The 288358-nt window shown below is 41.6% G+C and overlaps 4 protein-coding genes and 1 long non-coding RNA gene across 7 annotated transcripts; 3 read left to right on the forward strand and 2 right to left on the reverse strand.

The window, feature by feature from the left end:
- Positions 1–2778: 2778 nt before the first annotated feature.
- Positions 2779–121961, reverse strand: EFCAB2 (EF-hand calcium binding domain 2). The gene is made up of 7 exons (XM_072732823.1): positions 121777–121961; positions 56635–56719; positions 21994–22066; positions 7681–7760; positions 7025–7067; positions 6852–6918; positions 2779–3125 (listed from the first exon to the last, which is right to left on the reverse strand). Exons 1-7 carry the CDS (start codon positions 121805–121807, stop codon positions 3010–3012), a joined length of 495 nt encoding a protein of 164 aa, XP_072588924.1. The 5' UTR covers positions 121808–121961; the 3' UTR covers positions 2779–3009.
- A 73700-nt stretch (positions 121962–195661) lies between these two features.
- Positions 195662–206029, forward strand: HNRNPU (heterogeneous nuclear ribonucleoprotein U). 2 transcript variants are annotated; one of them, XM_026003416.2, is made up of 14 exons: positions 195662–196550; positions 197528–197639; positions 197724–197797; positions 199848–199987; positions 200569–200668; positions 201128–201240; positions 201579–201842; positions 202164–202283; positions 202705–202833; positions 202924–203092; positions 203331–203585; positions 203877–204061; positions 204421–204492; positions 204909–206029. In XM_026003416.2, the coding sequence occupies exons 1-14, from the start codon at positions 195917–195919 to the stop codon at positions 204960–204962; spliced, it is 2421 nt and encodes an 806-aa protein (XP_025859201.1). In that variant the 5' UTR covers positions 195662–195916; the 3' UTR covers positions 204963–206029. The 2 variants fall into 2 exon arrangements, with proteins under 2 accessions (XP_025859201.1, XP_025859200.1); XM_026003415.2 differs by having other exon boundaries at positions 195670–196607.
- A 9178-nt stretch (positions 206030–215207) lies between these two features.
- COX20 (cytochrome c oxidase assembly factor COX20) lies at positions 215208–222262 on the reverse strand. Of its 2 annotated transcripts, none has more exons than XM_026003414.2 (4): positions 222173–222262; positions 216309–216423; positions 216150–216213; positions 215208–215466 (listed from the first exon to the last, which is right to left on the reverse strand). In XM_026003414.2, exons 1-4 carry the CDS (start codon positions 222209–222211, stop codon positions 215328–215330), a joined length of 357 nt encoding a protein of 118 aa, XP_025859199.1. In that variant the 5' UTR covers positions 222212–222262; the 3' UTR covers positions 215208–215327. The 2 variants fall into 2 exon arrangements, with proteins under 2 accessions (XP_025859199.1, XP_072588926.1); XM_072732825.1 differs by lacking the exon at positions 222173–222262 and adding an exon at positions 220901–222159.
- A 25132-nt stretch (positions 222263–247394) lies between these two features.
- LOC112923536 (uncharacterized) lies at positions 247395–269849 on the forward strand. Its single transcript, XR_011996321.1, has 5 exons — positions 247395–247529; positions 251438–251540; positions 259688–259770; positions 260962–261083; positions 269300–269849. It is a non-coding gene; the product is annotated as an uncharacterized lncRNA (long non-coding RNA).
- Positions 269850–273156: 3307 nt separating this feature from the next.
- C13H1orf202 (chromosome 13 C1orf202 homolog) lies at positions 273157–279808 on the forward strand. Its single transcript, XM_072733727.1, has 3 exons — positions 273157–273183; positions 277739–277777; positions 279105–279808. Exons 1-3 carry the CDS (start codon positions 273157–273159, stop codon positions 279717–279719), a joined length of 681 nt encoding a protein of 226 aa, XP_072589828.1. The 3' UTR covers positions 279720–279808.
- Positions 279809–288358: the final 8550 nt, after the last annotated feature.

A 288358-nucleotide genomic window follows, 5' to 3' on the forward strand; every position in this document is an offset into this window, starting at 1 on the left:
CCGCACACTCCATGGACCATCACTCCACCTGCGTTCTGTGAAGTCCTCAACTACCCTGACCTTCCATTCCTTCCATCTCAGATGACAAAACCTTAACCCCGAATCAACACAACAACCCAAGTGCTCCAAACAAGTCCACAACTGGGGCTCTGCGTTTGGCACTTCACTGAAGTATGTTGGTGCAGGCCGCTGCTGCCGAACATACTTTGGGGCTACTGGACGAAATCCCCTGGGGTTTCCTGGAAATCCTTACATGGGCTCTTTCTCAACTCCTGCTCTGTAACCTACTACCTTCTTCCTCGTTCAAAAATGAAACAGGCCATTGGGGAGGAGTATGCTAGTTTGTTGTTCCAACCCTCCCCAAAGCAATCTTTTTTTTTTTTCTCTGGAACCTGGGTGGCTTCTCCTGATTCCTTGGGGTCTTTGGCTTCTGTGCTGGCCCTCAGCTCTTTGAGTACAAACACACCTGCATGTGTCTGTCCCCTCTTCCAGAAATAACTCCCTCAACCTCGCTGTCTCTGTCCAGCCCTGTCTTCATGCTCCACTTTACTGTAGCTTTCTGGTCCTCAACTCGCTGAACCCTGCACTCTGTCACTCACCAAATCTGCTCCTGCAGAGCACCTCTGTTGCTACAGCTGGTGGGCATTTTCTGTCTTGAATGTACCCGCCCTCTCTCTGGCACTTGGTTTCTCTTTGTGATCCTCCTTCCTTGGCTTCCAGATGCTTCTCTCCTGTTTCCTCCCCTTGGGCTTCTCCTTCCCAGTCTCTCATGGGCTCCTCCTCATCTGCCTTCCCTCAAAGGCTGATGTTCTTTATGCGCTGTTGGCCTCTTCTTTTTCCTTTCCACTACTTTTCTACTTTTTTTCTTAACAATTACTCACATGCTGAGGCCTCCAAAATCCATATCTCTTGCCAGATATTCCTTCTACTTGTCCAATTGATTGTTTGATGTCTCCCCTGGGTGTCTCACTAGCTCCTCGATCCCAGGGTGTCCACTGCCAAACTCCCCATTTTTGCCCACCAACCCTGACTTGTTTCTTGATTTCCTAGATACATAAATGGCTCTATAATCCACCTGCTGTCCAAGCCAAAAGCCTGGGATTCCCATTTGATTTTTCCCAACCTATCCCCTTCCACCAACCAAGTCCCATTTCAACCGGTCTTCCTGCTTCTGTCTCGACTCTCCAAGATCTATTTTCCATACGATTTCAAATGATCTCCATGATCTTCAGAAAAAAGTCCAAATTCTAACACTAAAATCCTAACTGTATGCCTAACCCAATATCCTTAATGATATTGCATCTCTCATCATGTTCCCCAAATCTCCTACATGCCAAATATACTACACTATCTTCAATTCCCAGACTGCTCCATGTTTCAAGGAACCCCTCTCCCCTGGTGTTTGTTACTTGCTTCTTCCCCGTAGAAACACCCTGTGTCCAGCCACCAGCTTAGCAAACAACTCATCCCTACCTTAGATATTACCTGATCTGGGAGGCCCTCTCAGCTCATCAGACTCTGCTCCCCATCCCCCAGAAACTCAATCACCAGGCCGAGTGAGCTGCTCCTCTTTTGCACTTCCAGAACACCCAAATGTGTCCCAGCCTAAACTGTGGTTGCTGATTGACTTGCAGATCTCCCTCACTAAACCATGACCTCCATTAGTTACTGATGGAGCCACCTCATAGTTCCAGTTCCTAACACAGTATCTAAGAATACTGAGTGAATGCATCATGAACCAATGAACAAATGTGATAAATAGTCTCTTGGGTAGCAGCCCCCTGTCTTGCATGCCTAGAAGGAAGAATCATAAGCAACATCAAATGTTTATGTGTGTATATACATATATATATACACGCACATACACAGAGGGGAAGTATCTTCAAATAGCGATCATGTAAAGAATGATCCATGAAAGAATGTAGTCATTATGGAAGATTATTCATTTTCCTTCACCTTATTTTCCCTTTGTTTGTAAGTCCCTGGGTCTCTCTCATCATGATTCCTTATGCTCAGATAACTTTATTCTGCTCCTTCCACAGTTGTACCTCCTGCACACCACACAATTTCTCAACATTCTTACTCAGTATTCAGAACATTATTCTCATGGCTATTCTGAATAGCTAAGAATTCTAAAGACCAGAAGAGAACTGCCACTTCCTTAGTCAATTTCCATTCATGTCTTCTTATCTCTAGATTCAATAACCTTGACTCTGTTAGCTACTCCATAAATGGTAACACGCTGGATCAGCACACTTAAATTTTACTCTAAGTAACTATCACTTTAAATGAGATTGGTAATCGACACTCATAAGGGATGAATTATTAATATTCATTCCAACAACTCCCCTTCCAGATCAGATGCTGAAAGGTTTGTTTGTGTTGTTTCACCAAGTTGCTACTCATCTTCAGTCTGTGGTCACTCTGCTCCATCCCAAGATCTTTCTATGACATATCTTGGGTCATTCTGGTCATTCTTCATTTTGTCAGCTTAATGAATTTGAAGGTCATCTATCTGGATTTTATTGTAGAAAATCCACAACAGGGGCACCTGGGTGGCTCAGTGGTTGAGCATCTGCTTTTGGCTCAGGTCATGATCCCAGGGTCCTGAGATTGAGTCTCGCATCAGGCTCCCCACAGGAAGCCTCCTTCTCCCTTTGCTTATGTCTCTGTCTCTCTTTCTGTGTCTCTCATGAATGAATGAATGAATGAATAAATAAATAAATAAATAAATAAATAAATCTTAAAAAAAAAAGAAAATCCACAACAATGCACGGATAATGTTAAAATGTTTTAAAGAATTGGCTTTAAAATAATTAGTCACTTGTCATTCTATAAGTCTAGACATACCAAATAAATTTGTGTTCATCTTTAAAAAAAACAAAATATCTTGAAATAGTTGTCACCAGGTATTAATTAGCATGTGTAGGAATTATAAGATGTAAAATTAACAAAGACAGGCCATCTCTACAGTCATCCTTTCAATGAGAAATTAAGTCTTCAGGGCACCTAGCCGTCATCTACCACCATCATGGCTATGTAGTCCTTGTAACGAATGGAATTCGATTCTGGGTCAATTGCAGCAGACAACATTTCTTCCATTTCTTCCTGAGAAAAAGGCTCACCTGGGAAGGACAAGAAGGCATATTCATCACTGACAATCCTCTGAATTTTTTTTTCTCTTCCCACCAGCCAGCTTCATTGCCTTGGAGCCACCCAGACCCTGATGGGTCGCTGGCTCCCCTCCCTGGGGCCCTACACCAGTCCAGGGATTCCAAGAGCCTGCTGTTGTGCCCCTACCAGATTTTGGACTTATTTAACCTTGTAGATGTCATAGCTCAAGCAACCTATGAAATCAATCACTTCAGCCAACATAGCAGGAGAATACTAAGACACCCTGAATGAAGTTGTTTATTTATTTAAATTAAGGCTATTGGGATTGCCTAAGGATTCACCCGAAGTCCCAGTTTTCTAGGAAGTCTTATCACTACATTCTCAATGATGTGAGGACGGGACTACATGGTCATTATGCAAAATTTCTCGAGAGCAGATAGCAGAGGCTCGAACTGTAACAAGTGTATCTCTGACTATTCCCTAACCAGGTCTGGCCAATGTTGTGATGCCAGCTGAGCCCAGGGACAGATGCCATTCATCAACCATGTCAAAATGGCTCTCTTTGTCTCAGCTTGGCCCAGTGTTGCTGTCAAACAAAACCAAAGGTTGCATAGAAAATCTGTGGCTTTAGCTGGATTCAGATAGCAGCTGAGGATCATCTTGGACATTGTTTTCATCAAGATGAGAAGCAAAATTAGGAAGAACGGAAGAACATTGGAAATGTTACTGGCTACTTAAGAAAGAACTTTGTCCTGATATTAAGCAAAAATTCAGAAGCATCCAAATCATCACTTTCCCCCTAAAGAGTCTTCTCTGAGCAGGTAAGTTACCAAGGCCTGAGATCACTTACCTTCTGAGCTTGTCACCTGCAACTACAAACAATGCTTTCTAGGTTGGAATTCAGCCCATACTACAGAAATTATTCAAGTGGGGATCATGATGATGATGACAGATTACCAAACAAGGAACATGTGTTGAGTTCTTGAAACCATACTTACATCCTAAGAAAAGAAAAAATGCCTACAGAGCCTACAGAGACAGATTCTGAATCTTTCTTATACCTGATTAAAGGCTAAATCCACTACCAATGAACTCTGATGGGCACCATGGAAGTCCTTAAAAAAATACTAGTAACAGCCACTTATTGAGAGCTACTGTGTGCCAGACACTGACCTATGTGCTTCAGATACATTAACTAAGTTAACCTCCCAGGCATCTCATTAGAGGTAAGAACTTCTACCCCACTTACAGAAGAGGACACTAGGGCTGCCTGGGAGGCTCAGTGAGTTAAGCATCCGACTCCTGATTTCGGCTAAGATCATGATCTCAGGGTCATGGGATCAAGTCCTGAGTTGGGCTCCATGCCCAGTAGGGACTCACCTTGAGATTCTCTCCTTTCTCTCCCTCTGCCCCTCCCCCTGCTTGTGCTCTCTCTCTTGTTCTCTCAAATAAATAAATAAATAAATCTTAAAAGAAGAGGAAGAAGAAGAAGAAAGAGGAGGAGGAGGAGGAGAGGACTCCAACAGTCAGACAGGAGGCTGCCCGTCTCAGCCAGTGGATGGCAAAGCTGGGATCTGGACACCATAGCCCAGCTCAAGGTCCCGGAACTCAAGAACCAACTCGACTTCTCAAAACAAGGCCTGGCTCACAGTAAAATCCAGAAGGCAGTCATACCACTTCCTTGGGCAAGGAAGGAGATACGCAGTACTTGATTAAGGATGGAAGGAGAACTGCTTAATGATAAAGAGCACAATCTTGGGAGGCTGACTGCCTGGGTTCAAATGCTCAGCTGTTTCCTTAGCTTTAAGGTCTGGGACAAGTCACTTAACCTCTCTATGCCTTAGTTTTCTTGTCTAAAATGAAGTGACAATAATAAGTGTCTACAGAATATGGTCATTATAAGAATTATTATTTAAATAGCATTTAGAATGTTGCCTAGCACATAGGTGGCAATATGTGTTTATTTAAAAAGAAACATTTTTTTGAGGGCCACCTGAATTGCCTAGTCAGTTAAGCGTCTGCCTTCAGCTCAGGTCATAATCTCCGGGTCGTGGGATCAAGCCCTGCATCAGGCTTCCTGCTCAGTGGGGAGTCTGCTTCTCCTTCTGCCTCTGCCTGCCACTCTCCCTGCTCATGTGCTCTCTCTCTCTCCTTCTCCCCCACCAAAATAAATAAATAAAATCTTTAAAAAAATTTTTTTGAGAACTTCCCTGCTGCTAAATACTGTCTGACATCAACACATGCCTGGACATCTTGTAGGAATTTGATTCAATGTAACCACATTGGCATGTTTGTCATGTGACATCCTGGGCATTCAGAATGCATATTCCCAATCTGACCAATATTCTGTGGATATTGTGAAAAGTCATGTTGTATCCACTGCAGTCCATTTCTGATCTCTCTATGGTGGCAGCAGCGTTACCACAATACGTTCGTCCAGGTCAAACCTCTGCTACCTCTGCCTCAGCTCCCACCTCTGTACCCTGTACTCTGTGACTCACAAAGAGCCATGGATCCTGTCCCACTGTACCTATCTCTTCTTTCCATTCCCACTGCCAGCACTGGACTGACCCCACTAGGATAGCTGCACAAAGCCCCAGTAGCCTCCTGACTTCCCTCACTGTAACATTTTTGGATCTCTCTCCATTGGCCCCTTCACACATTCTTCATTCATCTGCTCGTTCATTCATTCAACACACATTTGTTCAGACTTACTCTGCAGGGGCTGTAATGTGCAAGACTTTACTCCTGCTCTCAGCAACTCACCATACAAAGTATATTATCTTGATAATCCACTGTCTTATACTGCGAATTGTCTTATGTTACTTTTATTTCCCCCAGAATAATATCCTGGAGAAATGGAGAAGATTTAGTACCTCTCACCGCACTAGGAGAAAGCCCATTAGGTCACTGACATTCAGGCAAAACAAACTTACACATCAGCCTAAGCAGAGAGAGTTCCTCAAGGAAACATGTTGGCATAGAGAGGTATGCCAATATTATGGATAAGTGTGTGTGTGTGTGTGTGTGTGTGTGTGTGTGTGTGTAGGTCAAGGTCAAAGCAAATGTAGAGTTCCACCAGCATAAGAAGCTGTGTTTGGATGAATTCCATTCAATGGAGACTGTGTTATCTGTAACTTCATCAACTGAAACACTCTTTAAAAAGGAATTTTTATATAATCCAATTCAAATCTTCAATCTAGTAACCAGCATTGATTTATAGTGATTGACAGTTCATGTTTTCCAAGTGGCATAGCTTTTATTCTGAAGAATACTCTAAGTGAAAGGAGGGATTTCAATTTGCAGAAGTATCTTTATATGTTACAAGATCCTAGAAGGCAACAATCAATCTCCCCATAACCTCCCCTTTGCCCACTTATGCCCCCAAAACTGAAACCACCCCAAAACCAAAATAATAGGAATAGTAAATAACTCTTTTAACCAGAATGATTGACTTAAAAGCATCCCCTAGGGGCATCTGGGTGGCTCAGTGGTTGGGCATCTGCCTTTGGCTCAGGGGGTAATCCTGGGATCCTGGGATCTAGTCCCACAACGGGCTCCCCACAGGGAGCCTACTTCTCCCTCTGCCTAAATCTCTGCCTCTCTCTGTGTCTCTCATGAATCATTTTAAAAACTTTTTAAAACAAGCATCCCCTAGAATTTTTCCATAATATTTGTCAAATTATTAATCACTTAAATAAGTCACAATTATAAAATAAGTAATAAATCACTGGTACCTTCTTCAGTCATATACTTGATCAATTCTTCCTTAGTTAGAAATCCACGTTTGGATGGATCTAACACCTAGTAGAAAAGAAAAGATAGATATTATATTTTTTTACTTGGTGAATAAATTCTACAGCATGAATTTTTCATATATAAACATATATAAAATCTGGAGCTTACACACCTCAAATGCTCGAAGAAGGATATCTTCTGGAATTGGTCTGTACCTAATTTATGCAGTAAAAGGAGCAAATGCCACAGTATTTAGCTCAGTCTCGACACAAAAATGATCACATAAAATGAAATAAAAGCAGCTAATATACAAGGATAATAATACTTCCCTCACTGTAACATTTTTGGATTTCCAGATCTGAAAGTTGAGAGCACTCCACACCCAAAGAAGATGCTTATTTCAACATCACTGGCATACGTGATAATATCTATTAGCCTTTTTCATCACTATGAAAATCAACTTATTTGGAAACAAAACTTCTACAATAAACCAACTGTGGTAAGCTAAGACTACACATTCCTTAGAAAAATAATCAGGGCAAATTCTCATTGATAACTCAAAATAGAAGATAATAAATATGTTGTTGATTTATGCTTTCTGTGGCCTTTTTGCTCTGTGATTACATTTTGCTTATTGGCTTAATGCAAATGTGGCTGGTATTCCTAAGCACATGTCAACTGGCAGTTCCGGGGTCTAGTGAAGAGTCAGAGGGAAGTTATCCCAGGATAAATACTGGTTGGGTATAATACACAAAATGAGAAAGCCAAGTGTTTTGAAATTAATATAATCTTAGTCATTACTTCACCGTAACAGGTGCATGTTCTCACCTTTTTTCTAGTAGTACTTTGGTCATCACTGGAAGAAATTTTTCAAATCGAATGTATCCAGTGGGTTCTTCCTCCTCTACCTAGATATTCAATGAAAAATTGCCATGCATTACCTCAACAAGTGTACCAAGCCACTCCTTTTTCACTATGCCAAGCGCTAGAGATTTGATACTGAGCATTCTCGGGCACAGTCTCTGCTCGTAGAGTTTCTATCTGGTAGTGGAAACAAGAGTGTTAACTATAAGCACAGTGAAGTGAAGGAGCATGGGTCTATTGGAACTCCAGGTAGAGGAAACTGAGTGCCCCGTGGAGGCCAGGAGGCCGGGAGGCATAGGGAGCACGGAAGGGGATGTTCCCAGATGAGGCTGGAGGGAGAGACAGGAGCCAGACCTTGCAGGGTCTTAAATGAGCTGTGGAAGTGACTTTGGTTGTTATGCTGAGACCAACAGGAGACCCCTGAAAGTCTGGTAGATGTGCATATGAAAGATCACACTGGTTGTGGGTGAGGCGGCTTCTGTGGTGGGCTCAGCAGGTCATAGAGCTCGGAGTAGAGTGGTGGCCATGAGGGAGAAGTGGATGGTTTCAAGAAATATTTAAGAAGTAAAAGCAATAAGACCCAGTGGCACCTGGGCTCAGTCAGTTAAGTGTCTGACTCTTGGCTTTGGCTCTGGTCATGATCTCAGGGTCATGAAATCCAGTTCCGTGTTGGGTTCTGTGCTCAGCAGGGATTCTGTTAGAAATTTCCCCTCTCTCTCTGCCCTTGACCTGGTCACATGCGTGCATGTGTTCTCTCTCTCTCTCTCTCTCTCTCTCTCTCTCAATAAATAAATAAATCTTAAAAAAAAAAAAAAAGTAATAGGACCTGGTGCTGGTGCTGCATCTATTATGGGCAAGAATAAGAAATGAGAGAGGAGTCAAGGATTCTGACTTGCACAAATGGGATGGGGTGATGATCTTCTCTGGGATAAGGAACACTGGATAAGGGACCAGGTTAGAGGACCAATCATATCTCAAGGACCAAGCACACATCAAATTACTTTAATAATTATTAAATGCCTACAACGTTAATGGAACTTTGTTATATCACCATTAGATAAGAGAATACTACATCTGAGAAAGAGAATTTTTGGTACCTAGCACTATTAGATGAGAATGAGAGATTCCCGCCCACAGGTTCAACTTTGATCGTGTGGCTGAACAAAACGCTATTGATCTGAACTTTCATGTCAGGCTATTTACAAGGAGCTGTAAATTTTCCTCTCCCTTTCAAAAGTCCTATTAAAAGGCTCATATATCCCAATTCAACAGAGGACCTTTCAACAGATTTATTGAGTAAAAAATAAGAAATCTGTAAGTTGTCGCTAACTGGAACATACTGTCGTCCAAATGACTATTTTTCAGTGGTTATTCTAGATGCTTTCACGTAGTATGAGGGGAGCCCTCAGGCTCCACTATAAACAGAAAAAGTCATCCACAATGACAGTGATACTCCAGAATCTCTGAGCCCATCAATACATGAACAATTGTTTCAGCTGCCTCTAGGTACAAGGCAAGGTTGTGCAAATTAATGTTCATCTGGCTCTGCTGTGCTTGAGTAGCACTCTGTAACTACCTACCGCAAGAGCCTCTTAAAAATAAAATGTCAATCTCATGAGACTACCTGTGGAGGGGTAATTTTTAAATTAAAATCGTGAGTTTCTCTGCTGATTACTCCAAAAATGTGCTCCAGAAGCTAGAGCAATGGTTTGTTTCCCTCTTCCTGCCATCCCCAACAAATCACTGTGGAGCAAACAATCTCAACCTTGAGAGATCAAGACCCCTCTGTATTTTATGAGCATCCTCATCAATCTACAAATGGCTTGTGGTTTTTCCAAAGGGAGTTCAACTCTCTAGCACTCTCTCCATCACATGAAAATTCGTAACACCTAGTATGTGCCCTGTAATGCTTCCTTGGCTCCCACAGGACTTACACGAGCCCCCAGTGCTCTGAAAGTTAGGGTGAAAACTGCAATCATTCTGGCCCCATGTATCTGTGAAGAGCCCAAACTGCACAAAAACAGTAAGTTAAAGATCTCTAGCTAATCAGGATACCAGAGGAGGTACACCTTTTCTTTGACTTTTTTAAAGTCAAAGATGGATAATGAATAAACAGAGGACTTGTGGTTACAAAATAAGAAGAAAAATAAGGAAATCCATCTTCATCTTGAGCAGACTGTGAAAATATTTCTATGACCCAACACTGTCCTCTAGAGGCCATATCTAGTCCTTTCTTCTGTACAAAAGGATGTATACACGATGGTATAAAAACAATACAATTACATGATCATTCTTACTCCATTGTGTTAATAAACTGTTTAATATATACCAGAAACTACTTTATATTATAAAAGGTTTTGTAGTATTAAATAACCTTTTGGGGCATTTGGGTGGCTCAGTCAGTTAAATGTCTGCCTTAGACTCAGGTCATGATCTCGGGGTCCTGGGATCCATCCCTACTAAGCAGGGAGTCTGCTTCTCCCTCTCCCTTTGCCCCTCCCCTCCCCTTGTGCTCTTTCCAAGAAATAAATATTTTTTTAAAAAATAAGCTTTTTATTTTAGAATAGTTTTAGAGAAAAGTTGCAAAGATACTGCAGAGTTCCCACATACTGCCCACCCAAGTTTCCCTGTTAACTCTTCGATCACTATGGTACAAATATAGTTGGTTCGTTGTCACAATTAATGAGTTGATATTAGTATATTAGTAGTTACTAAACTCCATGCTCTATTTGGATTCCACATGTTTTTCCTAAAGTCATTTTTAAAATATGGTAATTCCCCTCTCATAACAAAGAAATAAGATTCTATGTATCTGGAAACAAGAGTGGGGAGAGGGGAAGATAAGATGCAGTTCTATTATTTCTAGTGCAGGACAAGCTAGTTAACTTCATGAGGCTATAGTAAGACAGGACAAAAACACTACTTTCTAGAAATGTTATGCAATAATTGCTCAATGGTTTTTTTAGAGCCACATATTAAAATGCCTTTATGATTTAATAGAAATATATCAAGTATGAACTATAATCGTGTGTGTGTGTGTGCAAGGGGAGATATATACATAAATAGAGGGAGAGAGGGGCACCTGGGTGGCTCAGTGGTTGAGTGTCTGCCTTCAGCTCAGGGCATGATCCTGGGGCCCTGGGATCGAGTCCTACATCAGGCTCCTCACAGGGAGCCTGCTTCTCCCTCTGCCTATGTCTCTGCCTCTCTCTGTGTGTCTCTCATGAATAAATAAATAAAATCTTTTTTAAAAAATCAGGTGATGATATTTATATGGGTTTGTTTCTGGGCTAAAGAGAATCCCTACAGGGATTTCTTTTTTAAAGAAAAAGAGTTTTCTCAAGAAAAAAAAAGAAAAAGAAAGAAAGAAAAAGTTTTCTCTGCTTTGTTAATCTCCATGATTATGATTATGATGATTTCCATCAATAGCATACACACACATCTGGTTCTATATCATGCATTGACATTTCCTCCTAAAAGAATCAATCTCTGATGCTGAAATCTCAAACACAACCTCCCTGACCCACCAAATGGATCTAACTTGTTCATGCAGAAGTTTGGTCCTCCCTTCTATCTGTAAATGCCACACGACATGTGCTGAGAACATACTCCATTGCTAGGCAAACCTAATACCATGTGCCCGGCCCCAATCCACCGCTTACAGGACAGGACACTGCCTTCCCCCTCCACGCCTCTTTGGACAGGGAGAGAGTAACGGCCAGCCACCAAACACATCCCTCCTCTTCCAAAGACAAAAACAAAACAAATAGATCTTGTTACCGCAAATAGGAACGAGGCAGAGTAAGTTATAATCTGGTTTGTTTCTGCCACAAGGAGGCAGAATGTGCTGAAAAGGAGGTAATAACTGTCAAGTAGCCTCGGCAGCATTTATGAACGCAGAAGGAAGAAACCACTTTGCAGGAAGATCCCCCAGCTCTGCCTTCAAGTAACACTTACAGCGAATTCATTGAACGGTATGCAGGCAGATGTTCGCCTGGCACACGAAGGCCCAGATCTGCCTGGCCACTTATCTCCCAAGAACTAGGGCAGAGCACGCAGCCTGAAGAGAATACCCTGCTTCATTGCCACACAAAGGGTGCAAGTCCTGGAAGCTACCACTGCACCTGTAGACATCCCAGTCTCTCTGCCCCCTCTTTCCAACATGAAGAAAGCTCAGTAAATATGTATGGTGTAGGATTTTTTAAAAAATATCAGCATTTATCTAAGTCTCAAAGCATAAGTCAAACACTGGGTTTCCACTCCACTTTGGCAAAAGTTCATATTCTTAATCTGTTTTGCTTCTGTAGGAAGTCAGGCACAGGGAGGTGAAGTGCCCACCTTGTCTATAATTGGGTCAGGTGTTTTGATGGGACCATGGCCCAGAGTTCTTTACCCCCATTTGATAGTGAAATGATTAGGCCATCCCTTTTCTCATTAAAGCATTATTTATTTTAATGCCAAACTCACTGAGTAGGTGCAATAAAACACAGTGAAAATTCATTTCTCCCCAGTGATACAACACTCGGTCAATAAATTGAACTATTTCATGCCTCACAAACGCAAGATAATATCGGTAGTTAAGATGGTTTAAAAAGCATCTACATTTTGACTAGTTCCAGGTCACCAAATAAGATATGCATACCATTTTTAACTATTTGTAATAAAAAAATAAAACAAAAACCATGAGATATTTCAAGTTAGACTCTAACACACATTCAAATTTTTACATAAATCATGTCTCAAAATGAAAACAGTAAAATTTAGATATTTCTCTACCTTGGATGGAATAAAATAACAAAAATATATTGGCATTTGTCAAAAAAATTATCTTTCCAAATGAAAAATCTATTTTGGAGAGAGAGAGAGAGAGAGAGAGAGAGAGAGCAAGCACAGGATCAAGGAGAGGGAAAGGGAGAGGGAGAGCATCTCAAGTGGGTCCCACACTCAGTACAGAGCCCAATGTGGGGCTCAATCCCAGGACCCTGAGATCAAGACCTGAGCCTAAATCAAGGGTTGAACACTTAACCTGAGCCACCCAGGCACCCCCAAATGAAAAATTTAAAAGAAATCTACTTTAGAATATATTTACTTCAAACATTCCAAAGGCTACTATAAAAAAAAAAATTAGGATATGTGATTCCTTCAGGTTTTAAGTCCCTTATTAATATAAGTATCAAAAAAGTTTGAATCATCTCCCAGCGGACCATTAGAGATGCTAAGAATCAACAGGTGGCTAAACCAGATAATTGCTAAGGTCCCTTCCAACTAGGACTTCCTACAACTTGAAGCTATAGGGGAACTGGTGGCTGTCAAGCCATTAATTTCCCTATTTTATTCCGTTGCGTGTTGAGGGAAGAAGTCTAGGGATTCCAGCTCAACTAACTAAACTCTAAGATCACAGTCATGTTAAAAACATCCACAGGGAAATGATATGCAAGGAAGTACACTAAAATATTATGATCATATTAAGGTGTTGGATCACTGGAAAAGATTTTTCTCTATTTCTTTAAAAATTTCTATATGTATTACTTTATTACAATAAAAATTTGAAATAAAAACTTGTATTAGTCTCATTATGACTGTTTATATGAAACTGTGAAATGCATTTATTTATAAATATTATGTATTTATGTAAGAGAGGGGAAAACCACTTTTACAGATTTCCCTGGGTTTTGTTTCCTGCTGTTGATCACTGCTTTAGCTCCATTTACTGTTTCTCTTCTAACTACAGATGTGTGATACTCTCAGGGTATTCCTTGTACAACACACGATCCCCTCAGCTCTCCCCCGCCCCTCGCCATTTATCTATTTCCATTCCAAAGTCATGGCTGGTAGCCATTACTAGATAATCTCCAAAGTACTTCTTGGTCTACAATTCTTTTTATTTATTAATTTATTTAAGATTTTATTTATTTGAAAGAGAGAGAGAGAGAGCGGGAGGAGGAGCAGAAGTAGAGGGACAAGCAGAAGAATCCCCACTGAGCACAGAGCCCAATGCCGAGCTCGATCCCAGGACCCTGAGATCATGACCTGAGCTGAAATCAAGAGTCTGCCGCCTAACGGGCTGAGCCATCCACCCACCCCAATCAGTCTACAATTCTTTAACTCCAACATCTAACATTAGCACAAATGAGAACAGATCTATTCCCTTCTCCCACTTTATCCAATGCCAGCGTACTTAGGAAAAATAACAGATGACAGTATTTCACATCACCAGCTACTTCAAAATCAGAACATAATTGCCCCCACCCTTTCTCAATCTCTGAGAAGCTTGGTACAGTTGGGTTCTGAAGGCTGTGACATCTCAGGGCTCATCTGGAATCAGGATGATGCGATTAAGGTTCAGATTGATGAACACTATCACTTTACAAATATGTGGATTATGCAGATTTTACTCTACTAACTAGAAAGCCATTTCTGAAGTTTCAAACACAAAAATTTCTGAGGATACTTAATCAATTAAAAATAATGAGAAACTGTGATTTGGGACCTTTGGGGCTTGTGGTATGTCTGGTGTGTATGATATTTTTCATCCAAGACAAAATATGCAGGAAATGACTCAGTAAAACCAGTACATTGTTTTCACTGGTTACTAGGGAATATTGAACACGTTGACATCATACAGGCTACAGGCTTCTCACCACTATTAATGTGACATTAAATCACTGACCACAGAAAAAGCAACAACATTCATTTGTGAGTTTCTTCATTTTGCTAAATAGGACTGAACACAATCTCAAATATTTAAATGCCTAGGTATTCAAATTTTTGATGTTCACAATTTTAAAGTGTTTTAAACTATCTTGAGACATATTAGGATGAGGTTTCTTCAGTTTTCTTTGGTCTCTGCATGCCTGGTACCTGGCACGTGGTATATGCTTGGTAATTATTTGACAAATGAACAATTACCAGCTCACAATAGTTTTGTTTTTTTTTTTTTTTTTTTTTACGATAGGCACACAGTGAGAGAGAGAGAGAGGCAGAGACATAGGCAGAGGGAGAAGCAGGCTCCCTGCACCGGGAGCCTGACGTGGGATTCGATCCCGGGTCTCCAGGATCGCGCCCCGGGGCCAAAGGCAGGCGCTAAACCGCTGCGCCACCCAGGGATCCCTCACAATAGTTTTTAATTACTTTTATGTACTGTAAACTTGGAATTTTGGAGCACACGAATCAGACTTATCGTAAAACTCTTCTTTCAAGTATATCTGAAGTGCTTTGCAAGCCTGAATTTCCCACTATTCTGATACTAGGTCTTGCAAGCACAAGAAGAAAGTGTTAAGAAACATAATTATAACCACAGGAAACGGTAGAGCAGGTTTTTGAACCAGATTATGGCAGGCTTCATTCTCAGTGCTAAGGATGCAACGATGTACAAAGCATAAACTCTGTGCCTTCAAGAAGTTTTTGATAGAAGTGAGACACAGACACATAAGTTGGTAACTTTGGATTATGTTGAACACTACTGACAAAACTATCTATTAGAATAGATGTGTAGTGGCACTTCATCCTCCCCAATAAATACAGATGTTCATCATATTTCTAATATTAGTTAAATAGATGTTTGTATACTCTGGATACAATGTCAAATAAATTATTTGCAAATATGTCTCCCCCAATCTGTGATTTATATTTGTTTGGTTTGTATATTTATATTTGTTGGTTTTTAACTGTGCATTTAAATGGGCAACATTTTTTAATACTGATGAAGGTAATCAATTGTTTGTTGTGTTTTTTTTTTTTTTTTAATGGTTCATGCTTTTTGTGTCTTATCTAAGAAATGTTTGGCTAACCCAACATCACATGGTTTTCTCTCTGTCTTCTTCTAGAAGTTTATAGCTTTAGCTCATCTATTCAGGTCTATGATCCACTTCAAGTTAACCTTTGTGTGTGGAGTAAAAGAATGCTGAAGTTTGTTTTCTTTCTATTCAGATATCCATTTGCTCCCACACTATTTATTGAAATGATAATCCTTACCTTCATTAAATTACTTTGACACCTTTGTCAGAGATCTAAGTATGATTCTATGTCTGGATCCCCCAGTTTGTTCCATTGGTTTGTATGCTTCTCAGTACACAAATATCACACTGTGATGATTACTGTAGTTTCACTGTAAATCTTGCAATCAGGTAGTAAAATTCCACCTTTGCCCTTCTTTTTCAAAATTATTTTGATTATTCTAGTTCCTTTGCTTTTCCATCCAAATTTTGGCTCATAAATTTCTTCAAAAAAGCTCGCTATGATTTTGATCGCAAACATATTGAATCTATGAATCAAAGAACTGACATCCTAACAATGTTGTTTTGCAACCCACCAAAATGTATATCTATCCATTTAAGTCTTAATTTCTCTTTATAGTGTTTGCGTTTAAGTCTTGCCTTTATTTTGTTAAATTTATTCATTATTACATTTTCATGCTTTTTAAAATGGAGTTGTTTATTTGATTTCATTTTTCTTATTGTTAATTTCTAATTATAGAAATACAATTAATTTTTCATGCTGACCATGTAGGCTGTGATCTGGCTAAATTCTCATATCAGTTCTAGAGCCTTTTTGGCAAATCTCTTAAGATTTCCTAGATGAAAAATCATGTTGTCCGAAATAGAAATAGTTTCACTTTTTCTTTTCCAAACTGTATCTTTTATTATTTTTTCTTATCTTGTTGCACTAGCTAGGACCTCAAGTAAATGATGGAGAAGAGTGATGAACACAGGCATCTGCACCTTGTTCATGATTTTATGTAGAAAACACTGAGGGATCCCTGGGTGGCTCAGCGGTTTAGCACTGGCCTTCGGCCCAGGGCTTGATCCTGGAGACCTGGGATCGAATCCTGCATCGGGCTCCCTGCATGGAGCCTGCTTCTCCCTCTGCCTGTGTCCCTGCCTCTCTCTCTCTCTCTCTCTCTCTCTCTCCCTGTCTCTCATGAATAAATAAATAAAATCTTAAAAAAAAAAAAAAAGAAAAGAAAACACTGAGTATAATTTTAGCCTTGAATTTTCATAGCTACCCCCTGGCCAGCTTGACAAGTTTCCTTTTATTCTTCATTTGCTGAGTATTTTTTTCTCTTTGATGGGTACTGAATTTTTTCAAATGCTTTTTTTCCTTATTTACTGAAATGATCATATGGTCTGTCTACTTTGTTCTTTGACGTAATACATTACATTGATTGATGTTAAGCTAAGATTCCTGAGATAAACTCCACTTGTTCATGATGTGTTATCCTTTTAACATATTATTGAAATTGATTTGGTAAAATCTTATTAAGGACTTTTTACATCTTTGTTAATAAGATCTATTCTTTTTTGTAATAGGATTGTCAGGCTTGAACATCAGAGTAATGCTAGCCTGGAAGGTGTTACCTCCTGTAATGTTTTCAAAAAGAGTTTTGTGTAGAATGGGTACTAGTTCTTCCAGAAATGTCTGAGAGAATGCACTAGCAAAGCCATCTGAACTTCTAATTTTCTTTATGGGAAAGTTTTTAATTATAAATTTAGTTTTTATAATTGATATGGGGCTATTCTAATTCTCTAGGTTTTTTTTGGGTCAGTTTTGGTAATTTGTGTGTCTTGGGGAATTTGTCCGTTTTATCTAAGTTGCCAGGTTTATTAGCATAAAGTTGTTCCTTTCTTATCCTTTTAAAATGTCTGAAGGATAATGATAAACCCTTTAATTTTGATGTAGGTAATTTGTCTTGATCACCTTAGTTAGAAGTTTATCAATTTTATTTGAAAAGACTAGTATTTTGCTATCAGTGATTTTCTCTGTCCATTTTCTATTTCACTGATTTCTGCTGTTCATAATTGTCTTTCTTTCATTTATATTGAGTTTATGTTGCTCTTCTTTTTCCAGTTTGTTACAATGAGAATTTTGATAATTAATTTTAGGCCTTTTTTTCTTTTCTGGTATAATCATTTAAAGTTATAAGCTGGTCTCTAAGCACTGCTTACCTGTATCCCACAAGCTTGATATGTTGTATTTTCTTTTATTATCAAGTTGTTTATCTTTATTAATATGAATCCTTTTTTATTCCACATTATAAAATGCATTTATATTTATTTAAGTGCATTTTATTTTGATATGTTGTATTTTCATTAACGTTCACAAAATACTCTAATTCCTCTTGTCATTTCTTCTTTGATTTGTGAATTATTGGAAAGTATGTTGCTTAATTTCAAATTTTTTTCTTAATTTCAAATATTTGAATATTTCCTAGTTATCTTATTCTCTATTGGTCTCTGACTTATTTCATATTTATTTATTTTTTTTAGAGAGAGCGAGCAGGAGCAGTAGGGAGAGACAGAGGGAGGGAGAGAGAGAGCATCTTAAGCAGGCTCCACGCTGAGCACAGATCCTGATGTGGGGCTCGATCTCACAACCCTGAGATCAGGACCTGAGCCAAATCAAGTAAGTCACTTAACTGACTGAGTCACCCAGGTGCCTCTTCATTCCATGTTTTTTTAAAGATTTTTATTTATTTATTTATTTGTTTGTTTGTTTGTTTGTTTATTTATTCATGAGAGACACAGAGAGAGAGAGAAAGCAGAGACACAGGCAGGACAAGCAGGCTCCATGCAGGGAGCTCGACGTGGGACTCGATCCCAGGTCTCCAGGATCATGCCCTGGGCTGAAGGTGGCACTAAACCGCTGGGCCACCCAGGCTGCCCTCTCTTCATTTCATTTTTAAAATCAGAGAAAATATCCTATATGATTTCAATTTTTAAAGATTTACTGAGACTTGTTTTATGGCCCAGCACTTAATCTATCCTATTGAGCATTCCATACACTTGGAAAAAACATGTATTTTGCATTTGTGGGTGTAGTGTCCTATAAATATCAATTAGGCTGGGGTGATTAATGGTTGATCATCTACATGTTTGCTGATATTTTATGTAGTTACTCTATCAATTATTTAGAGAGGGTTTTTAAAAGCTCCTTCTATGATTGTGGAATTGTCTGTCTATCCCTCTCTCTGTCCATTTTTCCCTCATGGATATTGCAGCTCTGTTATTAGCTACATGGACATTTATGATTTTTATACCTTCCTGATGAATGACCTTTTAAAAAAAATCACTGTATAATGTCATAATCTTACCAACATAGGTCTTATTTTGCAAATGTCTTTTAGTTCTCCTTTCTAATTACTTTAAATTCTCCACAATTCCACTTAGTTTGAACTTCAAAGGCTGTAAACCTCTACATGCCCTTCCCACTGGTACTGAGATAGTGTCACATCCTCCTAGTTCCCACATGGAAGATCCTGGAAGGTTCTAACTTCATAGTAAAGGAAGAATTGTTTGGTAACCTGTATGCCAATAAAATTTGGGTATTAAGCCTTCTCGCTGTTGCTGAGTTTTGTGATATTCCAAATGGGCTGAGATTACTTGGGGCCAGTTGGTAACTGAAGAATATGAAATAGAGGGATCAATGCCAAATGATTTTTAAATGATCTGTTTTAAGAGAAACATCACACTTTATACTGCTCTTTAGGAAACGAGGGGCTGAGAGTATGTACTTAGACTATAATTTAAGTAAATGCCAACTAGAGAACTGCACATAGGTTTTGATGTTTTACAGAAGTTTAGAGCATCATCACATTATTCATTTTAAAGCAAAAGAAGTAGAAATAGTTTTCATTTCTGAAACTATTACAGAGCACTTAGCAATAAGGGATTCACTCCTAGAGCTTTACTATTTGGAGCTCTGGTTTTCTAAATGTATTTGATACCAACAAATATCTACGTGCTTTTTCTCTTCTCACTTATTTGGGAAACCTCAAAAAAGGATAGTCACACCCAAAACTTCTGAAGTATATCACTATAATTTAATTTGAATAAATTGTGCACAAAGACAGAAAAGCGCATATAGGGCTTAGACAACAGTCATCCGTCCTGGTCCAGCTGTTCTAATCATTTGTAACTTTCAAAGGTTGTGTCAATATATCTAAGAAAGGGGCAATGACAAAATAAAATGCAGGGCTCTGAGCATCTACTGTGATTAATTGCCCAGACCCATGGGGTAACTTCAGTAGACAGGTACCTACAGAACAAGCAACCCCATATATGCACAGAGTGCCCATCAAGCAACACCTGATTCCTCATAGTTACCAGATTTAATCCTCATAAAGACACTATGCTATTTGCATTCCTTTTGTGGATGTGGAACCGACATTGAAAGACAAAGCCGTAAGTGGTAGCTATGGGATTTGAACATAGACCTCCTGACACAAGATGTGGTGTTTATTCTACTTTGCCAGAGAAGCTTACAGATCAAGAGTTGGCAAACTTTTTCTGCAAAGGACCAGACAGTAGATATTTTAAGCTTTGCAAACCATATGGTCTCTGTCACAAGGATTCAGCTCCACTCTTGTAGTGAGAAAACAGCCAAAGACAATATGTAAATAAATGAATTGAGCTTTGTTCCAATAAAACTTTATTTGTAAAAATAGGTGGTGGGCTGGATTTGGCCCAGGGATTGTGGTTTGCTGATTCAAACCTACAAAAGGAATTAGGCTCTAAAGGCTCTGCTTTTCTATCTTTCCAGGGGCATTTTTCTTACTACTCCATTTACTCTACTGAATTATATGCAATAATTATGAGTTCACTATAAATTCATCTTCCATTTCTTATCTGTTCCACAGCGCCAACTTTCCTCTTTCCCTAGCACAAATTCGAGCTTTGTCGATAAACACTGTCAAGCAGCGATCAACACCTTTTTTTTAAGAATGTGAGGACCAACTCAGGAAAAAAAAAAGATTTTTTTTCCCTCTGAGTAAAAATAGTTTTATTGGGTCCCAAAATGGAAAAAAAAAAAACAATGTAAAGATTTTGAGCTTTACTGAATATTTTTAAATGCTAATGAAAAATCGGTACTGCTTTTTTAGTTGCCACAATGCTAATAGCAGGCAACAGAGTCGTCTTTCCAATCTTCCACTCCTTAACTGTATAGAGTGCTTTAGGATTCAAAACTTGTCTTCTAATACATGATTGCATTTAGCTTTGAAGTAGGTATCATCACAGAGAAATGAACACAGAGGTCAAGTGACTCACCGAGTCAGTGCTGGGCTAGGCCCATAAATCAACAAAATCCCACTTCCTTGCCTGCCTCCCCTCATCTCTTGCTTGATTCTGGCCTCCACCAAAACCCACATGGAGAAGCAGCTCTGAACAGATTCTTCTCCTGGTGGTGGCCCAGGTAGCTTCGCTCCCTTCAGGACTCTGCTTTGTTAAACTGAAAGCTACATTTGAGGTTAGTTAGACCAGACACTTTTCTGGGAAACCAAACAGGGCAGGAAGCTCTCTGATCTTGGGCCATTCATTACTGCTTTACAAGATGATTCCCTCCAGAGACTCATCAACGCTATTACAAATAACCATTTTTAAAATTCTTAGACTGTTCAGTCAGTGTCAAGTTGGTTCTTATTATTTTGTTATGTTTACTACTTATTCTGAAAGTTAGGGTTTTTTTCTCCCCCCAAAATATAAATTTCTTATAGTCCCCCTCCATTTCTATCTCCTCTGATCTGAAATTCTTCACCACAATTCCTTTCATCTGCCATGGTCTTTCCAAACATAGTTGGTCCCAAGTATCTGCTGGCCTTTCTTCAACTAATTTTATTTTTTTTAAGACTTTATTTATTTAGGGGCACCTGGGTGGCTCAGTTAAGGGTCTGCCTTCTGCTTGGGTCATGATCTCAGGGTCCTGGGATAGAGTCCTGCATCAAGCTCCCTAATCAGTGGGGAGTTTATTTCTCCCTCTCCCTGCCCCTGATCATGCTTGATCTCTCTCTCTCTCTCTGGTTCACTCTCTCTCTCAAATGAATATAAGCTTTAAAAAAAAGATTTTATTTGTTTTATTTATGAGTGGGGAAGGAGCAGAGGGAGAGGGAGAAGCAGACTCCCCGCTGAGTGGGGTGCCTTATGCGGGGCTCGATCTCCGATCCATGACCCTTGGATCATGACCTGAGCTGAAATCAAGAGTCTGACACTCAACCAACTGAGCCACCCAGGTGCCCCTCTTCAACTAATTTTAGAATATAAATAATATCTAAGGTGGGCTCCTTACTTGAGCCATTGAGTTACTTGGTCAAAGCCATTTCTTCCAGATCTGATATTGTTTCAGAACTGCTGGCTGGCCAATCCACACAGTTGCCCAAATGTCTTCATCAAGTGCACCCATTATTAGTTTAGGACATTAGTTTAGGACATGCTTAGCTGCAGGTAAGGGTGTTCAAGTACAAGAAATGGGCATAGCAGGGAGCCCAGCCCATGCAGCCTTGCTTACCTCTACGATCAGGTCATGCAGCTCTCCTTCGCTTGGGCAGCACCCTAGAGACCTGATAATTGTTCCGATCTCTCTGCAGGAAAAAATAGTCAATAGTTTCAGAATATAAACTTTGAAAAGCAAGCGCCGTGTTTCTCTAAACCACTTCAAGGGTGGACGTAGCACAGCAAATGAAGTCAATCAGTACTGCCTCATGGAGGAGAGAAGATATTTCCTGGGAAAGAAAAAGGCAGACAAGTGAACCAAAGGAAGAAGAAACAGTGTTTGCACTGATTTACAAACTCAAGCCCTGCCTGAGCCAAAATCCAGAAGTTCTAGAAAATGAAAAGGAGGGGAGAGGAAGAAAAAGAAATGCTGGCCACTTACTAGCTGATTTTGAGTTCGTTAACTGTTTTGCACCTCACTGTCTGGGGCAGAACAATAATGTCTCCCCCAGAGGTTTGTGCAGAAGTTCACATTAGTGCAGAGTACTTAGTAGCAGGGCTCTGGTGTTGGATTGCCCTGCACTGTGCTAGGCAGGGCAGGCCAGTCTCTGGGTGCACAAGCCTAGCTGGGAGGTAACGCAAAACCTCTTCCTTCAAATAATTACAATGGGGCTGGGAACACCCTCAGCATAAAATAATATGAATATCATAATATAAAAGCACAGCTCTTGGCAGAGTAGCCACTCCATAAATATTAGTGACTCCCCTATCCTCCCATAATATCGTAATTCAATTTAGCAAATAACCTAAGAAAAGTATGAATTATAGTCCGTATTCTCTAGATGCTAAGACAGAGGATTTGTAGTAGATTATTAAATATCTCCACCAAGGAGCACCTGGGTGGCTTAGTAGTGGAGCACCTGCCTTCGGCTCAGGTCATGATCCCGGGGTCCTGGGATGGAGTCCCACATCAGGCCCCCCACAAGGAGCCTGCTTCTCCTTCTGCCTATGTCTCCACCTCTGTGTGTGTGTCTCATGAATAAATAAAATATTTTAAAAATATATTTCCTTTTTTTTGTTTGTTTGTTTTTTAAATATATTTCCACTTGAAATTATTACAGTTGTAGTATTTGAGTGTGATCTTAATTTCACAAATACTTAACTAGAATATTTCATTTCTTAACCATTCTGGATGGTATCAGTGGTATGATATTTACTCCCTATTTTACTGAGAAAACATGTTAAACAAGAATGTCTAGGTTCATCACTTAAAGAGGTTGCAGAATGAGTAGTGAGAGGAAAACTGAAAATCAGTAACTGGGAGACGGGATTAATTTTCACTTATTGGTTTTCCTTCAGACTAAACGAGGGCCAGCTAAACATGTAAGGTCTTCTTATTTCATACTCACCCAAGCAGCTCAGTCTCAACACTCATGCATTGATTCTCATGCCCACATCCCTCATGAAGGTAGGACCTGAAGGTGATGCTGTGACTATAGACACTGAAGCATTCTATAAGCCTAGACTTTCAAGAAGTCCCCTAAAGGTGTCCCATGAATCTGGCTAACACCACTGTGGCAAATATATCATTGTAGCATCGGAATCCTGCTGTATGCATTGGAACTGATAGGGGAGCCTGGGTGGCTCAGGCGGTAAAGCATCTGCCTTCTGCTTAGGTCATGATCCTGAGGTCCTGAGATCGAGCCTGCGACAGGCTTCCTGCTCATCAGGGAGTCTGCTCCTTCCCTTGCTCATCCTTTCTCTCTCTCTCTCTCTCTCTCAAATAAACAAATAAAATTAAACAAGAAAAAAGAACCGATAGTTAATGAGGCAAGGACAAAAAAACATATGATTTGCTAAGTATTCATAGATTTAGCCCCTCCATAACCTTCCAGGCCTCTCTATGTGCATCAGAGAACCAGAGTCCAGAATCAGAGGGACCCAAGGAAAGGCTAGTTACCCTGCACGATGTTGGGGGGACGGGACGGGGGACCTGGAAGTCCCCACAAGCCCTCGTCTAGGACAGTGGTCCCTGCCTCCATCTGACTACTGAGCACTGGGCATGTGAGCAGCCCAAGTGAAAACAGGCTGTAAGTGTAAAATACACATGGATTTCAAAAACCGAGTCTAGGGGGAAAAAAAAAGTAAAATATTTCTGATAATTTTTAAACTGATACATGTTGAAAAGACAATATTTGAGACACACTGGGTTGCATAAAACATAGTGTTTTTTTATTTTATTTTATTTTATTTTATTTTATTTTATTTTATTTTATTTTATTTTTTTATTTATTTATGATAGTCACACAGAAAGAATGAGAGAGGCAGAGACACAGGCAGAGGGAGAAGCAGGCTCCACGCACCGGGAGCCCGACGTGGGATTCGATCCCAGGTCTCCAGGATCACGCCCTGGGCCAAAGGCAGGTGCTAAACCACTGCGCCACCCAGGGATCCCCAAAACATAGTGTTAAAATTAATTTTACCAGTTTGTCTTTCACCTTTTTTAAAAAAAATATGGTTACTAGAACATTTTAAATTATAAATCCGATACCCTCTGTTTCTGGAAATAGCTAGGAAGAGCTGCCATCATGAGTCAGCCTTTGAGAAGAGACGTACGTGGAGGGAAAAGCAGAATTACCTTGTGCTGGGTCAGCAAGGTAATCAATACCCCCTGTGCCTGAGAAACTTGAGAGCAGATTGAAATGAGCCCTTTGTCGCTGCCAATACCCAGGACATGGGAAGGGCTAAGGTGCTTGCTGGTGGGTGGGGTACAATCCACCCCAAAATGTGACACATGACAGAGGGAGCAGGAGGAAGGTCCAGGCTGCAGACAGCTCGGGGAGCGAGGCTGGGCTGCACAAGAGCTCCTCTGGGGAAACTGTGCTGGTGGGAAGAGACCAGCCAGGGGTCTAGCAAGAACTTTCCAGAGACCTGCCCCAACCCAGCTGTCCAAGGAAGAGGGTCTGCGCGAGCCCCCAGGGCCTCCCACCACCAGTGGGCTGCTCTGGGTCAGAGGGAGGCAGGTGCTTCCTTTCAGTCTAGAAAATTCTCTCTCCCCTGGCTCCCCTTAGAAAGACCCCTGCCCCTTCTCACCTCTCCTGAATGAATCCAGTTAGACTGGCTCACTCTTGCTCTGTCTGGGGAGACCACAGAAAACAAAGCTTGTTCCATTTGTCCGGCACCAAGCTGCTGCTTTCTCTCTAGTCCTAAAACATGAAGGCCTCACTCACGTAAGAGGAAAAGGCAAAAGGCTTCTTTGGCTGACAAGTCCACAATAACCCAGGAATGCCCTCTGTGCCCCTGCAAACCGGCCCACGAGCTGTGTTTTGCAGTGAATTCATCTACACATGACTGCTCGATATGTTCCAGCCAACCATTCAAAACGTCCATCTGCCAGGATGCCTGGCTGGCTCCAGTGGTTGAGCGGCTGCCTGTGGCTCAGGACGTGATCCTGGGGTCCTGGGATGGAGTCCATTGGGCTCCCTGCATGGAGCCTGCTTCTCCCTTTGCCTGTGTCTCTGCCTCTCTCTGTGTGTGTCTCTCATGCATAAATAAATAGAATCCTTAAAACAAAACAAAACAAAAGCAAACAAAACTGCCATCTACCGCACCCTAACCCTCCCCCTCCATCCTGCCCGCTCCATTCATCTATCACCTCTTGCCTCAAGCTCCAAACCTCGGATGCACCTCATTTCAGCAGAAGACCCCACATACCTGTCACCCACGTCCCCAAACAGACGCAGACTGAGTGAGCACCACGGCTCACCGTCCTACCACCTGCCACGTTGGCTGGGGCTGCACAGCTACACACCACAGCCCGGGCAGATGAAGGCAAAACGTCATTGCTCACAGCTCTGGAGGCCGCGGGGCCCAGGGCCACAGCACCGTCAGGTTCAGTGTCTGGTAAGAACTGTCTTCCTGGGAGGATCCCTGGGTGGCTCAGAGGTTTAGCTCCTGCCTTTGGCCCAGGGCGCGATCCTGGAGTCCCGGGATCGAGTCCCCCATCAGGCTCCCTGCATGGAGCCTGTTTCTCCCTCCTCCTGTGTCTCTGCCTCTCTCTCTCTCTCTCTATGTCTATTGTGAATAAATAAATAAAATCTTAAAAAAAAAAATGTCTTCCTGGCTTGCAATGGCCACCTGGCTCCGTGTCCTGACACAGCAGACTTCGAGCCCACTCTGGGTCCCCCTCTTCTTTTAAGGGCTCTAGTCATCGTGGGGGCCCCACTCTCCTGACTTCATCTAAACCTGACCACTTCCCAAAGGCGTACCTTCAAACGTCATCACATGGGGGTTCGGGCTATCTATGAATTTGGGAGGGACTCACGCATTCGGAGGGGGCCCCCTACCATTACAGGCCCTGCCCTGCCCGCTTACCTCTTTAGAAGTACATACATCCCCCCCCCCTTCCCTCTCAGCCTCCAAGGAATAAAAAACTAACTCCTCTGAGTTTTTCTTAGTTCCAGTCTTGCCTCTTTCTTCCTCCTAATTATATGCATCACTTGGCACTCATCTGGGTAAGCATCCTCTCAAGTCCCTGGCTCTTGTGTCTTGTTCAGGACACACTTGCCCCCCACTCAGCATCTTCATCCTCTACCAGTTGCTTCTTATTTTGCCCCCAAAATATTCAGATATTTTCCTCCCTTATCTTGAAGACTTTTTTTTTTTAAGATTTTATTTATTTACTCATGAAAGACACAGAGAGAGAGAGGCAGAGACACAGGCAGAGGGAGAAGCAGGCTCCATGCAGGGAACCCTATGTAGGACTCGATCCCAGGATCCTGGGATCATGACCTGAGCCAAAGGTGATGCTCAACCACTGAGTCACCCAGGCGTCCCTTGAAGACATTTCTGATAGGTGCCTGACCACCTCCAAGCCCACTCCCTCTGTTCCCACAGCCCCTGTTCCAAATCCTTCATCTTGTCGCCATGAGTCCCTTGCCCACCATCCACTCCAGGCCCAGCCCCTCTGCAGACCCGCTGTGCCTAGCTCCCCGCCACCCACTCCTCTGTCTGTCCTGCCTCTGACAGCCTCTCCTCTCCTCTTTTGCTCCCACGGCCCCTCAACTGCACTCTGCCCAGACCCCTGGTTGCAAAATGACTTCGCTGTTAAAACTGTCCCTTGAGCTGAAGAGAAGCAGCAGCAGCCCACAGAGAGAAGGCCACTGGTGATCTCAGCAACAGCACATTCAGGGACGGAGGAAGAGCAAGCCCGTGTGAGCGGTGACGGCAGGGGGACTTGGGTGGCAGGGGGGACAAGGTGGCAGCTCCGGAGAGGCACCTGCAGCTCCTGGCCAGGACTTTCACAGCTCAAACTCGGGCCCCAGAGATGCCTTTACTCCTCGCACCGCTCCATGGCAGGGAGGGGGAGCCCCCACTCTCTCCATTTCATAGATAAGGAGACAACCCCAAGATGTTCAAGAACTTGCTCAGTGCATCCCAGCAGTGTCCCCCCACTCCCACAAGGAGCAGGGCACCGGGGCTGCGGGTCCAACCCCCTCCAAGGAGCAGGACATGAGACAGTGGACTAACTTGCCTTCTGGTTGGGAAGGGACATCTCCTCTGGCACTTGGAGAAGGGGTAGCCGCACAGCCCACTCACACCCCTCCACCACCTACAGGCTGCACACAGCCACACGCGGTTTAGCTCTGCTCTCAAGTGCTTCAATATTATTTTCTTTTTTTTTTTTTTAAGATTTTATTTTCTTTATTCATGAGAGACACACAGGGAGAGGCAGAGACACAGGCAGAGGGAGAAGCAGGTTCCCCATGGGGAGCCCGATGCAGGACTCAATCTCAGGACCCCGGGATCACAGCCTGATCATGCCACCCAGGCGTCCCATGTGCTTCAATATTCTTATCCACCTGCTCTTGACAACAGCCCTACAAAGACAGCACCTACTCTACAGAGGAGGAAAACAAACCCAGAAGGGTGAGGTAACTTCCCCAGGATCCTAGAAGTGGTGGCTATGGGATCCCTACACACAGGTGGGAACCCACACTCTTCAACCCTGCACACTGCTGCCTCCTATCAACCTGGCCGGGGATTTCATGAGACTCACAGGAGAACTTGACCATAACGAGGCACTTCCAGAGAAGCTTGGAGGCTCCACCCTATGGGATCCTCGAAGACAGACCCAGGTCTGAAAACTGATGACCTGAGGAACAGACATGCTGGCAGATAAGGTTTTGTTCAGCACAGTGTTGGTCTCTATTTAGGTGGGGCGCGCACACACACACACACACACACACACACACACGTCACAGGCCTGGTCCCTGTGGGAATCTGGGCTTATCACTCCTGGAAAGCAGCCATCATGTACTGGAGGAATTTATCTGCAAGAAGCAGGGGGATGAACCAAATGACCTCCTCAAGTTCTCCCCAGCTACTCTTATTCTAAGATTATATTTAAACACACACACGCACATACCTGTGGCTTATGTAAGTGAATATTCTAGTTCTTAGAAAATATACACTGGAGTATTTCAGGGGAAAAGGTTATAACACCCACAGCTTATTCTCAAATAGTCCAGAAAAATTAAAATAATAATGAAAATGTGCAACTGTGTGTGCAGTGTTAAATATGTGTGTGTATATTATAAAAGAGAGGGAGAACATAGGCAAAAGTGAAATGTTAACATTTTGCATCTGTGCACCTGTGTGATGTCAAGTGTTCCATGTGCCACTTCTACTATTTGTGTATAAGTGCGATTTTTTTAAATAAAAAGTTTTCATTAAAAACAAAACAAAAGGGGCACCTGGGTGGCTCAGTAATTGAGCATCTGCCTTTGGCTCAGGTCATGATCCCAGGGTCCTAGGACTGAGTACCGCATCGGGCTCGGGCTCCCCACGGGGAACTTGGTTCTCCCTCTGCCTGTTTCTCTGTCTCTCTGTGTGTGTCTCTCATGAATCAATAAATAAAATGTTAAAAAAAAAAAAAAACCAAGAAGTGGGCACCGGGCTGGCTTAGTTGGAGGAGCACACGACTCTTGATCTTGAGGTCATGAGTTTGAGCCCCATGTTGGGTAGAGAGATACCAAAAAGTAAATAAACTTGAAAAACAAACAACATAAGCACATTTGAAATGAAAACCAAAGCAGTAAGAAGTCAACAGAAATCCTGCCTCACAGAATCTATTTAAAACAGTTATCTTTTTTTGTATTACACTTTACCTATCGTTTTGGCTTAAGAACAGGTAAAAGTATCTGGGGCAGATGGAGCCCTGTTCATCCTTGACCCCACAGTGAAGAAGGCAGCAGGGTGAACTGCTCCGGGCGGGTACAGGATGAGAGGAGGGTGGCGAAGGAAATTATAGGAGAAGCAAAGAGGCCTCTGAGCTCCTCTTGTTTGCACATGTTCTGAAACACAAGGCCAGAGGCACAGAAGACAGAGGATCCTAGGAGCTCCTCTGGCATTAGGATTCTGGTGCCAAGAACACAGGAATGCAGGCAGAGGGGTCGGGTGGACTCCAGAACCCCAGATGGTGCTGGGATGGGGCTGGGGTCCCAGCCATAAAGAAGGAAACCACGTAGCTAACCTGCCAGCCTCAGAAGTAATAAGGCTCCTAAACACGACCTAAGAAAAACAGGGAGGAAGAGAGGGCAAGACAGAACAGAGGTCGGAAAAACGTGAGGCCATGAGTTTCTGAGAAGGGGACAGAGGTCTAGAAAGGAGAAGAACGGCAAAGGGAAAAGTTAAAAACAAAAAAACCATGCTAGGAATTAAAGCTGTAGCTTTCAGAGACAAGGTATAGAAATTCCAAAACTTCCCAATGAACATAAAAGAAATTCAGAAATAAGAAATAACCAAGATGTTAGACAACTGGAACATTAAAATGAAACTATGAAATAAAGTGACACAAGTACACACCACATTGGGGCTGATTCACCTACTTCACTTCTACTAAATAGGATTCTGAATCAAGTGAAATGATTGAAAATTATTTTAAAGTAACTTTTAAGGGACGCCTGGGGGCCCCAGACAATTGGCTTCTGACTCTGGATTTTGGCTCAGGTCATGATCTCAGGGTTGTGGGATGAAGCCCCATGTTGGACTCCACGCCCACTGCGGTGTCTGCTTGGGACCCTCTCCCTATAATCCTTCCTCTGCTCATGCTTGCTCTCTCTCAAATACAATCTTTAAAAAAAATAATAAAGTAACTTTTACAACAATTGTAACATTATTAAATCATTAAGGCATTTACAATTCTTAATGCAACCTTTTAAAGCAACCAGTTAGAAACTTTACTGAAGTCAGTGTAGTGAAACAAAACATTGTTCTTGAATTTTAATAATTCATCCCAAAGTCTTCTTGTCAGGCTTTTGGAAGCAAGGGCAGAGAAAAGGCACAAAGTCACTTGTGTACAATGGTGGGTGTGCTGTTACCAGCTGGCCCCTTGGGAGGGAAAAGCCCTGATGAGCAGTATTTGCTTTTCCACCTCGTCCACACAGCCACCAGGGGCTCGCAAAGAATGAAGCTGCCAAAGTAAGTCACTGGTGGAAGAGGTGGAAAGAAATGCCCGCCCCACCGGGGTCCCCACCACTGCCTGGCATCCCAGCACCTGTGCAAACTACCTCACAAGCATAAGTGAGAGTAAAACATGGGGCTGCAATTAGGAGGAGGTAAACTTGGGAGTATTTAGTACCTTTTCATTGTTAGTTACCACATTCATGTTGCATTTTATACAGAACAACCTGAAAAAGTTGAGATCACTTACTGAGTTTGCCATGTGCCACTCCTATTTGTCTATGAGTATGATATTTTTTAATTAAAAAGTTTTCATTAAAAACAAAACAAAAGGGGCACCTGGGTGGCTCATCCCCCGGGTTCTCATGCAGGAATTCAGCTAATCTCTGCACCCACCCAATTTCACTCTAAGTGCTGCCCAAGTGAGCTCCTTTGTTTTAAATATAATTTACTTGTAAATTTATGTCATTTACTTTTCATATAATTTAGTTTGTAACAGCGGCTTGCAGAATTCCTGAAAACCTAACAATCAGCTCCTGTGAGCTAGCTGCAAGTCAGGATGGTTTGGTTCCAACACTGATTCTCTGAGTCCTCACCACTTCATACGGACAGCTCCTGGCCCTGCAGTCCCTAGACAGGTTCATCTTCTCTCTCTCTTTTTTTTTAAAGATTTATTTATTTATGATAGACATAGAGAGAGAGAGGCAGAGACACAGGAGGAGGGAGAAGCAGGCTCCCTGCGAGGAGCCCAATGCAGGACTCGATCCCAGACCCCAGGATCATGCCCTGAACCAAGGGCAGATGCTCAACCACTGAGCCACCCCAGCATCCCGACAGGTTCATCTTGTGAACAACCCACTCAGTGTCCTACCGTGGATACAGAACAGAAATTAAACACAGTTCTTGTATTAAAAAACAAAAACAAAAACCATTTTTCCTTGGAAATTTTTTTTTCTTTCATTTAAATCAATTTCGTGGGTAGCCTGGGTGGCTCAGCAGTTTAGCACTGCCTTCAGCCCAGGGACCTGGAATCGAATCCTGGAGACCCGGGATCGAATCCCACGCCCAGCTCCCCACAGGGAGCCTGCTTCTCCCTCTGCCTGTGTCTCTGCCTCTCTCTGTGTGTGTCTCTCATGAATAAATAAAATCTAAAAAAAAAAAAAAATCAATTTCGTGTTTTTTCTAGTTGATGACACCTCAATTAAATCATCTATTTCATATAAAGTCTTAAAACTCTGCAGAGCTCTTCCCTATATTTTTTTTTTAATTTTTTTAATTTATTTATGATAGTCACACACAGAGAGAGAGAGAAGCAGAGACACAGGCAGAGGGAGAAGCAGGCTCCATGCACCGGGAGCCCGATGTGGGATTCGATCCCGGGTCTCCAGGATCGCGCCCTGGGCCAAAGGCAGGCGCCAAACCGCTGCGCCACCCAGGGATCCCTCTTCCCTATATTTATAGGAGTAGATGTCTCACATTGATAAGAACTATGAATCAACTCCAGAAGCCTTTATGGCTAAAGACTAAGAATCTGTTTCCGCACTTGCCCTATATATAACGTAATAAACATGGGGACAAAAATCTCTTCTGAACACATGAGTCACATAATAAACATGGGGACAAAAATCCCTTCTGAACACATGAGTCATGGTGATGCCAATAAAGGCATCACCCTTTAATTCATGCACAGCTTGTGTGACCAGGGCCAGGCTGGTTCCCTGCAGGCCTGCAGTGGGTGCAGTGTCACGTTCCTGACACGAGGTGGCGCCAGTGCCACGGAGCTGGGCGGTGAGTCCTCCGGTTAAGGGCAGTCTAAGGTCAAAACCATTCCAAGTGAAGACCTGACTCAGGACAATGGACACGATTGGAAGGGAGAAAGACACAGGCTAAAGACTTTACCTCCTCTATGGAATCGCTGATATTCAGCGAAGTATGAGAGAACGTTGAAAGCAATTCAAAAATTCTAAGAAGGAACAAACTAGGATTTGAAAATGATTTACATTCATCTCATAAATATTTGCCAAACACTACGGTGCACCAGGTACCATTCACAGCACAGCAGACAATGAGAGGAGGACCCTGCCCTCATAGAGGGAGTTTTCACACATTGATCTTTTTTCGCAAAGCCATGAAATGAAACCAACATAATAATAGCTAAACCTCCTTATTTGGACAATGGTTCTACTCAAAAAATAGGCTTATTTTTCTGAAGGTCCCTCTAGTCAAGTGAGGATCATTTTTCCACTGCTAAAATATGCTTTCCAAAAAGCTCTGGGTTCTAACTTGTTACGGTATTATTTCTCATACCATCCTATATGCTAGAGTTTGCAGTCTCCAAGTGAAGAAATGGGTCTCCTGTGTATCTCACAAAAGAACCCTATGAAACATCAGACACTACATAGAGAATAAATAATTCAGCTCCATCTTTACCTTTACCCTTGGCAACCACGCGGGAGGAAACATGCACACACACAAGTCTATGCCCTAGCTTGAGGCAGCAGCAGATACCATGAAGAAATCACCACCACCGTCATTATTATAACTGCAGGAGTCTGCCTGCGGGTGTGTGTGTGTGTGTGTGTGTGTGTGTGTGTGTGTAAACAACAGGGATTGGTTTGCTCACAGCTCTGGAGGCTGGAAGTCCAAGATGGAGATGGAGGCGGGGCGGTTTCTTCTGAGGCTTCTCCCCTGAGCTCGGAGATGGCCGCCTTCTCCCCGTGTCCTCACCCTATCTTCCTCTGTGTGCTTGCCTCCCTGTCTCGGTGTGTCCAAATTTCTTCTCACAAGACTCCATTAAGACTGGATCTGGGCCCACTCTGATGCTCTTATTTTACCTTAATCACCTCTCTAACGACCTTATCATCAAATAAGGTTGTATTCAGAGGTGCTGGGCATTAGGGATATGACTTCTGGGGGGAACACGTCTAGGCCCATAACAGTAGCAGTCATGACTATTCTATGCTGACCGCTGCCACCTTTTTCTGGCCACTTCTCACCTGGATCACGGAAGTCACTCTCAGGTGTCACTGCCTCGGCTCTCATCAGCCACCTCCATCCACTCTCACAGGAGCCAGAACAATTTTTTACAAGTGAACATTATAGTACGTAATTCCCCTGCCTAACACTCTCCGGTGGCTTCCCACGGCACTGATAATGTCTGTGAGGCTCTATCTGATGAGGGCCTGCCAACCTCTCTCACTTGGTCTCACACCCTGGTCTCTGGCTGCCCACCACGCAGCCCCATGCTCCCGTGCTGGTGTGTGACACACTACACCCCTGCCCCTCCAGAGGACCTTTATATTTGCTCTCCCCCCGTTCGCATGGCTGGCTCCTTCAAATCTTAAAGATCTTAACTCAAAAATGACCTCCACAGAAGCTTTCCCTGACCGGAGTTCTACACAGCTTCATCCCACCTCACCACACTCTCATTTGCTAATACATCATTCTCTTCTACCTTCCTTATAGTATTTTATTTATTTTTCTTTATAGTATTCTGTAACACTGTCCTGTTTTATTTACTTTATAGCATTGATTACCATCTGAAATCTCTTCACTTATATATTGTCTGTTTCTTGCCTCTAAAATGTAAGCCCCAGGGGGCTCAACTGGTTAATCGGCCAACACTTGATTTCGGTTCAGGTCATGATCTCAGGGCCACGGGATTAAGCCCCATGTCAGGCTCTGCACACAGTGGAGAGTCTGCTTATGATGCTCTCTCTCCTTCTCCCTTTCTTCTTCTACCTCTCTTTCTCTAAAAAAAAAAATAAATAAAGTAAAATAAAATAATAAAATAGAATAAAATAAAATAAAATAAAATAAAAGCTCCATGAGGACAGAGGCCCTCCACTGCTATATTCCAACACTTAGAAGGAACTCACACATAATAGGGACTCGGTGTTTGTTGAATAATACATGAATTTGTAGAACACTTCACAATTTGAGAAATGCCTTTCAATTAAAAATAACTTCCATATATATTCACTCATATAATTCTCACATCAATTCATATTATCGTCCCCATTTTAAAGTAAGGAAACTAGAACTTTGTAGGAGGCATTTGACTCACCCTCCAGGAACACAACTAGAATGGAGCAAAACTGGAAGCAGATTCCATTCTCTGACTCCTGAGAGTCTGTCTTTCAGGACGCTTACCAATGACATCTTCTTAGGACAAATCATGGTGGTTAATGTGATGTGAGGTGAAAAGCAGTGGCAGAGAAAAAGACTCAGATGCAGAACAGAACAAACATGGCTTTTGCATATTTCTCATAGATGTTTTGGTTATAGCAAGGGTTTAATAAGTATTTACTCGATTAATTAACTAAAACATTTTCCATTGTTGTGAAAGGTCTAAATAATTCCAAGTTCAACATTGCCAAATGGCTGCTCACTGTCCAAACAAAACAAACAAAAAGCTCCCTATTTTTCTTTTTGAAAAATAACACTGAAACACTATTTGGCAAACATGACAGTGACATTGTTATAAGTAAGGTCAATCAATGAATGCTGAAATCAGTAGACAAAGTTTGAGGAGAAAGGATATTTTGCATAGTCTTGCAGTATGTCCTCCAAGATATTACTAGTTACAAAGGGAATAATAATAACTTTATGGAGGGGGAATCCTGGGAAACACTGCCTGAAGTGAACGAGGTTAACATCACCAGTAACAAGACATAACCATGTCAAGTACCCCCTGACATTATATGCTCTGAGAAGAATACAAAATCACTCCTTTGGTATTCCTGCCAAAAGTGCATTACCTTGATCTGTGCATGAGAAAACATTGGACAAGCCCAAATTGAAAGGTATTTTACAAAACCACAGAGCAGGACTTTTCAAAAATATCAAGGTCACAAAAGAGAAAGACTGCAGAACTGTCACAGGTTGAAAGACTGAAGACACTTGACACAGGAATTAAATGGAACACAGGATTCTCTGTTGGATCCTGGAGAGAGAATGGAGAGTAGTCGGAAAGCCAGTGAAAGTGTCAGAAGATCTTTGCTTCTGCTGACTGTGCTATGTCTAGTTAAGACCCGACCATTAGGAGAAGGTGAGCAAAGGACACACAGGACCACTTGGCACTACCTTCTGTGTTTCTGTAACTCTAAAATTAATTTCAAAGCAAAATGTTTTTAGAAATATGGAGAAGATTAAGTTTTAAAATAACTTATTTAATATTTTTGAAATAAAAAGTTATTTTAAAATAATAATTCATGCCTTTTTGTCTATGGTCAAAGAATGGAGAGTTCTGGTTAATCGGACATACCACTTTTACACCTCAATGATATTAGCCACTTGCAATATAAGGTTTTCTCAGTCGTTCACATCTTGATTTTTTTTTAAAGGCATTTTGCTTGAATTTTTTTTTTATGTGGCTGAGTGTGTCAACCTTTTAACGTTAGGATTTTGTTGTGAGTCATTTTTCCCATTCAAGTTCATAAAGGAATTAATATATATATTTATATATATACACACGTATATGTGTTTTATAACATACATGTGTTTATATATATACATAATGTAACATAGATATGTTTATTTGAGAGAGAGAAAGCATGAGCAGAAGTGCCAGAGGGAGAGAGAGAATCTCTAGTAGACTGTACTCAGCCCAACATGAGGCTCAATCTCATGACCCTGAGATCATGACCTGAGCTGAAACCAAGAGTCTGACACTTACCTGACTTCTCCCTCGTTTCATAAATGAACTCTCCATATGCACCTGGGAATATTTCTGGATTTTCTGTTCTATTTCATTAACTTTTATGCCACACTCTTTTCACTGTAAAGGATTTGTAATGTTTTACTATCAAATACAGCTAAACTCATTTCCTTTCTCTTCTTTATCAGCAATTTCCTGGCTATTCTTGCTTATTTGTTTATCATATGAACATGAAATTCAATTGGGTAGCTCCAGAAAACATCTATTGGCATTTTAACTGTGGCTGTGTTGAATTTGTAAGTTGATTTAGGATTACTTGACATCTTTATGAGTTCAAGTCTTCCTATCCAAAAAACATGGTATGTCTTTCTATTTGCTCAAGTGTATTTTTTATGTCTTCCAGATTTTCCTAAGCTAGCATTTGTAATTTTTTTTGTTATATTCTGTCTATAAATTTTAGCTTATAGATGGGTTTTATCTTCCATTATATATCACCTAACTGGTCATTGTATAGTTGAAGGCTCTTGGTTTCTGGGTATTAGTTTTATTTCCTCTTTATTGGACTTCTTTTTTTTCTGTAGTAATTTTCCCATTGGATCTCTTGGGTTTTCTAGAGATTTCATGACTTCACATATGCAAATACGGATAGTTCTCCTTCTCTCTTCTCTACCTTCTGCCATGTCATGTCCAATATGTATGCCTCCATTATGACTTGTCAAATTGTGTTGGCTAAAACCTCCAATACTAAATTTGGGGTGTCTGGGTGGCTTAGTTGGTTAAATGTCCCACTCTTGAGCTGAGGCTCAGGTCTTGACCTCAGAGTTGTGAGTTCAAATTTCAGGTTGAGCTCCATGCTGGGCGTGGAACCTACTTTAGAAAAGGATAATCATCATAACGGCAAATATGGATATTCTCATTTTGTCCCTGACTTTAACAGAAATGTGGATAGTCCTTTCTCATTAAGAAAGAAACTAGATTTTAGGCTGAAATGCACATATTTCATGTGAAGATATACGTATTTCCAGATCTACTTTACTGAGTGTGATGGTTACTTTTATGGGTCAACTTGATTGGGGTTAAGGGATACCCACATAGCTAGCAAAATATTATTTCTGGGTGTGTCTGGGAGGCTGTCTCCAGAAGAGATTGGCATTTGAATGGTAGACTGAGTAAAGAAGGTTGCCTTCACCAATGCAAGTGGGCATCATCTAATCTGATGGGAGCCTGAGTAGAAAAAAAGACAGAAAAAGGGTGGATTTGCTGTCTTTGCTTGAACTGAGATATCCATCTTCTCCTGCCCTTGGACATCAGTGCTCCTGTTTCTTGGGCTTTTGGACTCAGACTTACACCATTAGCTTCCCTGGTTCTCAGGTATTTAGACTCAGACTGAATTATATCAATGGCTTTCCTGGTTCTCCAGCTTATACACAGTAGTCATGGGACCTCTTGGCCTCCATAATGATGTGAGATAATCCTTATAATAAATCACCTTCTCCCCTCTCTGTATATTTAAATATGCAGATATAAATGCAGATACAAATGTCGGTATAGATGATACAAACATATATCCTATTGCTTCTGTTTCTCTGTAGAACTCTGACATACTGAGTCTTCAAAATTATGAATATGTGTTGAATTCTGTCGAATGCCTCTTAAGCGTCTATAGATCCCATGATATTTCCTCTCAGATCTATTAATATAATTAAATATATTAATATACTTCCCAACATAGTACTATTCTTTCATTCCTGGAATAAATTCCATTTTGCTTTAATATGATCTTGCGGGCAGCCTGGGTGGCTCAGCGGTTTAGCATCACCTTCAGCCCAGGGCCTGATCCTGGAGCTAGAGACCCGGGATGGAGTCCCATGTCGGGCTCCCTGCATGGAGCCTGCTCCTCCCCTTGCCTGTGTCTCTGCCTCTCTCTCTCTCTCTCTCTTTCTGTCTCTGTCTCTCATGAATAAATAAATAAAATCTTTAAAAAAATATATGATCTTGCATTTTGTTGCTGTATTTCACTTATATTCTTTATATAGATAGATATTCATAAGTAAGATTGTTCTGGAGGATTTTTTAAATTAAGTTTTTCTTCTCTGTATTATACTTATCTCAGAAAAAGAATTTAGAACTTTTCTTTTTCTTATTTTCTAGAAGAACTTGGTACAAAAGTTTTTTTCAGTTTGATAGAATTCTCATATGAAAGCATTTGGATTGAAGCCTTTTGGTGAGAGAGCTCTTTGAAAACTCGCCTATTGAGTCTTTGGAAATTAGTATATTTAGATTTTCTATCTTTACACGGATCCAGGTTTTGTTCATTTGTTTTGCTTTATTATTTTGTCAATAGCTTTTTGAAAGTGTAAAATTCAGTGGTTTTAGTAAATTCACAATGGTAAGCAGCCAATACCACTACCTAATCCTAGAACATTTCCGTCACCCCAGAAAGGATCACAGATCTGTTAGTAGTCCCTTTTCATTCCACCTCCTCTCACCTCCTTGGGATTACTAGCTACTGCCCTTCTCTATGGACATTTCCTGTAAGTGTCATACCACACATGGCCTTCAGTGTCTGGCGCCTTTCACTTGGCATGATGCCTCCCGAGCTCACTCACCTTATAGCATGTGTCAGTACTTCATTCCCCTTTGTGGCTGAAGAATATTCTAGTGTATGGATATACCACATTTTATTTATCCATTCATCAGTGGATAGACACTTGAGTTTCTCTTTTTTTTGGCTATTAGGAATAATGCTGCTATGAACACTCATGTGCAAGATTTTGTGTGAACATATTTTTTCATTTCCCTTGGGAATATGCCCAGAAATGAAATTTCTGGGTCATATGGTAACTCTTTGTTTTGCTTAACTTCTTGAGGAACTACAAAACTGTTTATGAACGTGACTGCACCATTTCACATTCCCACCAGCAGCATATGGGGGTTCTAATTTCTCCACATCCTCACTGGCATTTGTTATTTTACATTAAGAAAATTAGAGTCATCCTAGTGGATCTGAAGTAGTATTTCTTTATGGTTTTGATTTGTATTCCCCTAACAACTAATGATGTTTGGCATATTTTCACGTGCATTTTGGCCATTAAATATGTTCTTTGGAGAAGTGTTTATTCAAATCCATCACCCACTTTTTAATTAGGTTGTTTGTATTTTTTAAAAGATTTTATTTATTTATTCATGAGAGACACACAGAGAGAGGCAGGGACATAGGCAGAGGAAGAAACAGGCTTCCTGCAGGGAGTCTGATGCAGGATTTGATCCCAGGACCCTGGGATCACAACCTGAACCAAAGGCATAGACACTCAACCACCGAGCCACCCAGGCATCCTGGGTTATTTGTATTTTTATTATTGAGTTGTAAGACCTTTTTGTGTATCTTGGATGCTGATATAGGATTTACAAATATTCTCTCCCCTTCTGTGGCTGAATTTTTATTTTCTTTTGGGTAAAAAAGAAGTTTTTAATTTTGATTTAGTCCAATGTATCTTTTTCCTTTGGTTACTTATGCTTTAGGTGTCATATCTAAGAAACCACTACCTAATCTTTGGTCCCAAAGACTTACACCTATTTTTTCTTCTAGAGTTTTATAGTTTTAGGTCCTATATGTAGGTCTCTTATCTACTTTTGAGATAATTTTTGTATATGGTATGTGGCAGGTGACCAACTTCATTTATTTGCATGGAAATACCCAGCGGTGCTAGCACCATTTGGTGAAAAGATTACTCTTTCTCCATTGAATTTGACTTGCCAACTTTGTTGAAGATCCATTGACTATAATCATAAAGGTTTATTTCCAAACTCTCAACTCTGTTCCACCGATGCACATGTGTGACCTCACATCATTATGTCAGTATCACAGAGCCTTACTGTAGCTTCGTTTAAATTCTGAAATTGGGAAATGTGAATTTGACTGTGTTCTTCCTTCTGAGATTGTGGCTCTTCTAGGTTCCTTACAATTTCATACAAATTCTAGGATCAGCTTGTTGATTACTGAAAAAAAAATTTAAAGGTAGCTGGGATTTCCACAGGGATTATGTTGAGTCAGTTGATTGATTTGGGGATTATTGCCATCTTAACAATAATAAGTGTTCCAATCCAGGTACACAAGTTTTGACAAATTATATTCTACTAGAACGTTGCCCTTTATAGCTAGATTTTCAAATTTGCTTCTATAGAGTTATATATATATATATACTAATATATATATATATATACTACTCTCATGATATTTTTAAATGTCCTGTGCTTTGATTGTTATTTCACCCCCCAGTCATTGGTGCCTATTTTTGTGCTTTCTCAAAAAAAAAAAAAATTGCCAGTGACCTTTCTTTTCTTAACCTTTTATAAAAAAACAGCCTTTCATTTTATTAGTTCCCACTATTTCCCTGTTTCCCAGCGCCATTATGCTTTTATCTTCAATTCCACCCTCCTGCTTTCTCTCAGCTTCCTCTTTTTCCCTAGCTTTTTTAGTTGAATATTCTATTCATTTTCTTATGCTTTTATTTTGCTTGATATAGGCATTCATGAGTTTTGATTTGGTTGTATCTCATGAATTCTAAGGACATTTCCATTTGCACATCTCATTTCCATTATAGTTACTTTCCAGAACTTTTCAATTTCATTGTCCTAAAATTTCCCTTTCACCAAAGAGTTGTTGTAGTCTCTTAAATTTTTTTCCAGTTTGAGCTCCAGATTTGGATATGGATGAGATTTCCAGAAAAGGGCTGAAAGTGAAAAGAGGGATGGGGGTGAACCTCTGAGGGACATTAATAAGGCCTCCTGAGGGACATTAATAAGGCCCCAAAAGAAGCCAAGAAGGAAGAATCAGAGATGTTGGATAAAAACAAAAGGTGATGTCTGAGAAGACAAAGGACCCCAGAGACACAGTTTGAACGGGAATGGGGTTGGGGGTAGAAGTCAAATTACAGGGACACCTGGGTGGCTCAACGGTTGAATGTCTGCCTTTGGCTCAGGGCATGATCCCGGGGTCCTGGGACTGAGTCCCGCATTAGGCACCTTGCAAGGAGCCTGCTTCTCCCTCTGCCTGTGTCTCTGTCTCTCTCTTCATGTCTCTCATGAATAAATAAAATCTTAAAAAAAATTTTTTTTAAAGTCAAATTACAAATTGCACATGAAGAATGAACAGAGTGAAGGATCTCAATAAAAGCAAACTCTTATCATGATTCTTAGCTTTGAAGAGAAAGACAATGATGGGGAAAAAACGAGGTTTTATTGGTTAGAAGTCCTTTTGTTTTATATGAAAGACATTTATGTAGTGGGATATTTTGGAATGACAATGAAAAAAGCCTTTCCATCCAATTCATGGTACCCTTCCCCCGCAACCAGGGTGGTTAGCACATTCCATGTTTGCCACCTCAGGAAGAGGATAACTAAGCACAGTACAGAGATCAAGGTGTGTGCCACAGAAAGCTAACTTGTGATTGAGTGGCAAGGCACTCTTACTATCCATGCCTGGCCCTGTGCAGACTTTCCTGTTTCTGCTTTGCATTAGGCCATGGGTTCAGGAGAAGACCCCCATGGGGTCTTGTTAGGTTGGAGAGCTCTCAGTACCAGCTCTACGCCTTCTGTGGGCAGTCCTGGACTATCTGGGTTATGGGGCAGCTCCGTAAGGCTACCATACATGCTGTTAGCCAACTTTTCCCCCAATCTCTAATTAAGATTCCTTTGAGCAGAGCATGGGAATTCTTCTTGCCCCATATCCTTGTTTGTACCTGCTCCTGAAAGAATTTGTGTCACCAAAGTCTACAGAAGTCCCTGTTCAAGACTTTGCTTACTTCTGTGTGTGTGGTTTTTTTGAGAAAGTCCCAGGTGATTCTAGTATGCACTCAGAACTGGAAACCACTGCTCTAGTCTATATGCCAACCTATCCACCATCCCATAGCTACAGTTTTCTTTCTAAAAGCCCAAATCTGCCACTTCTCTGCACTTAAGGACTTCTACTGCCTACCTAACAAAATCCAGGCCCTACAGGATTCACTGAATGACCCCAACCCACCTTTACATATTCATTTCTAATAACTCCACAAGTGAGTAACATACCCTCTGCTAATATTATTGGCACTGTATATAGACAAAAGACAACGCTGCACACATTAAAGAACCCAAACACTAAATACATTTTGTTTTCAATGTGTTTTTAACTTAGGAGAGACAAGAAAACTAAGCTCTTACCTAAAAACAAAAATACTTTTAGAGTTGGTGAGCAAAGCAAAGATGGCCAAAATGAGGTGTCAGTGAAAGGCTGGAAACTATTATAAAATGCACTGGTAGCTTTCAGAAAAAAATAGACATTTGAGTATCACTTCTCAGTAATTCAGAAAATGAAACAGAAGAAGGCTACGGGTTAGGAGCTGGTGTAGCTACCATGCCTTTAAATTAACCAGAAGCTGACTTGAATTACAGCACTTGCAGCCTGGCTTCTGGCCTGGTTTCATCACTGCATTATGCAGTGACACTTCCAAACACTTGTTTCAGAATCCCTCAAAGACACAAATAATGAATTCCCATGCTCCTTGGGACCCTGCTAACGTAACCAAATCTCCCTTTCACAGCCACTTGAATAGCATCCAGAACAGTCTCGTCTTTCTCACCTCCCCCAGGGAAAGAACAGATTTAGACATCTGGCCGTACTATCTCTACAGATGAAATGGATGAAGTTTCTGCCACTCCCTCTGTAGAATTTGTAGAACACTGAATTCCACAGCTGCAATAAACTGTGGTCAGGACAGAGGCTCTGGCTCTGTGTATGACACGGAACCACTGGTTACTAACCCCTACTGCCTTCCTCACTTCCCTCAAGGAGATCTGGGGCTATTTCAAACAACTCCCAGACTTTTTAATGCAATCACAAATATATCTGATCTCCATACCTTGTGATTTGCAGGGTAAGTCAAAGGGAGACATTTTTCGCATCATGCTCAACAGGAGTAGCAAAACAATGATGGCTCTTCCTCTATTCACCATCTGCCCTCCTCAACCAACTACAACCTAGGACATAGCGTGCTAAGATATCTAGGGGCCTCAAACCCTTCCCTGGGTTCCCATGGAGAAAATTCACAGAAAGCTCAATGACACTACCATAAGAGCTCTGCTCCATCATTATTTTATTTTGTTTTTATTTTTATCATATTTTATTTTCTATGTTAAGGAGAACAGCTTGAGGCTGCAGGAACATGAACCTGGAAGCCACAGAGGGTACACACCCAGAGGCCACAGGAATTATATGCCCAGAGGCCCCAGGAAGTACACTCCCTGAGACCACCAATCCTCAGCCTCTGGTTCCTGGTTTTTATAGCCAAAATTCACACCTGATCTAGACAATAAACACAACAAATAGATATCTATAATCCAGAGCCAACCAAGTAGGTCTCCAAAGCTATCAAATACAGAAAAAGTCTTTATCACACATCAAATTAAGAGCCTTGAACAGGGTAGTCCAAACCCAAGAATTATTCGTCTGTCACATGCTATTCTATCAATCAACTCCCATCTGTAAAGCCTAGGATACAGTTCACCGGGCTTTCTGATGCCCTCAAATATACTAGAACTTAGAGCATTTATGCACTTAGGCTAAGAATAAACTGAAAAAGTACATCCATTCTGGACTCCTGAATGCTAGTTCATTTTAATGACTGAAAAGTCATTAAAATGAACTTCCTCACGGACTTGATCCCATCCAAAGGGAACAGTACCAGACTATGAACGTATGCAACCATTTGAATAAAAAAGAGGGGAGGGGGACATAAGAAAATAATATGTATGCATGCATAGGATATTTCTGGAAAGATTCCTAGAAATTAGTACTTTAATTGCTAGTCCTTTGGAGGGGTCCTGGATGGCTGGTGAAAGGGAGTTAAGACTTTTCTCTGCACTTTGTTCTCTTTGAACGTAAATACATTATTTATGTAAAAAGTGAATTTTTTAAAGATTTATTTATTTATTTTGATAAAGAAAGAGAGAACAAGCAAGTGGGGCCGAAGGGAAAAGGGAGAGAGAGAATCCCGAAGCAGACTCCCTACTGATCACAGAGCCCCATGTGGGGCTTGATCCTAGGACCCTGAAATCATGACCTGAGCCAAAATTAAAAGTCAACCACTCAACTGACTGAGCCACCTAGATACTCCTAAAAAAATGTATTTTTAATTTTAACCTCCTTTTCTGAATTCCCTTCATATCCTGTCACCAAGGTCCACTATTTACTCTCAAATCTTTCTTCCCCCTTAACATCTTTGACCAACTCTTCTTCCTGTCACAGTGAGAGTGATGGGTTCCTTAGTCTGTTCAGCCTGCTATAACAAAATACCATCAACTGGGTGCTTATAAATGACTAACATTTATTTCTTGTAGTTCTAGAGGCTGGAAAGTCCAAGGTCCTGTTGCAGGCAGATTTGGTGTGGTGAGAACCGATTCCCTAGATAACGTCTTTTTACTGTAACCTCACTTGGCAGAGGGACAGGCTAGCTCCCTGGTCTCTTTTTTAAGGGTGCTAATCCAACCCACAAAGGCTCCACCCTTATGACTTAAACATCTCTCAAAGGCCACACCTCCTAATACTATCCACACATGAAATTGTGGAGGGGGGGGTGAACACAAAGATTCAGACCATAGCAGTTTCTTATTCATCCCAACACACCCCACCATTCTATTATCAGAACTTAATTATGTAGATTGAGATGCCCTATCTCCCAATAAGAAACATCTTCCTCTTCAGAAAAGGTAAGAGAAAAGATGTTGAGCTTACAGGATTGAACAATTACACAGTAATAATTCTAGCCCTGAAATAATAGTAGCATCATATTATAAACAATCCAAATGGCCAAAATTAGGAGCTATGTTAAATTATGGTATAGTTATACATTGTAAGGTGTTCACCATGCTGCCATTAACAATGATATAAACTTAAATAAGATATTATTCAAGTACAAAGGATTTGAATATAAAGCAAACATTTTAAACACTAAAGAACTTGCAAAAATGTTCTCTGAAGAGCCCTCTGAAAAAAAAATTAACAGGAGAATCCAGAATATAGATATAAATCAAAGAATACCAGAATGGAGAGGAATGATGGTCAGCAGTAGTTTCATTCAAATATAGAGAAAATAGAGTAAAAGATTTTGTTAATACTAAACAAAGTATGACTATTCTATTTTACACTTGTCAGTGTAAAAATAGTAATACACCTCAGATAAATCAAGGGATTGAGGGGAAAAAAATGGAAGGAATTTTAAAAGTGCTAACATCAGCATCCTCCACAGGAGGGAGTCAACTGACACTTTTTATATTTGAAATAAGATTTTTTTTTTAAGACCACACACGGTACCGGGCACCTGGGAGGCTCAGTCAGTTGAACGTCTGACTCTTGATTTTAGCTCAAGTCATGATCTCAGTCTCATGAGATCAAGCCCCGAGTCAGGCTCCACGATCAGTGAGGTGTCTGCTTGTCCCTCTCCCTCTGCTCCTACGCCCCCTTTCTATCTCTCTCTCTAAAATAAAAAAATAAAAGACGAAAGAATACACAGTGACTACAACCTCTTAATGTTTTCCTCATTATCTTCTCTGAATTTAAAATAATGTCTCTCATGATCAAGAAACATTTGATATTCTATAATTTCTTCAATTTAGATTTATTTTTTCTTTTATTAATTCAAGTACAATTAAATTAGTATTTTTTGTTTTTTTTTTTAAGTATGGTTATTGTGATCTTATTTTTGTAGGATAATCTCTTCCTTCATGCATTTAGTAAATGTATATATACAGGGCACCTACTATGCCTCAAACACAGTTCTAGGTCCTAAAATACAGCAGTGAGCAAAACAGACAGAAGGTTCTGACCTCATGGAGATTATATTCTAGATCTTTTTCTTTCATAGGTTTTCTTTTTCCTTTCTTCCCATTCCTCCTGCCTCCTTTCTTATTAACTCCCCACCCTTCTAACCAGGGATCTTATTACATGAGAGCAAAAAAGACATCTAGACCTACACTTGTCTAACATTAACAACTGTTATTTCAGGAGGTAGGATTTGGGATGACTTTTTAAACCTTAAGTGATTATTTAATCACAGTTCTCAAAAGGGCCATTATAAGCAAACCAATTTTTTTAAAGATTGATTGATTGATTTGAGAGACAGACAGACAGACCACATATGCTGGTGAGGTAGGGGAGGGGCAGAGAGAGAGGGAGACAAGCAGACTTCCCACTGAGCAGGGAGCCTGAGGCGTGGCTCCCTCCCAGGACCCTGAGACCATGACCTGGGCCAAAATCAAGAGTTGGACACTCAACACACTCAACCAACTGAGCCACCCAGGTGCTCCATAAGCAAACAAACTTTTTACAAGGCAATTAAAAAAAGTGAGATGGCGAAAAGACAAGGTATAAACCACTCTTGAAAAAATATTTTTAGTGAAATATTTTTAGTGAAATTGTGAAATATTACAGAAATAGTACAGGAAAAATGTAACTGCCATGTATCCAATACCAAGATTTAACTGGTTAACCTTTTGCTTCAGGTTTTTTCCCTCACAATAAAATATGGCAGAAAACAGCTAAAGTCCCACTCTCCATCCCTTACCCTTCTGTCTTCAGATGCAAACACTATTCTGCGGATATTATTTATCATTCTCGTGCATGTCATTGTATTTATAAACAACAGATACTATTACTTTGTATTTACATATATTGTAAACATATTACACATATATCAGAATGTTTGCTTCCTTATGTAATTTTTTAAGGTTTTATTTATTTATTCATGAGAGAAACAGAGAGAGAGGCAGAGACACAGGCAGAGGGAGAAGCAGACTCCCTGCGGGAAGCCTGATACAGGACTCGATTCCAGGACCCTGGGATCATGACCAGAGCCAAAGGCAGACCTCAACCACTGAGCCACCCAGGCATCCCCCTTTTGTAATTTTTTTTCTGTTCTTGAACTTTTTAACTCAACATTGCTCTTGAAATTTATCCAAGTTATTCTCTCATCTAATTCATCATTCATTTCACTCTTATGTGTGAACTATGTATGAATGTACCTCAGTTTTTACAATTAATTCCCTATCAAGGGTTCTATGGGTCCAATAATCCCATTCCTCTTTTATACTGTTTTTCCATCACACAAATACAGGCCCATTGACCTGTGCAGTTTTTCAAAAGTTGAGTCTCAAGCTTTCTCAGGTATAACTATTTAGGAAAACTATCCATGTAATCTTTCTATATTGCTCACTCTTTTTACTACCTGATTAAATGTATTGTGAAATGTATTAACTTATCTTCAAACATAGCATTAAATCTGAAGAGGTAGAAATAATATTTATGGTACCTCCAAGTCTTCTTCAGAAGAGTGGTCCCTAATCCATTACAAAAAGGTTCTTATTACCTTCTTCTTATTGAATTTTAGACAAGACCTAATACACTCCAAGCTCCTCCCAAATGCTGAAGAAACTCAAGTCTTCTTGTCAGTGTAAAAGATGAACAGTGGGTGCTGTCTGTCTCAGAGACTTATGCTGAGTTGAAATGGAAGCACTGAAAAAGAGACTCACTGCATTAGCAGGACACCTAGTGCTGCTGGACTGCACAAAGTTTACCCAAAGACTAAGAAAACAATAAGAAAGTATTAGGAAAAATATCTTATAGAAAAGGCAAGAATAAAGTAAACACTGAATAGTCTAGGATACCCATAATGTCACTCTGCAAAAGCACTGAAACAGAAATGGCACAGATGGGTATGGTTGGGTAAAAGGGGACCACTAGCACTTTTATTCAAGGATTGGACCCTAAATCACCTTGGCATGCCATATTTTTGAGGATCAATCCATTATGAAATTGATTTAATTAGAGTGTTATAAACATATATAATTTCGTCTGACCTTACATACTTTTTAAACTTCATTTATATTTTTTCATTTGCTGCTCTTAACATTCCTGTGATGCAGGTATGAAGAAAATGAATAAAAAGAGGGTGGCACATAAAAATCCAATGACAGTAATCAAAACAGTATAGTACTAGCACAAAAACAAACACATACATCAATAGAATAGGATAGAGAGGCAAGAATATGCAATGGAGGAAAAAACAGTCTTTTCAGTAAATTGCACTGGGTAAACTAGACAGCTACATGCAAAAAAGATGAAACTGGACCACTTTCTTACACCATACTTAAGAAAAATCCCCTCAAAATGGACTAGACCTAAATGTAAGATCTGAAACCATAAACTCCCAAAAGAAAAAACAGGCTGTAATCTCTTGGACATTGCCCTTAGCAACATTTTTGTAAAGATGTTTCTTCTGGCAAGGGAAACAAAAGCAAAAATAAACTATTGGAACTACACCAAAATAAAAAGCTTTTACACAGTGAAGGAAACCATTAACAAAATAGAAAGGCAACCTATCGAATGGCAGAAGATATTTGGGAATGACATATCCAACAAGGGGTTAATATCCAAAATAGATAAAGAATTTATACAATGAAACACCCAAAAACCCCCAGATAATCTAATTAAAATGGGCAGAGGACCTGACTAGACATTCTTCCCCAAAGGCATACAGATGGTCAACATGCACATGAAAAGGTGCTTAGGGAAATACAAATCAAAACCACAATGAGATACCAACTCACACCAATCAAAATGGCTAATTTTAATGAGACGAAAAATAGTAAGTGTTGGCAAAGAAGTGGAGAAATAGGAACCCTCATGCAGTGTTGGTAGGAATGTAAATTGATGCAACCCCTGCAGAAAACAGTAATGGAGACCCTTAAAAACTTAAAAATAGAAACACCATATGTTCCAGCAATTTCACTACCGGGTATTTATCCAAAGAAAACAAAACACTAATTCAAAAATATATATGCACCCCCATATTTACTGCAGCATTTTTTATAACAATCCAAGTGTCCATCAATAAATGAATGGATAGAGAAGATGTGATATACACATACATACACACACACACACACACACACACACACGCACACTGGAACATTTCTTAGCCATAAAAAAGAATGAAATCTTGCCCTTTGCAACAACATGGATAGACCTAGAGGGTATTATGCTCAGTGAGATGAGTCAGACAGAGAAAGACATATACCATATGATTTCACTTATATATGGAATCTAAAAAGCAAACCAAATGAACAAACAGAAACCAAATAGACTCTTAAATACAGAGAACGAATTGGTGGTTGCCAGATAGGAGGTGGGAGGAAGGGTGTATGCATAGGTAAAGGAGATTAAGAGATATGAACTTCTAGTTATAAAATAACAAATGAAAATTACAGCATACAGAATTTAGTCATTAATATTGTAATAATGTAAAAAAAAAAAATCAATGATAGAACCAGCAATTGACTCTGCGGACTTCTAGTATACTTTGATTCTGTTAGAGTCAAAGATGAAAGAACATATATTACAAAAAACTAGATTGGTTTCTGATTCAGATTTGAGTGACATTCAAATTAAATTTAGCAGCTACATAGAAATTAATTCACTTCTTTACCTTAGAGACATTCCTTGTGGAATGTCTTTTACCATACTGGTTTTATTCAGGCTAACTTAAATTTTTTCTATTAAAGCTACTCTGATGACTTTTGTTTGTTTCCAAAAATCAAACCCATACTCAAATGGTGTATAATTTAACCTTTTTTTTTTAAGTTTCTGAACACCAGAAGGTAAAAGCAGCCAAAAGACAAATGGCATACATTTCACACACTATGGTTAAGATCTTTAATATATATAAGGATAAATAATTCCACAAAAAATGGGAAAAGCCATGAAATGCCAGTTCAAACAAAAGGAAATACAAATAACTTTCAGACGTAAAGATGTCATTAGAGAAATGAAAATTTCTGAGTTTCTAATTTTCACGTATCACATTAGCAAAAATCCTCAAGTTTGGAATTAACTTTGTTTGAGAGAGAGTAGGAAAACAGGCACACTCATATAATGAAATGAGAGAATACGTTGTCAATATAGCAACCTCTAGAAAAATATCCATGCACTTTGATATAAATCCAAGAATCTATCCTAAAGAAAAATTCTCACTTTTGCAAAATAACATGCATAATGAGATATTCTCAGCAACATGCACTCGTATAACAAGAGCCTGGAAACAACCTAAATACCCATCAAAAGGAGATTAATTCAGTATATTATGTTTCACTCATACAATGAAATGAAGAAGCTCTTATGTACTAATAAAGAATAATCACTGAGTTATGATAAGTGAAAAAAGCAAAGTGCAGAAGAGTTTAGTCTCTCACCACTTATGTTAAAAATATACCCACATTCTATAAAATCAAAAAAACAATATAATTTTTAAATGGGCAAAGGGCTTAAACAACATTTCTTCACTGAAGATGTACATATGCAAATATGCTCAACATCATTACCCATTAGGCAAATGCAAATCAAAACCACAACAAGATACCACTTTATACCCATTACGATAAAATGAAAAACAGAGAATAACAAGTGTTGACAAGGACACAGAGAAATTGAAATCCTTGTGCTTTGCTGGTAAAAGTGTAAAATGATGCAGCTCCTGTGGGAAACAGTATGGTGGTTTCTTAAAAAATTAAACATAGAATTACTATATGATCTAGCATTTCTACTGTTGGGTATACATCTGAAAGAACTGAAAACAGGGACCTGAACAAATATTTGTGCACCAATGTTCACAGCAATATTGTTCAAAAAGCCAAAAGGTGGTAACAACCCAAATGTCCATGCACAGAGGGATGGAAAAACAAAATGTGCCATATACATACAGTAGAGTATTATTCAGCCTTAAAAAAGGAATGAAATTCTGACACATGTCAGAACGTGGATGAACCTCAAAGACATTACACTAAAAGAAATATACCAGACACAAAAGGGTAAATGTTGTATGATGTCTCTTATATGAGGTACCTGGAGTAGTCAAACTCATAGAGACAGGAAGTAGAATAGTGGTTACCAGGAACATGGAAGGGAGGGAATGGGGAGTTATTGTATAGCGTTGGGGTACTTGGGTGGCTCAGTTGGTTAAGCTTCTGGCTCTTGGTTTCAACTCAGGTCATGATCTCAGGGTTCTGGGATCAAGCCCTGCACTGGGCTCCCTGCTCCGTGGGGAGTCTGCTTCTCTCTTTCCTTCTGCCCCTCCTCCCTGCTTGTGCTTTCTGTCTATTAAATAAATACATATTTTTAAAAAAGATGTACCCATGACTACTTTTTGTACCTTTAGAATTTTATCGCATATCTATAGATGATCTATTCAAAAACTTGATTTTCAATCAGCCTTATTGATTGAAATCTCAACACAGAGCAGGAAAATGTATGTAAGTCAAAATATATTATGTTCTAGGTTTTATATGAAGCAAAATTAAAATGCCCACAATTAATGTTATTAAAAACTTGCCTAAATGTTTTTCAAGGTGCTAGCTTTCAAAAACCATTTAACAAAAAAAAATAACAAAAAAATAATAATAATAATAATAAAAATAAAAAAAACCCATTTAACAAGGAAAATGCACTATCTCAAAATTTAAAAGATCAAAACAGAATGTATAGAAATACATTAAAAAATTCCTAGGAGAGGTTTGTTAAATATAATGCTAATCCAGAATAAATAGAGGAAAACAATTCTAAATTATTTACTTTAAGAAAATAAAATGTACTACTACTACTACTACTACCACCTAATATTGTTCTAAGTTTTAAATCCCAAGCTAATTTGTTCTGAGTTAACATTGTCCTAAGAGCTTTAAAAATGTCCACTGACAACAGAGGTTCTCATATTTTTGGGTTTCAGAACTCTTTTTGCATTCTTAAAAATGATAGAGAGCCTCAGAAAGCTTTTCCTTATGTGAGTTGTATTTATATTTATCGTATTAGAAATTAAACCTCAAAAAATTTTAAAATACTTAGAAATCTTTTTAAAATATTTAAAAAAAAATAAAAATAAAAATAAATAAAATAAAATAAAATATTTTAAAACTTTCATTCAGAAATAACCATAAATAAAGCCATAAAAATGTAGGTAAATAACATAACTTTATGAAAAATAATTATATTTTCCAAACAAGAACAAATTTAATTAGAAGAATGGCACCATTCTATATGTTTGCAAATCTCTGTAATGTCTGGCCTAACAGAAAATAGCTAGATTCTCATATCTGATTCTGCATCCAATCTGTCACAATATCACACATCATGTAGCTTTTCAGAAACTCCAATATATACACTTGTGAAAAAAATGAGAATGAAAATAGCAAATACTGCCTTAGATTTATTATAAAAATAGTTTTGACTTCCCAGACCCCTTAAAGAGTCCTTCCTATGAGGTGAAGGCGAAAAATAAATTACTCGACCAAGTCAAGAGTGGAGCCCAGGACCTCAAGGTTGCCTGTTGGAGCCAGGGGGAAGGCAGTAGGGACCCATTTCATGATGTTTTCCATAGTGGTACAGTTTCAAATTCGACCTTTCAAATTGTGCAGAGGTAGGGAGGAGAGAGCAACCACCACAAAACTCATATGTAAGGGGGCCCGGGTCTGTCCTACAAGGAAAACGGTGCCATTACCTACAGGGTAGGGGAGACACCGCCAAATGTGCTGGGAGCACCTCCAGGAACAGCTCTCTCCTGCCCAAACCAAGCCATTATCTGTCCTAGACTCTCACTCTTGTCCAATGCTTCTCTACGCCACTCTTTACATAGAATTCTGCCCTCAATTTTTTTTCCAGTTTTATTGAGAAAAACATTGACATGTATCAATGGAGTGTAAGTTTAAAGTGTACAGCATGACGGTATGATTTATGTATGTTAGGACATGATGACCATAATAGGTTCAACTAACACCCATCTTCCTATACAGACACAAGAAGGAAAGAAAGAAAGAAAGAAAGAAAGAAAGAAAGAAAGAAAGAAAGAAACAAAGAAAGAAACAAAGAAACAAAGAAAGAAGAGAAAGAGATCCTGTGATGAGAACTCTTATGGTTTACTCTCTTTACAGCTTCCCTATAAATCATACAGCAGTGTTAGCTACAGTCATCATGTTGCACGTTACATCCCTAGTACTCACCTTGTAACTAGAAGTTTGTACTTTTAATGAGTTTCCTTCAATCCCCCCGCCCACTATCCTCCATGCCCAGTAACCACAAGTCTGATCTCTTTTTCTGAGTTTGTTTTTTTGTTTGTTTGTATTTATATTCCACAAATACATGAAATCATATGCTACTTGTCTTTCTCTGGCTTATTTCACTTTGCATAATTCCCTCAGGATTCAACCATGTTGTCACAAATGGCAGGATTTCCTCATTTTTATGGCTGAATAATATTCCATTACATATATACCACAACTTCTTTATCCATTTATCCATCAGTGAACACGTATGTTGTTTCCATGTCTTGTTTTTTTCTAATTAAAATTTTTTCAATTAAGTAAAATATTTAAAAAGAAGAGTAATAAAGAGCCTAGTTCTATCAGATAGTTTATTTCACACTTACAGCAATTAGTATTAGACTGATCTAGCATAAGACTCAAAGGTAAAGCAACGGATCAGAATAAATTAGATCAGCCCAAATTAGATTCAATTATAGAAAATGCAGTATATTACAAACTAGGTGTGACAATTCATGATGCCAATAAAATAAATTGTTTGGCAATTTGGGGAGGGGAAAAAGTCTATATTTAGACCTTCACTTTTAATCATGTGCCAAAATAAATTCTAGCTAGATTAACTGTTTTTACAAAGAAAGAGCTGGCTGAGGCTGGGTAAGGCAGGACCACATCTCATTCATCACCGCATTTGTTCCTGGGGCCTGTCTGGGGCTGCTGCATAGCTGCCCAAACAGAAGGAACTACTCTGAGCTCCAACTCTGTTGCTAGCCCCTTGTGCCTTCTTCTTGGGCAAGTCATTTTGCTTCTCTGTCATATAAAGAGTAAATGGTAATGATGCCACTGCATGAGAACACTCATTATAAACTTTAGAGTGCTGTACAAACTAACAGAAGGAACAAAGATTAGAAAGCTACATCCATCCCTGTTGCTACTATTTGAATATGCATAGCATTGATATTTTAGTGTGAAAAATAATTCCAATTTTCTTGGTAACCCTCTTTATATAATAAAGTAGACAATCTAGGTTGTAAAAATATACACTTTCCCTTGGGGCCTCAGTAAAATTTTTAAATTTTGAATGGGAAAAAGATGCATCCCCATAAGCAAGTCTTTTTTTCCTGAATTAGCCCTTTTACCAAAAAAAGATCTGGCATCATGTTCTCAGAGATTTGGGAGTTTTTCTTTTCACTGCTTCTGTCAGGAGGCCCAAAGGCAGGAGATTAAGCAGGCAATGGAGCACAGCTAAAGACTTAGAATTTTATAACCCAGATATGACCTTGAGCAAACTATTTCCCTTTTCTTTGTCTCCAGAAACTGGAGATGCCAATTCTTACCACACAAATACAAAGGGTAAGATGAGGTCATGTCCATGAGGCCCCTGCACCCAACCACAGTTGGTTTGTCAGCCAGCATGCCTTGAGTAAATACCGGTTTCTCTTCTCTTCTCTCGTTGTCTCTCACAAAGCTCTCCTGGTCTCTGGCTTTCCCTGACCTCCCTAACAATCCTTCTCTCCCCTACTCCCAGGAGAACCCTGCAGCTTCAGCCAAGGGGTCTGGGGGAAAGGCCATTCAGGAATTTGGTCAGAGATTTGGTCATGCATATTGCATGCTCCCCACCCCATCCCAAACCCTATCACTGCCAACACCACCCTACCCGCTCATTTTCCTCCTAGGATACTCACAATCAAGGGTCACTCACTCAAGCCTGCAACGTGCCCCAAGCCCCTAGAGCCCTGGCAGGGCTGCAGCCCAGCATGTGGCCCGCACACTTCCTTGGCAATAGCTGAGCCAAGGCACACACGAGGTGACTGGGGGGGGGGGGGGGGGGGGGTTCTGGAACATAATTTCCAACCTTATCCCTTGCTGTGAGGCCCATAAACATGGATGAGATAGAAAACAAAACTTCATAAGGTGCTGCTATAGAGTAATGAATTGGCCTGCATCCCTCAGTACCCTCTCCTACAATCATACCTTGTGCCTGCAGGTGTAGAAAACTAAATGATACATATAGTGACAATCTGTCCCAAATAAAATACAATCGGTATAGTGCTCCTCCAGCTTGGCTCAAGTGTAGCACTTGGGCTCTTGACAAGTATCCGCCTATAAGCATCAAGCAGTTTCTTTCTAATTCTGCTTTTGTCACTGCCCACAGCTTTGCTGGCCTCTGGGTACTAGATTCTGAGTTTTGAGTCAGTAAGTCCACTAAATGTTCCTCATTTAGCCTGGTCTCCTGGGAGAAGAGTTTCATGGCTTCTCCGTGATGGATGGGGCATGGATCCTACAACTTTTCTTGTCCTCCTGGATAGTCTCCTCTGCCTTTTTCTTTTTCTCTCTGGTCTCAAACTATTCTGTGTCCTTTGTTCCATTCCTGATCTACCAGTATTGATGTCTCTCTCTCATCTGTTTATGTTCTTTCATTTGGGTTCTTTTTGTTCTTTTACTTCAGAGTGTATCATCATTTAAGCATTATTAATCTTTCTAAGTCATGGCTTGATAATATATACTTACTCATTTTATTTTATTTTTTAAAGATTTATTGATTTACTTGGGAGAGAGAGAGCACAAGCGAGAAGGGCAGAGGGAGAAGAAGAGAATCCCAAGCAGACTCCACACTGACTGCAGAGCCCAACACAAGGTTCAATCTCACAACCCTGAGATCACAACCTGAGCCAAAACCAAGAGTTCAAGGCTTCACTGATTATACCACCCAGGCATCCCGTACATATTTATTTTAAAAGCAAATCATGGGGATGCCTGGGTGGCTCAGCGGTTGAGCATCTGCCTTCAGCTCAGGGCCTGATCCCAGGACCCGGGATCAAGTCCTGATTTGGGCTCCCTGAGAGGACACTGCTTCTCCCTTTGCCTATGTCTCTGCCTCTCTCTTTCTCTGTCTCTCATGAATAAATAAATCTTTAAAAAATAAAATAAAATAAAAATAAAAGCAAATTCTGCTCATTCACTCAACAATTATTTATTGAGCACCAACTATATATCTAGCTACAGTAGAGCTCACCTACCCCACAGAATTTAGAGTCTGAAGGTTGAAATAGGCAATGTGGATACTCCTTTCACCAGACTATAAAGAATAAAAAACAGAATTGATGAAGCATTAGTTAGTGAAGACCTTTTACAGAGCACAGGAAAATAAAACATTTAAATAGCACAATAAGGGGCACCTGGGTGGTTCAGTGGGTTAAGTGTCCAGCTCTTGATTTCAGCTCAGGTCATGATCTCATGGGTCCAGAGATCCAGCCCCATTTCAGGCACCACACTCAAGCAGGAAGTCTTCTTGAAGGTTCTCTCCCTCTGCTCCTCCCCCCACTCACATGCCCACATATGCACTCTCTCTCAAATAAATAAATAAGTAGTATAATAAATCCAAGGACTGGAAAAGAAAAAAAAAAAAAAAACAAGAGCCCCTTTCTATCATATGAGTTGTATCAGTAATTTAGAGTTAGAGCAAAGAAAATATTGCCAAACCTCACATCCACTGTATTATTCGCCTCGTGGTCAAACACTTCAAAAGCGTCTTTGATTTTTTTGTGAAATTCCGCTACCACTAAATCTGTAAAAGATAAAGTAAATAAAAATCATTTTAATAAAACTTTACTTTTGAATGTCAAACAAAAATTTCAACTACTAAGCTAGAAATTCTCAATGAGGAAGAGCATGTGGAACACTTTCCCAATCTTAGCATCATGTAGCATGCTTAGCTTCCTCTAGAGATGTCAAGGAATGGACAGACTCTTGTTTTCTAAGGCATGAGACGCATACAAGACAGTAAAAGAGGTGCACTACTCTTGAGTACACAGCGTCATGGGTTTATGTGTATATATAGTCATAGGGCCACCATGCAGATCAACACAAAAAACACTTCCAATACAGCCTACGTTCTGTGTCAAGTAGTCTGGGCAGAGTCCCAGCCCAAGACGCAGAAGAAATCTGGCACTAAGGATACAGACTGTGGCTCACTCATGTGCCCGTCTGCTTGACTTTATTGTGTGTTTGAGGAGGTCTGAAGTTGGGGGTTGTGCAGCATGCAAAAGCGACATATGACACTCTCTCAAAGAGCTTTCAAACCAGTCTTGAGACCAAGATTTACTTATAAGAAACAATTTAATTTAAAAGTTATTTATTTAATAAACAGTTATTGAGTCTCTACTATGTGCTAGACACTATTCTGAGTGCAAACACTACAGCAAGAAACAAAAGTTCCTTGACAGAATTGCCTACCTCCACAGAGTTTTTATTGGGGGAGATATAGAAGTTTATATATATTTGGCAAAAATAGACTGTAAGTCAAATGTGCTGGAAAAAAAAAGCAGCGAAGAGGCACAAAGCATGTGGCATGAGGTGGTGGTTTCAGAAGGCCTCCTTAGTGACAAAGTGACATCTGCATAGGGGAAAGAGCCAGTCTTATGAATAACCTACAGGAGGAGTTTTTAGGCAAATAGAACAGCAGAGGCAGAATGGTAGGAAATAAGGTCAGAAAGGTGTGAGTTTGGGGGTGGAGGACAGAATTTATATGGTCTCTGTATACTCCTTTAAGGGCTTTGTCTTTTACTTTAAGTGAAATGATGAATCACTGGAGAGTTCTAAGCAGTGCCATGACATGGCCTGGCTTATATTCACTTCGGCTATAATGTTAAGAATATACTGAAAAGGGACGAAGGAGAGATCAGTCAGGACGTTATTGCAATATTCTAGAAGGAGACTAATGGTGGCAGGAACGAGGTTGCAAGCAGTTGGAAAGTCTCACTGGGTATAACACTGCCAATGCACAAAGTTGGTGTCTGCTTTTAAAATTTAAGGTCATTTCATTTATTTCTTAAGTTTTCAAATTCCAGTTAGTTAACATGCAGTGTATAGTTTCAAGTGTACAATATAGTGATTCAACACTTCCATACATCAACCACTGCTCATCACAACTACACTCCTTAATCCTCATCACTTATTTCACCCATCTCACCCTCCCAACTACACTCTAGTAACTAGCGGTGCATTCTCTATAGTTAAGAATCTGTTTCTCATTTGTCTCTCTTTTTTTATTTTCCCAATGCTTGTTTGTTTTGGCTCTTAAATTCCACATAAGAGTAAAATCATATGGTATTTGTCTTTCTCTGACTGACTTATTTCATTTAGCATAATACTCTCTAGCTCCACCATGTTGGTGCAAATGGCAAGATTTCATTCTCCTTTATGGCTGAGTAATATTCCATTGTATATACATACCACATCTTCTCTATCCATTCATCAGTGAATGGACCCTTGGGCTGTTTCCATGATTTGGGTATCGTAGATGATGCTGCTATAAACAGCAGAGTGCATGTATCCCTTTAAATTAATATTTTTATATATGTGCTGCCAAAGCGAGCACAGTATTTTTGTATTCTTTAGGTAAATACCTAGTAGCGCGATTGCTGGATTATAGGGTAGTCCTATTTTTAACCTTTCAAGGAATCTCCATACTGTCTTCCAGAGTGGCTGCACCAGCTTGCATTCCCACCAACAGTGCAAAAGCATTCCCCTTTCTCCACATCTTTGCAAACACCCACTGTTTCTTGTGTTCTTGATTTTACCCATTTTGACAGGTGTGAGGTAATATTTCATTGTGGTTTTTATTTGTATTTCTCTGATCAGTGATTTTGAGCATCTTTTCACGTGTCTGTTGGCCATCTTCAGATCTTCTTTGGAAAAATATCTATTCGTGTCTTCTGCCCATTTTTAAATTGGATTATTTGTGTTTTGCATGTTGACTTTTATAAGCTGTTTATATATTTTGGATACTAACCTTTTATCAGACGTGTCATTTGCAAATATCTTCTCCCACTCCAAAGACTGGCTTTTAGTTTGGTTGATTGTTTCCTTCACTGTGCAGCAGCTTTTTATTTTCATGAAGTCTGAATAGCTTATTTTTGCTTTTGTTTTCCTTGCCTCAGAAGACATATGTAGAAAGAAGTTGCTACAGCCAATGTCAAAGAGGTTACTACCTATGTTCTCCTCTAGGATGTTTATGGTTTCAGATCTCACATTTAGGTCTTTTAGCCATTTCAAATTTACTTTTGTTGGTGTAAGAAAGGGGTCCAGTTTCATTCCTCTGCAGGCTGCTGTCCAGTTTCCCAACACCATTTTTCTTTTTCTCATTGGATATTCTTTCCTGCTTTGTCGAAGATTACTTGACCATACAGTTGTAGGTTCATTCTTGGGTTTTCCATTCTGTCCCATTGATTATGTGTCTGTTTTTGTCCCCGTACCATACTGTTTTGATCACTACAGCTTTGTAATGTAACTTGAAGTCCAGAATTGTGATGCCTCCAGCTTTGCTTTTCCTTTCCAAGATTCCTTTGGCTATTCAATGTCTTTTGTGGTTCCACACAAATTTTAGGTTTGTTTGTTCTAGCTCTGTGAAAAAAAATGTTGTTGGTATTTTTATAAGGATTGCATTAAATGTGGAGATTGCTTTGGGTAGTACAGACATTTTCACAATATTTGTACTTCCAATGCATGGACATGGGATGTCTTTCCATTTCTCTGTATCATCTTCAGTTTCTTTCATCAGTGTTTTTTTTTTTTTTGCAGTTTTTTAAAAAAATATTTTATTTGCATTCAATTTACCAAAATATTGTATAATATAACATCCAGTGCTCATCCCTCCTTAGTGCCCATCATCCAGTCACCCTATCCCCCCACTCCTCTCCTTCTGCATGCTTTGTTTCCCAGAGTTAAGAGTCTCTCATGGTTGTCTTCCTCTCTAATTTTTCCCCACTCAGCTTCCCTCCTTTCCCTTATGGTCCCTTTCACTATTTCTCATATTCCACATATGAGTGAAACCAGATGATGATTGTCCTTCTCTGATTGACTTACCTCACTCAGCATAATACCCTCCAGTTCCAACCACGTCAAAGCAAATGGTGGGTATTCATCCTTTCTGATGGCTGAGTAATATTCCATTGTATATATAGACCACATCTTCTTTATCCACTCATCTATCAAAGGACATCGTGGCTCCTTCCACAGTTTGGCTATTGCGGACATTGCTGCTATGAACATTGGGGTGTAGGTGTCCTGGCGTTTCACTGTTTCTGTATCTTCGGGTTAAATACCCAGTAGTGCAATTGCTGGGTTGTAGGGTAGCTCTATTTTTAACTTCTTGAGGAACCTCCACATTGTTTTCCAGAGTGGCTGCACCAGCTTGCACTCCCACCAACAGTGCAAGAGGGTTCACCTTATTCCACATCCTCTCCAACATTTGTCGTTTCCTGTCTTGTTTAGCCATTCTCACTGGTGTGAAGTGGTATCTCATTGTGGTTTTGATTTGTATTTCCTTGATGGCAAGTGATATGGAGCATTTTTTCATGTGTTTGTTGGCCATGTGTAGGTCTTCTTTGGAGAAATCTTTCATCGGTATTTTATAGTTTTCAGAATACAGGTCTTTCACCTCATTGGTTAGGTTTATTCCTAGGTATCTTATTATTTTTGTGCATTTGTAAATAGGATTGTTTTCTTTTTTTTTTAATTTTTTTTAAATTTATTTATGATAGTCACACAGAGAGAGAGAGAGAGGCAGAGACACAGGCAGAGGGAGAAGCAGGCTCCATGCACCGGGAGCCCGATGTGGGATTCGATCCCGGGTCCCCAGGATCACGCCCTGGGCCAAAGGCAGGCGCCAAACCGCTGCACCACCCAGGGATCCCTGGGATTGTTTTCTTAATTTCTTTCTGCTGCTTCATTATTAGTGTATAAAAATGCAACAGATTTCTGTACATTGATTTTGTATCCTGTGACTTTACTGATTTCATGTATCAGTTCTAGCAGTTTTTTGGTGGAGTCATTTAGGTTTTCTATATAAAGTATCCTGTCATCTGCAAATAGTAAAAGTTTTACTTCTTCCTTTCTGATTTTAGATGCCATTTATTTCTTTTTGTTGTCTGCTGTAGCTAGGACTTCCAGTTCTATGTTAAATAATAGTGGTGAGAGTGAACATCCCTTTCTTGTTCCTGACCACAGAGGAAAAGCACTGAGTTTTTCCCCGTTTTGGATATTAGCTGTGGGTTTTTCATAGATGTTCTTTATTATATAGAGATACGTTCCCTCTGAACCTACTTCGTTGATGGTTTTTATCATGGCATTTAATTTTAAAGTCATTTAAAAAGTATATCTTCTTTTATTTGCAGGTAGTCACATCAGATGAGTTTTCCTCATATCCTTTATATTTCTGAAATTTATGGGACGCCTGGTGGCTCAGCGGTTAAATGCCTACCTTTGGCCCAGGGAGTGATCCTACGGTCCAGGGATTGAGTCCCTTGTCAGGCTCCCTGCATGGAGCCTGCTTTTCTCTCTGCTTCTGTCTCTGCCTCTCTGTCTGTGTCTATCATGTATAAATAAAATTAAAAAAAAAAAAAAGAAGAAGAAATTTATCCTTTGAGGAGCTTCCAGGTTTGGTGAACATGTGGAGGTCCTTAGACAGTAGACCCACCTAAAGAAGACATGGAAGCTGCGCACCCTTATCCTCATACCTCCGCCCTATGTATCTCTTCTATCTGGCTATTCCTGGGTTAGAAGCTTAGGAAGAATAATGGAGGCTCGATACAACTCTTGCCTGGAGTTGTAAATACTTCCTACAACATGCATGATATGTGGTTCTCCAGCCTTTGTCTGCTGAGCTCTGCAAGATAGCGAACTCCACACAGGCAGCCTACCTCAAAACTGGACAGAAAGTTCTATTATAAAATCTGATCTATATTGTACTGGTGTCACATCCCTAAATCAAGTACAAATGACTTTCACGCTAACCAAAAATTCTTTGGAGGGGAATTATTCTAACCTTTAATCTGGGCCTAAAATAAAGCATACATGCACACCCATGTGTAAGAAAGGCAATTCAGCAGGTGTGAAGAAAACATTACATTTAGGAAGAAAGGAAAGGAAAGGAAGGGAAAGGGAAAGGGAAAGGGAAAGGGAAAGGGAAAGGGAAAGGGAAAGGGAAAGGGAAAGGGAAAGGGAAAGGGAGGGAGAAAATCATCCTTTTTCTGGAGATTTGGTAAATAGTCAATTCTATTTTTTTCTACAGTTTAAAAATACATTTTACTCTTTCATATGTATGAAATTTATTTTGACCAGATTCAAAGTGACAAACTAACTTCTAATCTTAGTTTAGTAATTTCTAATTCACTAAGCATTTGATTTATTTCCTCCTACTTTATGATACGATCTAGTGTCTTATTTGATGGAGATTACTTCTATTGACTAGCTATTCTGATTCCATTCTGATTTGCATTTCTAGTCTTATGCTATTATCATACTATTTTACTTGTTGCCACTATATTGGCCTTCTTTTTAGGAATGTTCATTAATATTTTCACCAGGTTATTCTTCCAAAAGAAATTCATAAATTCAAATAAAATTTAGAAATTTCAGTAAATACCATTGGGAGTTATTTACTATCGTAAGGAAGCTATACATTAAAAAGGAATTAACATTTTAAAATATGTAGTCTTCACGTCTAGGAGATACATGTTAGATATACACCCCTTTTTATATCTCTAAATTAAATATTGCACGTTATGGCTTTCCTCACATGAGTCATATACAACTCTCCAAGAAGGCTATGCTTGAGTATTTTATGATACACATAGATACAATACATATAAAAGATATTGTGAGGGAATTTTTTTAAAAATTCTGTTATTTCTGGCAGTCTGGGTCAATTTTGAGTGTTTTATTGATGCTATTTATGTCATATGCATCTATTTCCTGAAACTATTTATTAAGTATAATCTTTTTTCAGTTGATTAATTTATATCTTCTGATAATGCATTTTGTCTTTCCTTCCAAAATTTATACTTTTTATTCACTCTTCATGACTTATGGCCCTGACCAACTACCAAAGCAACTTTAAGGCATGAAGTGGTAATGATCCTTTTTGGTTTTTAAAAACATCATTACTACTTAATACATTCAAGTGCCAGTCTTTGAGCAGCAAACCTCGTGCTGATTGTGTTCCAAAAAAGGTATCATTTCCAACTGAAGGCAGCATCCTTCCATTCTTCCACCTAACTTTATATATTAAGAACAGAAACTGGGGATCCCTGGGTAGCTCAGCGGGGTGGCTCCTGCCTTTCGCCCAGGGTGCGATCCTGGAGTCCCGGGATCGAGTCCCGCGTCGGGCTCCCGGCATGGAGTCTGCCTCCCTCTGCCTGTGTCTCTGCCTCTCTCTGCCTCTCTCTCTCTCTGTCTCCATCTATCATAAAATAAATAAATAAAATCTTTTAAAAAAAAGAACAGAAACTAGCTTTTAACACCCTCGTTAAAATATTTTCTACATTTTCTATAGTGCACTCTGTTTCACACCCAATCTACAAGATGCTTCGCAATAAAAGACTCCAATGAGCAACATTTCTGGGCAACCTTGAATACTGCAAGTCTTCTGGAGATGTGCAATGTATACTCCTACATTAAAGTCTTCAGGATGTTCTACAGTGAAGACACCTGTTCACTTTACCACAGCATTTCCCAAATGTGCTTGATCACTGAATCTTTTTCCAACTATCATTACTAGGGAATAATTAACATCTCCCTTGAAATCTGGGAATTCCCTAACTCAAGAATCCTCACCTACTGGCCATTGGCAAGATGTGAATGGATGAGAGGGGCACCAAAAATACTGATCCTCTCATCTTTCTTTCATTGTGGCCAGATGAGGTCACACAGCTGACAGCATGTATTCCAGGGCTTCCCAGAAGGAGGCTCAGAGGAGTATAGGATCTTATGGCATGTCCCTTGTTCTGCACAGGTGGCAAGCACATCAAATGTCATCAGACACTCACTTCCCTACATTGCCAAGATGATCTACCACATGGGCTCCCATTTCAGAAGCCATATACCACAAGCACCACTTTCCACCAAGGATGAAGGACCACGGAGCTGCTGGAGAAGTTCGTGTTCCAGATGTCCAAGGAGCATAGTGTGTAACCCAATGTGTGCTCAGGGATTGAGGGGACCGATGGCTCAGCCCCAAATCTCTATCTTCACATAAAACAATCTACTTCTATCCCTCTGCAGCTAATGTGCCCTTTTAGTAGCTTGCTACATGGCTCTAACAACACACACATGTTATATAAATTAAGTCTTCATCATTACTTTGAAATAATTGATATGAGAAAGTTCAAATGAATCAGAAAACAATTTGCATTATCACAAAATTTTTTATATTATATTTGTCCATTAAAGGATACATTTTTAGATTCTATAAATATAATTTCAACTTTTAAAAAAAGATTTTATGTATTTATTCATGGAAGACACAGAGAAAGAGACAGAGACATAGGCAGAGGGAGAAGCAGGCTTCCTGTGGGGAGCCCAATGCAGGACTCGATTCCAGGACCCCGGGATCACTACCTCAACCAAAGACAGATGCTCAACCACTGAACCACCCAGGTGCCCTCTTATTATTTTTCAGTGGTTGAGAAAAAATGCTTTTACATGTTTGTGTGAACAAAGCTTCTCATTGGAGGTAAACTAACAAAAAACTGAAGCATAAAATCTGATATTTCAAAGTATTCTGTGGAGAGTCTCCTGGTTGGTTCAGTTGATAGAGCAGGCAGCTTTTGACCTCAGGGTCCTGAGTTTAGGTGTAGAGCTTTCTTTAAAAATATAAAAATAAAGAGATGGAGTTCAAGATGGTGGAGGAGGAGGAGACCTTAGTTTCGTCTGGTCCCAGGAATTCAGCTCGGCATTTATTAAATCATGCTGAACACCTGCGAACTAAAGAGATCTAAGAAAAGAACAGCTGAAACTCTACAAATAGAAAAGTGACTCCATTCTGCAAGATAGGAGGTGCGGAGAAGTGAATCGGAGAGGATCTATGGGAAGATAAACCATGGGGGTGGGGGAGAGCCTCTGGTAGCCGCTACTGAAAGTTATGTAGCAGCAAAGGGCAAAATCGGAACTTTTAGAAATCTGCTCCGGTAAGGGACATCCCTGCCTGAAGGACGTTCAGGTGGCCAGGCGCGGTAGAATGCTATGGTCTCAGGATCTCTGGGGGGTGCCTGAGTACAGCAGAGTTCCCAGGCATCGGAGCAGGAAACCGGCTGCAATCAGCGAGCCCACCAGTGGGCTTTCAGCTAGGAGTGGCCACAAGCCTCCAACAGCAGCATGGTCAGTCCACTCCCCGAGCAGGGGCTCAGCAATGGACCCCGCGACATGCACCTGCACACTGTAGGAGTCTGGGCTGGGGTGTTTAGGGACTCGAAGTGGGGTCATGTGCCTGAGATAGAAACGCTGGGTCACAGGCTGGGTGAGCACGGATTACCATCGGGACAGGAAGACAGGAGTGATGGACTGCTTTTCCCTGAGAGTGCACTGAGAAGTGGGGCCCCAAGCTTTCGCCTCTGGAGCTGGAGAACGGAAGGCCACCATTTTCACTCTCATCCTCTAAAGTGATGCGGAAAGGCTTCAGGGAACAAAAGCCACCTAGAACAATCCAGTACAGACTGCTTAGCCTACCCGCCCCCAGCCTACCCCGCCAAAGACCAGTGCAGTTCTGCCCAGGCAGGGCAAAGACACCTAAGAATCAGCGCAGCTGGCTCCTTCCCCAGAGGGCTCAGCAAGGACATCCAGCCAGGATCAAGATTACTTATCACTGAAACTGCAAAACTCCAGTGCTAGGGGAATACAGCACACAAAATTCATGGTGGTTGTTTTTCTCCCTATGATTCTTTAGTCTTTTGGTTTTTGTTTTTTTTTCTCTTTTTCAACCAATTTCGTATTTTGTCAACTTTTTTTTAAAAATCTTTTCTAATTTTCATTTTTACAGTTTCATTCTACCCTTTCATTGTATTTAACTTCATCTTGTATATATATAAATTTTTCTTTAAAATTTTGGGATGCAGTTTCTTCCAGCAGACCAAAATACACCCAGAATCTAGTGTATGGCTCTATTCTCTTCAAGCTGTCTGATCATATTCACTTTTTGTTTTGTTTTATTTTGTTTTTTTCTTTTTTTCCTGTTTTGTTAAAAATTTTTTTAATTTTCATCTTTAATTACATTCTATCCCTTCAATGCATTTAATTTTAGTTTTGTGTATATGTTTTCTTTCCTTAGAATTTTGAGATGTAGTTTCATCTAATAAACTGACCAAAATACACTCAGTATATAGTGTATAGCTCTGTTCTGTTCACCTTTCTGTTTATATTTCTTCTTTTTGTTGTTGTCTTTTAATTTTCATTTTACAATTACATTCTATCCTTTCATTGTATTTTATTTTTTATACATAATGTTTTGTTACCATTTTGGGATCTAGTTTCTAACAAATGGACCAAAATACACACAAGAACCAGTGTATTGCTCTATTTCATTCACCTGTTTGAGTATATTCTCTCTCTCTCTCTCTCTCTCTCTCTCTCTCTTTGGTTTTAGGTCTCTTCTGATTTGTTTAGTGTATATTTCTCTGGGATTATTGTTGCCATTTTAGTATTTTATTTGCTCATCCATCTATTCTTCTCTGGGTAGAATGACAAGATGGAAAAACTCACCTCAAAAAAGAGAACAAGAAGCAGTACTGACTGCCAGCGACCTAATCAGTATGGACATAAGTAAGATGTCAGAACTAGTGTTCAGAATGACGATTATAAAGATACTAGCAGGGCTTGAAAAAAAGCATAGAAGACACGAGAGATTTCCAATCTGGAGAAATCAAAGATCTAAAATCGAGTCAAGTTGAAATCAAAAAGGCTGTTAATGAGATGCAATCAAAAATGGAGACTCTAACTGCTAGGATAAATGAGGCAGAAGAGAAAATTAGGGATCCTGAGGACAAAATGATGGAGAATAAAGAAGGTGAGAAAAAGAGAGATAAACAACTGCTGGATCACCAGGGGAGAACTGGAGACATAAGTGATACCATTAAGCAAAACAGTATTAGAATAATTGGGATCCCAGAAGAAGAAAGAGAGAGAGGGGTTAGAAGGTATATTGGAGCATATTATAGCAGAGAATTTCCCTAATCTCAGGAAGGAAAGAGGCATCCAAGTCTAAGAGGCACAGAGAACCCCTCTCAAAATAAATAAAAATAGGTCAACACCCCAACATGTAACAGTGAAACAAAGAGAAAATCCTGAAAGCAGTTCAGGACAAGAAGTTTGTAACCTACAACGGTAGAAGCATTAGACTTGCAGCAGACCTCTCCACAGAAACCTGGCATGTCAAAAAGGACTAGCATGATATATTCAGGGTACTAAATGAGAAAAATATGCAGCCAAGAATACTTTTTCCAGCGAGGATCTCATTCAAAATAGAAGGAGAGATAAAAAGTTTCCAAGACAAACAGAAACTAAAAGAAATGGTGATCACAAAACAAGCCCTACAAGAAATATTAAAAGGGATCCTTTAAGTAAAGAGAGAGCCCCAAAGAAATGTAGATCAGAAAGTAACAGAGTCAACATACAGAAACAGTGACTTTACAGGTAATACAATGACACTAAATTCCTATCTTTCAATAGTTACTGAGTGTAAGCAGGCTAAATACCCTAATCAAAAGACACAGGGTATCAAATCAGATAAAAAAGCAAGACCCATCAATATGCTCTCTCAAGAGCCTGATTTTAGACCCAAAGACACCTCCAGATTTAAAGTTAGAAGGTGGAAAACTATTTATCATGCTAATGGACATAGAAAGAAAGCTGGCATGGAAATCCTTACATCATACAAATTAGGTTTTAAACTAAAGACTATAATAATAGGGAGGGAGGGGCAAGATGCTGGAAGAACAGGGGTCCTCAACTCACCTGGTCCCACAAACTTAACTAGATAATTTTCAAAACATCCTGAACACCTACAAATTCAATCTGAGATTTTTAAAATATTTTATGTATTTATTCATGAGATATACAGAGAGAGAGAGATAAGCAGAGACATACGCAGAGGGAGAAGCAGACTCCATGCAGGGATCCCAATGTGGGACTCGATCCTGGGACTCAAGGATCACACCCTGAGCCGAAAGCAGATGCTAAACCACTAAGCCACTCAGGTGTCCCTCAGTCTGAGATTTAAAGAGAGAACAGCTGGAATGCTACAGAGACAAAAATTTTCACTTCTAACAAGGTAGGAAGGCAAAAAAATAAAGTAAAAAAGAATAAAGTGGGGGAGGGGAATCATGACTAGCTGGGCTAAAGCAGAGCAGGAAAAGCCTCTGAGGCAAGAAAGCACAGCCCTGGGGAAGTGGGAACTTTAAAAATCCGTGCCAGAGTTTCCCCCGATGGTAAAGTGTTTAGCAGGGAAATTGGGCAGAATCGCGGGAGGGGCAGTGAAGCCTCAAGACTCCTGGAGTCACTATAAGAGGAGGGGCGCCTGCAGGAAATCTCACCAAAAACCACATCCAATACTGTATAGGGCTGGAGCGCCACAGCCCTCTGGGGCATTTGGGAGAAGCCAGTCAGTTAGGCAGGCCAGCTCCAGGCGGAGGTGGCTGTGTCACGTTCCCTTCAGGAGACGTGGTCCCCGGGAGCACGGGTCCAGAGGCACAGGGCCCTGGATCCCAGGGTGCCCAAGAGGACGACAATGCAAGTGATCCTTCATTTCCCCTGGGACAGGTGGAAGTGGGGAGAGCACAGAAAAGCAAGAACTCTCCTGCTGCTGGGCACCTCACAAGCTGTGCAGATCAGTGCATCTGTGCCTGCCCCCAGAAACATGTAGGCCAGTGTGGACTGGGAGACTGTGGTTAGTTACTTGCAGGAAGTTCAACTCCAGAGCTGGAAATCGGGCCACCGCCATTGTTGTTTTTCAACTTGTTTCACCTTGTGCCAGGGAGAGGCAGAGCCTCTAGGGAACAAAGGCCTCACAGGACAAACTGCTCACACTGAGCACCACTCCTGGCAGGGGCGGGACATCTCCACCCAGGCACAGACACCTGAGAATCAGCACAGCAGACCCCTCCCACAGAAGAACTGCTGGAAGAACAAAGGAAGAGCAAGTTTATTGACCAAGCAGCACTGGAAAGCTCCAGGACTGAGGGAAAATAGTATACAGATTCTAGAGGGTCTTTCTTTTTCTTTTTCCATCATGACTCGTTTTTATGTCAGACTAAAACTTTCCAATATTTTCTCTTTTCCCACCTTAACTACAATATTTTATCAGCTCTTCATTTTTAGTTTTTTCCTTTTTTGACTTTCATATTTCTATAATTACAAGTCTTAGATATATTTTTCACTTCTGGATTCCCTCCAACGTATTCAATTTAATTTTGGTGATATACAAGGTATGGGTATTTGTTTTTTGTTTTTTCTGCCTTGTTTTACAATGGTGGACGTTAGTACCTTCTAAAACACGACCAACATACACCCAGAACCAAGTGAAATACTGTGTTGGTTCATTCTGTGAGATTATATTCTCTCTTCCTTTCCATTCTGCCCCCCTCTTTTATCTTGTTTCTGTTTTTGTGGTCAATGTTGGGGTTTTATATAAGTATTGCTGGTTTATTATAAATTAGGGATTGACGATGGTCAATCTAACATACAAAACAAAATACACTCACAACCAAGAGGATCACCCTCTAGGACCCCTCAGATAGACTACATTCTCTCTCTACTACCACCTCCTCACCACCACCATACCCCCCCCTTTTTTTCTTTTTCCTCTTTACTTCTTTTTTTTCTTTTTTCTTCTTCTTTGTTTTTGGTTTCTGGCTTTTTATTTTTCTTACAACTTTGTTTTAAAAATCGCTTTTCTTTTTAGTGGTCATTTTATTTTCTTCTGTTCTTCTTTTTCTTTTATTTTCTGGTCTCTGACCTCTTCAGAATCATCTAGCTATATTTTACTTCAGTTGTGGTTGATATTCTTGACTCAGCCTGCTCATATAGCCCCACTGCGCTGGACAAAATGACTAGAAGGAAGAATTCATGACCAAAGAAAGAACTGGAAACAATACTCACTGCCACAGAGTTACAGAATTTGGATTTCAATTTGATGTCAGAAATTCAATTCAGAAGTACAATTATAAAGCTACTGGGCTCTGGGAAAAGCGTAAAGGACTCTACAGGCTTCATTACTGCAGAATTGAGATCTAATCAGGCCGAAATTAAAAACAGATTAAATGAGATGCAATCCAAACTGGATGTTCTAACTGCTAGGGTTAATGAGGTGGAAAAGAGAGTTAGTGACATAGAAGACAAGTAGATGATAAGGAAGGAAGCTGAGGAAAAAAGAGTAAAACAATTAAGAGCCCATGAGAAAAGGCATAGGGCAATAAATGATAGCCTGAGAAGGAAGAATATATGTCTAAAAAAAAAAAAAAGAATATATGTCTAATTGGAATTCCAGAAGACACTGAGAGAGAGAGAGAGGGGACTACAAAGTATATTTGAACAATTCATAGCTGAGAACTTCCCAAATCTGGGGAAAGAAACAGCATTCAGATCCAAGAGATAGGATCACCAAAAAAAAATCAATAAAAAACATTCAACACCTTGACATTTAATAGTGAAACTTGCAAATTTCAAAGATAAAGAGAAAACTCTATAGTAGCTCGAGACAAGAGACTCTTAACTTATATGGGGAGAAATATCAGATTAATAGCAGACCTCTCCACAGAGACCTGGCAGGCCAGAAAGGGCTGGCATAATATATTCAGGATACTAAATGAGAAGAACATGCAGCCAAGAATACTTTATCCAGCAAGGCTGTCATTCAGAATAGAAGGAAAGAGAAAGAATTTCCATGATAGGCAGAAACTGAAAGAATACGTGACCATCAAACCGGCTCTGCAAGAAATATTAAGGGGGACCCTGTAAAAGGAAGAGGGAGCCCAAAGAAACAATCCACAAAAACAGGGACTGTATAGGTAATACAATGACAATAAATTCATATCTTTCGATAGTTACTCTGAATGTGAATGGGCTAAATGATCCCATCAAAAGATGCAAGGTATCGGACTGGATAAAAAAGCAAGACCCATCTATATGCTGTTTACAAGAGACTCATTTTAGACCTAAGGACACCTCCAGCCTGAAACCAAGGTGTAGAGAACCATTTACTATTAAAATGGTCTTCAAAAGAAAGCTGGGGTAGCAATCCTCATATTAGATAAGTTAAAGTTTATGCCAAAGACTGTAGTAAGAGATGAAATGAAGATGGACACTATATCATACTTAGAGAGTCTATCCAACAAGAAGACCTAACAATCATGAATATTTATGCCCATAATGTGGGAGCCGCCAAGTATATCAATCAATTAATAACCAAAGTAAAGACATACTTAGATAATAATACACTAATAGCAGGAGACTTCAACACGGCACTTTCAACAAATGACACGGCACAAATCACCAAAGAAACAAGCCTTAAATGATAAACTGAACCAAATAGATTTCAGAGATATATACAGAATTTTCCATCCAAATGCAACTGAATACACATTCTTCTCAAGTGCACAGGGAACTTTATCCAGAATAGACCACATACTGGGTCACAAATCAGGTCTCAACCGATACCAAAAGACTGGGATTGTACCCTGCAAATTTTCAGACCACAGTGATTTGAAACTAGAACTCAATCACAAGAAGAAATTTGGAAGAAACTGAAACACATGGAGGCTAAAGATCATCCTACTAAAAGATGAATGGGTCAACCAGGAAATAAGAGAAAAATTTAAAAGATTCATGGAAACTAATAAGAATGAAGATACAACTGTTCAAAATCTTTGGGATACAGCAAAAGCAGGCCTAAGAGGGAAATACATCCCAATACAAGCCTCCCTCAAATTATTGGAAAAAACTTAAATACACAAACTAACCTCTGACCTAAAGGAAGTGGAGAAAGAGCAGCAAGTAAAATCTACATCAAGCAAAAGAGAGTTCTCAACAGAACTCAATGAAATAGAGACCAGAAGAACTGTAGAACAGATCAAAAAAACCAGTTGGTTCTCTTTAAAAGAATTAATAAGACAGATAAACCCCTAGCCAGCCTTATTAAAAAGAAAAAAAGACTCAAATTAATAAAGTCACGAATGAAAGAGGAGAGATCACAACCAATACTAAGGAAATACAAATGATTTTAAAAATGTGTTATGAACAGCTATATGCCAATAAATTAGGCAATCTAGAAGAAATGAATGCATTTCTAAAAACCTACAAATTACCAAGACTGGAACAGGAAGAAATACAAAACCTGGACAGGCCAAAAACCAGTGAGGAAATTGAAGCAGTCAACAAAAACCTCCCAAGACACAAAAGTCGAGGGCCAGATGGCTTCCCAGGGGAATTCTATCAAATGTTTAAAGAAGAAATAATACGTATTCTTCTAAAGCTGTTTTGAAAGATAGGTATGGAGTATTTCCAAACTCGTTTTTATGAGGCCAGCATTACCTTGATTCCAAAACCAAAGACCCCACCAAAAAGGAGAATTATAGACCAATATCCCTGATGAACATGGATGCAAAAATTCTCACCAAGACACTAGCCAATAGGATCCAACAATACATTAAGAGGATTACTCACCATGACCACGGGGGATTTATCCTCGTGATGCAAGGGTGTTTCAACACTCGTAAAACAATCAACGTGATAGATCACATCAATAAGAGAAAAAAAAAAGAACCATATGATCTTTTCAGTAGACGCAGAGAAAGCATTTGACAAAATACAGCATTCATTTCTGGTCAAAACTCCTCAGAGTGTAGGGATAGAGGGAACATTCCTCAATATCTTAAAAGCATTTTATGAAAAGCCCACAGCAAATATCATTCTCAATGAGGAAACACTGAAAGCCTTTCCCCTAAGATCAGGAACATGACAGGGATGTCCACTCTCACTACTGTTATTCAACATAGAACTAGAAGTCCTAGCCGCAGAAATCAGACAACAAAAAGGAAAAAAAGGCATTCAAATTGGCAAAGAAGAAATCAAACTCTTCCTTTTCGCAGATGACATGATATTATATATAGAAAACCCAAAAAGAGGGCAGGGCAGTCTGGGTGGCTCAACGGTTTAGTGCCACCTTTGGCCTGGGGCCTGATCCTGGAGACCTGGGATCGAGTCCCATGTCGGGTTCCCTGCATGGAGCCTGCTTCTCCTCCCTCTGTCTCTGCCTCTCCCTCTGTCTCTCTCTCTCTCTGTGTCTCTCATGAATAAATAAATAAATAAAGTCTTTTTTTAAAAGAAGAAGAAGAAAAAAAAAGACTCCACTCCAAGATTGCTAGAACTCATACAGCAATTCAGCAATGTGGCAGGATACAAAATCAATGCACAGAAATCAGTGCCCTTTTATACACTAACAATGAGAATGAAGAAAGAAAGAAATTAAGGAATCAATCCCATTTACAACTGCACCCAAAACCCTAAGGTACCTAGGAATAAACCTAACCAAAGAAGTGAAGGAGCTATACCCTAAAATTACAGACCATGGAAAACATTCCATGCCCATGGAACAGAAGAATGAATATTGTGAAAATGTCTATGCAAGCCAGGTCATTTTACACGTTCAATGCAATCCCCATCAAAATACCATGGACTTTCTTCACAGAGTTGCGACAAATAATCTTAAAATTTGTATGGATTCAGAAAAGACCCCAAATAGCTAGAGGAATATTGAAAACCAAAGCCAGAGGCACCACTATGACGGATTTCAAGCTGTATTACACAGCTGTGATCATCAAGGCAGTATAGTACTGGCACAAAAACAGACACACAGATCAATGGAACAGAATAGAGAACCCAGAATTGGAATAGCCAGATAGAAGGCTCAGTCCTGGGACTGAGTCCCACGTCGGGCTCCCTGCATGGAGCCTGCTTCTCCCTCTGCCTGTGTCTCTGCCTCTCTCTCTCTGTGTCTCTCATGAATAAAAAAATAAAATCTTTAAAGAAAAAAAAAAAGATAGAATTAAGATTGATAAATCCCTGGCCAGACTTATCAAAAAGAAAAGAGAAAGGACCCAAATAAACACAATCATGAATGAAAGAAGAGAGATCACAACCAACACTGAAGAAATGAAAACAATTGTAAGACCACATTACGAGCAACTATATCCCAACAAATTAAGCAATCTAGAAGAAATGGATGCATTCCTAGAGATGTATAAACTACCCAAATTGAAACAGGAAGAAATAGAAAATCTGAACAGACCCATAACCAGCAAGAAAATTGAAGTAGTCATCAAAAACTCCCCAACGGGATCCCTGGGTGGCGCAGCGGTTTGGCACCTGCCTTTGGCCCAGGGCGCGATCCTGGAGACCCGGGATCGAATCCCACGTCAGGCTCCAGTGCATGGAGCCTGCTTCTCCCTCTGCTTATGTCTCTGCCTCTCTCTCTCTCTCTCTCTCTCTCTGTGTGACTATCATAAATAAAAAATTAAAAAATTTAAAAAAAAAAAAAAACCTCCCAACAAACAAGAGTTCAGGGCGGGATAACTTCTCAGAGGAATTCTACCCAACATTTAAAGAAGAGGTAATACTTATTTTTCTGAAACTGTTTCAAAAAATAGAATGGAAGGAAAACTTCCAAATTCCTTCTATGAGGCCAGCAATACCTTGGTCCCCAAACCAGACAAAGATCCCACCAAAAAGGAGAATTACAGACTAATATCCTTGATGAACACAGATGCCAAAATTCTTACCAAAATATTAGCCAATAGGATCCAATAGTACATTAAAAGTCCTAGCCTCCGCCATCAGACAACAAAAAGAATTATAAAGCATCTGAATCAGCAAAGAAGAAACAAAGACAAAAATGCACTCCTGAGACTTTATCAAGATACAAAGCGTTTGCATAGCAAAGGAAACAGTCGACAAAACCGACAAAACCGACAAAACCAAAAGGCAACCTACAGAATGGGAGAAGATATTCAGGAATGACACATAAGATAAAGAGCTGGTATCCAAAACTGATAAAGAACTTCTAAAACTCAACACTCAAAAAAAATCCAATCAAGAATTGGGCAGATGACATGAACAGACATGACTCCAAAGAAGACAGGCATATGGCCAACAGACACATGAAAAAATGTTCATCACCACTCACCATCAGGGAAATACAAATCAAAACCACAATGAGATACCACCTCACACCAGTCAGAATGGCTACAATGTACAAGTCAGGAAATGACAGATGTTGGCAAGGATGCAGAGAAAAGGGAACCCTCTTACACTGTTGGTGGGAATGCAAACTTGTACAGCCACTCTGGAAAACAGTATAGAGGTTCCTCAAAAAGTTGAAAATAGAGCTACCCCACAACCCAGCAATTGCACTACTGGTATTTACCCCAAAGATACAAATGTAGTGATCTGAAGGGGCATCTGCACCCCAATGTTCATAGCAACGATGTCCACAATAGCCAAACTATGGAAAGAGCCCAGAGATGTCCATTGACAGACGAATAGATAAGGAAGATGTGGTGTATGTGTATATATGTACATATATATATAGGTATGTATTTATACATACATACACACACACAAGGAATATTACTCAGCCATCACAAAAATGAAATCTCCCCATTTGCAATGACATGGATGGAACTAGAGGATATTATGCTAATTGAAAGAAGTCAATCAGAGAATAGAAGAAAAATTTATCAACCTGATAAAGGTCATGTATGAAAAACCTAGAGCTAATATCATATTCAATGGTGAAAGACAAAACTTTTCCCCTAAGATCAGGAACAAAACAAAGATGTCCTCTTTTGCCACTTCTACCCAAAACAGGATTGGATGTTCTAGCCAGAGAACCTAGGCAAGAAAAAGAAATAAAAGAGATCCAAATTGTAAAGGAAGAAGTAAAATTATCTCTGTTTGCTTATGACATGATGACATATAGAAAACCCTAAGATACCATGAAAAAAAACTGTCAGAAACTAATAAAGGAAATGAACAGTGGTGCTGGACACAAAATCAATACCCAGAAATCAGCTGCGTTTCTATTGATAACAATATACAATCTGAAAAGGAAATTTTGAAAATAGTTCCATTTACAGTTGCACCAAAAAGAATTAAATACTTAGGAATAAATTTAACCAAGGAAGTGAAAGATTTGTGTGCCAAAAACTACAAAACATTTGTTGGAAGAAATTAAAGACATAAGTAAGTGGAAAGATGTCCCATGATCGTGGACTGGAAGACTTAATATTGTTAAGCTATCGGACACTTGGGTGGCTCAGCGGATAAGCATCTGCCTTCAGGATCCTGGGATCAAGTCCCACATTGGGTTCCCTGCATAGAGCCCTCTTCTCCCTCTGCCTATGTCTCTGCCTCTCTCTCTCTGTGTGTGTGTGTGTGTGTCTCTCATGAATAAATAAATAAAATCTTTAAAAATATATATTGTTAAGGTACCTATTATAAGCTTGGATTGTGGCCCCCAAAATTCATATGTTGAACTCCTAACCCCTAACCTCACAATGTGATCTTATTTGGAATAGGGTCATTGCAATTGTAATTACTAACATGACAAAGTCACACTGGAGCAGAGTGGGCCACTAGTCCAACATAACCAGTGTCCCTATAAAATGGGGACATGTGAAGACAGAGATATATAACAGAGCAGAAACACCATGTGGAGATGAATACAAATATCAGAGTGATGCAGCAGAAGCCAAGGAACACAAACCTTGCCACCATAAGATGCTTCTCAAAAGAAGCATGGAAAACACTCATCTTCATAACCTTCAGAAGGGAACCAATCCTGTCAACATCTTGATGTCAGACTTCCGCCTCCAGAATTTAGACAATAAATTTCTGCCCTTTAAGCCATGTAGTTTATGGCATTTTGTTACAACAGCTCTAGCAAACTAATATACTATCAAAGCAATGTACACATTTAATCTGATTCTTAAGATTCCAGTGGTGGTTTTTTGCAGAAACAAAACCCATCCTAAAATTCATATGGAATTTCAAAGGACCCAGAATAGTCAAAACAATCTTGAAAAAGAAGAACAAAGTTAAAGGACTCATACTTCCTGATTTCAAAACTTACTATAAAGTTATAGTAATCAAAACACTGTGGTACTGGCATAAACACAGATGTATAGACCAATGTAATAAAATAGAAAGCACAGAAATAAATCCTCCCATATGGTCACCTGATTTTTGACAAGGGTGCCAAGAACAATGAATGCAGATAGGACAGTTTTTTCAATAAATAGTACTGGGAAACCTGGCTATCCATATACAAGAATGAAGTTGGATCCTTATCTTGCACTGTACACAAAAATTCAAAAGGAATCAAAGACTAAATACAAGTGCCCAAACTATAAAACCTTTAGAAGAAAACAGGAAAAAATCCTCATTGTATTAGATTTCACAGTGGTTATGACCCCAAAGTCATAGGCAACAACCAAAAAAATTCATAAGCTAGATATCATTGAAGTTAAAACTTTTGTGAATCAAAGATGCTATCAAGAGAGTGAAAGGACAACCCATAAAAAATGTTTGGAAGCATATATATGATAAGAGATTAACATTCAGACTGTATAAAGTACTCCTATAACTAAACAGCTAAAACAAACAACCCTATTTAAAAATATGCAAAAACAGTGAAAAGACATTTCTCAAAAGAAGTTATATAAATGGCTCATAAGTGCATGAAAAGATGCTCAATATCATTAGTCATTAGATAAATGCAAATCAAAACCACAATGAGATACCACCTCACACCCATGAGAATGACCATTATCAGAAAAATGAAAAATAACAAGTATTGGTGAGAATGTGGAAAAATTGGAACCCTTTCTACCTTTCTATTGGTAGAAATAAAATGGTACAGCCACTATGGAAAACAGTATGGAAGTTCCTCAAAAAACTGAAAATCAAATTACCATATGATCCAGCAATTCTATTTCTGGGTATATATCCAAAAGAATTGAAAGTAATGACTCAGTGAGATATCAGTGAGCAGATATTTGTATAACAATATTCATAGGAGCATTATTCACAATAGCTCAAAGGTAGAAACAACCCGAATGTCCACTGACAGATGGATACATAAACAAAATGCACACACGCACACAGTGGAAAGGAAGGAAATTCTGACATGCTACAACACGGATAAATCTTAAAGACATTAAGCCAGATCTAAAAGAATAAATAATGAATGATCTCACTACCATGAAGTACTCGGAATGGCCAAACTCATAGAGACAGAAGGTAGAGTGGTGGATGCCAGGAGCTGGGAAGAATGGAAAGTTATTTTTTAATGGGGAGTTTCTGTCTGGAATGATGAAAAGTTCTGGGAATAGGTAGTGATGGTTGCATAGCATGTACTTAATGCCACTGAACTATGCACTCATGGTTAAAACGACTTTTAAAAAAGTTATAAGAAAGAAAGTTAAATAATTAACAACTCTAATGAAATTGTTCTAAAATTGACAGTGGTGGAGCATCATGGTGGCTCAGTTACTTAAAGCATCCAACTCTTGGTTTTAGCTCAGGTCATGATCTCAGATCAAGATCAAGCCCAGAGTCAGCTCCACATTGGATGTGAGGCTGCTTAAGATACTCTCTCTCCTTTTGCCCTTCCCCCTGCCTATGTGTGTGCACGTATGCATGCACTTTCTCTCAAAATCATAATAGTAATAAAAAAAGACAGTGTTGATAGCTTCCCACACTTATGAATAGATAAAAACCACTGAATGCACACTTCAATAAAATGGAACTGTATGCATGTGAATTGTATATCAATAAAGTTGTTATAAAAAAAGAGAAGAGGGATATTATAATTCTTAAAGAAAATAATTAAGGAAAGAAATATTGGGATCCCTGGGTGGCGCAGCGGTTTAGCGTCTGCCTTTGGCCCAGGGCACGATCCTGGAGACCCGGGATCGAATCCCACGTCGGGCTCCCGGTGCATGGAGCCTGCTTCTCCCTCTGCCTGTGTCTCTGCCTCTCTCTCTCTCTCTCTCTCTCACTGTGTGCCTATCAGAAATAAATAAAAATTAAAAAATAAATAAATAAAAAATAAAATTAAAAAAAAAAGGAAAGAAATATTTCCCTTATTCTAATGAGTAGTGTGTATGTCCTAAAAAAAACAAGTTATGGAAAAATGGAAAATAAAAATATGCCAATTGCTTCAGAAGAATCTTAATAATGTATTTGATGTGTGAAGGCAATCCATTTTATTTCTTCCTTCCCAATCTGTTTACCTTTTATTTTTCTTTTCTTGTCTAGTTGTCTTAGTCTGTTTGGGCTGCAAAACAAAATACCACTAACAGGGTGACAACAGAAATGTATTTTTCACAGTTGCAGAACCAGGAAGTCTGCCATCAGGTGGCCAGCACTGCCTGGTGACGAATGCTCTCCTCCAGGTTACACACTTCTCATTGTGTCCTCATGTGGTAGAAGGGGCTAGAGAGCTCCAAAGAGTCTCTTATATAAGAGCACTAACCCCATTTATGAGGGCTCCCCCCTCATGACCTAGTCACGTCCCAAAGACCCTCCCTACTAATACCATCACCTTTGAGAGGTGGGATTTCAACATGTGAATCTTGGGGGGATCCAAACATTCAGACAGTAGCACTGGTACATACAGTGCACATGTTAAAAAAGAGTGGTAAGAGGGGACACTTGCCTTGTTCCTGATCTTAGTGGGAAAACCTTGAGTTTCTCACCATTAAGTATGATGTTAGTTGTACGTTTTTGTAGATATTCTTTATCAAGTGGAAGAAATTTCCCTCTATTCCTAGTTTACTGAGAGGTGTTTTTTTATTTTGTTTTTTTAAGATTTACTTACTTTAGAGAAACAGCTCAAGAGCAAGCAGAGGGAGAGAATCTTCAAGCTGACTTCCCACTGAGCACAGAGTCCAACTCAGGGCTTGATCGCACAACCTGAGCCAAAACCAAGAGTGGAATGCTTAACTAAGCCAGGCACCCAAGAGTATTTTTTATCATGAATAGGTGTTGGTTTTCTTTTTTTTTTTTTTTAAGATTTTATTTATTTATTCATGAGAGACAAAGAGAGGACGAGAAGCAGGCTCCATGCAAGGAGCCCTATAAGGCGCTCCATCCCAGAACTCCACGATCATTTCCTGACCCGAAGGCAGACACTCAACCACTGAGCCACTCATGCGTCCTGGTATTGGTTTTCAAACACTGTTTCTGCACCTACTGACATGATCATAAGATTTTTCTTTTTTAGTCTGTTGATGTAAAGAATTACATTAATTGATTTTCAAATACTGAACTGGCCTTGCATACTTGGGTCATGTTGTATAATTCTCTTTGCACATTGCTGAATTTAATTTGCTACTATTTTGTTAAGGTTTTTGCATCTGTGTTCATCAGAGTTCTATAGTTTTTCTTCTCTTGTCATGACCTGGTTTTGGTATTAGGGTACTGCTGGCATCATATAAAGAGGAAGTATTCCCTCTGCTTTCAGTCTCCGAAAAAGATTGTAGAGAATTGATACAAATTCTTCCTTAAATGTTTGGTAGAACAAATCAGAGAATACAATCTAGGCCTGGTACTTTGTGTTTTGGAAACTTGTTATTTAGATATAGGCCCATCCAGATTGTCTATTTTTTCCTGGGTGAATTTTGACGGTTTGTGTCTTCCAAGGAACTGATCCATTTCAACTAAGTTATTAAATCTGTGGACACAGAACGGTTTATAATCTTTTTATGTTTTTAATTTTTATCTTTTTATCTTTTTAATTTCCATGGATCTGTTGTGATTTCCCTTTTTATCTGTGATATTGTAATTTTATTTTTCACTCCTTCTTAATTAGCCTTGCTAAAGATTTACTGATTTTATTGATCTTTTCAAAGAACAAGCTCTTGTTTTTTTTTTATTTTCTCTACTTATTTCCTTATTGATTTCTGCTTTAATTCCTATTATTTCTTTTCTTCTTATTGGATTTAATATGTTCTTTTTTTAGTTTCCTTAGAAACTGAGAAGATTAACTTTAGATCTTTCTTCTTTTCTAATATATGCTAATTCAGTGCTATATATTTCTCTCTCAGCACTACTTTCACTGCATCTCCTATAAGTGTGTATTCTGATAAACTGTATTTTTCACTTAGTTCAAAATACTTTAAGATTTCTCTTTATTATTTCTTCTTTAACTCATGCATTATTTACAAGTTGTTTAATCTCCACATATTTGGGAAATCTGCCCATTATTCTATTATTATTAATTTCTAGCTTAATTCCATTGTGGCATGAGAGCAGACATTGTATGATTTCTATTCTTTTACATTTGTTAAGATATGCTTTATGTCCCAGAATGTGGTTTTTTTCTTTTTTTAAAAAAAAGATATATTCAGGGGATCCCTGGGTGGCTCAGCGGTTTAGCGCCTGCCTTTGGCCCAGGGCACGATCCTGGAGTCCCAGGATCGAGTCCCACATCGGGCTCCCAGCATGGAGCCTGCTTCTCTCTCCTCCTGTGTCTCTGCCTCTCTCTCTCTCTCTCTTCCTATGTCTATCATAAATAAATAAATAAATAAATAAATAAATAAATAAATAAATCTAAATCTTTAAAAAAAAAAAAAAAAAGGATATATTCATTCATTCCAGAGAAACAGAGAGAGAGAGAGAGAGAGAGAGAGAGAATGGAGAGACAGAGGGAGAGAGAGAATATCCCCAAGCAAACTCCCCACTGAGTGCAGAGCCTAACGTGGGGCTCCATCCCAGGACCCTGAGATCATGACCTCAGCCTAAGGCAGGCGTTTCACTGACTGAGCCACCCAGGTGTCCCAATTTATCTATTTATCCCTGCAGCTGTATTAGTTGCTGCCTAATGCATTTTGACACTCTGTTTTTAGGCATATACATGTTAAGGATTGTTATGTCTTCTTGGAGAATTGATCCCTTTATCATTAATGTAATATGCTTTATCCCTGAAAATTTGCTTTCAAGTTTCCTGTCTGAAATTAACATAGCCACTTCCAGTTTCTTTTTTTTTTTTTTAAGATTTTATTTATTTATTAATGAGAGATAGAGGCAGAGACACAGGCAGAGAGTGAGAAGTAGGCTCCATGCAGGGAGCCCAATGTGGGACTCGATCCCGGGGCTCCAGGATCACTCCCTGAGCCGAAGGCAGGCGCCAAACCGCTGAGCCACCCAGGCATCCCCCAGTTTCTTTTGATTTGTGTTAGCATGATATATTTTTTACCTCTATTTACTTTTTTTTAAAGATTTTATTTATTTATTCATGAGAGACACACAGAGAGAGGCAGAGACACAGGCAGAGAGAGAAGCAGGCTCCCTTTAGGGAGCCCTATGTGGGACACAATCCCTGAACCCCAGGATCACGCCCTGAGCCGAAGGCAGATGCTCAACCACTGAGCCACCCAGACATTCCCCATCTATTTACTGTAATCTACGTGTTTTTATATAAAGTGGGTTTCTTGAAGATAACATATAGTTGGTTCTTGTTTTTTGATCCACTTTGACAATCTCTGTCTTTTAATTGGTACATCTAGACCACTGATGTTCAAAGTGAATATTGATATTGTGCTAATAGCTACCATATTTGCTGTTTTCTACTTATTGTCCTTGTTTTTTGCTCATATTTTTGTCTTTTACTCTTTTCCCACCTTTTGTGGTTTTAAGTGAGCATTTTATGATTCCATGTTCCATCCTTTCACAGTATATATGTCGTATTTCTTTTTCTTAAATTCTTTTTGGTAGTTGCCCTAGAGTATGCAATGTACAGCTAATTCAAGCCCACTTTCAAATAATACTACCACTTCACAGGTAATGTGAATACCTCATAATAAAAAAAAATCCTAATTTCTCCCTCCTGTCCCTTATACCATTGCTGTCATTTCTTTCACCTTTATATAAGCAAACATAAACACACATATATATACATATGGAAGACATATACATAAGCATAATCAAATACATTGTTGCTATGACAATTTTGAACAAATTTTATCTGTTAAATCAATTAAGAACATGAAAAATAAAATTTTTCTTTTACCTTCAGTTATTTTTTTCTTCAATGCTTTTATATAGATCAGTTTCTCACCTATTTCATTTACCTTCTCTTTAAAGAACTTGTTTTAACATTTTTTTTAAGATTTTATTTATTTATTCATGACAGACACAGAGAGAGAGAGAGAGAGAGAGAGAGAGAGAGAGAGGCAGAGACACAGGCAGAGGGAGAAGCAGGTTCCATGCAGGGAGGCTGACGTGGGACTTGAACCCAGGTCTCCAGGATCACACCCCGGGCTGAAGGCAGCACTAAACTGCTGGGCCACCAGGGCTGCCCTGTTTTAACATTTCTTGATTGTAACATAGATCTACTAAAAACAAACTCTTTCAATTTTTGTCTGACAAAGTATTTCTCTTTCATTTATCTGAAGCATAATTTCTCAGGATAAAGAATTCTTGGTTGGTGGGGGTTTTCTCATAACACTTTAAAATATTTCATTCAACTCTCTTCTTGCTTGCATGGTTTCTGAGAAGTTGTATGTAATTCTTATCTTTGTTTCTCTCTGGGTGAGGTGTTTTTACCTCTGGTTTCTTCCAGGATTTTTTCCTTATTTTTGATTTTCAGTAGTTTGAAAACTATATGCCTAGGTGTGTTTTCTTGACACTTATTCTGCTTGGTATTCCCTAACTTCCTTGGATCTGTGGTTTGGTGTCTGACATTATTTAGGGGAAGTTCTCAGTCATTATTGTTTCAAATATTTTTTCTGTCCTTTCTTTCTTCTCCTTCTGATATTCCCATTATGTATATATTACACCTTTTGTAGTTGCCCCACTGTCCTTAGATATTCTGGGTTTTTTTCAGTCATTGTCCTTTTTCTTTTGTTTTTTAAGTTTTTATTGATACATCCCCAAGCTTAGAGATTCTTCCTTCCTTACGTCTACTAAAAAGCCCACTGAAGTCATTCTTCATTTCTGCTACAGTGTTTTTGATATCTTCTAGTACTTGTTTTTGATTCTTAGGATTTCCATCTCTCTGCTTATATGCCCATCTGTTCTTGCATGCCGTCTAGTTCATCCATTAGACCCCTTAGTATATTATTTTAGACCCCTTAGTATATTAATCAGTTTTTCAAAAAATTCCCTGTACAGCAATTCCAATATCCCTGCCACCTTGTTCTGATGTTTGTCCTGTCTCTTCCAGTGGTGGTTTTTTGCCTTTCAGGATGCCTTATAATTTTTTCTTTATAACTGGATATGATGTACCAGATAAAAGGAACTGCAATAAGTAGGCCTTTAGGAATGTAGTGGTAAGGTGTGTGCATGGGGAGAGTGTTCTGAGTAGGTATTTTAGTGAGCCAAAGCCTTTGGACTGTGAGCTTTATAAGAGTTTCTCCGCTGTTTCCTTTCCCATTGTGGGACAGTGGGACAAGATGGCTAGAGTGAGCCAAAATTGGGTATTTCCCTTAGATCAGTTTAAGCTCTGATAACACCCCAAAAGGCTAGGTTCTAATTAACTAGCTTCTTGTTAAGAATGGAGTGGTCTGGACTATTTCAGAATGATTCCTTTTCCCCACCTCTTACTGCAAGCTTATGCTCCTGGAGGTAAAACTCATAAAAGTGTGGGGTTCCCCTAGAGTTTTTAACTCTCACAGTTGTCTACATTGTACCTCCAACACTTCATCAACTATAGTTCAGGTTTTCCTCCCCCAACACTCATTCCCACAGCAGATTATGCTTGTGCATCTCTGCCCTGGAGTCCTAAGCCATGACTCTCTGTATTCACCTGTCTTTCCAGGCTTGGGGGCAGCAGTTTGCCCTGTGTCTTCTCTCTCACAAATCCAAGAGAATTGTTAATTTTTCAATGTGTTCAGCTTTTTACCTATTGTTAGGGCAGAGTGGCCAAGCAATCCATTTTATTATGGCAATATATATATATCGGCATTAAACCGAACACATCCCTGTAAAATAAACATTTTATTTGGCAGCATCTTAGCAGCTCAGTGGTAGATTTCCAGAAATTTACTTCTCTGGCAAGTGATCCTTCACATGAAAATGTTTGCTTAAAATTTTGTAGTTATATTTTTAAAAATTATAGTGATATAATGTTTGTTTTAAAGCATTAATAATAGCCTAAAGCTGATCAGCCCTGTCTATGATCATTCCCTTTCCCAATCTTAACTTTTCCAAATCAGATTGCTTAACTACTGACCAGAAAACCTGTATGGATTGTAGTAACTGAGTGCCAGAAATATTCTTAAAAGCCTTAGTGTAGGAGAGATAGAGAAGAGTTTTCCAAAGTGCTATCTGATAAATACGGTGGCGTTATTTCACACCCTTACATCATCTGTTAATATACCTGCAGCCAAAAGATATTGGCTCTGAATAAAAACTGCTGTATGACAGCTTAACAAGAGGTTCTTAGCTACCCTGCAATGAACCAGTAAATTGAGAAATAATCTCATCAGAATTCTTTACATGCATTCTACACTACCTTTCCAACACTGAAAGAGAAAGCTACATACCATATTGTAGACCACGTCTCCATCATGCTACTTATCATGTAGAATACATTTTTGTGCCATATGTTGCAAATCATAAGTTTAGGCTATAATCATATATATGGTGCCACATCTAAGTGCATAGATTAAAGAGGAATTAACCTGAATCATTTACAAACTCTTCCAAAAATGAAGAGGAGGAAACACTTTCAAATAATTTATTATGAGGTCAATATTGCCCTGATCCAAGAAAACAAAGACATCAGAAAAAAAGTACAGACCAGGGCACCCGGGTGGCTCAGTCTGTGCAGCGTCTACCTTCAGCTCAGCTCATGATCCCAGGATGCTGGGATTGAGTCCTGCATTGAGATCCCTGCTTATTGGGGAGTCTGCTTTCCCTCTTCCTCTGCCCCTCCCCCTGCTCATGCTCGCTCGCCCTCTCTCAAATAAAATCTTTAAAAAAAAAAAAAGGTAAAAATACTCTTAAAAAAGAAAGAAAACTACAGAACAAAATATCTTATAAGTATAAACACAAAAATCTCTCAACACAATACTGTCGTACCAAATCCAGCTGCATATAAAAGGGATTGTACACTATGATCAAATGGGATTAACCCCAGGAACAGAAGATTGGTTCAATATCTGAGAAAGTTCCAGGTAGTTAATCCAACCACCAAGCCAAAAGCAAACTAAAGCATTGCTTTTCCCTTTTTGTCTTTTCTGGCTAGTGTTATTTTTGTTTTTAAGTATCCATGACTTCTTTAACCACATTTTTCGTCATAAAAAGAAAAAAGCCTGAGGCACCTGAGTGGCTCAGCTGGTTATGCATTTGGCTCATGTCATGATACCAGAGTCCTGGGATCAAGCTCCATACCCAGCTCCCTGCTAAGCAGGGAGTCTTCTTCTCTGTCTGTCCCTCCCCCTGCTCATGCTCTCTCAATCATTCTCTGTCTCTCCAATAAATAAATAAAACCTAGAAATAAAAACATGTTTAAAGAAAAAAGCCTGATTGTGTACATTCTTGCCAAAATATAAGACCTGGTCTCCTTGTATTTGGCTAAAATACCATGATAACATGTCAGAAAGCTATATTAACATATTAATATATTTTCATGTTAACCTAATGAAAGCTTTAGAAAGTTCCATTGTTGTCAGTAAAAATATAAACTATTCAAATAAAGCAAAACAGTATGTCTTTCCAATAATGGATGAGAATGTTTGCAAAATGTATTTGGCAACTTACACTGCTCAAAGTGACATTTCATACTAATAATTAAAAATGCATCTTATTTTTAAATATTTAATGAAAAAGTAGCTTTGATCTAGAAAAAATCTTGAGTATTATTAAAATATAACAAATGAAGTACTTGAGGAATTATTCTATTTTAAGAAATATATTTAAAAAAAAAAAGAAATATATTTTTATCTACAAGTTTATTAGAATGAAATGAGATGGGATCCCTGGGTGGCGCAGTGGTTTAGCGCCTGCCTTTGGCCCAGGGCACGATCCTGGAGACCCGGGATCGAGTCCCACGTCGGGCTCCCGGTGCATGGAGCCTGCTTCTCCCTCTGCCTGTGTCTCTGCCTCTTTTTCTCTCTCTGTGTGTGACTATCATAAATTAAAAAAAAAAAAAAGAATGAAATGAGATGTGATTAAATGTGTTACCACTAATTTTTACAAGTATTTTGGTAATCAAAGTGTTTTTCTCTGTGTATATATAAATTGGTACTAACTGTGGTCCACTATATCTTCATTATTTATTAATACACAACAAATTAAGATTTTATACACATTTTGAGAAACTTCCATGAAGTGTTTGGCTGATAACACAGGTCAGTAGAGGAAAAAGAGCAATTAAAAACCACAGAATCTAAGTGGAACAAGAATTTAGAGTCATTTAGCCCTTAAAAACCAATGAAAGGATCCTTTCTGAAACATGCTTATGCGGTCATGGATTGGGGTTTGGTTTATTGTTCTCTACTCTAAAGACTAATTACTTGTTTCTGTTTTTAAAAAGCACTGTATTGACTATAACCACCATTAATGAAAAATGTGCTTACTGAAGCCTTAACAAATTTTTAAAAATCCATACTCAGTCCCTCTTCACAAGGCACAGTCTTACGTATACTTAACTCTTGTTAAGTTATAACATGTTAACAGAAATAAAGCCGTAATTAATAAATGTGCTCTGGAAATAATTTCTTGCCACAGAACATGTTTTTTTTTTTTAAATTAATTTTTATTGGTGTTCAATTTACCAACATACAGAAAAACACCCAGTGCTCATCCCGTCAAGTGTCCACCTCAGTGCCCGTCACCCATTCCCCTCCAACACCCGCCCTCCTCCCCTTCCACCACCCCTAGTTCGTTTCCCCGAGTTAGGAGTCTTTATGTTCTGTCTCCCTTCCTGATATTTCCCAACATTTCTTCTCCCTTCCTTTATATCCCCTTTCACTATTATTTATATTCCCCAAATGAATGAGAACATACACTGTTTGTCCTTCTCCGATTGACTTATTTCACTCAGCATAATACCCTCCAGTTCCATCCACGTTGAAGCAAATGGTGGGTATTTGTCGTTTCTAATTGCTGAGTAATATTCCATTGTATACATAAACCACATCTTCTTTATCCATTCATCTTTCGATGGACACCGAGGCTCCTTCCACAGTTTGGCTATTGTGGCCATTGCTGATAGAAACATCGGGGTGCAGGTGTCCCGACGTTTCATTGCATCTGAATCTTTGGGGTAAATCCCCAACAGTGCAATTGCTGGGTCGTAGGGCCACAGAACATGTTTAAACCACAACCTTCATACATGTGAGAAAATGACTGGTAACCCAAGTAATTCTGTCAATTTAACTCATGGTTACATCTAATTCAATACCAGAAGTGTTATCTCAAAATTAAATAGAGCTGAAATGAATATGTAAGTTTTCAGTAAGGTATATGCAATTTTGCCAAGCTTGAGGGGAAATATTAGCAATAACATATTAAATTTCACAGAGTCATGTTCAGCAGGTGTTCTAGAAAATGTTACTTTTTATAGAATGCCCATTTAGCAAAAAATGGAATGACCATATGTGGAAATAAGCACTTTTACAAGATGGTCAGATGGTGAAATTATACCAGAAATATCAGTTAACAAGCACGTAAGTTTATAAAAGAACTGCTGCGATGTATGCCTCATTTCAGACTATTTTATAAATGTTTAAGTCTACTGTAGACTGACTGAAGGTTTATCTATTTTTGATAAAATAAGAATCTTAAAAGTATTTTTTGAGAGTGTTAATAAACAGGAACACTTACTGATTATTGTGTACCCCCCCTTCCCTCTGCATTCATGGTGGGGGATGCTTACAAGGTACTAATTAAGTGTGCTTTTATTTATTTTTTAAAGGTTTTATTTATTTATTCATGAGAGAAACAGAGAGAGAGAGGCAGAGACATAGGCAGAGGGAGAAGCAGGCTCCCTGCTGGGAGTTTGATTCAGGACTCAATCCCAGGACCTTGGGATCATGACCTGAGAGCCAAAGGCAGACACTCAACCACTGAGCCACCCAGGCATCCGAATTAAGTGTGCTTTTAAAAATTATATCCTTTAGGGGTGCCTGGGTGGATCAGTCAGTGAAGCAGTTGGCTCCTGATTTTGGCTCAGGTCATGTCTCAGGGTCCTGGAATTGAGCCCTGCATGGGGCTCCACACTTAGCAGGGAGTCTGCCTTAGGATTCTCTATCCCTCTTCCTCTGCTCCTCTCCCTACTCTTGTGCTTGCTTGCTCACTCTCTCTCTCTCAAAAATAAATAAATCTTTTAAAAAGTTATATCCTTTACATTTACTTGACCAATTTTTTCTCTTCCTTAATAGTTCTAAATTATAAAAAGCAAAATTGTACCACAATGCAGTTTCAAAAAAGAAACTAAAAAACATGATGAAAAGTTCAAGCTTGGGCTCCTAAACAACCTTATATTGAGACATAGCTATAAGACAGAATGCAAAGTAGGGACGGGGTCTTTTTTGTGTGTGAGACACATGAAAGGAATTTGAATTTTATCCTAAGGGCAACAGATATCAACTGAAGATTTACAAAGCAGGTAGTATTTAGCTAGATTTTTAATCAAGGAAGACCACTCTTGCTGCTATGAGGGTAACTCAGCTGGAGGCAGAGATCATTAGGAGATTCCTACAGTGATCCAAAAGAGGGGATGAATGCATCCCCACTGCACCCTCTGCTTCCCAAAGCATCCTAATTGCTTGAGCGGTCCCTTCCCCCACCACCATTAGACTGTAAATTCGATTAAGTCAGAGGCCTCATCTGTTCTCAACACTCTTGTGTCCCTAGGATACATAGCATCCTAAGCATCAAAGCAGACACATAGCGAGTACTTAGTGCTCAATAAAATTTGTTATATGAATGATCAAATGATAAGAAAATAAATGAATAAAGCACATGGATGCTCAACAGTGTGAATACCCACGAAGCACTGCCCACGACAGCCCAGGGCAAGTTTCCAGCCTCGTTCTCTAGAGCCAGGCAAGAAGAGACACACACCACTGTATTTAGCCATCTGTGGGAACCTGGATACAGATATTACATAAGTCTTGAGTGGAAAAAGGAAAGAGAATCATAGGAAAGAAAAAGTAGCTCAGATCATTTCACATGGTGGTACCAGAGTAAGTTAGTCATTAATGGAAGGCCTGGTGTGAGAAGTTACGGTAAGAGAGGTCATGTTTGCTTCATTCATGAGTTCATTCATTCCTTTACTCAATTAATGAATATTTGCTGAGCAGCCACAAGCCACTATGCTCTATGAAACATACAGAAATAATGTGACCCATATACTGGAGACTCTGCTCAGATCCCAGCTTTGCCAGGTGCTGTGTGATCTTGTGCACGTTACTCAATCTTGCTGTGCCTGAGTCTCCAATCTGTCAAATGATGCTAATGATAGTTACCTTACTCTAAGGCCCCTGTGACATTAAACATTATACATAAAGTGCTTGGCACATAGTGCCTGGCAATAACTTAAAGACATAAGCTATTTTTCTTATGTTAAATTCGGAAATTGTAACTTGGAGATCGCCTTTACTTTGTATCCTAAAATGTGAAAGATGGGCATATCAGCTTCATTTCCAGGATGGGTGTGGGGAACGGGCCTGAACAAACCAATTTAATACTTGTATTGCATGCCAGACACAAGATTAAAGTGTGACATCTGGGATGATTACATTTAAAAGCTAAAGTTCTGAAGTCAGACAAAACTGATTGAATCTCTACAACCCCCCCACCAAAAAAACAAAACAAAACAAAACAAAACTGATTGAATACTTAAACTTTAAAAAAAATTTTTTTTAAGTAGGCTCTACAGCAGCATGGAGCCCAACGCAGGGCTTGAACTCACAACCCTGAGAGCAAAACCTGAAGTGAGATCAAGAGTAGGACACTTAACCAACTGGGTCACCCAGGTGCCTGGAATACTCAAACTCTCATTAGTTTTAGCAAATTACCAATCTCCCTAAATCTTAGCTGCCTCATCTATAATGTCAGGATAACAATAACAATAATACTAGCAGCTACCTTGCAAGGTTGTTGTGAGGATTAAAAGAATGTATGCAGTGACCCTGGCACATAGAAATGCTCATGGATGGAAGCTGCTGTTGTTATTTCTCACAAATATCATCTGGATTAGCTGTTAATATCCTTACCTCACAGATGAGGCTACTGAGGCCTAGAAAGTCAGACAAGTGACTTGACAAATACCTAGTAAGTGGAAAATTGAAGATTCAAACACAAGTGTGTATGGCTTCAAAGATTCTATTCTTTTAACTACATTACACTGCTTCTCACTGCTTTGAAAAAACTGCTTGGATTATAAATATCATATAACAGAGTTTACATTTAAGATTGATATATATGGGGCAGCCCCGGTGGTGCAGAGGTTTAGCGCCGCCTGCAGCTGGGGTGTGATCCTGGAGACCCAGGATAGAGTCCCACGTCGGGCTCCCTGCATGGAGCCTGCTTCTCCCTCTGCCTGTGTCTCTCTTTGCCTCTCTGTCTCTCTCTCTCTGAATAAATAAATAAATAAATCTTTAAAAAAAAAAAGATTGATATATAATTCTTCATAAAAAACTTTGAATCTTTGATATGTTTATAAGTTTCCTAATACTCATATACAGTAGTTTTAAAAAAAAAAAAAAAAGGACAAAGAATTGCTTAATTTTACATTAACTATATGGCACATAATAAAATAGGACTTGCGCATCCTTAATTTTTGTTTCCAACTAAAGATAATTGCCCCAACTGTGGCCAGTTTTATGGCCTATTTTCAATATGTTCTTCTCATAAGGTCTTAAGAATTATAGGTCACGCAATGATACTGAAGAGTTCTACGCAGACATGAGGTTTGCAAACAAGTCAGATTATATTTCTGCTTCCCCAGCTTCAGGAAACATTTCATAAAAATAACAAAAAACAAACAAACCAAAAACAGTAAAAACTTGATGTAAAACTTTAACAAACAAAAGAGGTTGATTTTTATTCTTTATTGAGACAAGTTAGTGGGGAATAACGCAATAAAAAGAAAAACAGAGTGAAGAGAAAAAATAAAATGTAGGACATACAGCTTGAATTAAAAACATAGAAAATGGGGGGAAGGAGTACATAAAATATGCAAAAGAGACAGCACTTTTTTATTCTAGTAAAATGCAACCATTTTGGAGGTTCTCATACAATTATGATCCAAATCCAAAAGTCAAATTGAATCCCTGTGTCATTTTAAACTAATACATCAAGAGAAACTAAACCCCTCGTGACATATTTGCCATTCCTCTAGCAGAAGAATGTTTCAAGATATAAACCACAAAGATTAAAAAAACACAAAGATACAAATTATTATAAAAGCATTTTGCAAATTTAATGCATAATGCACTGAGTCTTACCACTTCATGTTACAACACACATCTATTTGTCTAGCTTTACATCCTTTCTCATCCAAGTGACAGTCCTATATTTCTACTATAAATCTCACCTCCTCAAGCTCAGCCTATTCAAAATGAAAGCAATTTCCCATCAGACCCTTCATCCATCTTCAGATAGAGGTTCCTCTGGCTTATGACTGCATGTGGGCCATCTGCTCATGCCACTTGTTCTGGAACAGGCTGGCACAAGAACACTTTGTTGACTGATGACTCTGCCGCTGGCCCATTCTCTCTATTCCTTCAGATCCCTTTCTTAGATCCCAGGTATTATCATTTCAACCCAAAATCTAGGAAAAGACCATGCTGGCAAATAACATTCAGTAAGTATTTATTGAATAGAAGATGACCTTGGAGAAAGCACAGGATAATGGGGTAAAAGCTGGGTTGTTAAGGGTGAGGCAGTAATGAAGAACATGCAAAGTAGTATTTCTTGACCTGACAGAAACCTGGCATTGAGTACAGTGTTTCTTTTAAGAACTTAACAAGAAAAAAGAGGAAACTCACATAATTGGAAGACTGGCAAGACTAAGAGAAAAAAAATGTAGAGATTTGAGAATGTTTGTGGGCAAAAAGGAAGGAATCAGTTAAGGCAGAAATCTAAAGATAAATGTTCTTATTGCTTGCGATCTTGTGCCTTCAACTTCATCCTTCTCATTGTTGCCAAAGTGGTGTGCAAAAATGTGTATCTGATTACATCACTTCCCAGCTAAAATCCTTCAGAAATTCCCCCATTACCTGCAGGATAAAGTCAAAGACCCTGAGGAATACTAGATCTCCGTGGTCTAATCCATGACCTTGTTCTTGACCCCAGATGCGGTGATTCTCAAGGATGAGAGAACCAGGACCAGGCTAGTTAATATCCAAGAGCTTGGTAACAATATCTGTAAGTTCTGCCCCCCTGGAAATTCAGATTTAGTATCCTGGGCAGAGCCAGGAATCTGTATTTTTACAAAGCGCTTTGGAGATACAATGAGCAGCCAAGTTTGAGAACCACTACATTCATATAACAGGGTAATTTTAAGGAACACTAGGCTTTGCAGCCAGAAAGAACCCAAAATAAATCCCTGCTCTAATCTAACCTTTACAGGCTGAGTGGCTTTGTGCAAGTCATTTAGTTTCCCTAAGAAGTGAAGTGATTTTTCCTCTCTAAAATGGGAATAATACCTTACAGAATTGTATTAAATGAGATAATGTATATAAAATACTTAGAATATGTATGTAAACACTCCATAAATGTTAACTGCTAATAACTAACACCTAACTGCTCAAGCCACCCACCTCCTCCTCACTCCCCACTGTTGTTCCTGCTCCACTCTCTGCCTGGTACTCTCATTTTTCCCCTGCTGACCTTAAGCCTTGAGGATGCTGCTCCTGTAGCTTCCTCCACACCAAACTTCTGTACTCCTCCCACTTCCAATCTTCCTTCTTTCGTTCTCTCGGTGGGGCCAACTACCCATCCTCTGTGATTCCTAGCACCCTGTGCTCCCCACTCATCGTTTATGCAATAATGTTTATTGAGGACCAACAATGTACCAGACACTGAAGACACAGCAGAGAACAAAGATATGTTGACAACCTAATGGATAACCAGAGAGTAAACAAATGACACAAATAATTTTGATTATGGTTAAATAATTACACTACAACCTATTCTTTGTGTCTGTTTCCCCTACTAAATATTAAATCCCTCAAAACTACATCAAATTCATCTTTATATCTCTAGGATTCAACAATGTCTAATATAAGAGAGATATTAATTACTAATCTTAACAAAGAGAAGGGGGACATCTGGCTGGCTCAGTCAGTGGAGCATGTGACTCCAGATCTTGGGCTCATGGGTTTGAGCCCCATGTTAGGTGTAGAGATTACTTGAAATTTTTTTATAAGAGAGAGAGAGAGAAGGAAGGCTTAATTAAAAAAAAAGAAAAGTCCTAGAGAAGACAAGAGTGGATGACATCATGAATACAAATGAGAAAATAAGCCTTGAACAAGAGCAGGAACTGCTCTTTTACTAAAATAACTAAAGGGCAGCAGAAAAGGAGAGTATTGAAGAAGATATGTTTAAAGGTAGAAGCAACAAGCTGAGGGGGTTCAGGCCTGATAACTACCATTTTTGAAATACAAAGCAAGATCATCTACTGAGAATAAGGAGGCTGAGATTGGACCAGACAGCTTTAAGCAGACAGCCCCTCATCTCCAAGCCAGTAGGGAACTATAAAGGAGACATCCATGGATGCCTCTCCTTCCTCTCCTCTTCCCTTTCCTCCTTTTTTTCTCTCTTCTTCTTCTCCTTCTTCTCCTTTTCCTTCTTCACTTTTTTGGCACTTGGGGTCCAAGACTCTTCCTATTTGGATGGCAACCCTATCGGGTATGTTAGCAGAATACAATGTCCTCTCTCTCATTACATGAGCCCAAGAGGCCAGGTCTTCCCTCTCTCAGTCCTCTGGTGCAACAGACATGTGAGCCAGGCTCAATCAGATGTTCTTCTGCAGGATTTTGAATCTTAAGGAGATAATACAAAAATGAGGGACAAGTTTTTAATTACCTATGGGGCTGATGGAAGCAATAACAGTAAGAATGAAGCAGCAGTGGTCCAGGGGCAGTGGTACCAGCAGTGCCATAGTAACTAGACTGTCCTTATATCATTACTTTAGCTGTAGTACAAGGTGCTGAACCTCCTTGGTTCTTGACTGTTTTGTGAGTTCCCTGCTATTATCTAATAAATTCCTTTTCTTTCCTAGAATCAGTTTTGATAAATTGGGAGTGGAGAAGAGAGGAGAAGGATCACGAAAACTAGAGTCTTGGTAAGATTTAATAGCATGTATTTTAGGGCAGCCCCCGTTGCACAGCGGTTTAGCGCTGCCTGCAGCCCAAGGCATGATCCTGGATACCTGGGATTGAGTCCCATGTCGGGCTTCTTGCATGGAGCCTGCTTCTTCCTCTGCCTGTGTCTCTGCCTCTCTCTCTCTCTCTCTCTCTCTCTCTCTCTGAATAAATAAATCTTTAAAAAAAAATAGCGTGTATTTTATTTATTTTTCAGTAGGGAGGAGGGGCAAAGGGCGAGGGAGAGAGAATCTTCAGCAGGTTCCATGCCCAGCACAGAGCCCCACATGGGGCTCGACATAACAAGCCTAAAATCATGACCTGAGCCAAAATCAAGAGTTGGACACATATCCGACTGAACCACCTAGGAGCCCCCAACAGCAACTATTTTATATATAAGGAAGCAGAGCACCTCTGGAAATCTAGGAGATTGCGATCAGCTGATGCAAAGAAAGAGTAAACATTTCAAAGTGGCTTGTACAATTTCGCCAGAATAGGATGTTGAAAAGGAGTGGGAGTTAAGGTCATTGAGGTTGATAGGAACAAGGAATTATGAAACTAGTGTGTTGGATGAGTGGTCTACCTGGTTACTGAACTCAGAATGATGGTGGAATTTGAAATGAAGAGAAAACTATTCAGGAAGTACCAACAGTTTTGATCAACAAATTGAAGTTAGAGGAAGATGATAAATGACAGTGACAAAAGAGGTAAGATGGGATAAATTTCAAAGTAAAAGAATTTTCATATAAGAATGAAAAAGCAGGGGTGCCTGGAATGGCTCAGTCAATTAAGTGTCTGACTTTTGGTTTTGGCTCAGGTCATGATCTCAGGTTGGGAGATGGAGCCCTGCACTGGGCTCTGCACTGGATATGGAGCCTGCTTGAGATTCTCTCTCTCCCTCTTCATCTGCTCCTCTCTCCACTTACACTCTCTCTCAGTCAAAAAATTAATTAACTTCGTATGAAAGAGCAGTAATTTGGAAGTAGAAGTGGGCTGATTCAACTTATTACATCAAGACAAAAAGACACGGGAGAATGACTAGCCCTTACTCAAGGTGGCACCAAAGAAGTGGTGTTCCAGAAAGAAAGCCAGAGTTAATTGAGAACAAGAGATGAGGGGAATGTTCTATAAAAAGAGTATTTGTAAAGACATTTGCTTACATTGGACTAAATCTGAAGTTCCAAGGACTCCATGGAAAGTGACGAGAAACAAAATCGGTAGGAGGATGAGAGAGGGCAGGTAAAGGAGGTCAAAGCTACAAGGAGAAAGGACTATAAGAAAAGATAACTGGCCAAAGATGTCCACATATGAAGTTGCATAGCTACTGCTGAACATAAGTATACTGAAGAAGATTTATGCTTAAAACAATAATCCTATAGAATATTTATCCACTGTCTTACCCAAGGCCTGGGCTCCCAAGTATTTTTTCCCAAACTTAGGTTCAAAGCTGTGTTTTCTGGTGAGTTCTTGAACAAGCTATTTGATCTCTTAAACTTCAACTAGAGGTAGCAGCTCCTTTCAGGGGCGTATATACAATATGAATAGTATGCGACAGTCTCACACAATGGTTGGAAACTGTAGGCACTAGTAAATACTCATTAGACTATGGAATTCCTAAAGACAGAAGGAACATGGCAAACAACCTTTCCTATTATCCCAGGGCTCATCATGTGACAATAGAATATGGCAAAAGTAATGGTATTTCACTTTTAATGTTAGGTTTTTGTCTTACTGTCTCTCTCCCTCTGTTCCCTTCTATCTCTCTCTAATAATTAATAGGTAACACTGATAGGTAATACAGAATCTTGGTACCTGAAAGTGAGATGCTACCAAACAAGCTCTAAAAATTTGGAGTCCGGTAGTACTGGCCTCTGAGTAGGCTGGTAGAGCTTAAAGGAAAGTAAGGAAAATCACATTGGCAACTACAAAGGGGGGCCCATTTTATGAATCACAGAAAAATTCCTATTAACATGGAAAGTAGAGAACATGCCTAATGAACCTGGTCTAGATGAAAGGATCTCTAGGAAAAGTATTGAAGGTGCTCCCTGGTTCTTTCTGGTTTGCATGTGATAAAATTCAAGAGGAGGAAGATAATTCAAAGGAAAGCCTGTTAAATAAAAAGGAGCCAGGAATTGCTAGTTGTGAAAATTCCCTGCCTCTCCAGATGGCAATAGATGCTAAGATAAGAAATGGCTTCTGGGCAAAGATTGAATTTGGGGCACTGCCAGGAAAACACAGTCTAAACATGAAACAGAGTATGTGGCTATAAAATCCTTTGTTAGGATCTCAGAAAGATCAAACATAGTGTCTGAGGGCACCATTCAAACCGGCAAAAAAACATTTCAAGAGTTTGAGGGCATGTCCCACAGATGGCTTCAATCAAATAGTGGGGCTTCATGTTTCTTGGCTGTGTCAGCAAAGGCCCGAGAGAGAATGGCTGGTCTCAAAAGTTGGGTATGGTCTTTTGTCTAAAGGACAACAAAATTCAAAGGCAACCCATGAAGATTCTAAGATGATTATATTTCCAGAGACACCTTGAGCTTGGACCGAAAGAGGACAGAGACAGTACAAAATGAAAAGTCTTTGGGCTCCCAAAAATTCCATCTGCAGGAAGCAGGTTTAGAGAACTGCTTAGCTGAAAACATGTACTATTTCTCACAAAGGAGAGAGTGATAAAGAGGGTAGAACCAAGAGTCCAGGTAGAAGAGCTAAAAGCCACCAAGAATCATTTGGGGTTTTTTCAATATTTTATTTAAATTCAATTGCCAACATTAAAAAAAAATTTATTTAAATTCAATTTGCCAACCTAAGAATCATTTGTGAACAGTAGAACCAAGTCCTAGTCAAGAACTTCCAACATCTGCCCACTTGGATTTTATGCACCAGTAACTCAACTCCTGTGTGTCTCCAATTTTCCATCTTTTTTTGTAGATGTGTCTATGGAGGTTATTCTTTACCTATTCTCCCATTGCATACTGGGTGGTATGTGGCAAACAACTTGTCTCTTTAGTTAAAAGGTCTACAGCTCAAGAGAAGCCACTCAAGAGGCTACACTTAAGTAGCCACAGCTGAGGAATTTCATCCACACCTAGGCCCAATTTAGATATGACATTCTGAACTTTAACTGATGCCATAATTGGATGAGACTCTGGTGGGCCTTGGAAGAGGGTGAGTGTACTCTACATATGGGAGGGATGCAGATCATTGGGAGCCAAAGGAAGACTGTGCTAGCTAGCCTCCAAGATGGTTCCCAATGACTCTTGTGCAGTCACTTCCAATATCACACCAGTGTTAGTTTATATCACCAATAAAATACAGCAAAAATGATGGCATGTCACTTCTGAAATTAGGTTATAGAAGATATTGTGGCTTCTGTCTTGACCTCTATATTTCTCCCTACCTCTCAGATGATTCTCTTTGCCAGATGCCAGGTTGTAAGGACACTCAAATGGCTGATGGAGAGTCCTATATATCAAGAAATTGAGGCCTCTGGCAAACAATCATTAAGGAACTGAGGCTTCCTGCCAACAGCCATGTCACTGAGTCCCAGACTTGTAAGCAAATCTGAGTCAGAATCACCCACTAAAACTACATCTGGAAATTGTGTGAAATGGTGTCTGGTGGCTTAAGCTTCTAGGTTTAGGGGTAATTGGTTGCACAGTAACCATTAACTAATACAGGACTGTGTCCAACTCCTTGATTTCTGTCTAACAAATTTTGCTAAATCAGATTAGTTTTCCTTTTCCTTCCCTGTCTCATCTGCATTTGTCACTTGCTCAATTGTATAAAGAATTCAGGTTTGAAAATTATTTTGGAAGTAGTATTTAAAAACTTCTCACTAAACAAAGGCTTCATTGTGTTCTACTGGGGCTGTTGTCTACACTTTTATGGAAATGTGGTCCAAAAGAGCTCCAAAGTGAGTTGGGTAGGTTTCTGTCTTGTTATAGTTTGCTATTTTACTGTAAACAGCTTTTATAAATTTTACAGAAAGGTTTTCCTCGATGAAAAAATTTTCAAGCCTAAAAAAAGTGTGCAATCACAGACATGTCTATAAAAAGATGTCTGTCAACTACATTTTATGGTTTAGAAGAAAGCTTATTGCAGTTTTCAGCTCCCCATCAGATTTTCCTATCTCTGTTTTTGCTTTGGTCTGAAACACACAGTTACAAAATGTGAAAGGCCTTCTATGAAAACCAACCAATTGTCTTCTTAAATTAATCAGTCCAGAAAGTTAATTTTCATAACCTCTTTTACTTTCTGCACCATGAAAACCAGAAAAAAAATCTCCCCTTTTTTTCTACAAATTACATGAAAATGACTTGAAAGGCACCAAATGTGAAGAAAAAAACATAGTTTCCTCATGGGTTCTAGTTTACTGATTTTATTTTTTTTTTTAAGATTTTACTTATTTATTCATGAGAGACACACAGAGAGAGGCAGAGACACAGGCAGAGGGAGAAGCAGGCTCCATGCAGGGAGCCCGATGTGGGACTGGATCCTAGGACTCCAGGATCACACCCTGAGGCAAAGGCAGGTGCCAAACCACTAAGCCACCCAGGGATCCCCCTAGTTTACCGATTTTAAATCAATGTTAAAATGTTTACATAATTTTCCATAAATTTGGAACATTAAAAGTTTAAATAGAAGGTGATAGGATAATCCTGACCAAAGAGGCCCAGCCTCCCACTAGCCTATTTTTCCATGTGTAAAGTGAGAATAATACCTCATCGAGTTATTATGAAGATAAATGTAATAATGTATAAAAGGACTGCCATTAAAAAAAAAGGAACCAACCATAAAGTTGGTTCATAGTAAACAAGTGCTCAATAGATGCAACCAGAATGATAATCAGAAATATTAATACTAAAAAGAAATGGTCTATTCAAATTATTTTATTAACTCAACAAGAAGGAAACTAACAACCCAATGCTTAGCAATAAGCGTTCTCAGAGCACTTGGGTGGCTCAGTCAATCAGGCATCTGACTCTTAATTTTGCCTCAGGTCATGATCTTAGAGTCCTGAGATGGAGCCCCACATGGGGCTCTGCACTTAGTGGGGAATCTGCTTGAGGATTTCTCTCCCTCTCCCTCTATCCCCCATCCTGTGTGTACTCTCTAATAAATAAATAAACCTTTGGGGAAAAAATAGGCATTCTCACTACATGTACACACAGATACACACATGTGTAAGGGGCTAATTTTGTTCACTGACTAGATGAGAAATATCCTTTCACAACGTATACATATATCGAATCATCTCAATGCACACTTTAAATATCTTTTTTTTTTTTTTTTGTCAATTAAACCTCACTAAAGCTGGGGTGGGGAACAAGCAAAAGTTGTGAGCAGATACATCACGTAGACACGTAGATGGCAAATAAATATATGAAAAGATGCTCAACATCATATGTCATTAAGGAACTGAAAATTAAAACAACAATGAGGTATCACTACTCACCTATTAGAATAGCTAAAATCCAAGAAACTTGTAAAACCAAATGCTAGCAAAGATGTAAAGCAATAGGAAATCTCAACATTGCCTATGAGAATGCAAAATGATGTAGCCACTTTGGAAGACAGTTTGGCAGTTTCTTACAAAGGTAAACACAGTCTTAACATATATGACCCATCAGTCACACTCCTTGATATTTACTCAAATGAGTTGAAAACTTTTGTCCTCACAAAACCTGCACTTCAATGTTTATAGAAGCTTTACTTATAATTGCCAAAATTTGGAAGTAACCAAGGTGCCCTTCAGTAGGTGAATGGATGCCTTTCAGTAGGTGACCCATCTATGCATTATATTATTCAGGGATTAAAAAGAACAATCAGGGCAGCCTGGGTAGCTCAGCGGTTTAGTGCTGCCTTCGGCCCAGGATATGATCCTGGAGACCTGGGATCAAAGTCCCACGTCGGAGTCCCTGCATGGAGCCTGCTTCTCCCTCTGCCTGTGTCTCTACCTCTCTGTCTCTGTTTCTCATGAATAAATAAATAAAATGTTAAAAAAAAAAAAGAACAATCAAGCCCTGAAAAGACATGTAGAAACCCTGCATATTGCTAACAGCCAGTGTGAAAAGGCTACACACAATATGATTTCAATTATATGACATTCTGGAAAATCAACACTATAGAGGCAGGAAAAAGTTGAGTAGCTGTCAAGGGTGTGAGGCAGGAAAAGATAATTGAATATGTGATGGAATTCTTTAGGGTGGTGAACCTATATTTATAATACTATCCCAAAAGATACATATAACATTGCATTTGTCAAAACCCAGAGAACAAAGAGTGAACCTTAAGGTGTGTCAATTAAAATGAAAATCATTTAGGAAATCAAAGCAGCCCCAAGATGGGATGCAGACAGTGACAAAAGAAACTACCTGTATGACAAATGTATGAAACAATCTCACTGAAGGAGATGGGGAGAGGGGAACATGCCAACTTAAGTTACTTTGGAAATGAGTGGGAAAAGGGGATCCCTGGGTGGCGCAGCGGTTTGGTGCCTGCCTTTGGCCCAGGGCGCGATCCTGGAGACCCGGGATCAAATCCCACGTCGGGCTCCCAGTGCATGGAGCCTGCTTCTCCCTCTGGCTGTGTCTCTGCCTCTCTCTCTCTCTCTGTGTGACTATCATAAATAAATAAAAATTTAAAAATATATATATGTTAAAAAAGGAAATGAGTGGGAATGTAAGATTAAAGACAAAATGAACTGCACATAAGCACTGCGCTCTGGTTGATAAGTTTTCCACAGGGGTAAGAGTTAAAAACTCTGACCCTGCCATACATGTATACTAGAACTGAACAATACAGTAAATGTTAAGAGTGTGGTGGAAGCCAGGTTTCTCACTGCCAGAGTGGAAATTTACTGATAAGCAATGGCAGGTTAGAATGATCCATTTAACAATGGATTGGAGCTGGAGATAATCGTTATGAACTCATGTTCAGCTAAATGTGGATACTGATGGCTACATAGATAAGTCTTTATAGATATGTATATATACACAAGTTAGTGGGAACACATATTTTATTGATTTGTCAGCAGGGAGCACCTAGAAGCAATAACATTCCAGTAACAGTGAGCAAGCCTACCACCCAATCGGTTTCTAACACCATTCTCCAAAAAAAAAGAACTAAGGCTCTTTGAGAAATGACTGGTTCTAGGACTAGGGCAAAAAATATAAAGGATGGGGACACCTGGATGGCTCAGTGGTTGAGCATCTGCTTTTGGCTCAGGGTGTGATCCTGGAGTTCCAGGATCAAATCCCACATCAGGCTCCTGTGGGGAGTCTGTTTCTCCCTCTGCCTATGTCTCTGCCTTCTCTCTGCATCTCTCATGAGTAAATAAATAAAATCTTTAAAAAAAAGAGAGAGAGAGAGAGAAATATAAGGATGAACCTCAAGTATCTTGTTGCCAGAAAATAAGGAAATGCTTAAAAAACAAAACAAATTACAGGGGTACCTGGGCGGCTCAGTCAATTAAGTGTCTGACTCTTGATTTTGGCTCAGGTACAATCTTAGGGTCCTGGGATCGAGCCCCGCGTTGGGCTCTGGGCTCAGTGGGCAGTCTGCTTGAGAGTCTCCGTCTCCCTCTGCCCCTTCTCTCATACTCTCGTTCAAATAAATAAATAAATCTAAAAAAAAAAAAAAAAGAAGAAGAAAAGACATTGATGGTACTATATCAAAGGGACACAGGAGCCAAATGAAAGAGCCCCCAACGGCCAAAATTTGAACTATTTGAGCAACAAAATAAAATAGTATCAGATTATAACCCAGAGTATAAAATAAATACCCATGAGTCTCTACTGACATATATAAGTGGCTGAGTAAACAGATAAACAGAAGAGACAAATCTCTTGTGCAGAACAATTTCAAATAATTCATGTAAATTCTCTACCCTCAAGGAGGCAGAGCATAACTCCCCACTCTGTAAGTATGAGCTTTGCACAGTGACTTTCTTCCAAAGAGTAGTCTGGGGAGGAGGAAAAAAAGAGTATCTTTACAGAGGAAAAACCCAACACCTCAGCCAAGTGATCCAGATAAACATCAACAGTGACATAAATTGATAATCTGTACCTTTGATGAATGTTAGGGAAATGGCACTTTACCTCCGGTTTTCCTCCCCAAATCCTATAGCCCTGATTTAATCATGAGAAAAACATCATACAAATTCCAATAGAGGAGCATTCTACAAAACAGCGGACCACTAATCCTGAAAACTGTCACAATGGTCAGAGAAAACAAGGAGTCCAAGAAATTGCCACAGCCAAGAAGAGCTTAAGGAGACAACTAAATGTAACACGGTATCCCAAATAGTTTGCTGAAACAGAAAAAGAACATTAGGTAAAAATTTAGGAAATCTGAGTAAAGTATAGGCTTTAGTTAATAAAAAAAAAAAAAACTTTATTAACATCTTACTTTGAACAAATTTTGCCACCATTTTTAAAGTACAATACAGTGTACTGGTTAAGATCATAGACGCTAGAGCCGGACTGGGTTTAAAGATCCACCACTTAATAGCACTGTAACCTTTTGAACAAGTTACTTAACTGCTCAGATACTCTGTTTTCCTCACCTGTAAAAAGGACAATACCAAGAATATATCTCACAAGGTTATTTTGAAACGTACTATCTGAACTATAGTAATATTCTATCAAAGTTACCCATTATCATTCCTAAGTTTTTCTGATTTGGGGAAGTTGCTTAGTATCTCAGGAAAATAAGTATATAGATTTGATTGAGAGAAACTAAGTTTCCTGTACTTATTTACATGAAACACGCAGAAAGAAAAACTGGCAAGAATTTAATTTCACACAGAATTATTAACTTTAGTTTATGTGAAGTCATAAACCATACTGAAATCAGTTATTTCACTATAATACTATATATTACTAAAGTAATTACTAGATAATACTATATATATTTTAATACTATAATTCTTGTAGTGGGTAAAATAAATCATCCTCCTTAAAATATTAAATAAATGTGTATATTTCATACGCCCTTAAAAATACATTCTTTATATTTTTTTAGTTATTCCTGCTCCATTAGGTTATAAAAACATACAGAAGACTTGTTTATTATGAAAGAACTATAACTAAGCTAATATATCAATATAATATAAAAACCATTTTATTTGGTGAAATTCCACTTACAGGAAAGTTATATCATTATACAGTAATTCCTTTTTCTCTTTAATCCCATAGTAAGTACTACTAAACAAAAAGAAATAAAAGGCATTCGGATTGGTAAGGAAGAAGTAAAACTTCCACTATGTACAGATGATATGATACTATATATGAAGAAAACTATAAAGACTCCACCAAAAAATTACGAGAACTCATAAATGAGTTCAGTAAGGTCACAGGATACAAAATCAATGTGCAGAAATCTCTTGCATTTTTATACATTACAAAGCAGCAGAAAGAAAAATTAAGAGAACAATCCCGTTTACAAATGCACAAAAATAATAAGATACCTAGGAATAAAACTAACCAAACAGGTGAAAGAACTGTAGTCTGAAAACTATAAAATATTGATGAAAGAAATTGAAGAGGACCCAAAGAAATGGAAAGACATTCCATGCTCATGGATTGGAAGAACAAATATTGTTAAAATGTCTATACTACCCAAACAATCTACATATTTAATGGAATCCCTATCAAAATACCAACAGCACATTTTTCACAGAACTAGAACAAACAGACCTGAAATTTCTTTGGAATCACAAAAGACCCCAAATAGCAAAAGCAATCTTGAAAAAGAAAAACAGGGCAGCCTGGGTGGCTCAGCGATTTAGCGCCGCCTTCAGCCCAGGGCGTGATCCTGGAGACCCAGGATCAAGTCCCGTGTCGGGCTCTCTGCATGGAGCATGCTTCTCCCTCCGCCCACTTCTCCCTCTGCCTGTGTCTCTGCCTCTCTCTCTCTCTCTCTCATGAATAAATAAATAAAATCTTTAAAAAAAAGAAAAAGAAAACTGGAGTTATCACAATCTGAAATATGAAGTTAGATTATAAGTAGCTGTAGTAATCAAAACAGTATGAAACTGGCACAAAAAAACAGACATGTGGATCAATGGAACAGAATAGAGAGCCCAGAAATAAACCTACACTTATATGATCAATTATTCTTCAAGGAAGGGGGAAAATTCAATGGGAAAAAGTCTTTTCAACAAACTGCTGCAGAAACTGGACAGCAACATGCAAAAGAATGAAACTGGACCACCTTCTTACACCATACACAAAAATAAACTCAGGATGGATTAAGGACCTAAATGTAAACCATGAAACCTAGAAACCATAAAAATCCTAGAAGAGAACATAGGTAGTAATCTCTCTGACACTGGATGTAGTAACATTTTTCTAGATATGTCTCCTGAGGCAAGGGAAATAAAAACAAATATAAACTATCAGGACTTTATCAAAATAAAAAGCACCGTGAAGGAAGCAATCAACAAAACTAAAAGACAACCTAGTGAATGGAAGAAGATATTTGCAAATGACATATATGATAAAGGGTAGTATTCAAAATATATAATGAACTGATACCACTCAACACCCAAAAAATATAATCCAATTAAATATGGGCAGACGACATGAACAGACATTTCTCCAAAGAAGACATCCAGATGGCCAACAAACACATGAAGAGAGGCTCAACATCACTTCTCATCAGGGAAATATAAATCAAAAACTACAATGAGATATCATTTCACACCTGTCAGAATGACTAAAATCAACAACACAAGAAACAACACATGTTGGCAAGGATGTGGAGCAAAAGGAACCCTTGTGCTCTGTTGGTAGGAATGCAAACTGGAGCAGTCACTCTGGAAAACAGTATGAAGGTTCTTTAAAATGTTAAAAATAGAATACCCTACACAACCCAGCAACCACACTACTGAATATTTATCCCCAAAATAAAAAAAGAAAAAAAAAAGAAAATACAAAAACACTAACTCAAAGGGTACATGCACCCCTGTTTACTGCAGCATTATTTATAATAGCCAAACTACAGAAGCAGCCCAAGTGTCCATCAATAGATGAATAAAGATGTGATATACACACACACAGGAATATTATTCAACCATTAAAAAGCATGAAATCTTGCTATTTGCAACCACATAGAACTAGACAGTATGATGCAAAGCAAAATAGGTCAGTCAGAGAAAGACAATGATTTCACTGATATGTGGAATTTAAGAAACAAAACAATTAAGCAAAGGAAAAACAAAAGAGTCCAATCAAGAAGCAAGACTCAACTATAGAGAACACACTGATGGTCACCAGAGGGGAGGTGAATGGGAGATGGGGGAAACAGGTGATGGGGATTAGGGAGTGTACTTGTCATGATGGGCACAGAGTGACATATGGAAGTGCTGAATCACTATCTTGTACACTTGAAGCTAATATAACATTGTATGGTGACTCTGTTGGAATTAAAATTAAAAAATTAATTTTAAAAATTCCACATTAGACACTATTAAAGGCAACAATTTGACATTATATTTGCTTTTCAAAATGGGAATGCCAAGACTAAAAATCAGCTATCACACCAATTTAAAATCAAACAAAGGGATCCCTGGGTGGCGCAGCAGTTTAGCGCCTGCCTTTGGCCCAGGGCGCGATCCTGGAGACCCAGGATCGAATCCCACGTTGGGCTCCCGGTGCATGGAGCCTGCTTCTCCCTCTACCTATGTCTCTGCCTCTCTCTCTCTCTCTCTCTGTGTGACTATCATAAATAAATAAAAATTTAAAAAAAATTAAATAAAATAAAATCAAACAAAAACTTACATTTAATTTCAAAAGAAGAAACTAATGATAACAAATACAGAAGGAGCAGTCACAGTCAATATAAAAGTCCTATCACCTAAGGTTACAGAGTAGAGTATTTTGTTTTTAATTAAGTTTTATGTTCAATGCAAGACTTGAACTCACAGCCCCGAGATCAAGAATTGCATGCTCTAATGACTGAGCCAGCCAGGCATCTCTATAGAGTGGAGTTTTTAATAAATAGTACAGCTGAGTTCTTTCCTAAACCTAAACCTAAGATGTCTTATATATTGAACTAGGTGCTCAAAACCTCACCTACAGAAATTAAAATGAAATAATAAGTCCCAAGAGAAATCCTTACCATGAGAACTATATGAAACACACAGCAAGGAAGGTAAAGAAATGCCCCTAAGGTTAATTAGCTACAAGTACAAATAACATTGTTCTGTTTGTGTCAAGTACTGCCAATACCTATTCCAGAGACACTCTTTAAAAAAAAGTCAAGAACTTAATTCGTCCTTTTTTTTTTTCTTTTGGATGTGGGGAGAGAGTAGTTCTTAATGAATTCTCATTTTATAATCAACTTGATCCAAAGACCCTGTACCACTAAGACACCTGGTTTAAACTGCCATACTGTATTTACTCCTCATCTAGCTCTCATTTGTGCTTTCCTTTAGCAAATGTTTATTGACCACCTAGTACAAATATATTCCAATTTAAAAGGAAAACCAACCAGCTACAGCAAACTCTAACAGGAGATGTGCTAACACTCGGTGCAAGTGCTCAGCACGGTACTATGGAAGCACAAGGGTGGCATCCATTCGAAGGGGGGATGTAGGTGGAGACCAGGAGGAGTCAGAAGTTGAAATGAAGAGGTGTTAATTCATCTGTAGCCCTGTCCTCCAAATCCCAACATCCAGCATAAAGAAATAAAAAAATCTCTAGACTCTAAAACTTTCTTCATCATTGCCTCTGCTGCTACCTAGTCCAAGATACCATCACCACTGACTGCTGCTCTTGCTCTGCTCCCATCTGCCAGAGTACAGGTAAATGACCTTTTAAGATTCTATTTATTTGAGAGAGAGAGCATGAGCAGAGAGGGTAGAGGGAGAGGGAGAAGCAGGCTCCCTGCTGAGTAGGGAGCCCCACATGGGGATCATGATCTGAGCCCAAGGTAAGATGCCTAACCAACTGAGCCACCCAGGGGGCCCGGCAAGTGACCTTTTAAAAACATCAACGTTATCTCCCTGTTTAAAATGCTTTGATGGCTTCCTTTTCGTCTTGAACAGAGGTCAGCACCCACCCCCCTCCAACCTGGTCATCAAATAGGCTTGGCCTCTGCCTACCCTGCAAACCTCAGTTCCCATCGCTCCTCACCAAGTCACTCCACTCCAGGTACCCTCGCCCTCATTCAATGCCTCTGTAAGCCAGGCTCCTTTATAGCTTCAGCCTTTTGAATTTGCATTCCTTTTGCTGAAAACTAGTAAAAGGGACTGCCACACTCAAAGCCCCTGAAGGAAGAAAAAATTAAGTGCTCCTCTTCTGGAACCTGGAACTTTTTTGGACAACTTATTCCAAACATAGTTAAATAATTATGTTATTATGCTCCTCTCCTCTACAGTAATACCATCTCTAAGAGGGCAAGGCCCACATCTAATTGCTCCCCCAATGTGGAGCACAGTGCCTGACGTGGCAAATAATGACTGAGAACATGTATAGAGCTCTTACTACATGTGAAGCTCTCTGCTACGTGCTTTTCCACCATATAAGGTAGGTTCTGCTATACTTCACATGGTAAAATTAGGTGAAAATAGTGTATCTATGTTAAACTTCATAGAGATTTTACAGAAGACTATCTTTGTTCCTAGAAAATACACACCAAAGTATTAAGGGATAAAGTTCCACAATAGTATGTAACATACTCTCAAAGGCTTCAAGTAAAAATCATACACATAAAAAAAACATACACATAAACATTATCATATATATGTCACATATGATGTATGTTATAGAATACAGGATTATAGTATAGGAGAGCAACCATGATAAAAGTGGCAAAATGCTGAAATTTGCAAATTTGGGTAAAGGGAATGTGGGAAATCTCTGTACTATTCTTGCAATTTTTCTGTGAATTTGAAACTATTTAACAATGTCTGAATTATTTCAAAAAATTACAAAGCTATTTTTTAAATACTCAATATTGAATAAGATACTGCCCAAGAATGAAAGATGTGAATTTACAATGTCAGAAGGACTATGATTCTAAATTATGGCAGTCCCCAGTTTGGCCATGGAAGTGGGCAAAGTGTAACAGATCAAAGTCATTGAAATTGAGGTGCACTTTCCCTCTCATTTGATTATATCCCAGTTTCATATGAAATTTCGTTTTATTTACTGATTTCACCTGAAGTTTTTTAGTCTCTGGATTCCCTTTCACTTTCTTTCAAAGTTTTTAGTACTTGAACTACTTCATAATGTAATCATCAGTGCAAATCTGAGAATTTCAAATCCCCATCTCCTGGAGATCCTATTTGGCATACTATCACTTTTCAGGTTTATTATCTTGAGTCCTACTCAGAAGTTTAATCTATCTGACAATAATTGAATTTCATACAAACTTTCATATTTCAGTGACTATGTCAAAGACGGTAATGGTACGTCACCTCCTACTAACCTGTGCTGGCATCCCTAAATCCTGTCTCTCTGATTTGCAGTCATCAGAGAGAGAGAGAAAAAAAAAATGAAGTCATCAGAGAGGGGCACCTGGGTGGCTCAGTTGGTTGAGGGTCTGACTCTTATTTTCCACTCATGTCATAATCTCAGGATCATAAGCTCAAGCCCCACATCAGGCTCCACACTGAAGAGGGAGCCTGCTTAAGATTTTCTCTTTCTTCCTTTGCCCCTCCCCAACTTCTCTTTAAAAAAAAGAAAAATAAGAATCAGAGAGCAAATCTCCAGTCTCCTGCATGGGTGGAAGGGGAGTCATCACCTGGTTATTCCAAGGGATGGAAGATCCAACCACTTGCCTATGACTTCAAACCAAGCCTTCAGCTTCTGTGATAGTTGCTGCTGCCAACCCTGAGCCTCTCCAGGGTAGTACAGCTCCGCTTGGTTTGTTTCTTCTTGGCTCCTTCCTCTACAAGACTTACATTTCTTTTCTTTGGTTCTGCAAGGCTAGTTGCCACTCATAGATCCATTTAATAATTTATTATGTCCTTCCCTGATATCTTTTTATTCTCTTTTCCTAATGTCTTTTTACAAACTATTATCTCCTTTCCCACTCTCCCTACCCTTGTAAGTCTATGCCTTTTTAAATTCCTTTACTGTCATTCGAGTAAGGTTTCAAGAAGGGTAAAAATAAACATGTGTGCTCAATCACCATGGTGAAATGAAAGTGTCATTCTAGTTTTTTATGAGGTTACACTAAATATGTGTTTCCAGTCTGAGTATCTCTGCAAATGTAATGGGGGTAGCTGTGAGCTATTTTCAATATTTTTTAAAGGTTAACAGAGAAAAAAAGAAAAGGTTAACAGAAAAATACATTTACCATAATGAGACCATGAAGAGTGACATCACATTTCTTTACTCAATGTGTTACTCCGGTTCATCCATTCATTCAACAAGTATTTACAGTGACTACTACATCCTCCACCATCCTAAATTCAGGAGATTCGGCAGTAAATGAAACAGTCTCTTGACTTCATGGAGTTTCTACTACTATTTACAGGATAGACAAGCAAAAATGTATCTTACGCTGATCACAAACTGGCAATTATGCGTCTTTGAGTACCAAAAAATTTGAAAAAGAATTGATGTAATGAGTATAAGGATGACAAGGTACTCAATAGAATTTAGAAATTAGATTACCCTCTGTTGGTACCTAGTAAGAACCAACAGAAGTGAGATTAAATGAAATTATTTTTCCAAAGTGGGTGGAGGATGGGGAATCAAAGCTGGGTCAAAAGATCTTTGTAAACGAACATTGACTGCAGCATTATTTATAGCACAGAAAATTTGGAAACAATCTAAATATTCAACAGTCAGGGAAAGCTTAACTAAATATGTTCCATAAATAATGACGAATGCAGCTATTATAAATGATGTGTTTGAGAGACACTTATGAGATGGGAAAGTGCTTATAATAGTAAGTGGAAAAGCTGGATAGAAAACTAGATATAATATCAACTATATGAAACAAATCTGCCAAGAAAAAATCTAGAAAGAAATATGTTAAAATAGCAAACTTTATTCTAGATTGTGGATTAATCTAGATTTAGGGTTTTTTTTTTTTTTTAAGATTTTATTTATTTATTCACGAGAGACAGAGAGAGAGAGGCAGAGGGAGAAGCAGGCTCCATGCAGGGAGCCCGACGTGGGACTCGATCCCGGACCCCAGGATCACACCCCGGGCTGAAGGCAGCGCTAAATCGCTGAGCCACCTGGGCTGCCCTAGATTTATTTATTTTTTTTTTTTTCCTAGATTTAGTTTTTAACAGCATTCTCATCCTACGCATCCTATAGTAACTTGTTAGAAATGCAAAATCTCACACTCCCATCCCAGAACTACTGGTTCAGAAATCCTGGCCTGGGGGCTTAGCAATCTGTGTTTTAACAAGCCCTCCAGGTGATTCTGATGCTCACTGATGTTTGAATACTATTCTAGATGAGATGATAAGTGTTTATGTTCTTCCTTATATAAATTTCTACTTGACTTCTCTATATGAGGCACAAAGCCTAAGGACATTGGCTTTGGAGTCAGACTTGAATGGAGCCCTTGCTTCACCACTTAGCTAGTAACCTTTGTCACACTACTTAGCTATCTTTTAACACTTCAAATATTTTACTCCACTTGGCTTACATGGTTTCTGACAAAGTCCAGGTAGGGTGTTTGTTTTCCTCTGGCTTCTTTCAAGATTTTCTTGTCGTCTTTGGTTTTCTGCAGTTTGACTATGATATGCCCAGGCATATTTACCCTGCTTGGTGTTCTTTTTATTTCCTCAATCTGCTTTGGTGTCTCAGGACGTCTGGGGAAAAACTTGGCCAGTACTACTACAAATATTTCTTCTACTCTATTTTCATTTTTTTTCCTTCTAGTATTCCAATTATGTGTGTTCTACACCTTTCAAAATTGTCTCACAGATCTTGGATGCTGTTTATTTCATTCTTTTTTTTTTTTTTTTCTCTTTGCATTTCAGTTTGGGAAGTTTCTATTGAAATCATCAAGTTCTATCATTCTTTCCTCAGACATGCTGAGTCTACTGATGGACTCACCAAAGGTTTCTTCCGTTCTGTGGCATTCATTGGATTTCTAACATTTCCTTTTGATTCTTTCTTAGGAGTTTCCATGTCTCTGCTTACACTACCCATTTGTTCTTGCATGTTGCCTACTTTTTCCATTAGAGCCCTCAACATATTAATCATAGCTCTTTTAAATTCTCAGTCTGAAAAAAAAATAAAAAAATAAAAAAATAAAAAAAAATAAATTCTCAGTCTGGATAATTCCAAAATAAGTATCACAGATCGGAGTTTAGTTCTGATGCTTGCTTTACCTTCAGATGGTGTTTTTGCTTTTTGCATGCCTTCTAATTTTTTGTTGCAAGTCAGATGTGACACATCAAGTAATAGAAACTAAGATAGTCAAGAGGCTTCATACCAATTTGCCTAAGAATAGGGCTGTGTTTAATGTTTGCTGAAGCTGTAGGTGCCAGATTCCTCTAAGGACTCCTCCTTAAATAGTGTACCACACATGTTTCAGCTGTAATCCACTATTACTGTAGTATAGCTCTGTGATGTGGTGGTAAAGTGTTAAGTGAAGTGTGCTACCTCATAATTAAACTTTAGTCTTTTACTGGGCCTGTCTCTGGGCTATAAACTTCACAAAGTGTTTTTTAGCTCCTCCCTGCCCCCTTGGATGAGACAGGAATGGAGGTGGGGGTGAGAGGGGGAGTGGAGTTGGTTAAATGTAGACTGGGAGGACTTGAGGCTCTAATAAAGAGTCGTTTCCCCCTTGAGATTAGGTCTTTGTCATGAGGAATGTTCCGAGGAGATTTCAAAATGTTTACCTTCCCCCTCCCCCTGCTAGAGAAACATGGGCACTTTCCTGGCTCTTTACCAGATGACCTGGTAGATTTCCTGGAAGCCAAACCCAAGAAAGTGTGAGGCATCTTCTAGGACTACAGGCTCCCACTTTTCTACTACTCTCACTTATGGTACTACATGCAGCCTTCAACAATATTTGCCAAAATTACCAAGTGTTTCTTCCAGTTTATAGTCATAGAAGTGATGACTTCCAAAGTCTTACCTGTTGAAGCTGAAACTGAGCCCTTGTTTCTTCATTTGTAGAAAGGATATTAATAGAGATAGCTATCACACAGGTTTGTTGGAAGGATTCAATGACCTAATTCATGTAAAAACATTTTGTCCAGTGACCACTTCAGAGTAAGTGCTCATTAGACTGGGAACTCTTTGAAGTTCAGAAAAATTAAGAGACACGTCCAAGTAAAATCTGAAAAAAAAGCAGGATCCAAATCCAAACCCAGGTTTTAGAGTCCAAATTTATTAATGCATATAAAAAAGAAATTATTTTATTACAATCTTAATGCCTATAAAATCCATACTAGAGGTTTACAAAGCACTGTCAGGTAGAGGACGTAGTAAACACGTTTTCCCAAATGGGTAAAAATAATTTATAATCAGCATAGAGATTTTAAAATATAAAAATAGCTTTTATATTTAGAATATAAAGTATTTAGAATATTTAAGATTTTAAATCTTTTGTAGAAATGACAGTAAAACAGTGAGACTTTTCAGTTCAACGTCAGACTCCTGATTTCATTTCACATTGTCATCTGGTAGTGGGATCAAGCCCGCCTTGGCTCTGTGCTCACTGCAGAGTCTGCTTGTCCCTCTCCCTCTTCCTCTATCCCCTTCCTCCTCTCACCCCCACTCACTCTTGCTCTATCTAAAATAAATATATATTTTTTTAAAAATATAAATGAGACTTTTAGAAATGAACGTTCCTGAAAATCTAACCAGCCTGATATCATCTCCTGTGTTCTATAATCTTTACCCATATAATTTTACGTACTGTTTTAAAAGGCTACAGAGTTCAATAGGTCAATATGTAACAACTTACTTTGCACCCCTCATTTGTCGGACAAGTAGGTTTTATCCATATTTTCAAATTTATAAATAACTTTTAAGTAATCATTTTTTACTTCTCACTTTTATTTTTTTTCTGGATATATTTCTAAGGATAAATACCCAGGAGTATATTAAAGAATCATAGTATGTGGGTATCATTTTTCTTTAACATAAATTTCCAAATTGCCTTCCCCAAAAAAGTACCAATTTTGTTTTCCTTTTTGAATATACTCACATTTCCATTTGATGTTTTAAATTGTGATAAAACAGACATAAAAAATTAACCATCTTAACCACCATACAGTTCAAATGTGATAGGACATTCACATTGTTGTACAACCCATCTTTAGAATACTTTTCTTTTTTTTTTTTAATTTTTTTTTATTTATTTATGATAGTCACACACAGAGAGAGAGAGAGAGGCAGAGACACAGGCAGAGGGAGAAGCAGGCTCCATGCATCAGGAGCCCGACGTGGGATTCGATCCCGGGTCTCCAGGATCGCGCCCTGGGCCAAAGGCAGGCGCCGAACCGCTGCGCCACCCAGGGATCCCTAGAATACTTTTCATCTTGCAAAAACTTAGCCTCTATTCCCAACTTCTATTTCCCCCTTCCCCTGGGCAGCAACAACTCTACTTTCTGTTCCTATGAATCTGACTACTCTAGGTACCTCACATAAGTAGAATTACATAGTACTTGTCTTTCTGGGACTGGCTGAATTCACTTAACATAGTATCTTCAAGGGACGCCAGGGTGGCTCCATGGTTGAGCATCTGCCTTTGGCTCAGGACATGATCCTGAGATCCGAGATCAAGTCCCACATCGGGCTCCCTGTGAGAGCCTGCTCCTCCCTCTGCCTAGGTCTGCCTCTCTGTCTCTCATGAATAAATACATAAAATCTTAAAAAAATAATAATCTTAAAAAAAATAGTATTTTCAAGACTTGAGACTTGGCCTTATGGTAGCATTGTCAGAATTCCTTTCCTTTTTTTTTTTTTTTTTTTAAAGAGAAGCAGGCTCTGTGCAGGGAGCCCGATGTGGGACTTGATCCTGGGTCTCCAAGATCACGCCCTGGGCTGAAGGCGGTGCTAAACCGTTGAACCACCCAGGCTGCCCTCCTTTCCTTTTAAAAAATGATTAATATTGCAGTATATGGTTATACTGCATTTTGTTTAACCATTCATCCATTGATGGACACTTGAGTGCTTCTACCTTTTGGCTGTTGTGATTATACTGCTGTGAACATGGGTGTACAAACAGTTGTTCAGGTTCCTGCTTTCAATTATTTGGGAGTATAAACCCAGATGTAGCATTGCTGGATCATGTAGTAATTCAATATTGGAATTTCTGAGGAGCTACCATACTATTTTCCATGGAAGCTGTTCCATTTTCCATGCCCATCAACAGCACACGAGGGTTCCAATCTCTCCACACCTCGCCAATGCTTATTTTTTTATCATCACCATCCTAATGGGTGTAAACTGCTATCTCATTGTCCACCTGACTTTTTAAAGTATGAATTTTCTTGACAGATTTTTATAGATAAATACAAAGTTTTCTTCTTCAGCTAGTCTCTACCTAGATTGTTATCTGTCTAAAACAAGAAGAAAACTATTAAATGGTCCCCAAAATAGTCATAAATGCATCATGTGTCACTGACAATTGCTAAGACTTCGATTTTTTCTTAACTCCTAGATTCCATGCCACACATAAACTGACAGCTACTTATTTCCTAGAATGTGCCAAGCACTTTTCTTCCTATTTATTCAGCATTTCTTTACTGCCAGGCATCATGGTAGGTGCTGGGGATATAAAGATGGGGAAGATGACACCATCTCCATTATAACATTATAAATAGGTATAATTATTCCCATTTTACATTTGAGGAACTGGAAGCTCCTAAGGCCTAGCATCTTGGCTAAGATCAGACAGAGCTTGGGGAAATTGAAGTCTTACTCTATTTTTCTACTATTCCATATTATACCCCATACTATCAACAGTTCCCTTTTTAAAAAGTAATATCCACCTGCAGGTGGTTTTTTTTTTTTTTTAATTTAAATTCAATTTTCCAACATGTAGTATTATACCCACTGCGGTTTGTTTTTCACTTTGAATTTTCAAATGTTGGGTTTTGAGAGGAACGGCACAATACAAGGAAATAAAAACCTGTAAAGCATCTACCATTTAGGACTTGATAGTTGAAGTGGAGGCACTTTACCAAGCAATGCAAAGAAGTGAACAATATTTTAGTACAAAAATAGTAAATCCTAAAGCAAGCTTTAAGTATTTGAGGCTTACTGAAAAAACTGACATACCTTCCAAAGCTCCTTGGCTTGCCAAAAGTTAGAGGATTTTATTCCTAAGCAGTCTGTTTCCTAGACATGATTCTAATTACAAACAGAAGTTCCTTGCAGTCCTATATAAAATTCTCGACGAGCTAGAAACGATAAGATTTAAAGATTCAAAGAATCAACAATTGCATTGATTCTCTATTTACACAAAACAAAAGAGAAGGAAAAGAAAAAAAATGTTCCGGCTGAGAAAACTTGAGAGAAATAATAGAACTTTAAAACAATTTTTGCAATCCTATTTCAAATATTCTTTCAGTGAAACAAAATTGTTTTTTTTTAAATTAACTTCATTTTAAAATTTAAATTCCTTTGTTAGCTAATGTAACTATATACATTTTTTTAATCTAGGAAAAAAGTTAATTATGTTAAAGCACAAAAATGCTCCAAAGGAACAGAACTTCAATGTATATAATCTTATAGAAAAATGTTATAATAAAATAGAACATTATAGCCTGTCATAGTTATTATTTATTACCAACGGGGTGCCTGGGTGGCTCAGTCAGTTAAGCGTCTGCCTTCAGCTCAGGTTGTGACCTCAGGGATCCTGGGACTGGGCTCCCTACTCAGGGGGGAGCCTGCTTCTCCTCTCCCTCTGCACCTCTCCCTGCTTGCATGTGTACATGCATGCTCTAGTGAATAAATAAAATCTTTTTTAAAAAATTTTTTTGTTACCAAGGTTTGCATCAGTACTTTTATCAAGATTAATCCCTAAATGTTTTTTTTTTTTTAACTTTTATTTATTTATGACAGTCACACAGAGAGAGAGAGAGAGAGGCAGAGACATAGGCAGAGGGAGAAGCAGGCCCCATGCACCGGGAGCCTGACGGAGGATTCGATCCCGGGTCTCCAGGATCGCGCCCTGGGCTAAAGGCAGGCGCTAAACTCCTGCGCCACCCAGGGATCCTTAATCCCTAAATGTTTGAGCTAGATAGGATATAAATCCAGAAGCTTAATCTTCCTTTACAATTAAAAAAAAAAAAAACTCAAGATTAAAGATGAACTATTTTTTTTTTTTTTAAATTTTATTTATTTATGATAGTCATACAGAGAGAAAGAGAGAGGCAGAGACACAGGCAGAGGGAGAAGCAGGCTCCATGCGCCGGGAGCCCGACGTGGGATTCGATCCCGGGTCTCCAGGATCGCGCCCCGGGCCAAAGGCAGGCGCCAAACCGCTGCGCCACCCAGGGATCCCAAAGATGAACTATTTAAAATATATGTATGTATTTTTTTTTAAAGACAGGCCAGTGAATACTTTGGCTCTCAAAAAATGCTTCTTGAGGGACACCTGGGTGGCTCAGGGATTGAGTATCTGCCTTCAACTCAGGGCGTGATCCCAGTCCAGGGATTGAGTCCCACATCCGGCTCCCTGCAAGGGGCCTGCTTCTCCCTCTGCCTAGGTCTCTGCCTCTCTGTGTCTCTCATAAATAAATAAAATCTTAAAAAAAAAAAGCTTGTTAAGGGACACCTGGGTGGCTCAATTAAGCGACTGACCCCAGTATTGGCCGAGGTCATGATCTCATGAGTCATGAGATCAAGCCTGGTGTGGAGAATCTGCTTGGATTTCTCTGACACTCCTCCTTCTCTTTGTTTCTCTAATAAACAAATAAATCATTTTTAAAAAGATGTTTGGGAGCACCTGGGTGGCTCAGTGGTTGAGCGTCTGCCTTTGGCTCAGGTCATAATCCCGGAGTCCTGGGATGGAGTCCCACGTGGGCTTCCTGTGGGGAACCTGCTTCTCCCTCTGCCTATATTTCTGCCTCTCTCTCTCTGTCTCCCATGAACAAGTAAATAAAATCTTTAAAAAGTAATTTAAAAAGATGTTTGTTGATCCAGAGTAATAGAAACTCACTGCTTACCTATAAGGATTAGAAAGAAAGAAAGAAAGAAAGAAAGAAAGAAAGAAAGAAAGAAAGAAAGAAAAAAAGAAAGAAAGAAAGAAAGGCAAAACCATAAGAGACTCTTAACTCTAGGAAACAAACTGAGGGTTGCTGGAGGGGAGGGAGGTGGGAGTTTTGTGCATTAAGGAGGGCACCTGATGGAATGAGTACTAGGTGTTAAAAACAATTGATGAATCACTAAACTCTACCCCTGAAACTAACAATACGCTATATGTTAACCAAATTGAATTATTTTTTTAAGATTTATTTACTTATTTATGAGAGAGAGAGAGAGAGAGAGAGAGAGAGGCAGAGGGAGAAGCAGTCTCCATGCTGGGAGCCCGATGCGGGACTCGATCCCGGGACTCGATCCCGGGACTCCGGGATCGTGCCCTGTGCCAAAGGCAGGCGCCAAACCGCTGAGCTACCCAGGGATCCCCTAAAGAAAAAATTTTTTAGGGCAGTCCAGGTGGCTCAGCAGTTTAGCGCCTCTTTCAGCCCAGGGCCTGATCCTGGAGACCCGGGATAGAGTCCCACGTTGGGCTCCCTGCATGGACCCTGCTTCTCCCTCTGCCTGTGTCTCTGCTTCTTTCTCTCTGTTTCTCATGAATAAATAAATAAAATCTTTAAAAAAAAATTTTTTTTAAAGAAAGAAAATGGTCCCCTTCCTTTTGAGGTTTACAGGGTACTGGATATATCCTCCAAAACTATGCTCTTTTGTTGTGTGATTTCATGCTCATCAAGTACTTTTTGAAATATAAATTCACCCTCCCCAAGAGCTTAATAGTCGTAAAACAAAATACATTGCTGAGGTCAACTTTCTTGTTAAAGTAGCAACATATCCCTATTGAATTAATAATTAACATGAGTGAACCCCCAAAGCCTTGATCAATTCTGATCAATCGGTTAGGTGTAATTTCTCAACCTTCAGAGCTGAGAATCAAATATAAGAATGCAGTTATGTCCATAAAAGATGATTCTGCCAAATGAGTTGCTAATTTACCCTCAGGCAACAGGGCTTTATTTCATCATGTCCTACCAACTGCAACTATAATCAGCTCCTAAAACTCTTAATAAATAAAATATACCATCCAACAGTGCTTCTCAAACTTTAATATGCATCTGGATCACCTACAAATCTGTTAAAATGCAGACTGATTCAGCAGGTCAGGGGCAAGGACTCCCGTTCTTCATTTCTGATAAGCTCCCCAGGAAGCTCAGATGACTGTGCACAGACCAGGAGGGATGGTAACACACCTGGAAACACCTCTGGCACACGGCTGCTCCGCCTAGCCAGCTGTTCTGTCTCCTTCAAGGATGTCTTACCTCCTTTACTGATCTCGCCTTTCTTGAAAGATAGATTTTTCACCTTTGCATCTTTCAAAATTCTCACCTAATCAGAACACCATCCATAAAAGCATTAAATGTAAGCCAATGGAATGAGTGACATCCAGCTTTTGTCATTACTTCTTCTACAGTTATGAATAGAACTGTTTCTTCCTCTGAATTTATTCTAACTAAAAAAATATTTTTGAAAACTAAAAAATCAGAGAAGCCCAGTCTATTTATGAAAGAAAAAAATTATATTTGCAACACGATCCAGTGCATTTTTGCATGCTGACCGAATCAATCTTAAAAAAAGGCATATCCAGGGCAGCCCGGGTGGCTCAGCGGTTTAGCGCCGCCTTCAGCCCAGGGCCTGATCCTGGAGACCCGGGATCGAGTCCCACATCGGGTCCCTGCATGGAGCCTGCTTCTCCCTCTGCCTGTGTCTCTGCCTCTCTCTCTACCTCTCTGTGTCTCTCATGAATAAATAAATAAAACCTTTGAAAAAAAAAACTGTATATCCATAATTAACAAGTTAATTCCTCTGTTAAGGATTTTTCCTTTTTTTTTTTTGTAAATAATGAAAACAACTAAATCATTTGGTTTTTCTTTTTTTTTTTTTAATTTTTATTTATTTATGATAGAGAGAGAGAGAGAGGCAGAGACACAGGCAGAGGGAGAAGCAGGCTCCATGCACCGGGAGCCTGACGTGGGATTCGATCCCGGGTCTCCAGGATCGCGCCCTGGGCCAAAGGCAGGCGCCAAACCGCTGCGCCACCCAGGGATCCCCCATTTGGTTGTCCTAGGGAAGTCTTTTTGTTTGTTTTTTTCCTAGGGAAGTTTTAAAATGAGGTTTCAAGAGCCGCCTGACTGGTTCTGTCCAAAGAGCATGTGACTCCTGATGTCCCGTGGAAGACTCTGAGCCCCACACTGGGTGAGGAGAAAACTTAGAAAACGAAAAACAAATAATAATAAAAAAAATAAAAAGCTTCAGAATCAGTCTTTTTTCAATTAAAAAAAAAAGTAACCCCTTCCTTCGGTTGTACCCTCTCGTTTTAAAGCAGCACAATAAACTAAGCTGCCTCAGTAAAGGCCGCGTCTACAACACAGCCCCGCCAGGCCCCTCATCCAGGGCCGACCTCGGGCTCGGGCCCCGCTGCTTCTCCGCGGGCTTCCTGTGGTCGCGGCCCCGCCGGGCCTGAGCACACCGTCGCCGCAGGCGGAGCCGAGGGACACGTGACGCGGCCTTTGCCGCACTCCCCAAAGGCCGGGAGGTTCGCCTCCGCCGTCGGCGGGTGCGCGCGCAGCCTGCTGAGGCGGGGCGCGGGGCCCGGGGCTGGGGGGCGGGGGGCGCAGGGCACGTGGGCGGCCAGGGCTCCCCGGCGGCCCCCGAAGGCCGGGTGCCCGCAGCCCCGCGCCGCCGCCTCGGGCTGCCTCCGGCGCTCCTCACGCGGCCGCGAGCGCGTGCTCCGGGGGCCGGCGGCGCGGAGGGGGCGCCCGCGAGCGCCAGGCCGCCCCGGCCCCCTGCGTCCCCACACGTCGTCCGCACCCAGCAGGCAAAATGGAGGCGACGGGCGCGTGCCCGGCGGGCGGGGCTTCGGCACGGGCCCAGGGGCGGCCGGACGCGGGCGGCCGGAGCCGGCCCTCACCCCTGCCGCCCTGGGTGCCCGCAGCCCGGCAGCCGCCTCCGTGGCGCCTGCGGCCCCGGGGAAGGCGAGGCTGTGGAGGCGGGGGGCCGGGGGCCGCGAACAAGGACGCCATTATCGGCCTCGCCCGCCGGAGCCGCGGCTGGGAGCTGCCGGGAGGGGCGGGCGGGGGAGGCGGGGGAGGCGGGGGGGACGGGGCGGGGCCGGGCCCAGGCGTCGGCTGGGAGGCTGCGGGCGCCCGGGCTGGCGGCCCCCTGCCCCCGGGCCCGCTCGTCCCTCTCCCCGCGGGGCCGGCGCCGCTGCAGGCCCCCCGCCCCCAGCCCGGAGCGTCCCCGTGCGGGCCCGGGTCGCGGCGGGCGGCTCCTACCTGGGCCTTCCCTTTCTTTATCGTCCGCCATCTTGTTGCGGGGCCGTCGCCCGGGAGATGCCCGGCGTCACCCTGGGTCGCCGCGTCCTTGCCGCCTCCGGCCCCCGCGCGAGTCCTGGCCTTGGGAGGCGGCGGCGGCGGCTCGGACCCCAAAGGCTGAAGACCCCGGGGGGGGGGGGGCGCGCGCCCCCGTCCCCTCGCCCCTCCCCAGCGCGCCCCCGCGCCCTCCCCCTGTGCCCTCCCCTCCCGGAGCTCGGGCCTCGGGGGCCTGGGGTCCGAGAGCCGCGGGCCCCCCTGCCTGAGCCCCGGCTCCGCCCGCGGGGACCAGGTGGCGCCGCTCGGGCTTTTCTCCGCGGACTGGGGAACGCAGCGGGAGAGCCGGGCTCGGGCGCGCAGCGGGGGCACCTGTGCGGCCCCCCGGGGCGGCCGCGGCGCACACGGGCGTTGCCAGGGCTGCAGTCGCGGACACGAGTGGCGGGGTTGCCATGGCAGCGGAGCCGTGCCGCCCGGCCCCGACCCCGACCCCGACCGCGACCCCGACCGCGACCCCGGCGACCCGGCCCGGAGGTCGGACGTGACCGCCCCGCGGGGTTGCGACGCGGGGAAGTTGTGCCTCCGCGTGTCGGAAATGTTGCTGTCGTCGCACGATGTTAGACTTTTGTCTCGGTGTCGGGATGAGCTCGTTCTACTAGAATGTTTCCTCTTTGAAATGATTTCTGAGTCGGTTCAAACGAATATAAGATTTTGAAGCTAATCTTGGATGATTTTTTTTTTAAGTGCATTCGCGTCCTGGTTTAAATAGCCTTGTGTGAAAATGTGTGAACCTGTTCCCCGTAGACGCCGAAGCCTTCAAAGTACAAGGTACTCGTATGTGATGATTTCCTTAACCTGCCTGTTAAGCATACTCTTCTTTATTAAATGACTTTTTCCTGTAGGAGAGACTCATTTGGTGCTTTGACCAGCATGCTCTTTGAAATTGATGAGAAACTATCGAATCATCACAAAATGGCTTCTGTGGGAAGATAGGTCCTTACGTAAAAGGAATACGGTTGTTGGCAGTAAATGCTGGACACCCCAAATAGGGGAAAGTCCTCATTAGCATTCACATAATTCAAATTTCATGGTCCTTGTAGTCTAGTAGTTTGTTTCCCAAGACTGCCTCTTTGCATAGAGATAGTGAAGGGCTTTGAAATAAACGCAGGAAAACCTCAACCTTGGACTCAGGTTGACTTCTCACTCGCTCTTCTCCTAGGCCGTTTGCAGTTTCCTTTTTCTGGAATGCCTCCCCTCCCCCCTCGCCGGCCCCAGCTTCACCCTCCCTCGGACGCGCGGCGGCTCCCTCCTGGTGCTCAGTGACCTCTTTGAAGGTCACACACTCCTTGAGGCTCCTCCGTGGTCCAGAACTCCTAGAGCCTCTTCCATTGATTGGCCGTGACTTTGTAACATTTGCTTGTACTGTAAGCTCTTGAGGACAGGAGACTCTTTAATGGTCCGTAAGATCCCAAGAGCCTGCAATTTTTTCAATTCTTGCATCTGAAATAATATATAGTTTTAAAATTAAGACTGGAGTTAGTCTTTTCAACATCTTATTAAGAATTGATCATTTAGATTATTCTGAATACCTACAGCAGATTTAAGACAACACTGTTCCTCTACATTGGGGTGAGTAAAAGAGCAGTGTATATTAATTAACCCCTCCCCTCCAGTGGGGTTTGAAGACAGAAGCCTGAGCATATGAATCTTTAATGTACCCATAGTACCTCGCCTAATTTGGGACACACACTACGAGATTAACATATACTTTTCAATTGGCTAATTAGGTGAATACACATAAAAGTATATCACTATTCTGGAAAACACAAAGTGGGGGGAAAAAGTGGTTTTACAAATGACAACGTAGAGGCCCACGCTGCCAGTGAGTGATTATCTGCATTATGCTGCTCGACTTTCCACTTTTCTTTGGTTGTAGAAAACTGACTTCTGATTATGTTACACTTTTAATTCTTTTAAAATATTAGCTTGCTTTGGACAACAAACTACAACCATTTTTCTGCCCTTAGAATATAGTTTGTTTCTCAACTATGACTTTGAGTAACTTTGTAATACTGAATGCCACCCAAGCAGTCTTTCACTTAAGATTCTCAGAGTGATTTTTCATGAGTTTTTCTGAAATTCCAAACTGGAAAATTATTTTTGGTCTCACTCAGAAATTATACAATCATAGGGCTAAATCAAACTAATGGATTCTGAAAGAGCAAGGACATAGTTTTAGACAATGACATGCATGATTACTTATTCAGTGGGGCCAGATGGATATGTACAGGTTATGTCCTTTTGTGTGTTTGAATTTATAGTGAGTTAAATCTGTTCACACAGGCACTGGTCCCATGCTGGTGAGGAACACAGAAGATGTTTCTTCTGAATATGATTAAGCTACCCTAAGATGTGGCTGAAATAGAAAGGATAAGTGGTATAAGGCAAAATCAGTCAAAAAATCTTCAAACCACATCTCCTCTCCTATTCTGGGGATAATGGAAATCTCCTTGGGCTAGGAATAATTTAAAAAACAAAAACTGGGTTTTCCATGGGCATTGCCAGGGACTGACATGATCCTAGGCAGGTCATTTATTTCATCTCTTTGAAACTCTGTTAACTCAGGCACCTGGATGGCTCAGTTGGTTAAGAACCTGACTCTTGGTGTGGGCTCATGTCTTGATCTCAGGGTCCTTGGGATTGAGCCTGACATGGAGTTCCTTGCTCAGCGTGAGTGAGAGTCCCTGCTCTCTCTCTTTTTCTCTCTCTCTACAATAAGTAAAATCGGGATCCCTGGGTGGCGCAGCGGTTTGGCGCCTGCCTTTGGCCCAGGGCACAATCCTGGAGACCCGGGATCAAATCCCACATCGGGCTCCCGGTGCATGGAGCCTGCTTCTCCCTCTGCCTGTCTCTGCCTCCCTCTCTCTCTCTCTCTCTGACTATCATAAGTAAATAAAAAAATAAATAAAAATAAAAAATAAAATAAAATAAATAAAATCCCTTAAAAAATAAAACTCCATTAACTCATGGGGCACTGGGTGGCTCAGTCGGTTAAGTGCCTGCTTTCAGCTCAGGTCATGATCCCAGGGTCCTGGGCTCCCTGCTCAGGGGGAAGTCTGCTTCTCACTCTCCCTCTGCCCACACTCCTGCACTCTCTCAAAGAAAAAATCTTTAAAAAACCAAAAACCCCATTAACTGAGAAAAATAGGAATGGTAATGTCCAAACTCCCTATCTTGGGGTTTTCATGAGACCCGATAGGCTTTCAAAGTTTAAGACCTTGCAAGGAAATCCACTTTGAGATAAACCCATTTCCACATAGGAAGGAACACTTGAAGGTCAAACTCCCAACTTTCCTGAGATTCAGCTTCCACTGGGCGAGTTTGCTTCTACAGTGCTTCAGTTACACAACAGGAGGTGGGCTGATTCTAGGCCTCACACACCCTGCACTACCAGAATCTGCTCCTTGCAGGACATACGTAGTCTACATGATGGAACTTAGCATCTTCATGTGTGCCCCTTCCTGGTTTCCACCTTGCCATTTTTAACCTTCCCAAGTGGAAGTGGCTTTAAATATATCTAGGTTCATTGAACTCTAGGCCCAGGAAATGACAGGAAGGCAGTTACTTCTCTGTTTGCCTAATTCTGTTTTTCTAAAGAAGGTTACAGCCCTTCCCTACATGCTTAATAAGAATGTCCAGGCCTGGGGCACCTGGCTAGTTCAGTTGGTAGAGCACTCAACTCTTGATCTCAGAGTGATGAGTTTGAGCTCCACGTTGGATGTAGAGACAACTTAAAATACAATCATAAAAAAAATGTCCAGCCCTTCAGATACTACCCCTACCTGTAGGTGAGTAGCCTTACCCTGGGATCTCACAAAGAAAACCTTATCAGAATACAGCAGAATAACAGTTTGGTTTACTACAGTTATAGCAATAAAAATAACTCTTCTAAATACTTTGCATACATTATCTCTTAAGCCTTATGAGGCTGGTAGTGGGATCCCTGTTTTATGGATGAAAAATCTACATCTTGGGGCACCTGGGTGTCAGTAGTTGAGCATCTGCCTTTGGCTCAGGCCATGATCCTGGGGTCCTGGGATGGAGTCCTGCATGGGGCTCCCTGCAGGGAGCCTGCTTCTCCCTCTGCCTATGTCTCTGCCTTCTATGTCTTTCCTGAGTAAATAAGTGAAATCCTAAAAAAAAAAAAAAAAATGTACATCTTCACATCAATGACTTACTTAAGATCTCTGAACAAGAGAGCTGGGTAGGAATCTAGTTCTGATTCCAGAGTCCCTGTGCTATACTGCTTCTTAATAAATATATCATTGTCATATCCTGTTTAGTAACCTGAATATTTAGAGAAGGGCAAAAATCCTGGGCAGAAATAGTCACCTTCCTCCTCCCACTTTTTTTTTCCTTACTGCTTCAAAACATCAACCAAAGCAACTGGCAGAGACTATTAGGGACTCTGAGGGAACCAGATAACAGATTTCACATTGTCCTTGTCTGGACAAAGATTTAAAGTCCTAGCTTTCAGATGGCAGATGAGGACATATGCCCTCTCTGCTATGACCCAGTCAGTGGTGTGCTCATCATCTTCTCTTCCCTCCCCACCTTCCTGCAGACTGAGATGTCAGGCCTCTGGAAGAGGGAGAATTGTGTTAAATTCTTGGCCCCAGAAAAGAGCATGTTCAGAGCCAGAGCTGCTCTGGGCTTTTTAGGGAGATCCAGACAGGAAGCTGGGACTGCAGCACTTGTTGGGCAGTTTGAAAGTAAATGTTACATGAAACCACAACTCTTAGAGCATTTAGAAAAATCACACTCCTGGCCCTATTTTTCTCAAAAGACACATGTTTCTTTCTGTTTCACTTCAAAACACACATTGACATGGCAAGTCAGTTTAATTCATTACCGAAACATTTCCTGTCCTGAGTAGCACTTTTCAGGGACTCTCAGGGCTGAGCATCTTTTGGTGAGTCTCTGTTCTTTCTCTGCTGAAGATAAGACCTGAGAGTTAAACAGTGATGGAAGCTGACCCAGAGATTCAGTAAATGTTTATGATTGCTCATATAACCTCTTCCTCCTCCCCCAAGGGTGAAAATAGAGAAAAAACTGTAGAATGATGCTGGTAATTGACTTGGGAATGATTTTTTTAGTTCCAGCTCCAAAAATAAATCTTTGAAAAGTGAATTTCATTTATGTTAACATTTTTTTAAAGATTTTATTTATTTATTCATGAGAGACACAGAAAGAGAGGCAGAGACATAGGCAGAGGGAAAAGCAGGCTCCCCATAGGGAGCCTGATGTGGGACTCGATTCCAAGACCCAGGGATCATGACCTGAGCCAAAGGCAGACGCTCAACCACTGAGCCACCCAGGCACCCCTCATTTATGTTAACATTTACATAAGGAGATAATGCTGGATAGACGAATCAAGCCAATAGAAGATAAACAGACCCAAGATTGAACCACAGTGCACTGCCCCTTAGCTCTTTGACTTTGGACATGTTCTTTCTCCTCTGGAACCTGTTCCCCACCTGAGTTTATGTGGAGGCTAGAGGAACATATGGAGATGGTTGACCAGTTGGAACGTGAAGCCACCTCTACTGCTCCGTTGACTTCTGGCCTGATTTCATGTCTTTGGACTATGGCTGAGTGACTCTTCCATGGCTCTGGGGCCAGTAGTGATACTATTTGGTGCACTTTATTATATTCTAAGAACTTCTCCAAGCAGTTTATATGGACTGTCCTGCTCGATCATCACAATATCCCTGTAAGAAGGCTCATGGTAAGATTCCCATACTGAAGATGAAGAAACCAAGAGTGAAGATCCCCAAATAGGTCTCCCATTGTTGTGCCCCAAAGGCTCTCCTGATATTCTGACTCAGGATCGATCTCTGGATTTTTCATTTCCTCCCTCTGCAAGGTCCCAGGGCCTGCTCTCTCCCTCTTGAAGGAGGCGTTGTCCACCATGGGGTGAGGAAAGGTCCTGGGAAGGGGATCTAGGGATCTCCAGCACCATCATCCTTGCTACCCTTAAATACGATCATGTAATTTTTTTTTTTTAATTTTAAGGGTTTTACAGCCACCTTATGAGGAAAGAGGATAATAAAATTAACATATGGGAATATTATACACATCCTAGAATCCTAGCAATTTTTTAGAAACATGGTTCCTATGATTCAAAGAGTTCTTGACTCTTTGAGATGGTAAGAGGGTATCCTTGGGGCACCTGGGTGGCTCAGTTAAGAGTGCCTTCAGCTCAGGTTATGATCTCAGGGTCCTGGGATTGAGCCCCACGTTGGGCTCCCTGCTCAGTGGATACCCTGTTTTTCCCTTTCCCTCTGCTGCTCCCCCTGCTTGTGCTCGCGCTCGCTCTCTCTGTCAAATGAAATAAAACCTTAAAAAAAAAAAAAAAGGTGTGGCTAGCCCATGCAGCTCTTTGCCTTCACCCTACTGTTTCAATGCTACCACTACCATAATTAATTTTCCTTCCCAGAGTTTGTACAAATTAACAGTCCACATGGCTTTTACAGGACAACAGAAAAATAGCCTAATGGATAAATAGTTCTAGATATATGTATATACATATTTTTTAATTGCTGAATATATTACTATTATTTTGTACTATAGAGAATTTCAATTCCACTTGCAACCTTAGCATTGACAAGAAATTGGTTCCATGCTGTGTCTCACCCTGACTTCATAGGCCTAACCTATGATTATGGCCCCTTACTAAAATGCCTGCAAATAACACTCAGCTGAGACTCAGCAATTTTGTGAATTGAAAGCTAACTCCTTGCTACAGTTTCACCTTACCTAATAAGTCCCCTAGAACAGGGATCTACAACCCCATCATCAACAATATCACTAAGCAAAACAATACAAACCTACAGAGATGAAAAATCTCAGGTTTTGCTGGGTTTTTCTTTATGGTCTTTTGTTTTCAGGTCAGCCGTCCTTTCAAGAAGGTAAGGAAAGTGTGAGGTTGAGAGTGAATGGTGGCAGCTGGAGAGAGGCTAGAAGGGAAGTTATTTTGGGGAAGGCTTGAGTGGGAAGGGAACAAGGCAAAATCCATCACACACGGAGAGAGGGAGCAGGTGCAGGGCAGCCAGGGGAGGGCTACCTAGGAAAGGGTTGACTGTGTCTGTATTCCCTCTTTCTCCAGTCCTACAGGAGGAAGATTCACTCGCTATAGAAAACATGAAGTGCCTACTATGTGCAGAACAATCTGTGAAGCACAATGTGAATTTTACAAATGTGGTAGCTCATAGTTGCTCACTATTTGCTGATATTCCTTTGGAGCTAGTGGTGTTAAGCTAGCAGTTTTTTGTTTGGGTTTGGGTTTGTTTTTTAAAGATTTTGTTTTAGCACAAGTAAGGGCAGAGGGAGAAGGAGAAGCAGACTTCCGGCTGAGTGGGGATCCCAAAATGGGGCTCAATCCCAGACCTAAGACCATGACCTAAGCTGAAGGCAGATGCTTGACCAAATGAGCCACCCAGATGCCCCATGGTTTGGAGTTTTGGGGGTTTTTTGGTCCCAAATTTACTAAGTTTTCAACCTACAAAACTGAAATATTCATCCACCACAGCTACCTTCTCCTTCAAATGATGTATAGTGCATGCTATAACCATACCGTGGCCATAGTAGTTTGTATCTATAATGTGTGATCAATTCTCAGTTATCCAGAACACCATAGAAGGATGTCATTAGGGGAAGGGGAAGGAGAAAGGATGTCATTGGATTAGACTAATGGTGTCCTTCTCCAGGAGATAAAAGTAAGTTAAACCTCCATGTGAAGAGCAGGAGATTGTGAATTTAATTTTTAAAATCTATTCACTAGATTGTTTTATTTCAGTGCCTTGAATGGGTCTTCAGGCCTTTGAATTCATTGACCTTTAACGGAGTAGAATATTAACTAGAAACTTAATACTAATTATAGCTCATAGGAGAGAGGGCTGTGTATTGTATTTGTTCTAATTGTACAACAATGAAAAAAAAAAGCAAAACCAAGAATATAATGAATACTTTTGAAATTAATGCCCACAAACACAAAACCATCTCTGAATCTTAAATAACTATGCCTGTACAGAATAAAGGCTTATGTATATCTCTTTTTAATGCCCTTCATCTCAACATGTGAGTGCCAAAGACTGTGGCCTTGTCTTTATATTATTTTTTTTAAATGATCACTTTAGGGACACCTGGGTGGTTCAGTCAGTCGGGCATCTGCCTTTGGTTCAGGACGTCTGCCTTTGGCTTGAAGCCCCACTCAGTCTCCCTGCTCCACAGGGAATCTGCTTCTCCCTCTCCCCCTACCCCTCCCTCTGCTTGTGCTCTCTCTCTTTCTTTGTCAAATAAATAAAATCTTTTTTAAAAATGATCACTTTAACAATGAACAGCATAATGAGAGAGCCTAAATTTTGTTTTTCTTTTTCTCTGATGTTATTTAGGAATATCTACTGCTGGCATTGCTGTGGAATATTTATCAGACCTCTCTGCCTCCATGTCTTTAAAATGGGTATAATGTCTTTACCACTTGATTATACGTAGGTTTTGAAATCCTAGGATTATAATTATGATCTTTCCCATGAAGTAGCACTTACCTAGTAACAACACAAGTTTGAGGATCAAATTTGTGAAATATGATCAGGATATTGAGAGTTAAAGACAAACTTCAGGGGATCCCTGGGTGGCGCAGCGGTTTGGCACCTGCCTTTGGCCCAGGGTGCGATCCTGGAGACCCGGGATCGAATCCCACGTCGGGCTCCTGGTGCATAGAGCCTGCTTCTCCCTCTGCCTATGTCTCTGCCTCTCTCTCTCTCTCTCTCTCTCTCTCTCTCTCTCTGTGACTATCATAAATAAATAAATTAATTAATTAAAAAAAAAAGACAAATTTCATATCCAGTCCAGGGTCTATACACCTGTATGCCATCCAAGACTCTTGTCTGTCCAGCTTGCACTATCCTGGCAATTAATGCTTCTTCATGGTCCATAGCAAATAAAGTGGACAGAGGTGCCTGTGTGGCTCAGTGGTTAAGCATCTGACTTCAGGTCATTATCTCAGGGTCCTGACACCAAGTCAGGCTCCCCACTCAGTGGGGAGTCTGTTTGTCCTCTCTTTGCCCCTCCCGCTACTTGTGCTCTGTCTTGCTCTCAAATAAATAAATAAAATCTTTAAAAAAAAAAAAAAAAAAAGGATTAGAGGATCCCTGGGTGGCTCAGCAGTTTCGCACCTGCCTTTGGCCCAGGGCGCAATCCTGGAGTGCCGGAATCGAGTCCCACCTCAGGTTCCCGGCATGGAGCCTGCTTCTCCCTCTGCCTGTGTCTCTGCCTTTCTCTCTCTCTCTCTCTCTCTCTCTGTCTATCATAAATAAATTTTTAAAAATAAATCTTTAAATAAAAATAAAAAATAGGATTAAGGGCAGCCCGAGTGGCTCAGCAGTTTAGTGCTGCCTTCAGCCCAGGGTATGATCCTGGAGACCTGGGATCGAGTCCCACGTCGGGTTCCCTGCACGGAGCCTGCTTCTCCTTCTGCCTGTGTGTCTGCCTCTCTCTCTCTCTCTCTCTCTCTCTCTCTCATGAATAAATAAAATCTTTTAAAAAGTAAACTGGTGGGATCCCTGGGTGGCGCAGCGGTTTGGCTCCTGCCTTTAGCCCAGGGCACGATCCTGGAGACCAGGGATTGAATCCCACGTCAGGCTCCCGGTGCATGGAGCCTGCTTCTCCCTCTGCCTGTGTCTCTGCCTCTCTCTCTCTCTCTCTGTGTGACTATCATAAATAATAAATAAAAATAAATTTTTTAAAAAAAGCTGATGACTTTGGCCAAATCTCTCGACCTCTGTGGAACTCTGTGTTGGATTAGAAAAACCAAAATAGGCCTTTCAAATTCAAAATTTCATTAGTTTATGAATCCCCTATTACCAAAATGAGTGGTAGACTGTGTCAGATGGCTCATATTTTTTAAAAATGTACATAGTTGGGTTTTCTAAATATGTACTTAAAAATCTAGTACCTCCACCCAGGATATTACAAGTATTGCTTAAAATGAAACTAAATTTTAAAAATTATTCAATTTATGTCAAGTTAAAGAAAATACTATCAGATTGTACAAGTAACATGGATATGACAAAAGCCTTAAGTGAAGAATAACTGAATAAAGTTTGGGAACACTGGATTAATCAATGAACTAATCCATTCAAGAAAACTGGCAAACTTGACCTTGACCCTGAGCTGTTCTTTTTAATCTATATTCTCTAGATAATTTGGCTCACTTCATGAACAGGTACCTCAGAACTGACGAGGGGGAGGGGGAACAGTACAGTAAGAAAGGTACATCAGAGAAATGCCCAGGAGTGAGGGGCCAGACAGCAGAGTGTTACATCTAATTCTGAAACACCTTCAGTATTTCTGGAAATTTTCCTGAAATAGTCTACAGGGCCAATTTGTGAGTAGAGGGAAGGAGTGATTCAGCCCATCATAGAGTTTTTCAGGCCATAAACATTCCCCACATGGCAGGGCAGGTAACAAGAGGTATTAATGGTGAAGCCACCGTGGTCCTGTCAGCAGGCAGGTGTCCCTGGCACCCACCCAATCCGCATTCCCCAGAGGAGAGGAGATGCTCGCCTCTCATTTTTACATGAAGTTTTCAAGTACCCAAAGCCTGTGGCTCTGCCTTTAATCCTCAGGTGGAACATCTCAGTCCCCAAGGAGTGATGCATCTTACTCGTCTTCATTACCCTGAACCTTTGCCCCATGCCTGAAACATGCTCACAGGACCCGACATGTGGGTAGATCATGAATGAGGCTTAATCCACCCCTTCTAAAGGCATACTTAAGACAGCAGTTATCTGCAGTGTTGTCACCTGTCCTGTGCCTCTGTGTCAAGAGGTGAAGAGGCTGGGGCATGTCTCGGATCTCCGCCAGGAGATCTGTCAGAAAGCCGACAGGGGGCGCCTCACTCAACAACTGTTTCCGCAGTGTGCAAAGCTTGCCATTGAAGATGCATCTGGATTCCACACAATGTCCTGTATTCCAAGTTTCCCTTTATAATCTTCTCTTCAAGGGGCACCTGGGTGGCTCAGTCAGCGAGGTGTCTGCCTTTGGCTCAGGTCATGATCTCAGGGTCCTGGGATCAAGTCCCATGTCGGGCTCCCTACTCAGTGGGGAGCCTGTTTCTCTCCTGCTGGGCTTGGCTCTCTGTGGCTCTCTCTGTCTATCTCTCAAATAAATAAATAAAATCTTTAAAACAAAATGAAACAAAACAAAATGAAATAGGAATCCTATGTGCTAGGCCCAAAACTACATATAGAACTTTTAACTCTTGCACAGCACTATCAGGTTTATACTATGATTATTCCCTCTTGACATTCTAAGAAACTGTGGCCTGGAGAAATGAAATCTCTTCTGCAAAGACCCAAAGTCAAAATTTGTATTGACCAAAGCGAGTTATGTACCCAAGTAGTCCAACCCCCAAATCCACACTATTAGCCACTCTCCCTTGTTTTGTCCCTAGTAATCCTATTTTGTTTCATTTTTTACAAATAAACCTCTCTCAAATTTTTTTTAAGAAAAGGGTTATTCCTCCTTAATTGATAAATCAATGTAATGGTGGGCAGCCCAGGTGGCTCAGCGGTTTAGCGCCGCCTTCAGCCCAGGGTGTGATCCTGGGGACCTGGGATCAAGTCCCACATTGGGCTCCCTGCATGGAGCCTGCTTCTCCCTCTGCCTGTGTCTCTGCCTTTCTCTGTGTGTGTGTGTCTCTCATGAATAAATAAATAAAATCTTTTTTAAAAAATCAATATAATGGTGAGTCCTTCTGTAACGTTTTTTTAATCCTTTGCATGGTACCCCAAGAATTCATTTCCCAAATGTATCTTTACATCTGTATTTTTATGGAAAGTTTTGCTTGATGTGATATTCTATTTCAAGTTATGATACACACCCATCTGTCCTCTTCTGGCTGTTCATGGAATAAGATTATGCGAGTTAGGGACACACGTCTCATGGCTTCTTCCCTAAATAATCATACATGCAGCTGGGACACTCTAACAACTGCAAGAAAGCAAATTGTGTGCTCGAAACAACATTTTTAAAGTAGGGGATTGAAGGAGAGCTGAAGCTGTGACCTTCTCCTGAAAGCCATTGGTGGTTCTGGGGAAGGAGTCCTTGGCACAGCAATTGGAGTTTTTATCTGGCATACCAGCTCCCAGGGTTTCAAATGACAGTGACAGAGTATGAACCAACTTTCTAAGTCTGCAACTGTAAATTTGCTGGACGCAGAGGGAATAGTTCTGAATGTGGCTTCTGTGCCCCATCCTTTCTATTTACCTACCAGCCTACCCGTGTATGCACCTGCACCCTACCCCCCAGACATTTCAAACATGAACTATTTTCTCTCCTCTACTTAAATATCTTAAGGAAATGCATATTGTTGTAGCGTATCTAGTATGCATTAATAAGTACCATAGCCTCAAAATTAATGGGTTTGTAAATGATGCCATTGCAGATAAATGAAGACTATGTCATCTTCGTTGATTTATTTGCGTATGTATATATACACGCATGTGTGCACGAGTATGTATTTTCTGCTGAAAAGAAGGGATAGACGGAATCTGAAATGGAGGTGGATAATTGCATATAAATGTATAATCAGTTTATGCCTGATCTTCCTTTTCTGTTGCAACCGCTGTCGCTGCTTTCTGTGACTTGGTATTAGATTGAATTTCTGCTCCTGCTATGTTTAGAATCTATTTTTGACTTGGCCAACTGATTTACTATGGAGCCATGTGAGTGTTGCTATTTTTAAATATATAATAGTTGTCCCTAGAAGCCATTTAAAGCCCCGCAGAAAACCATTGTATGCCTGCCCCCACTGTACCCTACATGTTCCAGGATGTAAGATAATGACTTAAAAAAAATTTTTTTACCAAGTTCCTGCCGTATGAGAGGCAACAGGCTGTGTGCTTTCAAATGTTTTCTGATGTAATACTCAAAAAAAATCCTGTGTTGCTAGAGATTTCTCACCTTACCAAGCACATTGTAATTCTACATGTAATTGTAAAGCTGTGTCCTGAGTGGAATGAGCGTCAGTATTAATACCAGTCGGTCCTGAGTTCAAATCCTATCTTTGTCACTTGTTAGCTCTGTGGACTTAAGCAAATTACCCAGCCTGAGTCTCAGTTCTTTCACTTGCAAGATGGGAAAACAGCAAAGTAGCCGTGAAGAAATACTGGGCTGGTGTAATATTATCAGGCACTTCTACAGTGTCTGGCACAAAACAGCAGCAACATAAAAGATGGGAATTGCTACTTCTTATTATTCTGAGTTGCTTCTTGTCCTAGAAGAGAAAAGGTCAAAGAGTTTGGAAGACACATCAGTTAAATGCTCACTCTGCTGCTCCTGGAGCTTTTTGGGCAGTCTCAGTCGAAGTGGCTGAGAGGCCTGCAATCACCACATTCAGCATTTGAACACTCGCCAAACCTTTCAGTTGGGGCCTTTTGCCCCTGGGAGTCCTCAGACATCTGCTGGAACCTAGCAAATGAATCCTGGTAATTGTTTAACAGAATATTAGCTTTGAGCGGGTGTGTCTTGGCCTGCTTGGTCTCAACACAGCTTAGAAAGAAGCAGCAAAGTACACATACAACTATCAGGGAAACCCTGGCCTCCTGTGTCTACACCCGATTAGGTCTGGGTTAAAACCACTTGGTGACGATTCCAGAATCCCTGTCATGTCCTCTGGGAGACGGAATGCTCTCTGGGTCCAGGGCCTGTGGAGCTTTCCTAAGTGGTCTGGGTCACACCCATGACTTTGAGTTTTCCCTGAATGCCGGCAGAGATAACAGCCTTGGTTTGCCTACTCCAGTTCCAAGGACATCTCATGAATGGTCTTCTCTAGTGTCTGCTGTTGGGCTGACCTGTTCAGAGACGTTGACACAGTTCCTCTAGGTTGGGGTAGGAGTTAGGAGACCTGGGCTGCTGAGGTTGGGGAGGAAAGGGGCAAAAGGTCTTACATTTTGAGTACCTACCAATGTGCCAGGAACTTCAGAAATAATATCATTGCAGCAGGTAAATTAAGGGAAAGATTTTCCTCCCACTGTGTTTGCTTAGAGTTAAATCTCTTGTAGTTCAAATGCAGACTCTTTTGGGCACCTGGCAGGCTCAGTGGAACATGTGACTCTTGATCTCAGGATGGTGAGTTCAAGCCCTACCCTGGGTGTAGGGATTACTTAAAAATAAAATCTTCAAAAAAGAAAAGAAAAGCAAACTCCTTTTTATGACTACTTCAAGAGACAAATTATTTTTTTATGGCTATCTGAACAAACTGAAAAGAATTCTATGAGTCCTCTCGCAGTAAATATCCACTGATGCTCAATGTCTACTACCATACAATATATTCAGAAGAAATATTTGTAGATTGTAATTTTGATTGTCTGGTTTCAGTGCTTTGAGGGTCTTAACGGACTTTCTCAAGCAGTTATTAATCGTCAGGTGCTTATCTACTCCTCAAGCGCAAGGATTGGGTTTTCATTTTTCTGGCATTTGCCAAATCACCTAATACAGGGCCCTGTCATAGTATCTGCCTCTCAGCACTAGCTGTGGCAAGGAACATTTTGTGATGCTGGCTCATACCTAAAGACAGAAACATTTTCTAAACAAGTATTTTTGCATGAAATTTCACAAACTAAAAAAAAAAAGAAAAAAAAAAAGAAGAAATTTCACAAACTGAAGGGCTCTCATTTTGTGTTATACAATTCTCTAATCTGGGACACCTGGGTGGCTCAGCAGTTGAGTGTCTGCCTTCAGCTCAGGTCGTGATCCCAGGGTCCTGGGATGGAGTCCGTCATGGGACCTGCTTCTCCCTCTGCCTATGCCTGGGGACCTGCTTCTCCCTCTGCCTATGCCTCCTCTCTCTGTGTGTCTCTAGTGAATAAATAAATAAAATCTTAAAAATAAATAAATAAATAAATAAATAAATAAATAAATAAATAAATAAAATTCTATGATCTAAGTCATCTTTGGAGATGGTGGATTGGTTTTTTTGTATTTTTTTTAAGATTTTATTTTTAAGTAATGTCTACACCCAGAGTGGGGCCTGAACTCAGGACCCTGAGATAAAGGGTCACTGGCTCCACCCACTGAGCCAGCCAGGTGCCCTGGGGATGGTTGATGTTTTTAATGTTTCTCTAATGGGCACAATCTTCTTTGGAAAACTCTTGTTTTATTTGCCTTAAACAGGCAGTCAGGATTCATGTAAATTGTTGATTGTTCATAGAATACAGTCTTGTTGGCAAAAATCAAATCTGTAACCGCAAAAATGTCTTCTTTGTAAAAGTTATACAGTTGCCCAAAATATTTTGAAAAACTAGATTTTGCTACTTCAACATCTAAATTGAGTTTACTATCCTGTTCATTATATTTGAAAAGTATCTGTGTTTAAAGATTAGATGTTCTCAGTAAAGTTTAATGGGTCAGGCATTTTTTTAGAAAAAATTTATTATTAATTAGAATGGTTGGAAGGCAGTGTTTAGAAGCTTTCAAAAAGTAAATCTATTATAATGTGGTTCATGTAACTGGTTTAATTCATATATATCATTATAAGACTTTAATGGGACTTTTCAGGGAATTTACTTTGGTTTCTTTGTTATCAAAGCTTTGAGATTTTATAAAAAGAAGATTTCAGTGAAAAAGATAGTGTTGTTTAAAATTCTTTTTCCACTCCTTAAAAGGGATTAACTATTTTTTGTATAAGTAATATATGCATGTGGCACAAAATTTGAAAAGTCTCCCTCCCTGTCTTGCAACTACCTAAAATTCCTCTCTAGATATAGTTACCGAGTTTTGTTTTGTTTTGTTTTTTGTCTACTTTTTAAAAGCCACATGCAAATATTTATATTATTTAATTAATGTCTTGTTACCTTCCTTTTAGGAAACCAGGAAAATGTCATAACATGTAATCCTTCCAAAATTCTATACAAAGTCCTTATTTTACCTGAGAAGCTTAGAGAAAATAAAATTTGCTTACTTTCTCTGAGCCTTGGGAAAATCTTGTGTCGCATAGTAATATGATAATGATAGTGAAATAAACCCTGCCACAGATTATGAGAGAAAGAACCAAATGACTATATTGTATATTTTAACTAAGTAGAAAACCAGTTCATTTGAGCTAAATATCACAATAAAATATTTTTAAATTATTTAATTATCAGTGTTGTGTATACCACTTCATTCTCTGATTTACAAATCCCTGAATCAAAGCTTCCTGTGAGTTTACATAGGATTTGAAAAATCCAATTTCCCCTCACTGGAAATCCATCTCTCCCTGTGATTTTTTTCAGATGCCACATTCAAAAAAGTAGTACTGGACACTTTAAATATCTTATCTGGGGCACCTGGGTGGTTCAGTCAATTAGGCATCTGCCTTTGGCTCAGGTCATGATCCCAGGGTTCTGGGATTGAGCCCCATATCAGGCATCTGTTTCTCCTTCCTCCTCTGACCCTTCTCCCACTTGGTCTTGCTCTCTCACTAGCTCTCTCTCATAAATAAATAAATAAATAAATAAATAAATAAATAAATAAATAAATAAGTCTAATCCTCATAACAACCTCACGAGGTTGGCTTTGTTGCGCTTTGTGGAAATGGAGAAGCCAAGGTTCTAAGAACGGTCGCTAGCCACAGGTTCACAGTAGTAAACACAGACCTGGGGTGCACACCTTGCTCTAATGACCCAAGTCACCACCCACAATGTCGTTTGAAACACAGAATCTTCTAGTCTGCATGAGGGGTGCATTGCTTGACAGTGTGGATCTCATTTCATCAAGGTATGTGCCAAAAATTTGAAGACACATCTGTAAACAAATCACGGTTAGGGAAACTCGGTGAAAATAGATTTAGGTAAAGTGATAATGGATAAAATGGCCATAACCTTCAAAGCATGGATTAGCAGCCAATGTATTATTCCTGAGGGTAGGTGCACTAGGGCTCTATCCTTGAACTTGTTCTGATCTTGGGACAGGAGCAGTGACTGTAATATGGTAGGACTGTAAACCCATGGAATAAATGAGTGAATGAATATTTGTACAATGCTGATGGTCTTTTTAGCTCACAAAGTCTCAAGTCACCAGAATTATATATTAAACAGGTAATTTAAGATTAAAATATCATAATAGGCAAGTATGATAGGTCTATGCTAAAATAATAACATTTAATAGGGATAAATGTTATATAGGGATAAATGTTAAATCCTAAACGTAGACTTCCATAATCAATCTTACAATGAGAAGATATGGACATTGAGCCTTGAAGTGTGGAAGGAAGGAAGAGAAGAAAACAAAGGAAGGAAAGAAAAAAGGAAGAGAGGAAGGAAGGAAAGTAGTTTGTACTATTATGGATTAAAAACTTCAAAATGAGGGGTGTCTAGGTGACTCAGTTGTTAAGCACCGACTCTTGATTTTGGCTCGGGTCATGATCTCAAGGTCATGAGATTGAGCCCCACATCAGGCTCCACACCCAGTGTGGAGCCTGCTTAAAATTGTCTCTTCTTCTCTCTCTGTCATCTCCCTGCACTCTCTAGTTCTCTCTAAAATAAGTAAATAAATACAATCTTTTTTTTAAAACTCAAGAGAGGCACCTAGGTGGCTCAGTGGTTGAGCATCTGCCTCTGGCTGAGGGCATGATCCTGGAGTCCCAGGATCAAGTCTCACATAGGGCTTCCTGCATGGAGCCTGCTTCTCCCTCTGCCTGGGTCTCTACCTCTCTCTGTGTGTCTCTCATGAATCAATAAATAAAACCTTTAAAAATCTAAAAATAAAAACTCAAGATGAGGTTAATAATATGATGCAGCTACTGAATGAAATGAAAATAATGGACAATTTGGGAACAGCATAAGGGAGGGTATTTCTTGGGTGTGCTCTACAATAGTCAGACTCCATCTGAAATATACTTCAAACTCCGGGTCCCTCATATTAACAGGAACAATAGAGATCTGAAAAGAATCCATAGGAAAGTAACAAAGGCACTGAGCAGAATTAAGTCTGTGACACATGAAGAATAGTGATGGAACTAGGGAATTTAGCCCAGAGACAAATAATTTGGGGAAGCATGATGGCTAGCTTTGTGAGCTTGACTGGTATATGGGAAAGAAATCATATTTGCAGGCTGCTACTGGCCCGCAGAGTCACAGGGAAGATTCCTCACCCACCCATCCCTTCTGCAGCTTGAATCACAGATTATCACTTATACATATATCTGCATAAGAACATAGCATAGAACTATTGATCTGGAACCTAAACTAGTGGTTTTCAGGGCACAGACTCAAGACCAGCAGCACCAGCATTACCTGGGATCCTTTTAGAAAGATAAAGCCTTTGGACCTCTTCCCAGATCTATAGAATCAGAAACCGTGGAGATGGGGCCCAGTGTTCTATATAGCCCTCCAGGGGATTCTGATGCATGCTAAAACATAGCAACCATTACAGATCATCAGATGTAGGTGTCTGGCCTAAAATCTGTTTGTTTGTTTGTTTGTTTGTTTGTTTAATATCTGTATTTATTTGTTCATGAGAGACACACAGAAAGAGGCAGAGACATAGGCAGAGGGAGAAGTAAGCTCCCCACAGGAGCCTGTTGTAGGACTCGATCCCAGGACCCCAGGATCATGACCTGAGCCAAAGGCAGATGCTCAACCACTAAGCCACCCAGATGCCCCTTGGCCTAAAATCTTGATTGCAGTTAGGTTTAAAACCTTCCTTCTCCTCAGTGATTCCTATTCACTTATGCTTTGAATAGATCCAACCATTCATCTAATTCATTCTGTGTAATGGGTATTTGTCAGTTTTTTGGCTACATGGTTTCCAATTAGGATTGATCTCCTATTTTATAAGCAGTAAGGGGAACACTGAGTGTTCCACTGTGTATGCCAAAATGTCCAGATACTCCCTCTTCCACCTGTGAACCAGGATGGCAAAGTAGTTGCCCCCACCCCAAGGACTCTGAATCTTGAGCGTGTGACACAAAGATAAAGAGACCATTAAGAATCCTCACTGAGCAAGGTCTAGGGGGAGTAGGTGGCAGGAATGTCTGCTGGTGGTAAAAGCAGAACAGCATTTCCAAACCAATAGGTTCCTATGGGATGACCTTGGTTGTGGGTGCTTTTGCCTAGCTTCCTGAGATTTCTGTCCTTTTTCTGAACCTGGTTATCCAGCTTACCTACAGATTCTATAAACCATTTTATATCCTTTTAATATAGTATCTATAAGGAATTAGGCAGAGTTCATTTCTGTGGTTTGCAACCAAGACCAGAAAGATACATGCTTACTCATTCCCTGCAGGTTCCATATTCACTAAGGCCCTTGGATTGTTTTCTCTGCTTTAGACAATGACAAAAGTAGGTAAACAGTGCTTGCCAACATTAGCAAGGAGCAGAATAAATGGTTGAAGCCAGTGGCTGGACTTTGGGGTTTTTATGCCCATGTATCTTCAGGAGAGATCGTAAGTTCTTCCTGGAATAATTCAAAATTACTTGATTTTGTAGGAACTTTGATTTCATTATCAAAGCTATACCACCCAGATACAAAATACTCTCGCCAAAGAAATTGAACCTGAATCTAATCCAGCTTCTGGAGCTAGCTTTCATTTATGGGAAATGGGGATAGGGAACAGGAGAGACAATGGAACAGTGTGTTAAATGGCATGAGAAGGAAACCAACAGGCAAATCCAAAATGTGGGATATCGTATTTGACTAAACCAGTGTCTTCCATAAGCCAATGGCATTGGAAAAAGAGGTATGGAGGAGGGAAGGAGACCACTCTACACCCAAAGAAACAGAAGAGATGTAACAACCAAATGTAACATGTACATCTTGTTTGGATTTTGATTCAAACAAACTAATTATGAGATATGAAGAAGAGGACACTTATAGTAAAAATATAAAAAGGAAACAGTTGCTCCAAAACCCATTACCTACATAGTGTCATAAAGCACATTGTTGACATTCCATAAATGTTAAATAAGAAGATGATTTGCATGTATTCGTAAAGACAAAAAAATGCCCTGTGGGTTACAACATCTAATAGGTTAAGCACTTGTAAGATATAATTATGGTTATTGCTCTGTGACCCTGAACAAATTACATAATACATTCAGCTGTAAATGGGAAGAACCTTATGAAATGGCTATTTGAAGTACCTCATAAACACTATGGTAAAGAACATGGTGAGCACAAGTGCTGTAGAGCTGCCACTTGAAAGTAATGGTCCAGGGGCACCTGGATGTCTCAGTCGGTAAAGCGTCTACTTTCCATTCAAGTCAAGATCCCAGGGTCCTGGGATCAAGCCCAGAGTCGGGCACCCTGCTCAGTGGGGAGCCTGCTTCTCTCTCTCCCTCTGCCTGCTGTTCAGCCTGCTTGTGCTCTCTCTCTCTCTTTCTCTGTCAAATAAATAAATAAAATCTTTGAAAGAAGAAAGAAAAAGAAAAGAAAGAAAGAAAGAAAGAAAGAAAGAAAGAAAGAAAGAAAGAAAGAAAGAAAGAGAAAGTAATGGTCCAGGGTGTGTTACTCAACCTCTAAGATGGTCCTCCATGATTTCCTCCTCCTCTTAGTCACATCCTATGTAATCAATCCCCTCCCTCTCGGTGTAATGTCCCTTCAGAAATTTTGATTATTAAAAAAGAGGTGTGCCTAATGAAGGGGGCTGGGGGAGAGGCAACAACTTACTCTCTACTTATGAACAGATTTGACCTAAAAACAATCTCAGCTCATGACCATGAATTATTGATTCTGTATATTTCCACTGCTGGAATAGAAGGTAACATTGTCCATGGAAGAACACATGTCTGAATGAACCATATGAGCATTAAGGAAGGAAGAGGGCCAGAATACATCTCTTTAAAAAAAAAAAAGAAGTTACCATCTGAACCATTAATGCTTAAGCATACAGTTCGGTAGTGTTAAGTATGTTCACATTGTTGTGCAACGGATCTCCAGAACTTTGCCTCTTGTAGAAGTGAAACTCTATATCTATTAAACAACAACTGGTTGTCCTCCCCGCCCCCTCCCCCAGCTCGCTCCAGCCCCTGGCAACCACGTTCTGTTTCCTATGAACTCGACTACTTTAGATAGCTCATATGAAGTAGTCATATTGGTGACCGGCTTATTTCACTTAGCATAATGTTCTCAAGTTCAGGACTTCTCTCCTTTTTTTAAATTTTTTCCTTTTTTTCTTTCCTTTTTAAAGCTAAATAATATCCCATTGTATGTATATGCTACATTTTGTTCATTCATCCATCTATTATTAATGGACATTTGGGTTGCTTCCACCTCTTGGCTATTGCAAATAATGTTATGAACATGAGTGTGGAAGTATTGCTTTGAGACCCTGCTTTCAAGTCTTTTAGATATGTACCCAGAAGTGGGATGACTGGAGATGGTAGTCTTATTTATAATTTTTTTAAGAACTCTTGTGCTGTTTTTCATGGTGGCTGCACCAGTTTACAATCCCACCAACACTGCACAGGGATCCAATTTTTCCACATCCCCCAACACTTATAGTTTTCTGATTTCTTGATAGTAGCCATCGTAGTGGGTGTAGGTGATATCTTATTGTGGTTTTGATTTGTGTTTCTCTAGGGATTGGTGACGTCAACCATCTTCTTACATTCTTGTTGGCTTCTTGTATATCATCTTTGGAGAAATGTCTGTTCAAATCCATTGCCCATTTTTAAATTGAGTTATTTGATTTCTTTAAAGATTTTATTTATTTATTCATGACAGACACACAGAGAGAGGCAGAGACAGAGACACAGGCAGAGGGAGAAGCAGGCTCCATGCAGGGAGCCCTACATGGGACTCGATCCCAGGTTTCCAGGATCACACTCCAGGCCCAAGGCAGCACTAAACTGCTGGGACACTGGGGTGTCCACTTGGGGGTTGCCCAAGTTATTTGATTTTTGTTGTTGTTGAATTGTAGTTCTTTATATATTCTGAATACTTTTTAAGATTAATTTATTTATTTTAGAGAGAGAGAGGGAGAGAGAGAACATGGGGTGGGGAGAGGCAGAGGGAGAGAAAATCTCAAGCGGACTCCATGCTGAGTGCGGAGTTGGACACCGGCTCCATCACCCAACCCTGAGATCACAACCTGCGTGAAATCAAGAGTCAGGTACTTAACTGACTGAGCCACCCAGGTGCCCCTATATATTCTGAATATTAACCCCTTTCCTGACTTGCAAATATTTTCTCCCATTTTGTAGGTTGTCTCTTAACTCCCTTGATTGTGTCCTTTGATGCACGGAAGTTAAGTCTGCTGTCGTCCAATTTGTTCACACTATTGTCACCTATGACTTTGTCATCCAAGAGATCACTGCCAAATCTAGTGTCATCAAGTTTTCCCAAATGCTTTCTTTGAGTTTAGTTCGGAGTCTTTAATCCATTTTGATTTAATAACTGTATGTGGAATGAGAAAAGATTCCAAGTTCATTCTTTCCTTAATGGATGTCCAATTTTGCCAACACCAGTTGTTGAAGAGACTATTCTTTCCCCATTGAGCGGATTTGACATCCTGTTGAAGATCATTTGACAATATACGTGAGCATTTATTTCCGAGTTCTCTGTTCCATTCCATTGGTCCCTATTTGTCCTTCTGCCAGTAACACACTGTATTGATGTATAATATGTAGCTTTGTCATATGTTTTGATATAAGGAAATTAAATCATCTGATTTTGTTCTTTTTCAAAATTGTTTTGGCTATTCAGTGTCCCTTGCAGTGTCCCCTCAAATTCCATATGAGTTTTAGGATTTTTTTTTTTATATTTCTGAAAAACATGTTATTGAGATTTTGATTGCAATTGCACTGAATCCCTAGATTCCTTGGGGTGATATGACATCTTAATATTATTAAGTCTTAAATCTGTGAACACAGGGTTTCTTTCCACTTATTTGTGTCTTTAAATTCTTTCAGAGATGTTTTATGGTTTCCATTGTATAAGCCTTTCACCCCCTTGATTAGATTTACTCCTAAATATTTTAATCTTTTTGATGCTATTGTAAATAGAAATTTCTTAATTGTCTTTTTTAATTGTCCATTGTTAGTGTGTAGAAACATTCCATTAAAAACAACAACAAAAAATAAAAAATAAAAAAAAAATAAAAACAACAACAACAACAGCAATGGGGCACCTGAGTGGCTCAGTGGTTGAGCGTCTGCTTTTGGCTCAGGTCATGACCCCAGGGTCCTGGGATCCGGTTCCGCATGGAGCTCCCTGCATGGAGCCTGGTTCTCCCTCTGCCTATGTCTCTGCCTCTTCGTGTCTCTCATGAATAAACAAGTAAAAATCTTTAAAATAAAAAAAAAGAAAAGAAAAAACTAAACAGTAATATACTCTTTCTGTCCAGAAATTTTCATATTCCTGAGATTTGGGTTGTTTTTTCATTTTTTGTTTTACCAATGCTTCAGAGGAATTGTTTTATGGATTTGATGTACACCTGGAATAAGTGAAGAATGCTGTGAAAATCAGAATGGTTGTAATCCATGTATTTGCATAAAAGGCAAAGCAAATTTGGGAGTTCCTACTGGATGTGATCCAATTTGTCTATTTACCTACAATTAGAGAAATCCATAGGTAATTGACATTTGGAAGTAACTTTGCACAGCCCCTAGAGCGGGGGAGGGGGGTGTTGATAGGACCCCTTAAGATTAGCCCCTTAAGATTAGCCCACCCCAGGTCTTTGAAGGAAAACATTGGACCTTGTATCAGTTATGACTCTTTCAGTTGCACTTGACAGAGAACCCTTTTTAAACAGCCTCAAAGAGAAGAGAGGACATACATAACTCAAATGTCTATAGGTAGAACTGGATTTTGGCTTTGCTTGATGCAAGAGTGGAAATAATGTTACCAAGTTCCAGTGCTAGCCTTAGACCAGAGCAAGAGGAGCCACAACCCTGAACTCTGTACGGAAGGGCCTGGATTTCCCAAACCTGGAAAATAAATAAATAAATAAATAAATAAATAAATAAATAAATAAATATAAAAAAAATAAAATCCCACTCAGTCTTTCAGAATTTGGTAAATGTTGAGTGGAAGGAAACCACAGAAGAGGGACTCAGTGCCATCCTCAGTACAGACACCCCCTCTAAACTGGGGGAGACATGGAGCAGATTCCAGCTCCTGCCCTGGGCAACCACACAAAACGTTTCTGATGTTTTAATTTGGCTGCCCCAAGTGTAGGTGTCTAGACCTGTGCGTGTCCACGCATGGCTACTGAACATTTCAAATGTAGCTATTCCATACTGAGACAGAAATGTAAAATACACACTGGAATTTGAAGACTGTACAAAAGAACTAAGTAAAACACCTCATTAATAAGTTTTTATATTGATTACATATTGAAATGATAATATTTTCATCTGTTTCTTTTAACTTTTTATAATGTGGCCACTAACTTTTATTTAATGACCTATATGACTTATATTTCTGTTAGATAGTTCTGGTTGAAGCAAACCAACATCCCCAGAAAATGCCATACCCTCCTTCCTCTCTACTTCAATAGCTTCAGGAAGGAACTAGAATTTCTTGGAATACTGAGGTGGGGGGGGGTGGGAAGAAGGAACCTGCCTGCCCCAGGGAGCTGGGGCATTGGCAGGTCAGTACCCTTTCTGGGAGTCTGCCCAGCACTGCTTGGAGTCCTGGTCCTGCCCTGCCTGACTGGTCCCTTTCCACTGGTGATGCACGGCACATCACCGGTGGGGCATTTCTAGAACTTCTGTTGGGTTTATGGGGGCAATCCAAGGGCATGAGCATGTTCATCTCACTGCCCGTGTGAGGTCATATGGTGGCGGAAGGACTCTATATGGGGGAAGAGCCATGGCTCCTGGCCAGCTGGAATAGAACTTAATGAATAGAATCACAGGACTGGAAATACTCCCAAATTCAGGGCTTCTGAGTGACATTGCCTTTTTCTTTCTTTTTGGAATATGCGAATTGAACCAAACCAGATTGAGGCAGCTGTCAGGAATTTGCTTCAGCCCCAACCCATTCCTGGGGCCACTCAGCCTCCATATAGCTTAAGGTGGCCAGGGTGCATACCATGGCCATGCCCAGCAGGTGCAGCTGCTTTTCTATGCTCGGTCTGCACTACATTGATCATTTTTTCATCCCATCCTTTAATATGCTACTTAAAGTATTTTTCCAGGTGTCCCCTTTTTGACCTCCTGGCTGACCAAGAAGCTTACCTTATTCCTCAGGACTTTAGTCTGTTCCCTAGTGTCCTGGGCACAGCAAAGACTCAATTACTATTGACTATCTATGGAATCCCTTCTCACCAGACTGCTCTGGAAGTTGAAGTCTCTGCCACCAGCATAGGCCAGTCCACCGCACCACTTCCAGGTCACCTATAGCCACAAGCTCCCCATAAGCACACCAGCTGGCTTGAGAAAGACACACTGCAACATATGGCCATATTAAAGCATTGCTCTGCATATCAGATGAAGAGCCAAACCAAACCAAACCCAAACTTCAAACAATCTCTGTGGGATGTCACAATGAAGGAGTGAGGTTACCCACCAATACACGGATTCTAAACCCCTGCCCTGGGTTCCCATGTTGGCTGGTTGGCCTGCCCTCTCATGAGCTATTTGAGATTCATTTCTCACATCTTCTTCTTAGTTGGCTCAAACTTCCGTTTCAAATGTGTCTTGAAAATAAAAAAAATTAAAAAAAAAAAATGTGTCTTGACCGGCCCCTGCTTGGCATGCCCACAACTGTAGCCCAAGTGTCATTGTCTGTTGTCTGGTCTGCACCAAACAGTCAGCCTCTTAACATGGCGCCACCCTTCATCCTGCTCCACATGAGCCTGTCTTCCCCACTGCAGACTGTGTCTTTCTAAATCACAGATACAATTGAGTCATTCACCAACTCAAAAATATTTAACAATGATGAAGTGCCTCAGTCGCTCAATTGGTTAAGCATCTGCCTTTGGCTCAGGTCATAATATCAGGGTCCTGGGATCAAGCCCCACCTTGGGCTCCCTGCTCAGTGGGGAGTCTGCTTCTCCCTCTTCCTCTGCATACTGCTCCTGCTTTTGTTCTTTTTCTCTTTGTCTCTCACTGTCTCTCAAATAAATAAATAAAATATTTTAAAAAAATAAAATCTGTAAAAAACATAAGTCCCAAAGCCAAAGTTCTCCATGAAGCACACTATAATCTGACATCACTAGAACTTTCTAGTTTCCTGTCTAGCGATACCCCAGCCCCCAACCTGCCTGCCTCAACTCTTCCTCCCCACAAAACTTTCAGTCTAAAAGAATTCCTAAATGCTTTAAAATCTTGTGGCTTTTGCTCCTATTGTTCCCTTAACCTGAAAAGCCCTCTTCCTTGCATTAAATAATGACTAACATTTGTGCAATGTTCTGGCAAATGCTCACTTGAGAGCTTCATGTCAGTGATGGAGAGCTGCAGCCAGACTCCTGGGTTTTAATTTACCACTTATTTTCTGTGTAATCCTGAGCCATTTATTTAACCTCTACATCTTCCTCATTTTTCCCCCAGATTTTATTTATTTATTTGAGAGAGACAGAAAGAGTGCACAAGAGCTGGGGGAGGAACAGAGAGACAAAGACTGCACTGAGCATGGAGCCCGATGTGGGACTCGATCCCATGAACCTGAGATCGTGACCTGAGCCGAAGCCAAGAGCAGATGCTCAACTGACTGAGCCACTGAGCGCTCCTGATTCCTCTTTTTTTCTTTTCTTTTTTTTTTTTTTTTTTAAGATTTTGTTTATTCATGAGAGACACACAGAGAGAGGTAGGGACATAGGCAGAGGGAGAAGCAGGCTCCCCGCTGAGTAGGGAGCACAATGTGGGACTCGATCCCAGGACCCCAGGATCAGAACCTGAGCCAAAGGCAGACACTAAAGCACTGAGCCACCCAAGTGTCCCATATCTTTTTTTTTTTTTTGATTCCTCATTTTTTTTTAAATTTATTTATGATAGAGAGAGAGGCAGAGACACAGGCAGAGGGAGAAGCAGGCTCCATGCACCGGGAGCCCGACGTGGGATTCGATCCCGGGTCTCCAGGATCGCGCCCTGGGCCAAAGGCAGGCGCGAAACCGCTGCGCCACCCAGGGATCCCATGATTCCTCATTTTTAAACATGAGGTAGTAGTAGTATCTTATCTCTCAGGCTTGTTTTGTGGACTAAGTAAGTTAATTTATTTAAAACCCTTAGAATGTTGCCAGACACACAGCACACAGTCATTGAGGGTCAGCTGTTATTTATTGTCCTCATAACACTCCCATTGTGAAACAAGAAATGGCTCAAGGTCTCAGAAATTAGGACTTAGGTCTTCCAACTCAAAAGCTTATAATCAGGGGGTTTTTCCCTCATGCGTTGCTTTTTGGCTCATTCTTCAGAGAATGAGAGCCAGCTCAAGAATCTCTCTCACTTCAGGTGCCACCCTAGGATACAACCAAAGTTTTGAGAATGCTATCGATTGTAAGATGCCCTGCTGTTCTGTGTGTCATTAAGGAAAAACAGACGCACCTGCCAATGATAATTGTGAGACACTATGGATTGTAAGAAGCATCTTGATTGCAGAGATGTCAATGTGCATCTTAGAATTGGTGGAAGAAGGTAACGGTTCCCTTAACTGGGTTTAGGTAGCAGGCTGCATGTCCCTACAGGAAGCACATGTTGCACTGCATTATAGTCAGTGGTTAACAGGGCTGCTTTCCCTGCTAGATATGAGTAACTTTATGATGGAACATATATCTTTCTTCCTCTGGCTTCCCAGCATCTAACACAGTGTTTGGTGCAAGATAGCTTCTCAATACTCAGTTACTTAAGGTAAATTGAAATCCTCACACATGATCATATTAGACCCTATAAGGGGTACACCAGGAATGAAAAATATGTGACAGACTTTGTATAATAATAAAACTCCATTGACCCAACAGTTCAGCCAGTTGTATCTTGACAAATTGGTCTTCCTGCTTCGAGGCATAGAAAAATGAATGATGTCATAGGTTGCCTTCTATAATGCCACGATGTTCCATGGGAAATAGGAACTTTACTTAACCCATAAGTATTGTAAATACATTATATCTTATATAAGTTTTCAAAGGCAGATGCCTTTTTGCCAGCAAGAAAAGACTACCAGTATTCCTAGTGGCCTGAAGATGTCTACTTTTAGATTAAATATCATAAGGGAAGTGCTCATCCCTACAGTCTTCTGGGGCATGCCTATCTTTTTTTCTTTCTTTCTTTCTTTCCTTTATTCTGGAAAGTTTGAATGACCTGCCTTTTAAGGTTTAAAAATAGATGCTCAGACTGGGCTTTGAAATATTTCAAGAATACAGCATTATAGGAATCCCAGATTCTATAAAAATTCTATCTGCATTTTCATCCCTACAAACACTGTGACTTTTGTCATCCCTTCAGAAGCAATAACATCGATTTTTTCCTTTTCTTTCTCTCCTCTTCCTTTTTTCTTTTTTTTCCTTTTCTTTTTTTCTTTGCTTACCTTTCATCAATCAATTAATCTTTGAATATAAAGAGAATTTCAAGTAGTGCGGAAAGGTTTCTTCTGGAATCTACTCTGTTGATCATGAACATGATTTTATTTAACCATACCAATGGATGTAGAAGCTGTTTCAAATTTTCAAAATAACAATAAACAATAGATGGGATCCCTGGGTGGTGCAGCGGTTTGGCGCCTGCCTTTGGCCCAGGGCGCGATCCTGGAGACCCGGGATCGAATCCCACATCGAGCTCCCGGTGCATGGAGCCTGCTTCTCCCTCTGCCTGTGTCTCTGCCTCTCTCTCTCTCTCTCTCTGTGACTATCATAAATAAAAAAATAAAAAAAAACAATAGAAAGGTCATCCTTTTTCCACACATTATAATGTATTTATGCAAATAGTCCTATACAATAAGCTCCTAAAATTTGGAGGTTCAAAGGGAATATGCACTTAAAATTTTAATAGGTGTGCCAAATTGCCCTACCAGTTGAGAGGGCTCACTCTTTCTTGTCATGAACGTATGGCAATGTGTAACCAGTGTGGATACACTGAAGGTGCATCGCTGCGAAGATGACTGTACTCAAGTTAGGAATATCTAATGGAATCTATTCCTCACTCCTGGGGAGTGAAGGTGTGTCTTGTCATGCTGCCACTTGGTCTGTTTTAGGGAGCCTTGCTCAAGCAGGTTCCACTGGAATAAATACCTTGTACATTTGGAGACATCTCTGTGGTTCATCTAGAGCTGCTATGTGCTGCATTCTGTCTGCATAAAAGGCAACAGTCAAAAAGACACATACACTAAGATCAGGTGTATTATTTAGTGCTACATACATGCACTAATGGTAAGCCTTAAGAAATGAAAGTTCTATACAAACCTGCACTACGCAGATCTTATGTGTGGATGCATAAAATTAGAAGTCATCCTTTGCACTATTTGGAAGGGACATGTCCAGTGATATTCAAGTAGACAAAGTATAAATTGAATGAAGAAGCCTAAGCATATCCTTTCAAAATGTATCAGAACAAAGGGGTGCCTGGCTGACTCAACAAGGGGTGCATCCAACTCGATTTCGGGGTTGTGAGTTCCAGCCCCACCTTGGGTGTAGGGCTTACTTTTTTAAAAATGAAAAAAAATGTAGCAGACCAAAGGTGCCCGGGGGGCTCAGTTGGTTAAGCACCTGCCTCCCTCTCTGTCAAATAAATAAATAAAATCTTTTAAAGAAAATGTAGCAGACCAAAGTTCCAATAGAGAATCAAGGTGCAAGCTAAATGGAAGGTCCAGATACGATTTCAGGCAGTGGGATGTCATCGTGACCAAGAGGCTAAATCAGCTCTTCCCTGACAATTGCACTGTGACTCAGTCAGTGCTGAGTTTTAGGCCGAGGGCTCTCACTATCAACAAACTATGCAACAGTGCAAGTTGTTCAATTCCTTTGTTCTGGTTTGTCTCATCATCAAAAAGGTTATAATACTTTACCTCAAAAGCAATAGTCAATATATGTATGTGATGCTTTACATAGATTATCTTATATAATTCTTACGACTATCCCATGAGATGTGATCACCAATTTCTTTGAGAAAAACGAGAAATTAGGTAACGTAAAGCTTAGTAAGCACTTACAGCAGGCTTAAAAATCACTCTAATTCTCTGGACACTCTGAGGATCAAATGAAAATAATGAATGTGAAAATATTTGGAAAAATTAGCAATTGCATACGATGTCTTTCCAGAACAAAGGTCACTAGAAAACAAAGTTTTCTGAGTAGATGATGCATGTTACACAAATATGGAAGTGATATTTACTAGTTACTTTGTGCCAGGGCATTGCCAAGGGCTATTTATCCATTGCCTATTAGGAACCAAATATTGGCCTATATGCTGAGACACAGGAGATGAATAAGAACAAGTATACTGTAGAAATGAATCCACTGTATTTGAGGAGCATAATTTAATGTTAGCCCTATTTGAAGAGCTGCCTCAGCAGCCAACAACATCCTGATATCTTTCTATACATTCCTGCACTCACCATCTGAGCTTGTTTATCAACTTAATTCATGGGCAAAGTTTTTGCCTTAATCAATATCCCTTAGTGACTGGTTCATTAAATCATTTCATCTTTTTGTTTATTTTTTCTTCAGTGTTGGAAGAAGATATCCTTGACAGAATACTATGAGAAAAATGACAAAATATGAACTTTTGGGATCTTAGTCCCATACGGCAGGTTGAAGAAAGCCCAATAGATTATTTAATGTATTTGATCAGTTTATATCTTTATTTAGGCATTTGGGTTTCAGTTAGTCGTAAGTACACAGAAAACCAAGTAAATGAAACAGTGAGGCAATAATGAATACTAGGAAAAACAAAAAACTGTACAGTAAGGAAAATTTAATTAGCTAAAAACAATTATACAATCACATTTATACAGTCAGAGTGTGTAAATGGTAAACATAATTTAGCATAAATTTTGACATGAATGTATTAGGAAGATGGAGGGAAGGTGATGGAACAAGAGTTGGGAATCATCTCTCAGACAGGAAAACAAATACATTCAAATAACCAAAAGAAGCAGGTATAGGACTCAAACATGGTTACCCCTGGGGAGAGGGAAGAGGGGATTGGGAGAAATGGGGCAGGAGATTGTTGTTTTCATGGTAAGTCTAATAGTACTTTTGACTCTTTAATGTAGAAAAATTAATTTAAAAATCATGATAACTTATGTAAACAATTCCCTGGCTTTTCCAATTGTCTAATATGTCAAGTCACATTCTTCAGCCTAACCAGGAAGTCTCTCCATAATCTGTCTCCACCCTTCCTATCTTACCTCTCTTTAAATGTTTTTCCATCTTGTGCTCTTGGTTCTAGTCAGGTACTATTTACTTGATCTTCCTCAACCCCTTCAAATACATCATTCACTCAGCCTGGGATGCTCTCCCTCGGATCTGTTCTAAAGTCTTATCAGTGGTTGGAACAAAGGAACACAGGTATGAAGGTTATCCCCTGAGAACAACATTAAGAAGCACAAAACAAAATGGATGAGTTTAGTCATCAGTAGAGTGAAGGTCTGAAAAACTGAGGGGGTGAGGTGGGGTGGGGTAAGGTGTGGGGTGAGGTGGGGGGATTGTGCACATCTATAAAAAGAAAATTACTGAGTCATTCAATGTAAATTCATTAAGTGCCTACACATATCAAATGTCCTGGGGGTCTATAACAGTAAGTGATATAGTTAAATACCAAGAGTTCAGGGGAACAGAGGTATTACAATTAGCCTAGAGGACTGGAACTATCTAGAAAAGAGGAATCAATTAACAACTGCAAACATCTCATCTACTAAGCAGACATAGTCTCTGTAGAGGGTGGACATTACAGGCTTGATGATATTAGCAGAATGGTTTATCTAAGATCCATTTTGTGTTAAGCTCTGGGCTAGGTGCTTTATGTTTGTTTTCTGAACCACACAACAGCCTGATGGGATTTCTTCCATTATTTCCAATTTTCAAATGAACAGACTGAGCTGTATAAATATTAAATTCTCACAGTCATTGTCAAAAGAGAGACACAAATTCTTCTCCAGATTTAGTGCCCATGCTTGTTCCACCACACCCCCCCACAACCTCCCCAGACAACTAAACCATGCATACTAAGCAACCTTCTGATTTAATTTGACTTCACATGTAGGAAAAAATGCTCTAATTAGGTAATAAAACCTTACTTATAATAAACTTATTAGGTCTGAAGTATATTGAATATTGGTTATGTGCCAAGACCTGTGCTAAGCATTTACATGCACGAAGAAGATACTGTCATCTCTATTTTACAGAAAAAAAAAACCCTAAGATATAAAGAATGTAAATTTGCTTTGAGGCACACAGCTAGGAATAGAGAGAGCTTGTGCTCTTAATCATTCTACACACTGCCATCTAACATATACTGTACTGATGTAAACAGAATTTATTCATTTAAATAATATTTAGTGAGCACCCACGCCATGTTTGGGGGCTTGCTGGGGGAATGCCAATGAAGTATAGGACCGAGTCTCTGTCTTACAAATATTTACAGTTTAAATGAAAAGTCTCCATATACACAGTCAAATGTTAAGTAGCAATTGAGGTTTGTATAGAATTAAGTCCTCAATTGATGAGTGTGACCAATAAGAGCTTTCAAAAAAGGGGAGTTCACTGAAAGCCTAGACAGCGATGAGGTGAAGGGTGACCAGGACCCAGCAGAAGAGAGAGAACATTCTAGCACAGGAACGAGCATGGTGTCCTGGAGGACGGGAACCGACTGACCCCCACTCCATGAAGGGTTATCGTTTAAAGCCATTGGATCCACAGACAACTTCCTTCAGAGGCTCACCTGAGAAACTCTAATTTGGAAGAACCCCTCTTGGGACTGCTACTTCTATGCTCTTTCCAATTCATCATCAAACAAGAAAGTGCCAACAAGGTACCATGAGCTTATGGTTTGAGCCCTATTATCTCCTAAGTTGCTACCCACTCCAAGGAGTCAGGCACCAGAGGACTGAACTACTGGAAGGTGAAAAAACATGTCTTGTTCTTCACCATACCCCAGCACCTCTGAGAGAGACTGCTTCTTACACAAGCTCAGTAGATATTTACCAAACCAAAGAGGAAGGACCCTGCACAGACAGCTGTCAGAAGGGCCCTGAGGTAACAGCCTGAAAGGGGCCAGAGTCATCTCCCCTGAAGTCAGCGTTCTCATAAGGATATCATGAGGATCACATGAGGTAAATGCATGTGAAGTACCTAGCACAGGCCCATGGGGTACCTCAGTCATAATCCAATACAAATAATACAATGCTACTAATAAGGTAGTGTCCTTCTTCCTGCTTAGTCAACCAGGCCTCCTCTCTTACTCTGCTACTATGGCTGGCAGGTGGCGAGCACATTTCTAAATTAGATGAGACTTTATTTACCAAGTTGGTGTAGTTCTATCATAATCAGTTCCTCCCCAGCTTCTTCTAGGGCGATTTCTATTTTTTTTAAAGATTATTTATGTATGTATGTATGTATGTATGTATGTATTTATGATAGACACACAGAGAGAGAGAGAGAGAGAGGCAGAGACACAGGAGGAGGGAGAAGCAGGCTCCACGCCAGGAGACTGAAGCAGGACTCGATCCCCGGACCCCAGGATCGCGCCCTGGGCCAAAGGCAGGCGCCAAATCGCTGAGCCACCCAGGGATCCCCCGATTTCTATTTTAAAATAAATTGCCAAGCATTTCTTATGCAATTTTCAAACCGATATGAAACACAGGGAACCCCTAGGTACCCATCACCTAACCTCAATACTTACCAACATGAAGCCAGTCTCACCCCATCTGTATCACACTTTCTCTAGCCATCCTCAACGAGATCATTTGGAAACAAATTTCAGGTGTCATGGAATTTCATCCAGAAAAACTTTACTACTGTGTCTCTAAAATACAGAGTTCTAACATAACCATTTCTGGTCATATTAGCACATCTAAAATTGTTGGTGATGATTCCTTAATATCATCCAAAGGCCAAACAGCATAAAAATTTCTTTGATTTTCTCACACATTATTTTTTACAGCTTTTTTTTAAAGTCATGATCCAAACAAGGTCCAGACATTGAATTTATCTGATGTTTTTCCAGTTTCTTTGAATCTATAGGTTTTCCACCTCCTTCTTTTCCCCTCGAATAAACTGATTTTTCAAAAAGATTTAATTAATTAATTAATTAATTTGAGAGAGAGTGTGTGCACACAAGCTGGGGGAGAGGTAGAGGGTGAAGAAGAAGCAGACTCCCCCCTGAGCAGGGAGCCCAAAGCAGGACTCAATCCCAGGACCCTGGGATCATGACTTGAGCTGAAGGCAGAAGCTTAATGGACTGAGCCTCCCAGGGGCCCCTCAAATAAACTGCTTTATTGAAGGAACAGAATAATTTGCCCTGCAGAGGGTCTTACACTCTAAATTTTGCTGATGCTTCCCCATGATGTCATTTAATGCACTCCTTTGACCCCTGGAACATCTTATTGTACCAGAAGCAAGGAAGCTGTCAAAGACTTCTTCTGGGGTTGTGTCAGAAGGACACAGGAGCACTGGCCAACGGTGGGATATTTTGAGAGTCAAACAAATAAGTATATAAAGAACTGCAGCATATTGAGATACATCAAGTATGACAATATCCACAGGTTCTTAGTCATGCTCTAAAAATAGATCCATTGCTCACCTTTGAAGGATGTTAAGGAAGCAATCATCTCTTCTGAAAATGAGTAAATAAAAATAAAGAATCAAGCATTTATTCTGCCTTTCCTGTATGAATTGCATCTCAAGGTCATCAAATAATCCATGAGAAGAACTCCTGCTAATAAATGATGGAGAGATGATACAATTAAATATTGCCATCTTGCAACCACTAGTGAATAAAGTATTTTTAAAAAATGATTATCACTGCTAGAACCATAGGTGAAGAGCTGGAGGGAGCTTCCTAATGAACCTATCAGGTTGATACTATCTGTCAACAGATATTGTCATCACAAAAAGACAAGCCACCAGGTATTCTGTGTCCTTGATGTGACACAGTAGGAAATGTGCAGCTTATGAAGTATTTATGCCAAAAAAAATCAAAACTGAATGTGATCAAGCCTTTATATGTAACCATCAGTTTAAAGGTGGTTTGTACTTTAATATTTATTCTTTTCTTCCAAAATGAGTACATGCTAAATGAAAGGCCAAGCGAAATCTTAGGCATATGTGAAATCTCCTAATGGTGGGTGCAGTTAAACAGTGGCCAACGCAGACCCTCATGATGATAAAATCATTACCTCCCTGAGGTTAGAACGGCTCTGTGCATGACAAGTGAAAATTGCGGAGCAGACAGGGCTTCAGCCTTCTGGATGTGCATGGAGTATATAAAAATATATATATATTTAATACATATATTAATATAATATCTAATTAACTTTAATATATATTTAAAATATTTTAAATATATTTTTGCTCTAATCTATAAAATCTATAAAAATATATAATATATAATATAGTTTTAATATATATTTAAAATATATTTTAAGTATATTATATATATATATATATATTTTTTTTTTTTTTTGCTCTAATCTAGAAAATGAACGTCTAGTCACACAGGCCATGCCTTTAAAATATATTGTTACTGTGTTCAGGAAAATGCTGTCCGCTCGGCAAGCTGGCCCGTGCCAGCAGGATCGCGGGTCAAGAGCCCCTGCGCGAGGAAGAGGAGTGGAGCGCACGGGACCTCCGACCCGCCTCCGGCCCAGGGACCGGCGCAGGCGCCCGGCGAGCGTGGGTTTGCGGGGTTGAAGGTGGGTGTGTGCGGGGTGGGCCAGTGTGGACGCGGGTTTGCGCGGGTGGGCACCGGTGTGAGCTCGGGCGGGCGCGGGTTGGGGCAGGTGTGGACCCGGGTGTGTGCGGGTTCAGACGCGGGCGCAGGTGTGCTGCGGCGGGAGCTGCTGGCGGAGTGGCGGTCAGTGGCCGGTGCCGTCCGCGGGGCGCTGCTGGGTGCTCCCCAGGGCGGGCAGGGCCGTGCGCTCGCTGCTTGCCTCGTTATTTCTTTAATCCTGTTCATATTTATAAGCCTGGATCCAAAAACCCGAGAGCCGCAGGCTTCCTCCCATTCTCCAGTATCAAAATCTGTATTCCTGAGCAAGGGCATGCAGACTCGGATGTTATATTAACAGATAAATTACCTATGTTTTGAAAAACCACAATTCTCAAAAGTTACCAGCTGGCCGGCAGTTCCTAACATTTTGCACATTTAATTGGAGGTGTTTAAGTACTTCACTTTGCACTTAAGAACACTGATACTTATCTTTTTTTTTTTTTTTTTTAAATCTTTATTTATTTATGATAGTCACAGAGAGAGAGAGAGAGAGAGGCAGAGACACAGGCAGAGGGAGAAGCAGGCTCCATGCACCGGGAGCCCGATGTGGGATTCGATCCCGGGTCTCCAGGATCGCGCCCTGGGCCAAAGACAGGCGCCAAACCGCTGCACCACCCAGGGATCCCCTCTTTTTTATTTATTGTAAAGATCACATGAAAAAACATGAATTACAAGGAATGAAATTACGATACAAAAATGGTCCCTAGGTTCTTACTCTAGAGAAACTGTAAAAATTTTAAGGTACAGGACGATTTCAAAGTCCACTGATACTTTAATTTACTTTCTTTTTCATATGCACACGATCAAGAGCCAAATAATAGTTCACAAAACAAAACAAATAATAGTTCACAAATAATTGTGGAAAAGTTTTAATTGATCCCAAAGAGTAGAAGTCACATATTTTCCTGCTCTAAAGTCTGCCACAACCTGACAAATCAGTAAGTTCCAAGATGTATCCTGGCTTTTATTTTGGTTCTCTTTGCCATTTTCATGGAAAGATGGTGAATGTAATTTCCTCTTAATGGTAATATTTAGCCTAGGTTCTGTGAACTCATTTTTTTCTTCTTTTTTTTCCTTCCTTCCTTCCTTCTTTTTTTTTTCAGTAAGGTGGGAGACACATTGGGGCTGAGTCTGAGCATGTTTGACTTGTATGTGTTGAATCCTAACAGCAGTTCTCTTGCTTGGGATGAAAAATAAAGGATTAGTCCCCTGGTTTACTATCAGCTCAGGGCAGAGTAATTATTTGAGGCCTGACATTTAATACACCAGTGATCACAGATACTGTCACTGAAAGCTTTTCCAACAAAGCAAGAACCAAAAAACCTTACAGCAGTGTCTAACTTTCATTCACATAAGTGGGGAGCCATGACATGAATATAAACATAGCCCTGTGGGACACTATCAGGTGTCCCTTTAACACAAGTGAAAAAATAGCAAAGCAGAGAGAATCATCTATATAATAAGTAGGGCCTTACACAGTGCATGGCACATCCAAAGGCAAAGTGAAAGTCAGCTGGGAAGAGTTGTTCAAGGTAAGTTATTTTCCCCAACCCCGGGGGACCCAGCCTCACGGGAATAGTGTCTGTGCTACCATCTCCAGGCAAAGAATAAATTGGAATTAAAGGATGAAGGTAAGACAAATTCTTCCATATGTTATATCTGCATTTTTTTTCTGCTAAGATGCTTTCCCCTTATCTCTTTTTTATAAAATAGTCTAATAGGATTTGTGGGAGGGGAGGGAAAATATGATCATTATGTATAGCAGCTGTCATTTCCAGCTCGTCTTCTACCACTTGGTTAGTGGCGCTTCCACCAAAAATATTATTATTTGCTTGAACCCACTCATTATCTTGTCGTTGAATTTGTTTTGACAACTATGGGGAGATATTCCTGGGCTCTGCATCCAACCAATACCATATTGTTAAAATGTCAAATGGGTATTTCACAAGCAACTGTTGCTAAGGAGTTTTGTTTAAAAACGTAAAAAAACTATCGTTGGTCACGGATCATCCTTGACATGACATCAGTACGCTGGGAATGGTTTCCCTTCCTCCAGTACATCAGCAAGGCTGGCAGCTGCTCTAGGTCATGGCCATCCCCTCTTCTTCTTTGCTTCCGATGTCCTAGTGCACCGCTAGGACTGCAGGATGTGCTCTGAGTGTTTGCTAAACGGACAAAGGTTCATGACTTAAATTAATTCAGTTTTGTTATAAGCAGTGGGCAATGCTGAGAAATGATAGCATGCAACTAAAAAGAATGCCTTTTAAACTTCAGCTCTGCAAAGGCTGTGGGAGGAGAGGAAGGTCCTACCCGCCCCCCAAAAATAAAACTTATTCTGAAAAATAAATAGAAAGAGAACCCAAACCTAACATGGAGAAAGGAGATCCTGTGCTTGATGTAATGTGGCCCCCTGTCCACGAGGAACTGGTTATCTTGGAACACAGGAATAACGCTTCTCTTAGAGTTCCTTAAAATAATTGGCTTTTAATTATACCTAAGTAAATACTTATTGTGCTGAATTAAATTTTTAAAAATATTTTATTTTTCTATTCATGAGAGACACAGAGAGAGGCAGAGACATAGACAGAGGGAGAAGCAGGCTCCCTGCGGGGAGCCCGATACAGAACTGGATCCCAGGACCCAAGGGATCACTACCTGAGCCAAAGGCAGATGCTCAACCACTGAGCCACCCAGGCGCCCCTGGATTAATTAATTTTGTAATAAACGAGTCTTAATATATTCCAGTGCAGGACGTTATTCTCCGCCTGATGATCAACCAGAAAATCTTTCTTGTTTATGACAGAAAGCCTGTAGTACTGCAGTACTCAGGCTGTGCTGAGTTCTTGACATGCAAATAAGTCATCAACTTTTAGAGCTGGAAGGAATCTTGTAAATCTCATGCTCCAGCATCTTCAATGTAGAAGGAATTGAGACCCAGAGGGGACTGAGGACATTCACTTAAAGAAACAGAAGGTGATCAGAGTGCCCTAGCCAGAAACTCTAGCTCCCGTCCTGGTCCGGAGCCCTGAGCCCTGAGCCTACATTAATTATCCTTTATTTGTCTTGGTGGTTTTTTTTTCCCTTTGCCAAACTTTTAAAATACAAATTTTAGAGAATTACTGAATAATAACAATAATAAACAGCTACAGAGTGTCCTCAGATTCATGGAAGCATTTTAGGCATTAGATGAAAAATCATGGTCCCTGATATAGAAGAGATTGAATTTTTTGAGACAACTACATAAAGGAAGAAAAACATAAAAGGGACTTTGTTCAACTTGCTCAAATCAAGCCTTTTTGTTGTAATCATGCAGACCAACATAAAACGATCAAACTCTATAGTCAAATCAAGACGTTGCTCTAGGGTGTAGAACAGTCATTTTCAAACTGTTATTCTTAGAATATTGCCTGGAACCCCACAACGGGTAACAGATAAAAGTGGAGCTACCAGGTTTGAAGTTGAAAAAGAGAGTTCCAGCAGCTCTCCTCCTCTTCTTTCCCATACTGGAGCCTCTGTGGCGCTGTTGGAAAAATCAGCAGTGTAAAGGAAATTTCTAGAAACAGTCAGAATTCAGCCCAGATGGTGGTGGTGGAGTCGTCGCCAGGCGGTTTCGTGATGGTCACGCCTGGTTGGCTCACCACAGCGTGACAGGTGAGCTCATGCCACTCTGTGAGGATAAGTTTCAATACCCTCATCTTCCCTTTTTTTCAAGTTCTGTATGTTTTGCTTGCTCTTTTATTCTTTATGGCAGGGTTTTTCACTGTCAGGTATGTGTGTGAACATCACTTGGGGAAGCTCACTAAAAACACAGCTTGCCAACTTCCATACCTATGTCAACTTCAGTGGTTCTGGAGTACAGTTTATCAGTCTGTGCTTCTAACAAGTACCTCAAGTGAATTGGGGACCCCTCTTGAGAAACTCTGCTCGGAAGCATCTAATGACATGCCTTACAGGTGGCACTTATATGTCATACCTATTTCCCTGAGCGATTTTTACCATATTAATTTAAAAGGGGCTTCATGTATTCAGGTCCTAATGATTATGCAAATTATCACCACTAATTAATAAGTCCAATAATGTGTATCATTAAATTGGGATGGGGATCCCTGGGTGGTTCAGTGGTTTAGCGCCGCCTTCTGCCCAGGGCGTGGTCCTGGTCGGGCTCCCTGCATGGAGCCTGCTTTTCCCTCTGCCTTGTGTCTCTGCCTCTCTCTCTCTCTCTCTCTCTCTCAGTCTGTGTCTTTCATGAATAAATAAATAAATAAATCTTTAAAAAAATAAAAATAAAAAATAGCTTTCCTGTAAGCCAGTTACACAACATAATGGGAAAATGTCCAATTTAAAATAGCAACCAAAGAGTGTAAAATGTCTAGTTATAAACAAAATAAGAAATATAAGGAATCTTTACAAAAATCCCTGCAAGTCTCTCCTAGAGCACACGAAGGGAGACTTGTATAAATGGAGACGTATATCCTGTACACAGAAGGAAAGATGTAATATTAAAACTGTCAGTTCTTCCCAAATTAATGTATACATTTAACTCAGTTTCAACAAAAAATCCAAAAGAATTTCATTAGAAATCAGCCAGTTGATTCCAAAATTAATCTGGAAGAATAAATACATGGGAATATCCAAACTCAATAATTGCATTTAGCAAATGTCTCTTTTAAGGAATTTGACATTTACTCCTCTTCTCTTTCTAACTTTATAAAGTCAAGTAAGATGGTCTCCATTTAATTTCCATCCTGTGGGGCGGCCCCGGTGGCGCAGCCCCGGTGGCGCAGCGGTTTAGCACTGCCTGCAGCTCAGGGCGTGATCCTGGGCGTGATCCTGGGCATGATCCTGGAGACCCGGGATCGAGTCCCACATCGGGCTTGTCTGCATGGAGCCTGCTTCTCCCTCTGCCTGTGTCTCTGCCTCTCATGAATGAATAAATAAAATCTAAAAAAAAAAAAAAGAAGAAGAAGAAAAGAAACAGAGAGGTATAAATGACTTGCTTGGAGTAAAAAGCAAACAAATGAGAACAACCATACCAAATAATTGCCAAAAGACAGAGCTGGCATATATTTTTCTCTACACAGGTTATAACTGGAGCAGTTAATACCAAGGACAATGCACCTTTAAAGGCAGGAAGTTGCAGATTGCATAGCTTCTTCAGACCTGTTATTCACTCCAAGTACTGTGCTAATTTTGCATTGTAAAAACTCATAACTGGAAATTAAGAAAAATATATCTGTGTGTCATGCGGGACAAAGACCTTTGCAACTCCCCGCCAGGAGTACAAAAATTCCCCCAAATTACCTGCCAAGTATTTGAAGACAAATCTAAAAAGTTTGCCAGGCTTCTTTTTCTCCCCTACAGAATGATCGTCACAAATAACTCACAATGGAGGCCTCTGTTCGAACTTCGTGCAAGTGCTTGCTTTTTGAAGTCTTTCTGCCTAGCCATGCGTTGAATTTCCACACAGATAGCTGCTGTGACTCTTCACCTTAGCAACCAACCTAGCCATTTTTTCCATTTCCCATTTCTTAAGTGATATGTACCTTGTATATGGTTTTTGCTCAATACTTTCCTACCTGGACAGATGGAAGGGTGAATGGACAACCTCATTCTTCATGGTGTTCTTCCTGAAATGGGCCAGGGGTCAATCATCAGAATATCCAAGAGGAGTGGTCTCTGAGTGTGAAGAAGCTGACCTAATTTGGTCACCATAATGGAAAGTGTAGCATTGGAAACGTTGATCTTATTGAGAAAGGTGGGTAGTAGAAAGGACAAGGTAGTATCAGCCTCCACAAATTTTGGTGTTTGGTTGACTCTCGTTCCTTCCATTTGTCTCTCTCACCTGCTTCACCCATGCTCACTCAGCTCAGCTGTGGTAACAAAGCTCTTGTCCTGGATTTACTGTAATGCTCCTGATTAATTGTTTCTGATGGATCCTTGCACTTTTGGATTCAAAAATTTCATTTAATTCATAGAAGGATAAAGTAATTCCTAATGGACTGGTATTACAACTTCACAACTCTTACCATGTGTAAGAAAAATGAAGATCCTGGAAGCATTTTTCATAATATCTTTCCTTGGAAGTTTCTTCTAAAAAGTGTATCATGTGGCACCTGGATGACTCAGTCAATTATGTGTCTGACTCTTGATTTCCACTCAGGTCATGATCTCAGGGTTGTGAGATGAAGTCCCACGTCGGGCTCTGCATTCAGCGAGGAGTCTGCTTGAGGATTCTCTCTCTCTCTCTCCCCCTACCCCTCTCCCCACTTATGCACTCTCTCTTTATCAAATAAATAAATCCTTAAATAAAATAAAATTAATTAAATAAATAAAAAACATTTAAATAAAATAAAATAAGAAGTGCATTGTAAAATGGCAATGGGAAGATGGACATCCTTCCCACACATGACATACAAGTGTTGTCTTCCTTCACTTTCCCTGTGAATGTATTAATGCCACTGAATTGTATACTTAAAGAGGGTGAATTTTATGTGAGGTGAATTTCACCTCAAAAGGAAATCATTTGGGACACCTGGGTGGCTCAACAGTTGAGCCTCTGCCTTTGGCCCAGGGCATGATCCTGGAGTCCTGGGATTGAGTCGGGCTCCCTGTGAGGAACCTGCTTCTCCCTCTGCCTGGGTCTCTGCCTCTCTCTTTCTCTCTCCATGTCTCTCATGAATAAATAAATAAAATATTTTTAAAAAAATGAAATAATTCACCTCACATAAAATTCACCATTTGAATCATCTTGAAGTGTTTAATTCAGTGTTTTTCAAAGCACATTTACAATGTTGTACAATCAATACCATGATATAATTTCAGAACAATTTCATCATTCTCCCCGCAAAAAACTCATATCCAGGGCACCTGGGTGGCTCAGCTGGTTAAACATCTGTGTTCAGCACAGGTCATGATCCTGGGGTCCTGGGATCAAGCCCCATGTCAAGCTCCCTGCTTGGTGGAGAGCCTGCTTCTCCCTCTCTGTCTGCCACTCCCCTGCTTGTGCTTTCTCGCTCACTCGCTCTCTGTCAAATAAATATTTTTAAAAACCCTCATATCCATAAAAAGCCATGATTCCCCATCCCCCTGCTCCAGCCCATGACAACCACTGATCTACACTATGTCTCTACAGATTTGCCTCTTCTGAATAGTTCATATACATGGAATCACAATATATGATCTTTTATATCTGGCTTTTTACACTTTGCATAACATTTGCAAGGTTCATCTATGTGGTAGCTTGTGTCAGTGCTGCTTCTTTTTTTTCCCATGAAAATCGGGCTTTTATTCATTCATTCAGCATTCATTCATCTAGACGCTGTTCTCACTGATGAGGTCCCTACATTTCATTGAGCTTAGATCTTAGTGGAGAAAGACAGACAAGGAACGACGTCAGATGGCACTGAGGCTCTGTAGCTTGTCCCGGGAGAAAGGGACTATACGGCTTGTTTCCAAGTGATGGAGAACTCTGACAAGATGACATTAAGGGTGAGTGCCAAAGGGTTCAATGGAGCCAGTCAAGCCAAGACCAGAAGAGAAAGTATTTCAAGAAGAAGAAACCCTGCGGTACAAATTAACTTGGGATGGTTCTAAGTACAGAGAAAAAGACAAGTGTGTTTTAGCATCTAGTATGCGAGGGAGCACCTGGTAGAGGCAGAGGTCTGAGGGGCAGGAAGGAGCCAGATCATCCAGTGCTTGGTAAGCTTGGATGAGAAATTCGGATTTCATCCCAAGTGTGATGAGAAAGCACTAGAAGAGTATTCATGATGTGATCTGCCATTTGGGAACTGGGCTGTAGGAGAGCAAAGGGCTTCCTCTCTTTTTATGGCTGAATAATATTCCACTGTATGGATTTACTGCATTTTGTTTATCCATTTGTCTGTTGATGGACACTGGGGTTGCTCCTACTCTCTGGCTGTTATGGAAATTCATGTCCTGGTTCTGTGTGAATATATGTCTTCAGTTCTCTTTAGTACATACCTAAGAGTTGAATTACTGGGTCATGTGGCTACTCTAGGTTCAACCGTTTGAGGGAATGCCAGACCATCTTCCACAGCAGCTGCTCCATTCTGCATTCCCACAAGCAGCATATGAGGTTTCTGATTTCTCCAAATCCTTGCCAACCCCTGCCATCCACCCCTTCCCATGTTTATTTTCATTAGAGCCATCCTAGCGGCTGTGAAGTGGTACCTCGCTATGGCTTTGAATTGCATTGCCTTTATGATAAAGGATGTCAAGTGTCTTTTCATGTACTTATCAGTCAGTCAGTTCCTACTTATCCTTTAGGTTCACCTTCTCAAAAAGGACTTTCCTAAGAACCTATCAAAGGAGAGAAGATTTGGGATGCCTGGGTAGCTCAGTGGTTGAGCGTCTGCCTTCAGCTCAGGGGGGGATCTGGGATTGAGTCCTGCATCGGGCTCCCAAGAGGGAGCCCTCTTCTCCCTCTGCCTATGTATCTCTATCTGTGTCTCTCATGAATAAATAAACAAAATATTTAAAAAAAAAGGAGAGAAGATTGATTCTCCTTCTTACTATGTGCTTGTATTCTGTTGGTATCCTTCAGGATACTTAACACATTCTATTATTATTTGGATAGCTGTTTACTTTACTTTGCCAAGCACAGTTTCTGGCACATGGTAGGGGTTCAATAAATATTTATCCAATGAATAAATCAATCAGGAGAGTAATGAGACATGGAAATCAAGCAATGTGGTTGCCAATTGAGAAACTGTAAGAAATACAGGAAATTGGCCAGATAAAGGAGCTGATGCAGTAAAAGTAAAGGGTGGGTATAGGGTTAGCAGGAGAACTCACATGAACACTGAATCAAGTATGAGAAGCAAGCTTAACCTACCAGGACAAAACTAGAGAAAATATATATTTAGTCTTAAAAAAAAGCTCAGACTCTTTAACTTATCAGTTCTATTTTTATAAATTCATCCTGAGAAAACAATCAGATATGAAGAAACATTTATTTATATATAAGGATCTTTATTGTGGCATTTTATTTTATTTTATTTTAAAGATTTTATTTATTTATTTATTCATGAGACACACAAACACAGAGAGGCAGAGACACAGGCAGAGGCAGAAGCAGGCTCCATGCAGGGAGCCCGATGTAGGACTCGATCTCAGGACCCCGGGATCACAACCTGAGCCAAAGGCAGACACTTAACCACTGAGCCACCCAGGCATCCCATTTATTGTGACATTTTAAAAAAAGATTTTTTTAAAAAAGATTTATTTATTTATTTATTTATTTATTTATGATAGACATAGAGAGAGAGAGAGAGGCAGAGACACAGGCAGAGGGAGAAGCAGGCTCCATGCTGGGAGCCCGACGTGGGACTCGATCTCGGGACTCCAGGATCGCGCCCTGGGCCAAAGACAGGCGCTAAACCCCTGAGCCACCCAGGGATCCCCAAAGGTTTTATTTTTAAGTTAATCTCTACACCCAGCAGGGAGCTCGAACTCAGAAATTTGAGATCAAGATTCAGATACTCCCTAATCGAGCCAGCCAGGCATCCTTCTTGTAGCATTTTTTTCACAATATCAGAAAGAAACTCCATAAATGCCCCTTGATAAGAAATGGTTACATAAACTCTCCACGTGGTGAAATACTCTGCTGCCATTGCCACTGAGAAAACAGAAATCAGAATATGAATTATTCAGAAGAACTGATTGAAAAAAATGTTTTAGGGACCCCTGGGTGGCTCAGTGGTTGTGCATCTGCCTTTCACTCAGGTCATGATCCCGGGGTCCTGGGATTGAGTCCCAAGTCAGGCTCACTGTAGGGAGCCTGCTTCTCCCTCTGCCTATGTTTCTGTCTCTCACGAATAAATAAATAAAATCTCATATATAAATATATAATATATATAGAAAAAAATTTACAGGGATGGGCCAAGGACACAGCCCTTGGTCTGAAGGAAGGTTCCTAGGAAAAGGTGAAAGGAAAAAAATTAAGAAAAAAAATTTTTAATTGCATTTATTTGCTTATTTTTTATTTAGGGGAGAGAGAGAAGGAGTACAAGTGGCAAGAAGGGCAGAGGGAGAGGGAGAAGCTGACTCTGCACTAAGCACAGAGCCCAACGTGAGGCTCGATCTCACCACCCTGAGCCTACACCAAGAGTTGGACACTTAACCGAGTCCCCGAGGCACCCCAAAATTAAGAAAAATTATGATTCTTGAATCAGAAGTTAGACAGACACAGTTAATAAGGAAACAATCTATTTTTGTAACATGGTTAGCCAAACTTAAAACTGAAAACCCAAACAGTAATGACCTAACTCATCATTCAGATGGATGCCTCATGAGCCCCTACCACATACCAGGTGCTGTCAGGCACTGGGAACACACTACCACAGGTATGTGAAGACACTGACACTAAAGTTGAGTGAGGGAGACAAAAATTAAGTTATCAATAACAATTGGTTAATGACAAGTACACAAAATCCTGTGACAAGGGACAACGAGGTGTTACCAGACTATAGTAACAGATCTGCCCAGACATTGAGGAGAGGGAAACAACACAACCTGAAATCCAGAGGAGCTGCAAGCATTTTCAAGACAATAGGAACAGGGTAGGGAGAGGAGGAAAGTGTGTTCCAGGCAGTGGGAACAGCATGTGCAAAGCTGTGAGGTGGCAAAAGTCCAATCTGACTGAACAGTGGGGGTGCGGTGAGTGCAGATGCAGAAGGGGGCTGGTGAGACCAGCAGGTGTCAAGTCATACAGGGCTGGTGGACCATGTCCACGGTTAAGCCTTGGGACTTTGTCTTAAGAATGTAGACATGACTCTAAAAAATTAAAATAAAAAAAAGTGCATGTGTCTTTTTGATGAGTGACATGGTGAGGGGTCTTCTTCTCCCCAAGAACTTCTTGGGAAGTTCGTCTGGCTTTTGTTACATGGTCTTGCTCCCTCAAATTTATTAAACCAGGCATATCTCACTCTAAATTTCTAGCAGGCCCCTTTTTATCAGATTGATTTTACAGTCTGAGATGATTATGGCAAGTATTAGCTTTTAGTTCTCAAAAAGAGCAAGTATTTCCCCTCTAGGAACATTTAAAAGAACACTTGAACAGAATCAAATGGCTTTTCAGATCCAGAGGAGACATGTAGATAACCCCAAAATGAAGGTTCAAATATGCTCCTTTACAGACTTTGGGAGACCACCACCTTTTTTTTCTCCTTTGACTTTGTGACCTGACTAATGTCCTGTCCCTGCCAAGGGCTAACACAGTTTATTTTGTGAGATGAAAAGCCAATGTTCTTGGCATGTTTCTTCAGCAACTCCCAGGTCTTCATACCTTGTCTGTCTTCTACCTACCTAACATTTTAGGTGACCAAATGCTTACCAGAGGTAAATGTCCAGGTAGAAAATGCTTTTGAGATTTTCTGATGAAGTCTGGGTTTCCCTTCAGACCTATTTAATCACGGTGATTTTTTTTCCCACCAGGGTACATTAGGCCACTGTCTGAATCATTTTGGATTGTCACAACTTAAGGAAAGTGGTCCTACTGGCATTGCATCTAGGGGATAGAGGCCAGTGATGCTACTAAAAATCCTACAATACACAGGATAGGCCCCTCATCTTGTCCAAAATGTCAGTTGTGCCGAGGTAGAGACCCTGTTTTAAGAACAAGCGAGTGGGGATACCTGGGTGACTCAGTGGTTGAGTGTCTGCCTTTGGCTCAGGTCATGATCCCAGGGTCCCAGGATCGAGTCCCACCTTGGGCTCCCCGCAGGGAACCTGCCTCTCCCTCTGCCTCTGTCTCTGCCTCTCTCTCTGTATCTCTCATGAATAAATAAATAATATCTTTAAAAAAAAATAACAAGCCAGTGATCTTCCAGCCATGGAAATGGTGCATTTTCTTCCCTTCCCCTTTTATTTTTTTTTTAAATTCAAGCTTTTTTTTTTTTTTAAATTTTTTATTTATTTATGATAGTCACAGAGAGAGAGAGAGAGAGAGGCAGAGACACAGGCGGAGGGAGAAGCAGGCTCCATGCACCGGGAGCCTGATGTGGGATTCGATCCCGGGTCTCCAGGATCGCGCCCTGGGCCAAAGGCAGGCGCCAAACCGCTGCGCCACCCAGGGATCCCTTCCCTTCCCCTTTTAAAATATCCTTTTAACTGACCTAGAGGGCATTACACTAAGTGAAATAAGTCAGAGAAAGATAAATACCATATGATTTCACTAGTTTATGGAATCTAAAAAACCACAAATGAACAAACAAATCAGAATCAGACTCATAAATACAAAGAACAAATCAGTGGTTGGGGGACGGGAAAGGATGAGGGAGGTGAAGCAGATGAAGGGGGTTAAGAGGTATAGACTTCCAGTTATAAAATAGGTCAAGGGGATATAAAGCACAGTATGGCGAATATAGCCAATAATATTGTAATAACTTTGGTGACAGTACCTAGACTTACAGAGGTGAGCGATTCAATGTATGTAAATATTGAATCACTATGTTGTACACCTGCAACTAATATACGGTACGTCAGCTCTTCAATTAAAAGAAATTAAACATTAAAAATATCCTTTTACACAGAAATACAATGTGGTTTAACAACAACAAAGGAGGGGCACCTGGGTGGCTCAGTGGTTGAGCATCTGCCTGCAGCTTGGGTCATGATCCCAGGGTCGGGGATCGAGTCCCGCATCGGGCTCCCTGCATGGAGCATGCTTCTTCCTCTGCCTGTGTCTCTGTCTCTCTCTGTGTGTCTCTCGTGAACACATAAAATCTTAAAAAAAAACAACAACAAAGTATTATGAGGAGTCCCACTACAAAACATTCCGGAAAAGGCAAAACTATGGTGACAGTAGTAAGATCGGTGGTGGCCATGGGTTGGGGCAGGGAGAGGCGTGAATAGCCAGAGCACAAAGGGTGTTTAGGGCAGAGAAAATACTCTGTATGATACATGTCATGATACAATTATTCAAAAATAGAATGTATAACATGGAGGGTGAACCCCAATGTTCACTATGGACTTTGGGTGATAACCATGTGTCAGTGTAGGTTCTTCAGTGGTAACAAATGTACCATCTGGTGGTCAATGCTGAAGGAGATTGTGCCTGAGTGGAGGCAGGGGGCATATAGGAACTCTCTGTGCTTGCTGCTGAATTTTTTTGCGAATCCAAAATTGTTCTAAAAAACAAAGGTCATCTTTGGGACACCTGGGTGGGTGGCTCAGTAGGTTAAGCCTCTGACTCTTGATTTTGGCTCCGGTCATGATCTCCTGGTGGGGGTGGGGGTGGGGCCCACACTCAGCAGGGAGTCTGCTTGAGGATTCTTTCTCCTCCCTTTCCCTCCTCACCACTCAAGCACCCTCTCTCTCTAAAATAAATAAATAAAATCTTAAAAAATAAATAAAAGTCATCTTTAAAAAGCTAATTGGAAAAAACAAAACAACATTTAGGAAACTTGGTGAATTTTCCACTCTGACATGTTATTTAAGAAAAAGAGATATTTGATTTTATTTTATCTGTTTAAAGATGTTATATCTTTGGGATTTTGTTTTTAAGAATTTATTTATTTGAGATTTTAAGATTATATTTATTTTTCTAAGATTTTATTTTATTTATTTTTAAAGATTTTATTCATTTATTTATATATTTACTCAATTGAGGAGAGGGACAGAAGGAGAAGGAGAAGCAGACTCCTCGAAGTCTACAGAGCCTGACACAGGGCTCAAACCCAGGACCCTGAGATCATGACCTGAGCTGAAGTCAGATGCTTAACCGACTGAGCCACCCAGGTGCTCCAACAGAAAAGGAGATTTTTTAAAAAAATTTGCAGCTAATATCATAATTAAATTTATCTTTCACTACATGTTTTGAAAGGTGTGTCCTTGTGAAAGGCAAGATTCCAGGGTCAAGGCCTGAGTAGGATAGCAGTTCCTGTGTATGGTTGGTGGAAAACTTTCTGCAGGATTTCCACAGTCTTTACTTGAAGAAAAGTGTCTGGGAAATCCTGAGTTAAATAGTGTGAAGTCTTTTAGGTTTTTTTTTTTTTTTTTTTTGTCTTTTTTTTGTCTTTTAGGTTTTTATTTTTTTTTTTAATTTTTCCTTTCATAAAGAACCTCTTGGAGCCTTCCAGATGCTAATGTTCATTGTGAATTCCTAAGGGGGTTTACTGTAGGCTGCATTTCCCAGACTTCTATGACCCTAGAACCCTCTTCTTAAGGAACATCTCAGGGGCCTATTTTGGACCATAATGAAGATCCAGGAGGGGCATTCAGGTTGGTGAACAATGCGGTCTTCCTGGCTCAGGCTTTGCTCCCATCCCGTTGCCTTGTCTGTATGTCCCTTGCTTGCTTGTTTGGGCTGCTGCTCTCACTGCCTCCAACAAAATCATCCCATTCCTCCAGGACTCAGAGGGCAGTGCTCATTGTAGGGTGTCCCCAACAGAGGGACAGCCCTATTCTCAACAGTGTGGCTAGAAGAGCCTCCCTTCATGGCCTCCTGGCCCCATCCCACAAGCTTGCCATGCCTACCTCGTGAGCACTGAGCATGTCTAGCTGCCTCTGAGAATTTCCTTCTCTTCCCATTATAGAGGAAATTCAAGTCCTTTTCATGGTGTTGGGTACATGTTCCAAGTCAGCTTCCCTAGGCCTCCTCCTGACATTCCCCCCCTTGACTGCAGTACAGGGGAGTTCCTGGGTTTTTTGTAATGGGTGTGCTTGTGCTATTCTGGGTCTTTCTTTCCCGGCAGCCAGCAGAGCAGGTGTTTTTCATGGAACACGAGAGCTGCCAGGATCCATGCTGCCTCCCCCCTTGTGCACCACACTTGTGTCTGGGCTGACAGCTCTTGCCAGACCTGGAGTTTTTTTCTCTATCCTGCTTTTCCCATTGCGTGAAAAGATGAAGCAATCTGTTGGATCCACAAGTTTCTCTTCGTCTTGATAGGGGGCAAAGGACTTCGGATCTTTGTTCTCTTAATATTTCCAGTGGAGTATCCAGTCAACCTCCTTAGAAGTACTGCCCCCAAAGACTAAGTAATATTTGAACATGGCTGTCTGCAGTGTTTTACTCCATCGAATGCTTAGGAATGGGCTGTATGGCAGGCACTGCGCTGGGCACTGGGGGTAGAGGATGAATGAGAGACAGTTTGCACCTGGAGGCTGAACCAAACAAGGAAAAAAGCAACTTCAGGAGAGTGAGAAGGTACCCTGGAGGATCTGTGCACAGGGGCCCGGGAGCTCCAGGGAGGAGCAGCCCATCCTCCTGGCAGTCTTGAGTGGGCCTCCTCCCTCCCTACCTCCCCTGGAGCAGAGGCTCTGAGCTGAGTCTATAGGACTTTGGCCAGAACTCCCAGCGTCATGCATTTCCTTCAGGTTACAAATTATTGTTATTTGCAACTTGTTTTGAATAGCACTTGTTAATTGGCAGCATTTTCCTTATTTTCATCTTAAGATGGTAAATAATTTACAAAGATCATTTCAGATACTTAAAGTTATTATTTTTTTAAACTTTGAAATTGGCATTGTTTAAAGATTTTATTTATTCATTTGAGAGAGAGAGCACAAGCAGGAGTGAGGGGCAGAAGGAGGGGAAAAAAGCAGGATCATGACCTAAGCCAAAGACAGATGCCTAACCGACTGAGCCACCCAGGGGCCCTTCAAATTGGCATTTAAAAGGTTGATCGGTTATTTGATTACACTGTAAGTTCATGCACTTAAACTTAGTTAAGAATTTCATTTTTGTCACTTTATAGCTATGATGATTTAATCGCTTTGAAGAATTTTTGTCTATTTTAAAATTATATTTTGGGTTATATGATCTGAAAACAAGGTATCAATAAAGGTAGCAAATCTTCTTAAAGAAAACAAAAAACCAACAAAGATTTCAAGAATTATGGCTTAGATGGATGGCTGCCATTGCTGAAGTGCTCATTTTGGCAAAAGTAGAGAGGTGGAGAAATCTATCAAGATGTCTTAGGAGCCAAATGATAATAAATCACGTTTGTTTGACATCTTAGAGTTTACAAGGCATTTTTGCATGTATTTTTTTGTTTGCTAGTGACAATGATCTTACAAAATTCTGGGGAGATTGCTGTTCAAACATGGCACAGACAACACAAGTTGCCATCTTTGCTGCCTCCTGAAGCTCTACTGATGACAGAAAATAAATCTACAGGGTCAGAGAGAACAGAAGAGAATGTAACAGTGGATGAGAGGTAATAATGCTTTTTGTGAATAGGGAAATCAGATGAAGCATGGTGGTTCACATAAAAAGGGAGAAGCAACAGAAAACCCAGAAATAAACCCGCAATTATACGGTCAATTAATCTTCAACAAAGGAGGATGAATATACAATGGGAAAAAGACAGTCTCTTCAACAAATGGTGTTGGGGAAACTGGACCGCCACATGCAAGAGGATGAAACTGGATCACTTTCTTCCACCACACACAAAAATAAACTCAAAATGAATGAAAGACCTAAAGACCCAAAACCATAAAAATCCTTGAAGAGAGCACAGGTAGCAACATTTTTCTTAGATATGTCTCCTGAGGCAAGGGAAATAAAAGGAAAAATAAACTATTATGACTACATCAAAATAAAAATTTTCTACACAGCAAAAGAAATAGACAAAACTAAAAGACAACCTAGTGAATGGGAGAAGATATTTGCAAATGACATATCTGATAAAGGATTAGTATCCAAATATATAAAGAACTGACACAGGTGCACCTGGGTGGTTCAGTTGGTTAAGTGTCCAACTTTTGATTTCAGCTCAGGTCATGATCTTAGGGTTGTGAATTTGAGCCCAGTGTCAGGCTCCCTGGCTGAGCATGGAGTCTGTTTCAGATTCTCTCTCACTCTCTGTCCCTCACCCCCTCCCTGCATACACACTCTCTTTAAAGAAAAAAAAAAAAACTGATACAACTCAGTACCCAAAAACCAGATTATTCAATTTAAAAATGAGCAGAAGATGGGGCACCTGGCTGGCTCAGCTGGTGGAGTGTGTGCCTCTTAATCTCAGGGTTGTGGGTTTGAGCCCCAAAATGGGTATAGAGATTGCTTAAAAATAAAAACTTTAAAAAAAATGGACACAAACATTTCTCCAAAGAAGACCTACAGATGGCCAACAGACACATGAAAAGATGTTCAAAATCACTCATCAACAGGGAAATGCAAATCAAAACTACAATGAGATATCACCTCACACCTGTCAGAATGCCTAAAATCAACAACACAAGAAATAACAAGTGTTGGTGAGGATACCGAGAAAGGGAAATCCTCAGGCACTGTTGGCAGGAATGCAAACTCATGCAGCCACTCTGGAAAACAGTATAGAGGTTCTTCAAAAATTAAAAATAGAGCTACCCGACAATTCAGGAATCATACTACTGGATATTTACCCCCAAAATACAAAAACACTAATTCAAAGAGATACATGCATCTCTATGTTTATAGCAGTAGCATTTATAGTGGCAAAGATATGGAAACAGCCCAACTATCCATTGAGTGATGAATGGATAAAGAAGATGCGGTACATATGTACACAATGGAGTATTACTCAGCCATAAAAAAGAATGAAATCATGTCATTTGCAACGACTTGGATGGTTAGAGAATATGATGCTAAGTGAAATAAGTCAGTCGAGAAAGACAAACACCATATGATCTCACTCATACGTAAGATTTAAGAAACAAAACAGGGATCCCTGGGTGGCGCAGCGGTTTGGCGCCTGCCTTTGGCCCAGGGCACGATCCTGGAGACCCGGGATCAAATCCCACGTCGGGCTCCCAGTGCATGGAGCCTTCTTCTCCCTCTGCCTGTGTCTCTGCCTCTCTCTGTCTCTCTCTCTCTCTCTCTCTCTCTCTCTCTTTCTCTCTCTGTGATGACTATCATAAATAAAAAATAATAATAATAAAAAAAGAAACAAAACAGATGAGCAAAGGAAAAAACAAGAAACAAACCAAAAACAGACTCTTAACTGTAGAGAACACACTGCTGGTTACCAGAGGGGAGAGGGGGATAGGGGAAATAGGGGATGAGGAGTAAAGAGTACATTTATTGTGATGAAAATTAAAAATAATAAATAAATAAATAAATAAATAAATAAATAAAATGAAAAAAAAATTTTAAAGAGACAATCACCAGATCAGAGGAGGGTCTGATGTGCTCTGCAGACATCTCAGAAAGTCTCAGAGCTGGGAGAGGCCAGCATCCACTGAGTGGAGCTGACATTGGAGGAATCAGTTCAAAGTCTATATAAGACTTCCTGCTATGTTCCTTCCCTTTCTCCATACAGCCAGATGAAGCTCCTCCTCCCTACCTTACCCCAGCTCCCACTCCCAGGGGTACAGAGGTTGATTTCTGGAAAAATAGCAATGGAGAGGCCCAGACCCAGGAGGAGGTGGCATCCAGGAAGACAGGGGTGAGGCCCTGAGTTGAGAGCCCAAAGGTTTGTGTGAAAGTGCAGCCTAGCCAATCCCCACTTGCTCCCCCTCTGCTGTCACCCAGGTGTACACCAGCCTCAGCCATCGTCAGGCAGAAGAATGACTCTCCTTGGAGAAGCTGTTCAGCTAAAACACTGAATTACCAGCCAGGAGAAGTGGCCCTGTCACCTCGCCATGAAGCTCAACATTACCAAGGGTAAGCCATGTTTCCTTTCAGCTTTGTAGCACATCACCCTGTAATGCAAAAGGCTGGACAAGGACTGTTGGACGTCTGAGTGAAGACCCTGCTATGACAAGCAGGAACTAAAATAAACGAATAGGAATACATTGAAGAAAGAGAAGGCAATGCCAGAAATGGGGCCAAAGATACCGCCAGAAACTAATTGGAATTCTCAGAGAGAAAAGACAAAATGAGAGCAAATTTTTAAGAATGAAGAAATTTCCCATAATGTAGAAAGAGGGGCAACAAGGAAGAAAAGATTTTATTTTATTTTTTTTAAAGATTTTATCTATTTATTCACGAGAGACACAGACAGAGGCAGAGACACAGGCAGAGGGAGAAGCAGGCTCCAGCAGGGAGCCCGACATGGGACTCGATCCCAGGTCTCCAGGATCAGGCCCTGGACTGAAGGCGGCGCTAAACTGCTGAGCCACCTGGGCTGCCCAGAAGAAAAGATTTTAAAACCAAGAGGAGCAGAGCATCCCTGGTGGCACAGCGGTTTAGCACCGCTTGCAGCCTAGGGTGTGATCCTGGAGACCCTGGATGGAGTCCCACGTCAGGCTCTCTGCATGGTGCCTGCTTCTCCCTCTGCCTCTCTCTCTGTGTGTCTCTATGAATAAATTAAAAATCTTAAAAAAAAATAAAACCAAGAGGATTAACTCAGATGAACTCAGGTAACCCAATAGCCAACTAATAGGGATGTAAGAAAGAAAACAGAGAGAGGAGAAAGGAAGTAATAGACTTCTTGGAGTAGGAGAGCAGCCCTCTAGACTCAAAGTTCCTACCCAGGAAAATAAAGGAAAACAAAACCTACATCCAGTCCTGTCTTCATGCTGTTTCAGAACACCAGGGATCAAGAGAAAATACCAAGAAAATCTCAAGAACAGTAACAACAAAAATGAGTCTGAGTCTCACAATATGATTCTAGAATCATAATGGCAGGGAAATTCTCAAGAACAGCATTGTATACTAGAAAAACCAGAGAGCAAAACCTTCAAAACTTTGAGGAAAAAAGATTTTCAACCCAGAATCCTCTACTTCACCCAAGCACAATCAGATGACAGAATAGAATAAAGACATTTTTGGCCATATAAACTCTCAACACTTCCCTTTCTTGCACTTCCTCCCTTAGGAAGCCACTAGAGGTTGTGCTCCACCAAAATGAAGTGGTAGCCCACGAAGAAGTAGGGTACCAGAGTCAGGAAAAAAAGGGGCACCTGCCACAGGAGAGAGGCAACAGGAAGCTTCAGGACAGAGGCCACACCTAGAGAATGCACCTGTCCGCTGAGGCACAGGAGGCCAGAGGCTCTAAGAAGATGGAGTCTAGGGCATTGGAAATGGATGGGTAGACTGCATGGTGTATTTAACCACATAGAAGATCTTTCTGTGGGCTTTGCAATCTAGTTGGGGAGAGTAGCAGGAAGAAGTGGTAATGATATGAGAAACGGAGAAAGTGAGAAATAAGAAAGGGAATGTAGGGCAGCCCAGGTGGCTGAGCGGTTTGGAGCTGCCTTTGACCCGGGGCGTGATCCTGGAGACCCGGGATCGAGTCCCATGTCCGGCTCCCTGCATGGAGCCTGCTTCTCCCTCTACCTGTGTCTCTGTCTCTTTGTGTGTGTGTGTGTGTGTGTGTCTCATGAATAAATAAACAAAATCTTTAAAAGAAAAGAAAGAAAGAAAGAAAGAAAGAAAGAAAGAAAGAAAGAAAGAAAGAAAGGGAATGTAATGGCCAAGGGTCAATTGGCCCAACAGTGAATAGTACTTACGTGGTAGTAACGATAAGGCAAAAAATAAATATTGGCTTAACCAAGATTTTGATAGAACTATGTTTGGGTGATTGAGGAAGTAGAAATGAGAAGGAGGAATAACAGAAGATAGAATTGTAATACAAAGTCAAATTATAATATGTCTGAGATGGACACCTATATAAGCATATTAATTCATCTGTAGTTAAGAATAGGGAGAAGAAACTGCTAGAAGAAAGGAAAGAGAGGGGCACCTGTGTGGTTTAGTCGGCTAAGCATCTAACTCTTGATTTTGGCTCAGGTCATGATCTCAGGATCATGGGATCGAGCCCCACATCAGGCTCTACACTGGGCCTGGATTATGCTTAAGATTCTCTCTCTCTCTCTCCCTCTGCCCTTGTCCCCCTCCAATTTCTCTCAAAATAAGAAAAGAAAAGGAAAGATAGGAAAGAGGTGGCTCTCAGCAGAGTGACACTGAACCATGAGCTGGGTTGGGAAGTGATATGGTTAGGACTAGCAGGTAACAAAATTCCCAGAATGAGGTAGCTTTAAACAGTGACAGTATGCATTGGTTCTTGACAGCTTTGTGGCTCAGGATTTCCCAAAAACTGGGCAGTTTTTGGGTTCAGGAAATGGAGGGGGCCAGATCAGCTGGGGCCTAGCCATGCCTCTCTCCCTGGCTCCCTCCCTCAGGACTTCTCTGTGGGCTCTCTCCAGATCAGCTAATTTGAGCTTCTTCTCATATGGTAGCTCAGAGTCCCAGAGGCGAGTGTTCCAACAGAACAGATATCACATAGGACATATGATAGTTAATTTCTTGCATCAATTTGACTGGATCTCAAAATGTCCAGCTCTGGTTAAACACTATTTGTACGCGTGTTCCTTAAGAGGTTTCTGGAAGAGATTAGCATTTGATTCAGTAGACTGAGCAAAGTAGATAGCCCTTCTCCATGTGGGTAGGCATCATCCAAGTCTATGAGGGCCTGAGGAGGACAAAAAGATTGAGGAAAGATGTATTTTCTATCTGACCACTGCCCTTGGAGCTGCTGGCTCACAGGTCTTTGAACTACAACTACACCACATAGGCCTTCTCCAGTTTGCAGAGGACAGATGTGGGACTTCTCAGCCTCCATAATTGAGGGAGCTGATAATAAATCAATGTCTCTGTCTCTATCTCTCTCTGTCTCTATCTGTCTATCTATCTATCTATCTATATATATATATATATAGAGAGAGAGGATATATATATATATATATATATATATATATATATATATATATCCTGCTGGTCTGTTTCTCTGGAGAACCCTGACCAATACGTACTACTCTGTCAGGCACTCAAAGCAGTTACAAACCTCCTTCCTGGTTAGAGGGGAGGAAACACAGGCCCCTCCATTCCCAGGGAGGGGTGTCAAGGTCTCAGGAGAAGAGTATTGTGGGATAGGAGACATCATCATGACCATCTTTTTAAGAATCACTGTTTTTTTGCGGTAAGCCTTAGAGTATTATTTGACCATTTAACAATGTGTGTGTTATTTTTATAAAAATGCAAATTAAGTATTAAGGATATTTCTCTCATTTTTTCAGCATGTGAGGGAAATGTCTCAGTGAGGTGAAAATAACCCTCGAGAGGGGGCTGGGATTTGAGCCAGATCCTTTGCTCTTAGTTCAGTGCTCTTTCCTGCCGACCAGATGACCAAGGAGAGTCACTGTCATTTGTATTAATGACCACAACCCTACCTCAATTATAGTAGTTAACAAGTGAGCTGGCCAGCCAACCTCAGCATTTTCAGCCTTGCTTGTTTGTTAGCCTGAATATTAATACAAACTCTGAATGCAAATAATCAGATCTCAGCAAAGCAAGATCAAAGCAAAGACACTGATGCTAACATGATGCTTCAAGCACCTGAGGATCAAATCTGGTTTCTCAGATAGTAGACCCTGGGACAGGACTTTCTCTTAGCGTCGCTCAGGGTGCTCTGCCTTAGGTTGGGAATCTTCAATGCCCACTTCACACATATACACAATTGCCAGACTAAAACACAAAACAAAAGAGAAGTCTTTTAAGTAAGTCTCTACATAGATCAGTAATGCTACCCTTGCCATACTAGAAGTATTTACCGGCAAGAAACACCAAATTTCCCAGGAGAGGCCACTGACCTTGGACTTGAAATTGCTCAAGGCATGAGTGATCTGTCCCCAAATCCACTGCCATTGCCAGCACATTGCATCAGTTGGCTCCTGACTTGCTCCTGAGGAGCTACACCGCTGCTCCCAGACCACAGCCAAGGACCAGGGTGTCACTCCCGGGTGACTAAGTATAGTGGTCAGGTTTGAACCTGGTCTATGAAGCAACAATGTCACATTTTAAAAAAAGAACAAAAAAAAAAGAACTGTGATCTGAAGCAGGGAGAAGAGGAAGGACCCCCAAATTATACAGTTGAAATGTTTAAAGGAAGTTGGTGCTGCTTGCCTCATTGAAAATGATCTTTATGAATTTCTCTTTTTTAAAAGATTTATTTATTTATTTATTTATTTATTTATTTATTTATTTATTTATTTGAGAGGGGGCAGAGGGAAAGAGAGAGAGAGAGAGAGAGAATCTTAGGCTTCATGCCCTGTGCAGAGCCCAATGTGGGGCTCGATCTCACAACCCTGAGATCATGACATGAGCCAACAAGAGTCAGATGGTTAGCCAACTGAGCCCTCTAGGCGCCCTGAACTTTATGAATTTCTGGTTGGAAAGACGATGTATTTGGAAATCTGGATTCAAGTTCTGTGGTGGGGGGGCGGTGAGTGGGATTTTAGTGACTGCATACAGCAAAGAGTAGAGTGATACCAAAAGCTGCTTTTAAAGAAAACAAGTCATAAAAGGATTAAAAAAAAAAAAAAAAAGCAAGCAAGAGTGGAACACAGTTCAGCAACTCCCTTAAATATAAGAGCTTGGGATAGTCTTCAAGAGTCCCAGCTAGAAGCATCAGGAAGAAGGGAGAGAACAGAGTTCTTACAGCATGGCAGGACAAGCTGAGTGGCTGATGAGGCAGCCGTGATATGTGAAAATTATAACCAAAGAACCCAGGGAGGGTGTGTGAGCCCGCTTCACCCCCACCAACCCCCCGCTGAAAAAGACTTGATTCCTCTAGAGACCAAATTCAGGCTATAGCACAGAAGCCCAGGCTTGAGGCCAGAAAATGGAAATACGGCACCCAAACAGGAGGACCCTAATAGGCGCTTTGAGTGGCACCCAAGAAGAATTTGGTAGAAGTCCAGGTGTGTGCAAAGCTGAGTATCAGGAGATAACATCCCTATTCTTTATTGGGGGCTGAATTGTGTCCCAGCCAACTGCCCAAATACATGTTGAAATCTAAACCCCCATAACTCAGAAGGTGACTGTATTTGGATATGGGACTTTAAAGAGGTGATTAGGTTAAAACAGGTCCATTAGGGTGGGCCCTATCCAATCTGACTGGTGTCCTCATAAGAAGACAAACTTTGCACACACAGACAGACACCAGGAAGAGATGTGTGCACAGATGAAGACCACGGGAGGACACAGTGAGAAGGTGGCCATCTGCAAGCTGAGCAGAGAGGCCTCAGAAGAAAACAATCCTACAGACACCTTGATTTGACTTCTAGCCTCCAGAACTGTGAGAACATAAATTCCTTTTGTTTAGGTCACTTGGTCTGTGCTATTTTGTCATGGCAGTTGGAGCAAACTAATACAATGTTTTATAACCATTCGCACTTTGTAATCTAAAATTCCCTGGGGGGCACCTGGATGACTCAGTCAGTTAAGTGTCTGCCTTTGGCTTAGGTCATGATCCTGAGGTTCTAGGATGGAGTTCTAAATTGGGCTCCCTGCTCAGCGGGAAGCCTGCTTCTCCCTCTCCTCCCCTGCTTGTACTCTCTCTTGCTAACTCTCTATCTCTCAAATAAATAAATAAAGTCGTTTTTAAAAATTACTTTTAAAAATAAATTTATTAATTAATTTAATTAAAAAACATTTCCTTTGGCTGTGGCAAAATTTAATTGTGCATTTGATCTGAGTGAGTTGACTAAACCACAGGGGATATATAGAAAAAAACACAATGCCAGAGAAACCTTGGGGTCAGGGTCAAGATTAGTACTTTGGGGGTGCCTGGGTGCCTCAGTGGTTAAGTGTCTGCTTTTGGCTCAGGTCATAATCCCGGGGTCCTGGGATCGAGTTCCACATTGGGCTCCCCATGTGGAGGAGCCTATGTCTCTGCCTATGTCTCTGCCTATGTCTCTGCCTCTCACTGTGTGTCTCATGAATAAATAAATAAATAATTTAAAAAGATGAGGATTTTGGTTGCTATGGGATGGTCTTCCTTCTCACATTTGAACAGAAGAAAAAGTACTTCAGACTTCTGACCACAGTAGAAGGGGGACAATATCACACATTTCTCTATCATCCACATTGAAAAAAATTTTTTTAATTTTATTTCAATTCAATTTGCCAACATAAAGTATAACACCCAGTGCTCATCTCATCACGTGCCCCCCTTAACGTCCATCACCCAGTTACTGCATCCCTCCCCTCATCATCCACATTTTGATGTTAGGTCCCTCAGGACATTTCAAATGCATAGGTTGATACACATTTTTAATGAGGCTTGTTAAAATAAAAGATGCAAATAAAGAATATACTGTCTGGCAAATTTGTTTACATTTCGCAAGCATGAGAAGAGAGTTCTCCAGGCCACTAACGCCCTAATTAAAAAATAAAACACGTTGTGATTGGAGAGCCATACTATAAATGAGACACTCAGAGGTCTTGGTCGGGGTATAGAATTTGTGAGCCGATCAGCAGGCAGGGCTTCTTTAGGCCATCTTTGGTTCCCAAGAAGCAATTTTTTAAGACCAAAAACAACAAAGAAAACTAAACCACTAGGTATAATAAAGTGAGATGGTAAAATGAATTTATATATTTATGATATTCTGAGGAGCCAGAATTGGAAAAATTGTAGTAAGGAAACATATCCTCAGGGATTTGAAGCTGGGTCATCTGAAGCACTTTGAATATCACTCCAAAGACCTCAGACTTTATCCTGTAGGCATGAGGAGGCATCAGAAGTACTGAAAGGTAATCACATTGGTAGTTGAGAAAAGTTCATTCTGAAAGCCAGAGGAGGAGGGTGTGTCAGGTTGGGGACCAGAGATAGGGAAGGCAGTTAGGAGATTTCATCATCCCAGAGAGAGATCAGTGGGCCCAGAATGAGGGGAGTGGCCATGAAAACTGGGAAAGGGTAGGCATTGTTCTAGAGACACTCAAAGGTTAAGCAGAAGGAATAGATGATTCATTGAAGTGTGTGGGGCTAGGGAGGGAGAGTTGTTGAAGATGAAGTCAAGTTTTCCAGCTTATGTAATAGTGCATTAGTTTCCTATTGCTGCTATAACATTTTCACAAATCTAGTGTCTTAAGCAGCACAGATTTATTATTTTACACTTCTGGAGGTCAGAAGCCTGACATGAGTCTCATTGGAGACTGCAGTCCTTTCTGGGAGCTCTTTTTTTTTTCTTTTTAAGATATATATTTATTAATGATATATATTTAAATAAATAAATATGGGGAGAGAGAGGCAGAGACAGAGGCAGAGGGAGAAGCAGGCTCCTCACAGGGAGCCCAACGCGGGACTCGATCCCAGGGCCCTGGGATCTCAACTGAGCCAAAGGCAGACGCTCAACCACTGAGCCACCCAGGCGTCCCCTTTCTGGGAATTCTAAGGAAGGATCTATTTCCTTGCCTTTTCCGATTTCTGGACAATGCCAGCAGCCCTTACCTGGCTCATGGCCACCTTAGCTGATGTTCACCACCTGCAGTGGCAGACAGAGTTCTTCTGGCTTTGCATCTCTGACCCTTCCATTGCCACATCTCTCACTGACCACAGCCAGGAAAGGTTCTCTGCTTTATAAGATCTCATGTGAGGGGTGCCTAAGTGACTCAGTTGGTTAAGCAACTGACTTTGGCTCAGTTCATGATCTCAGGGTCGTGGGATGGAGCCCTGCATTGAGTTCCCCTGCTCTCTCTCTGTCTCTCTCTCTCAAGTAAATAAATAAGATCTTTTTTTAATTTTTTTTTAATTTATTTATGATAGGCACACAGTGAGAGAGAGAGAGGCAGAGACACAGGCAGAGGGAGAAGCAGGCTCCATGCACCGGGAGCCCGATGTGGGATTCGATCCCGGGTCTCCAGGATCGCGCCCTGGGCCAAAGGCAGGCGCCAAACCGCTGCGCCACCCAGGGATCCCATAAATAAGATCTTAAAAAAAAAAAAAAACACTCATGTTGGGGCACCTGGGTGGCTCAGTAGGTGAAGCATCTGCCTTCAGCTCAGGTCATGATCCCAGGGTCCCGCATCGGGCTCCCTGCTTGATGGGGAGCCTGCTTCTCCCTCTCCCTTTGCTGCTCCCCTTGCTTGTGCTCTCACTCTCACTCTCGGTCTGTCTTTAAATCTTTAAATAATTTAAAAATCTCATGTGATTAGACTTGAGCCCATCTGGACAATCAAGTTGAATACTGTCATCTCAAAGTCTATAACATCTGCCAAGTTCATTTTGCCACCTCAGATAACATACACATAGGTTCTAGGAATGAGGGCTTGAATGTGTTAGAGAGACTCTATTCTGCCTATCACAGGTATCAAAGAGCAGACTTTTTTCAAACTGACCCATTAGTGGATTGTGAAATTGACTGCATAGGGAACTACCAGTATTTTTCTTTATTTTTTTTTAAGATGTTTTAATATATTCATGAGTCAGAAGGAGAGAGAGAGAGAGAGAGACGCAGAGACACAGGCAGAGGGAGAAGCAGGTGCCATTCAGGGGGCCCGACGCAGGACTCCATCCTGGGTCTTCAGGATCAGGCCCTGGGCCGAAGGCGGCGCTAAACCACTGAGCCACCCGGGCTGCCTCAATATTTTTCTTTAAAGGGGAACAGAAATTAACGGAGTATAATGCAGGTAGTGAGAGTATTATTGTTTTGCAAAGTTTCAATTTAGTATTTTATGTGTGAGATACTGGATTGTGATATAAAACATATTTCTTACTGAAGGTCATGGGCAAAGATGTTTGAAAGCAGTTGGTTTAGACAAGAGGCTGAACGTGTTGAGTGAAACAGAGCATGATGCTAACAGCCAACATTTACCGAATGTTTGCCATGAGCTGTGCCTGCTCTAAATGCTTGACATTCATTAACTCATGTAATGGGTCCCTACCCAGTACTGCAGATACTGCTATCATTTTTATGTTGTGAATGGGAAAATGGACAGAGATGGAGTGTCTTGCCTAAAGTCACACAGGTAGAAAGTGGTAGAGCTGGGATTCAATGCCAGGCAGACTAAAATAGTGTGTATTATATACAGTATTTATGGTATAATTAACACCAGCCCCCTGCTCCAAAGACTGTATGCTTGACACCTCTCTGCAGGGCCTGGGGAGGAAAGTGGTTTTGCTTCTCTGGCTCATCCAGCTACCCTGAGAACTTTGGCCTGTGCATACCGTCCTATTTAAAATAGAAAAGGCCAATGATAGTAGAGCAGAGGATTAAACATCTCATGTGACTCTGGGTATGGGTGTGTATTGGGAGAGGAAAGTGACTATTCTCTCAATCCAAAGTCTATAGTGAGGGGTACCTGGGTCCTGGTATCAAATCCTGCATCAGACTTCCTACAGGGAATCTGCTTCTGCCTCTGCCTATGCCTCTGTGTCTCTCTCTCTGTGTCTCTCATGAATAATTAAATAAAATCTTTAAAACAAAACAAAACAAAAAACAAAGTCTACAGTGAGCTTCTTTCTCTCTACAGGCTGATAGCCTGAATTTCAACCTAGATGTTGGAGTGTAAGTGTAACATACAGCATCAAGAATAATATGTGTGAAAAAAAAAAAAAAGAATAATATGTGTGAAATTAATATTAATATTGGTCCCTGAGCAAAAAGGATAAATAGACTAATAATACTAATAAAGATCAACAGGTAAATATTCTTAGAATAGACACATGCAATATGCCACACATCATACATACACAGATACCAACTATATTTTATTTTAATGATAACTATTCTACTTATTATCATAGTAATCAAATAAAAATTAAGTGATTCACCACCATTCTCCTTGCTGTGGAAATAGGAAAAAAGAGAGATGATCCTTTCCTTTGGAGAAAGGATAGGAAAAAAAGATATTAAATGTTTATTTTTCTTTTTGATCAACTTTGTCTCAAAACACTTAGCCAAATGCTGCAGGAACCCTATTTCCCCATCCATAAAATGGAGATAATCCTACATGAAATTGCTACTACATGAAATTGCTCTGTAAACCAGGTGGTGCTAAGATGTGCATTCCCTATATTCAGGATTTTATTTACTTATCAAACGTTGATATAATAATACAAACCTGGCATTATTTTAAGTGCTTTGCACGTTAATACTAGTGTATCTCATGCTCAAAGAAATCAATAAGTATCTCATTCTCATTTTACAGATGAAGAAACCGAGGCATAGGAAGGTCAGGAAGCTTTCCTAGGTTCACAAAAGGAAGCAAGGACAGGGAATGGATTCCATTCCATCTTGCAGCCTGGCTCCAGGGTTTGCAAAGAAGCACTCTGCTACATCTTGCCTGTCAGGAAGCCGGGCCAGAATGGGAACTCCATGTGTATGTCCAAGGCATCAGATGCACAGAAGTCAAATGAGATCTCGAACCTATGATCTAATGATCCGCACCTCTCTGCTTCTTTCCATGGTGCCTACCTTGGAAACTGCTCCTGCTGGTAAGGCTGTGTGATGCAGGCCTAGCAAAGGGAATATTCTTTATCATTCCAATTAGCTTCATACTCTGATGTTCCCTTCTCTACAATGCTGCCTAATATTTTATTACACCACATCTTCTTATCTACTTCCTTACATTATAAAAGGACTGAAGTTTATTCAGTGGGAAGTGAAAGAAGCCACTGGGAAACATGACCACCATTCAAACTACAGGCAGTGGACAGTGTGTGGTTCCTTTTTGAGATGTGATGTGTCTTTCTCACCCTCAAGGATGTCTAGAAGGTTTGGTGATGGCCAGGAGGTTCTGAGGATTCTAGGGTGTGTAGCCCAACCCATCCACTAAGCCTACCTTATCACTACTAATTTTTCTCCTCGGAGACAAGTATAACTCTTTTCTGGGACTTGGACTTTGTGGAAGGCATGGAAGATATAGCAAAATTTGCTTAGACACGTGGGAATGAGAGCGAGAAATGAACAGCCAAAAATAGCTGGCCCAACAAGGATAAGACAATTGAGGAAATCGCGTTAGTTCTGGCAACAAAGTCAGGCCAGGACGGCTGTTAACGTGAAGGAAAGAGAAAGGAGAAGAAAGTGTGAAAGAGATTCCATGTGAGATTTTGTTTGTGGAGCATTTTGTAATGGGGAAACCCCTGCCTAAACACTAGATTATTGTCAGTGCCCTATTTTTGACTTAGCAAACGTTAGTTGAGCACATATTATGTGCTGGCGGCGTGGGATATAAAGATAAATAAGACCTGTCTATCTAGATAGAACGTGTCTACATAGAAAGGGTGGTTGGGTGTGAAATTTGAGTGTATTTTACAGACTATTCCTTAAGTACAAGGTTGTACTTAATATGTTATGTTATGATACTTAATATGATATGTTACCCAAAGTAAGCACTTTGTGAATATTCATTAAATTAAAATATTAGAGTTGAATAGGACCAGGCTCAAAATAGTTAACTATGCATTCATTCAACACAATTTTTTTTATTGCAGTAAATGTACTGAACCATTTTTGTAGGCATTTCAGTGGCATTAAGTACATCACTTCACTATACTTGTCCATCTCCAGAAATTTTTCATTATCCCAAACAGAAACTCTGCACCCATTAAACAGTAATCCCCCTCACTCCCATCCATCGAATCATTCCTTCAATCCACCCATGTTTCTTGAGCACCTGTGATTCAAATTGAGCCCGGTCCTCATTGTGGGCCATCTGGGTTACAGAAGGAACAAGACAGATGTGCTCTGCTTTCCTGGGGATACAAAGTAGGAAGGAGACAGCTAGACCAGGGCCAATGGGTAGAAAGGTAACATTTGCTCAATGCTTTGTCACCAGCAGGCACTCTGTATTGACGGCAGGTATTACCTTGAGACCTGGAGCACGAGAGGGGGTTTAGCCAGGCCGAGAGTATCTCCAGCCCCTGGAAGGACACCGAGGCAGGCCCTGGAAACAGAAGGGTCCCCCGGGCCGCTGAAGCTCAGAGAAGACAGGGAAAAGGCTGGGGAGGCAGCAGGAGCGAAACCCTGGGGGCCCAGGCAGGTGCCCCCCACCCCCCCCCACTTTCATGCTCTATCCCCCGGGCAGTGGGAAGCACCCAGAGCTTTAAGCGGGGCCTAAAAAGGATCAATCACTCTGGCGAATTGTTAATGAGTGATTCACTTTTCTACAAGCTCTTTATTATCATGCTGACTTCGAACCTCCGGTGGTAGAAAAATCGCTACTATTTACAATGTAAAATCTTCGTTTGAAGTTCCTGTTCTGGGAATTCACACTGGAGTAAATGATGTGACCTGACTCCTGGTCTGATGGAGGAAGAAGCTGGAAATTTGTCCCCAGCTTGCGGCCCTCAGACCTCCCCTACAGCGGGAACAAATCAGAGCACCATTCAGAAAGGTGGAAGGTATGAGCCTAAAACCTAACTGGCCACCCTCTCTCGACTTGTGGATTCCTGTCTTCTCCTCCCCCTACCCCGGGGCAGAAAGGTAAATTCCCCCTGTTCCCTCTGGACAAATATAAATTAAGATTCTGTTGACACAGTACTTAATTAGCATGCCTGGGCAATATTATCCATCATAATTCCAGAGCGAAATGTGCTTCAGGCTCATCTGTTGTAGGACTGCTGGGCGGCTTGAGTATTTTTGCAATAGAGGCCGCATTCAGAAGCTCGGCTTCTGGAGGAAAAGACACAGATGCAGTGAGCACCAGCAAGCCAAACTCCCTTCTGCTCTTTCCATTGTTCCTTTCATGGCTTAGCGTCCAACTGGGGATCACTGAGCCGTCCCAGGTGAGAGGGGAGGGCAGAGCACATTCCTCCCCATTCCCCAAAAGACACCTGTCCCACTTTTGGAGCAGTCAATAACTTTATCTTCACACTTTAAAGCACTGTACTTTTTTTTTTTTTTTTTTTAGTGTCTTAACAGTTTTATTTTATTTTTTAATTATTCACCACGATAACAATGCTTCTGGGGACGCCTGGGTGGCTCAGTGGTTGAGCGTCTGCCTTCAGCTCAGGTTTAACTCTGGGGTCCCAGGATGGAGTCACGCATCAGGCTCTCCGCGGGGAGCCTGTTTCTCCCTCTGCCGAAGTCTTTGCCTCTCTCGGTGTCTCTCATGAATAAATAAATAAAATCTTAAAAAAAAAATAATGCTTCTGCAGGAATAATGTGACTGAGGTACCTGCTTCTCCTTTCTCTTTCACAAGAGTAGTCATAGACCTTGTGTGCAGATAAGCAAGCACTCAAGAGTCAAGAATCTTCAGACCATTTGTTTAAACGTGACTTGGCTGCCCTAGAAGGAGATGAACTGTGCCTGGTGTTGACTCCCAATCAAAAGAGGTGGAGTTTAGCAATCCAGACAATCATAGCTCTCTTATTCCCAGAGTGATCACACTAAATTGTAAAGTCTCACTAAACACTGTTACTACTTAATTTCATCCTGAGATAGGTAAACAAAACCTTTTCCCCCACTTCCCCCACTCAAAAGTCTGTTTGATAAGTAATAATTATGCAAATACCATACATTTTTAAAAAAGATTTTACTTATTTATTCACAAGAGACACAGAAAGAGAGGCAGAGACAGAGGCAGAGGGAGAAGCAGGCTCCCGGTGGGGAGCCTGATGTGGGTGGGACTCGATCCTAGGACCCTGGAATCAGGCCCTGAGCCAAAGGAAGATGCTCAACCACTGAGCTACCCAGGTGTCCGTGGCCCTGTATCATATTTTATAGTTTAGTATTTTCATACTTCACCCTCAGCCAGCTCTTCCCATACAGACTACAAGACATGTGAACCAATCATAGAATCAAAGCAAACCTTAGTACTGTGTAAGGCCTGGGGACTTCCATTTCTATACCATTGGAGTAGGGGTACACTGACACGTGGCCAAAATGCCCCAAAATCTGGCTCCTTCACAGTGGTTCTCCCTCAGTAAAGACTGTGCGTACTCCCCCAAATATTCCCTCTCCATTCTAATGGCAGTAAATTTTAGAAAATTAACATAAATGGTTATATTTGCCAAACCTGGATGGTAGTGGAGCATAAGAATCCCAAGGAGCATCACTGGGGTCGCTAAAGTGATGCGTCTGACCTGGTCAGGTGATCTTCATGCCTTTGTACCTGCTTCACCCCAAATGGCCTACTAACTGGTCTTCCTGCCTATGACCTCTCCGTGACACTCTAGCCCTGGGCTTACAAACAGATGGTGGCCAAAGACTCACTTTTGTGTCTGGTTTTTGGCCTGTGTAGTGTTGGCCACCACTAAAATTCAGGAGATGTCACATAAAAGTGAAGATTTCCCATTTCCTTTAAGAAATGGGAAAATACAGCATTCCTGGGTTCCATTTCCACAGGCTGTAGGTGGTTGTGCCTTTAAATAGGGGTCTTTGGGGCACCTGGGTGGCTCAGCGGTTAAGTGTCTGCCTCTGGCTCAGGACGTGATCCTGGAGTCCTGGGATCGAGTCCCGCGTTGGGCTCCCTGTGAGGAGCCTGCTTCTCCCTCTGCCTATGTCTCTGCTTCTCTCCCTGTGTCTCTCATGAATAAATAAATAAAGTCTTAAAAAAAAAAAAAAAATAAATAAATGTCTTTGCCTCAGTTTTCTGAAAACTCCATCACTCCCAAGGTGCCCCTTACCCAAGATTAGGTGTCACTTGGCGTGTGCCATCATAACTGCAGTGTTTCTTATACGTGGACCTCTTTATTCATTTGTATTTCCTGCCTAGAATCTACTGGGGTTCATATGAGTTTTCAACACTTCCACAGTTTGGACCCAATTAAGCAAGAACCCTGGGATCCCAGAACCCTGGGATCATGACCTCAGCCAAAGGCAGACACTCAGAGGCTGAGCGACCCAACTGCCCCTCAGCTGAAAATTCTTGAGTGCCCTCACTCCCCACTTCTTTGTAGTGGATGAAGTTCCAGCTTCTTAGCTGGATTCTTTTTAATCTGCCTCTTTGTTGCCCATAACTATTCTCCACCCAAAACCTTATGCATACCCCAGCCATCCTGAATTCCAGCCACAGGAATGATTTGCATGTCTGTGCATCTGTGCACGTCCGCCTGAATGCCCTTCCCTTTCCCTCAGCCCTGCATACTTTTTTTTTTTTTTAATTTTTAAAAGATTTTATTTATTCATTCATGAGAGACAGACAGAGAGAGAGAGAGAGAGAGAGAGAGAGAGAGACAGGCAGAGGGAGAAGCAGGCTCCACGCAGGAGGCCCCATGTGGGACTTGATCCAGGGACTCCAGGACCACGCCCTGGGCCAAAAGCAGGCGCTAAACCGCTGAGCCACCCAGAGATCCCCCCTGCATACTTATAAAGACTGAGTTTGAGGGCCTTGTCCCCTAAGGAGCCTCCCCCCACCTTAAAAGAAGATTTTATTTATTTATTCATGAGAGACACACATACACACACAGAGGCAGAGACATAGGCAGAAAGAGAAGCAGGCTCCATGTGGAGAGCCCGATGGGGACTCCATCCGGGGACTCCAGGATCACGCCCGGGGCTGAAGGCAGACCCTCAACTGCTGAACCCCCCAGGCGTTCCCCCTAAGAAGCCCCTTGCTCCATATCCCAAACTGAATACACACCTCTGTCAGCACAAATTGCTCTTGCAATGTAACCGGTGCTTTGTCTCTTTCTCCTGCACTATATACTACCCAATCTTTGCCACCACACAGGACATCCACTTTAACTTCGAAACTAATGCATACTGGGACACCTGTAATGCGTACAGAGACCCTGCCTGTGTCTCTGCCTCTTTCTCGGTATCTCTCATGAATAAATAAAATCTTAAAACAAAAAACAAAAAACAAAAAAACTAATGCATACAGTTGGTGCAGAAAAAGGAGCTTGGACATGGGAGTCAGGCAGCCCCGAATTGTTATCTCAGCCTTGCTGCTTATCAACTTTGGCCAAATTCCTTAACCTCTCTGGTTCTCAGTTTCCTGATCTATAAATTGAGACTAATAATACCTTGTGAGATTGCTATAGGGATTAGAAATATTTGGGATGAAATACCTAGCACAGTGGCTGGCACCTAGCAGGTACTCAATCACTGGCAGTTCCCAGCCCCAAGAAATGAATCAGGACGAACACAGCAGAGTCAAGAAACAACCCATCTAACATATGCCTGGGTAAAACAAAGTGAAAGCAGGGGAAGGAAGGAAAGAGTACGTATGTACAGCGCCCAGGCAATTAGGACAGTGCTGGAGGCACTTTTGATTTCTCCCCTCTAAACCCCTGACAACGTTCAGTGGAGGACTTAATCATCAGCTGGCAGAAGTGTGCAAATGATAGGCAATTCTGTGTATGGGAAAATGAATATAAGATCATCTTAGCTAATTACTGTTTACTGGCAAATGTCATACAACTGGCTCCTTAAGTGTACGTGTGTATGTGTGTGAGGCTTAGTTTGGTTTTGTTTTTGCATGTGTGAATGTCAGGGGGTGGGCAAGTATGTATACAGACCTACGTCGTGGGAGCCCCACAGACAGTGGCTCAGCAGATGGTCAAGATGGCAGGACCCCACGTAGCTGTACTAGTCAGTGCATCCTGGCATCCTGGTTATAGTTAGTCTTTCTCTCTGAACTGCAAGCTCCTGGAGGCCGGGGCCTATGTCACTAACGTCTGCTTTCCCTGCACATGGTATATAGTACTGGTATCTAGCAGGTGTTCAAGGAATATTTGTCAAGTAGAGAAATGGATAAAGTGGGTGTTGGCCCTTTGGGCTCTCTGATCTCACTTCCTAACCTTTTCCTCAGTGTTCTATATTTGCTGTTGTTTCCCACCATCTCTTCTAGATATTTGCTGTTAGCTTCTTTCTTAGGCTTTCCTGACACCCCCCCCCCTCCATTTATAGCTGAAAAACCCACCCCCACATCAGCATTCCCTGCTGCTCTCCTGATACTCATTTCCCGGTAGGACTCGTTACCACCTCTATTTTATTTACTTCCCAGCTTTCCCTGGGAGAGTGAAGGCATAGTTACACATGCAGCCGTATTCCTAGTAGGCCACAGCCTGCCTCAGAGAAGGTGCCCCAAAATATTAGCTGAGTGAACCCTGTGCCAAACTTCAGCATATAGGTATGTGCCTTTGCATCAACCTAAAAATGTAAGCTATATATTCTGAGCACCCTCACTTTGTTATCCATCTGTTTGTTACCCATATGTAATGGTTCATCACTCTTTGCTATTGAGAATTCATTTGTCCCCTCTTCCACTCTGTTATGTAGTAGTCTCTAGGATTTCATAAAGGGGGAATTTCAAGATTCTTCTAGGTCCCTCAGTGATTTAGGGGAAGTGACTTGCACCTTCACTGATGACTGTAGTACCAGACAATCATGACAGCATTAGAAGCATAAGAAGCAAAAACAGTAAGTCGTTATCTGTAAGTGTAAGTGGTAAAATAGTGAATTGCAGATTTCACCTGTTTGTAAAAGGGACAAACAGTAACATGAGGGGTCTATTTGCAAAAACTGTTTTTCTTTCAAATGTTGTCTAAGAAGGTCCAGTGTAATGAAGGAGCCCTGGGGTGGGAAGGGGTCCTCTGCCTCTCAGGCTGTAAAATGGGAGGCCAAAAGCCATCTCTCACCTCTATTGAGCTCTAAAAGTCCATGACAAGCTCTTGGAGAAGCCATGGAACTGTTCATGTCCATCTACTCTCACATTTCAGGTTTATTGTTACAACTGACAACATACCAATTGTCATAAATTGACATTTAGACATAGAAACTTTCATAGTTTACGTATTCTCAATTAAATGGAAATATTTTTCATAACACGAATATTTAAAAATGTAAAACTATCTAAGGACACTTATAGACTCAAAGAACCATCATCATAACTACATTAAAACTTTGATTCATGAAGGGACTAATTATCCAGTTTGTGAACCTGTAAGCCCCTGTAGCTCTCTTCCCATTCTTTGCAAAGAATTTGAAACTCCAGTTTGTGAGTTGTTTATAAGCTCCAAGGACATTGTAACCAAAGGCCAAATGAGTTTTTGGGCACTATTTGGAAGTTCCTATTTTGGGTGCCTTCCCCCTCCACGGACTTTAACGGAGAATTAGCAGTACTGTACATACTCCATTAATTAATGTCAACTGTCATTCCACAGATGTATTTCATCTTTATGACGACTGAGTGGTAAAACACATGGCTCTTAGAAGCTATGGAGAAGAAACTTGAAAAAATAAAATGTATTAAACGGTTAAATCATACTGGCCTCTGCTAGTATTGCTCCAGTTTCAAGTTAACATTCGGGGCAGCACTACTCCAGCTCCAGCACCACACAGTGGGTAGGACTGAGCTCTCTGATAGTGGGACGTTGTCTAGTCACTGTGCAGGCTTTCTTGGGGGTGTCGCATGCTCCCCCCTATCACAAATCTAAGTGCTGGCCCCCTGTGCGCAACCTCAAGAACCTAACATGCCTTTTATTTAGGAAAAGGGGAAAAACCAAACTTGTAAAACACAACAGATTTCGGGAGCGATTGCCTCTTTTTTCTTTCTTACAAAATCCCGGCCCTTTGACTCGTCCCGAGCTCGTACTGGTTTCAGCACTCGTGGGGGTGTTCCTGCGGGGTGGGGAGGAGAGGCGGCGGAGGGCACGGCCCGTGCGGGCGGGCGGACGTGCCCCTCCGAGGCTCGCCCCGCTCTCCCGCCCCGGGGCGGCCGGACCAGCCCTGCCATCCGGGCTGGGGAAGAGACAAAAGGGATGCTCGGTCCTCGCCCTCCCCGAGCCTAAAACCCAGGGCGCGGGGCAGGGCCTGGGAACATTCCACCAAATACGAGACGGAAGGCACCCCCGCGGGCAGGGACTGCCGTCCGTGCCGTACACATCAACACGGAAATAAGATTTCCAGGCGTTTCCAGCAGCGAGCTGGCGGGCGAGAGAAAGAGGCAGGCCCGTCCAAGATGGAAGGCAAGGCCGAGGGCTCGGGCGGAAGCCGCCCGGCCGGGGCCGCCGGGCTCTGGGTGCAGCAGCCCCGGGCCCAGCGGCCAAGAGCGAGGCGAGGGCCGCCAGCACACAGCTCGGGAAGCCGCCCGGCTGCGGCGGATCCGTGTAACCGAAAGGCGGCCCCTCCTCCTCCTCAGCTCGGCCCCGCGGGAAGCGCACTGCGCGGCCGGCGCCGCGCTCTCGGCGGGTTCGGCGTGGGGGCGGGGAGGGCAGGGCTGGCGGGCGGGCGGGCGGGGGCGGGGGCGGGGGCGGGGCCCCGCGGCGCGGGCGCGCTCCCCCCAGCGGAGCTCCCGTCAGCGCAGGGGGCGGGGCGCCTATATTACGTGCGCGGCGCCGCCCCTGCGAGAGGACGTTGCGTGCTCGCTCGCGCCAGGCGAGTCTCCGCGTCTCCCTCGCGAACTCGGTGAAAGGAATTGGCGCCGTTCGACACCAGGCGGGTCCGCTCTGCAGCACGAACCCACCTCTAGCCGCAGCCGCAGCCGCCGCCCGGGCCGAGGAGCAGCCGCAGCAGCCGCCACCAGTGGCCGAGGGAGCGGAGCCGAGTTTGAGCCAGCGCCTAGCGGTGAATCGGGGCCCTCACCATGAGTTCCTCGCCTGTTAATGTAAAAAAGCTGAAGGTCTCGGAGCTGAAAGAGGAGCTCAAGAAGCGGCGCCTTTCCGACAAGGGCCTCAAGGCCGAGCTCATGGAGCGCCTCCAGGCCGCGCTGGACGACGAGGAGGCCGGGGGCCGCCCCGCCATGGAGCCCGGGAACGGCAGCCTAGACCTGGGCGGGGATTCCGCCGGGCGCTCGGGAGCAGGCCTCGAGCAGGAGGCCGCGGCCGGCGGCGACGAGGAGGAGGAAGAGGAGGAAGAGGAGGAGGAAGGGATCGCCGCCCTGGATGGCGACCAGATGGAGCTAGGAGAGGAGAACGGGGCCGCGGGGGCGGCCGACGCGGGCCCGATGGAGGAGGAGGAGGCCGCCTCGGAGGACGAGAACGGCGACGATCAGGGCTTCCAGGAAGGGGAGGACGAGCTCGGCGACGAGGAGGAAGGCGCGGGCGACGAGAACGGGCACGGGGAGCAGCAGCCTCAACCGCCGGCGACGCCGCAACAGCAGCCCCCACAGCAGCGCGGGGCCGCCAAGGAGGCCGCGGGGAAGAGCAGCGGCCCCACCTCGCTGTTCGCGGTGACGGTGGCGCCGCCCGGGGCGAGGCAGGGCCAGCAGCAGGCGGGAGGTAAGAAGAAGGCGGAAGGCGGCGGAGGCGGCGGTCGCCCCGGGGCTCCGGCGGCGGGTGAGTGCTGCGTTGTACGTTGCGCGCGGCGGGAGGCCCGCGCGGGGTGGGGACCGTGCCCCAGGCCTGCCGGAGCCCCGCGGGGGGGAGGGGGCGGGGGCCGCCGCGGGGGAGGCGCGGGGCGGGGGGAGGGGGCGCGGGGAATCCCGCCCGGCCGCGAGGCCTCGGCGGCCTCGGGCTAGGCGTGTGCGACGGCGGCGGCGCCTCCATTATGTGGCTGGAGGGCCGGGGGGTGGGGGTGGTAGCTGCAGCTGCCGCTGGAGGGGGAGGAGCCGCGGGCGGCGGGCGGCGGGCGGGAGCCCGGTCGGCCCGCGGTGGCGCCGCTGCGCTGCGTGCGCGCGGTGCGGGCACATGTCTCGGGGGGGGGGGGAGGGGGAGGGGAGAGGAGAGGCCCGAGGGCCCGGGGCGGGCGCGCTTTGGCGGCGCTGGGCCGCGGTATTGTGCAAGGAGCGCAGGGGCTCGGCGTGACGTCACTTCCGGCGGGAGGGGCCGGGTGGGGAGAGCGGGGCGGAAGATCAGTACAATGCGGCCGCGGGGAACGCGGGCCCGGGTGGGGGAGGGGAGGAGGGGAGGGGCGGGCGCGCGGGCCGGCGCGCCCGCCCCTCCCCCCTTCCTGAACTCTCTCCGGGATCCACGTGGGCTCGGGGCCTGGGCCGCGTTGGGCTCCGGGAGCTTTCTCGAATCTTCGAAGAGGCTGGCAAAATTAGGAATGTCTTTAGACTGCGTCACTAGCTCCTGGCCGGTTCCAAGCTGATTGTTCTTTGAATTCGCGTTGGATTCGTCGGTTGAAATCGCTTGCAGAAAAGAACGGGGGAGTTAGGAGTATTTGCGTTTCCCAAACAGGAGGGGCGATTTTTTTTTCTTTTTCCCCGGTTGCGTCGCGGCTTGGCCCCTTATGTTAGGGGTGTTGTGTGTTATAGGAGACGGCAAAACAGAGCAGAAGGGCGGAGATAAAAAGAGAGGGGTGAAAAGACCTCGAGAAGATCATGGCCGTGGATATTTTGAGTACATTGAAGAGAACAAGTATAGCAGGTAGAGGATGCCGATCTAGTTTTCCTCGTCCCCGTTCTTTCTTGGGTAGGAAAAGCTGAATCAGGAGACAATTCTGTCTTTCAGAGCCAAATCTCCTCAGCCACCTGTTGAAGAAGAAGATGAGCACTTCGATGACACAGTGGTTTGTCTTGATACTTGTAAGTGAAGCTGTTTCTTCCCTTTCCTCCCCCAGTTACTAAATGTGGCGATTTTGGTGCCAAAATGTTAGAGAACTTAAACTCAGTGTGCTGAACTTAAATGCAGAATACTTAGCGTAAACCGTTTACCTTTTTTAAAGGAGGGAGATGAAAGGTTTTATTCAGATTCTGGTAGCTAAATGTCTAGTACAGCATCAGTTGTGTCGTATTGATAATTTTATAGGCTCCAGCAATTTGGTGTTATTTTTTATATGATTAGAAAGTTCTCATTTATAGGAATGTAAAATTAATGGCAATTTTTGGTTTAGTTAGCTAATGGAAACTTGTAAGACAACCTGTAACTTGTCCTTTTAGGCTCCTACGATAAAGTAATTTAACTTTTTTGGTAGCATTTTATTAAGTGAGCTATTTGGGCTAGTTAAATACGTATTAATGATTTTTCCCATTAGCACACAAGTATATTCCCTATTCTAAAAGATTGTAATATTACTTTTTCAATAACTGCTCTTTTGTTCTCAATTCCAGTTCAGTAGCTGCTGCTTTAACATAAGTTGATTTCTTCCAAAGACCTGGGGCAGCAGCAGTGGGCTATCACTGGGCTACTAGCTTTCTTCAGCAGCGAATGGTATCAATGGCAGCGCTGTAAATACTGCTACTTTACCCAGTTGGGTTGCAATTGAGTATGAGGAAGTATTGCAAACCTCTAAATGGGCCTTGGCTGTCAGATATGTAATTTTGCATAAAAATACTTTGTTCAGTATTTGATCAGAATGCACAGCTCTTTCACTTTGATAAATAGAGCTTAGAAATGATGGCTTGCTAAGTAGGTGGTCAGGTGTGAACCTGCCCCATAGATCTAGGGAGTTAAAGTTTAGATTTCCGTGTTTTCCAATACAAATTATTTTTAGCAAGATTTGTCAGAATGTAAATGTTAACTCTTGAGTTCTTATTAAATACCCTTAACAGGTAGTTGAGCTAAGGGAATAGTTTAAAAGAAAAAAAAACTGCACGTGGAAAAATCGTTGATGTGAGAGTTTTATTTTAAATAGTTCCATTGCTTTTAAATATGACTAAGTTGGAATTGGCAAGATAGTGAAGCAGTGCTTCCAGAAGTGATGCTACCGCCCAAGTAGATGGGGTTTTAGCTGATTATCTAGGAACATCGACTTAATTTGTTGCTATCTATATTGGGTTCAAACACAGTTGGTCAAATTGAAAATTCTGTCAGTATTCTTGAGACCCTAAGCTCTTTTAAGGAGAATCCCAAGCTGTAGATCTAATTTCCTGTCATCAATAAAAGCATAAGAAAACGGGTTTTTAACTTGCGATGCAAACTCCAAGAAGGTGCATGCTAATGAGCCACTGACCCAAAGATAGCTAGGTTAAGGACCTTTCTTTGGGATTTGGGTAATCCTCAAAGGGATAATCCCCCGTTGTTATTGACTGACCCTCTGGCCTGGGGAAAAGGGAGCTAAAATGCTGTAATATTAAGTGTCGACAAGCAGGTTTGCATTTGGCTAGGTTGAGGCTGCCTTCTTCACAGTGTGAGAACTTAGGGTCTAGAGCCCCCGGTGTTTTAAAATCACAAAGCACAGGATCAACAAACAGCTCACACTCCTGTATTTAAAGTGTGTGGTCATGGCCTCCCTTCAGTTTTATTGTGGCACTGGTAAATTCTACCTGGTTCTGGCATGCTTCACTTTGATTTCCTGCTATCCTCTACTGCTTGCCTCTAAATCAAGGTAAAGAGCAGAGCAGGTATGTATCCCATGTCACATTGTCTTGATTATTTTATATACTTAGTATACACGTTAAATTTGGTGTTTTGGTTTTGTAGGCAGTTTACACTTTAGTTCATAATTTGGTGAGAGTGACTTGGTGGGTGTGGGGCCTAAAGTGAAGATCAGCAGCATGATCTGTAGAAGCAGTGTGTCCCAATGCAGCTTTAGGAGGAAATATGCAAGAATATAATAACCAGGTTTTGTTGATGTAGCAGATGTATTTGCATTGGATGTCAAAAGAAATAATATGGTATTTGATATAATTACAGATAATTGTGATCTACATTTTAAAATATCAAGAGACCGCCTCAGTGCTTCTTCCCTCACTATGGAGAGTTTTGCTTTTCTTTGGGCTGGAGGAAGGGCATCTTATGGTGTGTCAAAAGGCAAAGTCTGTTTTGAGATGAAGGTAAAAGCAGTTTCATGGTTTTTAAAATTTTTTTTAAAGAACCTCTGAGTTACCATTTGCCTGACACTTCATAGTGTCATTGGAACTTTTTATCTTTGAAGTTTCTGTGGATTGAAAGAGACTTGGAAAAACCTTTCTTTATGGCAGTTAACTATATCTGTTACATTAGAAATTTCTATTGTAGGGTCAGCCTGTCTTTATTTAGGTTACTCTTTTTTATCAAGCTCTTGAAAAGCCCATGAAGGGTTTAAAAATAATTTGATTTAAGCTTTGGGTTTTGTTCCATAGCAAAACATGTTGAACGTATACTTTAATTGGTTTTTGAGTCAAGAATCTGTAATCTTTGAACTTTTAACAGTTCTTTTAAATGTGAGTCGATCAAGGACTTGAATGTTTTCGGCTCAAGTTCCAAGCTCTTCTGTCAATTTTTAAAGTTCTTGTAAATGTAGGGGAGAGAGGGTGAAGTAGAATGGGTCTCTTCCTGTTAGTAGACAGAGAAGAATTAGCCCACAGCCCAGATGAAGTAAACAAGGGGTCAGGGGTTTATCTTCTTTGTAATCATTTATGATTTGATTTTTCAGGTTACAGAGAAGATCCCAGTAAGGCATTTATATACAAAAGATATTGACATACATGAAGTTCGGATTGGCTGGTCACTAACCACAAGTGGAATGTTGCTTGGTAAAGTTTCCCTTTGAGTAGTATGTGCTCATGTGTGTTTAGGGTCTGATTTCAGTAGTTAGACTAGAGGCTTTCTAAACCTGCCTGTTTTTAATCCATTTTGTTATTTTAGTTGTGAATGATACTAACATGTATCAACTGACTTGAGGGGTTTTTTTTTCTCTCCCCTTTTTGGTTACTTATTTTATGACCAGTGGTTAAAAACCACTATCCCATGATGTGCAATTTTTCAGATAGTTATATAACCCACCTAGCTCTCAATTTTCTACATCTAGGTAAAGTGTAAGTGGAAGAATGTTAGATTATGTACTCCTTTCTCTTGATTGTATCTTGAATATTAAAATATGTGGGGAATGTTAGATTATGTACTCCTTTCTCTTGATTGTATCTTGAATATTAAAATATGTGGGTCATGGGACTGTTTTGAACAATCGATTTCATGAAAGTTTATTTTTTTAGGTGAAGAAGAATTTTCTTACGGGTATTCTCTTAAAGGAATAAAAACATGCAATTGTGAGACTGAAGATTATGGAGAGAAATTTGATGAAAATGATGTGATTACATGTTTTGCTGTAAGTCATAAGTCACCCAAATTTCTATTTTAAAAGTGAGAATTATTAAAATTTTTTTTGTTGTATCAACCTCTGCCTTCAATACTAACCTGTTCCCCCTGAAAACTACTTAACATGAAGTTGGCCTGAAAATCTAGTCTGTTTATGAAGGCAGCATTGTTTCTGCTTCTAGATACAAATGTTTTAGTCTTCATAAGTGTTACAAAGCTCCTAACATTTAACCTATAAATACATTTTTTATTGGATGAGCTTCATTCCTTTCAATTTTGAGTTTTTTTTTTTTTAAGGAAGTTTAAAGGAGGCAGATTAAAAAACTTAACTTTTTTCCTATTTAACAGAACTTTGAAAGTGATGAAGTAGAACTCTCCTATGCAAAGAATGGACAGGATCTTGGTGTTGCCTTCAAAATCAGTAAGGAAATTCTTGCTGGAAGGCCACTCTTCCCGCATGTTCTCTGCCACAACTGTGCAGTTGAATTTAATTTTGGTCAGAAGGAAAAGCCATATTTTCCAATACCGGAAGATTATACTTTTATCCAGAATGTCCCCTTAGAGGATCGAGTTAGAGGACCAAAGGGGCCTGAAGAGAAGAAAGATTGTGAGGTAAGTAAAATGTTTTTTCCTTAAGCATTTGAAGAATACTTTTGTTTGGCAAAAATTACACTTGGAAGTTCTGGATGATTAATCTGTTTGATTCTGCCATGATTGTTACCAGCCAGTGATTTTTCTCTTAGTAGCTGTGTTCTTTATATAGTATTGAGTTTCTAAAACTTCCCTTTGCTTTTAGGGCAATGAAAATCTAAACCGGGCTCTTATGCTTTTAAAAAACACGTAGGAAAAAAAATAAAAATAAAAATAAAAAACACGTAGGGAATTCTTAGATGGCTCTGGTGATAAGTGAAATATTGTTTTTTCTTACTCTAGGTGGTTATGATGATTGGCTTGCCTGGAGCTGGGAAAACCACCTGGGTTACTAAACATGCAGCAGAAAATCCTGGTAAATACAACATTCTTGGAACAAACACCATAATGGATAAGATGATGGTAAGTAAAGTATTTATAGTGTGTTCTCAGCACTTTGAAAAGACCAAAAGATACTCCAACTTTTTTGCCTGTTGCCTTTATGCATTTTGTGTTCCTGTTTTAGAGATAAAGAGTTTGGCCAAGTTATCTTGGTTAAAGTAGGAGGATGTAAGGTAAACTGCATTTATGTGTAAGGTGAAGTGCCTTCCACTGGCTAGGCTTTATTTTTTTCTGTAAAATTTTTTGAACTACTATGCAGTTAGTAGCTAAGAAAGAACTGAATAGCAGAGGATTTTGTGACATGGTTAAGTGACTTATCATAATGATGAGGAAAGGGACTATTTAAATTTGAAAATGTCTGATTTCTGCATAGATCTAAGCTGATACTAAAAAAACCCAAGCTTCATCCACAAGTTCAAAGGAACTTTAACTTTTAAAACAGGTGGCGGGGTTTAAGAAGCAGATGGCTGATACTGGAAAACTGAACACACTGTTGCAGAGAGCTCCCCAGTGTCTTGGGAAGTTTATTGAGATTGCTGCCCGCAAGAAACGAAATTTCATTCTGGATCAGGTAAACTGTATCTTTGAGGTTGGAAAAAAAGAATGGATTGTGGGGTTTCATGTGGAGCTAATATTTGGGTTATCAAACTTTGTTTTCAAGACAAATGTGTCTGCTGCTGCCCAGAGGAGAAAAATGTGCCTGTTTGCAGGCTTCCAACGAAAAGCTGTTGTAGTTTGCCCGAAAGATGAAGACTACAAGCAAAGAACGCAGAAGAAGGCAGAAGTAGAGGGCAAAGACCTACCAGAACACGCGGTCCTCAAAATGAAAGGCATGAAATTTAGTTTTGTTACTGTGTTAAATCTTTTTTGTGTCCATGAACTACTGTCGGTTCAGATTATCTTCAGTGGAAATGAACATTTTTGGTTTATTTCTGTTTTTAGGAAAACGTGTTTGTAAAGCTGAGCAGGCAGCACAGTGTGGGTTTCAAAGAATCAAAGCCACTCAGTTTAGGCTTCAAAGTTGTGGGAGTTGTGAGGTTTTAGCTAATCTGGTCTTACTCCTTGTAGGAAACTTCACGCTGCCAGAGGTAGCCGAGTGCTTTGATGAAATAACCTATGTTGAACTGCAAAAGGAGGAAGCCCAGAAACTTTTGGAGCAATATAAGGAGGAAAGCAAAAAGGCTCTCCCACCAGAAAAGAAACAGAACACAGGTTCAAAGAAGAGCAATAAAAACAAGAGTGGCAAGAACCAGTTCAACAGGGGTGGCGGCCACAGAGGCCGTGGTGGCTTCAACATGCGTGGCGGCACCTTCCGAGGAGGAGGCAAGTGTGCTTGGGCACGGGGGCCTGCAGTGGGGCTGCATCCCTGGGTGGTGCTCTCAGGGCTGGGAGCCTAGCGCTGTTAGCAGGGTTTGACCTCCCATGTCTTGACCCTTGCGCTGTACCTGCTGCCCGAGGAACTGGTTTAAAATCTTGTGATTTGATGAACAAGGGTAGGGTCTCTGAATGATTAAATGAAGCATTGTTCTTGTTTTCAAAGTGATTTTTCTTTTTTAATAAAGGACTGGTCCAGAGATGCAGCACACTGTTAAGCTAAACATCTCTTATTTGCAGCTCCTGGGAATCGTGGTGGATATAATAGGAGGGGCAACATGCCTCAGAGAGGTGGCGGTGGCGGTGGCAGTGGCGGGATTGGCTATCCGTACCCTCGGGGCCCTGTGTTTCCCAGCCGAGGAGGTTATTCAAACAGAGGGAACTACAACAGAGGTGGAATGCCTAACAGAGGGAACTACAACCAGGTAATGATTGAGATTCCTTTAGGCACTGATGATTTGTGTGATTTAGCCTGGAAAATTGTAGTTTTGTGTTAGCCTTAGTAAGAATTGTAAGCAACACTGTATGTCTGTATGCGGTGACCTAAGAAAGACTAGTGAGGGTAAGATGAGGCCCACATCATTTTGATTTTCAGGTGCATAGACTAGCGATGAGGCAGGTGATCCCTTATAAATGACCCACCTGAGAACAAACCAGCAGAGGGTGCCCAGAGCTTAGTAATTGTGCTCCTTGCCTCCCTCATGTACAGACCTTCTAATGAGCTGTGTCCGGAGTCCTTAAAGAAGTTTATTTTTTTTTTCCATCCCCATCCCCACTCCCCCAGAACTTCAGAGGACGAGGAAACAATCGTGGCTACAAAAATCAATCTCAGGGCTACAACCAGTGGCAGCAGGGTGTAAGTAATTTCTTACGTGCTCAGGCCATTCATTGTACTTTAAGTTCGTAAGAATCAGTCTTGAAAAACTTGTCCAGGGTTTGGAGTGTTTGTAAGTGTTACAGGGCAAGGTGTGAATATTAGGTGGTTTGCTGTAATTTAACGTTATGATAAAATATTCTTTAATACATACATTTCTTTTTATTGCTAGCTTTAATTGTATAAACTAACCAAGTCATGATGTGTTTCCTTTTGTAATGTCTTTATTGATAATAATGGGATATTAATACTAACTAAATCTGGTTTGGTAGAAATCAGAGGTATGACAGGTATAAATTTGTTTCCAGCAATTACTCTGAATTAGATTGTCATTTCCTAAAAGCAGTTTGAGTGGCTTATTGATGTTTTTTCTTTAAAAAAAAAATTTTCTCTTACAGCAATTCTGGGGTCAGAAGCCATGGAGTCAGCATTATCACCAAGGATATTATTGAATACCCAAATAAAACGAACTGATACATATTTCTCCAAAACCTTCACAAGAAGTCGACTGTTTTCTTTAGTAGGCTAACTTTTTAAACATTCCACAAGAGGAAGTGCCTGCGGGTTCCTTTTTTAGAAGCTTTGTGGGTTGATTTTTTTCTTTTCTTTTTTGTACATTTTTAATTGCAGTTTTAAAGTGAATCGTAAGAGAACCTCAGCATTGTGCACGATAAGAGAATGTGTCAGTATTTCAGGGTTCTACATTTTATCTGTAAAATGTGACTTTTTTTTTTATCACAACAAAAGTAAAATGTTGCTTTGTACCTGGTGTCTTTTATTAAGAATTTACTCCCCCCATTTCTCACAGAGATAACAGTCGGGAGTCATTGTCACAATATAATAGAAATGTTAGCAACCAGATTCATGTAAGGACTAAGCAGTCCTCATGAATTGCATAAGACTCTGTACCGCTCATAGTACACTCCATCCTCTCTGTAGTTTGCTGAGTAGTGGAGGGGGAAAGCTTCAACAGTAGTTTCTGACAATAACTGGGAAGGCTTTTTCTTTTTCTTTTTTTTAAATAACAATGGAATTGGCATAATTGGGAATGAAGATAAAACTTGGAACCGAGATCGAGAAGATGGAGTGTATGTAGAAGGGCTGTTAAAAATGTAAACCTTGGTTGCATTATTTGTGGAGGCTCAAACTTGTGAAGGTTCAATACCATACTTTTTCCATTTGTTCTGCATTTTGATTCTGAAAAGAAAGCTGGCTTTGCCCATTTCTTATTAAAAAAACTTGTTGTAAATCCAGTTGTCTAATGGGATCTATATGAAGTTAGCTATGTCTGTATGCCCTTCTCCCACAAAATACTGTATAACTAGTGTGCTTGTAGTAGTTAACTCCACCATCTTTGTAAGCTAATGAAATTGTGAGTCACCCATTTATATCTTAATTTTTAATCATGTCAGTTCTTGAATGGGTATCTCCTTAGCCTGCTGATTTCTTTTTCTTTCTAAAGAAAGTGGGTGGAGAAATTAATTTAGACGTTTGTTTGCAATAAAAAGAATTCATTTTACTCTCGTTTTGGGATTCTCGCCATCAAGGTTCAAAATCCCTTTATAAAACTCCCAAGAGGAGAAAACTTAAGTGTGTGCTTTCTGGACAGCTTATTCTTTACTCTGTACTTGGAACATTTAGGTTTTAAAAACTTAAATGTATACTGACAATTGAATTATGAAGTAAAGTTGAATTCTTCCCCTCCACCCCAGATGACTTAACATTTTAATGAGGGGAAATGGTGTACTGGCTGGGAGAAGTTTACACTCAGTTTACCATCTTTACAAAATGCTAATGGCTGTCCTCAACTGAATATCTTATATGCACCTATCTAATACATGAAACGCTGGGAACCGATGCTTTTAGAAGCCATCATGCAAGCCAGTCCTTGATTTCACTACTACACAACACTGCTAACTTAACCGTAGCTATGTGATGACATTAGATCCCCTACTTGTAATTCTATTGGGTTTGCACAGAACACTTAATCTTCTAAAGGACCCTCACTGATGTGAAGTGAGGAATCAGGAGTCAAACTGTAGAACTAAAACTTCAGTCTAGTGTTTTGTTGTTTCAGGTTGCTTCTGGTAAGTTTAGGTCTGTCTATATTTGTTTGCTTAGATTTTTGTTTAAGCTATTTTAAATCAGATCTTTAACTTCTTCATACTCCTAGGAATTTTGCTACAATCTGAGCTGGAGTTGAGTTTTAGATGGTGGTCTAGGTTTAGTTGATTAATGTTTGGAACAAAGGCTACTCCTGTAATTACTGTAAGAACACTTAGTGGTGCCAGGTAGTTTTTTTTTTTTTTTTTCCCCAGGTAGTGTTTTGAGGGTGGTTTTTGTTTCGTTTTTTAAGCAGTTTACTGCTAGCAACTGCTGGCATGAACTATTTTTTTCAGTATATATTAAAATCACTAGGATTGCACAGTCTTACTCAGGGGAAAAAAGTTCAAACTTTGTTGCTCATCAGTGTTTTAGGGTACCTTTGAAGAATCTTGAGTATGTATTTTAGTTTAAAACAGCTTATGGAATTCATGTTTAATAATTGCAATGGGAGAATAATGGCCAAGTAGCATTTTGGTAGACTGTCATGCCTTGGGTAGCCCAGAAAATCTTGGGGGAAGAATAAGGTGGAATAGATAAAAATACTGTCTAGGAAAATGTTAAAGTTTCCAGAAACAGCGTCAAGATTAGAATTAACTATGTATGAAAAGAAATAGTGTTTGGGAAATTCAGAAGAGGGAAGTATACCAGACAGTAAGCAAAAGGCAGAAAAATGAGAACTACCATTTGGTAGCAGCAGATCTGTAAATGAGAAACTTTGTTTAGTCTTTGCCCCTCTTGCCCACCTCTGGCAAGCAGAACACCGAAACAACAAAAGACAGCTCTGAACAAAGGCTTCCAACTATATCCATAAGTACCGTTGGTCTAGGTGGTGCCTTCCTTAGAAAGTTTGCAGGCAGTTGGACCAATCCTTCCTGAGTCCGGTATTGGATCAGATTGGTCAGCTAGGATCATGTGAAAACATGAATAGGTTAATCAGGAAAGAAGGCACACATTGCAAGATAGAAGTGAAGTAACTCATACCATCCTATAGAATGTTCCTTTTGTTGGTAGGTAGGTAGTCTTGTCACTCCTATCTGGCCTTCGACAGAGGGCTCTGGCTGGGACCCAGGAGGCCAGGACTGACCTCTGTCCCTGATACCCAGGTTTATCAGAGGAAGATGAAATCTTTGGATGAAGTAGGAGTCCACTCAGTCCTGATGCTGAAACAAAAGGAAGCCATATTAAATCTACAAAACAAGCAGCCCACGTCTGCTTCGACCGATCTTTCCCAACAGGACAGTGAAACGTCCTGAGCACTGACCAGGTGTTGAAGCTTTTAAGACTATCTTCTTTGAAAAGTACTTAAAATATTTTTCCAGAAAAAGTATATTTTAAGTATATTTTTAGTATATTTTTCACCTCTGGAGAGTGGACTTTCACGGACAGTTACGTTCGTGTTGAGTGTTTGCATTCATTGGTGCGAATTGAAGGACTTGTTTTTCTATAAGCTTAAATAAATTGGCTTTGTATCCTCAGAACATTTTTGTAAGGCATGTTGCACAAATTATAAAGTATTTTTGTAGCGCTTTAAGCAGTGGTATAGATTTCAGTCACAAAGACCTGATGATAGGTCTAGTGGAGTCTATTAAGTTTTAAAATGTTGAAGCCAGAATGAGCTGCTAAGGAAAGCATAATAAACCTCCTTTAGAGCCCAAGTCTTCGTTTCTGATAACCAGATGTAAATGTACATCCTAAAAACATCGTTTCCCTAATTCTCTCTGTACACAGAAGTAAAAAGTGTCTTTAAAAATGGGTGGAACTTGTAGCAGAGAGTAAGTCTCCAGTCCCATTACCCGGAATACTTAGTGAAATACTGTGGAAAGATGAATACAACAATACTTTCTCTAAAGTCATTCTCCTAAAACTTAAATGGTTTGAACCTAAACTTGGTCGTTCATGTTTTCTGGGGGCTCTGAGAGAAACGGTTTCAGTCTTAACATTTTAGTAATAGAGCGAGGATATGTAGGGTTATGGCTTTGGCAGTAGGTTGCAATAGGTACGCACGAATGTTAAAGTATATTAAATGAGTACTTTGAATAAGAATCACCCTGCATATTAGCTCTCTGAAGCAGTTTGAATTAGTCATGTAGCCAGTCTCCAAATCCTTAATGGCCTAAACATTTATTTGAAACTACAGTGTCCTTCTGATATGTCCCTTTTGTTTGGATATTTTTTCGATTTGAATCTTCTTGGCCCTGTTACCCTTCAGCTTCTCCACTAAGACGTGCAGGTCTTGCCGGTTTAGTGGTTTTCATTTAGTTTTAATGCCCGTTTTTTTTTTTTTCCCCTGTTTTCCAGTGCTATAGGTACATATATGTCCCTTTTGTTTGGATATTTTTTCGATTTGAATCTTCTTGGCCCTGTTACCCTTCAGCTTCTCCACTAAGACGTGCAGGTCTTGCCGGTTTAGTGGTTTTCATTTAGTTTTAATGCCCGTTGTTTTTTTTTTCCCCTGTTTTCCAGTGCTATAGGTACATATTAGACCAATACCTAAAAATCCTTTGTCTAGCTAACTCGTGTTGAAGTGAGTGACCTTTGGCTTACTGATCTTTACTAACCTTGATGTTGAAAATAAACCCTTGAGGATTGTGGAAGTGATCTAAAAGTGTTCAGATTGAAATAGTATGTATCTCTTGAGTGTGGGAGTAAAAAATAAAAACTAGGATCTGACCATTCCTAAGTTTATATGTGAAGTCAAATAGTTGAAATAACCTACCTGAATAGTATATTTTGCTAAAAACATGCTACTATATTTGGTGGTCACACTTTGATTTCAGCGTGCAGGCAGCTGGAGGCCCCCCCCGCCCCAACCCTCACAAATAAGAGCCCTTTCAGATAGGGGGAAGTGGCTCACAGTAGGCACTTAGATAAATAAGGATATGCTGTCCCATCCTCATCAGTTGCCTAAAAATAGAAGTGACTGAATATAATTAGGTTGCCTAAAGAACTTAATTTAGTCTGTAAGGCTTAGTAGGTTGTGAAATACTATATTCATAATGTTAACCTAGAATCACTTTAAAAATGTCACACCTGTGTATCTCGTGAGGTTATGTCCGGAACTGCTGTCTGTGTGGAAAGCTGAATAAGAACAGTTTTCTGGCATGACGTAGATACTTGGGGAATTGCAGTTGTGATTACAGATCAGTATTTGTCAGGGAACAAATAGATAACTGCTAGGTCAGCACATCTGTAATCACTGGGTAGGTAAGTTATTGGGACAAGTACCTTCCTTAACTGTGTGCTTCCGTTTGTATTTACTTAATCACTGCCTAGGAATTACAGTTGTTTTCTCCCTTCTCATGCCAGGATTCAACATTTACTTGCATCTTGACAAGGAACAGGGGTTTTGCTTTTTAAACAAAGCTGGATCTGTGGGTATGAGAAAACAATATTCTGTAGTCGAAGGTGGTGAGGTAATAACCGTTTAGGTAAACAAATGTCTTACAGAAAAGTTAACTTCCTTATTTGCTGCTGCACCGTTAACAATTGCATTGCATCCCTGTGGCATAGCACTTAATCCCGGAGCATGTACAGTTCAACCTGCACTACTGGAGATTTTGCAGGGATTATAGGCCAGAGAGCTAACATACCTAATAAACGCGGAGCTGTTGTTTGTGGCATGCTGTTTCCTGCCATTTCTTTTAATAGTCCACAGTCTTAAAGGAAATAAAATCAGTTTTGTGCAGTAAAATGTTTTGTACTTGCCAAGCGTTTGAGAAGTATATCCACAAATTAGCATCAGCGAAAAAATTTTAAAAGCCAAGGGACAGTGAGATGGCCAGTATAGTTAGCTAACCTGTGATGTAAGATCTTTGAAGAACTGAGGGATACAGACAGAAGGGAAGGTAAAATCAATACTTCAGAGAATGGTTGGGTTTATTTGAATGGCAACTTGGAGGATAATTTTTTAAGGTAGCTGTTAATACAAGGTACCCTTACATTTCAGTTGTTTGTAGTGAAGGGAGTGGGAGCATCATGGTCAAGTACAATAAAAGGTTCCAACTTTATATATATTTTTAAAGTAATAAAGCAAAAAAAAAAAAATGCTGATTTAAATTTCATCTCCTTTTCCTTAGTCTGTCCATGTGAATGTGCTGTGTGGAAGAGTAAAAGGGCCCAACTAAATGTGTTCCAGTGATTCCAATAGGTATTCCAAATTAATTGCTGCTTGTACATTTAACACTTGTTATATTGGGCTTCCAGGATCAACGTAATTAGAACTCCCTTATTTTATTTAAAAGGATGGGAAAAGGAAATACTGGTAACCCAGATTGTATAGATTGTATTAAACAGGAAGAAAAGGTTTTCTAGTTTTTCCTTTGTGTATCATGAAATGTTGAAGTAATTGGCGTGTTAAGCAGTTGGTGGTCCTCTCTCATAGGTTTTAGATTGTGTATGCAAATGGAGCCGAATCCTTTCAAGGTTCTAATGGTTCACATTCCTTCTGTTTTAACTTTTTGTTAAAACTTTCACTTTAATGCAGAGTTTACTTAAAATATTTTAATGCAGAAAGAGGGAGGAGTGTAGGATATCTATGTTGTTTTTGCCAAAACCTGCATCCTAGGCTAAATGCACAAATACTTTTTATTAGTTTGTAAAACATTTGGAAACTGGGTTGAGAACCTTTTGGAGAATGAGGACTCCATATCAAAATAGAAAAATCAACTGGGAAGTGAATTTAAATTGTAAAGACAGAAGGAATACAAAGGCTCAGTGTGACCTCTGATTGTGCCAGTCCCAGAGCATGTCTCTTCGCCCTGAAGTCAGCTTAGAGGGATTCTATTCTCCCCCCCCACCACATACTCCAGGATAATGTATTTTGGTGAAATGAGAGGACCTGGCTGTGATACTGATTTGAGATGTAGCTGTCAGGATTTGTTCAATGAAATACAGTTCTCTGTGTCAACTAAAAATCTAATGGCTTCTGAAAGAGCAGACTGCTCAGTTTCAGACTTAAAGGTAAAAATAAAAAGCCTAACCTGTTCATTTGAGGGGGAAAAAATCAACTAGAAGAACATGTTTCCAAAATAAGCTTTGAATTCAGATGGCAAAGCATGGGTTTCATTACATCTGACTTGTCCTCCTAGTCTAAAGGGGGAAACATTTCTATGGAAACCAATCCATTAAGAAACCAGTGTTTGCAGATTATTTACTTCGATTTCCTAAGGGCAGGCAATCTAAGATGGTTTATAGTATGTGGATCTCAAAGGAGGTTATTCCTAGAAAACTGGAACAGATTTCATTTGTTAACTTGATCTAAACTTTAAAAAAGGGAACAATAGAAGTCTTTTAAAATTTGTACCTGCTTACAATGTGTCACTGGTTATTTTTGTTAGGATAGAAATACTTGGGGGAGAATTCCCTATATATTCTAGAAAACGAAGAGTAAGACGTAGTTGAAAGTTCCTTGCAACACCATCTGTAGTGCTCACATTACAAGCTTCAAAATGTAATACTTTAAGACCTTGGTAATAAGTGTCCCTAAAGCTTCCTGATTTTAAGAGAAAAAGATGGAGCTTATTGCATCAAATAAGCTGTGTAGGATGCCAGTATTTGGGTGGTAGAGGATACTGGTATATTGTCCTGATTGGATGACTGCTACCCTATTTTTAAGATGCTTTGAAAAAGTATTCTAGAGGACCTTTTAAAAATCAGAACTCTAGCAACCGCTTTAATTTTTCTACGTAAGATTTTCTGTGTACCCTAGAATATATATTAACATGACTTTTAAAGGGGTGTCTTGACCCCCATCCACTACAGATTCTTATCTAGGAATAGAAGGATTCAAACCCTATTTGATCCCTAGCTCTTTGCTGAAAAGTGCATAAACAGGAATCCTGAATTTATTATATAGACCTCCTCGCATTATATAATCGAAGCAAAGGGAAACCAGCGATGGAGTAGAGGTACGTAGACTAAAAAGATGCTTGCAAATCAAATAATGGTATTAGGTATAGTTAAAAATTTTGTGTTGCCAAACTCAGTCATTATAAATCACAAGTCCAGAGAAAAGCTTCTAGTTAATTTTAAATTCCCTGAGGTCCTTTTATTGTGATGGAAAAGCCAAGTAGTAGAGGAAAAAAAGGGGAGGGGTGAGGGAAGGGGGAAATGCATAGAACTTTAGAAAGATTCAACAAAATACTATAGATAAAGCCGCAGAAAGTTTTTAAAACTACTAATGACCGCAATTCTATTTTAATCAGCTATTTAGCTGGTATCTACTGCTATATCACCTAGTGTGACGTTTTGGAATTAATGGAACAATGAAAGCAGCAGTACAGCTGGAGGCTCCCAAGTGGGCGTGGAAGGTAGGTTACTCTTCAGTTTATAATTTGGAAAGTATTTGGTTGAGGGAAACCTGGACTCTACCTGCTAGTGAACATTTTATTTATTTAAAGGTTTTATTTGTCCATGAGAGGCAGAGGGAGAAGCAGGCTCCCTGCAGGGAGCCTGATGTGTGTGGGATTTGATCCCAGAACCCTGGGATCACGCCCTGAGCTGAAGGCAGAAGCTCAGCTGAGGCACCCAGGCACCCCAGTGAACATTTAATAATACAATTTAACAAACATGCATTGACTGATACTTGGGAATGTGAAGATTAAAACTGATGAGTTCTTGATGAGAAACTTAAGACTTAAAGCATGAGCATGAGTTCATGACCAGTGGAATGCCAACTAGTAGCAGGAGAACCTAAATGAGAAAGAAGGTGATTGTCCTCAGAGGTTAGTTGAGCAGAAGGGAATGGGAGAAGCCTCAGGAGGAAGGCATTCTAAGTGGAATGGCAAAGTTTGAGCAGAAGTGTGAGTTAGGGTCATGGGGGCTGGAGGTGTGCTGGAGAGGACATTGGCACAGGGTTCACACAGTTGGAACTTGAACCTGGGAGGCAGAATGTAAATAGATTGGGCTGGAGACCAGAAGTACAAGTGTTAAGATCTGTTTGGAGTTCACTAGCAATGGCCCAGGGACTTGGGAGGAGCATGTTACATGTAGCCCAGTAATCTGTTAGTGCATTTGTAATCTTAATCGTTGGGGAAGAAATACGAAGTACTAATAACCACGTAAACTTGCTAAATGGTATTTTAAGTTATCCAAGTAAGTATGTCACCACTTTGTTTTTATCCAGGTCTCCAATTTATGCATTCTGCTGTGAAAATGAACTAACCTTGTTATTGGTGAAGGCCTTGGAAATTTTTGCCAGCCAAGAGAGGTTTCTCTTACTCAGGGTAAGATGTAATAATAGTACGGGAGAGTTAGGCGGGAATTCAGTTAATCGCCCAATTTTATGCTTTGCATCCATTGTACACGGAAACAGACTATGTAAGTGGCCTGCACAAACAGCTGGTCAGAGGTCAGGTTGGATGAGTCCTCTGACTGCCCCCTACTCATGCAGATACGGTGTTGCCCCTTAAAATAAGTGACTAGTCGGAGTAACAAACTGGATTCAAGTCTGATTTGTATCAATAGAGTGGACAGATGTTCTTGGGAACTGACTTCCTTTCTAACAACCTTTCCTAATTAGTGTCCAAATCCTGCCTTTGGTGGCTACAAGATGATTAGCATCAATAAAAACACCTCAGGGCATGTGCTGGACAATGGCATTTGGTAAATCACAGAGCCTGTGTGTTCTGCCCCTCAAAAGGATGGCCACAGGAAAGGTGGGTGTAGGAGGGAAAAAAATGCTCCCTCATGTGAACAGAACTGAGCACCCCCCCCCCCCCCCATACTCCTTGAAAAGTGATAAGAGAACAAAATAAAGTTTCAGGATAGCTTTTCACTTTACTCTTTCTGTAGCTCTCTGTGATAACCATATAATAGGACCATTAATAATGCCAGAATCCTGTCGCTGGTCTTTTGTCATTATCATTCCTTAACCAGGAACACCTGTAGTTTGTGTTTTTTTGTATTTAAACGATTTTCTTAAAGTAATGTTGACATTAAAACAAAAGTATTTCACTGCTTTGGAAAGGGAGAGTTTTGTGGTTTTTTTTTCTCCCCTGAATGAATGAATGCTATGGACTCGGGTGCCCCCTTTTTTTTTTTTGCCTTTTATAATGGCAGTGGGTTGAATTATATAAATGACTTTTATTAATGTGATAATATGTGTGTGATCTTGTGGGTTTTTCCTCCCTTTGCATCAAAGTCTGGAAATATTTTTATGTGTGCCATGTGTGTAGTTATAAATTCCATTTAAAAAATTAAAACACTGCATACTTCTGTAAGTTGACAGCATTTAAAAACCATCTTTACTTTTGGGGAGATGACCTACCTATTTTAAGAAATGGAAGAACAGCGGCAAACAGTGCATACATTTTCAAAAATGGTTTGCAAAGTCAAAAAATCCTTAGTGGTAAGTCTTTAGAAACCAGGAAGCATTCCCTCACCTTTAAAAGGGTAAAACAGTTGTGATTTTTGTGTTTAGGGACTTTGAAAATCCAACCGGGAGAGATGGTGTTTCTTGAAATGCCATTATTCCCACTCTTTTCTCCACATGTTAGGTTGCTAAATTTGACAAGTCCACTGTGTGCTCTTACCAGCAGTAGTAAAGGGCCAGAGTTAAGTTAGTGGGTATGCATACAAGTGTCCAAAAAAGGGAGACTACAACCAACACATCCTTTATTTACTTGATTGAAAGTAATGGTACATACGAGGCTTAATAGAGTGTCCTCTACTTTATTCTGACTCCAGAGTTGTATTCTGATGCTTGAGACTGCTCAACTGCTGTTCTTGTCAGTGGTTGGTTTTCTTTCAGGATCAAGGTGGGTACTTTCGTACAAAATCTTATTTTTAATTCCATCTCTGGCAATTCTTTCCTGGATTCTTAGCTTTGCATAATTATACCTACAGTGGAACCTTAAAAGAACATGAATGAGTCATTTTTAATAAAAGTTCTTCTAGAAACAAGTTTGAAATTTATAGTAACAATTTAAGATGTTTGCAGATCTTCCCTTCTTCTAAGATGGAAAATACAACCATTTTAATTTGGAGTGCTATTTGGGGTGGTTCAGTGTCAAAAATAGCTATAAACACATTATTAAGGTAGGTTTCACATAAATGAGGCTTTTTATCATGTTTAAGCTTAGTTTTACTTATAAAACCTCACCAAATGGAACCTTACATAGACTGTATTCTTTGGGTCTGGCTTTTGGGGGGGGGGGCTCAAAACACGAAATTCATACAATGTGTTTTGTTAGCAGTTGTGAACACATAAAGTAGCGTTTTCGAATGTGCTATGAGCAAGAAATGAGCTTCAGGCTAATGTTAAGCAGAAAAAAAGGTTGAGGCCTTCCTAAATGAATATCAAACATTTATCTGGTCATTTGACAAATGGCATACAACGTGTCTCCGTAGATAAACTTAAAGGCACCCCAGCAGTATGATTTTGTAAGACAAGTTTCCATTAAAAATTAAAAACTAAAAACAAAAAAAAAAACTTCCCCACTGAGGGGGGTGGTGGGAGTCTTCTGGAAAAGAGCATGTGCTCGAAATAGCTAATCCTGGATCCTGGATCTTCTTAAATTACTTAGTACACATACCAGCATCCTAAAGTCACCAAGATAAATCCTCCTACTCCAACGTCACATGATCTTCTAATCCTACCTGTCAAAAAGCACAATCACTGTAATTAAGTTACACACTGCCATTATCAGTCCATTTAGAAAGTGTTTGTCATACATAAGAAAAAACATACTCACTAGTTAGCAAAAAATGTCCAAGGCCAGCCACAACCGATCCTAACGAACCATACAATACCGAATCCCGTGCACAGGGAATGTTTTCAACATCTAAAATTCCTAGGAGCTTAAAGGGCTAGGATAAAATAGAATAGAAAAGAACCTGGATTGAACAAGGAAATATATTATTTCAGGGTAGTTTGGTTTGGGCAAAATTAAGCCAAGAGTATGTGCTCTGTGACAGCTGTGAATCTTGTTTACCATCTTTGGTCGTCAGCTTTGGCCTGCAATCTGAATCTTTAAATGGGAAACCTTGACAATCTGACCAGAAAACTCTTTAACAAGCAGAACAGCTTACACCTAAACCAATTAAATTATGGTATTAGTGCCATAGTTTACTAACTGGTTTGGAAATAACATCCTGTTACTTTTACAAGCTCTTTAGGCATTTGTATGAGATGATCTGGGAACCAGATTAAAAAGCACCTGTTTTGTTAATTTGGGAAGCATAAAATGGGAAAAAGTAAAATCATTCTAACCATGTTTGCTTTATAACTATGTTCCAAATAGAGAAAGGACTACAGATTTTATTTGTATTAAAGATGTGTGCAATATATCTCCTATTTCCTTGCCTGTGATAAGAAATTGCACTTGACTGTATTTCTTTGTTGAAGGATATAATGACCACACTTAGGGGACAGTAGGTGTGATGGGAAAAGCTGAAAATTCATAGGGTTTTGTCTTGGCTCTGCCACTTACTGCTATCACATATATTTTTTAATCTCTTTTAATCTCTGTGGCCCTCCATCTGTAATAAAGGCATTGGTTAGGTGATAATAAAATCCTTCAAGTGCTAAAATCAATGAGTTTTACACTCTACATACAGTCTTCATTGGATTTATGGACATGGTCTTGATCCTGATTAAAAAGATACTGCCAGCTTAAGCTTCACGTCTTAATGTAAATGTCAAATGGAACTATTTTAGGGGTTTGGAAGGGCAGGACAGGTTATTAAAGTCATAACTTGTTTCACTGGCATTCCTATTAAGGATTTTTTTTTTAGAAAACTTAATGAGACGGTTTCCTAGAACTTGCTTAAAAGCAAGTTGTCAGCAATGTAGCTTTTAAAAAAAGCCAACTTGTCCATTTAAAGGTTTGTATGAAGCAGGACTTTAAGCCAATACCTAAAAGGTAGTGTGAAGGGGAAAAAGACTGGAAGAGATGAAGAAAGGACATTATAAAACGCCAAGTCAAGATTACAGGCTGAATTACAGTGTTCTTGATTAGATCTTTTCCTGTTTGCTTCTTTGTTTGCTTCTTTGGCTCAAAACTGCTGCCAGAAAAGTGTGATTTGGTTCGTAATAAAGCAAAAACTATTTTCCTGATTATTCCTTTTTTTTAAAAACTTTGTTGTCCTTGTCCTTCCCCCACCCCCAGACATACCAGGTGCTCATTATTGTAGTTATAGACTTTCTTAGAGATTGGGGGATTTAATTCTTCTAGGCTTTTCATTTCATTCAGAAAAAACTCAGGGCAAGAAATGTGGAACACAGTCCTGGTGGTGGGTGGGAGGGCGAGCCACTCCACACTCCGTCTGGCATTCTGTTAGACTTGACCTTTCAGCTGAGGGCTAAATGCCCCACCTTACCACCCTGTCTTCCTAGGGGAGGACCAGAGGTAGTGATTAGTGCCCACTTTAGGTCTTAAGATGCAAGTGAGCCCAACACCTCAAGAACCCCAGGATAGGAAGTCCTGATGGCTTTCACGTTTGGGCAGAGGGTTCTAAGTAGGTTGGCTGCCACACACCCCGCACCATGGCTGCTTCATGTGGGTCTCCTTTCATAGAGTCCTCTAGAGAGTTACTTGAGGATACACCTGAATCTGCAAGCAATATCTTACTGGGACACTTGGACAAAATGCTTCAAGAAGTATCACAGTTGCCAAATACTGCAATAGCGCTGCTTAAGTCAGCTAGGAGACTAGAGGTTTTCAAGTTTGCCCCCTCAGATCGACTCCAGTCTGCCATCAGCCATGGGATCGAAGTTTAGAAAATGTGAAGGCTTCCTCTGACCTCCTCCCCCTCCAAAGAATCCACCCGATTGGGGAAACAGCTTTTAGATACCGTTTAGAAGAATAAGTTAAGTGTTTTGGGGAATGGCTCAGTCGGCCAAGCCTCTATTTTTGGTTGGGGGTCATGATCTTGTGGTGTGATTGAGCCATGCGGCTCTGCTTAGTGTGGAGTCTGCTTGCCATTCCCCTCCCAGGGCTCTCAAAAACCTTTTAAAATCACCAGTTTATTTTGGGGCGCCTTCATTGGCACATTCGGTTAAGGGTCTGACTGGGTCGGTCAGGACCCAGCAGCAAGTATGCTTTGCAGCCTCTCCCTCTGCCCCTCCCCTCCTATCTATCTCAAATCTTAGAAAAAATAATCAGCTTGTTTAAAAAGACGCCTTAACAGAAGTTACATGTTTTTCAAAATGGAACCTTTTAAAACCCAACGTGGATACAGGCCAAGGATGTTGCTGCCAAACATTCTCCAGTACATTTATCGGCACCACACCCAATAAAAACTAGTCTCGTGTCAGTAGTGGTGAGATTAAGATACCAACGCTGGCCTCATTAACCGATGTCACAATGTAGAGCTGGTGGGGGGCTGTTCGTGCCAGGCCCCTTACATCCCTGTTCACCTCTTACTCCCTCCTCTCCTGAGCCTGGCTGTTTTGAGCTGGCAGGCAGGAAGGGGAAGTTGGCCAGACCCCCTTTCCACTGTCACTTAACCCTTTGGTTCATAAATGAGAAAACCGAAGCTTGGGAAGGAGTCTATTCCCAGAGGTCACATCTGGGAGGTAACCGGACTAAGTACATAACCGTGTATCTGCAATTTGTATCCAAACTGGGTAGGAACACACAGACTGATTTTTAAGAGCACACTAGGCCTCTCTACTGCTGCTACTAATGGAGAATTTTCAGCCTTGGTTAAGTCCCTTCGAAGTAGTTCTACTTAGGATGTATGGGCTTTTCACATTTTTATTCCCTACGGAGTCTGCAACTTTAAGGTTTAACTTTTGCTTTCAAAAACTTAAGCCCTTAAACTAAGGACATTTTAGACTTTGTAGAAGTCTTAAAAATTTTAAGATTTTTTTCCCTCAACTAATAAGCTACACCCAACATGGGGCTCAAATTCATGACCCCAAGGCCAAGTATCCTAGGCTCTGCCAACTGAACCAGCCAGATGCCCCATGAAATTTTTAAGCTTAGATTTAAAAAAGCTTTTCCAGCTCACCTTGATGGAACTAAGGGATGGTCAGAAGAGATTTCTAAGCTGGGCTGCCAGTTTAAAGAAACATTGAGTTAGAGCCACCTCCCCTCCCACTGCCAAACGTCCCTGCACCAGTGCCCTTTCCTTTCCTCTCGCTGCCTAAGGGGAACCGGCCCCTTCCTATTTAAACCCAGTCCTAACTGCAGTTAATTCCGCTCTTCACCACTCAAGGATTACCCCTTCCTCATTTGCACCATTCTCTCTGTAGTCTAAACCCCATCTCTCTTGACAAACTCCCCTCCCCCCAGCCTCCTAAGTTATGATCCCATTTTTCCGCTCCCTTTCACTGCAAAACTAAAGTAATCTATGTGTTGTAAGCCTCTCCTCCCTTTAATTCCTTCAAAAAGGCATTTATCCCTACACTCCACCGCTGCAGCTTGGTTGAGACAGACTGTAAAATCTACCACTCTCCATCAGCACATGTGGCAAACATCATTTGTTTTTGAGACATTTTCTTTTCTTGGCTTCAAAGGGTTGGTCAAGGCTGCCTGGTTTTCCACTATTTTCTGGCAGTTTTGTTGCTGTTCCCCCCTCTGATGAACTCTCAGGTTGAAGAACTGCCCCTCCCCACTCTGAAATGTAGGGCTTTCAATTAAATGCCATTCCCAGGATGACAGACTCCCAAATTTGCAAATCACACCTAACCTCTCCCAAGTTTTTGTCTAATTCATCAACACCTTTTGTATGCAAAAGCATCCTGAGTTTAGTATTTCAGAATTATTTTTCAGGCATCACTTACTCAACCAATCTGCAGACCAAAAACCTTGATTCCTTCATCAAACCCATATCCACTCCATCAGCAAGTCCAGGATGTACATGAGCCAAATCATCCTGAACTTAAAAGGCTTCTCACCTCCACTGCTGTTACTCCCAGGCTACCATCATCTCTCACAGTATCTTAAAGCTCTTGATTTCACTCAGATGATTAGATCAGTGTTCTCTGAAAACCCTCCTTGCCTTAAAACTGCTGTGAAGGCCCTGCATGACCTGCACCACCCTCCTTTCCTAGATTTCTCCTGTCCTCCCCATCTAGGTACACCAGCTCCTCCTGACAGGTGGGATTGGTTACAGCGCAGCACACACACACTGCTTTTTTCTCGGATCTCTGCATGGTTGGTTCAGTAAATGAAATTCTGATTTCCTTTTTGTTTGATTCCTACAGTAGAATGTGAGTTTCACAAGGAATATTTTGCCTGTTTTGATCAAGGCTGTGTCCTAAGCTCTTAGTTTAAGGCCTAATACTCAGTAGGTCCTCTATTTTTTGAATGGGTTTATTAGTAAATTTAGAATTTACCTGCAGCACTTTCTTTCCTAGTAGGCACCTGCTAAATTCCATATTTTCAAGTTTCCTGGAGTACAAAGAATGGGAGCAGAGTATTTAAGGGTTCTATCAGTTTGGTAACTTCCGTTTTTACCTTAGGTTTTGCTGATGCTAATAAACCCTGGATTGCACTGCAATGACCACTGAAAGATTCTTTAAAAAACTGCACGCTTCCTTTTCTGATGTTACCCTGGGCTCCTAATTCAAAGCTTGTTATCTAAATTTTTTAATCTCCTTGGTGAGCTTTGATACTAGTAATTCGTGAACAATGTTTATCAGACTTTTTAAGCCCCTGCCACACAAATCTGATGGCGCTCAGGTTTAGGGCTTGTACCTATGCACTTCACCAACTATAGTATTTTGTTTTACTAATGATGGACCAATTAAACAGGTCAATATTATCCTTTCATTCCATTTTTTTAAAGGGCTAACCCATACTTAATGAGCCTTAAATGTTGGCAGTTATCTCCTATGAAAGGTGACATTCAGAGATGAGAGGGGTCCCAGTATTTATGTAGTTCGGGTGCCTCTTGGGTAAACTTGGTTACATTAAGCATCTTCCAAACAGTAGGTGAGGCATTAAAAACAAAAAGGACCAAACATGTCGAAACTGACAAAACGCGTTTTGATATTAAATCTGGAAATCACTTATCTATCATCTACTCATATTAACCATTTGATCTTGGCCAAAGCTACCTGGGAAAGTTCCAGAAAAGCAGAAACCTGGGAGTAGAAACCTTTCCGAGCCGAAGAGGGCACATCCTAAATCTGGGGACGAGGAGCCTTCGGGCAGCGGGGGTGGGGTGGGGGGGTGTCTCATCACCGAGCCAGTGGTGACCTCTTTCTGAGCTTACTACTGAAAAATGGTTTGCTGCTGCTTTCTGAATATCTGCTATCGGTCAAGCACCGAGGACGTGCACGGGGTCCCTGCAGGAGCTCGAGGCGGACGGAAACGAGACCTGCTGGAGATGTGGCGGGGAGGGGGGCCCGAGGGACAGGACGAGGGTCGCACGCCGGCGGGGTCGGCCCGGCCAAGGCATCCTCGCCGCACGCGGAGGCGAAGCCGGGCGGTTCACAGAGTAGCGCACGCGGAAGGGAGACGCCGAGCCCTCCCGCCGCCCCCGCGCCCGCGTTCCCCGGGGCACAGCCCCGCTTCCAGGGCTCGCAGCAGTCGCGGGGCCCCCGCGGAGTGCTGACCGCGACCGGCCCTGGGGGCCCGGGAGACGCGCCCCGCTGCCCCTTTACCTTCCCCTTGGGCTCGCCGGGCTCCGGCGTGGCGGCCATGGCTTCCGGTGGGCGCCTGCGGCCCCGCCCCGTCCGCGCCGCGAGCGGAAGCCCCGCCAGCCCCGCCCCCGCGCGCCCGCCGCCATTTTAGGGAACGTTTCTGCGTCTCCGCAGTGGCCGTGCCGAGCCGTCGCCTGAGCTGGGGGGCCGTCTCCTTTGTTTAAACCAACTGGTGACGCCTTCCCCCCGGGGGGCTCTCCGCAGCCCAAAGGGGTTGGGGCCGAGAGGGGAGGGCGGCTCGAGAGACGCCCCTGCACCAGGATCCTCGGCAGGTCCGCCCTGGCGCCTCGAGCCCGCGCCGCTTCCCGCCCCAGCCCCCTCCTTCCGCCCCGACCGCCATTTCTAACCGTCGACCGCGGGCGCGCGCCTGCGTGCCTGAGCGTCGGGTGCGCGCGCGGGGCGGGGCCGGGGCAGCGGGCGCGCCGCCGCCGCTTTGTCCTGCGCGCGTGCCCCGCGGCCGGGTCGGCGGCCCAGCCCGCCCTCAGCCCCGGCCCGCCATCCCGGAAGCCGGCCTGTGCTCGCTCGCAGCCCGCGTCCCCTGCACGTCCTTTGTCCTTCCGGCCCCAGGACGCGCTGTGGGTGCTCCCGGCGGCTCCTCCCCGCGCCGGCAGCCGTGGAGCCCCGAGCGCCCGCCCCGCCGCCCCCCTCTGTCGCACGACTTAGTGGCTCCCAAAGAGCGCCGCCCGGCTCGCCCGAAGGAGACTGGGGACAAAATGGCGGGCGCGCCCGTGGGCGGACGTGCGTCAGGGCGCCCGGCCCGAGCGAAGCTCCGGGGCGGAAGAGGCCGGGCGGTGGCCCTGCCCGTGCGGTCCGGGCGCCCTCCAGTGAGTGCCCCGCCGCGGCGGCCGCCGCCCGCCCCCTGCCTCAGCGCCCTGCCCCCGGGGCGCGGCGGGCCGCTCCCCCGACCCACCCCGGGCCCGCAGCCGCGAGCTCTCGGTCTGGAAGGTCTTGTGCCACGGAGGACGGATGAATCCCGTTGTTCTGTGGAAAAGTACCAGGGGAAACCCAGAAATCCTGTTGTTTTGTTTTTGTTTTTACTGCGACTTTGAAAATCGTAAACTACTTTGTCAAACCTGCCCTATTTTGGGGAAGTATTTTTATGTCGCTTCTTTGCATTAACATTTTTCACATTTTTATTTTCACAAAATAAAATTTTATTTTCACAAAAGCTGCGTGATACTGCGTAATCCTCACGCATGTTGGTTTTTCTTCTTCACACTTTACGGAGAGACGGTGAAAAGTAGAAAAAAACAACGAACTTTTCCACCCTCGGCCCCGCCCGCCTCTCCTAAGGTGAACTCACCAGGTCTGCTGTGTCTGTTTCCACAGCGATCTTCTCTCTCCTTTTCCCCTTGACGGAAACGACGCCGGGGTTTAGGAGCAAAGTCTCCACAGCGTCCTCCGGCTCCGCACGCGGTACAGACACACCCCGCGCTGAGGTCTGCATTCACTCCTTTGACCATTTCACGCTCTTGGGAATTTTTTCATGGAAGTACCTTTAGATTCGTCTCATTCGTTTTAAAGACCACTTACCAGTCCTTCAAACCTCGTTTTCTGACTGACTGACCGGAAATTTCCGTGTTTTTTTTTTTTTTTTTCCCACTAATCCCCTCCCGCCCCCGACCCCCAAATGCTTCATTCAGCAGCATTCTTCTACTTCTATCTTGGTGCACAGGTTCACATTTTTCTGGATTGGCCTGGATGGATTTCTGGAAGTGGCCTGATCTGAGGGGCTATGCATATTAAACATTGAATCCCTGCTGCTAAACTGTCCTCCAGAAATGGTACCAATTTACGTTCCCAGGAACTGGGTGTGAAGGTGCCTGTTTCCCCAACCTTTTTAACACCGCTTGTATGTTTTGAAATTTCTGCTGATCGGATGGGTGAAAAGTGGGGTCTAACTGCTTTAAACTTCCGGATAGCCAGTTTGAGCGTTCTTTCAAATGTTGATTGGTCATTTTTTTTTTTTTTTTTGATTGGTCATTCTTTTCCCAAGAATTTGTAGATCGGTTTTGTGCATTAAAAATTTTGGTTGTGTATGTGATTTTATTAGTTTATAGCAGCTCTTTACAGTTTTGGCTTTTCATTCCGAACAGTTGTTTCTACTTCACTTGGTTCTTAATTTTGTTTATGGACACTTCCTTTTTAACCTTAAAAAAATGGAGTCTAATCTGTCCATTTTTTAATGACTTTGATCATGGGTCTTGCTTATAAGCCTTCTTGACTCTCATAATTTAAAAATGCTGCCATTTTGAAAATTATCTTCATATGCTCCCTTTCTCAGTAATAACTTTCTCTTATTTCTTGAAAGGCCAACTTTTAGCATTATTGACCCAAGTTTATTTTATTCATTTTATTTTTTATTTTACATTTTTTCTTTTTACCTGGTATCTTGTTTTTTAAAATTTTTGTTTTGTTATCTTTTTTTCTAGCTTTTGAATTGACTCCTTAGTTCACTTATATTCCACCTTTTCTGGTTTCTAATGAATGTATTTAAAGTTATAAAATTTCCTCTGAGAATTGTTTTATCCCATGTTATGTCATAGATTTTGACCGGCAATGTTCCTATTACCTTTTTTCTCAAAACTTTAATAGTTTCAGCTTTTTTTCCCAAGTAAGTGTGGATATGATCTTGGGATTAATTTTTAGTGCTTTGGTTTTGTTTTACACTGTGGCACATGGATTTCTACTTTTTGTAATTTACTGATTTCTGTGTCACCTAAGAGATCGTTTTGTGTATATCCCATAGGTATTTGAAAATAATGTGCATTCCCTGTAATAACATTAAGTTAAGGATATTAATTATAACAGTATAATGGATATGTTATAAATGTATATGTAAATATAAACTAATAGCATACAATTAAGCTTATCATTCATTTTTTTGTATGGTAAGGGCATTTTCATTGCAAGCAACAGACTCTAATTAACTTAAACAAGAAATGTACTAGGAAGATGTGGAGAAACTCGCTTTTGATAAAAAGTTGAAGAGCCATGTCTTGAAAAGAATAGCATCCAGGACGGTTATTGCGGTCTCAAGGGCAAGAAGTAAAGGAGTGACTCTTCAGGGCAACAGTGACAGCAAGGAATGATACTTGACCTGTTCAATCTTTTTTTTTTTTTTTAATTTTTATTTATTTGTTCATGAGAGACACATACAGAGAGAGAGAGAGAGGCAGAGACACAGGCAGAGGGAGAAGCAGGCTCCACGCAGGGAGCCTGACGTGGGACTCGATCCCAGGTCTCCAGGATCAGGCCCTGGGCCGAAGGCAGGTGCTAAACCGCTGAGCCACCCAGGGATCCCCTGACTGTTCAATCTTATTCCCACCATGGTGCTTTGCTTTTTTAACCATGCTGTCTGTTGTAAGACTCCCTGTTTGTTTGGCAGTGGATGTAGTACTCTTAATGAGGTGGTGCTTTAGCATAGTGGATAGAGTGAGACCCAAAAAACTCTACCTGTTCCTTCTCTCATGGTAGCTATAAATCCTCTGGCTCACTGCCCAAAGTTTGTGCTTTCATTTTCTCTTGTGGGAGAGAGCATCTGTATCACTAATCCCATCCTAGAGAGCTACAGTCATTTGCTGGCAACATGATGGTGGGAGGGAAATGGGAATGTCAGTTTAGGGGTTTGGCAGGGCTGTGCTGGCAAAACTCACTTTTCGAAGTTCTCTCTTAGACAATTTAGCTCTCTTTTCTACCCCCTTCCCTGCATCCTCTCAACATGGGTGCATCACATTTTAACGATGTTAAACCAGGATTCAGTGTGGACATTGTCATGACAATGTAAATGTTTGTAGCTGGGCCGTGTAGAGTACTAGGATTCCATTTCTTTTCTTGTAAAACTTTTTATTTTTTTGGAGTTAATAATTGCTTTATTTGTTTATTTGCTTAATTTTATTGGAGCTAGGTCTGGCTCTTTTTTGCATAAGAAATCTGAATTTCATTATATAATACTTGGTTCTTGAGACAAATATTATATGCTCATTTCTTTTTCGTATTGGCTTTTAGGAGCTGATTGTGGGCATCTCTTGTCAACTTTTCAGTGACTTCATGTTGATAGCTTAAAATCAGCTGTAATGGAATTATTTATGCCACGGAAATCAACAAATGCTGCAAATCAGGGCTTTTTTCTCTTCAGAGAAGTGGCTTACCAATACATCACTGAATGCACCCATCACTAACTTTTCTCTCAGAATTTTCCTACGGAGTGAAAAAATTCCTACAGTGTAGTCAAACACATTATATAACCCGCCTGTTAGGATTTTTTTTTTTTCTTTGAAGATACCTCTTCTGGAGCTTTACTCTTTGTGATCCAGTTCAGAATGCTTCCTTTATCAGACTGATTCCCAGCCATCATCCTGAAGACTCTCATCACTTCTTGCCTGTGCTTGGTCACCTGCTTTCTCAATTCCTCATCTTCCTCTTTGTTGGCTTACTCACTCATTTTGGAGGACGATATCCTCTAGTGACTTCCTGGAAAAAGGTTGCCTAGAAGATAAACATTTGGGGATCATCCTGCCCCCAAATATTTTTTTCTCCTGTCAGTTTTGATACTTGGATAAAGTTGCATTTCTAGAATTATTCTCCCACTAGAATCATTATCTTTCCTGCAAATAAAGCAATCTCCTACATAATCATAACACCATTATCACACTCAAGCAAAATAAGCAATAATTCCATAATTTATCTAGAATGTAGCACATACTCAAAGTTCCCTGGTTGTTTGGAGAAGTTTTCCCCAATTGTCCATGCTTTTGTTTTTGTTTTCAAACAAACATCCAGTACTGCATTTGATTGTTATATATCTTTTGTCTTTGTCTAGGATAGTCTCTCCATCTTATTTTTTCTTATGACATTGAATTTTTGGAAACTCTAATAGAATTGTTTTGCAGAATGTCCCACATTCTGGATTATCTATTGGTATCATTTAACTTGTTTGTTTACTATCCTCTTTATTTTCTATAAACTGGAAGTGGAGTCCAGGGTTGCACCATCCAGTATGGTGGCTGCTAGCTTGATGTGGCTATTGTATACTTGAAATATGTGTGGGCAATACAACTGAGAAGCTGAATTTTAATTTAATTTCACTTGAAAGGGATCCCTGTGTGGCGCAGCAGTTTAACGCCTGCCTTTGGCCCAGGGCGCGATCCTGGAGACCCGGGATTGAATCCCACGTCGGGCTCCCGGTGCATGGAGCCTGCTTCTCCCTCTGCCTATGTCTTTGCCTCTCTGTGTGTGTGTGACTATCATAAATAAAAATTTTTAAAAAAATTAAAAAAAAATTTCACTTGAAATAATTTGAATTTATATTTAAAACTCACACTCTATTTCATTATTGGAAAAATTTTAAGTGTGTTTGGAAAAACTTAGGTATGCAGTCTACTTTTTCAATGTTAAATTTTGTGAAACCTAAATACAGATCAAGTATTTCCAATGAAAATTTAGCATTTGAATTGAAATGTGCTTTAAGTGTAAAAATGCACACCAGATTTTGAAGACTCACAAAAGAAAGTAAAATATTAATTTTTTATATTTCTACCTGGTAGAAATACTAATACTTTTGCTATTTGGGCTAAATTAAGTATAATAAATAAATTGTACCTGTGAGTTTTGTTTTGACTTCATGTGGCTTCTAGAAAATTTAATATTACATATGTGGCTCACATTATATCCCTACTGCTATGCACGGTCTAATAGCCTGATTAAATTCAAGTTAAACATTTTTTGTAAGAATATTTCTAGATGATGTTGTGTATTTCAAACTACATCACCTCAGGAGGCTCCTATGTCAGATGGTCCCACTGTTAATGATGCTAACTTTGGTTCCTTGGTTAAGATGGAGACTGCAGGAACACTGCAGGTACACTTCCCTTTTTGTAATTAAAAATCTATGTAAATATCCCAAAAATCTGTTTACCTAATGGTTTTGCCTTTTTAAAAATTTCCCTGCCTTGAACTGATGATTACATTGGAGGTTGTCAAATGGTGGTTTTCTTATTTTGTCAATCCATCTCTGTTTATTAGCAGGCCTTGATCTGTAAAGAGCTTACTCTTCCCCTTTAATAGATATACATTGATATGATTTTATGTAGGTATGTATTTAATGTACTGCAATTAATTGTAGTCATTCTTTTTATGCTCAGTACACTTTTACGTTCCCTGCCTCAGACTTGTAATCAACCATTTCTTAAAATAACTTTTTTTTTTTTGAAGATTTTATTTATTTATTCATGAGAGACAGAGAGAGGGAGGCAGAGGGAGAAGCTGGCTTCTCATGAAGCAGGTAGCCTGATGTGGGACTTGATTTCAGGACCCTGGGATGATGACCTGAGCCGAAAGCAGATGCATAACTGAGCCACCTAAGTGCAGGAAAAACATCCATGGAATTTTATTCAAGACTCTTTCCTAATACTACATACACACATTATTTCATCTATGTAGCTGATCACAGAATTTAAATGTGCTATTGCAACCCATTCTTTTCCTCACTACATGTTAGGACTGAGTATGAAAACAAATGTGAAAGCCTTAGCTTTCATATTTGCAAAGTGAGGCTAGAACACCTTCCTGTGGTCATTCTCAACAGTGTGTATCAAGAATGTCTACTGTCCCAGGCTAGAGATGTCAGCCTCGCTCCTCCCAGGATTATTATCTCCCCCAGTAAACCCCCATCCCATTTAAAAAAATTTCAATCTTGGGGCGCCTGGGAGGCTCAGTTGTATGGGCATCTGCCTTTGACTCCTGTCATGATCCCAGGGTCCTGGGATCCAGCCCCACATTGGGCTCTCTGTTCAGAGGAGAGTCTGCTTCTCCCTCTCCCTCTGCTGCTTCCCCTGCTTGTGCTCTCTCTCTGTCAAATAAATGAAATCTTTTAAAAAATAAATTTCAGTCATACCTCCCCAGTTTATTTTGAAAACCCTCTTTTCTTTTTTAAATTTATTTATGATAGTCACACACACACAGAGAGAGAGAGGGGCAGAGACATAGGCAGAGGGAGAAGCAGGCCTCATGCACCAGGAGCCCGACGTGGGATTTGATCCCGGGTCTCCAGGATCGCGCCCTGGGCCAAAGGCAGGAGCTAAACCGCTGCGCCACCCAGGGATTCCAAAAACCCTCTTTTCTGATATATAGCCGTGTGAATTTGAGATTACCTACCTCAAAGGGCACAGAAGTCATCCATATTTTCCTATAAACTTATTAAACACTGTTGAAAAAATACTTAACCTACTAACATATTAATATTCAAGCACTTCAACATAATTCCTTTTCAACTTTTACAATGATTTTTTCCCACCTAAGCCAATAGGCATTTACATTTGGTGTATGTGTGCATGTGAAAACAGATGCATACCTCAAACTGACCATAGGATAAGCTGGCCTGCATTGTCCTTCTTCCTGGATATATTACAATTTCAGAGATATGGGCATTCAAATGGGAACAAATAAGCTGAATTCCTTATAAAATAAACTAAGCATATGAAATTTAAGGCATATTAAAGATGCTAATGATTAATCCCATAAGTCTTTCTCTCTTTCCTGTCTCTTAATAGATAAGTGTGTACTATGGGTGGATGAATTAAAACACTTCTAATCTAGGGGCACCTGGGTGGCTCAGTGGTTGAGCATCTGCCTTTGGCTTAGGTCTGATCCCAGGGTCCTGGGATTGAGTCCTGCATCAGGCTCCCCACAGGCAGCCTGCTTCTCCCTCTGCCTCTGTCTCTGCCTCTCTGTGTCTCTCATGAATGAATAAACTAAATATCTTAAAAACAAACAAACACTTCTAATCTAGACTGTGAGCTCCTGTGGATGGGCTATTCACTCATCTACTCTTGCTCAATAAAAGGGCCCTGTTGTAAAAAGATGAGAAGCAATACAGGTGAATAGAAGGCATTTGTTTTTCATCAAATTATCTACAAAAACTTCCTGAAGAGATAGATTATTTGTGTCAATGAGCTCAGAGGTTGACCTGAGCCTTGACAAATTTTTCTTACCTCATTATGTTCTGTTGTGTGGGTCTACTCCTATTTGGTCCACTCTTTTTGTAATTGGGGCAACATGGGAGGTTCAACTGGTCTGGGGATACTTAATGTATTCCATAAACTGGCTGAATAAAATATTTTTATTTTTCTGCCAAAACGACAACTGATTTCCATCTACAACTATCCTTTTAAGGTAAGAAACAGTAAATCAACTGGAAAGACCGTGGCCTTGAGCTGTGGGATGTGATTTCAGTTTAACACTGGGATTGAGAAATGCTGAGCCTCACTGTGGAGTCAGTCAAATCATGGTCTTGAACTCCATTACTTTATCTTTTCTTTTTTTTTTTTTTTTAAAGACTTTATTTATTTATTTATTTATTTGAGAGAGAGAGCATGAAAGAGTTTGAGAGAGAGAGTATGAGCAGGGGGGAAGGGTAGAGTGAGAAGCAGACTCCCTGCTGAGCAGGGAGCCCAACTCAAGGCTGGATCCCAGGACCCTGAGATCATGACCTGAGCTGCAGGCAGACGCTTCACTGACTGAACCACCCAGGTACTCTGAACTCCATTACTTTTTCTATTTAAGTCTTTCAGGTTGCTCCATACGTGCATAGTTAGTATAAAATCAAATGAGGCAAAATCTTCTTTGGCAACTTTCCTATTTCATATGGAGTTTGCCACACTGTCCACCTTCCAATTATCTGAAATGTTTTAATCAGTCACAGGTTTTCTGAAAACTTTCTGCAGTGGGTGGTGGGCAAGTGTTCCCTGCTAGGCAGTCTTCCTGCAGGCAGACTTCTGGCCCTGATGCTCCCTTTCATTCCTGCTCCAGTCTCAGTGGCAGGCTCAACACCATGTGCCAGGAACCTTTCCAGACCACCTGAACTTGGGTGAGCCCTTCCTTTCGTGAGCAGTGATATCAAATTTTGATATTTTATAAAATATCCATGTATATAACAGATTTAAAATGTAAAAATCAAAACAGAACTGATTCATCATAAATAATTTGAGAAGTACTGCTTCTTATATTTGTTTTGTGCGCATACATTTCTTGGAAGTATTGCTAAAATGCAGATTTTATTCAGTAGGTCTGTTGTGGGGCTCCCAGCCAATGCTGATGTGGTTGATCTTGGGACTTGACTTTGAGTAGTAAGACTGTGGATGCAACTTTGACTCACATGCAAAAGTGAGAATTCTCGCATATAAAAATGAGAATAGGGCAGCCCAGGTGGCTCAGTGGTTTAGCGCCCCCATGGCGTGATCCTGGAGACCTGGGATCCAGTCCCACATCGGGCTCCCTGCATGGAGCCTGCTTCTCCCTCTGCCTGTGTCTGTGCCCCCCTCTCTGTGTCTCTCATGAATAAATAAATAAAATCTTAAAAAAAAGAAAAAAAAGTGAGAATATTCATAGCAGTATGTCTGTAATATCGCAAATATCAAAAATAAACAAGAACATTTGTTCTTGAATGGGTAAATGGATAAATTAATTGTGGTGAAGTCATCAGTAACATATATATCAGTGAAAACAAAGTAGATTAATATCAGTGTGGATGATTTATGCAAACATAATTTTAAACAAAATGTAAATCACACAAAAATATGTTAAGCATTTATATAAAGCTTAAAGTTATGCAAAATAATACAATATATGTAGGGGTGCATAACATAAAGATATACCTAGAAATGATAATACCAAATTCAGGCAAATATTTCTTCTTGTGGGAGTGAGGGGTGTGTCACTGAGGACAGGCTACTAAGAAGATTCTATTTTATTTTATAGTTTACTCCCTAAGCTGGGTGACAAAGGTAATTGTTGTATTTTATACCTTTGAATGGCTTTAAATATTTCATAATTACATTTAAAAAGCAATTTAAATTCATTCAATGTAAGTTTACCCAACTTAAAAAAATTCCTGAAGAAAATTTCCAACATATTCTATACTTTTCAAAGGTCTTGCAGGGTAGGGGCATAGTGGAGAAGTAGAAGAGCTCCTTTAAATTGGGAAAAGAGATCCGAAAGAGGAAAAAGGAGTGGTTTTGGGAACTTTTGCTATTTTCCCCCCCTCAGATTTGTTTACAACCAGTTACAGTCAAACTTGGGTACAGAGTTCCTAATCAATCATCACACCAACTGTTAAATGATTCCTGCACCATGCCTTTCATGAGCATGGTTATTCCAGCCCCAGTTCTATTACATACGAGCTGACCGCCCCCCTCCCCTCAGGCACCACCAGCTCCTGCCTGGATTGGTTGGTCCCCTCTGGTTGGTCTTTCTGCTTCCACTCTTGACCCTCAGTTGGTCTGATGGTCTTTCCCGCATGAGAGCCAGGATTATACTTTCAAAACAAATTAGAAAAGTCATTTATGTACTCCCAACCATCACTAGCTAGCTCATCATAGTATCTAGAATGAAGTCCATGGTCCTTAGCATGACCTCCTTGGCCTCCATAAGCTGCCCTCTCCTACCTTCTCACCTCATGTACTGCTCTCCCCTCGACCCTACACTCAGGAGGCCCAGCCTCCATATTGTGTATTCAATGCACAGCTCGTTCTTATTTCAAGGCCCAAGTGCCCTTTCCCTGCCTGAATTTTCTCCTGGATCTTTCCTTCCTACCACCCAGGTCTCTGCTCAAATGTACCTCCCTGAAGAGGCCTCCTCTGACCAGCCCATCTAAGGGGGCCCTCCTACTAACATTATTCTTACTCCCTTGAGCCACTTCATTGTTCTTCTTAGCCCCAGTTGTCACCAGACATTGCATTAGACCTCAGTTTATTGTCTACCTCTGCTTAGGCTTGACCATAAGCTCTCAGAGAGCAGGGACTTAACTATTTCATTCTGTGCTTTATCTCTAGGTGGTGCCTGGCACGTAGTAGGTGGCTCATAAATCTTTGTGGAATAAATGGATGAATGAATCAGTGAATGAGCAAGCCAGAGACTTTTGACTACCTGCCATGGCTGAGCTGACCACATTTAATCTTCTAGTTGGCAAAATACAGTAACAATCTTGACATAATTTATCACCAGTTTAGAAACCAATAGGTACTTGATAAAACATATTGGTTATTGATTATTCTTGGACCTTATGAACTCATTAAATAGCCCTCCTTTCTAACATATAGTTGAATAAGTTTGTATTAATAAGCAGGATTTATACATTCTCAGGAAAGAATCAACATTTTAGTGCTTACCATGTTCTAGGTACTTTGCATATATTATGATTTCATTTCTTATTCTATGTCATTTTTCCCCTAGCAACTCTATGAGACAAATGTCATCATTTTTTACAGAAGAAATATGATATTCAGAGAGGTGAGCTGTTTGCCTAGCGTCACAAAGTTGGTTCCACAATCCATGTAGTTTTACATTCTACATAAAGTTGTCTATTTTTTAAAAGATTTATTTAATTTATTTATGAGAGAGAGAGTGTGCAGGGATGGGCAGAGGGAGAGAGAGCTGTTGGAATCTTAAGCAGACTACCTGCTGAGCATGGAGCCTGATGTGGGGCTCGATGTCATGACCCTGAAATCATGACCTGAGCCAAAATCAAGAGTCGGATGCTCAACCAACTGAATCACTCAGGGGCCCCTACATAAAGTTGTCCATTGCATGGTTATGTCATTAAATGGTCATTAAATGCACCACTAAATGTTAGTGCTAGGAGGAGACTGAATCCAGACTTGTCCCTGCACAGCCAGGAGATTGACTTGGGTATTTGTCCACTCACCCTCCTTAACAGGAGAGGCTGTCTAATGAAATCATGAACCTCTTCCACCTGGCCTCTCTCTGTTCTAGGTATGTACAGCCCTTCCTATAGTTATTTGCAGATTCTGTATTTGTAAATTCATCTCCTCCCTAAATTTTTTAAAGATTATTTATTTATTTATTCATGAGAGACACACAGAGAGAGAGGCAGAGACACAGGCAGAGGGAGAAACAGGCTCCATGCAGGGAGCCTGACATGGGACTCGATCCCAGGTCTCCAGGATCATGCCCTGGACTGAAGGCAGTGCTAAACCGCTGAGCCACTGGGGCTGTCCTCCTCCCTAAAATTTATTTGTAATCCCCAAATAAGTTCCTGTGTCATTCACAGCCACACACCGAGTGGTGAAAAATTCTGAGTTGCCCAATGTGCATGCTCCCAACCAAGGTGGAACCAGATGGTGCTCTGCTTTCTTCCATTAGCTGGAATACTATAAGCAACCCTTTCGTGGCCATGCTTTTTTGCATTGCTCTGCTTTTCATGGGTGATTAAATGTTTAAAGTGGCCCCCAAGTGCCGACTGGCATTCCTGAGTGCAGAAAGGCCATGAAGTGCCTTATGGAAGAAAAACCTATTAGATTATGCTTCACTCAGGTGTGAGTTACAGCGCTGTTGCCCACAATTCAATGTTAGTGAATCAACGACGTATATTAGGTAAGGTGTCTCTAAACAGAAACACACGTAAAATAAGGTTATGTATTGATTGGTTGACAAAAATGTTGTCACCACAGGCTCACAGAAACCTAGCCCTGTATTTCTCCTAGGAATTTGTTAACTTGTTGGCAGTGACTTTCCAGAACATAACTATGGTGAATAATGAGAATTGATGTATTTCTGTAACCCCCTGTAGAGTTGTGTCTGGTTACAGAGGTCAGTAAGAGGGAGTGATGTTAAAAAAAAGAGGGGGACCAACAAACCCCAATTCTGAAGAGAACTACTAGCTGTAACTTAAAAGTGTTTATAGTATTTTGTGGCTGGTAAACCTTAGTCAAATCTCTGTGCTTTAGTGACTGATCTGTCTAGAACATAGGAATTTTTTTTAAAGGGTGGGTGGTGGGAGGGACAGAGGAAGAATCCTAAGCAGGCTCCATGCCCAGTGGGGAGCTGGACTTGGGGCTCAATCTCATAACCCTAAGATCATGACCTGAGCCGAAATCAAGAATCAGACACTTAACCCACAGAGCACCCAGGCACCCCTAAAAATGGTGTTCTTGCTGTCAGTTTCTGATGGCATGCTATAATTTTATTTTGACCTTTTCTGAATGCAGTGGTACATTGTTGCTGTTAAAAAGGGAGATAATTGTAGTTTAGTAGAAAGAGCACTCAATTTGGAGTCAGATATTCTGAGGATGAGTCAAAACTCAGATACCTACTGGCTGCATGATCTTAAGCAAATCTTTGACCCTTTCCGGCTCTCATTTTTCTAATCTGTAAAAAGAAAGACAATAAATAGCCAATATTAGTTAATCCGCAATCCTTAGGTGTTACAAGGGCTTTTCATTGAAACTTCACATCCCTTGAGGGAAACATTAATTCCTCATTTTACAGGGGAGGAAGAGATTGAAGTCCAGAGAGGTTAAGTGACTGGCTCAGGATCACAAAGCTAGAGAGAACAGAGCTGGGTCTGTGAGAGCAAGACCTTAACCACAGCCCCTGACTCCATGGCCCTCACGACCTGACATCTCAAACAATGCTGGGGGCTGGGTGGCGTACACTTATATTATAATCCATAATCCATGTAAGATATTACTATTTTTTCACCATGGTTAGCATTTTGAATGTTAGTATTTCAAAAGGGAGTTTTCCCTTAAGATATATGGTTTTCAAAAAGTTTGTTGGAATCATTAAGTATGCTTTGTTCTTCCAAGGACCAACTTTTGGTGGGGGCAGAGGATCAAGACCCATTTCTGATTTGATTTTATTTTATTTTTTAATTTTTATTTATTTATGATAGTCACAGAGAGAGAGGCAGAGACATAGGCAGAGAGAGAAGCAGGCTCCATGCACCGGGAGCTCGACGTGGGATTCGATCCTGGATCGCGCCCTGGGCCAAAGGCAGGCGCCAAACCGCTGCGCCACCCAGGGATCCCCCATTTCTGATTTTAAATTGAAAGTGAATTGAAAAAGAGGATATTTAAGTGGACATTTTCTTCAAAGTGACCCTTTGGTAAACTTACCTTTTGCATTTAAAGATTTTATTTATTTTTAGAGAGAGCATGAGTAGGGGGAGGAGCAGAGGGAGAAGGACAGGTGGACTCATGCTGAGTGTGAACTCTGACATGGGGCTCAATTTCTCAATGCCAAGGTCATGACTAGAACCAAGACCAAAAGTCAGATGCTCAACTGACTGAGCCACCCAGGTGCCCTTATCTTTTGCATTTAGAGTGGGATTTTTGTGTTTATATTTGAGGGTGATTTTTCAAAGGTACAGATGTGAAGTCATAAGTCTGAGAACTGTTTCACTGGCAGCAATATAAACTAACTACACTGTTATAAGAAAGACCAGAGGAGAATCTAACAAGGCAACATACCATTCAGGCACCAGTGACCTTCTGTGCAAACTAACCCATCATCCCTTGGAAGCACCATCCTCTAAAAAAAGCCCCCCCCCCCCCCCCCCAAAAAAAAAGAAAAGCTGTCTCTAAGCAGAAACTAAAACTTTCTCTGGTGAGTTTCACTCATTCATTTGCTTGTGGATGTTTTTTGATCATCCACTGTGTGCCTGGTCCTCCTCTAGGTCAAGAGGATGAAGCAATGATCTAGATGCACCCATTCTTTTCTCAGGAAGCTATGAAATGCCACTACCAGGCAGGGGTGCTCTCTGTGTGTCTGTCTGTCTGTCTCTCTCACACACACACACACACACACACACATGCACATGCACGTACCCCTTTCACGCAGTGGAGAGGAAGTTACCATGTGATAAGCAGTCATCTGGAGAAGCCCAGTGGGAAGAAGTGGTGGCCTCTGGCCGGGTCACCGCCAACTGAAGTCTGTCTCGCCAGGCCCTCATCCTGAAGATGACAATAACCCTTGAGAAAGACCTGCAGCCAGAGCTGCTCCCGGATTCCTGCTCCCCACAGGTTGCATGTGATGGTAAATACTTGTATTTGAAGCTGCTAAGTTTTGGCATAATTTGTTCTTCTACAGTAGATAAAAACTCTGGCATTCAATTGTTCTATTCATGTCCTTGGCCAACCTCCAACGACCAGACAAACCTGAACATCCTCCCTTTGTGAGCTCAGGAGACTGCCCGGCCCTGCTAAGAAACCCCACAGAAGTTTTTATGCTAGCCAATGTCTTCTTTGATCCTCAACACGACCCTATGATGTTTTCCTAGGGAGTTCTCTCCTTTTCAAACATTGTTCCATGTTAGGTCTTGGACCCTTCATGTCACTCCAGCTGAGGGGACATGGGGGCCACAGCCCTCCTCCACCCACAACCACTTCTCCTTTTCCTTTGTACCAGGGAGAGGGCTTTTCTCTCCTAATCTAAGTCCAGTTTCTTTGTCAGGAAGCTTCTTTCCATTCCCTATGTTCTCAAGCTCCTTGCTCATTCAACTTCTTATCCGCTGGCTCAGCCCTATCAGGATATAACCAAGCTCCCATCTACCTCCTCTGGAAAAGAAAAATTCCCTTCCAGCCCCACATCCTGCTCTGCCTACTCCCGCCTCCTCCTTCAAGTTGTCTGTTGTCCACACTGACCAGCTTCATGGCTGAACCTTCAGGTACTGCATCATCCACTCAGGCTGGCTCCTTCCCTTGTAGGAACTATTTATGCGAAGGTTATTCATGATCTCCTTGATGATAAATCCAGAGACTCCTTTTTATTATGGGAAAATAAGAACTTTGTGATGGGAAGTTTCAGACAGGTGCCCAAGTAGAGAGCACAGCACAGTGAGCCTCCATGTGCTCAGCTCCCAGTTAGTAGCTCCCACTCAGGTACCCACTGCCTCCCACCCCACCCCAGGATTATGTTGAAGGAAATACCAGGTATCGTATCATTTATCCCCAAATATTCAGTATATATTTCTTCTTAAAAAAAACACACACATTTTATTCATTTATGAGAGAGAGAGCGCACACAAGTGGGGGGAGGGGCAGAGGCAGAGGGAGAAGCAGACCCCCTCTGAGTGGGGAGCCTGACTTGGGGTTCGATCCCAAGTCCCTCAGATCATGACCTGAGCTGAAGACAGATGCTCAACCGACCAAGCCACCCACATACCCCTCACTATATATTTCAAAAACATAACTCTCAAAGACCATTTTCACGTGTTTACCTTGGCCATCCAATCACATAGCTAACATTGTGGTTTATTTTTCCCTAAACTTTTCAATTACATTAATCTCAGGTGTACAACATAGTGATTTGACAAGTCTATACATTGTACTGTGTCCATCTTGGGTGTAGATATCCTCTGTCCCTGTACATGGCTATTACAAACCATCAATTATCCTCCATGAACTTTTTTTCTTAAAAATTTTTTAAAAAAGATTTTATTTATTTATTCATGAGAGACACAGAGAGAGGCAGAGACATCAGCAGAGGGAGAAGCAGGCTGTCCTCAGGGAGCCCAGTGTGGGACTCCATCCCAGGACCCCAGGATCATGACCTGAGCCAAAGGCAGACACTCAACCACTGAGCCACCCAGGCACCTCCCCCCTTTTTAAAGATTGTATTTTCTCCAAATTTTTATTTAAATTCTAGTTAAATAACATATAGTGTAATATTGTTTTCAGGAGGAGAATATAGTGATTCATCACTCATATATAACACCCAGCGCTCATCATAAGTGCTCTCCCTTATCACCATCACCCATTTACTCATCCCCTGCTTACCTTCTCTTCAGCAACTCTCAGTTTGTTCTCTATAGTTAAGAGTCTTATGGTTTGCTTCCCTCTTTTTTCCCCCTTCTCTTATGTTCATCTGTTTTGTTTCTTAAATTTCACATGAGTGAAATCATAAAGTATGTCTTTCTCTGACTGACTTATTTCACTTAGCATAACACCCTCTAGTTCCAACCACTTTGTTGCAAATGGCAAAGTTTTATCATTTTTAATGGCTGAGTAATATTCCATCACATATATACAATACACACTTCATCTTCTTTATCCATTCATCAGTTGATGGACGTGTGGGCTGTGTCCATAATTTGGCTGTTGTAGAAAATGGTGCTATAAACATTGGGGTGCATGTATCCCTTCGAATCAGTATTTTTGTATCCTTTGAGTAGGTACCTAATAGTACAATTGCTGGGTTGTTCGTCCTCCCTATATCCTGATGGTGCTAGTCTTTCTTACTCCTCTTGCTTGCTTTCTGGCCTCCACTTTGAGATCTTCTTTCTCCCCTCCCATCCCCTCACTTTCTTTGGGGCTTTTCCCTTGGCGCTGAGGCCACTTTACACACTGCCCAGCAAACTGGGCCCTTGCCAGACTGCACTCACCATGTGCTTCCCAAGGCAGGCCCCCGTCCTCTGAGCTCCAGGCTCCATCTCCCTGCCTGACAACTCCCCCTGCTCTCTCCTGCGGACTTCAACTTGATGGGTTTGGAACTGAGCTCATCATCTTTCCTGTCAGACCCCCGCCCCCATGGTGTTCTCCCTCATTAAAAGGCACCGTACTCTTGCAGGTGCTCAGTCCAGAAACCAGAAACCCTCCTTTCCTGTTCCTCCTTATTTCCTCTCACCCCCACCCCATAGCCCATCATCACATGACTAATATCTACTTGCTTTTTCCCCTGCCTTCCTGATCTCCAGGAGAGCTACTATCATCTTCTGGAAATCAGCTAGGAAAGCTGATTTTCCTGCTTCCACTCCAGCCTCTGCCTCACCCCATCCAGCCCACCCCACCTCATGTGCTGCAGTGTAGCCACGACATTTAACATCCTACCTTGTATTTCACCATCCAGAGCCTTTCATTGGTTCTTATTGATTTTAGGATAAAGACCAAAATCCTTGACAAGGTTCAGGTGCCCCTCACCTCCTGACCCCTGGCTCTCCAGTCTCAGTTAGCATGGATGCCCAGCTCTCTAGTTACTGCCAAGGTTTTGCAAGTACTTTCAGTGGTTTATTGAAAAAGCTTGATTTAGGAGCCATCTGGCTGGCTCAGTCCGTTAAGAATCCAAATGTTTATTTCAGTTCAGGTCATGATCTCAGGGTCATGAGATGGAGTCCCATGTCAGGCTCCACACTGGGTATGGAGTCTGCTTAGGATTCTCTCTCTCCCTCTGCCTCTCCCTCCATCTCTCCCTCCTTAAAAAAAAAAAAAAAGATTAAAGTTCCTTTCAGCTGATGGTTTTAGTAGTCATTGATGATTGTGGCCTAGACCCATTTTTAAATTAGTGGCTACCATTGCTTCTGGATTTATTAACTGGACTTCTAAAAGAATAAGTTCATCGAGTGTTTGGTTACCTAGAAATACAAGCTGAATAGGAAGGCAGGATAAATGCTTAACTTTTCCTTCATTTACCAACTTTCAGGGAAATGTGTTGGTACCTTAATAACCTCCAAAGACAAGCAATGCAGGCTTTTTTTGGTGGTGGTGGTGGAGAAGGAGGATGATTGGGGTCAGAAATGCTTGGATCTTTATAATTTTGTTGTTTTTAATCCACTGCAGTCATTAGTCTTTTTGACATTCAAATTGAAATTGTCCCATTTTTGGCCCCATCACGTTGGGTCCTATATCTTTGAGAAGATCCCGAGGTCCTCAATAGTTTTCCTTACCTTTTTTTTTTCTTTCTTACTTTTGGACACAAAAGATATCCCTGGAACATCTTGTGTATTTTCTGCCATGGATCTGGACTCACCATTTCTCCAAAGAGCCATTTCATTTAAAACAAACAAGCTATAAATAAATAAATATATATATATATATATATATATATATACACACACACACATATATGTATATATATATTAAGTGAGTATATATATATTAAGTGAGTAAATATATAATATAATTATATATATATATATATATATATTTAATATATATATTTAACTGAGTAAAGTATTTGAAAACCAAGAACCAGTTGCTAGGTGACCTCACTGTTCCTGGGATGCCATTGCTTCTAGGCTTTTTCAGTGGGCAGAGGCAGAAAGAAAAATTTCATTAAATCATGAATGTATGTTGATATTCAAATTAGGATATTTACAATCTGGACATCAGGAATGCTCAGTGACATTAGGTGTCTTTGTTTCTCAGTCTGTTCAGTAGACAGTCACTGTTTATTAACTAATAGTACATATTAATGGTCACAAACTTTTTACTTAACCGTTCTGAATTTTACATTTTTACCTCCTTTCTTTTATGCTGAAAATCTTGGTTCCTAAGATATTAAGATAATGAATTGCTCTATCTTTGTACCTTTTGCTCTATGTACCTATTTTTCTATCTTTGTCTTTGGTCCTTAGGGTACACTCCACAGTTTTAGTTCTGTTTTATCTTTATCTGTTTGGATATGGCACTTGAGGTGCAGTTAGATTCATTTGTTTCAGTTGGTCATTCTGAAAATTTTTAAATGTCTCTGCCCTTTGTTACTTTGATAATAAAATTATTTCCAGGGGATACACTTGAGTAAATACCCTGAGGACATGCATCCAGGAGAGAAGGGGCTCCTCTCACCCCTTGAACGCTGGCAGGGGTGTCAGCTCCATCTTTGCACAGGCCCCTCCATGCCAGGTGCCCTGCCAGGCCATGGCCAGTGACCATCTCCACCAGCAAATGATGGAGATATTTTTATTACCACCTTTCAGATGAAGAAACTGATTCTCAGAGAGGCCAAGTAACTGTCCAAAATCACACTATTAGTAAGTGGAAAGTCCAGAATTCAATCATGAATGCATCTTGTCTAAAACCCAGTATTTTTTTTCTATTTTGCCATGTCACCTGTCAGTAGTAACCCCATAACATGTGTGATATTTCAGTCTAGAATTTGTTCTGCCCCAGTTCAGGAGAGGGTTAGCATGTTTATTTTCTACTGCTTATGACTACATCTGGCATGTTCCTAGCAGCTTTCTTAGTAACAACCCAAACTGGAAACAACCCTAGTGCTCATCGTCAGTAGAGTGAGAAGGAAAGAATACAACGTGGGTGAATGTCAGAAATAGAAGGTTGAGTGGAAAAAGCTAGACATAAAAGTATATACACTGGAGGTGACCATCTGTGTAAAGCTCAAAAGCAGACAAAATAAATCTATGATCTGTAAGTCAGGAGCCAGGCCAACGAATGGGAGGAGATGGCAGTGCTGGGCACCGGCTGCTCTATTTCTTGATTTGGGTGTTGGTTCCAGGGGAGTGTTTGCATTGTAAAAAAATCAATATGACATCAATATTATTATCCTTACTATCCTTATTTAATGGAAAAGGAAACCAAGCCTTGAAGAAATTAGATGGTTTGCCCAAGGTCACAGAGAAGTAGCTCAGCTGAAACTAACTTGGTTCTCTGTGAGACCAGAGTCTGTTTCTTAACCACTGCACCACTGCAAGTGCATCAGAAGAGGGGCCCCGGGGGAGGCATTCTGGGTGCAGGAGGGGGAGTCTGGGACGTGAGCTGGGAGGGCTGGGAGGTTGGGACACCGTGGGGTACCCAAAACAGGGGCAGGCCTGGAGCAAAGTGTATACCTGAGGCTCCTGGGAATGTCCTTGAGTGAGAGAGGCTGGATTTTGGCTCTGGGTTGAGTCATGGGGTCCCTAAATGGCACTAGAGAGTAGGGATGAATCTTGGGGTCCACTGAGCAGGAATTCTTCAGTGGTGATCCTCCAAGCATAGTCTTGCAGCTCATCCCCTCTGCTTTCCTTTCCTTGCTACCAACCAGCATCTCACCTCTCCACTGCCAAGATAGCATCGTCACAGCAGGAAGGATAGGTCTCTGATGAACTAAGCTGTCAATTCTCAAAAATTAACCAGAATCAGGGGTGCCTGGGTGGTGCAGTTGGTTAGGTGGCTGACTCTTGGTTTTGGTGCAGGTCGTGATCTCAGGGTCATGAGATTGAGCCCGGTGTCAGGCTCTGTGCTCAGTACAAAGTCTGCTTGAGATTCTCTCTCTCTCTCCTTCTGCCCCTCCAGCTCATGCCCTCTCTTTCTTCCTCTAAAATAAATACATCTTAAAAAAAAGAAAAACCTAACCACAATGAGTTTTCAAATACATTCTAACAAGTGTTTACACATCATGCTCACGTACCCTGTATCACACCTTTGGGATGGCTGGAGATATATGGCAAAATGACAAGAGTAACAATTAGGTTAGCAAAAGCCAAGATTCACTGTTGTATCATCTACTGCAACCTTGTAGAAAAATTGTAAAACTTGAAGCCTCTTTGAACAATTCATAAGCTTTCTATTCTCTTATCAATACAAAGCACCTGAGGCCTGCAATTTATTAAGAGACAGAGGTTGTATCACCTGCTCAGCCCCTTTGAGAACAGATAAGCAGCTACTACAAAAGAGCCTCTGTTTCTCACCTCAGAGGCAGGCCTGTCAAACTTAGCCTGAGCTCAGAGCAATAAAATTCAATGAACAGCTGCCCCCTCCACACTGTAGCTCAGGAAGGATGGTTCTTAGCTTAGTGGTCCCACCGGCCCCATCTTGGCCCTTCAGAGACCATCTCTCATTCCTCATTGGCCCTCAAAGGCTGCTATGCTGTTCACTGTCCTCTCAGAGCTGGGTGGCAGGTATGATGGAGCATCTGAATAGCCCTCAAGACTTCCTGAACCCGCCACCAGTGTTTACCTTTCCTGCTCCACATGTTAGGTCCTAATGTTTTGTTGTGATGGCTCATGTCGTTTTATTATAATAACTTCTTAAGTAAATTAAGACTTACCCTAAAGGAGGACAGAGCTACCCAATTTTCGGTATCTACACTGTATTCACATGTTGGATCTAACTTTCCAAATAAGATTTGCCAATACTGACACTCACTTCTGTAGAAGGAGATCAAAGGACAATGAATAATGGCTTGCTTTATCCTGATCCTCACGTGGCATTACAGAAACGAAGGCTCTCTTTACCAGTGCGAGCACAGACAGCACACCCTGGTGGCCAACCCAAGTAACTGTCATTACCTTATCAACTATAAACCAAAGTTACAAAAAGCCTCTGTATGCTCGCATCACAGTGTGGAGGTGCCACACAGACTTCTGCCACCCAATTTCTTTCTTTCTTTCTTTCTTTTTTAGGGCTTTTTGTTGCAAAACAAGACACAGATACAGAAAATCACATAAAACAAACGTATAGCATAATGAATCGTCAGGTGTATATTAGTTTTTAATTTAATACTTACTATTCAAAATTGAGTTGTTAAATTAACATTTAATTTAATATTGAGGGACCCCTAGGTGGCTCAGCGGTTAAGCGTCTGCCTTCGGCTCAGGGCATGGTCTTGGGGTCTTGGGATCGAGTCCCACATCAGGCTCCCTGCATGGCGCCTGCTTCTCCCTCTGACTATGTCTCTGCCTCTCTCTCTGGGTCTCTCATGAATAAATAAATAAAATATTTTTAAAAATGTAATATTGACATCCTATTATATTAATATTTAACGTATTATTATTTAATTATAAAGCATATATTAATGAATCATTATAACACCCTTGTAACTACTACCTGGGTCAAGAGATGAAGTTTTGCCAGCCACTGAGAAGACCCTCCATGTGTCCCTTACCCATCATACCCTTCTCCCCAAGTAACCAGTAAGATAATCACTTGCTCTTGTTACCTTGTCGTTCTTTTACCCAAGTGAATACCCTGGGACTTTATGGTTGTCCATTTAAAATTTTTGATATGATTTTAAATCTCTAAATCTTCAAGTTTCCCCTTGATCCCTTTCTCAGCTTTATGGTTTATCTACTGAAAAACCCGAGTCCTTTGGCTGGTCAAATGCCCTACAGCCTGGATGTTGCCGATGACACACTCTGGGTGCAGTTCAGTGTGTTCTGGATTTCCTACCACTGGGCAGCTGAATCAGGCTGAGGTTTGGTGAGATTTAGGTTCATCCCTTTGGCAAAAACATAAGTGGTGACATGATCTTGAATCAGGAGGCAGTCTGATTCTCTTTTGTTATGTTAGCAACCACTGATGCTTAATGCCTAAATCCATTAATTCACTGGGAGTGCAAAGTGGTACTATTCCATTTCCATCACTTCTATTTCATTTATTAGGGGTAGTATTTTTAAAAAGACTTTATTTATTTATTCATGAGAGACAGAGAGGCAGAGATACAGGCAGAGGGAGAAGCAGGCTCCCTGTGGGGAGCCTGAAGTGGAACTTGATCCCAGGACCCTGGGGTCACACCCTGAGCCGCAGGCAGATGCTTAAATACTGAGCCACCCAGGTGTCCCTCCATGTAATATTTTCATAAAGAAATGCCACCCTTCATCTACCATTTGGTCACAGTTGTACAAATCATGTAGGAAAGGTAAGAAAAGTGCTTCATTCTTTCCAATTATGTACCATTCTTTTTCCAGATAATTTTGCAATTTTCCCTAGCATCCTCCAAATGTGATGATTTAAAGTTTTGTTTGTTTGTTTTTTAAATTAAGCTCTATGGTGTGGTGTTTGAACTCACAATCCCAAGATCAAGTCTCATACTCTATTGACTGAACCAGCCAAGTGCCCTAAATTTTTAAAATATATATAACTATGAACCTATGGATTTAAACAATTTCAATCCCTTGGAATTAGTGAAGCAGAAACTGCTCCATCTTTGGCAAGTGGATGCCTCTTAAAATTGGCTCCTGAATACTTTTTACAACATCTAGTGGTCTACCATAGCTGTGTTGCAATCTGATATAATTAGTGATATGATGGGGCCAATGTGTACATTTCCTGTCCCAAACCAGGAATCAGCCATTTCTTTAAGAAGCCCTGGTGTCTGTTAGTGGGAAATAGCATTTCAAAATAATAATCAGTACTAAAGATACTCTTTTCTCCTGTGTTGGTTTCTGTTTCCTTTCTGAGCCTTTTCACTGGAGGTTATATGTTACAAATATATTTTTTAAAGATTTTGGGCACTCCAGGTGACTCAGTGGTTCAGCACCGCCTTTGGTCCAGGGCATGATCCTGGAGACCTGCGATCGAGTCCCATGTCAGGCTCCCTGCATGGAGCCTGGTTCTCCCTCTGCCTGTGTCTCTGCCTCTCTCTCTCTCTGCCTGTGTCTGTGTGTCTCTCATGAATAAATAAATAAAGTCTTTTTTTAAACAAATAAATCTTTTTAAAATAAATCTTTTTTAAATAAAAAAATAAATTTTTTATTTTTAAACGATTTTATTTATTTATTTATGAGAGAGAGAGAGAGAGAGAGAGAGAGAGAGAGAGAGAAACACAGGCAGAGGGAGAAGCAGGTTCCCTGCAAGGAGCCCAATGCGGGACTCAATCCCAGGACCTGGGATCAGGCCCTGAACCAAAGGCAGGTGCCCAACCACTAAACCACCCAGGCATCCCAGGTTATATGTTATAATAAACATAAATACCCCATCTGTTCATACTGGTGCTTCAAAATCAGGACTACAAGGTTTTTCTTAACCTTTTCTCTTACAGCTATATACCTTTCTTTCCAAATCGAGTAGTTGGTTCTCAAAAAACATAAATGGATAATAGAATATTCCATACTCACCCATTTGCTTTATCCTTAATACTCACACAACTGTCTTAAAGCAACAATAATAATATCACCACTGCCAATATGGTTACTCAAAACCATGGGCACCTGGTGGCTCAGTTGCCTTCAGCTCGTAGGATTGAGCCCAGCATGGGGCTCCCTGCTCAGCCAGGAGTCTGCTTCTCCCTCTCCCTCTGCCTCTCCTCCCTGCTTGTGTGCACTCTCTCTCTGTCTCAAACAAATAAAATCTTTTAAAAAATGTACTCAAAATGGTTTTAAAAAACCTTCAGCTGTTATTGTCCTATTAAAAAAATATTGTTAGAGCATGTGGCCATTATAAATTATACTCATGCTCTCTTAACTCTCATTTATTCTTAATTCCACATGTATACATACACATATGTATAGCATAATGTTCACACAATTCACAAAACACTTTTCACTTACACTCTTCAGAGAATTCAGTAGGGATTATTAATTTTTTCTGCCTTAAATGAGAAAATGAGGCTCAAAGTGGCCCAGTATCTTGTAGGAGGTCAGGAGAGCAAGGAGCAGGCTAAACCATACATCCTTGATCTTGCTCTCATTTTTGTTGGTGGTGTCATGGGTCATTTCTATCTTCTATACACAAGAAGATATACACATGTGTGGATGTGCACACACACACGCACACACACACACACCTCTTCTCCCTGTCACTAACTCTTTTAAGTCGTTCTTAAATTTTCCTTTATATTCAATTTTCTTCAGGGATAAATCAGGCATCCGCCATTATAGGAGGCTCATGGTGTTATTGCAAATCCTACCACCAGGTGTCGCCATAGTACACCTCGGCGTGCTTCTCACGTTGTTGGTGACTTCCAAGGATTATTCTTTCAGCGAATTTTAAATAAATACATCATGCAACTTAAAACAGCCCAAAGAGCGTAATGCGGATGAAACAGGTGAGGAGACACACTGTTCAAGAAGACCAATGAAATACGAACCATGGTAAGAGGGTGTATTTTTTTTTTTTTCTTTTCCATTTTGCATTTGCTTTACAGGTAACAGGAAGGTAGATGTAGATGCTTCATGGAAATACACAATTCGTTTCAAAAAAGAGCTGTTATGAGCTGTTTGTGCCTCCCCCCAAATTCAGATGTTGAAGCCCTAATCCCCAGCGATGGCACCTTTGAGAAGTAGTTTTTAGATTAGGTCATGAGGATGGGACTCTTGTGATGAAAATAATGTCCTTGTAAAAAGAAAGAGAGCCACAAGATCCCCCTCTCTCTCTGTCCTCTGCCAGAAATGGGATCAACTGGCCAGCCCCCACTCCCCTTGGACTTCTCAGCCCATAAGAACTAAATTTTATTGTTTAAGGCACCCAGTCAGTTACATCAGCCTAAGCATATGAGACAAGTGTCTGTATTTTCCCTATTGTGATTTTCAAATAATGTAGATACAAAATTTCTAAGCCCCTTTGCATGTTTGCTTTTGTAATCCTAAATCCTTGAACGTAATTTAGAGCAGAATGCTGGGATGGAGGATGGGGGAAGTGTGGTATGGATGCTAAAGAAACGTAAAAGCAGCTTCTGCTCTCAAGAAGCTTCCAGTGATAAGCAAACCCTTGTGAAAACAAAGTATACAAGGCAATTTATGATCTAGGACCAAAATGACTTCAGATCATAAGGGCCATGTTGCAGGTTATATTCTACACAAAGCTGACTCTGAGACAGTGTTTGATGTGCAGGGTATTCATTAAGGATTGCCCTGGGGATCAGCATCTGTGGAGGGGAGGGATCAGAAGCAGGGACTGGGCAGAGGAAGAAGTCAAGCTGGGATGACAGCCCCAGCCAACCCCAGGAAGTGCTGGGCATTTTGGAACTAGAAGGGCCACCATCTTCAGAGATATCTTGATTTGGACTGAGATGGCTGGACCTTTTTACTCTGCTATATATCAGCTATGAATGTGGGTGGCCCCAGAAAAGGAGCAAATATTTGAAAGTGAACATAGAAATGTTCATACTAAATCAGAACGACATGCTTGAGTATCACTGACATTTTTATGCTGCTAAGACAGATGAGTGATCACATTGACCACTGTCCAGTTTGTGGATGTCATAAACATAAATGACAAGGAAGTGGGCTATTTGGCCTTCTAAAGGTCAAGACGAAACCAAGCCAGTTAGCAGGTTTGGGCCAGATACTGAAACCAAAGCTCAACTTGTGTGCATCTCTGACCTTTTGCCCTAGAAATCCCATTTGGAGGTGTCTATTCTAACTGTAATGGACAAATGTTGACTGTTCAGCATCCATCCTTGTGAGGAGAGCACCCCTTCTCTTGGTCTAGGAGGCTCTTTGTGGCAGAGCTCCACACACTCAAGCAGCTGGGAAAATGAATTGAAGTTGGAAGAGGACAATCACAGTGTCCCCTACGGGCTATCAGAGGTTGCTGTCATGGGAGGGAGGAGCTGTATGGGCAGGATGGAGGGAAACTCCTGGGCAGAGGGCTGGGATGACAGGGGTAAAGGGAAGGCCTTCCAGGGGCTGGATGTGGGAATACCCAGAGGTAGACAGGGAGAGGACATGCCAGAGGAGGCCACTTAAGAAGAGTCATCATGTCTTGCCCATTTGCGTGGAGGGTGGAAGGGAAGATTGTCATAGTTTGTCTCTAAGGCTGTCATGTCCTCAAGGACTCTGGCTGTTGCTACCTCCAGATGAAATCTAACTTTGTAACTGGCCATCGAAAGACACAAGATGCCCTAGCTTCAGACATGCTTCATCAGCTACCATCTCTTGCTGTGGATACACCAGGGGCAAATGGTATAATATTTGCAATGTTTTCCCCACTTTGGATGGATTGTTATTGAATCAGTAAAGTCTTAGAGAGATCACATGGATCTTAGAAGTTGCTATGGTTTCTACTGAGTTGATTCAGATGATGCAAAGTCACACACACCTCCTTTTAGGGTTCAAAGATAATGGACATGCTGGCGAACGTGATAATGGGCTGCAAGCATTTATTACTGCTTTTGAAAAAACAATTTGTTTATTTTGAAATTCATTGTAAAGAAAATATATGCTAACATTTAAAAATTATGACAAAAGACAAATACTGCTTGATCTCTCTCACTTATATGTGGTATCTAAAAAGAAAAAAAAAGCAAAACACCAAAGTCATAGGAAAAGAGATCACAAGTGTGGTTACTAGAGGTGGGGGGCATGGGGAGGAAGATGAGAAGGGGGGCAGAAGGCACAAAGTTCCAGGTACAAGATAACTAAGCACCAGGATGTCACCTACATACAGCACAGTGACTGTAGCTGACACTGCTATGTTGAATGAAGAGAGTAGATCCTAAGAGTTCTTACCACAAGGGGGAAAATTTTTTTTTCTTTGTATTGTATCTACATGAGATGTTAGATGTTAGCTGGACCTATTGTGATCACCATTCCATAATATGTGTAAATCAAACCATCATGCCGTACACCTCAAATTTATAGTGATGTATATCAATTATTTCTCAAAAAAACTGGAAAAAAACTAAAATATTATGATAAGACATGAAAGCATGAAAATACATTGCCAATCACCAGAAATATTCCGCTTTCATATATGTGTATGTTTGTGTGTGTCTATATACATAAGTTGGAATCATAGTACATTTTAGTTTTATACCTTCTTTTTACTTCACATCATAAGCATTTCCATACTATTGAATATTTAAAAAAATAATTTTTAAAGATTACATGACATTCTATCTACAGATAAACCCTACTTTGTTGAACCATTCCCTTGTCAGGTCCTCTTTTTTTTTTTTTTTAGGTCCTCTTTTTCTTTAATATTATATATACCATTACCATGAATATTCTTGGTATGCATCTCTGATAATTTCCTTAGTATATTAATGAGAATCTCTGTGACAGAAGCCCAACTCAAAGTAGCTGAAGCAAAAAAATAGAACATGCTTGCTTATCTATTGGACAGAAGAAGAGCTGCCCCAGGGTTGCCACATGGTCCCAAGGGCTCGAACAAGGCACTCTCCTTCTGTCCTGTCCATTTCTCGCTGGGGTTCATCTTATTTTCTCCTATGCTATATAATCTTCCTGAATGAGTCAAGGACATCCTGTGAGATAGCTCTGGGTGTAAGTCATCCCAAGTCATAAACCCCAGAGGAAAGAAAATAATCTTCACACCAGTATGTAAAAATCCCTGGAAAGGGCTCTAATTCCCTGGCCTGGGGTATGCATGGACACCCACTTTGGACCAACCACTGTGTCCAGGGGGTGGTCACTATGATTGGCAGCTTTCACTAGAACCACGTGGTTGAAAAAGAGGAGGAAAAATTCACCAAGGGAAGGGATGCTGTCTCCACAAAGATGGATGCTGGACAGAGTCAACATTTGTCCATTACGGTTAGAATAGACATCTCCAAATGGGATTTCTAGGGCAAAAGGTCAGAGATGCACGTAAGTTGGAACTTGGTTTCAGTATCTGGCCCAAACCTGCTAACTGGCTTGGTTTCGTCTTGGCCTTTGTATAATGTTTTTTTTTTTTTTTTTTAAAGATTTTCTTTATTTATTCATGAGGGATACAGAGACAGAGAGAGAGGCAGAGACACAGGCAGAGGGAGAAGCAGGCTCCCCACAGGGAGCCTGACATGGGACTCCATCCCGGGTCTCCAGGATCACGCCCTGGGCTGAAGGCGGCACTAAACTGCTGAGCCACTGGGGCTGCCCTTGTCTTGACCTTTGGAAGGCCAAATAGCTCACTTCCTTGTCATTTATGTTTATGACATCCACGAACTGGACAGTGGTCAATGTGATCACTCATCTGTCTTAACAGTATAAAAATGTCAGTGATACTCAAGCATGTCGTTCTGATTTAGTACTAACATTTCTGCATTTACTTTCAACTATAGGCCACATTCTTAATGTGACTTGGCGTGGAAATCTCCTTATCCCCTTCATGTTGGGATTCTATCAGTTAGCGGGTGTACATGTACTACAGAGGCTGCTCTCCAGGTAAGATCGTGAGCATGGGAAGGAGGAGAGTCTAAAGGGCCTCAGTGGACTTTGGATGACCTTGGATGTTGGGATCCATCCATCTCTGTTCAAGAGATTAAGAGCCAATGGCTTGAGAGGTGGAGGAAGCCTCTCACTGAGTGCAGAGAATATTTTAAGTTTTACTTGATCTTTTAAGATGATTATTTAAAATGTTTGCACGGTCAAATTTGTATGCCCTGAGGCCAGTCCCCAGTGTCCCCATTCCCTGGCCATGACTGTGAACGGGGCGTGTTGGAGACAGAACTGCTGGAACCAGACCCTCTACCCTGTTCTTTAACATTTCTCCCATGGAGAGGGGAGGGAGAAATGGGACTTACAAGCTCCAGTCTTCTAATCCAGGGGCATGATCTCTGCCTCTGTTTCCTCAGGTAATCTTTAAGCCTTTCAAAGTGTCATCTTTCCCATATGGGTGTCTGATTTTTCATCTGTAAATAAAATATTTAAGAGTCATTCTGAATGATTGATTTTGCCTACTTCTACACATTCCACTATCTGAACTGGAGATGAAGTTATATCAAATTGTCCTGTTTCGTTCTGTCGCCTTCCTTGTGGGACCCAATTCAGAGTGGCATTGAGCACATTCTCTTGTGTCTTGTGTTCATGTTTATTTCAGGGAAATTATGATACCACCAACACAATGTTGGCAGCATTAAAATCTTGGATCCTAGAGACAGCCAAGATGAGCTTAAAGAGATTACCAACTGTCTTGGGAATGTGCTGGTTTTTGTTATTTATGACATGGCAGCCGGAAGTCAACAGTTCATTTTTCAAATGAGTTTCTTTTATTTTGTTATTCATAGTTTTACTTATAGTAAAATGCACATAACACAAAATTTGCCATCTTACCTGTCATAAATGTATGGTTGAGTAGTGTTTAAGGAAATGCACATTGCTGTGTAACAATCTCCAGAGCATTTTCGTCTTGCAAAACTGAAACTCTATACACACTAAATAATAACTCCCATTTCCTTCTCTCCCCATTGAGGTCTATGGCCCCCTTTCCCTGAATCTGGGTGGGCTCCATGCCTGCTTTGAGCAAAAAAATATGATGGAAGTTATGCCTTGCCAGTTTGGGGTCCATGCCTTAAGAAACTGGCAACTTCCTCTTCTAGTCCATTTGAACACTCTGAGGGCTCAAACCACCATATAAAAAGTTATCCCACTATTCAGACCAGCACACTGAAGAGGCACGTGTTGGCTCCTTGGTGGACATTCCCATTCTTCTAGGAATCCCTGCCACCTTGCCAGGCAGGTGAAGGAGCTGCCGTGGAGCCTCTCAAGCATCCATCCACCAGCTGAATGTCACAATGTCCAAAAGAGCAAGCTTGCAACAGAGGGGTTCCATGTGATCCCAACCCAGCTGGTGCCTACCATGGCAGGAATGGAAAGCAGGGGCCATGGAATGGACTAGTTAAGTGGAGGGTAGTTAGGAGCATGTCTGTCATGTTTGAATAAAAGTGTAAACATTTGGGGCACCTGAGTGGGTCAGTTAAGTATCTGACTCTTAATTTTGGCTCAGGTCATGATCTCAGGGTCCTGGGATGGAGCCCCGAGTCAGGCTCCGAGCTCAGAGGGGTGTCTGCTTCTCTCTCTCTCTCTGCCTATCTCCCTGCTTGGACACACACACTCTCTCTCAAATAAATAGATCTTTTTTTTTTTTAAGTGTAAATATTTAGGGGCATCTGGGTGGCTCAGTCGGTTAAGCAACTGCTGTTGGCTCAAGTCATGATTTCAGAGTCCTGGGATTGAGCCCCGCATTGGGCTTTCTGCTTGGCGGGGATCCTGCTTCTTCCTCTCCCTCTGCCTGATGCTCCTGCTGCTTGTGCACTCTCTCTCCCTGTCACTGTCAAATAAATAAATAAAATCTCAAAATAAAATAAAAAGCATAAACATTTATCTCATAGCACTACCCTTGACTCACAAAATAAATAAAAAAGACAATATTTAAAGAAATAGAAAAGTTAAGTACATGTTATGTACATCCTCTCAATTACTATGTTGCTCTAGATTTTGCTTCTTGAGTCTGAAGCCTTTCAGTGCTTCTCTTAAGTGTGTCTACGGGATGTGTGAATATGCAGATGTAATAGGTTGGTTTAAAGCCTGAGATGCTGTAGGTCCACGCTCCACACTCTGAAGAGGAAAAATTGAGGTTCTGGTTGGTGCTGGCGGGCATCCAGCACTCACAGGTGTGGCCTCACCATATTTTTTACCAAAAGCTTTAATGAGCAATTCACCCAACTGAAGTGTACAGCTCAATGACATTGGCGCATTCACAGAGTTGTGCAACCAGCAGCATAATCACCTTTAGAACATTTCATCATCCCAGAGAACTTCCTGTACAAATTAGCAGTTACTTTCCTCCTCCTCCCTCCAACCTAAGGCAACACCAATCTATTTTTATCTCTACGGACTTGACTCTTCTGGGCATTTCAAATAAATAGAATCATGGGATAGGTGGTCTTCACTTAGCATGTTTTCAGGTCCATCTGTGTTGTGGCGTGTATCACTACTTCACTTCTCTTTATTGCCCAGTAATATTTCATTGTATGGATATACTCACGTTTTGTTTATTCATTCACCAGTTGGTAGATACTTTGGGGTTGTTTTCGGCTCTTAAGAATGATGCTGCTATCAATATTCATGTGCAAGTATATGTGTTGACAGTTTCAATTCTCTTGGGTATGTATCTACAGGTGGATTCACAGGGTCACATGGTATCTTTTGACAACTTGCCAAGCCATTGTCCAAAGGGGCTGTGCCGTGTTTACATCGTCACCCAGCAGTGAGGTTTCCATTTCTCCACATCCTCTTCAACAATTGTTACCTTTATTTATTTTTAAAAATAAATTTATTTATTTATTTTTAAAGATTTTATTTATTTATTCATGAGAGACACACAGAGAGAGGCAGAGACACAGGCAGAGGGAGAAGCAGGCTCTATGCAGGGAGCCAGATGCGGGACTCGATCCCAGGTCTCCAGGATCATGCCCTGGACTGAAGGTGGCGCCAAGCTGCTGAGCCACCCTGGCTGCCCCAACTTGTTACCTTTAAAAAAAAAAAAAGGTAGTACCTTTATTTATTTTTTTTAAAGTAATCTCTATGCCCAGTGTGGAGCTCAAACTCAGTGACCCCAAGATCAGGAGTAGCATGCTCCTCCGATCAAGTCAGCCAGGCATCCCTATTATTATTTTTTTTATTATACTTTTTTGAGTGGGTGTGAAGTGATAACTTGTTCTGGTTTGAATTTGCATTCTCCCAAGGGCTACTGAGCCATTTTTGAGCATCTTTTCATGCACTGATTGGCCATTTGTATATCTTCTTTGGAGAAATGTCTGTTGATATCTTTTGCTTATTTTTAAATTCTGATATTTGTCTCTTTTTTTATTATTGAGTTGTAAATATACTTTGTATGTTCTTGATGCAAATTCCATATCAGAGCTATGATTTGCCAATTATTTTCCCTCAGTCTCTGGGTTGGATTTTCATTTTCTTGATGATATCCTAAGAGGCAGAAAAGTTTTTAATTTTGATGAAGTCTAATTTATTTTTTCTTTTGTTGCATATACTATTAGTGTCACGTATAAAGCTTTCCCTAAGCCAAGGTCATGAATATTCACTCCTAGTGTTATGTAGTTTTAACTTTGACATTTAGGTCTATGATTTACTTGGAGGTAATTTCTGTGTATGTTGTAAGGAAGGGGAAATCCAGTTGTTGCTGTGCAACTAGTTGAAAAGATTGCTCTTTCTCCATTTAATTGTCTTGGCACCCTTGTCAAAAAATTCAATAGACAAAAAGTCAGTCACAAAAGTAAGGGCTTATTTTTAGATTCTCAAAGCTATTCCATTGACCTCTCCATCTGCCCTCATGCCCACACTGTGCTGTCTTGATCACTGTAGCTCTGTACTAAGGATTTGCAATTGGGGAGTGTGAGCCCCTCCAACTTTGCTCTTCATTTTCAAGATTTTTTGGCTATTCTGAAGCCCTTGCAATTCCAGATAAATTTTTAGGGTCAACTAGTTGATTTCTGCTAAAAAAAAAAAAAAAGTCAAGTGGGATTCTGACAAGGATTGTTTTGGATCTGTAATTATTTTGGGGGAGTGTTGGCCATCTTAACAGTATCAAGTCTTCCAACCCATGAACATGGGGTGTCTTTCTATTTACAGTATTCAGGTCTCCTTTAATTTCTTCAACAACGTTTTGCAATTTTTAGAGTACAAGTTTTACACTTATTTTGTTCCGTTTATTCCTAAGTATTTTATTCCCTTTGGTGAAATTGTACATGGAATTGTTTTCTTAATTTCATTTTTGCATTGCTAATTGTTGTTATAGAAATACAATTGATTTACGTATATTAATCTTGAACCCTGCAAATCTTGCTAAACCTATTAATTCCAAGAGTTTGTTTTAGTGGCTTTCTTGGGATTTTCAATATGCAAAATTATGTCATCTTCAAATAGAGATAGTTTTGTATTTCTTTCTTTCTTTTTTGCCTAACTGCCCTCTCATCAGATTTTTAGGGCTGTCATGATCACCTTGATTGGTTAAGTCTTTAACATTCCAGTTGTTACACATTTGGAATCATGAGCCCAGTTTGGGCTTCTAGGCTGAGAAGAGCCTTTCTTTTCATAAGCTGGCTGGCCCTATCAGAGGGTGTCAGCTGTCTCCCAAGTTCTGCCTGTTAATACCATTAAAAAGAAAACCACAAGGCCAAAATGGCATCACTTAGGCCAAGTCAGCAAACCAAGACTGAATACCTAATCTAATTGCCTTTTCAACTCCCAAACCAACCATGTAGCCTTTAACCAGTCAACATGGAATTTCCTTTTTTTTTTTTTAAGATTTTATTTATTTATTCATGAAAGAGACACACACACACAGAGGCAAAGACACAGGCAGAGGGAGAAGCAGGCTCCATGCAGGGAGCCCGATGTGGGACTCGATCCCGGGTCTCCAGGACCAGGCCCTGGGCTGAAGGCGGCGCTAAACCGCTGAGCCACCTGGGCTGCCCAACATGGAATTTCCTGGTCAGTACTAGGAAATTTACTGACAGACCCTTCCACTTCCCTTAAGAGGGCAACTTTGCCTAAACAATACAGTTCTTGCTAACAAATTCTTTTCTTCTCCTTTTTAAAAATTCCCCCTTTCTGCCTTTAAAAATCTTGCTTTTGTTTAGCTGAGCAGAGCTCCCCCTTTGCTAGATGGGATGCTGCCCCATTCACGAATTATTTATTTATTTATTTATTTATTTATTTATTTATTTTATTTTTTTCATGAATCATTTAATAAAGCCAATTAGGGGGAGCCTGGTTGGCTCCATGGGTTAAGCACGTGACTCATCGTTTTGGCTTAGGTCATGATCTCAAAGTCCTGAGATTGAGCTCAGTAGGGAGTCTACTTGAGATTCTCTTTCTCCCTCTCCCTCTGCTCTTCTGTCTTCACATGTGCACTCTCTCTCTCTCTTTCTCTCAAATAAATAAATCTTAAAAAAAAAAAAAAAAGCCTAGGGACACCTGCGTGGCTCAGTGGTTGAGTGTCTGCCTTCGGCTCAGGTCGTGATCCGGGGAGCCTGGGATCAAGTCCCACACTGGGCTCCCTTCAAGAAGCCTGCTTCTCCCTCTGCCTGTCTCTGCTTCTCTCTCTGTCTCTCACGAACAAATAAATAAAATCTTTAAAAAATTAAAAAATAAAGCCTATTAGATCTTCAATCTACTCAGTTAAAGTTTGTTTTGTAATAATACTTAGCATTAATACTTAATGAAGGAGCCACCTAAGGTGAGTTTCCTTCATAGTCAAAGCTGATAGCCTCACACCTCAGGAACCCCAGAGGCACTCTTCCTTGCCTCTCTGCTTAGGATCTTCCCTAGGTGAGCATGGTGGGCCTCTGTGTTCCATTAATGTCCAGAAGCAAAACTGTATATGGTTGTACATATTAGATCACAGATTCAATGCTGTCCAATGGGACTTTCTGCAGTGAAGGAAATAACCTACATATGCACAGTTTAACACAGTTGCCTCTCCCCACATGTGGCTCTTGAGTGCTTGGGATGTAACCAGTCCTGCTGAGGAACTGAATTTCTGATTTGAATTGATATAAATAAATTTTAAAGAGCCACATGTGGTCATTGGCTACAGCATCAAATAGTGCAGTTCTATATAGGAAACCTAGAAACATGGGCACCAGAGGCCTCCCCTGGCACTGACATGTCTGCTTCTGGAGCAGAATTTCAATAAAAAAGTATCATCTGGAAAAGTTTGATAAATCTAAATAATTTAAAGCAAAGTCTTTATGCTAATGAGGAAAAAGGCCATACCTTTAAAGTTTTTAGGCACCAGACAAAAGTCTCATTGCAAATAAAACATTTGGAGGGTTTAAAAGAGAAATCTCAGGGGCACCTGGGTGGCTCAGTAAGCGCTTGACTCTTGATTTTGGTTCAGGTCGCCATCTCAGGGTCACGGGATCAAGCCCGATGTCAGGCTTATGCTCAACGTGGAGTTGACTTGAGATCCTCTCTTCTCTGCCCTCGGCAGCCCCCCTCTAAAATAAGCAGATAAATAAGATCTTTAAAAGAGAAATCTCAAGTTTTGTTTTTTTTTAAATAGGATCTTACTAAACAAAAACTTTACCACCAAAATAAAAAGGGCTTTGGGGATTGTAAAATTGTAGATTAAGAAGAATTATAGTTATAAATGGCATGAGTTTGGATTCATATTATACTTTCTTTCTTGCTAATGAGTCCTTCCTTCATTTATCAGGAAAGCTCTGACAAACCAGGTGGAAAACTGTCCCAGTAACCAGGTATGTTAGCTTGGCCATGCCAGCAGTTCTTGACCCTGGTTGTACACTAGAACCATTTGGTATTATTTAATATGACACGGATACCTGTACCTCATCTCTAGAAATTCTGATTTGATTGTACCTGGCCCAGATGGGGGCCAGACTAGACCTCCTAGGTGATTGTCCTCATTAGACACTAGCCTGGCTAATCACCACCAGGTGATTCTGAGATGCCAATGGAGCAGAATACCACTGACCTCTACGGCAGAGGCGAGGCACTGGTCACCCTCATCTGTTCGTGCTGTTAAGAAAACTGAGACATAGACTCTCAACCTCGTGTGTAAATACAAATTCAAGAAAGTCCTGAGTTTTTTTTTTTTTTGAAAGTCCTGAGTTTTATTTTACCTTGTTGCATATGTGTGTGTGGGAGGAACAATAATCCTCTTCTTAACACACAAAAACTCACAGGTGTACAGAAAATGGAAATGTCTATTTTGGTGGAATTACTACGAATGAAGAAATTATTAAGTGAGATAATCACTGTTAGAGGCATCTTAAAGGTTGAGGTTCTTTTCTTTTTTTTTTAAGATTTTATTTATTTATTCATGAGAGACACAGAGAGAGAGGCAGAGACACAGGCAGAGGGAGAAGCAGGCTCCATGCAGGGAGCCCGACGTGGGACTCGATCCCAGGTCTCCAGGATCACGCCCTGAACTGCAGGCAGACGCTCAACCACTGAGCCATCGAGGTGTCCCAGAAGGTTATTTTCAAAACACTCTCTGAAATCCCAGCGTCTTACCAGATGTCTGGCTAGAAGTAATGTTTGCAAGAATGGTTCATTATGCAGAAGAGCATCCACTTGCCCCCAGTGTTGGGAGACATGCGTGTCCCTTCTCATCTTGACGAGATGACTTTCACTTGCCCTTTAGGAGGCCTGCAATTTTCGAGGCAAATGCTTGAACTCCATCAGGGGGCATTGACAGGGGAAAATGCAAACCAAGAAGATGAAAACTTAAAATATGGTCACAAAAGGGTGGAGAGAGGCAAATTAACAAGGGAGTGTGAGGATTGCGGTGTCTGCGGTTGGAATGAATGTGCCCCTGTGAGCTTCTGGAGGTCAGGCTGGCTGCCTGTTTTGCTGTGGGGTACACAGCATCTAGGGGAATGACCATGCTTGTGGCTCTTTCCGATCCCAGACTTCTCAGACTGTGACTAGGCTAACCAGACTACACCAGTCTTAAAGGTCTGTATTGACGAGATGTCACAGCTTCTTTGTGTAAGCTTGTCCCCATGGCTACTCCCCTTTACAACTGGATGCCTTTTCCGTAGGGTGAACTTGACTCTTCCCTGTTGCGGCCAAAGCACATTCATTCTGTGGAGATAAGAAGCAACCCATCTGCATCCTTTCGATGGTAGGTAAGCTTCTTTTATTTGTATTTTTACTTATTATTTATTTGAGAGACAGAGAGCCTGAGCTGTGGGGGCGGGGGTGGGGTGGGCAGGGCAGAGGGAGAGGGAAAATCCTAAAGGGGCTCTGCACTCAGCGGGGAGCCCCACACGGGGTTCAATTTCCTGTTACTGAGATCATGACCTGAACCGAAATCAAGAGTTGGATGCTTAACTGACTGAGCCACCAGGTGCCCCTGTTTTTTTTTTAATTTAATTTTGTCAAATTAAGACTTAGGACATTTTAATTTATGCTTTCACATAAAAGACAACACATATCTTTGAAAGACTACTGTTAAAATAAAACTACTAATAGTTTGGTACCACTTTAAATTAGCCATAAATGGGGCCATGATCCCAGAATCCCAGAATTGTGGAGTCTGCTTCTTTCTCTTCCTTTGTTCTTCTCCCCACTCATGCTCTCTCTCTCTCTCTCACACACTTATTCTATTTTTCAAATAAATAAAATCCTTAAAAAATTAATTGGCTAAAAAAATGAAGACAGCTCAACTTTCCATCTGCAGTAGATGTGTGAATAAATTGTGGATTTATGCAATGGAAAACTATACAGTAATGAGAATGAGCAAACTGCAAGTATTGTCCAGGATATGGATCAGTTTCACAAACAAAATGGTGAACAACAGAAGGCAGAGCTAAAAAGAACGTATCCTGTAAGGATTCCATTAATATAAAATTCAAATATTGGCGGGACTGGAGAAGCTTCTTTTAAATCACCAATGAAATTCTCCTCAGGCCAGGCAATGCAACTCCTCTAACTTTTCTCACTGCTAATATATATATAATTTCCATTCTCTGAGTGCCTGCTGTGTGTCAGGCATTATAGTAAGTGCTTTCCACAAACAGTTGCATTTAATCCTTCAATAGACCTTTGAAGCAGGTACTGTTATGCCCATTTTACTGATTAGGAGACTGAGGTTTAGAGAGATCAAGTGTTTTCCCTGGGGTCAAACTACCAGCAAGTGCTAGCGGCTAAAATCAGCCCATTTCCTCCTGATTCCTTGCACCATGCTCTGTATGGCTCGTGAGTCCTCAGTGGTTGGAAAGCAGGGAGGCCAGTGTGGGTGCTGAAAACCACACCTCCCGTGTGACCGCTAGAGAGTCATCCCACCATGTGGGCTGATGCCTTCCTATTGCAGTTGTGAGCATGCAAAGTGGCTGCCGTGAACCTTCCCAGTCACAGGGATGTGACAGTGACCTGAACAGACAAAACTCCCTGCACCCAACAGCATCTTAAGGCAGAGAGGAATAATGGACACAAGTGAGTATGTAGTGAGTATGTTAGGTTGCATTACATGCTAAGGAGAAAAGAATGCTGGGCTTGTGGTCTGTGTGTGTGTGTGTGTGTGTGTGTGTGTGTGTGGCAATGTGGCTGGAGCTGGTGAGTTGGCAGGGAGCAGTGGGGATGAGGGCAGAGGAATAAGGGTGGGGGCAGGTGGGGCCATGGGTTCATGCTAAGGTTGGTGGCTGTCCTTTGCATGAAACGGAAACGAACTGGAGGGTTTCAAACAGTGGGGTGATGGGATTTAACCAGATGGTTCCAGAAGCTGTGTTGAGAATAGTCTACAGGGGGGAAGATAGCCAGAAGGGCTAGTGGGGGAGAATCAGGAGCTTTGCTTGGTGCCTCATTAACATGCCAATTAAACAGCCACGTGAGTACCGAGTAGCAGTTGGATATGTGGGTATGGTGCTCAAGGGCAAGGCTCTTGCTGAAGATGAGACATTCGAGAATCCTCATCATATACAGCTGACCCCTGAACAACACAGGTTTCAACTGCACAGATCCACTTACACATGGATTTTTAAAAAAGATTTATTTATTTATTTGAGAGAGAGAGGGAGGAGGGAGAGGCAGAGGGAGAGGCATCTCAAGCAGATTCCATGCTGAGTGTGGAGCCCGGCGACCGGGGGCTCAGTCTCACAATCCTGAGATCACAGACTGATCCAAAACCAAGAGCCAGTTGCTTAACTGACTGTGCCACCAGTCAGTGCTCCATGTGGATTTTTTTTTGATACAGTACAGTGAATGTATTTTCTCTTCCTGATGAGTTTTTTTAAAAACATTTATTTATTAATTTTATTTATGATAGAGAGAGAGAGAGAGAGAGAGGCAAAGACACAGGAGGAAGGAGGAGCAGGCTCCATGCTGGGAGCCCAACGCGGGACTTGATTCTGGGAATCCAGGATTGTGCCCTGGGCCAAAGGCAGGCACCAAACCACTGAGCCACCCAGGGATCCCTTTGATGAGTTTTTAAATAACATTTTCTTCTCTCTAGCTTACTTTATTATAAGAATACAGCATATAATACCCATAATATACAAAATATATGTTAATTGACTGTTCATGTTATCAGTAGGGCTGTTAGTAGTTAGGTTTTCTGGGGAAGTTATATCTGGATTTTTGACTATGCAGGGCATTGGTGCTTCTCTGCCCTGTGCTGTTCGTGTCAGCTGTACATAGTATTTAAAGACATTAGGCTAGATGAGATTTCCCCTTGAATTGGTACAGACACAAGAAAGAAGAGGCCCCAAAATTGAGCCCTGGAGCACGCTGACACATGTGGTCATGGAAATGAAGAAGGACTCACAAAGGGACTTGGACAAGTGGCCAAGAAGTAGGAGGTGAGCTTACTTTTTAGCCACTTAGCCAGCCAAAATCAAGAGTCAGACACTTAACCAACTAAGCCACCCAGGTGCCCCAGATTTCTTTCTTTTTAAAATGAAGAAATACAGTGCATTTATCTGTAGATAGGGATAACTAAGCACAGAGCAACAGGTAGGACAGGCGGGCAGCTGGGGCAGCTCAGCCATAACACCAGGGCAGCAGGCTGGGCACCTAGAGCCTCATGCAGGCTGGTGGGAGTGCTGGGTCTGCCTGAGTTATTTTCCTTCTGCTGAAGGGGAAAGCAAGGTGGCGGAGGCAGAGAATGGGGAGGAGGCACTGAGGGGTTGTCGAGAGAAGGGAAGGTATGAGCTCGTGGTCTCAGGAAGTTATATCTGGATGAGAGAGAACACCTCGGCAGTGTGGGAGATTTGTGGGGTGTCATTTGGCCCTGCTTGGCTTTCATTATCATTAATTCCCAGAGCATCGAGGGTGTGACTGTGTGCTTTCCTCTAAGGCAGGTAGAGTCGATTTAACCAGGGTTGTGGTCTCATCTGAAGGCCTCTGGTCGAGGCAGGCAGGGAGCAGAGGGCATAAGCCCGTGAATGACCCTGCTGGGTGGTCACGGGAGAAGGTGGGTCAGGAGCCAGGAGGAGATGGGCAGAAGTGAGGGGCAGACAGAAGGTGGTGGGGTCCAGGTGGGGTTGGGGGGTTGTTGCTGTGGGTCACTGAGGGGTTAGCTGGACACGTAGAGCAGGTGGTCTGAGAATGAGCTTCAGAGGGTCTGCAGGTGTTGCTCAGGGCAAGGGCCTGCGCATGCCTGGCTGCAGGTGGCTGAGGCAGGAGGACGGGAGGCAGAGGCTGGCCTGAACCCTCCATCCTCACTGTGGAAGCCCCAGGCTCCTGATGCAAGGTGCCAGCAGCTTTGCCTGGGGAAGGGGCTCCAAGAGGACCACAGGGAAGGAAGGGAAGGACAGGAGGGGGCAGGACATGGAGTCTGCTTTTGCACAGAGCACCGTATGGATGCTTTTGTTGGCATAACTGTATCTCCCACTGTGGACACAGAGGCAATAGATGAAGGATTCTCTTTTTTTTATTATTATTTTAAAGATTTTATTTGCTCATGAGAGACACAGAGAGAGGCAGAGACACAGGCAGAGGCAGAAGCAGGTTCCATTCAGGAAGCCCAATGTGGGACTCGATCCCAGTACCCCAGGATCACGACCTGAGCCGAAGGCAGATGCTCAACTGCTGAGCCACCCAGGTGTCCCTAGATGAAGGATTCTTGAAGGAGTGGCTGCTCAAGATGTTTCCTTCAAGGGTGCAGCCTCTCTGCCTGGGTCCGGGACCTGAGGCGGGATCCTGTGCTCACTTTATTCAGTGTCACAGGCGGTCACTGGGTTTGTTTTGCACAAGTAACCTGCAGTTGTGAGCAGAGAGGGATGTATCCTGCTCCAGCATGGACAGGGGAGGGGGTGTGGGCAGGCATGAGGGTATGTGCATGTATATCTCTGGGTGGGGGGCCAGGGTCCACGGGTACAGCCCCACCCCTGCCCGGTGAGAATAGCGCAGGCGAGCTGCTTGGATGCACCGGAACCCTCTTTGTGTGTGTGGGGAGTATCCTCTACACCTGGGCCTCTCTGCTGGCCTCTCTGGTGGCCTGTGGACCTAGGCAATGGCTCACTCTGCCTGACGGTACTGCTCTGTGTCCTACACCATGTGGCCAGCTCTGCAAACTTCTGTGATCTTTGCCTAGAGAGAAACCCATGTGCTCTCTGTGTCCCTTAGCACCTTAGCACCCATCACTCCAGCCTCCTGCTGTGGTACCAGGCAGGCGGGGCCCATTGAGCCCGTGAGGGGTTTGATTTCCTTGACTTGGTATAAGGAGATGTTGGACCTTGGGAAGTCACTTATGCTCTCAGATGCCTACGCTTCCCAACCTGGAGAATGGGCACTAATTTATATTTTTCCATAAAGTTGCTAAGGTGCTCAAATGACGATATTATGAAAGTGCTCTGTTAACTGTAAAGCTCTAAGAAAAAATGACTCATGAATGTTATCTTTGTAGAAATAACAGCAAATGGAGGCAAGAACTGATCAGGAGAGAGAACAGTGAGCAAGAATTACATCCTGCATGGAAGAAAGCCCTAAATAATGTCAGTCTTAGAGGAGCCAGCCAGCCGAGACATGATTCCCATAAAAATCAAACTGCAAAGAAATAAAGAAAAGGTGTTAAAGTTCATGGCTGGAAAGCCATGTTTTTCTGCTGGCCCCTGTGGGAGGGGAGTTATTATTTTAGTGTGGGAATAGGAATATAACAATCTTTCCCAATCAGAATAGGTTTGGATGGGTTACCATGATTCACACGCTGTGACTCACATATGAAAATTCTCACTAGTCTATTACTAATAGTTTATATCCCTTAAAAAGGAGACAAGATGAAGCAGAGGGATTACATAATTCGTTTCTTTTCATCTTCTTCCTTGGATTTATCTGACATGATAATTTCAGGAACAGAAACTTTCTCTCCTTCCTGCAAAGAGAAAAATAAAATCTCATTACTTTCTTCAGTAACCACATTTTCAAAATACTTGTTCAAATCAACCTCCATGTTGTTGTTGTCACACTTTACAAATCACTGTGTAAGAAATTAATCTTCTTGCATGGTGTCACCTCGACCCATGTCAGCTTTGTTAGGAGGAAGGTTACATTGATATGATCCCTCTCCCCAAGATTTCTTCACTGCCAATAGTTATTCTAAAATATGCTTATTATGTGTTTTTGAATTACATTTGTCATTTTGAATTATGTTTATCAAGATTTAAAAATCCATCAGTTCATCAAAATGCAATTAAGTAGACTACTTCCCCACCACTCATTCATGTCATCGAAAGGATCGATCGAGTGCAATAAAAACATCAAGCCAGGCATGTTAAAGTGATTTAAAAATAAATTTCATTTGTTCCATTTTATTAAAGACTTAGGCATACCTAATCACGAATACTCTAACCTGGTATATTCCAGACCTATTGATGATTCGAACCTTGTCTAGATTCTACTTGGGTATGTCCTGTTGAATGTAAAATTATAAACGCCCTGAAGAATAAAGGAGTTCATGCACTGTTTTAACTCAGCTGCCATGACTTCCTTGTGCCAGACCTACATAACCATTATAATGGTGACCGTGGTGATGAATATATGTTATTCATCTGAGTAAGTGCAGTGGCTTAGGTACTTTGCACATATGCATTTAAATCCACCCCTCACGGGTGGTGGAAGGGGGGAGGAGGGCGGGTGTTGGAGGGGAATGGGTGACGGGCACTGAGGTGGTCACTTGACGGGATGAGCACTGGGTGTTTTTCTGTATGTTGGTAAATTGAACACCAATAAAAATTAATTTAAAAAAAAATAAATAAATCCACCCCTCACACTGCAAGTTTGAGGAAACAATTTCAAAGAGGTTGAATAATGTACCAAATGAGCTAGTGGTAGCTGAGCTGCAGTCCCAAACCAGGTCAACCTCTTTCCAGCATTGATGGGATGCCTAATTAATATTCTACCAAATGAAAGGATAAACTTAATTTGAAGGATTTTAACAAGGCACTGGATTAAGGCCAAAATGTTAATTTGGAAGCCAAGGAATTTATTTATTTAAGATTTTGTTTATTTATTGAGAGAGAGAGTGTGTGCTGGGGTGGGGGCGGAGGAGGGGGGAGAGAGAGAGAGAGAGAATCTCAAGTAGACTCTTTGCTGAGCATGGAGCCCCGTGGGGCTCGATCTCATGACCTTGAGCTGCCCAGGTGCCCCTGGAGGTCAAGGAGTTAGATCAGCCCTCTGCCTTGCTTAGCCTAACCAGTCGATTTCTACTTCATTGGGTGCCTATGGATTTGACTCTCAAAGAATACGCCCTTGGAAGAACTAAGAGGGAAAAAAAATTTCTTTGGCCAGTGCTTCTTCAAACAATTATCTAAAGCTCTCTTTGTGCGTGGGTCTCCCCCGAGAGCCAGACATGAATCAGGTTTTAAATCAACTTCTTTCTGCCTAGAAATTTCAAAGCAACACGGGTCCCTCAGAAGGAGACTCAGGGAGAGCAGGATAGCAGGATAAGTGGAAGAAAACTTGGCTGCAAAGTTCTCACACTGTGTCAGCTCAACCCGGTCAGCTTTGTGGAGGTTTCCTAGCTGTGGCTTCTGCTGGATCGGCCTGGGTTCCTATGCCCCCAGCAGTAGCATGCGGTCCCATGGTCAGGGTGAGCTGTTGTCCTTCCTGTCTGGGACCCCATGTAAGGCACAAGAGATGCCCCTCAACATAAATCGGCTTTAGGGTAAAGGAATCAAAACAGGAGTCATATCCTATCACTCTACTCACAAGCCAGGAATTTTGAGAGACCGAAAGATATTGACCAAGAAAACACAGTTTCTTGGAAGGAATTGATACCAGGGTTATCTCCTAAGACATTTAAATAGCTGTTTCCAGAAGACAAATACTCACAAACCCCCTTACTGTCCACTTTTTAAGATACACTGAATTGGAACATGACATACATTCAGAAAAGGGTACAAATCCCAAACGTATAGCCCAATAAATTTTCACAACAGGAGGTATCTATGTTACCAAATCCAATTCAGGAAATACCACTAACCAGAAGCCCTTCCAGAGCAGCAACTCTTCTGACTTTAATTGTTAGACAATAGATTCATTTTGCCTGTGTTTTTCATTTATATAATTAGAATACGCTGTTGTACCCTGCAATGGTTACTTTTATGTCACCTTGACTGGGTCATGAGGTTTTGGGACAGTTTGTCAAGCATTATTCTGTGTATGTCGGAGCATGTTTCTGGTTGAGATCAACACCTGAATTGGTAAATTGAGTGAAGCAGATTGACTCCCCAGCAAGGGTGGGCCTCACCCAATCAGTTGAAGGCCTGACTCCCTCAAGAAAGGCTAAGAGGGAGCTCCTCCTGTGCGGCTTTGAGCGGAGACTCAGTTTTTCTTGTGCTTGGATGTGAAGTTTTCCTGTGTCTCCAGCCTGCCTGTCTTGGGTTGGAACTTCTATCATCAACTCTCCTGGGTCTCAAGCTTACTGACAGCAATCCTGTGACTTTACAGTCTCTATAGTCACATGAGCCAATTCCTTATAACAAATAATGAATCTCTCTCTGTCCCCCTTTCTCTATACATGTATATGTATATGTAATTGGTTCTGTTTCTCTAGAGAACTGTAATACATACCCTGCTCGCTTTTGCAGTATTTTTATATAATATAGTGAACAAAGTTGTGTTAATTAACAAACTTTAAGTATGTAAAGTACTTATCTATCATCAGTCATATCTTATAAACAAAATGCTTATTTTTCCCATTGTATTTTTTCTTGGATTACAGTGTCGATGAAATGCACTGTACATCCTGTTTTCCATCTAGCTAGGAGGGCGTGTCTGTAAATGAGGACACTTCTAAATCATGGAAGCAGTAAGTGCAAAATCCTACCTACACTCTGAATACACAGAGCCAAGAACCTGGCGCAGTCCCCAGCATCCAAGCTAAGGAAGTGTGCTCACTGAATGGATGGTTGACACAATCTTGAGGTGATTTCAACATCAAACCCAACTCACAGCAACACAGTCCGAGTGAGTCTTATCAAATAGAGACCTGGGATCGTCCTACATCCAGGGCCGTATTGGCCTTCACTCTAATTTTTCCTTAAATAGACAGTAGCAGAGTGGAGGAGGAGGGGAAAATATCTCTGGGGCCAGTGTGCCATCACCAGGATTTCCGTGATAATCATCCACACTGGTCAGTCGTTTATGGGAATATGATCCGAGTGCCAGCAAAGGCCTCCCTGTCTGTCTGGCTTCTGCACCCATATAATGTCTTAAAGTCCCACGCTGCCCCTGGTATAAAACCTGGTCCCTTCTCTGGTTTTCATTAGCAATCAATGCATATCAGCTCTTTTGCAAATTTTAATATAATTTTGCTGAAGGTTTGGGAGTAGAAGTGGCTCACTGTGATACAGCGTACCGTATATCTGCCTCATTTCCCCTGTCTTTTTGCTTTCCCCTCTTTCTCAGAAGCTCCATAAATGACTCTCCTGATCTTACGAGTAGCAATTTAACAACCCTCTTCTGTTTGAGAACGTCTTGGGATGCCTCACTCTCAGCCTCAAGGACTTTGTCCAAGTATTTCTACCAAACACATCCCGTCCTTCCCCAAAGAGATCTAATAAAATAAAAATTTCCCCGTGTCCTTATCATTTTTGGACCAAAGGACATGAATCTTCTATATGCTCTACATTAGTCTGGGCCCAGAGAGGGTACAGGAGCATGTACAAAATAGGCTTGCCTATCCTCAAGGCATTTAGAGCTCAGTTAGAAAGACAACGTACATGATGCACTCAGGAAATAATTCAATGCCAAGCTGTGTGTGAACATTCATGAGCCGGGGCTGAGAGATGGGCTCGGCCAGTGGCAACCAACTTTGGGAAGGATCTTATAGGATGGGCAGGATTTGGTCTGACTGGTGACATTCAAAGTTCAGGGGGTGGACACAGCATCAACAAAGCGGTGAGTCTGGCAAGGAGTGTGAGCCTGAGTGTGAGTGTGTGTGTGTGTGTGTGTGTGCTGGGAGGAGACAGAGCCAGGACTTGAAAATGAACTCTGGGGATCCCTGGGTGGCTCAGTGGTTTAGTGCCTGCCTTCGGCCCAGGGCGTGATCCTGGAGTCCTGGGATCGAGTCCCGCGTCGGGCTCCCTGCATGGAGCCTGCTTCTCTGCCTCTCTCTCTTCCTGTGTTTCTCATGAATAAATAAATAAAATGTTTAAAAAAAAAAAAAAGAAAATGAACTCTGTTCCCAACGGTTCTCCCTGGTGCTTCCACAGGGCGGGAGTCTGATGCTGGATCCTGGGGTGCAGGGATGCCCCCTCCTACCCTCTGCCCAAGATCGAGTTCTCTGTGGACCCTGGTGATCAGAGTCCCTGCATCTTGCCCTGCAGGTGGTTGACCGCTGTCACGGGCCATCTCTATCAGTTCTGTGTAGGTGATGCTGGAGTAGAAGGGGATAAAGAAATTCAGCCTGGGTCTTGCTGACCTTAAGGGGACATCGGGATTGTGTCTGCTTGTGAGATGGATCCTGTCACGTCGCCTGGAGACAGGAATTTGTGATTTCCTTCTAGACCTCAAAGCCATCAGTGCTGATACTCACTGAGGACGCCGTTCTGGCCACGCTGTCTGCCTCTGGATGTCAAGGAAACCCAGTCCTGATTTTTTCAAACTTCCCACCAACCTCATGCCTGAAAAGACTAGGGTTCATGATGTCATTTACAGACCTTGTGGAATGTTCCACATTCAAAGTGTTAAGTATTCCACTATGAAGAATTTAGGAATCTATTTGTGTTACATTCCAAAAATAAAACAGCGCGACCTGAGAAATTGTAGTGTTTCTGCCTCAGAGACACCGGGTGAGCAGTTCACACGTAATACACTCTGCCATAGAGATTTTCTCTGTTCTTACAATTGCTTTTGTAGGATGGGAGAGCTAAAAATAGAGCTGAAGATTACATTGATCACCTAAAATACACATAATTTGGAAGGTGTACTGGGTTCAGGGATTTCAGGGGCTGGCAATTTTCTGCGGGATGCTGGGTGCTTAGATACACCCTTTGTCCCCCAGATTTTCAGGCTCCAATGCTGCTGAGAACTTTGTGATGCCAGACCTTTTAATTCACATTATCTGGGTAATTGAAGTGGTGTATATATGTCATTCCAAGGGAGGGAGCAGTTCTCATTCATAGAAGCTAACTTTGGATTTGAAAAATCTAAATTCCTATTTGATTTTCTAGTGAATTACTATATGACCTTGAGAAATTTGCTCCACATGTCTGTTGAAAAATCTTTGTCATAGCCAACAGAATGAGTATTTCTTCCTGGAAAGTTTTTTTTTTTTTTAAAGATTTTATTTATTTATTTTGAGGCAGAGACAGAGGAGAGAGTATGGGGGGAAGGGCAGAGGGAGAGGAAGAAGCAGACTCCCTGCTGAAGGTGGAGCCTCATGTGGGGCTCAATCCCAGGACTCTGAGATTATGGCCTGAGCCGAGGGCAGATGCTTAACCAACTGAGCCACCCAGAGGTCCTGGAAAGGGCTTTGAATACATGGAAGGGATAGATACCTCCACATTTGTATGTATTTAAAGCTGAGTCTGATGGTGCCCTCACCCTGGAATCGACATGACTTTCAGGTCCTGCACCCATATATATCTAACCAGAAACCATCCGGATTTCAGTTCTGGGGGGAGACAATTTGAGTGATGGAATTTGGGTCGTAGCTTGTGGCAGGGGAGGAGCAGGGTCATTTTACACGAGGTCTGGAAGCTGGGGCAAGTCTCAAATGAGGAAGAGTCAGAGGGGCAAGCACTCCTCTCCATTTCCCCAGGCCTCGCCTGGACATCTGTTGACTGAACACATGTTTGGGGCTTTCTTAAATAAAATTGTGCCAAAATAAATGCATCCCTAGGCCCATTCTTCCAACAAAGTCGAGACCAGGATGCACTGCTTATGCTAGCCACTAGGGCTCCGCCTGTCCTTGGCATCCCCTGGACTTTCTGCCCAGCTGCTCAGGGGCTTCTGAAAGCTGCATGCCAGTGAACTTGCAATTCTCCACTTGACATTGGCAGCAGAGGCTTTGGCACCAAGGACAAAGGGACAGTACCTAGGGAGTTTTGTGACCTATAATTAGTGTCCAGTTTGCTGCTTCGTAATCACAGTTCTCTCTCTGAGCCTCTGTCCTGGGCAGGGAGAAAGCTTGGTTGTCCCCATCTTGTTAGTTCATGTATTTTCCCCCTAAGAAACTGAGACACAAAGAGAAAGTAACTTGACTTTATGGCAATCATTTTTGATTTTGTGACCTAGAAAGGCTAAGTAGAGTGAGAACGTCATCCCCTGGGTTACTGATAGGCTGATAGGCTGGCATGGCCTCCACTGCCTGAGGCCCTTCTGTGGTGAAGACATGGGGTACACCCCCCTCCTCTGAGATTTCGCCTCTTAGGGTTTCCTCTGGCCCTTGGGGATTTCCACCTTTCAAACTAGGTGATAATCTAGGTCGGTTTCCCAGGCAAATCTCCCCTGCTCCTGGAAAGGGCTCATGGTTGAGGTCGGTGGTTTCAAGTTGTCTATTTCCCCCATCACACTGCTCCAGAGACCACAGCCACAAACTCTCTTTACGCTAGCCTTTCCGGAGGCTTTTCTTTGAAAATGTCCAAATAATTTTGCCAGACTTTCTTCATCTACCTCCCTCTTTTCTTCCTGGGCTATTCCTTCCTTCCTTCCTTCCTTCCTTCCTTCCTTCCTTCCTTCCTTCCCTCCTTCCTTCCTTCCTTCCTTCCTTCCTTCCTTCCTTCCTTCCTTCCCTCCTTCCTTCCTTCCTTCCTTCCTGGATATTTTGTTTCATTTATTTATTTTTAAAGATTTTGTTTATTTATTCATGAGAGATACAGAGAGAGAGAAGGGACATAGGCAGAGGGAGAAGCAGGCTCCCCGTGGGGAGCCTGATGTGGGACTCGATCCCAGGGCCTCAGGATCATGCCCTGAGCCAAAGGCAGAAGCTCAACTGTTGAGCCATCCAGGTGTCCTTTCCTGGATATTTTAAAGTAACCCCCAGTTTCGAACTTAAATTCTTTAGTATTCAGAATAAAACATTTTTATTGGAAAATTATGTCCCTATAACACCTGATAACATTAACAAGGATTCTTTAGCACATATAGACTCATATAGACTACAAAGTCCATATTCAAATCTCCCCTCTTACAGTTGATTTATTTAAATTGTAACCTTACAAGTTCCATTCATTGTTTTTGGTTGCTTCAGCCTCAAAGTTTTGAGTGGAGACCTCAGGGCAGAGGGTAGAGGAATGTGGCTGTGTCAGTGTCCCAGATCTCTTCTCTCTGAATTTAACCTTTCCTGTAGAAATTCTCTCTGGATTCCCTTGGTCATTTCCTTGCCTGGATATATGTTGTTCATCATTCCCATCTAAAATCCTGTCCTAATAACTATTAAAAAAAATCCCACCTTTATCTTCCTTATAGAAAATAGATTGGCATCATCTAAAGGAACATTAGAAAGACAGCCAAAACACTGAAATTAATAAGCCACAGAAAGAACTCAAAGTATACAAAATTATGTTTACAGACTGTAGGTCACTGACCCCGCAATAGCTATTGTGAATAACAAGCAAACAGAGCTGGTTCCTTTGCACACCCTGGTTTAAGACAACTGTATTCTAGTCTCAGAAACCTGTTCAGCTTTGTTTTGGGCTCTTTCTCCCAGCTCCTTATGTCCATGAGGCCAGGGCCTTCTACTTCCTAACACAAGGCAACATCTAACTGTATCTTGGCCTTCTCCAAGAACAATGTGAAAGCTTCTCCTCTCACAGAAGTCAGACATTTTCCTCTGGCTCAAATCTTCCAGCAGCCCTCCATCCTGTCCTGGTAGTTCCTGGTTTTCCATCCGGGAGGGCAGCTCAAATTCCTAATCAATTCATAAGTCAGGAGTTAGGTTTGCAGGTTTTCCTGCCTTGGCTTATTGTCTCTGCTTAACTGTAGTGCCTTCAACAGCAGTTTACATTTTGGCGTCCTTATCTGTGACATGGAATGCTGTTTCTATCTGCCTCAGGGGCTGTTGTGCTGCTGAAATGACATCATGCATGTTATGTTATGTAATGGTCAGAGCCGCTGAATGGTAGCGATGACGATGGTGATGATGATGATGGCAGTGATGATGGTGATGGTGGTGGTGATGGTGATGGTGGTGATGGTGGTGGTGATGATATTGATGATGATATGATGGTGATAATGGTGATAGTGATGATGCTGACTCAGTGGTATTCCTCCTCCTTCCTCACTTACCTACCCACCATCTCTGATTCCACAGGGAAGTTGCAAATGTTTACATTATAATAATAGAAATGTACTTCATGGGGTGCCTGGGTGGCTCAGTTGGCTAAGTGTCTGACTCTTGATTTTGGCTCAGGTCTTGATCTCAGGGTTGTGAGTTCAAACCCTACATTGGGCTCCATGCTGGGCATGGAGTCTACTTAAAAAAAAAAAAGAAATATACTTTTCAGGTGGAAATACCTATTTTTAAGGAATATATCAAGCTGATTGAGGTAGATTAGATTCTGAAGTTAGTTGTCACCAGGAGTCAATATATTAGTAGAAAAGTCCTTTGCCATGAACAGGGCAGAGGAAATGTTTTTTTTCTTCTCTGAAGGAGAAGAAAAGAGACGTAGAATGGAGTAGAAGAGAGTAGCCTGGTTGAGAAGAACCAGGAAGAGTAAGAAGGTTGGGTTGAGTCAGGGAAGGCCACTGAGATTCCTCAGAGGTGGATGCCCTGAGCAGCATGATACGGTTCTTAGGAAGTCATTTGTATATTTACACTGTGAGCCCTTTGTCCATCTCCCATTCTGAGATTCCCATGAAAATGTACGAATTTCAGAATGTTTCATGCTTCAAGTGATAAGGGGTTCTGTGAAAGGCAGAGAAAGGGGTGTACAGATATAGAGAGAAGAACTGGAGAAAAAGAATTTGCAGAAATCTTGGAGGAGGGGGATGCTTTGGATTTCCACAGGCCATGGTTTGGGGGGTCTTCTAAGGGGAGGCTCTGTCTGACTTGAAGGTTGCTCTAACATTTCAGTAGCCTTGACATACTGAGGATAAGATCCACCCACACACAGTAAAGGGGAGAGAATCTAGTTCCCTTGTAGTCACTATAATAGCACACAAACATTCAAGGGTGTAATTATCCAATGTCCTTGGATACAGAATTTGCTTTCCTTTTATGGGAACCAGGCTTTTCCTAGGGATGCATTTATTCCATCAAATTTTATCTCAAAATATCTGGGGAAAACATCTGGTTCTTATGATAAAGAACGATTTCAAAATGGTCATCTTGTCAAGCCCATATACTAGAACGAGGGCCATATCCATAAAAGAGTAGAGGCAAAATCTGTTCTGTTTTGTCCAAATTCTACTCTCCAGGGGCGCCTGGTGGCTCAGCCACTTAAGCAACTGCCTTCAGCTCAGGTCATGACCCCAGCATCCTGGGATGGAGCCCCGAGTTGGGCTCCCTATCTCTCTCCTCCCCCATTTGTGTATTCTTTCTCTCTCTCAAATAAATAAACTCTTTGAAAAACATCCATATTCCTCCTCTGGCCCAGTTATCCGGGTAATGACAGGTGCTGCCCCCAGTGATCTCATTCTCCCACTTCATGTGTCTGCTTACTAATGTGTCACCTTTCATATATAGGGATGATGTCACTGGCTTAGCCTTGATGGAACTGAGGGCCACTACCTTAATCTTCCCACCCTAGGGCTTGGCTGGTGCTGCTCCCCCTGTTCCTGGCTGCATGGTCAGCAGGTGTGTGAGGCGGGGGCCTGGCGGTAGATCATGAGGAAGAAGATGTCTTATGGGCTGGGGCCTCTTGGCACTGTGCTCGCTCCTACAGAGCTACCTGACCTTTCACTTGTCCATACCTCAGAAAAACCAAAGCCATCTGTTTTCTCCTATCTTGCATCTCTGCATCCCAAATTTTCCTGGGAATGTTTCCAGGAGTTTGAGTTCACAGAGCTTGTCATTAACTCTGGGGCTTCAGAAACAAAGGCCCTGCTGGGACTCGTGTTAGGAGAACCATTTGTGCTGGGGAGTGTTTGGGGCAGGAGATGCAAACTGGCCAAAACAGAGAAGATTTCAGGGCAGGAGTGCTACTGTTTATCGAGCACTGGCTTTGTGATGGGCACTGTCTAAGGCCCTACATGCCTGTCCCCTTGCTTGTCACTGTGACAACTATTCCTACAACAGGCAGGAATAGTACTCCTATGCTCTTATGGGACATGAACATGAGGCAGAGAGACAGGTCTGTAGCATATTCAGGGCCATTTAGCTAGTTTTGTCAAGTCTGTATGACCCCAAACCTTATGCTCTTAATTATGCTATCCCTTTTTTTCTGGATTTGGGGGTACCAAATCTTCTATCACATCCTTAAAATCCTGGGGGAAGAAAGGGAGTTCCCATACCCCATTATTTTAAAATGTGAGTTTTTTTAAAAAAAGATTTTATTCATTTATTCATGAGACACAGAGAGAGGCAGAGACACAGGTAGAGGGAGAAGCAGGCTCCCTGCAGGGAGCCCGATGTGGGACTCGGTCCCAGGATCATGCCCTGAGCCAAAGGCAGACGCTTGACCACTGAGCTACCCAGGTACCCAATAATGTGCTCTTCTTAACTTTGGGGACTCCAGGTCTCTCTTGCTATTCTGGGTACTTGGGTTGGGACAAGCTGGCATGATAAGCTGCTCCTGCTTGGGGTTGGAGAACATGGAGAGTGCTCCAGCCTCTGGCCAGTTTTGAAGATCTCCTGAGGGACCTGGAGGAGATCTGGCCCCAGGGTGCCTTTATGAAGTGGGCCCTTGGACTCTCCCCAGGACCCTGGTGCGCACCAAATAAAAATATAAATGACCAGTTAAATGATTTATAGTATTAGTATACCAATGCAATATTTGGGATATACTTATAATAAAAAATTGTTGCTTTACCCGGAATTCAGATTCAGCTGGATGACCTGTATTTTATCTGGCAATCCTAGACCTGGAGTCACCTAGCATCAGCCCAAGCAGCTGTGGCTGGTGACAGGTGTCTGAAAACTCCAATCTCCAAGCCAGGCCAGAGGCTATGTCTGTCTGAGGCTGCCCGGACCTTCCCTGAGGACTCACAGGCCTGGTCAGGGTTGAACAGAGAGCGTCCACACAGGGAACCTTTGCATGGCGGAGCCTGAGCACTGCAGTGCCAAGGAAGTGCCTCCTGGCGTTGTGAGAATGGAGGGGTCTAAGGGAAAATAGAACAGGAGGCAAAGCCAGCGAGCCAGTGATTTCATTTGCTAGCACTGCTGTAATAAAATGCCATACCGTGGGGCTTAGACATCAGAAATTTATTTTCTCTCAGTTCTGCAGTCTGAGAGTCCAGGATCAACGAGTTGGCATATTTGGTTTCTTCTGAGACCTTTTTTCTTGGCTTGTAGATTGGCCACCTTGCCCTGTGTCTTCACATGACCTTCCCTCTGTGTTGGTGTCCTATTCTTCTGGTAGGAACATCAGTCATATTGGACTAGGGTCACCCTCATGACTTCATTTTAACTTAATTACCTCCTTGGGTCCTATCTTCACATTCTGAGGTTCTAGGGGTTAGGACTTCAACATATGACTTTTCAGGGGACATGATTTAATCCGTAACAGCCAAAAAACGATTCGGGAAGCACGTGAATTGGTTTGTGCAGGCAGATGGCTCTGTCCTGGTGCCCTGGGGACCTTGTATGCATCCTCATAGGCCACATAAGCCAGGCTTGAGTTACAGCCGAATCTATGTCTCTCTCTTTTTAAGATTTTATTCATTTATTTGAGAGAGAGAGAGAGAGAGAGAGAGGAAGAGTAGGAAGAGGGAGAGGGAGAAGCAGACTCCTCGCTGAGCTGGGAGCCCCGGGCTCAAACCCGAGTCTCCAGGATCATGACCTGAGCTGATAGCAGATGCTTAACTGAATGAGCCACCAGGTGCCCCACGAATCGGGAGTCTTGACAACACTCAGTAATAGTCCAAGAACGAGAGGCAGGGGAGGCTTGGGAGGAGCTGCCGGAGCACTTCTCACTTGCCTCTTAGCTGCCCAGGAGGCTTGTTTGAAGATACTTCCACAAGGCCTCCTAGCTTCTGATGATGGCGGGGTGGGGGTTGGGGGTTGGGGGTGGGGTGTCTGCCCTGCCCTCCCCCCACTGGGGGCAGAGATGCTCCCTGGAAACTAGCCGGGGCAGGGCATTAGCTCCTCAGCAACAGTGTCCCACCACTGGTGTTGAAGTCCCCAGGCCCCTGTAGTTGCAGGGTTGCCCCGAGCTCGGGCGTCTGCAGGGAGCTGGCATCTTTGGCTCATCTTCTTTTCACTGTCCATATAAATGATCCATCTGATTTGGGGCTGGTTTCTTTAGTGGAATCTGTCTGCCAGGATTTACCTTGTGCTTGACTTTCTGGCACAGGAAGCAGGAAGCACACACAGCCCAGAATACGAGGAGGAGGCCCCCACGGACAACTGGAGAAGGAGCAAAGCAAACCAAGTGGTTCTTGAAGGGGAATGGCTTGTGCCATGAGGACCAAAAGGCTTCTGCCCAGATGACTGCGAATTTATAAAAGTGGTTAGAAATAAGGACTGGACAACTGGGGGGTTTTTTCCTCCTGTTTTCTGTACCCAGAATCTACACAAACATCAAACCTATTGGCTCTGGACATTTTAGACGACGGGAGTACTAGAAGAACGACACTGTACTGCCAAGGTGAGCAGCTGAACGCTCAACAGCAGTATGGTCATTTCATATCCAGGGGTTCAAAGAATCTGGGGTTCAAATCATTTTCCTTAACTGATAAGCCATGTTATCCCAGATCAATGATTTTTACCTCTTAGGCTTTACTTTTTTCAGCACAATGGGAACATTCACTTGGGAAACACTCGAGTTGTCCTTAGGATTGCATAATAATAATTTATTTGTGTGCACTTACTATATGCCCAATGTATACTAAATGCTTTATATACATATTACCTCATTTAATTCACACAACCCCCTCTCAGAAGTAGGACTGCTATTACCTCAGTTTTACAGATGGGTAAGGTGAGGCACTGAGAGGTTAAGTAACATGCCCAAGGTTAAACCTGGTCAATGTTGGAGCCTGAATTCGAACTCAGGCAGACTTATTCCAGAGCTTGTTCATTTCTTAGTGGGCTACCAAAAAACTGAACAACGATGACAAAAAAACAGATCCCCAAAACCCCCAAAACCCAAACCAACAACCAAAAACAAAAAACAAATCCTGGAATATTCCTCAGCCATTAGAAATGACAAATACCCACCATTTGCTTCAATGTGGTTGGAACTGGAGGGTATTATGCTGAGTGAAGTAAGTCAATGGGAGAAGGACAAACATTATATGGTCTCATTCATTCGGGGAATATAAAAATTAGTGAAAGGGAATAAAGGGGAAAGGAGAGAAAATGAGTGAAAATATCAGTGAGGGTGACAAAACATGAGAGACTCCTAACTTTGGGAAATGAACAAGGGGTAGTGGAAGGGGAAGTGGGGGGTGGGGGTTGGGGGGTGGGTTTGGGGTGACTGGGTGACCGGCACTGAGGGGGACACTTGACGGATGAACACTGGGTGTTATGCTATATGTTGGCAAGTTGAACTCCAATAAAAAAATTTAAAAATAAATAAAAAATAAAAATAAATAAAAAACAAAAACAAATCCTTTAGAAGAAAAGGAGAAAAAATATACAGACTGTTGAGTGGAGTGCTTAGTACATAACAAGCACAAGAGGAGCTGGCTATTGTTATTTTGATGTCTCCTCGCTTGAATTCGAGAAGTTGACTTGTGCAAAAAATTGCATAAGGAGGCAGGAAAAGGATGGTTTCTTTGCTGTATTGGTGCTTTTCGATTTTTCCACAAAGAATCTTAGGTTTGCAATCAGAAAAAAATATTGAAAAAAAAAACCAATCGTCACCCCCCCTCCCACCCACCCCATCCCCCGCCCAAGGAAAAGATGAGAGAAAGACTATCAGGTTTGGGGATCTTTCCTGACACCGGTTCCCCGCCTTTGTGGAAAATCAGAGAAGCCCTGAAGCCAGCGCCCCCGCAGTGACAAGCCTGCAGGCAACCCTGGGCTGGGCCCGGCAGCCAAGCTGGGATCCAGGGAGGGAGTCGAGGGGCCGTTCGAGCCCCGGGCACGCCCCGGATCCCGTCCTTGGGGTCGAGGCCCGGCAGGGGTCACGCGGCCCCCGAGGCCCCGAGGGCGCCCCCATCCCCCCATCCCCCCATCCCCCAGGGGGGCCCGTGCGGGGCATTGTGGGCCCGCGTTCGCGTTTCCCGGGCGACCGGGGCGCGCACCGAGGAGCCCTCGGCCCGGAGGAGCGTGCGGGGAGCGCGGGCATGGCGGAGGCGCGGAGGCCCCGGGGCGGCGGCGGCGGAGGAGGCGGCGGAGGAGGCGGCGGAGGCGGAGGCGGCAGCGGCGGCGGCGCGGGCTGCTGGTGCTGGCGGCGGCTGTGGGCGCGCGGCGCGGGCCGCGGAGGGCGCCGCAGGAAGGGCCCCGAGCGCGGCGGGTGGGCGCCCCCGCGCCTGCAGGGGCTGCTGCGGAGGCTGGCGGCGTGGCGGCGGCGCGGGGCGCGGCCCGAGCGGCTGGAGCAGATCCCGCTGCTGGTGCTGCCGCGCGCGCCCCGCACCCACTAGGCCGCCCCGGGCGCGCGCCGCCTCGCTTCGCTTCCTGTTCGACGGGGCGACAAAGGAAAATAAACCCCACGCCGTGGGAACGAGCGAGACAGCGCTGGGCTCGTTGGGCCAGCTGGGGGTGCTCGGGACGGGAAGGGCTGCGGCCCCCCGCTGGCTGCTGCGCAGGGCCGAGGCCTCGAGAGCCGGGGAGGCGCGGGCGGGGGCTCCCACCCCCCGGAGCCCCGCCCCGTCCAGGGGCCGTGCACCTGCTGGGGCCCGGCACCCTCCAGGGGCCCCGAATTCCCCTGGGGTCGCCGCAGCCTCCTGGAGCACTGCACCCTCCTGGGGCCTCGCACCCGCTGGGGCCCTGCACCCTCCAGAGGCCCCGAATTCCTCTGGGGTCCCCGCACCCTCCAGAGGCCCCGAATTCCCCCGGGTCCCTGCACCCTCCTGGGGCCCCGAATTCCTCTGGGGTCCTGCACCCTCCAGGGGCCCCGAATTCCCTTAGGGTCGCCGCACCCTCCTGGAGCACTGCACCCTCCTGGGGCCTCGCACCCGCTGGGGCCCTGCACCCTCCAGGGGCCCCGAATTCCCTTAGGGTCGCCGCACCCTCCTGGAGCACTGCACCCTTCTGGGGCCTCGCACCCCCTGGGGCTCTCTCCAGGGGTCCCAAACTCCTCTGTGGCCCCTGCATCTTCCTGCTGCACTGGGCCCCCCTGGGGCCCCGCACCCTCCTGGAACATCGCACTCCCTTGGGACCCTGAACTCCTCTGGGGCCCTGTACCTTCCTGAAGCCCTGCACCCCCCTGCTGCTCCTTTAGGCCCTAGACAGCCCCGGGAAGGGGTGAGTGGGGCAGTTTGTGCCTTGCTCTGGGAGGATTAAAAATAAGTATTTTTTTAAAAAGATTTTATTTATTCATGAGAGACACGGGGGGGGGGGTGGTGGGAGAGAAAGAGAGAGAGGCAGAGACACAGGCAGAGGGAGAAGCAGGCTCCATGCAGGGAGCCCGACGCGGGACTCGATCCTGGGTCTCGATCCTGGGTCTCCAGGATCACACCCTGGGCCGAAGTCAAAGCTAAACCGTGAGCCACCTGGGCTGCCCAATAAATTTGCTTTTTTAAGCCGGTTGCTGAGCTCTTCACCCCACATCAAAGTGCTCGAACTCTAATTTTTTGTTTACAGGCATTTGTGAGTCCTTGTAAACCAACGTGAGATTTTGTTTACAGGCATTTGTGAGCCCTTGTAAACCAATGTGAGACCCAAGCTTGGGGTTTGCCTGCAGGGAGTTTGAAAACTAGTGTTGGAGATGAAAGAGCACAGGGAGAGGAATCTGGGGGACTCCTGGGTGGGTCTTTGATTTCTTCCTCTTCCTCATCAATAAAAGCCAGCTAATGATACTCTTCCCCCTTAGGCTGGTGAGGATGAAAGTGAATTATTAGAAGTGAAAGTGCTCCAAGCACTTTCTGAACAGAAAGAGCATACGCAGTCAGGGTACTTATTAAACTGTTACCCTGGTGTCTCCTGGGGCTATTCCCAGATCGCTCTCCACCCTCCTGCCCTCCCTGCCCCCCCTACTCGGGCCCAAACTGCAAGCCAGAAACGCCCAGCAGTGGGCCTACAAGCTCTCTGCTGAGCTCCTGATGCCTCCCAGGGGCCTCCTGGTGCCCTTGACCTCAAAAGCCAGTCCCTGGGGAGGGAGTGCGAGGATCACCACACCCTGTCCAGGGCACCTCAGTGAGAGAGGGGTGGGCAGCATCGAAAAACGCAGAAAAAACAAAACCTGGGCCAGAAAGCTGGGGACAGGACTGTCATTGAGGGGCGATGCATTTTGATCTTTCACTAACTTCCTCAATGTCACCACTGTGAGGGCGGGCGGTGAGGGGCTGTGCGGGTTCCCCAGGAGAGCCGTCCAGCTGCGTAGCCAGCCCCCGTGCGTGTGAGGACACCGACCCCACTGGCCTGTGTGTAGCTGCTGAGACCAGGGATCCCGAGACGCCTGAATGAAAAGCTGTTCCGTGGGAAGCAGCCAGTGAAATCTCCCTCGCTTGGAGAGGTTTAAGGTGAGAAGACTGAAAACGGAGAAACCCTTCGGAGCGTACCGAATCCCTGAATCCTCAGGCGCAGATCGGGGGTGCTGCTGCGGAACACCCAGCAGTTCAGCTATGTCATGTTTCCCGGGTTGATTTCTTTCAGAAAAGTAGGAGCCAAGCAAGCGAGTGCAGTTAGTTCCCTCGGACCGTATTTGGATGTGGGTTTGCCTTTCTGGTTTGGCTGATGGTCCCCTGCCTGCACCAGGAGGAGGCCTCAGCTCTCTGAATAGGTCACTGTGCTTCCTCTTCCTTCGCGAGGCTGAGGGGATGGGCCGGCTCTCTAGGCCTTCATCTCCAGGCCTTCACCCCACTGATGCCCACGCGTCAGCTCTGTGTACAAGCACGGATGTAAGGGAAGTGTTTCACTTAGAGGGTCACCGTGGTGGCATCCTGTGTCTTCCCAGTTGCGCTCCTACATACCCGCCCAAAGCCTTATGTTTTTGGGAGTGCTGCTAGCCTGCGATGGGAGCCTCCGGGCCCAGTCCTTGGCTATGATGGATCCCTCCCCGGCCAAGAGAGGGGCGGCCTTTATCAGATTTGCTGGGCTGTGGGTAACTCCTGTCAAAGGCCAGATTCAGCAGAAACAATGGCCTTTGGGGACACATGCTGCTTCAGGGGGTTGGGATGGAGAACCTGCTGGTAGACACCACATTAGACACCCCACCCTCACTGCTCAGGAACTTGACAGTATTTCTTGCTGACAATCTGTACTTCTCATCTTCTGGGGCTAGAGCCTTGTTCCTTCTCTTATATCCATCCTCCTTTGAGCAGGAAGCCAACAAAAAGAAATGCAGTTTTTCATAGCCAGCCCTTTGGGGTGGTTCTCTGGTGCAACCCCCACCCCCTCCTTGTGTCCCTGGAGAAGGGACATCAGCCTCCTGATCCAGGCCACACTTAGTTCTGGGTGTTGGCTGCCAGCAAAGAGGGTGGCTTGTTGTGGGACTGGGGTCTGAGGGGGATGATCCATGGTGTTTGGCTTTTGGGGTTCTTGGTGACTTGTTTTACCCTCTGAAACAGAAGAGGAAGGGTATATTTGGGTCACCACTGATGAGCCCAAGAGGAGGAGCCTCAGCTCTTTAATAGGTCACTATGCTCTGAGTTCCAGAGGCTTCACTGCCAGGATGTTCCAAGGAATATATATATATATATATATATATATATATATATATATATATATATATATATATATATATATAGGCTAGGCATGCGCACCAAGGGAGAGTGGTCAGATTTAAGATGCTGCTGCCTTACCCCGGTCTGATTTACACGGGTCCAGGTAGGTCTTCCTTTGTATTTATACAACAACCATGACATGACCTGAACCATTTATTTGCCATCTTAACTCATTTTAAGTGTACAGGTCAGTGGTATTAAGCACATTCACATTGTTGTGCAGCCCTCATCACCATCCATTTCCAGAACACTTTTAATTTTGCAAAAGTGAAATTCCATGCCCTTGAAACAATGACTTTCCATGCTCCCTCTCCCCCAAACCCTGGTGACACTGTTCTACTTTTATCTCTGTGAATTTGACTACTCTTATCATATAAATGGAATCATACACTATTTGTCTCTTCATGACTGGCTTATTATTTTTTTATTAAGCGTTAATTCTAATTCTAGTCAGTTAACATAACAGTGTTGTATTAGTTTCAGGTACACAATATAGTGATTCTGCACTTTCATATATCACCTGGTACTCATCACTACAGTTGCACTCCTTCATCCCCATCACCTAGTTCACCCATTCCCCACCGAGCTCCTTCCCCTCTGATGACCCATCAGTGTGCTCTCTAGAGTTCAGAGTCTGTTTCTTGGTTTCTCTCTCTCTCTCTCTCTTTCTCTTTTCTACCCTTAGCTTGTCAGTTTTATTTCTTAAATTCCGCATGAATGAGATCATACGGTATTTGTCTTCCTCTGGTTGGTTTATTTCTTTTAGCATAACACCCTCTAGCTCCATCCATGTCATTGCAAATGGCAAGATTTCATTCTCTTTTATGGCTGAATAATATTTCATTATCTATCTATCTATCTATCTATCTATCTATCTATCAATCACATCTTTATCCACTCATCTATTGATGGACATTTGGGCAGCTTCTATACCTTGGCTATTGTAAACAATGCTGCTATAAACATTAGCGTGCATGTATCCCTTTGAATTCTTTGGGTAAATAACAAGTAGTGAAATTGCTGGATCATAGAGTAGTTCTATTTTTGACTTTTTGAGGAACCTCCATATTGTTTTCCACAATGGCTGCACGGGGTTCATTCCCATCCACAGTGCATGAGGGTTTCTATCCACATCCTCATCAACACCTATAGTTTCTTGTGTTGTTGATTTTAGCCATTCTAACAGGTGTGAGGCAAAATCTCATTGTAGTCTTGATTTGCATTTCTCTGATGGTAAGTGACGATGAACACCTTTTGAGGTGTCCATGGGCCATTTGTATATTTTCTTTGGAGAAATGTCCGTTCATGTCTTTTAATTGGATTAAAATAAGTTTTTAATTGGATTATTTGTTTTTTGATTGTTGAAGTTATAAGTTCTTCATATAGTTTGATACTAACCCTTTATCAGATATATGTCACTTGCAAATCTCTTCTCCCATTCCATAGATTGCCTTTTAGTTTAGTTGATTACTTCCCTCGCTGTGCAAAAGCTTTTTTTCTTGATGTAGTACGAATAGTTTATTTTTTCTTTTATTTCTCTTGCTCAGGAGATATACCTAGAAAAGTGTTGCTATGGCTGACGTCAGAGACATTACTATCTGTGCTCTCTTCTAGGATTTTATGGTTTCATGTCTCACATTTAGGTCTTTAATCCATTTTGAATTTATTCTTGTGCATGGTGTAACAAAGTGGTCCAATTTCATTCTGTTTGCATGTAGCTGGCTAATTTTCTCAACACCATTTGTTGAAAAGACTTCTTTTTCGCATTGGATGTTCTTTCCTGCTTTGTCAAAGACTAATTGTCCATATACTTGTGGGTTTATTTCTGGGTTTTCTTTTCCATAGATCTGTGTGTCTATTTTTGTGCCAGTACCATATTGTTTTGATCACTACAGCTTTGTAATATAACTCAAAGTCCAGAATTGTGATGTCTCTAGCTTTGCTTTTCTTGTTCAAGATTGCTTTGGCTATTCGAGGTCTTTTGTAGTTCTATATAAATTTTAGGATTGTTTGTTCTAGTTCTGTGAAAAAATGGTGTTGGTATTTTGATAAGGATTGCATTAAGTATATAGATTACTTTGGGTAGTATAGGCATTTTCACAATATTTGTTCCAATCCATGGGCATGGGAATGTCTTTCCATTTCTTTGTGTCATCTTCAATTTCTTTCATCAATGTTTTATAGTTTTCAGAGTACAGATCTTTCACCTTTTTCATTAGGTTTATTACTAGATATCTTTTTTTTAAAAAAAGATTTTATTTATTCATGAGACACACACACACACACACACACACACACACACACAGAGGCAGAGACAGAAACAGGCTCGCCGCAAGGAACCTGATTTGGGACTCGATCCAGGATCCCAGGATCAGGGCCTGAGCCGAAGGCAGACGCTCAACCCGCTGAGCCATCCAGGCATCCCTATTCCTAGATATCTTATTATATTTGGTGCAATTGTAGATGGGATTGTTTTCTTAATTTTTCTTTCTGCTGCTTCATTATTGTTGTATAAAAATGCAACAGATATCTATACATTGATTTTGTATCCTGTGACTTATTGAATTTGTTGACCAGTTCCAACAGTTTTTTGGTGGAGTCTTTCAAGTTTTCTATAGTATCACATATCATCCGCAAATAGTGAAAGTTTTCCTTCCTCCTTACTGATTTGTTCTAGGAGACTTGAAACCGTGAACTCAGCTCCTGGCAGTTGAAAGCTGGAGCCTTTGGACAAAGCAGCCCTCCTGTGAGTTTCTGTCTGGTAAAGCTCAGGCTTGTCAGAAGAATTGGGTGTTTGTCCTCGCCAACACCTGAAGATAGGCCCTTAACCTCCCTTTCTAAGAACACATAGTAAAATGGGATTCCAAGTGTGAATTGTTCTTTTGTCCCTTTGAGAGGCATATATACCTCCTAAAACTGATGTGTGTCTTTCTCAGGGACCTGAGAGCCATTCCTTGGAAATATAATCATGGGGCCAGTGGGGCTCTGTCTCCCAGACTGTGTGGGAGGATAGACTCCTAACTTCCATAATTGTCAGCTCGAAGACTCCACTGGCCAAATCACATTTACACTGACCAACCCTTTGTCATTTTTTGCTTGAGGAAGGCATCCCATCCCCACCTGTCCCTTAAAAAGCCCAATCACTTTTGCACAAATGGGAATGGAGGTCAGTTCTTTTCCTGCTGTCAGTAGCTACTGAATAAAATGTTTTAATCTTAATGTCTAAATGCTCTAAGGTCTGGCTTTATTTCTTTGACACTGGCATCAAGTAAGGGTCCAACCTAATTCTTTTGCATGCGGGGTATCCAGTTTCCCAACACTATTCATTGATTGAATCTTTTTTTTTTTTCAGATTTTATTTATTTATTCATGAGACACACACACACACAGAGAGAGAGACAGGGAGGCAGAGACATAGGCAGAGACACAGGCAGAGGGAGAAGCAGGCTCCATGCAGGGAGCCTGATGCGGGACGTGATCCTGGGTCTCTAGGATCACACCGTGGGCTGAAGGCAGGCGCTAAACCGCTGAGCCACCCGGGCTGTCCGATTGAATCATTTCTAAAGAACAGTGAGCTTGTCATTTAAAGCACTTTTGAGTAAACACTATTGTAAAGTGAGGAATCCTTTTTGAGGCAAATGCTTTCCCCATTTTTTAAAGTGCACATCTTCATATACCAGATTTTATTTTATTTCTTTTTTCAATTTTTATTTTTTTTTAAAGATTTTATTTATCCATGAGAGACACACACAGGCAGAGAAATAGACCGAGGGGGAAGCAGGCTCCCTCTGGAAGCCCGATGCGGGACTTGATCCCAGGACCCCAGGATCACGACCTGAGCCAAAGGCAGACGCTCAACCACTGAGCCACCCAGGTGCCCCCAAATACTAGATTTTAAAGCAATGCTCTGCTTTGCTTCGGGGCTCATAATTTGCAAGACGCTTTCCTGTGTAATGTCTCATTTGGTCCTTGGAAGAACTCTGAGAGGTCAGTAAGCAATGGGGGCTGGCACCTCCATCTGGAGCACAGGCTGAGTGGAGTTGCTTAACGGCCTTATTCTTTGATTGCAAGCAGATCTATGGACCCGGTGAAGTGATATCAAATCGGAAGCAGCAAGCAGGGATTTCATTTTAGAATCAGATTAATAAGAAGCCTGCACTGCATGTTGAATACCTGGAAAGGACAGTCAGATTTACACACCATTCTGTTTTTCCAGTAGAGCCCTAGACTATGACTCCTGGTCTCTGCGTTCGCCCTCCGGGGATCTGGGGGGTGGGAGGAGGTGTAGAAGAATATAAGACTCATTCTCTTACCTGGAGCAGAAATCTGTACCTGTAAGTGGAGATGCTTATCTTGGTATGCAAAACAGAAGCCTGTCAGCAACACTGTGAAAGGAGGAACAGTCTTTTTTAATTCTGGAGCTGTGAGCTCCTGGGATAGGAATCCAGCTGGGAACGTTGTCCTTGACAGTGGTGTTCATCTCTCATGGGTACATGCTTGTTTGCATCTGAGCATTCATTTGTCATGCTGCTTGGTTAAAGTGGCCCACATTTTCTTTTGGAAACTTCCACCTTCCCCAGTCTCAGCCATTAGGTTTACAAAAGATTGATCCTACTCCCAGGTCCGGAGATGGGTTCCAACCGGCTTTACCAGTGGTCTTCAATCCTGACTGCACACAGATTCACCTGAGCTATTAAGAAGCACTGTGCTTCCTGCTGCCCCCCAGAGATTCTGGTTTAATTGTTATGGGTAGGGCCTGGGAGTAGGTTTTGTTTTTGTTTTTAATAAACTTAATTTTTTAATTTTTTAAATTAATTAATTTACTTGACAGAGAACACAAGAGCGCATAAGCAGGGGCAAGGGCAGAGGGAGAGGGAGAAGCAGACTTCCCGCTGAGCAGGAAGCTCCATGTGAGGCTGGATCCCAGGACCCTGGGAGCATGACCTGAGCCCAAGGCAGACTCTTCACTGACTGAGCCACCCAGGTGCCCCTAGACTATTCTTTAGAGCAGTTTTAGGTTCACAGCAAAATTGGGTGGACAGTACAGAGTGCCCATATGTGCTTTCTCTGCTCCTACTCATGGGTAGCATCCCCACTTGTCAGCATCCTCCACCAGAGTGGAATATTTGTTATAGTTGCAGATTCTACACTGACACATCATTTTATCACCCGGAGTTCATAGTTTACATCAGGGTTCACTCTTGGTGTTGTACATTCTGTGCATTTGGACGGATGTATAATGACATGCATCCATCATCATGGTGTCATACAGAGGGTAGTTTCACTGTCTTAAAAACTTTCTGATATTTAAACTTTTTTTTTTTTTTTAAATAGGGGTGCCTGGCTGGCTCACTCTGTGGAGCATGTGACTCTTGATCTCAAGCATGTGACTCATG

Source organism: Vulpes vulpes, chromosome 13 (genome assembly GCF_048418805.1).
Source record: "Vulpes vulpes isolate BD-2025 chromosome 13, VulVul3, whole genome shotgun sequence".
Lineage (NCBI taxonomy): Eukaryota > Metazoa > Chordata > Mammalia > Carnivora > Canidae > Vulpes > Vulpes vulpes.

What these genes read in the sequence shown, in the direction of transcription:
- EFCAB2 (XM_072732823.1), bottom strand. Translation starts at nt 121,807, where the DNA reads ATGGCGGACGATAAAGAAAGGGAAGGCCCAG. An exon ending in TAAAGAAAGGGAAGGCCCAG is followed by an intron (nt 56,720 to 121,776) that starts GTAGGAGCCGCC and finishes TATCTTTTACAG; the next exon opens with ATTTAGTGGTAGCGGAATTT. An exon ending in CAAGTATATGACTGAAGAAG is followed by an intron (nt 3,126 to 6,851) that starts GTACCAGTGATT and finishes TGTCCTTCCCAG; the next exon opens with GTGAGCCTTTTTCTCAGGAA.
- COX20 (XM_072732825.1), bottom strand. Translation starts at nt 220,942, where the DNA reads ATGGAATTTAGCAGGTGCCTACTAGGAAAGAAAGTGCTGCAG. An exon ending in TAGGAAAGAAAGTGCTGCAG is followed by an intron (nt 216,424 to 220,900) that starts GTAAATTCTAAA and finishes ATTTTATCCTAG; the next exon opens with CCCTTTAAGCTCCTAGGAAT. An exon ending in TTGGTGACTTTAGGATGCTG is followed by an intron (nt 215,467 to 216,149) that starts GTATGTGTACTA and finishes TGTTCTTTTAAG; the next exon opens with GTTCCACTGTAGGTATAATT.
- C13H1orf202 (XM_072733727.1), top strand. Translation starts at nt 273,157, where the DNA reads ATGACGATGGTGATGATGATGATGGCA. An exon ending in TGGTGATGATGATGATGGCA is followed by an intron (nt 273,184 to 277,738) that starts GTGATGATGGTG and finishes TGGACATTTTAG; the next exon opens with ACGACGGGAGTACTAGAAGA. An exon ending in AACGACACTGTACTGCCAAG is followed by an intron (nt 277,778 to 279,104) that starts GTGAGCAGCTGA and finishes GTGGAAAATCAG; the next exon opens with AGAAGCCCTGAAGCCAGCGC.
- HNRNPU (XM_026003415.2), top strand. Translation starts at nt 195,917, where the DNA reads ATGAGTTCCTCGCCTGTTAATGTAAAAAAGCTGAAGGTCTCGGAGCTG. An exon ending in GAAATTTCATTCTGGATCAG is followed by an intron (nt 202,834 to 202,923) that starts GTAAACTGTATC and finishes TTTGTTTTCAAG; the next exon opens with ACAAATGTGTCTGCTGCTGC. An exon ending in CGGCACCTTCCGAGGAGGAG is followed by an intron (nt 203,586 to 203,876) that starts GCAAGTGTGCTT and finishes TCTTATTTGCAG; the next exon opens with CTCCTGGGAATCGTGGTGGA.